At 48.7% G+C, this 228735-nt stretch overlaps 55 protein-coding genes across 55 annotated transcripts; 24 read left to right on the forward strand and 31 right to left on the reverse strand.

Annotated features, from left to right (window-relative positions):
- Nucleotides 1–1139: 1139 nt before the first annotated feature.
- On the forward strand, nucleotides 1140–3248 carry GGS25DRAFT_299695 (uncharacterized protein). The gene is made up of 2 exons (XM_049257642.1): nucleotides 1140–2044; nucleotides 2175–3248. Exons 1-2 carry the CDS (start codon nucleotides 1504–1506, stop codon nucleotides 3224–3226), a joined length of 1593 nt encoding a protein of 530 aa, XP_049117148.1. The 5' UTR covers nucleotides 1140–1503; the 3' UTR covers nucleotides 3227–3248.
- Nucleotides 3249–6681: 3433 nt separating this feature from the next.
- On the forward strand, nucleotides 6682–9840 carry GGS25DRAFT_522185 (N-terminal binuclear Zn cluster-containing protein; the record flags this gene model as incomplete). The annotated part of the gene is made up of 6 exons (XM_049264179.1): nucleotides 6682–6885; nucleotides 6959–7086; nucleotides 7175–7239; nucleotides 7318–7638; nucleotides 7705–8941; nucleotides 9021–9840. The coding sequence occupies 6 exons, from the start codon at nucleotides 6682–6684 to the stop codon at nucleotides 9838–9840; spliced, it is 2775 nt and encodes a 924-aa protein (XP_049117149.1).
- A 1145-nt stretch (nucleotides 9841–10985) lies between these two features.
- GGS25DRAFT_492534 (S-adenosyl-L-methionine-dependent methyltransferase) lies at nucleotides 10986–12620 on the forward strand. Its single transcript, XM_049261195.1, has 4 exons — nucleotides 10986–11146; nucleotides 11206–11405; nucleotides 11476–12168; nucleotides 12243–12620. Exons 2-4 carry the CDS (start codon nucleotides 11239–11241, stop codon nucleotides 12400–12402), a joined length of 1020 nt encoding a protein of 339 aa, XP_049117150.1. The 5' UTR covers nucleotides 10986–11146; nucleotides 11206–11238; the 3' UTR covers nucleotides 12403–12620.
- A 4068-nt stretch (nucleotides 12621–16688) lies between these two features.
- GGS25DRAFT_492538 (NADP-dependent malic enzyme) lies at nucleotides 16689–19973 on the forward strand. Its single transcript, XM_049261196.1, has 4 exons — nucleotides 16689–17432; nucleotides 17613–18043; nucleotides 18256–18581; nucleotides 18667–19973. Exons 1-4 carry the CDS (start codon nucleotides 16754–16756, stop codon nucleotides 19547–19549), a joined length of 2319 nt encoding a protein of 772 aa, XP_049117151.1. The 5' UTR covers nucleotides 16689–16753; the 3' UTR covers nucleotides 19550–19973.
- A 2224-nt stretch (nucleotides 19974–22197) lies between these two features.
- On the forward strand, nucleotides 22198–24497 carry GGS25DRAFT_531922 (glycoside hydrolase family 28 protein). The gene is made up of 3 exons (XM_049265544.1): nucleotides 22198–23221; nucleotides 23338–23492; nucleotides 23572–24497. Exons 1-3 carry the CDS (start codon nucleotides 22693–22695, stop codon nucleotides 24127–24129), a joined length of 1242 nt encoding a protein of 413 aa, XP_049117152.1. The 5' UTR covers nucleotides 22198–22692; the 3' UTR covers nucleotides 24130–24497.
- On the reverse strand, nucleotides 24148–28593 carry GGS25DRAFT_492543 (uncharacterized protein). Its single transcript, XM_049261197.1, has 2 exons — nucleotides 27810–28593; nucleotides 24148–27676 (listed from the first exon to the last, which is right to left on the reverse strand). Exons 1-2 carry the CDS (start codon nucleotides 27887–27889, stop codon nucleotides 24820–24822), a joined length of 2937 nt encoding a protein of 978 aa, XP_049117153.1. The 5' UTR covers nucleotides 27890–28593; the 3' UTR covers nucleotides 24148–24819.
- A 6466-nt stretch (nucleotides 28594–35059) lies between these two features.
- Nucleotides 35060–38544, reverse strand: GGS25DRAFT_299936 (uncharacterized protein). The gene has a single exon (XM_049257643.1). The coding sequence runs from the start codon at nucleotides 38264–38266 to the stop codon at nucleotides 35210–35212; it is 3057 nt and encodes a 1018-aa protein (XP_049117154.1). The 5' UTR covers nucleotides 38267–38544; the 3' UTR covers nucleotides 35060–35209.
- A 2428-nt stretch (nucleotides 38545–40972) lies between these two features.
- On the reverse strand, nucleotides 40973–44243 carry GGS25DRAFT_522192 (transcription factor CTF1; the record flags this gene model as incomplete). Its single annotated transcript, XM_049264180.1, has 4 exons — nucleotides 40973–42571; nucleotides 42633–43159; nucleotides 43350–43582; nucleotides 43918–44243. The coding sequence occupies 4 exons, from the start codon at nucleotides 44241–44243 to the stop codon at nucleotides 40973–40975; spliced, it is 2685 nt and encodes an 894-aa protein (XP_049117155.1).
- Nucleotides 44244–50201: 5958 nt separating this feature from the next.
- Nucleotides 50202–52420, reverse strand: GGS25DRAFT_299961 (uncharacterized protein). The gene is made up of 3 exons (XM_049257644.1): nucleotides 52247–52420; nucleotides 51662–52155; nucleotides 50202–51565 (listed from the first exon to the last, which is right to left on the reverse strand). Exons 1-3 carry the CDS (start codon nucleotides 52280–52282, stop codon nucleotides 50518–50520), a joined length of 1578 nt encoding a protein of 525 aa, XP_049117156.1. The 5' UTR covers nucleotides 52283–52420; the 3' UTR covers nucleotides 50202–50517.
- Nucleotides 52421–52784: 364 nt separating this feature from the next.
- GGS25DRAFT_492567 (U3 small nucleolar RNA-associated protein) lies at nucleotides 52785–55822 on the forward strand. The gene is made up of 3 exons (XM_049261198.1): nucleotides 52785–53049; nucleotides 53122–53149; nucleotides 53205–55822. The coding sequence occupies exons 1-3, from the start codon at nucleotides 52873–52875 to the stop codon at nucleotides 55727–55729; spliced, it is 2730 nt and encodes a 909-aa protein (XP_049117157.1). The 5' UTR covers nucleotides 52785–52872; the 3' UTR covers nucleotides 55730–55822.
- GGS25DRAFT_492569 (mitochondrial carrier) lies at nucleotides 55802–57793 on the reverse strand. The gene is made up of 2 exons (XM_049261199.1): nucleotides 57419–57793; nucleotides 55802–56691 (listed from the first exon to the last, which is right to left on the reverse strand). The coding sequence occupies exons 1-2, from the start codon at nucleotides 57641–57643 to the stop codon at nucleotides 56038–56040; spliced, it is 879 nt and encodes a 292-aa protein (XP_049117158.1). The 5' UTR covers nucleotides 57644–57793; the 3' UTR covers nucleotides 55802–56037.
- A 991-nt stretch (nucleotides 57794–58784) lies between these two features.
- On the reverse strand, nucleotides 58785–62642 carry GGS25DRAFT_492579 (N1221-domain-containing protein). The gene is made up of 6 exons (XM_049261200.1): nucleotides 61639–62642; nucleotides 61438–61580; nucleotides 61288–61376; nucleotides 60394–61239; nucleotides 60032–60341; nucleotides 58785–59980 (listed from the first exon to the last, which is right to left on the reverse strand). Exons 1-6 carry the CDS (start codon nucleotides 62355–62357, stop codon nucleotides 59055–59057), a joined length of 3033 nt encoding a protein of 1010 aa, XP_049117159.1. The 5' UTR covers nucleotides 62358–62642; the 3' UTR covers nucleotides 58785–59054.
- Nucleotides 62643–62775: 133 nt separating this feature from the next.
- On the reverse strand, nucleotides 62776–64040 carry GGS25DRAFT_492581 (uncharacterized protein). Its single transcript, XM_049261201.1, has 2 exons — nucleotides 63821–64040; nucleotides 62776–63762 (listed from the first exon to the last, which is right to left on the reverse strand). The coding sequence occupies exons 1-2, from the start codon at nucleotides 63844–63846 to the stop codon at nucleotides 62961–62963; spliced, it is 828 nt and encodes a 275-aa protein (XP_049117160.1). The 5' UTR covers nucleotides 63847–64040; the 3' UTR covers nucleotides 62776–62960.
- Nucleotides 64041–66038: 1998 nt separating this feature from the next.
- GGS25DRAFT_300531 (p53-like transcription factor) lies at nucleotides 66039–68836 on the reverse strand. The gene is made up of 3 exons (XM_049257646.1): nucleotides 67660–68836; nucleotides 67203–67565; nucleotides 66039–67057 (listed from the first exon to the last, which is right to left on the reverse strand). Exons 1-3 carry the CDS (start codon nucleotides 68541–68543, stop codon nucleotides 66235–66237), a joined length of 2070 nt encoding a protein of 689 aa, XP_049117161.1. The 5' UTR covers nucleotides 68544–68836; the 3' UTR covers nucleotides 66039–66234.
- A 16544-nt stretch (nucleotides 68837–85380) lies between these two features.
- Nucleotides 85381–88147, reverse strand: GGS25DRAFT_300689 (RWD-domain-containing protein). The gene is made up of 3 exons (XM_049257647.1): nucleotides 87064–88147; nucleotides 86264–86994; nucleotides 85381–86151 (listed from the first exon to the last, which is right to left on the reverse strand). Exons 1-3 carry the CDS (start codon nucleotides 87632–87634, stop codon nucleotides 85504–85506), a joined length of 1950 nt encoding a protein of 649 aa, XP_049117162.1. The 5' UTR covers nucleotides 87635–88147; the 3' UTR covers nucleotides 85381–85503.
- A 179-nt stretch (nucleotides 88148–88326) lies between these two features.
- Nucleotides 88327–89518, forward strand: GGS25DRAFT_492608 (PAP2-domain-containing protein). Its single transcript, XM_049261202.1, has 2 exons — nucleotides 88327–88649; nucleotides 88747–89518. Exons 1-2 carry the CDS (start codon nucleotides 88596–88598, stop codon nucleotides 89404–89406), a joined length of 714 nt encoding a protein of 237 aa, XP_049117163.1. The 5' UTR covers nucleotides 88327–88595; the 3' UTR covers nucleotides 89407–89518.
- Nucleotides 89519–89661: 143 nt separating this feature from the next.
- Nucleotides 89662–91718, reverse strand: GGS25DRAFT_492610 (HAD-like domain-containing protein). Its single transcript, XM_049261203.1, has one exon. It carries the CDS (start codon nucleotides 91638–91640, stop codon nucleotides 90345–90347), a length of 1296 nt encoding a protein of 431 aa, XP_049117164.1. The 5' UTR covers nucleotides 91641–91718; the 3' UTR covers nucleotides 89662–90344.
- Nucleotides 91719–91877: 159 nt separating this feature from the next.
- On the forward strand, nucleotides 91878–93274 carry GGS25DRAFT_300757 (DUF947-domain-containing protein). The gene is made up of 2 exons (XM_049257648.1): nucleotides 91878–92191; nucleotides 92285–93274. Exons 1-2 carry the CDS (start codon nucleotides 92009–92011, stop codon nucleotides 93065–93067), a joined length of 966 nt encoding a protein of 321 aa, XP_049117165.1. The 5' UTR covers nucleotides 91878–92008; the 3' UTR covers nucleotides 93068–93274.
- Nucleotides 93275–93346: 72 nt separating this feature from the next.
- Nucleotides 93347–95951, reverse strand: GGS25DRAFT_492612 (ABC1-domain-containing protein). Its single transcript, XM_049261204.1, has one exon. The coding sequence runs from the start codon at nucleotides 95792–95794 to the stop codon at nucleotides 93482–93484; it is 2313 nt and encodes a 770-aa protein (XP_049117166.1). The 5' UTR covers nucleotides 95795–95951; the 3' UTR covers nucleotides 93347–93481.
- Nucleotides 95952–97267: 1316 nt separating this feature from the next.
- Nucleotides 97268–99792, reverse strand: GGS25DRAFT_300785 (uncharacterized protein). The gene is made up of 4 exons (XM_049257649.1): nucleotides 99268–99792; nucleotides 99059–99219; nucleotides 98621–98997; nucleotides 97268–98565 (listed from the first exon to the last, which is right to left on the reverse strand). Exons 1-4 carry the CDS (start codon nucleotides 99552–99554, stop codon nucleotides 97435–97437), a joined length of 1956 nt encoding a protein of 651 aa, XP_049117167.1. The 5' UTR covers nucleotides 99555–99792; the 3' UTR covers nucleotides 97268–97434.
- Nucleotides 99793–104974: 5182 nt separating this feature from the next.
- Nucleotides 104975–106118, forward strand: GGS25DRAFT_522205 (uncharacterized protein; the record flags this gene model as incomplete). The annotated part of the gene is made up of 3 exons (XM_049264181.1): nucleotides 104975–105380; nucleotides 105472–105803; nucleotides 105951–106118. The coding sequence occupies 3 exons, from the start codon at nucleotides 104975–104977 to the stop codon at nucleotides 106116–106118; spliced, it is 906 nt and encodes a 301-aa protein (XP_049117168.1).
- A 29-nt stretch (nucleotides 106119–106147) lies between these two features.
- Nucleotides 106148–108530, forward strand: GGS25DRAFT_522206 (Pkinase-domain-containing protein; the record flags this gene model as incomplete). Its single annotated transcript, XM_049264182.1, has 3 exons — nucleotides 106148–106356; nucleotides 106409–108181; nucleotides 108239–108530. 3 exons carry the CDS (start codon nucleotides 106148–106150, stop codon nucleotides 108528–108530), a joined length of 2274 nt encoding a protein of 757 aa, XP_049117169.1.
- A 973-nt stretch (nucleotides 108531–109503) lies between these two features.
- On the reverse strand, nucleotides 109504–110524 carry GGS25DRAFT_522207 (NAD(P)-binding protein; the record flags this gene model as incomplete). The annotated part of the gene is made up of 2 exons (XM_049264183.1): nucleotides 109504–110098; nucleotides 110241–110524. The coding sequence occupies 2 exons, from the start codon at nucleotides 110522–110524 to the stop codon at nucleotides 109504–109506; spliced, it is 879 nt and encodes a 292-aa protein (XP_049117170.1).
- A 731-nt stretch (nucleotides 110525–111255) lies between these two features.
- GGS25DRAFT_300920 (HET-domain-containing protein) lies at nucleotides 111256–113772 on the reverse strand. Its single transcript, XM_049257650.1, has one exon. It carries the CDS (start codon nucleotides 113446–113448, stop codon nucleotides 111286–111288), a length of 2163 nt encoding a protein of 720 aa, XP_049117171.1. The 5' UTR covers nucleotides 113449–113772; the 3' UTR covers nucleotides 111256–111285.
- A 37-nt stretch (nucleotides 113773–113809) lies between these two features.
- On the forward strand, nucleotides 113810–115449 carry GGS25DRAFT_531936 (ankyrin repeat-containing domain protein). The gene is made up of 2 exons (XM_049265545.1): nucleotides 113810–114527; nucleotides 114608–115449. The coding sequence occupies exons 1-2, from the start codon at nucleotides 114097–114099 to the stop codon at nucleotides 115128–115130; spliced, it is 954 nt and encodes a 317-aa protein (XP_049117172.1). The 5' UTR covers nucleotides 113810–114096; the 3' UTR covers nucleotides 115131–115449.
- Nucleotides 115450–117231: 1782 nt separating this feature from the next.
- Nucleotides 117232–119441, reverse strand: GGS25DRAFT_522211 (heterokaryon incompatibility protein-domain-containing protein; the record flags this gene model as incomplete). The annotated part of the gene is made up of 2 exons (XM_049264184.1): nucleotides 117232–119042; nucleotides 119132–119441. The coding sequence occupies 2 exons, from the start codon at nucleotides 119439–119441 to the stop codon at nucleotides 117232–117234; spliced, it is 2121 nt and encodes a 706-aa protein (XP_049117173.1).
- A 173-nt stretch (nucleotides 119442–119614) lies between these two features.
- Nucleotides 119615–121151, reverse strand: GGS25DRAFT_301019 (alpha/beta-hydrolase). Its single transcript, XM_049257651.1, has one exon. The coding sequence runs from the start codon at nucleotides 120730–120732 to the stop codon at nucleotides 119830–119832; it is 903 nt and encodes a 300-aa protein (XP_049117174.1). The 5' UTR covers nucleotides 120733–121151; the 3' UTR covers nucleotides 119615–119829.
- Nucleotides 121152–121570: 419 nt separating this feature from the next.
- On the reverse strand, nucleotides 121571–124789 carry GGS25DRAFT_514525 (Metalloenzyme, LuxS/M16 peptidase-like protein; the record flags this gene model as incomplete). The annotated part of the gene is made up of 2 exons (XM_049262998.1): nucleotides 121571–121744; nucleotides 121811–124789. The coding sequence occupies 2 exons, from the start codon at nucleotides 124787–124789 to the stop codon at nucleotides 121571–121573; spliced, it is 3153 nt and encodes a 1050-aa protein (XP_049117175.1).
- A 1530-nt stretch (nucleotides 124790–126319) lies between these two features.
- GGS25DRAFT_492701 (uncharacterized protein) lies at nucleotides 126320–129931 on the forward strand. Its single transcript, XM_049261205.1, has 7 exons — nucleotides 126320–126792; nucleotides 126861–127179; nucleotides 127229–127408; nucleotides 127460–127617; nucleotides 127668–128521; nucleotides 128576–128695; nucleotides 128749–129931. The coding sequence occupies exons 1-7, from the start codon at nucleotides 126637–126639 to the stop codon at nucleotides 129479–129481; spliced, it is 2520 nt and encodes an 839-aa protein (XP_049117176.1). The 5' UTR covers nucleotides 126320–126636; the 3' UTR covers nucleotides 129482–129931.
- Nucleotides 129932–130759: 828 nt separating this feature from the next.
- On the reverse strand, nucleotides 130760–131655 carry GGS25DRAFT_492705 (transmembrane proteins 14C-domain-containing protein). Its single transcript, XM_049261206.1, has 3 exons — nucleotides 131473–131655; nucleotides 131236–131328; nucleotides 130760–131043 (listed from the first exon to the last, which is right to left on the reverse strand). Exons 1-3 carry the CDS (start codon nucleotides 131507–131509, stop codon nucleotides 130847–130849), a joined length of 327 nt encoding a protein of 108 aa, XP_049117177.1. The 5' UTR covers nucleotides 131510–131655; the 3' UTR covers nucleotides 130760–130846.
- Nucleotides 131656–131667: 12 nt separating this feature from the next.
- Nucleotides 131668–132427, forward strand: GGS25DRAFT_301087 (uncharacterized protein). The gene has a single exon (XM_049257652.1). The coding sequence runs from the start codon at nucleotides 131849–131851 to the stop codon at nucleotides 132269–132271; it is 423 nt and encodes a 140-aa protein (XP_049117178.1). The 5' UTR covers nucleotides 131668–131848; the 3' UTR covers nucleotides 132272–132427.
- A 156-nt stretch (nucleotides 132428–132583) lies between these two features.
- On the reverse strand, nucleotides 132584–133639 carry GGS25DRAFT_522216 (uncharacterized protein; the record flags this gene model as incomplete). Its single annotated transcript, XM_049264185.1, has 1 exon — nucleotides 132584–133639. The coding sequence occupies one exon, from the start codon at nucleotides 133637–133639 to the stop codon at nucleotides 132584–132586; it is 1056 nt and encodes a 351-aa protein (XP_049117179.1).
- A 6789-nt stretch (nucleotides 133640–140428) lies between these two features.
- On the reverse strand, nucleotides 140429–144832 carry GGS25DRAFT_301233 (uncharacterized protein). Its single transcript, XM_049257653.1, has 3 exons — nucleotides 144546–144832; nucleotides 144208–144348; nucleotides 140429–144104 (listed from the first exon to the last, which is right to left on the reverse strand). Exons 1-3 carry the CDS (start codon nucleotides 144666–144668, stop codon nucleotides 141051–141053), a joined length of 3318 nt encoding a protein of 1105 aa, XP_049117180.1. The 5' UTR covers nucleotides 144669–144832; the 3' UTR covers nucleotides 140429–141050.
- Nucleotides 144833–144997: 165 nt separating this feature from the next.
- On the reverse strand, nucleotides 144998–147214 carry GGS25DRAFT_492720 (alpha/beta-hydrolase). Its single transcript, XM_049261207.1, has 2 exons — nucleotides 146696–147214; nucleotides 144998–146648 (listed from the first exon to the last, which is right to left on the reverse strand). The coding sequence occupies exon 2, from the start codon at nucleotides 146487–146489 to the stop codon at nucleotides 145287–145289; it is 1203 nt and encodes a 400-aa protein (XP_049117181.1). The 5' UTR covers nucleotides 146490–146648; nucleotides 146696–147214; the 3' UTR covers nucleotides 144998–145286.
- Nucleotides 147215–147220: 6 nt separating this feature from the next.
- GGS25DRAFT_531942 (uncharacterized protein) lies at nucleotides 147221–148173 on the reverse strand (the record flags this gene model as incomplete). Its single annotated transcript, XM_049265546.1, has 3 exons — nucleotides 147221–147655; nucleotides 147722–147994; nucleotides 148117–148173. The coding sequence occupies 3 exons, from the start codon at nucleotides 148171–148173 to the stop codon at nucleotides 147488–147490; spliced, it is 498 nt and encodes a 165-aa protein (XP_049117182.1). The 3' UTR covers nucleotides 147221–147487.
- Nucleotides 148174–148730: 557 nt separating this feature from the next.
- Nucleotides 148731–149455, forward strand: GGS25DRAFT_531944 (uncharacterized protein; the record flags this gene model as incomplete). Its single annotated transcript, XM_049265547.1, has 1 exon — nucleotides 148731–149455. The coding sequence occupies exon 1, from the start codon at nucleotides 149000–149002 to the stop codon at nucleotides 149453–149455; it is 456 nt and encodes a 151-aa protein (XP_049117183.1). The 5' UTR covers nucleotides 148731–148999.
- Nucleotides 149456–149794: 339 nt separating this feature from the next.
- Nucleotides 149795–151602, reverse strand: GGS25DRAFT_301358 (pyridoxal-dependent decarboxylase). The gene is made up of 2 exons (XM_049257654.1): nucleotides 150997–151602; nucleotides 149795–150935 (listed from the first exon to the last, which is right to left on the reverse strand). The coding sequence occupies exons 1-2, from the start codon at nucleotides 151283–151285 to the stop codon at nucleotides 149869–149871; spliced, it is 1356 nt and encodes a 451-aa protein (XP_049117184.1). The 5' UTR covers nucleotides 151286–151602; the 3' UTR covers nucleotides 149795–149868.
- Nucleotides 151603–157013: 5411 nt separating this feature from the next.
- On the reverse strand, nucleotides 157014–159291 carry GGS25DRAFT_301431 (uncharacterized protein). Its single transcript, XM_049257655.1, has 4 exons — nucleotides 158446–159291; nucleotides 158327–158393; nucleotides 158124–158278; nucleotides 157014–158064 (listed from the first exon to the last, which is right to left on the reverse strand). Exons 1-4 carry the CDS (start codon nucleotides 158696–158698, stop codon nucleotides 157301–157303), a joined length of 1239 nt encoding a protein of 412 aa, XP_049117185.1. The 5' UTR covers nucleotides 158699–159291; the 3' UTR covers nucleotides 157014–157300.
- Nucleotides 159292–161030: 1739 nt separating this feature from the next.
- Nucleotides 161031–162937, forward strand: GGS25DRAFT_492741 (uncharacterized protein). Its single transcript, XM_049261208.1, has 4 exons — nucleotides 161031–161129; nucleotides 161195–161380; nucleotides 161469–162559; nucleotides 162617–162937. Exons 2-4 carry the CDS (start codon nucleotides 161363–161365, stop codon nucleotides 162684–162686), a joined length of 1179 nt encoding a protein of 392 aa, XP_049117186.1. The 5' UTR covers nucleotides 161031–161129; nucleotides 161195–161362; the 3' UTR covers nucleotides 162687–162937.
- Nucleotides 162933–165132, reverse strand: GGS25DRAFT_301491 (FAD/NAD(P)-binding domain-containing protein). The gene is made up of 2 exons (XM_049257656.1): nucleotides 164493–165132; nucleotides 162933–164333 (listed from the first exon to the last, which is right to left on the reverse strand). Exons 1-2 carry the CDS (start codon nucleotides 164798–164800, stop codon nucleotides 163178–163180), a joined length of 1464 nt encoding a protein of 487 aa, XP_049117187.1. The 5' UTR covers nucleotides 164801–165132; the 3' UTR covers nucleotides 162933–163177.
- A 936-nt stretch (nucleotides 165133–166068) lies between these two features.
- On the reverse strand, nucleotides 166069–168286 carry GGS25DRAFT_531946 (tryptophan synthase beta subunit-like PLP-dependent enzyme; the record flags this gene model as incomplete). Its single annotated transcript, XM_049265548.1, has 7 exons — nucleotides 166069–166889; nucleotides 166970–167330; nucleotides 167403–167463; nucleotides 167514–167604; nucleotides 167658–167781; nucleotides 167842–168034; nucleotides 168094–168286. The coding sequence occupies 7 exons, from the start codon at nucleotides 168284–168286 to the stop codon at nucleotides 166329–166331; spliced, it is 1584 nt and encodes a 527-aa protein (XP_049117188.1). The 3' UTR covers nucleotides 166069–166328.
- Nucleotides 168287–169264: 978 nt separating this feature from the next.
- On the forward strand, nucleotides 169265–172198 carry GGS25DRAFT_492749 (MFS general substrate transporter). The gene is made up of 9 exons (XM_049261209.1): nucleotides 169265–169788; nucleotides 169844–169977; nucleotides 170043–170292; nucleotides 170363–170538; nucleotides 170591–170790; nucleotides 170848–171205; nucleotides 171267–171332; nucleotides 171390–171443; nucleotides 171516–172198. Exons 1-9 carry the CDS (start codon nucleotides 169621–169623, stop codon nucleotides 171829–171831), a joined length of 1722 nt encoding a protein of 573 aa, XP_049117189.1. The 5' UTR covers nucleotides 169265–169620; the 3' UTR covers nucleotides 171832–172198.
- On the forward strand, nucleotides 172186–174906 carry GGS25DRAFT_492752 (amidase signature enzyme). The gene is made up of 5 exons (XM_049261210.1): nucleotides 172186–172727; nucleotides 172806–172995; nucleotides 173078–173910; nucleotides 173976–174132; nucleotides 174193–174906. The coding sequence occupies exons 1-5, from the start codon at nucleotides 172473–172475 to the stop codon at nucleotides 174360–174362; spliced, it is 1605 nt and encodes a 534-aa protein (XP_049117190.1). The 5' UTR covers nucleotides 172186–172472; the 3' UTR covers nucleotides 174363–174906.
- A 533-nt stretch (nucleotides 174907–175439) lies between these two features.
- On the forward strand, nucleotides 175440–177538 carry GGS25DRAFT_522228 (uncharacterized protein; the record flags this gene model as incomplete). Its single annotated transcript, XM_049264186.1, has 2 exons — nucleotides 175440–176142; nucleotides 176298–177538. The coding sequence occupies 2 exons, from the start codon at nucleotides 175440–175442 to the stop codon at nucleotides 177536–177538; spliced, it is 1944 nt and encodes a 647-aa protein (XP_049117191.1).
- Nucleotides 177539–177890: 352 nt separating this feature from the next.
- Nucleotides 177891–179073, forward strand: GGS25DRAFT_492762 (S-adenosyl-L-methionine-dependent methyltransferase). The gene has a single exon (XM_049261211.1). It carries the CDS (start codon nucleotides 178049–178051, stop codon nucleotides 178658–178660), a length of 612 nt encoding a protein of 203 aa, XP_049117192.1. The 5' UTR covers nucleotides 177891–178048; the 3' UTR covers nucleotides 178661–179073.
- A 137-nt stretch (nucleotides 179074–179210) lies between these two features.
- On the forward strand, nucleotides 179211–184072 carry GGS25DRAFT_492763 (uncharacterized protein). Its single transcript, XM_049261212.1, has 3 exons — nucleotides 179211–182385; nucleotides 182517–183494; nucleotides 183620–184072. The coding sequence occupies exons 1-3, from the start codon at nucleotides 179556–179558 to the stop codon at nucleotides 183739–183741; spliced, it is 3930 nt and encodes a 1309-aa protein (XP_049117193.1). The 5' UTR covers nucleotides 179211–179555; the 3' UTR covers nucleotides 183742–184072.
- Nucleotides 184073–186599: 2527 nt separating this feature from the next.
- Nucleotides 186600–189139, forward strand: GGS25DRAFT_301847 (uncharacterized protein). Its single transcript, XM_049257658.1, has 2 exons — nucleotides 186600–186736; nucleotides 187006–189139. The coding sequence occupies exon 2, from the start codon at nucleotides 187060–187062 to the stop codon at nucleotides 188791–188793; it is 1734 nt and encodes a 577-aa protein (XP_049117194.1). The 5' UTR covers nucleotides 186600–186736; nucleotides 187006–187059; the 3' UTR covers nucleotides 188794–189139.
- Nucleotides 189140–189484: 345 nt separating this feature from the next.
- GGS25DRAFT_522231 (uncharacterized protein) lies at nucleotides 189485–192317 on the reverse strand (the record flags this gene model as incomplete). The annotated part of the gene is made up of 2 exons (XM_049264187.1): nucleotides 189485–190914; nucleotides 191075–192317. The coding sequence occupies 2 exons, from the start codon at nucleotides 192315–192317 to the stop codon at nucleotides 189485–189487; spliced, it is 2673 nt and encodes an 890-aa protein (XP_049117195.1).
- Nucleotides 192318–192753: 436 nt separating this feature from the next.
- On the reverse strand, nucleotides 192754–195337 carry GGS25DRAFT_492779 (ammonium transporter). The gene is made up of 4 exons (XM_049261213.1): nucleotides 194883–195337; nucleotides 194503–194822; nucleotides 193714–194391; nucleotides 192754–193629 (listed from the first exon to the last, which is right to left on the reverse strand). Exons 1-4 carry the CDS (start codon nucleotides 194979–194981, stop codon nucleotides 193272–193274), a joined length of 1455 nt encoding a protein of 484 aa, XP_049117196.1. The 5' UTR covers nucleotides 194982–195337; the 3' UTR covers nucleotides 192754–193271.
- A 6833-nt stretch (nucleotides 195338–202170) lies between these two features.
- GGS25DRAFT_531958 (uncharacterized protein) lies at nucleotides 202171–203372 on the reverse strand. The gene is made up of 3 exons (XM_049265549.1): nucleotides 203018–203372; nucleotides 202812–202920; nucleotides 202171–202701 (listed from the first exon to the last, which is right to left on the reverse strand). Exons 1-3 carry the CDS (start codon nucleotides 203147–203149, stop codon nucleotides 202235–202237), a joined length of 708 nt encoding a protein of 235 aa, XP_049117197.1. The 5' UTR covers nucleotides 203150–203372; the 3' UTR covers nucleotides 202171–202234.
- A 553-nt stretch (nucleotides 203373–203925) lies between these two features.
- Nucleotides 203926–207698, reverse strand: GGS25DRAFT_492790 (DNase I-like protein). Its single transcript, XM_049261214.1, has one exon. The coding sequence runs from the start codon at nucleotides 207306–207308 to the stop codon at nucleotides 204090–204092; it is 3219 nt and encodes a 1072-aa protein (XP_049117198.1). The 5' UTR covers nucleotides 207309–207698; the 3' UTR covers nucleotides 203926–204089.
- Nucleotides 207699–208193: 495 nt separating this feature from the next.
- GGS25DRAFT_492791 (PH domain-like protein) lies at nucleotides 208194–209655 on the forward strand. The gene has a single exon (XM_049261215.1). It carries the CDS (start codon nucleotides 208437–208439, stop codon nucleotides 209328–209330), a length of 894 nt encoding a protein of 297 aa, XP_049117199.1. The 5' UTR covers nucleotides 208194–208436; the 3' UTR covers nucleotides 209331–209655.
- Nucleotides 209656–211413: 1758 nt separating this feature from the next.
- GGS25DRAFT_492794 (uncharacterized protein) lies at nucleotides 211414–213434 on the reverse strand. Its single transcript, XM_049261216.1, has one exon. It carries the CDS (start codon nucleotides 213165–213167, stop codon nucleotides 211500–211502), a length of 1668 nt encoding a protein of 555 aa, XP_049117200.1. The 5' UTR covers nucleotides 213168–213434; the 3' UTR covers nucleotides 211414–211499.
- Nucleotides 213435–217646: 4212 nt separating this feature from the next.
- On the forward strand, nucleotides 217647–219700 carry GGS25DRAFT_522237 (flavin-binding monooxygenase; the record flags this gene model as incomplete). The annotated part of the gene is made up of 6 exons (XM_049264188.1): nucleotides 217647–217839; nucleotides 217898–218093; nucleotides 218144–218305; nucleotides 218366–218511; nucleotides 218576–218617; nucleotides 218685–219700. The coding sequence occupies 6 exons, from the start codon at nucleotides 217647–217649 to the stop codon at nucleotides 219698–219700; spliced, it is 1755 nt and encodes a 584-aa protein (XP_049117201.1).
- Nucleotides 219701–222624: 2924 nt separating this feature from the next.
- Nucleotides 222625–228117, forward strand: GGS25DRAFT_531980 (ABC-2 type transporter-domain-containing protein; the record flags this gene model as incomplete). The annotated part of the gene is made up of 3 exons (XM_049265550.1): nucleotides 222625–227444; nucleotides 227511–227868; nucleotides 227939–228117. Exons 1-3 carry the CDS (start codon nucleotides 223251–223253, stop codon nucleotides 228115–228117), a joined length of 4731 nt encoding a protein of 1576 aa, XP_049117202.1. The 5' UTR covers nucleotides 222625–223250.
- Between the last annotated feature and the right edge of the window lie 618 nt (nucleotides 228118–228735).

A 228735-nucleotide genomic window follows, 5' to 3' on the forward strand; every position in this document is an offset into this window, starting at 1 on the left:
GTGGCTCTCTTGCAGATCTGTACATACATATTTAAGACCTGGCTAAAGGAATACGAGTTTTCCAAATGCTATCGGCCTCCAAAGTTGCATTTTGATTGTATGTACCCGTTCAGTAACCTTTCCTGCATGATTGTAGTATCCTACTGCAGTCCCAAACATTCAATGTTGAACTTCGTATTCTGCAATCGATGGATGTTTGTTTTTGGAGTCTGGATAGTTCAATGTTACTAACTTAGTGACCTTCCAAGGTACGATGTACGGATGGACATCTGGATGACAGACATCATGTGGCATCCAATGCCATCCATATGTAGAATCAATAATCAATGATACATTATGTAGGTATTAGGTAGGTGGTACAGTGGATTGCTATTTTGGACAATTCCAACATTTGAACATTTGAACATTTGAACATTGTAAACATTAGTTAACTAGTTAATAATTAATAACTAGAAGATTGCACAGAGGACAAGAAAACCGCAAGAAAAAAAAAAGGTTCAGGAGCAAGGATGCAACACCAATAAATCCCCGTTTCGTTAGACCAATGACGAGAGGTCTTATCCTTGTCCCTGGTTGGAGTACTTACATATGATTGGTTATCATGTCTATGGTACCCCCCTGCTAATGGGACAACGTTCATCTCAAGCGAAATGAGCAGCATCAACTAATCCTAAGCTTGTCATCTATTTTACGCCATTTACAGCGAGACAACTGCCAAATTCAGGGCCAAATCGAGCATCTGATGAAGCTAATGGTCTAGGTTTAATGGTTTAAGGTACTTGGGTGGTTGACACTGGTTGACACTGGTTGTCACTGGTTGTGCTATCACTGTTATGTTACTTATGTAGTACTACCTAGTACCTAACCTGGTGACTGTGGTCCACTGGTGTAACTAGGTAGGTACCTAGTAGTTATTATGGTATTAGAAGCATCTCATTTTAATTTTTCGTCGACAAACATATTATCGAAACGCATCTGTTCTCTAGCTCTCATTAATTTCTAATTCCTCTCTTTTTTTTACCTTTTCCCTTCTTTTCAACCTCCTCCTCCCTCCCCTCCACCCCTTAAATCCGTCAAGTCGGCCGTTCGTCGCTTTGATGTCGATGATTCGGTTCCAGTCTATTGCGCCAACAATGAGGACTCGGTAACGACAAAGCAGGGCTTAAGAGTTGATAGTAGTAGAAGAAGAAGAGGAAGCAGGAAAAAGAAGAAGAAGAAGAGCAAAAAAATAAATAAAAATCCACCCAGGGGACGACAAATAATACGATAATGATGGGATAACTATTCTGGACGATCAGTAATCTAACTTAACGCATTCACTCATTCAATTGTTTCTTCCAATCTGCGAGCCAGTCAAACGAAGTTCCCAGCAGCGAACCGCGCCCCCGATTCCCTCCATCGACGAATCTGACTCGCCCCTAAAAAAAAACTAGTATTCTAGTACACGCTTACACGCACGCACATCGAAAAAGCTCGTATTTCTCCATTTCACCGCCACGCGCGATGACAACCCCAGTCTCGGGGTCTTCACTCCCTCAGGCCCGAGACGTACATCAACACAATCATTTTCACAATATCAGAGACAGCCACAGCCGTCATCACCACACCCACCACCACGCTCGTTCTCCAAATAGGGGCCACAAACGTAACGACTCGGAACCTACCACTATCGTTGAAACCGTATCTGTTCTACAACTTATCGATGGCCAAGGTGGAACCATAACCTTGCAGACCCTTACACCAACTCCCACGCCGACCCTTACGCCGACTCTTTCGGACTCAATACCAACGTCTTCGACGTACGTCGACCCTGATCCCGTACCCGAATCAACTTCTGCTTCTTCCTCGGGAACCAGCGACGATGAAGGCAATGGCCTATCATCGACACCAGCCCCAACGATAGACCCGACCGTAACACCGTCGGTGTCTTCTATGCCTTCTTCTCCCCCCTCGTTATCTTTAACGCCTTTGCCGTCCGCTCCTTTATCTGACACTTCTGTTTTTCCTACCCTGACTGGCGTGACCAACACCACCACCACACAAGGTTAGCATTCTCTTACATGTTCATATATATATATATGCCTGCCTATATAATGTCTACCTACGTAGGCATCTTAGATATATAGGCAGCCTATCGCATTCGATCCCTGTCCTCTCTAACTTACAGTACATAGTTCCTGGCTCCTCTATTCTTGTGTCGTCGATTGCGTCCTCCATCTCGTCCTCCATTTTCTCCAATAGCACTACTTCAACCGACTTAGTGTCTGCGGAAAGTGTCAGTACCTCTTCACCATTTGTATTAGTTACTACTTCCTCTTTATCTGATTCGCCCAACTCCTCTGGTTCTACTTCTACTTCTTTTGCTTCTGCGACGACTACGACAAGTTTCGACTCTGCGTTCTCGTCAACAACTTCTGGATCATTTGGTATCCCAACTTCTACCGGAACCGGTAGCGATAGCTCGGACGTGGGAGGCGATGCACAACCGTCCGAAACCTCGACTAGCGGCGATAGCTCCGACTCCTCGGATGACGGTGTCGGCGCGGCTACGGTTGCAGGAAGTGTTCTAGGAGGCGTGGCTGCGCTCGCATGTATACTAATTCTTGTCCTCTATCTTCTCCGATGGAAGAAGCGTCAGAATACCTTAAAACTCGTGCGCGGGTCTACCAGTGAACGGGGTCCCGGTGGCGTGTTAGTGGGTAATTCTGGCCCCGGCGGGGGAGACGGCACCATGTCCGAGCGACGGCATTCGATTCCTTTTGCGATTCCTGCGGCACTAGCCAGCCTGACTGGGCATAAGCGGGCCTCCGCTGCCGCACGTAGCGCTGCTTCTTCCGATGGAGGTGAGAAGGGGTTTTCGAAGGTTTCTGGTCGGAAATTGCCTCCGGTTATACAATTTGGAGGAGATGGTTACTCGGATCCCCGCGACACGATCATGAGCGAACAGTCCATCGAATACCGAGACTCGCAGGCATTCCCCAACATCGACCGACCGGGCCCGACTAGGCTAGCCCTTGGTGCGCCGATGCGGCCGGACAGTGGGATCCCGGTTTACAACCCGGGGCCGGCTCGGACGCCAATCAAGGAGCAAGGATCTTTCACTCCGCCCATGGAACATTCTCCTCTGGAGCCTCCTCGTATAGATGCACTGGGACGATCTCGCCCCTCTTACGACGGGTCAAGCCGCTCTCATACTTCGATCTCCAGGTTTACTGAGGAGTTATGACCCATGGATTGATACCCTATGATTGATTTATGCGTGTATACAATTCACCTGGTTTTTGTTTTTATTTGATGATACCTGTTTGTTATTTGTGAGTCGGACGTCGACGTGCGTTCGTCACAGCATCGGGTTGGCGTTTGATATTTCGAATAAAATCTCGATATGGGGGGAAATATGGGAAAAGGAAAGAAAAGGCTTAGTTCCATCAAGCTTCTTCGTAACCTATGTCAGACATAAAACACCATTTCTTGTAAATAGGTAGTCCAAAAAAATCATCCGAGCTTGGAGCTGGCCAGGGACGATGAAAAATAAGAGAGCATAGGTGATGCAGAGTCGAGATCGTCGCAACGATCTCCTCCGGCCTTGCTCCTAATCAAGCATAATTACCATCACACAAATTTGCGCTTCTGCCTCCGGCTTCTCGGATCCTGTCTTGAATACGTTTCCAGGACATGGACTTACGTGACTTGTGTTATTAGCATCATGCCGGTAAGTTGGCTTGGTTGTATAGTGTATATCGATATCAAGGTCTGTACGCCACCATAGCGAAAGGGGGCAATGCTTCCCCCTCCCCCTTTTTTATGGGAAGGGGGGAGGGGATGGGGGGTTCTTGGTCATTTATTATTATTACTAGGAATACCTATCTAGGTATACATGATGGCGTGCGGCCCCTCATCGCGCAACCTACTTATTACTTGATACCTAATACCTACATGTACTAGACGCCGGGAACTTGGACCTGTCACTCGTGCATGTTGAACAGTTGAGACGGACGTGAAACGCTTCTGGATCCCAGTTAGTTCTCAACACCACCCCCCCACACACCCACCACCCATCACCCACCCGCACGCACACACACACACACCCGCACATACATACACACACTTAGTTATATGTAGGTGCCTAGGGTACACACCATCCCACACCACCGCTTTGGCCCGTTCTCGTGCGTGGGACTGGGAAACCCCCCCGCCCCCCGGTATATGCCACATGCTTCTCCTCAACGCAACGGCTCGTCGGGTAGATACTGTACATATGTGTAGGTTAGTGTATTCGCGCTAAAGAAGAGACGGAACTTGCCTGCCTTTGGTTTGCACGGTTCTTTCTTGGGCATGTTGTAACCTCTTCGGACGAACCTGGACGGGGTTGGTGGGGATTGAATTACGTGAAGGCCTAGACTGACTACCTATGTAGGTATACACATATGAAACGGAATCTTGGATATGTACCTAGTGTAGGTATTAGATGTTCATCGTAGTAAGGTAATGGGCAAAGCGGGCATCGAAGAGGGGAGCAAGGGGGGGGGATGGAATACGTAAGCTTGTTTGTAGGTAGGTAACTAGGTATGTAGGAGTAGGCGGTGGTGGGAGTCGTAGAGAAGGATTCAAGGCTTATCTAACAGGTGCAGGTTACCTACGCCCGACCAGGACCTTTGTGCTTGCGCTTATGAATGGAGGGATGGGTGTTGTGTTACGATGTGATGTGATGGTTTACTGCTCTTCTTTGTTAGAGGAGAGATGTTGGTTTATTAATTAGGTACTACTGGTTACCTAGCTAGTTTACCTGTAACCTAACCTAGGACTTTCACGAGATCTTATTACTGCAGGTTATTCGTTTACGCTCTTCCTTTGCACAGGTATTGTACGATTGCTGTAACTTGGGTTTATTGGCAGATTCGATGATGAAAGATGAAACCTGGATATTCCGTAGGGGACCAAGTTGCACTCTGGTAAATAACTTGGAAAAGAGGAAAAGAGCTCGAGGGCGAAGACGACGATGTAACAAGAAGAACGCATTGACCCAAGATATTACTCAAACAGGCAGGAGGGGTTGGACTAGGGATCCGGAGACTTTTCCTCTTAGTTATTTCCCCGACTTTGTTTTATTTTATTTTATTTTCCGTTGTCTGGATCAAGTCTCTGGTGTTGTACCTATGGTGCTTAGATATTTATATGATACCTTATTTTGAATGGGCGGTAAGTTCTCGGCTTGCTTGGCGATATCTATGTTGTCTTAAGCTTCTACTTTAGGTTGAAATAAGATTAACAGCGTGGGATAATTCATCTGGAAGTTGGTCGACTCGATCGCCAATCACGACACTACTATGTACCTAAATCTACTACTACTAGTAGTTATTATTATTACATCAGTAGGCATGTACGGTATACCTAGCCTTAGTAGGTAATCACAAAAGCGTAGCGCCCTATCGAAATTGAAGTACTTAACCTACCTAGGTAGAATCTTAGGGGGTTTGCTAGGCCTTGTCGGCACTTGGGCAATCAGACAAACGACATCCCCTCAAAATGCTACCCTGCGGAATGCTTCCTATTTAATACCAGGGGAGGCAACACCTTATTACCTTATTACATAGCACTGCAGCACTTATCATAGGACCTCTAGCCAAACACCGCCATGAATTCTGATTCGTTGGCGGCTCAAGGGCCACTGAATCATGCTGGTAATAGACAGGGCCCTCGTCCTAGAAAGATGTATCGATGCTAGTCAGCTAGTGTGCATACTGTACTTGAGATATTGTAATTGACAATTGTTAGATACCAAGATACCAAGATGCTAAGCGATAATAATCTTCTAACCTACATAGTGTAGGGGTCTCAGGCGGAATCCTCTCAAAATCCTGTATGTATGTACCCTTCTTGTTACCTCTCCGTTTCTTTCTCACCGATACATATCAAACCGAGTTGGGATGTTGATTTTTAAAATAAGTTGACTTTTGATAATCCAGTGGATGAGAGACCCTCAATATATCTAAGCCACGCAATATAATAAAACCAGTCAAAGACTCAAAGGTACCTTCATTTATATTGATATCTTAAAATATCGCTGCATCCTGTTTGTTGGCAACCGCTTGGCGCTTAAACGTCACCAACATTAGGAAGATTATTATTATTGTTTATAAAGAAAATAAAAAGAATCAACAGCACAGAAAAAATAACAGACTGTTACCGAGTACGAATGCGCGTATAGTGTGTACATACCTATGTAAAGGTCTTGTGCCCTTTTTAAACCCGCCTATGTACTCAGCCCCCCTGGACAATAAGTTACCGGACGAATAACACCAAATTCGCGTGGAGGTCGATTGGTCATCTTGGCACAACTTCCATAAAGAGCGAGACAAGGGATTCAGCTCCACGGTCTTTCGTAGGGGACGTTTTAAGTCCGCAAACCCCAGGTGCTACCACAAAGTACTGACCCCCAAGTGACCCAACCACTGTCAACCAGTAGTCACTAGCTAACTGCTAACCTGCCTTGAACCCAAGGGTTCGTTCAAACTATTTTCTGCATCACATCGAACAAATCCCTCCTCTACGATAGAGAAACCATTGTGTACCACGATATATGCGATATATCCGAACATATGCCCAGAGAAACCTGTATTCCCTAGAAATCAAACAAAATCGAGTGCCGATAAATAGAGACGACATAAAATAAAATTCGTAATGGATCATATCCGAGTTGATCCGGGGGGATTCCAAATCTCAGGGATGCCTCCCCAATTAATGCACCAGCCGCCCCAGATCTTTGGGGGCTATAGTCACGAAGGTCTACCGGTATTGCCACCGGAACTTGCGGCCCAGATGGGATTCGACCCGTCGGCCTTACTCGACGATGCGAACGAGGCAAAGAGGAGGAGAATAGCGAGGGTGAGTTCCCCGAGCTCGATCCGGATTGGGATCTGCCTTACGTAGAGGAGAGGGGCTAACGTGAATGACGAAGGCATGTGATATGTGCCGGAAAAAGAAGATCAAGTGCGATGGAAAGCTTCCCGCTTGCACGCATTGCATCAATTATAAAACGGATTGTGTCTTCACACAGGTTGAAAAGAAGAGAAATCCTCCGAAAGGGTATGGAATTATGGAACATGGAAGAATCCATAAGAATCAACAAGTGCGAGAGCCAAAGTTCCATGTCATGGCTAATGTAAACTGGCAGTGCGAAGTATATCGAGGGCCTGGAGAACCGTTTGGGTCGCATGGAAAGCTTGTTGCGACTCTCTGGTATGTTTCTGGGTCTCCCCATTCTCATCGCAGCTTGCTGTAGTAGAGGTCTGTCTGGCTGACAAAGATGACGATAAGGACTTCTCGGCGACGATGACGAATCGACCGATCTTGCAACTTTGGAAAAACGCCTAACACAAAAACACCAGCTGTCGAGACAGCCCTCGCAAGCAGCTACCTCGAATCCCACATCGCCCTCGCAAGCGACATCCGGACACGATGGCGCCGTATCAACACCGCAAAGTTCTCTTACCTCACCAGAGCCGAGTAGAGATAGGGAGTTTAAAAAGGACAACTCTCCACAGCCAGAGAAGGTGAAAGAGGAGCAGGAAGTGGAAGCCCTATCGGAGATGATGTGTTCACTGGTAACGAATCAATCTGGGGAGACCAGATATATAGGTAGGCAATTACTGCAAACTCATAGTGTCTCTAAACTCATCATTATGCTAATTTGACTTGCATCAGGGTCTTCCTCGGGGTTCTCCATATTCTCACCGAAGGGAATCCAGTGGGTAAACGAGAAGACGGGAGACACATCATTTCAACAGATGATTTCTGAAGTATCCATCGACGACCACAAGTGGAATCACTGGAAGCCCGAGATCTTCGGGGACCTCTTTCACCGACCGATTTACCGGCAACTGCCGCCTAAACCAGAAGCGTTATCTCTATTGAAAGACTATTTTGATAACTTCAACTGCATGTTCCCGCTGTTCCACCAACCAACTTTCATGCACCTCGTTGAGCGGCAGTACTCCAACGATCCTTACCAAGGTTCCGGATGGTGGGCAAGCTTAAACGTCGCACTGGCCATCGCACACCGTCTTCGTGTGATGAGCAACTTGGTACCGCAGGAAGAGGACGAAAAGTCATGGGCGTATATGAAGAACGCCATGGGGGTTTTCTCCGAGCTGACGATGCGCAACACCGACCTGCTAAGCGTCCAGGCGCTGCTTGGCATGGCCTCTTTCATGCAAGGAACACCGAATCCGCAACCATCGTTTCTACTCGTCGCAGCCGCCATCAGATTGTCACACAGCATCGGGTTGCATAAGCGCGGGGGTGGCTTTAACCTGAACCCAGTCGAGATCGAGCAGCGAAAACGCGTGTTCTGGATTGCTTACATGCTGGATAAGGATCTGTGTCTCCGATCCGGGCGACCCCCGGCGCAAGACGACGACGATATGAACGTCGAGCTTCCGGATGCCGACCCCGCGGACAACATCGGCAACATTCCTCTCGCGGACGGGAAGGGCAAGATGAATCTATTCCGCGCCATGTGCGAGTTAACCGTGATAGAAAGCAAGATCTATAAGCGGCTCTATTCTACGAAAGCGACCAAGTTGTCCGAGGGCGAGCTACTGCAGACCATCGGCGAACTCGACAAGGAGCTCGAGTCGTGGAAGGACAACATCCCGATCGATTTCCGTCCAGAGCACGAAATAAGGGCATCTCACACCCCGCTCATCCTCCACATCGTCATGCTGCACTTCTCCTATTACAACGCTCTCACCACCATTCATCGGATGTCTGTCCACCACGGTTACTGGACAAGTCGACTGTCGAATTACGCGATCCAAGGTCTGAACGCGAGGCCCTTGAATCCTCGAGTATTCGCATCCGCTGCGCTATGCGCCTCGGCTGCAAGGGCAAGCATCCAGCTACTGAAATATATACCTCAGGGGGATTTCTCATGTGTATGGTGAGTTAACATTATGCAACTGCATATCAATGATGCAAATCACTCTATTTTGTCTGTGGAAGGCTAACCATTTCTCTAGGCTTATCCTCTACTTCCCCGTATCAGCTCTCGTCACCCTCTTCGGCAACATCCTGCAGAACCCCCTCGACCCACGCGCCAAGTCCGACACCAAGCTAATGAACCTCGTCGTCACCTTCCTGTCCACGCTGGGACAGGAGGCGGAGACGGGGGGCGTGCACCGCATGCTGGGCGTGTGCTCCGAGTTCGAGCGCATCGCCAAGATCGTGATCGACAAGTCGGAGCGGGACACGTCGAAGCGGAAGCGCAAGAGCCACGAGCACTACAACAATAAGTCCTCCGTCAACAACAGCAACAGCAACAGCCACGCCTCCCCCTCACAGTACTCGTCCACGCACACCCCGCGCCCGACCTCCTCCTCCGCCGCGACCCCGACGCCCGGCTACGCGAACTCGACCATGTCGTCGCAGCTCTCGCCCAAGTTCAACGGGGAGCAGAACCGCGCGAACAACGCCGCGAACGGCGGGTACAGTCCCATGGACACGACCAACCACAACAACAACAACAACAACAACAATGATTCCTCCCGCGGAGACGGAAGAGGCGGAGAAAGCAACGACAACGGCTGGCCCCCCGCCACGTCCCAGCAGGAGTGGAACCCGGACGTGATCATGGACTTTGGGAACTTCTCGGACCTCACCGGGTTCGGGCAGTCGCCGCCGCCGATGCCGCCCGCGAACGCCGTCGCGAACCCGGGGTACCAGCCGCTGCTGCCGCAGGAGCTGTGGCAGATGAGCGGGGGGCTCGACTGGGACTGGGCGGACATCACGGGGGGTGCGTATCCGAGTTTTGAGAATGGGGGGAATATGGATAGGGGGTAGGGTAGGGTAGGGGGTTGTGTGCTTTTTTGAAGAAGATGATGGGAAATAGGAAATAGGGGGAGGATGAGAGAGAGAGGGCGGGCGGGGTATAGTGGTGTGTTGTATACTAGGTGCACACTCCTACCCAGGTACCTACGAGTAACCTACCTACCTACCTACCTTACCTACCTGCCTTACTATCTGTCCAGGTGCGTAGGTAAATCGTGTAGGAAGCAGGTTACTTATCATACGTTTGATCGACTGTAGAGCGGACACAGCACCATGGACGCTGGCGGCATTTGGAGGAGGGATGGGAGGATGGGAAATTCATGGCGTAAGGGTTTTTTTGGATCTCAAATCAAGAAAGGCGTGTGTTGTATGGGCTGTACTTTCGAAGAAAAAAAAAGTCTGAAACTGAACTGTCTACTTACTCTGTCTATAGGAGGGACACTGTGTGTGTAATCTTGGTTTATTATTCTCCCCTTGATGTGGTTGTTGAGCTTGCTTTTGTGCACGAGTGATGGCTGATATGACGTTTCTATATTTACTTATAGTAACTGGGCCGGACAGGACCGGGTTGGGCTGGGCTTCGGTGTCTAGATATATACGTGTCCAGTGGTATGCAGTATATACTGCCTACCTAGGTACCTAGGTTAGGCATGTAGGATTATTTTCTGTTCCTATCTTCTACCTATGTTTTATATTATTCCATTATCTTCGAGATGGGGGGCTATTTCAGAATACAGGTATATACCTAGTAGTTAGGTACATAACTTGGTAATCCAGAATGAACAGTGAACACATCCATGCAGTTTCCATGTAGTTCATACATACTTTACCGATTTGTGTTTGCAGGTTTGATTCTTCAAGGCAGATATATAAGTATACCTATATATTTAAGTGGTTAGTGATTGTTTGCTTCATTATCATTCATCTCGTACTCGTACTCGTGTGCCTACCTACCTACCTTAGAATATGTGGTTCACAATATGTGTGGCTCACGATGGCTGATCTAAGTATGTATGTTGCAGAGTGACGTAACTAGGAAGGGTTAGGTTAGCCACTGAACAAATGCATGAATGATTTTAGTCGATATGTACAGTAGCAGTAGGTCTCATCTAGGCATAGTCAAGTAGGTAGGTCGGTAGTTGTTTCATGGTTTGTAGCAGAAGCGAAGCGGCTCGTGAGGTTCCACGGATTATCATGCACATGTATCCCTTTTGAATATCTATCTCCACAAGATCCACGACCACTGATCAACACCAATCATTCTTTACTCTTACAAAGTTGATACAGATAGTAGATATTAGGTAAATACCTAACCTTAGTAAGTAAACAATTTTAGCTTTTAGCTGCACTCATTCACACCGATGCTAATAAACTCAGATCAAGTCAATAAATACAAGAGAAGCGTTCAGAATGGCTCAAGTAGACGGCCCCGCGGAGCTGCCAAGCAAACAGACAGCGTCGCACCCCGGCGATCAGCACGAGATCCCCACGACCGAGGCCCACGAGTCCTTCGACTCGCTGAAAGCTAGGATCAAGAAGCACTACGAGATTGCATCGGACTACTACTATTCCTTATGGTAATTCTCCCTCCCTCCCTCCCTCCCCTCATCATCATCATCATCATCTAGATACTCACCCAATTCTTAGGGGCCAGCACATCCACCACGGCCTCTTCAAGTCCGCCAGCGAGACCAAGGAGCAGGCGCAGGTCAATCTGATCAACTACCTGCTCGAGATCTCCGGCGGCCTGTCGGCCGGCTCCCAGGTCCTCGACGTCGGGTGCGGCGTCGGCGGCACCAGCCGCTTCCTAGCCCGCGAGCAAGGGTGCCAGGTCACGGGGATCACGATCAGCGGGCGCCAAGTTGAGATCGCGCGGCAGGTGACCGCGGCCGAAACCGCCGGTGCCGCCCCCGTTTCAGCGGGCGACTTCTTCAAGTACGCCGAGCCGAAGGGTGGCGCGGTGCGCTTCCTCGAGCTCGACGCGGAGAAGATGCTGGAGCACTTCCACCCTTCCTCCTCCTCAGCGCCGACGACCGGCGATTTCGACTGCGTCTGGATCTCCGAGGCGCTGTCGCACCTGCCGAACAAGGAGCTCTTCTTCTCCTCGACGTTTGCGCTGCTCCGGGGCGGCGGGGCGGGGTCGCGCCTGGTGGTCGCGGATTGGTTCAAGGCGCCCGGCCTGTCGCCCGAGCAGGAGGAGGCGGATACCAAGCCGATCGAGGACGGCATGCTGCTGCCGCGGCTGTACACGGTGGACGAGTATGTTGCGTTGGCGGAGGGGGCGGGGTATAAGGTGAGGCAGGCGCCGGTTGATATCAGTAAGGAGGTGGCGAAGACTTGGTGAGTAGTTGTCTTTTTTCCTTTTCCTTTTCCTTTTCCTTTTCTCTTTTAAGAGAGGCTAACTCGTTGGAAAGGGATATATCGTGGTCCCTCGTGTCTTCGCCCGCGCTGTGGGCATTCGCCATATCGCAGGGCAGAGACGGTCTCGCGTTCCTGCAGGCGTTCCGGGCGATGAGAAGAGGATACGCAAACGGGACTTTTAGGTACGCGGTCATGTGCTTCGAGAAGCCTTGAGATGTTGCTTGAGTCTATACTGGGTAGTTAGGTACCCACTCGCCTGGAGTGGGACCTGGATATGGATGTGGCTCTCATGACAGTGGAAGGTATTGATGATAGATTTAGCTCTTGACGACTTGTAATGGATACCCCATTCTGTAGCTACATAGATGTTAGCCATGTTGCGTTACGATATACAGTATACCTATATAATCTACTGCATGGTACGGATGTTACTCGACTCGCTTGCTTGGATTCCTCGTACGTCGCGAAACCTCCTTTCCCACTGTTGATATAAATCGTAAAAGTCCATATGAAGCAAAGCTGCTGCGCCTATGATGCTACCGATCTTACTCCTTTTGGAATGTATATTCAAGTACGAGGGTTTTGCCCGTGCAGAATACTAGAGTTTGGAGCCAATATCGCGAAAAGTACAAGTGGTGACTACGAGGTAGACTTGTACCCAGGCTTGCACGCGAGTACGACATTCTTGGCTAAATATTTAGTATCTACCTACCTACCTAGTACACATGTAGCACTCAGGGTCGCAAGACATATTACCGAATTAAGGAGAGCCTGTCTTACTGTAATCGCACCTAGTGATCCGAGAGTCATGTATATGCCTACCTAACGTCCTAGTATTCGATATATAGACACCGCCATACTCCTACCGACCCTCGCTTCACAGATGGAACATTGCCGTCAAGATCACAGAGATTCCGATATTCGAAAAGGGTCTCGAGAGGTTGCACACTATATCTAGAACCAAATGTAGCAACGCCATGTTGTAAAGAGTGTACGAAAACGGGACCTGACTCCAGGCTGTCCCAATTCGATGCCATTTCGAACTCCGTAACATATTTAGCCGTATCACAAATACCTATTTTGCCCAACAAAGCAGGTAAAGGCTATTACGTGTAACGGACTCAGTCAGTGTTGATCTACAGTCGGCAATGGCCATAGCAATAGGTATGGCTGCCAGGCCCTTGACAGCCAAACCGATAACTCGGGGTTAACAAGTGAAGGAAGGCCCGTGCTATGACAGCCAAGTTCATGACAGCCAAGCTAGCACAGACGGTTATTCGTCAGCATTGAAAGGTCAAAAAGCCAAGAAGTTCGAGACAAAGTCAATGGCAAATCAACTATGTAGGTAGCATCTACACTACAGCAGGTGACATACCCACACTGGGGTAGAGCCGCTTTGCCGTTGGCATAGCCAATTCTGACGATCTTCTAGAAAAAATTTTGTGACAACCGTGACGGCGCGGCCACTAGCCAGACACTACCATAGTATCTGGATATTTGTTAGTCATGATAGTAGGGATTTCGTATAGAAGGGGAGATAATTCCTTGACAAGCGCTTGGCGAGCGGTGCTGTGGATTCGGTAAGTTCTCCCAGAACGGTGATGTGCATGGCGAATTGGATCGTGACCTTGAAAAAAACCAGCCTAGAACGCTTGTCTCTCCGCAGTCTGGAGAAGGCCAATTGACCGGAGAGGGGGTCCCGGGGTGGATACGACGTAGGTATGTTATCTAGACTGGCTGCATGAAAGAGGAAAACTCAAGAGTCCCTCGGTGAAGGTCAAATCTATGTTTGAGCTCGGTGGAGACCTTCTAGGCTCTGGCATTTTGTGATGGCCTGCCATGCTTCTGCCATGCCCCCTTGCCATGCTCTCCACGCTCGGGTTGGGTGGATACTATCATAGACAAGGAGGACCCCTCGGCGGCTCATCAGACGAACGGACAGACCCCAAGCAAATTCACGATGGTGTCAGGTCATCAATTCAACGAATGCCTTAGTATTTTACCTGGTAGCCGTTAAGGACTAGGTATGGACGTAGACCGGGCTTCATAATCATGGGGTGCATTAGACCTTACTCATATTCGTGCATTCAAAGAATCGAAGAACCAAAATCGTTGAGAATCTCGGGGATTACTTTATTGCATGCAAGAACAGTCTGGGGATGCTGCGAGAAAATGTACGGCAAATGTATGTACATAGCAGTAGTTACCTTGTACCTCAAGCCTCGTGGCATTTCAGATCGGAAGAATCCGGGTCTGGTACAGGGATTTATAGAAGTCTCATGGAAATAATGGAACGCCAGAAAAATTCGGACTCATCAGCCCTGTCAGCCCCATAGACCGGGCGACAAGACTAAGTTAGCCAAATATCGTGACCAATTTCGGGCTGGTACTGAATTGGGCTCCTAAACTTCCACCGTTGTTTTATTTATTAATCCTTTTTGACGAATAGATGCCCAAGGGAGGGGGATACAATGTGTAGGTAATAGTGTAGGTGAATACTACTCCTACTGGAGTCCTACTCGGGTACCACTCAGTAAGCAATCCATCATCCATCATCCATCTGGCACAGTCAAGTATCGTTTTGTAAGCGTTCCACGTCGGAGGGATAACAAAGAGCTTCTGTTTCTGACCAATCCTTCCTATTTTTATTTTCTTAAAAAACTTCTTTCGTATAATTCAACCTCCGGTCCACGACGGGGTGTGGATATAATTCTGTGGATGGCCTGATGTGAGTAAGAACGTACATACATACATACTACTTACATACCTGTAATTATGTACATACCTAGGTACGTATAAAAAGAGCCCAACTTTCTAGGTTGTAGGTGAGTAGAAAAGGAATAGCTCCTCCGACTTGGTCCGTCATGATCGTCGAATTGCATGTACATATCTACTACCGTACATACAATACCTACATGTGTAATATGTACATTATCAAATCAAATCGGAAACATTAGATGATCCCAAGTCGCAAATCGAGCTTATGCAGGCACACACAACATAGCGTCCCATTGGTGCAGCCCGGACAAGTTACAACTATCGGGGACTGCGGGATCGACGGACATGCAACGACAAGGATTGGGTGAACCCGATCAACCCCAACCCTTTGGAAGTCCGTGTTGCAAAGGTAATACTATGTAGTTAATGTAATATCATAGGTGCTTGTTTAACAGTAATAAAATAACAAAAAGCAGGAGGATTTTTCGTGAACGTTGCTGGCGCTAAGATGAAGATGTTTCGTGACGAGACAGAGCATCATAATCATGCAATCCGTCACATCAGAAATCACGAGACACTTACTTACCTACCTAGTACTTAATAGATACCTAATGGGATTAGGATTCAAAGTACGAAGTACAATATACATACACAGACTTCCCAAGTTCCAAGTTCCTATCCAGTCAAATGATGGTGACCAACTCCGTATGCGCTTTCTATTGTCGCGGTGTAGGTGGGCATGTGAAGGGAAAGCGGATGATACTATTATGTACAATAGATACAAAGTCCACTGGTTGTCCGCTTGTTTCCCCGGACCAATGAAAGACTAAGATGCTTTCCCTTTTTGGTGTGTACTATGACCTTTTCCAACTTTTCCTCTAGTCTTTCTCTAGTAGACCTAGTACCCGTTTGTATCCTTCGAGTCATACTAACAGGTATGTAGGACGAATGTACAACTTACAATTGAATGTTCTGATGTTATTCTTACACCCGTGATCGGTCCCAACAAAATTTTTCATATCTAGTACGGAGAGTTAGCGAGTGTTAAGGGAAAAGGAAAAAAAAAAAAAAAAAAAAAAGAAGTGACGAGAAAAAACCCGGAAATTTGCTGAGCTTGATTTTGGATTTGGGAGTCCTCACTTTTACAATCCTTCATCATCCTCTGTTTCTTTCTTCCTGATCAATCAGACAGTCTATACATACATATTCTATCCATCATTGATAGTAGATAAATCCACAACTTTACCTGAGCCTTAACCAGCTGATAGTTGTAGAGCTCAGTTGATTGGTTCCGTCTACGATTTACACTTGGACTTGGAGAGAAGACAATCCCAAAGCTTGGTACGGCCGTGCTCAGCTCGTACCGTTCCTTTTTTTTCTTCTTACAATTCGTTTTCTCGCTATTCGTTCCGTAACTTGCCGATCAACCGTTTCCCCCCCGTCCCCTCCCCCCCCTAACATTAACAACCCCCCTTGATTCATTACCGAATTACCACTGCGATCTGGACCTTTTAGTGTTTGATACCCTATGAAACCCCAACGAAACTACGGCGTGCCCTTGTCACAGCTTACGCGACTCCGTGTTAGCAACCCAAGGGCAAGGAATGGCAGTCTTAGTACCAGTGTATACCAAGCTAGGGGGTGCGGACCGCCTCGCATTAGCACTACTTTACCATTATTAAGAAGCTCGTCTTCGCCTGCTCATCGTGCCCACGGCTACGCTCATGATATCGTTGACGATGATATAATAATCACACAGAATTTGATTCAGCACAACAACAGCAGCAACAGCAGCAACAGCAGCAATAATAATGATAATAATAAACAAGATTGCAAATATCATTGTATGAAGACCACTCGGGATAGTAATCAGCAGACACACCACCATCATAATCATCAGCATCCCGAACCTAGTTCCTTGCATCCCGGACTTTTCTCTTGGAGCACTACTGGTAGTATCCGAAATTGGGAATCATCGTCTTCTTCGCCTTATCCTCCTCCGTCCACGTCCAAGTCCACGTCCACACTGTCATCTGTTAGTTCTATCGGACAGTCTTCTTTGGGTTCTCCTCTTTCCCTTCAACCCATACATCCCCTTCTTCCCCTTTCGTCTTACCCCACCACCAGTGGCCCAACATCCAACCGTTGTTTTTTAATAATTCCACGCCGCCCGTTACCGAGACGTCCAATGGCGTTTACCACCTACAGCACCGTCAACTCAGATATATCAACACCTCGCTCAGCTTCCCCTTCCATCTCCGTCGCCTCCGCGCGTTCTTCTCACACTTCCATCTCCAGCAAACGCCTGTCCATATCTCTACAAAGGAGGCAGTCCGCGCTCAACCCAATGTCCTCAGTCGACATCACTGCAATTGAAGAACAAATGAAGATGGCCGCCCTAGATGGACTAAGAGGCTACGCACAGAACCACTATGGCGAGGTGCAACAGTATCGACCTACAGAGTACATCCCCCAGTCCGCTGCCGGTGGCTACCAAGTGCTCAGGGAACCTCTGTGGAACAAAGGTAACTAACAATATATCCATCCATCTACCCATCTACGTTACCTAGCATCTACTAGGTAGCCGTCCACTATTCCAACCAAACTTTATTACAATATATCCCCAAAAAATAATTAGGTCAAGCTCAAGAAAAAAAAAAAAAAGAAGACCCGCCTACTTTACTAACGCTCGAGCCCGTTCCTAGGTCTCTCCTTCAGCCCCGAAGATCGCGTGTCCAAGAACTTGACGGGCCTGATACCGCACGCGATGGAGAGCGTGGAGACGCAGGTGGCGCGGTGCATGAAGATGATCAACTCGCGCCAGACGCCCATCGACAAGTACCTGTACCTGTCGTCGCTGAAGAGCCAGAACCTGGACCTGTTCTACCGCGTGCTTATCGACAACGTGCGGGACCTGATGCCGCTCGTCTACACGCCCACCATCGGCGACGTCTGCCTGCAGTACTCGACCCTCTACACCCACCCCGAGGCCCTGTACATCTCCATCAAGCAGCGCCGCTCCATCAGGACCATCCTGCGCAACTGGCCCTACCCCAACCCTGAGATCTGCGTCGTCACGGACGGTTCCCGCATTCTGGGCCTCGGTGATCTCGGCGTCAACGGTGTGGGGATCTCCGTAAGTTTTTTATTCCCCCCCCCATCACTTTGTGCTTTTCGCTACCTTCGGACAACCTTCGGGTTTCTTTGAGGCTTGGCTTGTCTTGGCTTGAAGCTGCTAGCTAGTGCCAATGCCAGTGCCATCCATGTACCTATGTAGATCTTATTATCCATTCATTCAGGGTATTTTCTTTTTTTTTCATGTTATTTCCCACTAACACGCCTCCCCAGATCGGCAAGCTCGCGCTCTACACCGGCGCAGCGGGCATCCACCCAGCCAAGACCCTGCCCATCGTGCTGGACTGCGGCACCAACAACGAGACCAACCTGAAGGACCCCATGTACCTGGGCCTGCGGGCGCGGCGCCCCTCGCCGGCCGTGGCCCAGGAGTTCATGGACGAGTTCATGGAGGCCGCCGCCGAGGTCTTCCCCGAGATGCTCATCCAGTTCGAGGACTTCGAGACCGAGAAGGCGTTCGCGTACTTGACGCGCTACCGCAACAAGTATAAGTGCTTCAACGACGATATCCAGGGCACTGGGGCTGTTGTGTTGGGAGGGTAAGTGAAACCCCACCCCCTTCTTTTTTTCTCTTTCTGTTTTTTTTTTTTTGGTAAAAATGAAGTGCTAACCTTTTTTTCTTAGTTACATCGGCGCCGTAAACCTGTCCGGCGTCCCGCTCGAAGAGCAGCGCCTCGTCTTCATGGGCGCCGGCTCCGCCGGCGTCGGCGTCGCCAAGCAAATGGTAGAGTACTACACGCGGCGGGGTCTCTCGGAGCAAGCGGCCCGGGAGAAGTTCTGGCTCGTGGACACCAAGGGGCTCGTGACGCTCGACCGCGGCGACAAGCTCGCAGACCACAAGAAGTACTTCGCGCGCGCCGACAACAGCGGGCACCAGTTCCGCACGCTCGAGGAGGTGATCGAGTACGTGCGCCCCTCGGCGCTCGTCGGCCTGACCGCCACCTTCGGCGTGTTCACCGAGTCCGTCGTGCGCGCGCTCAAGGCGTCCGTCGACTCCGGCGGCTCGGGCCGCCGCCCCATCCTCTTCCCGCTGTCCAACCCGCTCACCAAGGCCGAGTGTACGTTCGAGCAGGCCGTGCAGTGGACCGACGGCACCGTCATCTTCGCGTCCGGGTCCCCCTTCGCGCCCTTCGCCGTCAAGGCCGGCGGCGGCGATCACGCCGTGACCTACTGGCCCAACCAGGGCAACAACGTGTACGTGTTCCCCGGGCTCGGGCTCGGCGCTATCCTCGCCAAGGCGTCCAAGATCACCGACGAGATGGTGTATATCTCCGCCTCGTCGCTGAGCGAGTGCCTCAACGCCGAGGAGATCCACAAGGGCTTGATATACCCGCGCATCGAGCGCGTGCGCGACGCGAGTGTGGTTGTTGCTCGCGAGGTCATGAAGGCCGCGCGGAGGGAGGGCGTCAGCACGTTGCCCGAGGAGCAGTGGGTTGAGTGGGAGGAGTGGGGCGATGTTGCGCTTACGAAGTTCATCAAGGACAAGATTTACGATCCCCTTAAGTAAAAGGGTGTTTGGGAGGGTATGTGTGGCTGGGCTTGCTATGTGATACGTGTTGAGACATGCATAAGATCATGGTTGGCGTTATTGGGACTGGGACCTTTTTTTTTTATTCCCTTTTATTTTTTTTATTTTTTTACAACTCTTCCTTCCCCTTACCCAGATGGTTTTTTTTTAACAAAATGTTGGCATAATGATCGGCCTTCACCCACCACATCATCCCATCATCCCTCGAAGGCAGGCAGGCAGATATGAAGATATCCCCGGGAACCCCCTTTCCCTTTTTTGGATTTTTTTCAAGTATCATTAGAAGGATATCAAAGTCCGTTGGAAAGAACAAAGCTTTCTGTTGCAGTACGTCTGCAACCAAGAAGAAGAAAGAGGAAAGGAAGAAAGCTTGCTTTATTCCCAAACTACGGATGGCGGAGTGCCAATATATGGCCATAAGGGCCATATGGCTAAGGATGCCTAAGGCACCTGCAACACTTTCAGGTGCACTGGATATAATAGATCTGCACTCTTACCATAGACGTCTAATAGACTACAAGAACAAAGTGTTTTGTTCTTGACTTGAAACCATTGGTTCTTCTGTCCATCTTATCGAGAGTGTGAAGTCGCTACCTGCTTACTAGGTATATATTTTTCTTCTGGGATGCCTGACGAAGGAACCAAAAGGTCGAACCCGCAACTTGAAGGGACTATTACTTTGTAGGTTTAGCACGTCTTGCTATTTGATTTCCGGGTTGTTGGATGAAGTTGGGTAAGCTCAAGGTACCCTACGCTCAGTCACTTGATGAACAGGACCACCAGGTGTATAGTACTAGGAGCTACCTAATAGCATCTCATTTTACTCACTTCACTCATGTCATAGCGACGCTGGGCGATTTACCTGATATCTGGGCAGGTACTTAGCCGAAGTAGGCAATCATAAGAAAGGGGCTGGGTGTTATTGTACTCGCCAGCCGTGACTTGGCTACGACGAGGGTATATTGAAAGTACCTATCATTGGACAACCTTGTTGTCCGTCCTGATAGTAGGCTGATACCCCGTTATCTTCAGTCTGTGTTACCGGTCCTGCAAACTTGGTGTATGTATCCCTAAGTTGCAGCAGTGCGTCCTTGTTGTATAGTCGGTGTTGAGAATGATCTTCTTACTTAGGTAGGCAGGTAATCAGGAACGTTGGCTCACCCTTGCTACCCGATACCGTTAGCAAGTTGTGTCAATAGATATAGGCCTTGGAACCTACCAAACTAGCTATGGTACTTACCATATCGACTTGGTTGTCTACCTCGTAGGTACTTTGACGATGATAGTTCCGTCCCTGAGTAGGTTGGTCCGCTTACTTTCCTCCTTGAGGACTATTCTCTTGAGCGCCGTTGGTAGCCGACTGCTGGGCCGTAGAGGCATCAATATTCTCCGTGTAAGACTTGGTGAACAACAGTGACGGGTCTATTGTCTGATCGTCATACATCTTGTTGCAATCTCTCCACGGATCCATGGTGCAGCAGCGGGGCGGAGGCGGGAAATTTCGCATCATCAACGGGTTGATATATCGGACCGGTTCTTGCGCGTCTCGGGGTGCTTCTGAAGATGTTCCTGCGGTTTCTCTTGTAGTAGCTTCTCCTGTAGTAGCGCTGTAGTTTACTGGATCGTTGGCATTGCTGTTAGGCTGCTGAAGAGTCGCTTCTATGATAATGTTAGCTAGAGTAGAGAGAATACGAAGACGAGTATCTAAAAGCAGTACTAAGAAGATCTAAATCTGTCATGTTGAGTCTGTCCTTGGATGAGCGTTTCCGGGGATTGGAATATCCTCGCTGGGAATCCACGTTGACTGCCATGATAGAATGATGCAGTGCTTGCTACCGTGGCTCGTGGATGACTCTGAGTATAATTCGGAGCCTGGCAGAATAATCCATATGTTGCGGAGAGTAGGTACGTAGGTTGTCTTGAAACCTGAAAATAAAGCCTTCAAGGTTTCTGTTCTTCAATAAGTATTATTGACTATCAAGGCACACATCCTTAAGATGTATGTATCAAGCTTTAGTGGGTGGTGAATCATAGCTGATTTGACGCCTTAGGTAGGTAGTCGGAACTACATTGTCCAACAGATTCTACAGTGCAACCTGCTATTAGGAAATAGAACCAGCCTATTGACTGTAGGTAGAGAGTAATTGCCTAGGTAATAGCAACTTCATAGACATCTGCCCATTTATACTTACTTAAGTGCCCAGGTACAGCACTGTTTTGATAGCTACGGCACAATCTGCTTGTGCGTACAGTGCACTATTACGGAGTTAAGAATAACAAGTTCTCAAGATTGTGAGTCAAATCCCTTGTATGTTGCTAGCTTACACGTCAGAAGGTGTGAGTATGGACGACCCCAAACAAAGCTATATTCCAGCCTTGTGTGCTATGGTGTTACAATTGAACACAATCTCACTTACCTATGACATGGACTGGCTGTAGGATCTACCCAATGAAGAGTCCCTAATGACTTTCCCGAATAGGATGCCTAGGTTGCATTCCATCCAATAACGAGCATCGCTCTTTTACAAAAAAGCTTGTCAGTGTTAAGCATGAGATTTGGGCTTATACTTGGTAACTGACCCCCTTCCCCCTTTTCCCCATTCTTATTCTTCTCCACCAAACTTGATATCTGCCGCAATATAAAGATGTTGTACCATTCCTGCGAATCTAGACCTCAGGGATATAATATCCGCTTAATTTGACGTCTCCCTTTTCTTTCACCCCCGAACTTATATTAGCCGAGCCCCAGCGACAGGCTCACATCCATGTCTACGATGGAACCCATCTTCCCGATATAGCATCGAGATAATATATAGCTACCTCATTTGTGTGATAATATCCCACCCTCGCTATTTGACCGCATGTATTTAGCTGGACCGAGGTAGCCTGGACCTCGTGGGAGGTGACGCGGTAATATGGATCAGCTAGTTTTTGCAACCCTATAAGCTGCCTACTAATGTGAGGGGCGACGTGATGTGAAATATTCTTATATCTCTTAACCCCCCATATTATCATCCCAGGAAATCGATCCTCTATAGCAAAGAGCAGCGATTGTATGATCTATCCATTCTCAAACGTGTGAACCCCAGAAGCAGTACAATAATACGAAGCGAGAGAGAAAAATGAGGAAGACATTTCTTCTCCCTCTGCTAGCGCTATGCAGCAGCGCCTTAGCAGCCCTCAACGTCACAGGCTCAACATGTACGGTGACACCATTGACCGAGGGCACGAACGGGAAAGAGCCGGACGACACGCCGCAGATCAAGGAAGCGTTCGCAACGTGCGGAAAGAACGGCAAGATAATCCTGACCGAGGGCCTATTCCACATGGGACAGGTGATGGACATCAAGGACTTGGACCATCTCGACATGGAGATCCACGGCACGCTGCGATGGTCCTCGGATATCCAGTATTGGCTGCGCAATAGCATCGGGGTCGAGTACGCGCAGCGCTCGACGGCCTGGCGCATGGGCGGCCAGGATATCAGCATCCGCGGGTTTGGTAAGGCGCTGTTCGATGGCCAGGGCCAGCTTTGGTACGATCAGAACCGTGGGGGGAGTAACCAGATGGGACGGCCGATCAGCTTTACCCTGTGGCACGCGAAGAACGTCTATATCGATGGGATCACTTGGCGGCAGAGTCAATTCTGGCGTAAGTAAACATTCCCAACATCATGAACTTGCAATTATTGGCCAAAGCAGTTTATATGCAAGGAGATGAGGGAGTATCTGGCATATCTTAGGTAACTAAGAGACAACTACTTCTAGACACATTCGTCGCGTATAGCGAGAACATCACGATGACGAACCTAGACATGAATTCGACGAGCAACAGCCAATGGAACACAGTCAACACAGACGGCATCGACACCTGGAACTCGAAGGATGTGTTCCTAACCAACTGGACCGTAACCTGCGGCGATGTAAGTGTTTCCGCAAAAGAGTTCCTCCCATCATGGCCATCCCTTACCTACACGTATCCAACCTAACCTATCTACACAGGACTGCATATCCGCCAAAGGCAACAGCACCAACATCATCGCGCGCAACGTGCACTGCTACGAGTCGGGGTGCGCCGTCGTCGGATCTCTCGGTAACAACCCCGGCGGCGCGCCCGACATCGTCGAGAACGTGATCTTCGACAACTTCACGTGCACGCACTCGTCGAACTCGGCGTGGGTGAAGACGTACAGCGGGTCGGGGCGGGTGCGGAACATCACCTTCTCGAACATCGTGTCCGAGAACGTCAACCAGCCCATCTACGTCACCTCCTGCATCTACTCCAACAACGGCTGCGACACCAGCCGCCTCCCCATCAACGACGTGCGCTGGATCAACATCACGGGCACCAGTCGCTACAATATCGCGTCGGCCATCCACTGCCCCGCGTCGAACCCGTGCTCCGGCTTTTCGTTCGAGAATGTTGATATAAAGCCCCTTGATGGCACTAGCACGCCGAAGTACCTCTGCAGCAACATCCAGGGCCAGGACCAGACGGGGATCCCTTGCACGGGGACGTGCCCGGCGGGGTGGCCGCAGCAGCTTGAGGGTAATCGCTAAGTGGGAGCGAGGAGGTAGTACGATGACATGAGACCCCGAGTGGCATAGGAAGGGGAAAGGGGGTTGGAAAGTACCTACCTACCTACCTAGGTACATATGGCCTTAAGGCAGAAAATAAAGTACAAACCATCAAGCACAAAATGAACAGTCACAAATCAGGGGTAAACAAGAAATGACTTCTTACTTTCAATATTGTCTTGGTCAATTGAATTCGATCATACCGAGCCTTAAACTGAGTACATCCATACCCTAGTAGGCTACCTATGCAGATATCTTACCAACCTACCACCTAGGTCAAGTTCGAACCTGGAAGGCTTAATATCCATTCCATAACTCATTTCTCGTCACGATGCTTTTTTGCCTCCCCCCCTGATTTCATTCCATCGTTCCGTCGTTGGCTTTCGTTCGTTCATCCATGAGCATGATGCGTAGTTTCATACCCTCCTCTAAACCGACCTTCCTATCCTCACCACCGTAACCCCGGAACCCCGGAACCCCCCTTTTCCATATGTAAGCCTTGTCTACCTAGGCATCTAGGTAGATATACCTGTACCTATACATAATAGGCAGACTAACCGTCGATTCTCGATCTTCGATGCCGTTCTAGTTCTCGTTGTTGTTCGTTCTAGTTTCTCACTTGCCGTTCTCGTATTACCCTATACTCTCTCACCTTATCCACCCCCCCCCCCTTTACTCCCACTTCTGCCACTCCCTCACCGCCCGCTCAACCTCATCCTCGATCCACGCCGGCGGGTACCTCGCCTGATCGAGCCCCGCAATCCTGTCGTGGTACTCCAGCTCCCTCGCCCTGCGTTCCCGGATCGCGCTGCCGAGGAGCCGCATGTCGCTGTCGCGCACCGCGGCGTCGAAGATGCCGCGCATGCGCTGGGAGTAGAGCTGGCACGCGGCCAGGGGGAGCCGCGTGTAGTGCTGGTGGAAGTTGGCGGCGATGGAGCTGGGGTCCGCCTGGATCGCCGGCCAGACCACCGCCTCGAAGCACGCCTCGCACACCGTGAAGTCCGGGATCGACCGCATCGTATACCATCGCCCGTCCGGCACCGCGCGGTCGTGCGCGCACTTCGGGATCACCTCTGCTGGTGCTGTTGCTGTTGCTGGTGGTGGTGGTGGTGGGGCCTTCGCCAGCGCCGTTGTGCTGGTGGTAGGGGTAGCCGTGTTCGAGTTGCTCGTGCTGCTCGTCGCAAGCGCCATCTCCCGCAACTTATCCGCCAACGCCAGCACGTCGGGGGTGCCGCGCGTGACGAGCGCCTTGTCGGCGGCGGCCTCGAGCAGGTCGAAGTAGAAGAGGAAGCGGCGCTCGTTCTGCTGGTGCATGGCGCAGACGCCGCGCATCGGCTCGGCGGGGGAGTCCATCGGGCTGAACAGGCCAGTCAGGTTCGGGAGCAGGACCTCGACGGTCTTGGCGCACGTGTAGCAGACGTGGAAGTACTGGTCGGCCGGTTGTTGCTGCGACCGCCCGTCCTTGACCGAGTACCAGATGCGGCTGGCCTCGCGCGCGCCCGTGCACGGCTGGCTCTGCGCCGCGATCGTTGCGATGTTGCGGAACAGGCTCAGGTCCGACTTGCGGTACTTGACCGTCAGGAAGCACGCGATGTGGTAGAACTCCGAGCTGCCGAAGTCGCAGGCGATGGCGCGGTCGGTGCCGCGGAACGGCGCCGGCACGAAGTGGTGCGCGAACTCGGTGCGCGAGAAGGTCGTGTCGTAGCACGACGGGCAGATGTGGAAGTTGTCGCAGTGCGGGAGCGTCAGCCAGTCAACGTAGCCTATCGCTGCTTTGCGGCGTGGGCAGCGCAGCCGGTCGGAGTATTTGCCGGCCTGGACTTCGTCGAAGTAGCGTCGTATGACTTGGGTTGGGTTGGTAACCTCTCTCAGTGAACTCGATTCTTGCGATTGTCGAGCAGCGTGTCTCTGAGGACTGGATGACAATAACAACGACAATGATGATGCCGATGAACGTGGAGATGCCTGGATGGCACTGGATCTTGGCGGAGGTGGAGGGGGAATAACCACTCGGTGAAGATCGTCGGTAGAACCGGATTTCAGTATCCCGGTAGTGGTCGCAGCAACCGCAGCTGGGACTAGGCCCGGAGCAGATGAGTTGAACTGTGAATGAACTGTGGTAGGGGGGCGAGTCAATGGTTGCTGATTACGCCGGTTGCTTCGCGAAAATCTGATATCTTTAGGCAACGGGGGACTGCGTGGACTAGACGGGCGAGGTGGTACTTCCCTCTCGTAAACCAAAGATGTTCTGGGAGAAGGGAGTGGTGAAGGCTCGACAGATCGTCGGCTGTCACTTGGCTTCAATTCGATAGGTGCCTTGAGGCGAGGTTTGCGTTTGATAGATATGACCGAGTCTCGTCGACGGCGACGGTCATCTTGATGTGGTACCTCCTCGTCACTAGAGTAGAAGTATTCACCACGGGGCGGAGATCCCCGTTTCTCCATAGAATTCGAATTCAGCGATATCTGGGATGCAGAATTAGATGTAATATTCTGCTCATATCGCGCATAACCATTTCGATCTCGCTCTCGCTCTCTGTTCGTCTTGGAAGGTGAGAGCTCGGCAAACGGACGTGGCTTATCATCACCCAATCTTGAGAGTGGTTTGGTCTGTTGTTGAGATAAATCTGCAGTCGACCGCCGTTTGTGATGATTAGGACTTGCGGACTTGGCTAGCTTAAAGGCCTTATCTTTATATCTTTTATCATCCGGAGGACTCTTCTCATACTGCACATAGGGATGAGCTGATCGATTGCGATCCTGGGTATTGTAAGGATCAGCTCCACCATGATAGTATGCTCGGTCTCTTCCTCTGCTAGAGTGTTCTATTACATCGGGAGATAATGTACCCCCAGCCTGAAATCGGGAGCTCTGACGAGGTGAAAAGTAGTCATCGTCAACCTTATCGGATCTCGCCGTAGATTTTGGTCTTCTCGCATCAGGTGAGCGCGGTTGTGAGGACATATCTGTGACTATGGCTGGTAGATGATCAAGTTTGTCACGATGCGCCTCAAGATTAGAGCGTGAGTTCCGTTTCACTTTAGACTTCTCTTCATGGCGCTCCTCACGCTGCTCCTCACGACGCGAACGTCCATCATACTTGCGGCCTGTGTTTGCCTCATAAGAAATAGGCCCATTCTCATATTCGGGGTCGGGTTTGGGTTCAGAATCAGATTCAGGCGTGGGAGCCCTGGATTTCGGTGGGAGGGGTAGCTTCTTTACGGGTTCGGGGCGATCATTCACGGAATCGGCTGGGCTAGAGACTAGAACGAAGCGCCGCTCCGGATTGTATTCGTGTATAGGCAGAAGAATGGGTAACTGCTCAGGATCTCCTCGATGTATCGGTTCTTCTTTAGGCGTTGTCGGTGCAGTATGTCCGTGCTCTTTCGCTAGGGCCTCCTCTTCATCCTCGACGTAAGGGGCCGGAGGAAAGACACGATTGCGATTGCGAGGCGGTGTTCTCAGAGGAGCTGAATATACAAATGATCGATGCGGCGGGGCTTCCGGGGGGCCCGGGCTCGGAGGGAGGCTGCTATTTTTCGACCAATTCTTAGCAAACTATTCTGACTTTCGCCCCGCTGACGCACTGTTGACGAATCTCTAATAAAGGGGGGGGCTGGGGGGTTTGGGAGGGGCATTGAGGCTCTAGATTAGTGACTTACGATCTTGGATCTGGACTTCTAGCCCTAGAACTTGACCAATAGCCTCTCTGGAGAAGCGCATCGAGGTCGTCGTCAACCATAATGGCAGATAATTCAACCAACTTGATTGGGGGAGCACTTCTGAAGCATAGTAACTAGAGGTATTGATGATTCAGAGAGGTGTGGAAGTGTAGACGTGTAGGGCTGTAGAACTGTGATTTAAATGCCCAGCTCGTTATCTATCTAGTATTCAGCCTAGTTGTATGAATACTAGCAGTAGCAAGGTCCGAGTCGGGATTTAATCTTGTTGGTTGTATATTAAAAAAAGGAACTACAAAACGAACAAAGAACCTTGGAACAAGATGTGATAGATATTAGATGTCTAGGTAAGGTGCCTAGGTAGGTAAACAAACCAAAAAATAAACTCGAAAGTGGTTAAGACTGTTCTAAAACACCGAAGCACGACTTCTAACGGTGGCCTTGTCGAAAAAGATAACACGAAAACTAAGAAAGTACCTGTCGAAGCAATTCTCAGCCCCTTCGAAAGCCAGGTCGTCTAGGAGGAATGTTGGTTCGGAGCCAACTAAATACGTCAAGTGACCGCACCAAGCTACAAGGCAGTGCGTCCTAGAAAAAGGATGACCCCCCGAAAACGCCTCAGGGTAAGCGGCTTCGGACGTTACCGCTGTTAAGCAATGGCTCTGTCATGAATGCTGTGGTACTAACCAAGCTGGGTCGTTAGTTGATATCCATGGATGTAGGCAGGTCTTTTAGAACCATGTATGCTAGGCACCTATATACATATGTATAACTCCTGGGTTTATTATTATCTGCTTACTTAGTGTATACCTATCTAGGTAGGTAGGTAGTAGGTAGGTAGGTAGGTATCTCACAAAAATAAATAAAATAAAATAAAGTAAAATGTAGCAAATCAAAAACAAAACAAAACAAAACAAAAATGATGGAGGCTAAAGGTTCTATTGGTTTGCCATTGGATATTTCGGTCCTCTACCTCGGCAGCTTTAGCCAATTTTCAAGGCTATTCTGTAGGTACGTAGGTACTGCACCTCGTATGCAATCTTGCGAATGCCATGATGATCACTGAACCACGCTGAACCTTGAACTAGGAGGATTAAATATACAGGGGTCAGACGAACTTGTCGTCAAAAGGTTGCATCGATATCTGGACGAAACCAGATGAACCAGTATCGTTGTCCCGTCCTTGCCCCTCGCTAGTCCCAACCAAGGCACGACCAACGCAGCCAAGCAACCCCGGCCTGGGCTTGGGAGCTTGGGTGAAGGAAGATTTGAAGTTGGGAGCATTACGCTGCAAGTAAGGGCTTCGTGTGGGTTCTTGGTGTGGGTTCTCATGCTCTCATGGGCCCCATAGGTTTCTTACCCCCCCCCCCCCCCCCTTCTTCCATCCCCCCCTTAGCCCTTGCGTCGCACTGCAGTTCTGCATAACATTGATTTTGCGCATACACTATGTTCCTTTAAATAAGACCCTTCTCGCCCGACTATATTTACACCATACAAACATACACCGACCATTGGCATCAATCTTACCATCAATCTGGGGCGTCAATCAGAAGTGTACCTGACCTAACTAGGTATACTACAAGAACTTATAGGCCATTTCCAAGTTGTGAGCTCCCGCCAAAAGAACAACAGGGAAGCTGACGAAACATGCTAGCGACCAAAGTGCAATTCATACTACATATGTAGGCATACCGTATACGTATGTATGTATGTATTGTACAGTATTATAGGTAACACCGATGTAAGCCCTATTGCTGTATTTGCATGTGTATAGCTGACATGATCAACTATATCAAACTGTCTTGTGTCGCATTCCTTCCAGCAATACTAGGCCAGTATCACACGTCAAGATGAAGCATGGCAGTGACTTGCGAATCTATAAAGCTGTGTCTTTGATACTATGACATGTGAATGATGAATGATAACTCACATAGTACTGTACGTGTAAGTGTGTGACGCCTCATACGTGAGAGGGACAATAAGTCTCTGCATCCAGCATAAATTCCGCATAATAAATATCATAGAACAAGCAGTATGTGACTTTTTGTTGGCAACTTCAAGCCAATCAAATGAACATCATTACCGAGTAGAGCGAGTTGCAGACTTGTCATGAAATCAGGTTTAGAATACCTACATATCTGCTTACCTCCTAAGGTTCTCCTAAGAGGTTGGAAAAAATATCAAAACACTGCCTCGCTTCCTTAGCTTTTCTGCTTCTGCTAGGTACCCAGCAACCACGTAACAAATGGACCCTGAAGGTTACGTCTATCTGCAGCTCCCAAAAGAAAGAAGAGAAGAAAAAAAGTTCCGACGTCTCATCGTGCAACAATTTCTCGCAGTACAGGCGTAAGGCGGCACAGCAGTTGATCCTGATGCTAATGTTCTTCTCATTATTCTTTCTTCTGTTCTGTGCTGCTACCTAACCGTTCCACCGCATCCCGCGTTTATAATGGAGTCAAGTTCAAAAGAGAGCCTCGGGTGTAAGCTTTTTATTTTATTATATTATATTTTATCTTATTAAGTAAACCAAAAACACAGAAACCCATGAGATCGTCAAAGGTGGGTGGGTGACATGAGCATATCGCGAAAATATGCTTATTCGCCGTGACGCACATCCCGACGCCATGCACCTTTAATATCGATGATATCGAGATCCGCTGCGCCGGGACCTCTCAGAAGCCTCAAATACTGCGGTGGTTCACGCAATGGAGATCATGATTGCCACACGTCTTCGTTTTTTACCCTAGCCTTGGTAACGACAAAGCTGTTTTGGTCGAGAACCAGTCGTAAGATCGAATAGCCCCCATCCCCTCCCCCCTACCTAACTACCTACCTACGGAACAGTACTACCTTTCACACGTTGATAGGTAGGGTGCGAAAGAAAGGGCTTTTAGATCTTGTCATACAAGCTCCGATTAAGTCGACCGCGTGAGCCGGGCCGGCTGGGCCAGAGAACCAATCCAAGCCGGCCAACGAAGAGGATCTCCAGACCCTGACGGCGAATTGTCGTCGCCCCCCCCCCTGAGGATCAATTCAACGCCCTCAACGTGATGCAAAAAGAAAAAAAAATGAATGAACTCATTCTCGATACGCATTTTTCGTATCTGCCTGTCTGGCATCCATCTACTCACGGAGGCAATCCAATCAGCTTCTTACCTGTTCAATTCTAGAATCTCGAGATCGTCAATGCGGCTACATCGATAACCCAAAAAGAAGAACCCCTACCACCGGGGGGCAGCACAACTCTTGGTTATTCTATTCCTCGTCTCACCTGGCAGAAGGCGATGCGAAGGCAGCATAGGTAGCATGATGGGGGAAAAAAAAACTCGCTGAGATAATGCTGTGAGCCCATTGAAACTCGTATCGCGAAGACCCATGTACCCAGCCCAGCCGTAAGGCGATACCTAGAGAAACCCTTCAACCATCGAATGCATTTTTCTCTTGGTTCGCCTTAGGCAGTAAGCGGATATTACCTATACTATACGGGAAGTGAGAGCTCACATTGCAAGCGCAATAACCTAACGCAGCTTATTCTACATATTCTGCAAACCACCAAGGCCCAGAAACGCAAACTAGCCAGCACTTTGCAGCTTTTGCAGAGTCGTCTGATCGAAAGTACGAGTAAGAGACCCCCGCCCCCCCTCCCAACCTGTCGCTGTACTGTACGACGAGGACCGAACCGTTCACGTTGCAGAGAAGCAGGCACGCGGGCGATGTAGAAACACCTGCGCAGAGCCTTGCGGTGGCAAACATGGATGTGCCCCTTTATTCACTCCAGGTTCACAGGGCGCGCCGTTGGCTGCGATGAGCGTTTTCAAGACCGAAAGGGCGAGACCGTTCTTTCGCCAATAACTCGCTAACAAGCCTTGGGATACAGATACATACATGCCCTAAGTACGTATGTTAGATCGGGCGGGAAAGTCCCTATTGGATACGGTTTGTATTCCGCGATATTGCTTGGGCGGAGAGAGGGGAGGGGAGGGATAGCTCCCTAAGCTGCTGCTGTGTTTCTTCGTCTTTTTCTACATGCCTAGATGCTTTCTTGCAAGAAGACATATGTAAGTATATAGGTACCTACCTAGGTATGTTGGAGTAGGTAGGTAGGCAGGTAGGTTGGTAAGGTATAATGTCGTGTTCACCGGAAAAGAATCTAGCTATACAACGGCCCGTACCGTTGCAGGCAACGGGTGTCTAGACAGTGCTGCCGAGTTTCTCTACAGCTTTCTGAGAAACAGACCAAGCTACCTACCTACCTACCTACCTACCTACCTACCTAGGTACATACATATCTGCCTGCCTAGTAGTAATACCAGATAAGAATCTAACCTTAGAGCGAAGCTTGACGACAGCGGCGCACATTCGGCCCAACCCATCCGTACCCTATAGTTTCAAGTTCCTCCTCCTCCATCACCACCACAGCACAGCACAGCACATCACATCACAGCACCACACTACAGTCGGAGCTTACATAGTATCGAGAGAACGAAACCGGCCGTAAGAAAAAAAAGAAAGCTTAACACTTCCCAGTCTAGCTAGCTCTCACCGCAACGGAACCAGCCAGTGATTTGTATTTTGCCCAGGGCCGCTCCAACCTATCTATACATTGGTGGATATGAAAAAAAAAAGCGTGGTTACTCAAGAGACTGTGATCCCGCCATCCACGGGATCCAGCGTCCCCCGTCTCGAGCGATCCATACATGTAGCAAACCACATAGATCTACGTCCCAGGTTATGTGAAAGAAGCCCCTTACCTATGTAAGAATGAAGAGCACACATAGGTATGTACAGAGAGAGAGAAGAGTCACTTTCCCCCCAACAAGACAGCTTCTCCACCTGTCTGCCTACATACACACATACACACATGTAAGGCAATTGCCATTGTTGTTGAAATATGCGTACGCCCGATCCCGATAAAACGTAATAGGGCAGTAAAGGGGGCTGGCTGCAAGCTGCACGTGGCCGGTCGGGCCAAGAAAAGACGTGGCAACGATCATTCGCCGCTAGAGAAGCCAGTGGATCGGTCATTCAGTTGCAGTGACTACAGGATGATAAGACGACTGTTATCGAACCCTACCTACCGAAAATATTACCAACACAGGTAGGTAGCTAGCTACCTTGGGAGGGGGAAGGGGGGGAGGGGGTGAGAGAAAGAGTACCTATAACAGACATCGACAGAGCAACCCAGGCGCGGAGCCCCGGTCAGAGTAGTTATCCAAAGCCACACTTTCGACCATTGAGGCCGGGCGGGCGAAGGGGGGGGTGACAAGTAAGTCATCGTAGGACGGCATCCCAACCCGGGCGCGCAAGTGGCAAACGGCACGGTCCGCTACAGGTGGTATGCTGCAACACGTACCTACCTCTGACACACACACACACACAAGAAACTTCAAATGTTGCCTTGCCTGCCCTACATGTGTAGCAGCGACGCATGTATGTACGTCCCACACGAGGCTATTATCAAGGGCGCTGTCATCCACTTTTTCAGTAGGTATGTTGGATGTTGGGAGGGCCGAGAGAGAGAGAGAGAGAGGGAGTCCGAGAACAGCACTGACTGGTCTGGGGAAAAGGCAAGAAGATCAATGTCACCTTGAAGTGTCGCCTTCCAATATGTATGTTGGTTGATCGTTTCAATGTGGTTATGTACCTCGCTTGATGTACATATGACTACCTACGTACATAGAGAAAGAATCAACCTCGAAACTCTTCATTCACCGAATCTGCCCTCAAGTTATGATAGGCTATTGTATCTATAGATGCGTATCAATACCTAATCTGCCATAGACTTTATTTCACATACCTACATACTTCAGTACCCAGGTAGCAACCACTCCGACCCGAGACACCGTACCATACCTACCTACATAACTATAGCCAACAATAATTCTAGTTGTGTAGGAAATGAATATGTTCACCGAAAAAATAAACCCATACTTCCCAATGATGGAAATCAGAAACAATTACAAGATTGAGAATAATTTCTATCATTGTATCATTGCGTTGCATGAACTCGCCGGGTGAAGTTTAGAATGATTCTCGCGAGAAGGGGATGCCCGCTATGGTATGGGTGCTCTTCAATATTGCTTTGATTTCCAAATATCTACTTACATGACCCTAGATTCCAAAAAGAGAGACCCTATATACATCCAAGTACCTACCATAGTATCACCATAGTATCCCTCGACTTTAGATGGTCAAGGGAGCAGAGTGAAACAATTCATCTCAAATAACCCCCCTTATCTCTCTCTGTCTCTCTCTCTCACGTACACACACAGACACAAATACAAGTACACATCATACACATCCACACAAATCACGACCAACAATCCTCATTATCACCTCACACCAAAGCATTCACATTCACTTCACATTCACCTTCCAATACCATAGGTAGTTTAGATAACTTCTGTTTCTGTTTCTCATTCATTCAAAGCTAGTAATCCACCATCACCACCCTTCACCCTTCGCCTCCATCTTCACCACACCACATCCACATTCAGCACCACATTCAGCACCAGCATCAGCATCAGCATGACCGACACCAACACCAAATCCAGGGAGGTTTCAACCTACGCCTTCGTTCCTTCTTCCTTCATCCCTGCTCCATCTTCCCCCTATCTTCCAAAGGTTTTCCATCCCTCTTCCCACCGATGGTTTCAACCAAAACAAACAAAGTGGCGCCACATCAGCCAGCCCAAGACGAAGATGCAAGTGACAAAAAACAACAGTAAAAAAAACAAATAACAAGATAAAACTAATAAAAGTGGTTTTGGGGGTATTGGTAGTAAGACTAGACTAGACTAGACTAGCAATATTCCATGATGCATAGGTAAAGTAGGTAGGCTAAACATGCTCCTCAATGCTTTTACAGCAAATAGTGACATCGAATAAAAAAAGAGTATAGAGATATAGAGGGGGATATGGTGCGTCGTTGGTGGGTTGGGTGTAAACGAAAGAGAGTTGTAAGTCGTTGCGCCATCCGCACAGGAGGAGGGATGAAATGTAGGTGTCTCAACTCCTGGCATGGAATAAGAGTAGGTAGGTAGGTAAAAAAGGTAAAGGTAATAAAAAAGACACCATCCATCTTTAACACCGGCCCCGGGAATGTTTACAAAACCGAAAACCTCCAGTGTTTTTTTGATAGTCCGCGGTCCCTTCATCATTTGTTGCAAAATGACTTCATTCCCTTTCTGACCTTCCAACCCTCCCCCTCCATTTCCTTCTCCGGCAGACAATTCAATCAACCTAAATACTCCTTCTCTCCTGCCTGCCTGCATGCCTGCCTTGCCTTGCCGTGCCATGGCTTTTTTTGCCTTGCCTGCCTAGACGCGAAATCCCCCTTTTGAACAAAAATCAAAAGTTCGTTACGGACCGTACAGATACCCCTAGTTCTTCCTGAACAGCCGTTTCGTACCTCCAACTCTACCCATTTCGCCAAATTTCGTGTCAAGTCGTTGCTCTGGTGGAGCAGGTCGATCGCCGCTAGCTATACGAACTTTCTCCTTAACACTCTCAACCCAGGCTCGGCTCTCGTCACTCATGTCCACCTTCTTGCCCTTGGGCCCGGCTAGCCCCAGCGAGCTGTCCTCCTCGTCCCAATCCAGACGCGACGACGCACGTGACCGGCCCGGTGCCTCTGGAGACGGTGTGTCCGACTCTGGTCTGGCATTAGAAAATGGTGTTCTTGGTGGAAATCTCGTTGCCCCTTCTTCGCCCTGACTCCTTCTAGTTTTCCGGACGGTAAGAGGTGAAACTGGTGCTTCAAGAGCAGAACTAGGTCGGCTGGATGGAGCTGATCCTAAATTAGGTAAAGCAGATGTTGGTAAATCTTTAATATCCACCTTCCCTTCACCCTTAGATCGTGAACTGTGATGCGATGCATACTCTCGGAGATATTCTCCCAGGTCAGCCCATCCACCACCAATTCGGACCATAACTCTCTCTCCTTGCTCTCCGACACAACGAACGAGTAGTCTAAGAGGAGCTTCGCCCGTAGATCGAGTCAGATTGTAGACCCGGATCCCTGCGCTACCCTTCGACTTGGAACGAGGATCCCTCGCTGGTGCCAACATGAATGATGGAGTTCCACTGCGAGAAAAGGATGGGGTTCCACCCCGCGAAGACAGACTAGACTGACTGCGACGCGTAGTGTCCGATGGTTTGGCCTTCCCCCGCGTAGGAAGCTGAAAGTCCGGCGGGTTCAAGTTAATCCCAGGCGTCCTCTTAAGCCGAATTCTCGCAGGGATAGATTCCAGAAGCTCGCTAATTTGTTGTTGTAGGTGCTCGTCTTCGCTTAAGTTGCTCGCCGTGCTCATGCGGCCCGGACTACCGAGCTGGCTCTCGTATTCGTATGTGTCGTCATCGAAGAGAGCCGAAGATTCGATAGGGCTTCGCGGTGGTGTGCTACCTGCTTCAGGTAGCATATTGATCTCGGGAGCATCCTTAAAAGTGACTGATGTCGAGCGGGTCTTGTATCGTAGGGGTGGAGAGCTGGGTGGGCTGAGTGCGTCGCTGGAGAACGGCTCGTCGGGATCGGGCAAACGCGGTAGGTCTGGCTCCATGGAGCCATCTCGGAAAGGTGCGTTATCGGAGTTATCGAGAAAATCGCCAGGAGAACCGTGGATAACGGTAGATGCGATGGATTCCCTGCTGCCTCTGTGTTGTACGAATCGGGCGGGGGGCAAATCGAGGCCATCCCCTTCTTCATCCACAGACTCCAAAGCAGAGGGTTCCAGAACTGAGAATTCATCATCCTCATCATCATCTATGACCGAATCTCTCCGAATTGTATTGGGTTTCTTCGGTTCCTGGGGAGTTTTACGAATGACGTTTTGATTAACTTCGTGCAGTACCGCGTTAGTTCGGCCAGCCTCGGCTGCTCGTTTGTTCATGGTACCCAGATAAGGCTGGCTACGGGATTTTTTGGGTAGACGCAAATGTGGGGACTCAGGCCTGAATCCAACAGCCTTTCCTGCGGCCGTCGAAGGTCTTTTGTCGTATGAACCGTCATAGTTGAAGCTTAGGTCCTTAAGCGAGCTCCTCGAGCCCATCTGGCGTAAACGTTGTGTATGGGTGATCGGGTTAGATACCTGGGAGGTTGGTTTTGGTCTCGCTCTCGGTTCGTTGGGAAAGACTTGCACCGGGGCCCGTGGAGAGGGTGTGCTAAGTGCTTTCTTCAAAAGCTCAGGTCTGGTTATGGCTGGACCTCTAGCGGGGTGGAAATCCGGGGAATCGTTGGTCGGCACGGGAGGTGACGCAAACTGGTCAATGTTAGATGACTCCGGTAGATCCTTCGATGGGCTCGGGCCCTGGATCTGAATCTTCGGTCGGGGCGTTTCCGGTTGCACACTGGATGCGCGCCTAGCAGAAGCTTCGAGTAAGCCAGTCCTCTCGCCCGGCCGAACTTTTCGTTCGGCATTGGCTTCCCACGCGGCGTAGTCTCGCTCAATTTCTTCCATGCGGTCTAGCCACTCATCTGGTAGAGTATCTACAGACCCTTCTAGAGAGTCGAGCATAGCATCAAGCGCTCGCCCCGGTTGAGCTACCTTTTGTTGTATGACCTGCTTCATGACCTCAAAATCCTTCCTGGAAAGATTGCACGACTTGTTCGCGAGCTTTTTCGGCTCGAAGGGGTTAGGCCTATCCGCGTCGATTGCCCTCCAACCAGAACGCAAGGCTACTTCGGCATCCGTTATCATCGTAAGTAAGGATGGAACTTTCTTTAGGACAAGCAGTCGCACACTCCATGTATGTAGTAACCTCGATAATTTAGACAGATTAGGCAAGGCTTGCACGGTAATAGCGGTAACGACTGCCGTCAAGTCTTCCATCCTGGAAAACATGGATGCAGAAGTTGTGGAGCAGCCCGCATCGGAAAAGGGGGTGCCAGGTCGCGACAATGGCAAGATATGATTGTGCAAGACCTGGCTCTTGATCTCTTCCAGATCGAGGCCATCCAAATCCTGTTGTATCTGGCCGACTCGCATCTCGTAGCGCTCGACATCGGCGGTGGAGAGACTGCCGAAATGGTTTGTATCAGGGGACGAGTCAGATTCTGTAAGTTTGCCCTTGCGATCGTGGCTTGGTGTCTCAGGCTCAGAGACCTTCCTTCTCTTAGCAGGAGGCATCTCGAAACCAGCCGAGCTGCTGTGGTCAGGCCAATACCAAGCGGTGACCTCATCGAGCCAGTCGCGTATCTTTTTGGAAGCAATCGCGGTTCTCATAGCAAAGGCCTGCTCGGAGGCCGAGACTTGGTCCATACATGTTTTTAAAGCTCCAATGGGCGATTGAAGGGAGTCGACGGCGGTAGTGGGGGAAAGTTGGGAGAGGAGGTCATCGCCTATGCGGTGCTGATGACGTGTTGGTGATTGCGAAGATGAGCGAAGCGATCGTCGGAAGATGCTTCGCGAGCCGCTAGGCGTAGAAACGCGCTTTTCGGCCATGGTTGTTTGCTGTTGGTTAGTATTCGGGATCGTGTGTGAGATGCGGTTGTCCGAATGATCATCTCATATCCGCCTTGGTTCAAATATGACCTGTCGACACGGAATCGGTAAAAGGTAAGATAAAAACGGGTGTTGATAATTTTCTTTTAGATTCGGTCCTCCATGACGGGAAGCGATGATGGTCAAGAGTTTAGGAGTTTATCGTGAGCAAACTTTCATGTCCCTTCTTACTCCCCCAAAATTGATTTTTTGTTTTTTTTTTTTTCTTCACACGTTAACAACGTCTGTCGCCTTCCTACGAATTCCTGTCGCGCGGCACAAAGAAGGGGCGATTATCTAGGCCGGTCGTCGCGAATCTAGAAAAGTCGGTGGTAGTTGAAAGAAAGGGTCTCAGATTCTTCGGTTACCTGCAGGAAGATCCAAGGCAAATAGTATAAGGCGTAATAAGGCGGGTTAGGTGCTGTAAGGTGTTGATCACCGCCTTGTGGTTGGTGACGTGTGGTTACGAAGTGGGTATTGCGACGTGTATTGCGCTGAGTGTTCGGGCTGCTACGGCTATGATTCTTTTATTCTTAAAGGAGCGGCGTCATTTACGGAGGTAATGCATGTATGTGATGTATATTCCCTACCAGTAAAAATGAAGAAAACAATTGAGAAAAAAAATGTTAAAAAAGTGCAGCTCAATGTGATAATTACATAAAGCCTTGCGCCAATGAATAAAAAAAAAGAGAAAGAAAAAAGAGAGAAACGAATGAAAGGGAATTTCCCTAGTATAGTATGAGAAGTATGTAATGTAAATGTAATGTAATGAAAAAAGAAGTTGAAAACGAAGGAGTGATTTGTTCCAGTGTTTCTCACGTTCCACGGATACTCTAGGTACATTTGATAGTACTAGTTACAGGTACATACGACAAGCATACTACAGACATCTGCCAATCTGGATCAATTACAACGCGATATGGCCCCCGGGGATGATGATGGATACCCAGATATGTACCAATGGGGGGGGAATCTAGTTCCCTATGGCTTACGGGTAGCAAAGGCCTCCACAGCTAAGAGTAGCAGCAAACCTTGGTAAGCAATAAAACGAGCTTCCGTGAACCGCCCCGGGCAACCACATAGTGCCAAACCACTCTCATAGTACTACGTATTAGCGCCACTACTTCACAATGAAACTCATTAAACCAAAACCAACTCGATTTATAATTGGCTCATTATACCCTGCACGCGCTTTCTGAACTTCAAGTGTTCTGCCAGTTCTGCCATTCCTGCCATGTGTTTGTTGTATAAAATAGTTTTAAGGTTAGTTACGTCGTATTACACATTTATGCATGTAAAACACACATAAGCACCTATGTATGTATGTACCTGGTAGGTATGAACTACCTTGTACCTAGTTGCCTGCAACCTTATTGCCGCTGTTCAACGATGATGATTGATGATCTATTAACTACTAGACTGGATTAAAGCATCTAGGGCATCTAGGATTCTAGGGTATATTTACTGTAACCCAGTAGTTCCCTTGTCATCCATCTAACAACAAACAAACCACTTTACATATGATGTAGGATGTAGGATGCACCACACACGATATACAATTTAAGAGTCACACAGCAAGACACATGGCAAGCCCGGTTGTCTTTGCAGTCTTTAGTGGTGCCATGTATTAAACACCACACGCACCACGTATTGATTTTTGTGGCTTAGCTACATGTAACTATGTAGAGAGTGGTGCTTGTGCTTTGCATGGACTCATGGAGAAAACAGAGACAGAGAGAGAGAGAGAGAGAGAGAGAGAAACAAAAGAACGAGACAGACATCAGACAGAGGAAAAACAGAGGAGAATGATGTGCAGCCCGCACCAACCCAAATTTTAAGATGAGAGAAGAGACTCAAGAGAGAGAGCCTCTCTTCCGCGACAAGGTCTTATTTAGCACGCGCCACCCATCCCCAGTTGCACGGATATCCATCAGGTCCCCATCCACCTGTCAAGGCCGACTAATCAAAATTAATGAGCGTCCCGTTGGTAAGCTTGTATCCAAGTACCCCTACATATTTACGAGGTCCCGTCTCCATTTTGATGTCTGCATCAAATATTCAGGTGGCGGGTCGGGATGCTATAGAAAATTAATATCCTCGAGTCCGAGACATGTGTCTTCTACCTACCATACACATATACGACATAGTACAGATATACGATGCATAACACAACCATCATTATACCGACTAGTTAGGTATTTCGTAAGTATATATGTAGTAGTAGTTTATTTATGTTATGTACCTGAGCAGCTAGGTATGTAGGTACTCAGTCTTGAAACTATAAAATCTATTGTAAATGTATATCCTCTTGCCTCCCTATTCGATACTCAACATAGGGTATAGAGAACAGAAATGGTAATAAAAGATGATAATAAAAGAAGAATAAACAAAAACCCATTCATACCCACAAATAGCCTATTCAGTAAATATGTACATAGGTAAAGCCAAACCCTTTTTTGGAGCCTATGCACCTAACGCCTGATCCGCGAGATAACCCCGTGCACGCCCATATCTACAGTATGAAGATCAGGAAACACAAAGATCCCGCCCAACTCCCTTGAAACCGGATGTTATTTGTGTACGCTTCTTCTACTCAACTAGCGTAACCAAAGCTTCGGAAACCAGCCTCGTTTCGTTTCGTTTCGTTTCGTTCATCAGTCATAAACTTCAGGAGATGACGCCCTGACCGGAGGTCTCGAGCAACCCTACATTAAAATTGGCCGACCCGTCGACATCGCTCATTGAAACCACGCCGGTACCTGCTCCACCATTTGTCCCGGCCCCTTTGCTCTCGCTGGGAAACTGCAGCCACTGGTCGAAGTCGATGTTTGTACCCGTAAGCGCATTCCAGTCAAATTCGTCATGGCTATCCAGTGTATCGAAGTCCATCTCTAGATCTAACGGAGCCGCATGTCCATCTGATGATCCGCTTGCACTCGGCGTGAGCACGTCCTTCTCAGTGTGCGGGGGTGAGTGAGCAGTGGACGCCATTAGATCAACCGGCGGCACAAATTGTTGCGTCGTCTGCTTTGGAAACAGGGCCGCTTCTTGCGTCGTGGCATATGGCGCGTTCTCTGGCGGCGGCGTTGCGATGTGATTAACCGGCGTGGTGGTAGCGAATTGCGAGAGTCCTATTTTGATGTTGTTCACGCCGCTGTTATACCCCTGACTCTGCACGATCTGTAGATCGATAGCCGCTTTTCGTAACGCTGCATCTAAGAATGCGACCGCGTAGTCGGCGGCCGCGTAGATATCACGCAACTTTTCCATAACCTTCATACATTGCTTGAAGCCGCGTATGGCAATCTCGCGGGGCTGTGGTAGTGGGTTCTTCATTTCCAAGAGATGGATGATCATGGCGGGGAGGACCACAGTAACGCCAGTTGTGGGTAGATATTTTTCGAGGCGCAGGCCATGCAACTCAACAACCATGCGAGTGATTTGCGCTGCCGCGTCCCGAACCCTTGCTCTCGACATCTCTTGAGCTTGAACCGACGTTTGCGGTGCATGGGTCGGCGAAGATGGGAGAAATTGGGGTCGATGGAGAGCGGATATCGTGGTGTAATACACCATGTGAAGTAGATTGCGCTGCACGGCAACCGTCGCACGGCCATTCTTGATGTCCAATGTTGATAATGGCCTATACTGACAGCAGGCAGGCAGAGACCGTATCCACGACATAAGCTCCAAGTCACACGAGTTGACACTTTCCACATTATCCAGCTGCTTGTTGGGGAATAACATCATCGTACTGTTCGTGGTGTTCTCAGCTCTCGATTTGTCCCTGATCAGAACCGAATACTGAGCTTTCAGCATACGGCTAATGCAAAGGCAGAGCTTTGCTTTGGCGATGCACATCAGGGCGAGCTCTTGCTGCATTAGGACATCGCGCATTAGGGTACACTCCGGGCCGATAATTTGAATTTCGTCTGCGAGTGGTTCGATCTCGAAGTCGTGTTCGTCCAACATCGGGACATCGAAGTCCTCATCCTTTATCCGGGTGGGCCGCCGCATGCCCAGGGCGATTAAGCGATCCCGCATGAAACAAGACCACCAAATCCTCTTCCACAACTTCTGTTTCCGCGACGACATGTTGGTGTTGGCTGGGTTTCGATGTAATCCGATCGTGTGGGCCAACGATATCGCAACTCCCATCCAATGCCATGTATCCTTCTGGTCATCCGGCGTCTCATACCAATACGTCATTAACAGCAGCCCCTGCACAAGGATGAGGCGGTCGCTTTCGTAATCGAAATCGTATAAGAGCTACATTTATTAATATTCACTCGCACACAGTTTCACGAACAGTAGATTTTGATAATCTTACCCTGGCCTTGTAGAAAAAGTCTCTCCGAGCAGCTTTTCTGCTGACGTAGCCTGCCTCTTTCAGGTGCCTCACATCAATGAAGGCAGTCGCGGCAAACATGACGGACTGGTAGAGAAACAGGCTCGTCTGCCCGTACAACCCATCTCGGGAATTGATCATGCCCAAGAAATCATGCAGTTCTATGAGAGGCATGTAAGGGTGCACATACTCGACGTAGGCGACGAGTAGGGCATTCTGGAGGCTAAGACTAGGCAGCGAGAGGGCTCCTTTGGTATGAAGATAGGCGACATCTTCGGGTGCAATCTTAGCGGGAAGCGGCCGGATGAAGGCAGGCAATTGTGAGGAGGCATCCGGCTCCTCCAGGGAGTTGAGGAATTGTGCAGTCCTCAAAGCCCCTCCGACGGAAGCCGAACTCGAGTTTTGGCACGTGTTTGGATTAGGCCATATACTTGGATACCTCGACCCATTGTTACCAGCTTGAAGGGTAGAGAGCAGAACCGGGTCAGGGCGTAAGCCTGATCGTTGATCTAAAGCACATGTAAGCCCTCAAGGTCACCTGAAAGATACTAAGTATGTTCCACAAGGATAAAGGATCGACAATTCGCTAAAGAGTTGACATAATCCACAGTACATTATGTTTTTTGACATGTGAAAATCGTGGGGTTCATGGGTTAAGCAACTTAAGCAAGTTAATCAAGTTAATCGTCATCAACTTACATAGCATGTGAGGAACGTGACTATCCACGCCTCCATCCAAGACAGACCCTGAACCAGTTACATCATTGGCAACAGGCGAAGGTTGAGATACCTCGCTAGCGCGCCGCAATGATGGTGCAGCAGAAGCGATGGCAATAGGATTCGCGGGCTTCGCTCTCAACTGTGCCTCGGCAGCCTGTGGGGCGGCGCTGTTATGGGAGACGGTTGATGAATTCGAATGGAAGAGGTTCTTTCTAAATGGACAGGGATGTAAGCGTCGCCGCAATCAAAAAAAGGGGGGGAAACAAAAATAAAGATAAACGTGGGATAAGATTTGGAGGGCTATGTAAGAAAGAAAACGTGTTGGATGGTTTGGAGGGTTTGGAGATTTGGAGATAAATTGAAGGAAAATCTTGGAAGATGACGCAATTGGAATTGGGATCATGATATTTTGATTGTTATTTTTATTTTTATTTTCATTTTCATATGATTATCAAAAATATCAATTGCATCAAAATGTAAGGGGTGGAATGTCATGAGGTAGAAAATTCAAAATCCAAAATTCAAAATTCAAAAATTAGGTACTCACCTTCTTCGACGACTTTCTTGCACAATGCATTCAACTCCATCCCACCGGCAATTACCACAAGGTGCTCCCTCAACAACGTCGCACCTTACCTTTCGGCTTCTACAACTGATGCAGGCCCTCGCCGCCCTTCGCTTTGTCACCTTTGTCGAGCCATTGGGTTCCGAGGTCGAGGCCGATCGCTTCTTAGACTGCGAGTTTGAATCGAGAGCACTTCCTTTGTCCTCCGAACTCGAATTTGGAGAAGGATGATCAGCCATGGGGGTGTCCATCGGTTCATCCGCCTGTGCCTCGGGTGAACGGGCCACGAGGATCTCTTCTGTAGCCATCTTGTACAGCGAATTCGAGCAAGATTTTGAGCTTCTGAGTTTAGGTTAAAAGGCAAAAAAATGGTAGTAGGTAGTGAAGAAGTAGTGATTCTCCTGAACGACAAGAAGTATCCTGCGTAAGTAGTCTCAGATTGTAGTCTCGGATGAGTACCCGGTTATGTTGAGCCGCGAAGGAGATTTCTCGGGAATGTTTGTAAGTCACGAGTTTTGACGCTGGCTTGTAGCTATGACCTGGTGGGCTCTCTGCTTGCGGCGACGAGACTACGGAGGGGATATCTCTCTCCCGCCTCTGACTTCCGCACCGAGCAACAACTTGCAATCGTGATCTTGAGCTGTTATGGACAGCATGAGAAGTTTTGAGAAATTTTGACGGCAACAAAGGGACGAAAGGGTGGACAGGGACGGGACTGTGGAGGTGGATATGGTGGGGGGAGGATTGGGTATTATGTATAATCCCTTCTTGCTAACTAGGCGGTCATAAATGAATACCATAGTACCTCTCTGGGAAAAGATGCCGGTCCATAGATTCCCGATGGAGCTCAGAATCGTAATTCGGGGTCTAAGAACCTGCATAGAATCCTTGTGAAAACCTACCTAGCTTTGTAGTCCCCATAATAAGTGCTCGCGTGCGTCTCCTTCCATTGGCTTTAACAAGGACCGCTTTCGTGAGACTAACGTTTAGAAGACTTCTCACATGTCCACACTTTCAAAGTAACAGGTAAAGCGTAGCCTCGTCATCCTTGTGACCTCGACGAATAAGTACTCTTACGTAGTTTCGTAAGTAGTTAGGCCCTAACTTGACGGAGGAATAATACCCATCTCCCTCCCACATTCCCACATAGCCCAATGTGTCCGCACCCAGTAGCCAACTACGGCCATTGTTACCGCTTGAAACCTGGGGACAAGGCCTCTTTCCGATTCTTTCCCGTACAACCCCAGCCTTGGCCTCTTAGGCCTCCTAGGGCCTTGGATCGTAGAAAGCTCCACGTCCAAGTTTGCATAGGGATATGCCAGAGTAGTACAGGCTTGAATATGCGGAGCAGCCAATGATTGAAACTCACTATCATAGTACCAATTCGCTGGTTCACTTCAGTTATTATAATTGCATCACGTTGCCGAGTTTCCTAGTCTCAAGGAGGCTTAGCTAGCCACGATCTCGAGTCAGCTAAGTGGAGGGGGGATAGACGAGTACGGTAGGTTAGTATAGTTTCTCGTGTGTACACAATGATACATACTTTCCGCGTACGCTATTGTGATGTCCACCAAGGTCCAGAGTACATAGAAATGTTGGCCCCTTTACACCGGTGGATCAGAAAGCAATGACTAAATAATCAGGAAGCCTGGCTTTGCTATTGGCCTACATTTCAACATGTAGTAAAAGGGCTCCATTCAGCACTTGCGAGAAGTTGGAACATGAAAGAACGTGATCTCCGGACAGCCCGAAAGGATATTGATATCTCGTAAACATTAGGTACCTTAGGTAGACAATGACACAAAAGAATAGGAACCAAGGGCGATGGTAAGCGTTGCCCCTGGCATCAATGGTTTACCAGAAAAGAAAGTATGACATAGGAAACAGATACGGTCTCTCGGCCGTTCGCCCGGCCTATTGATATTGGTCCATAGATATCCGATATATAAAACGGGCTCATCATAGAAGAAACGCATGGATGTGCACATGCAAGTCGACAGGTTTGCAGGATGCAGCGATGTGCAGAATGTAGAGCACAGAATGCAGAATGTAAAATACATACATACATACTGTACATACTTCGTACATACCTACGTACATAGAATGCAAGACGCAAAAAGTGTGTGGGTGTATGGATGGATTGTCATGGTTCAAGTTGTCATTTTGAAGCTTGACGGTAATAACCGGGATAACAGATAACAACTTGGAACTTACCTAACCTAGACGTACAATATGCAGCCAATGTAAGGAGTCAGGGGGTTCGTCGGTGTTGGACTTGTCACCGTTACGGTGTACAAGTGATATTTTTAATGTACATCCAATGATCCATGGAATCATGGATACATTGGGTAGTTAAGTGCTATGCATAGTACAGACTCCAGAGAGTATGCTAGAATGGATTAGATGAATTAGTTCATATTCAGGGATGCCACATGCGTGCAAATACATACTGAGCCAAGTGGGCCTTGCGTCCTATGAGATCCTCGTCATTAGAAAAACGCCGATAGCATCCTGAGGGCTACCATCAGCAACTTAGCTGCTTGGCTGCTTAGAAGCATGGGGGGGAGGGATGTTTTAGGGCTTGTATAGTTGTACTATTGTACTCGGTATGTAATTGTAACGAAGTTCGGCTCCAATAGCGGGAGATTACCCAGATGAAATTGAATAGTCGACCGTGTTCGGAGACGAAGCATTGAACATGTGGTGACGAAGAATTCTTTTTTATAAATTGAAAACGCGTGTACGTACATACAGTAGATACTCCGTACTGTGCTATCCATATCGAAATCGTTTCTAGAACATCAATGTGTGTGTATTTGTGTATTTGTTTATGTACATGATGTATGTACGGGTCAAAAAAGGTGGTAGGAATGTGACGTATCAATGGATGAAATTTTTTTCAAGGTCACGATCTGCTTTCAGGGTTTATGGCGTGGTAGCACAGCAGGAATACCGTGTGGTGGCCGGAAGGTTCAGTACCTTAATCTAGGTAACTGGGTACCTAAAATGTAACGTGAACGAATTGATAGTTACCATTGATTCAATTTGATTGATTGAATTGAACATTTGAACCACAACTCGATTAAACTCGATTAAACTCGATGAATAAAACCAATCCACATTTTTGAACAATAAAAAGGCTCGGCAGAAAATTAAGCTGCGAAAACGGGTCAAATATTCCCCAGAGAAATAATAAAAGAAACCCAAACTAAAATGGTTCAAGGTTAGTGTCAAGTTACGTAACCCTGTGAGGCAACTTCTCCAGCTTCATACATGAATTCATGCAGATCAAAACGATTTATTAATCTTGTCAAAAGGGAAGGAAATACCCAACATTTAGGTAACACATACCAAGTGACTCTGCCAAATTGTGCCAAATTGTGCCAATATTGATACATTTCCAAAAGTACCTGTCCTCAAGTATAGAATAGCCTAGAAATATAGGACTAGGTACTCCAGACTTCAAATGATGTTGACTCCACTCCTCTTAACCTTACTCAGCCCCCCTCGCCGCTCCGCTTCCTGTCTATCATTCTATCGGACCAAAGGCGCCTTTGCTCCACCGTCCTGTCACCCTGTCACCGTCTTGGCTCCCAGACTCATCGGCGCTCTGGTTCGGGATAGCGATGCTGACGACATGATCTCGTGAGGTTTTACAACAAAGTAGCATTTCTCGAAAACCCATTGGATGTCTAAGCCAGCAGTTTTCTCTTGACTCCTTCGCATCGATCGCTTGCCTCCGGCTCATTCATACGTGGAAGGGAAAGAAGAGAAAAGAAGATTAAGAACGAAATCACGATTACGCAATGATCGAGATCCTTTTGTCCCAGCTATCTGATGCCAAGTTCGAAGGCTTGGGGCCTGGACCGTGGGACTTGAGCCACAGGAGCATCTCATTTGTACTTCTAGATCTACGCTGGGCAGTCAGCTAGTAGGCAGCAGACCGGACGGACGGTTTACTTATATGGTATGCTATGGGATGATGGTGATAATGATGCCTGTCTGTCTGCCCGCTGCCCGGGTGGAACGCTGGCGTTCGATCTTTCACAAGCTGTTGGTTTAGTTAATCGACTAGCACCATCGGTGATATCTGTTTGGGTATCGCTAAGCGACACCCAGCCGCATGTATGGATGTCGTTGAATGCGGGGAGAAGCGATTATCTACTGATCTACTGTACCTGTTTCCATAAGGCTACTACATATGTATGTTATGTAGGTATCAACTATCAAGGGGTATGTTTGAATATGTAAGTGCGCATTCCTTCCTTCCTTCTTCCCGCCCCGTCTATCAGTTCGTATCGGAATATTCAGGAATTATGTTTCCTTTTCTCCCTTTTTTTTCTTTTTCTTTTCTTGGCCCTATTTTGGTGTATCTTTCCAAGGGATAAGAAAAACTTGGGATCATGGGTTGACTTAAATTAGCTTCATTAAGGTTAGATCACTCCGCAGTGACAAGCAACGACTTCGAAACTAAACCCAAGAATGTCCTAGTCAGGCTCACCTCTTCATTTCCAACCCCGGAATAGTTGGGGCCCCGCAAGATTCGTAGCATATTTCCCCTCCTTCCCCGATATATCCAGATATGCAGATATATAGGTACCATCGAAAAACTTGTACAGTACGCTTGCGTGCTTGCATGGTTTTCGATCTCAAATTTGTTGGTTGGCGACCTGAAGAAGAAAACGTCCAAGAGTTGAGCCTAAAACCCTCCCACGCATATCTTCTTCACATCTCATTGGTCAATGACGGATATCTCGAATTGGTATCCCGCCTCACATCCCTCAGCTCGGGGTACACCGTCATGAGATCACGCCACATTAGTATAATCTAGATGCTCAAAGTTGAGATACTGTATGTACAAGTGCTGGCAAAAAAACAAATACCTACATATCAGAACAGCACTCGTATGCTTCCGAGCCCTCATATCCGCGCATAAAGTCAAACGAGTACTGTATAAAGTTAGGCGATCCGATTACCGGAGGGCCTTTTTTTGCTCGAAAGTGCGAGGGTCGTCTTATACGGGCGGCGGCAAAAATAAAAAGACGAAGCAGCATCTGACAAAATCTGCTGACCAATCAATCGTCAGGTATGGCTAAATCATCGTGAGCTTTTTCGCCCCATCAATTGCAGCTCTATGCTACGCTAGCTTGCGCCCTGGGGGGTATTGAAGACTTTGAAGTAGGCGTTTACTAGAAGGAAGGTAGATATGCGCTCATCGATTCGGGCTACTATACCGCCGGCAAGTGTCTGCGGCTCTCCCATACAAGCCCGGGGCTCGGGGTGTGTGTGACGGGGGAATACGGAATACCGAAGCATTTCCGGGAGATACAAGTCCAATATATTCGTTGCATCCATGTTTTAAAAACCGGGCCAGGAAGATCACCAACTGAAGCTCAGCCAGCGCCGGGTAGTTATCTAACTTATCTTCATCCTCGAGATCCGCAAAACTTATCTTTGGTATACCCTATCCATACAACTAGGTAACTATCCTAGCCGCCCGTGTCTACCGAAGAGAGAAAAATGCCGATAGGCCCAGAGCCGCCTCTCGTTAAACTACCTAGGTTAGGTAGATACTCAGTGCCAGGACAAAATTGCGAACACTTAGCCGGAAGGCAACTTCGGGTTCCAACTCAGACGGTGATCCATATGATCGACAACCGCCAATCTGCCAAACCACAAGCTAATGATAGCTTCTTCTTTACACGCGTCAGGCAGTTTTAATTATTATCTTTCTCTTCGAAAAAAAAAACCCCCCCTTCCCGCCCCAAAACACCACCGTTTGATAGATATCGGTGGGACCCCGGGCCCAACCTTGAAAGCTCGAAACCGCCCGCCTAATGGACAAATTAAAAGGGGGCATTTCCGGACCTGTATTCCTTCCTCGATCTCGATTTGGCATTCTTCATTCCTACCTATCTACCTACTAGGTACCTACCTTCCTACTACCTAGTTAACATCTCCAAACCTGCGCCTTGTAACAACTATATAGACTCGGGAGATAAGTAAAAAAAATAAGTGGTTTGTTTGCTTATCTTTTGGCGGGTAATATTGACGAAGGACACCTGCCCCATATCGGATTAATTGCTCCCTCCAGTGCCTACCTCTCTAAGATTTGCATTTGCATTCAAGAGCTTATCGTCCTTCCTAGAAGGCTAAAATGCTTCACGATAGGTACGTTTCATCCTACAGCGAAGTACAATGGTTATCAAAGGGTTTTATTTTCTGAGGAGGGCTCCAGGTGTGATGGTTCACTCTACGAAGTGCTACCGTAGCAGCCCGCTTGGGTAAAGGCTATCATTTGGAGTCGTTTGTTAAACTTCATGATTGCTGCATTTGTATCTGAATAACCCATATCCATAACTTCCTTCATGCCCCGGTTCCCACAGCGCTGGTATCATTAGGTAGGTAGTCTCGTCAGTGACATCTGACTAGCCATCCGCACAAAATACAGATATTACGAATGCAATGCAAGCTTCCCCGGGTTATTCTCGAGCCCACTATAATAGGTACCTGGACACCTAGTTGTTACCAGGCCAAGGGCCTTGACTCGTGTAGAAATCTTCTAGACCACCTGCGTGCATCCTACTGCACAATGCATCCGATTATGTCTTCTTCTTCCTTGCGAATCTCCCGAAACTCATCCTCGGTGACATGTAGCCACCGCGAGAGTACAGTAGTGAGAGCCCAAACCTCGCCGGAGATGAGGAGTCTGGCCATGTCTAATAAAATGATGTTGAGGACTCCCCGGGGAGTAAGACCTCCTAGAAAACTCCCGTCACACATGCCGTCATATGGAAGGCCTCTTCTGCGGGCAAGAGCCCTTGCCGCAATGGGAATTGCATGGGAGTCCAAGGGCATTAACAATATATTCGTCATGAAATCGGCGAGTATGTCCGCCGCAAACGTGCTTGGGAGACTGGTAAGAGGGTTCACGATATAAAGGGGTGCCTCTCTTGGTTGTTGCCGGGCATCCCCTGAAAAGCTTGGTCGCAGTTCGGCAGACCATACGCCAGTAGGCGGTTCAGTGGATTCGCTAGTATCGACATCAAAGCTTATTAGAGTCGGGTTGACCATCTCGGCATCTTCTTCGTCTGTCGCATAGTCTTCTCCGCCGCGGCTCGAAAACGTGCCTCGTCTTCTAATCGATCCCACTGGGATGGTTTCTCCGCTGGGCTGGTCCAAAGCCAATGAAGTTGGAGCATCTGCTTCAGGAGTCTGGTGCCTAATCTCCTGATCGGCTGCCCCTAAAGTCGGCGACTCTGGAATAGCCTGCCGTTGAGGTGAACTAGGAGGCACTGATGCCCGGTTGTTCGCAGGCGGACTAAAGGGCCGTGGCAAGTGCTCTCGTATGCGTGACCTCAAGAGGGTGCATACTGACTGCCAAAAGCGGCCACATACATAGAATGTAGCGTAAGGGGCTAGGTTCACCACAATCTTCCCGATCCAGGTAGAGATACCGGAGACATCCAGTGACTCAAGCGGGGGAGGTGCTGGAAATGGCGATGAGCTAGAAAATGGTATAAAGAAACTAGGACTGGGAAGCCACTGGGAAGCGGGAATCATGTCTAAACGCTGCATGGTGAGGAATAAGTGTAGATGGAAGCGGATGTATTCTATAGCACCGTCGATTCTGGAATATGTTAGCTAACCTGGATGTCCTAATATCCTGATTTCCTGATTTCTTGATAAAATGAAGTAGTGAAGTGTTGCCAAGAAGGTAACTTACAACGGATGCCCTCTTTTCATGAATAGCTTGAGTTGTCTAGAAACTAAACGTAGACTATACATGCTCATGTAGCATGGATAGCCAGCAAAACATAATTGCAGAAGAGAATGGCGTTCGCACTCGTTCTGCAACAGTCGCAAGAATGACACATCAGCACGTCTCTTATACACCAGGATGCGTCGTTGTATGTTGAGGACACCCCAGGTGCTTAATACACCAAGCGAGGCGCCAAGTTGGTGCAAAATGATTCCTGTGTCGCTCTCGTACTCGTGGTACTGCTTTGCTATTTCTAGGTCGGCGGCGCTGATACCACCGTTTTCAGGCTCGGCAACTCCAATAACTTCCATGACCTCATTATGGGCCCGAATAACATTCTTGATGATATCCTTAGTCTGGTGGTTTACAATACGTCCTGTTTCATCGTACTGCTTCTCGGGCTCATGAGGGTCTACCTCACCTTCCCCCTCCACGACGTCATCGTAGGGGGATCGTCCCTAACAACGTTTATAAGTATTCAAGTGATGGAGAATATAGACCATGGGCTAAATGAATATGAAAAACAATGCTTCGAAGTTGAAGGCTTACCAGAGCTAGGGACGTTAAAGGCCCGAGTCTTCCCATTATAAGAAGAGGTGCATTTGACACGTTATCATCGGTAGTGTACCTGGGTTCGGTAAAATATCAACCTAAATATGAAATGGTTGATAGCAGAGCTCTATGATCCCTAGGGAACGAGACAATTTATTCTTGAACATGGAAACATTTATAAGATGACAAGAGAAAATGCATAGTGTCCATGGCATTGAACATGGTTGAGTTTTGAAAGTTTGAGGCTCTTTCGTATGTAGGCTGGAGGTATGTACTAGGTAGGTGCCTACCGGTAATATGTACCTGTACCTAAGGTAGCACTAACTTTAGGGTAGTATGCGTCCTAGAGCTATGGACGGGATCCAGCAATGCGCTTGCTGGCTGGTGAAAATTCAATGTTGGAAGCTGAGAGTGGTACCTAGTACCTAGTAACTACGGTGTACCTATGTAGGTACTTCGTATAAGCATGTATAAAAGTGGGACCGGCTACTGTAGGTACAGATTACTTGCATCTACAATTTCTTTATCGTTATCGCTTCATAAAAATTTCGAAAACATTTCTGATATTTGAATGATTTTGATGTTACTTATATCTATATCTAAACCTATCAAAATCCCCGAAGATGGCCAATAAAGCGCCCTTCAAGACAACCTTCGAAGCGACTGAAGTGATACGGCCTATATTTACTGGTGGTGGTGCCGCACTAGAGAATGGCGCAAGAATACTCGCGACCACTCTTGGAGAAGACGCTGTCTTGACCGACATCAAGACTGGGAAACACATTACAACAGTTGAAGGAGTTCGTGCTTAGCCATTCTTACACCGAGACACACTATCAAACATCTTTACTGACATATCTGCTGGCTTATAGGATGGAGAATCAATATCCACCCTAACTTGTGAGCATCAAAGCTTCTCAAGATTCAAGCATGCATAAGCTGATTGTCTAAACAGTAACACCTTCTGGATCTCACCTCATCATATGTTCTCGCTCGCTGTCTATGCGAATATACTCCCTAAAGAAAACGGCCGATTCGATAGAACCACAATTAGTACGATCTTTAAAGCCTCACGGCAACCCCGTCGTCGTTCTCGCTGTCGATCGAACTAGTACACTTCTCGCGACTGGAGGGACTGATGGGTCCATCAAAGTTTGGGATATCAATGGCGGTTATGTGACGCATACATTCCGCGGGCCTAGCGTTTTAGTGTCCGCCCTCCATTTCTTCGAACTTGCTGCGAGCTCCGCCAATGTCCCGGAGAATGGTATTGCAAACGACAAAAAGACGAGGAGGAAGTCGAGGGGCGTAGTTGAAGATGTAGCAGAAGAAACGCCTTCCACAACAAGATTTCGACTTGCTTCAGGAAGTCAAGACGGAAAAGTTCGAATATGGGATCTACATAAGAGGAGTGTAGTGGCGAACCTTGACTCTCATGTCTCGGATGTCCAAGGCTTGGATTATTCTCCAGCGCAAAATACGCTGGTGACTGCCAGTAGGGACAAAACGATCAGATGGTGGGATACTAAATCCTGGAAAGTGCGCAAAGTGATCCCTTGTTTCGAACTCATCGAGGCAGTTGGCTTTATCGGGGACGGTCAGCTTACTTATACTGCTGGCTCGAACGGATGCCTACGCCTATGGGTCACAGATAGTGGCCGCGAGCTCACCAAAGAGCAAGCACCAAAACCCGAGACCGAAGCCTTCGTTGGAGCTCTCTATCAACCGGAACTGCCTTTCATAGTCTGCATCCAAGTGGATCATACACTGTCTCTCTTCGATGTTTCTTCCATGGCCCATAGCTCATCTCAAATCTCGCCTCCTGAGCCCTTTCGCCGCATCTCTGGAACCCACGACGATATTATAGATTTGCGATATCTACTCCCTGACCATTCTGCGATGGCTTTAGCAACCAATTCTGAAGATATCCGAATAGTTTCCGTGGCTCAGCCAAACTCTGACCCGAAACCCCTAGTGTCTTCTGAATATTTTGGCCAAGATATCGCCCTTCTCAAAGGCCATAGTGACATCATCATAGCTCTTGACGTTGACTGGTCTGGACATTGGGTTGCTACAGGCGCGAAAGATAACACAGCAAGGCTATGGCGAGTAGATCCGGCTAACAACTCTTACATATGCTGGGCTACCTTCCCAGGCCACGCCGAATCTGTCACGGCGGTAGCGTTACCCAGGACCGGACCAGTTGAAGGCTCCAGGGCTTTTGCGGATCCACTCAACAATCCACCCCCATTCCTAATAACGGGATCCTCTGATCAAACCATCAAGAAATGGGAAATACCCCGAGATCAACAACAAACCCCAAAATCAACTCTTAGAGCAGTCTATACTCGAAAGGCCCACGACAAGGATATCAACGCTATCGACATCAACCCTCAGTCACGTTTGTTCGCCTCGGCCTCCCAAGATAAAACGGTGAAAATTTGGGCTACAGAAGAAGGAGAAGTCCAAGGTATCCTTCGAGGTCATCGACGAGGTGTATGGTCTGTCAGTTTCGCCCCCCACAACACTCCGGTACTTCAGGGTGAGCAAGGCTCCGTAGCTGGAAAGGGTGTGGTCCTCACAGGAAGTGGTGACAAAACTGTCAAAATATGGAATCTTACAGATTACACATGTTTGAGGACGTTCGAAGGGCATTCAAACAGCGTCCTCAAGGTGGTATGGCTTAACATACCACCTAGCGAAGAGCGTGGTAAAAAGCCCATCCTCTGTGCCAGCGCTGGCGGAGACGGTCTTGTGAAGGTTTGGGATATTAATAATGGAGAAAATGAGTGCACGCTGGATAATCACGAGGACCGAGTTTGGGCACTTGCTGTCCACCCCGACACGAATATGATTGTCTCTGGTAGCGGGGACTCGACTGTTTCATTCTGGAAGGATACCTCGAGCGAGACGCAGATTGCCTCCAACGAAGCAGCCCTTAAGCGCATCGAGCAGGAACAAGAACTCGAGAATTATGAATATGTTGGGGCATACCGTGAAGCCATCGTAATGGCGCTTCAGCTGAACCATCCAAGGAAACTTCAAAGCCTCTTTGAGCGAGTGGTCAATACAAAAACGCCGGATGCCGGAAGCTTCTCAGGTCTCAAAGCCGTCGACGAGGCTTTGGGAGCCCTGTCTGACGAGCAACTATTCTTGCTCCTCCTGCGGTTAAGAGACTGGAATACCAACGCCAGGACGGCGACAATGGCCCAGCGCATTTTGTGGACCCTAGTCAAGAGTTATCCCGCGTCGCGTCTGTCCAACCTATCCGTCAAGGGCGCCCAGGGCCAGAAGAGCTTGAAGGAGGTCCTGAATGCGCTTAAAGTGTACACCGAGAGGCATTACAAACGCATGGAAGAACTCGTAGAGGAGAGCTACCTGGTGGAGTATACCCTGCAGGAGATGGATAGCCTTGCGCCGAGCTTGACGAATATGAGGTTGATGGAAAATAACGACGTGGACGTTGTGATGACGGTTTGAATTACCTAGGGTATATATATATATATTAACATTGCATTTCGGAAGACTTCGATCACAATCTAGAGAGTATATGGATATTGCATTATTGTGTTCATTCTAAGGTATCTACTAATATCATCCTGTCGTAATATGTGCAGTCCTCATTTTGCTCTAACATTTCCTTCTGGTAAACGTACCTAACACCAGCTCTTTCTCTCTCTCATATCTAGGTATATAACAAGTCTATGACTGATATACAACGCAGGCAAGGTAGGTACCTATACACAAGACAAAACATGTGACACATCCCTAGGTAGGTAGGTAGGTATTCAAGCAAAGACCGTCTTCAACACCTTAACCGCCTGCTCATTCGCCATGAACAGGATCCCCCCGGCCATCACCGTCCTCCCCAGCCGCATGACCGTGCCCCTCCAGAACCCCCTGACCCCGTCCTCGGCCAGGATGGCGCGCACGCACTCCCGCGTGCCGACGGCGCGCGCCTGCTGCGCCTTCGTCTTCACGGTGTCGAACGGCTGGGTGGCGAGCGTGGTCAGCGTGCCCGCCAGGGCGCCGTTGCCGAAGCTGGCGGCCGCGCCGTCGACGTCCGCCACGAGCCCCGAGGCGCGCTCCCAGTCCTTCAGCGCCGCGTACGAGCCCAGCCGGAACCCCGTCGTGCCGATCTGCTTCAGGGTCGTGGCGACGTACCCGCTGTACAGCGCGCGCCGCGGCCCCTGCTCGCGCGCCAGCAGGGCGAGGCAGTGCAGGGGCGAGCGGAAGCGGCGGCCCGTGCGCGCGTCGTCGATGAGGGCCGTCTTGAGGCGCTCGGAGGGGGTCACGACGGCGGTGGAGGCCACGATGCCGGTTAGCATGCCGGAGAAGATGGATTGGAGGGTGCCGAGGCGCTGGGTGTGGGGGTCCGGCGTGAAGAGGGAGCGGATGTAGTCGAAGACGACGAAGCGCACGGCGTCTTTGCCGATGGAGCCCTGGGGGGTGGGGTTAGTGCGGTTGGGAGTCTGGGTATGAAGGTTGTGTGTATACACGGTTTGGGGGTTAGGTAGGTAGGCAGGTACTCAAGGAGACAGAGAGTCATTGTGCTGCTAGAACTAAGACAACGGGTTTCACAATAGAAAAGGTACATGTACCCCCAACCCCAAGCACTATCGGTAGGTGCTGTATACACACCCAATGAAGAGCGAGGAATATATGAACTTGATAGGTTGCATTGCATTGCATTACATTGTGCATGTAAGGGTGGTAACCGTGGGGAGGACGGAAAGTAAATTGATAGCGCATGCGGTTTCAGGGATGAGCATGAATGGGGTGCTCCCTTAGAAATAGAAGCTCACTCGAGCAGGATCTGAAGCCAACTCTATGCATGACAGGAAACGGCAAGCAGATCGCCCTGCAAGCAAGAGAAGGGACTTCCCGTATTACCCCCCCCATGCGAGCTGCTGAATCAAGCAGGATGACGCGAGGCTGCTGGCTGTTGGCATTCGAGCATCAAAGGGGGTGTTGGTGTTGGGGGAATAGCGAGCTAGCCTGCCTGTCAGGAGAGAGGTTCAGCTTCCCATCCTACTCACTATTCCCAGAAAGAACGGGATACCAGCAGAGAAGAAGAAGAAGAAGAAGAAGAAAAAAATCAAGATCAAGATGAAAAAAAAGAAGTAGAAACAAGATATGATAACGAGATAAACAATAACAAGAACATACCACAATCATAGTCGAGCACCCCTTATACAGCGCGCGCACGCCTTCCTCCTTCGCGACTTTCGCCACGACGTAGAACGGATTCCTGACGCCCTCGTGCCCGTACAGCTGGACGCGGGTCTTCGCGAACTCGAAGGGGTACGTGCACGCGGCCTCGATGCCGCCCGCGATACCGCCGGCCACCAGCGAGATGGCCGGGGCCGTCTTGCCGTCTGCCTTTGCTACCATTTTTTTTAAAGGTTTCCTCCCTAAAATTCCCTTCCTCTCCTCTTCCTTCCTTTTCCTCTTCTTCACCCACTCGCTCAACTCCCCTTTGCTTGCTCACTGCTCACTCACTTACTTACCTATTAACTTTCCCTTTCTCGGCTTCCCCCCCCGTTCCTAATTGTACATTGATTGGCGTGAAAACCCCCTCACACACATACACATACACATACAAATACACATACACACACACATACATACAGACACACCCTCCCGCCTGTAATCTAATCAACCAGCAGGTGATTCGCGTACTAGATGTGCAATATATGTAGGAAGGAAAGCGAGTCGCGTACCAGGATCTCTCGCTCGTGAAACAGGAGCTAGCTAGCTAGCTAATATAAAAACAGAAAAAAAAAAAAAACGGTAGTTAACTATTAGTTGCAAGATAGGTAGGTATACAAGATATATGAACTGGACGTTACCTAGGTATAGGTAGTTACAGCAGAAGATTGGAACTTACTTACTTACTTACCGCCAAGGCCCCTAGAATCGGTGGAATCGAAACCCCCCACTGGTTCGGCCATTTGTCTATGAATGCATAGGTACCTACCTAATAAGTACATAGTAAGTAACGAGTAGTTATTGACGTGGGGGGCGGTCTAGTTATTTACTATGCAAGTATAGTGGATTCCGGGGGGAGTGGTGCTAAATCAACGTCCGCCATCGTGATCGACTTTGAGTCTTTTGGTGAATGATACCTAGGTTAGGTAGGTATTCATGCTTCCAAGGCGTCAGGCTGTGCTTCATATTGCAGTGGTTATTAAACTTACATAACTATATGTCACATACTTACATGCTAACCTACCTACCTAGGTATGCAGGTGGGTTGGCTATCCAAAAGAACTAATACCAATCTCCTAATAAGACTCCTATGCTCTGCCAAGCCCTCGTCCTATATCAACAATGCATTCACTTCACAAGTAACTACCTATAGATCTGAATTGATTGGGGTGCATAAGCTTATCCCGCTTACTATATTGTAGTATTGCGGCATTGAAAGTCGCATGCTTTCCTAGCATCACTTTGACATACTGATACATCCCAAGTCATGGGGCATTGCTAGGGTGCTATTGCTACTTAATTTACCTACCTACCTACCTACCTATGCACGACCCAAGCCAGGTGTCTGTCACTAAGATCTAAGGTCCTCTCTATACTAGGTAGGTACATAGATAGGCATGGTTTCGCGCCGGAAGTGTATGCTGGATTAATACTTTGGCTTTTAATCGGGTGCCATCGCTTGTTCATGATGCCTAAATACAAGTACCTAACGGAAGACTGCACTAATAGTTGCCAGCCTTGCTGCCAGTAGTTGACAATCAAAGATGTCCCCACCTCTTTCCGAGACATGTCGAGTTGCTCAATATACTCATGTTCAACCGTAGTTGGGAAGATTGTCCCATTCGGCATTGACATTCTCTACTTGACCGACATCAGCCCATACGTCAAGCTTCTCGAGCTCGCGCTTGAAGAAATCTTGTTCGTTACGCAATGCTTCCCTGATATCCGGTGCCATTTGGTCTGGATATCTTCTGACGTTGAACCAATGAGTCAGACTTCGCAGTGCTTGCTCCAGTGGCAGCGCTTCTTCAACTTCGGCGTCCACGTCGCTGCCTGCTAACCACTCATCCCGAAGTTCTGGCCGGCAGTGTAGGTAGATGGCAGTAATGACGCGCATGTTGCTCTGCCGCCACTTACGGCCACAGTAGGGAACTTGGTTTTTGAAAAGCTTGAGCGTATAAAGCCGTAGCTCGTTCTGTGGTACCCTGAGGGACTTGCGAATAAAGTTGGACGACTTATACTGTACCAGTAATAGATTACGATGCGCCTTATTCTTGCAAATCTTCTGCATAATTCGCAGATAGTTGATGAGAGCAAAAAAGTTACGGCGCGAGAAATCCGTAATGGGCTCCTTCGGCAGAGGGTTTATTGGATAGCCTAGTTCATCTACTTCAGGACGAGCGGGGGGTTGACCTTCAGATTGGTGGTTTGCAGCGTCGTTGTGCTCTTCGGCTACGGCTACTCGTTCTGGCGGTGATCGCCGTAGCCTAATAGGTGGCGGCGCGCATTCGTCCTCGCTTTCGTCTCCTGGGACATCCATCTCGGCTGGTTCAGGCTCAGTCTGCACCTTGTCCGTCGGGTGAGCGCGATCGTTGCAGAACTGGAAAAAGCTGTAGTCGAGGCGGTCAGTTTTGCTATCGACTACTTGCTGGATATCCTGGTGCGCAAAGAGTTTGAGGACAAGAGGGATATAATTGGAGTCCAATAGTAGCTGAGATAGATACTCAAACTTCAAGACGTCTAGAGAAAGAGTTAGCGAGCTTGAATAGAATCGTGGCTCGAGCTACATACGCGAGATTTTGAGCCACTTCATCAGCAGAAGCATAATGCCTGTAGCTGCTTTCGATTCGATTTCTCGGCATCTTGTAGCATCCAAGTCTTCCTGAGAAGGTTCGGTCCCTTCATGATTTGCCGAACTGTTAAGCGCGATCGAACTGTCTTGTGATCTATTGGTCGCAAGCCCACCATTAATACGAGGTTGGGTTCCAGGCATGGATTGTTGTTGGCTATTCATAGGCAAAACGACGGCCGCGGTGACGTTGAACAACACGCCCTTCATAAGGACGATAACTAGAGACTGTAGTTGCGGTAAAGCAGAGGACTACCAATAATTAGTCAATATCATTCAAGTGAAAACCCCCAGAGTCACTCACGTAGAAATTTTCAATGGCTTCTAGTCGTCGTCTAACATGGGAATCGACATTTGGGTCCGGGCCATAATCAATTTCAACTCCTCGAGCTTTCTTCTGTCTCTTTTCGATGGCTTCAAGGAGTTTATCATCATCGACATCGTCGCCTATAGATAAACTCTCTAGGTCTAGATCCTCAATGTCGTCATCCGAGGGGTCCCAGCCTCTCTCGAATCGTTGAAACCTTTCGCGCTCTTCCCATAATTGCCTCGTGGCGCGGGTCATCCGTACTCGTTTCGAAAATAGCTCGCCGGCTTCAAGAATGGATGCTGGCACGTCACTGCCTTCCCATCTTCGACCGACGAGGAAATCTTGCAGGCCTGCACCACCCTTGCCTCCTGCACTGTTACTGGTAGCGTCCAATGGGGGATACATGAATGGAAAATTTTGGTTTGTTTGGTAATTTTGCTTTTTGCCTCCTTTCCCACCGGCTGCAGGGGATGGTGGAGGAGAGGGCGCCGGAGTAGCGATATGAACGGGTTGATGCAAGATCGATGCCCCTCCACTCTGCGTACCTGGAGGAGCGGGGAGTATGCCGTTTGATCCGTTGTTCCGTGTGGGATGGTTAGGCAATGGGGGTAGAAGAGAGGTATTATCTGCTTCAAGTGGTATGGCCGGCTGAGGGGGAACATAGGCAGGATATTTCGAAGTAATCTCCTGCCGAAAGACGTGATAGTCTAAAGGAGTAGCCGTAATAGTGTCTTTGTCTTTGTCTTCCGTAGCCGTCTCTCTTAGGGCCTTTTTGGTTTCTTCAATCTCCTTAGTGCCGCCAAATTCAAGAAGAATCGATTTCCACAGGAGCAAAAGTGTCTATCAAGGTTAGCAGAGAACTGCGGAAACCTCTAGGAATTGTCCTACCTGAGAAGCAGGCACAATGTTGGCTTCTTGCCACCGCAACTTGGCGGAGGCAGTAAGCATAAAGGTCGTCAATTGGGGTTGTAAATTTACTACAGCCACGATTTCGGTTAGCCTACCGCCCAGTGAGGATTTCAGCGAACTAGCACTTACGGAGCTTTTCGTATACTTCCACCATGCCATCTCGATCATTCAACGTTTCTTGTATAGTCATATACATGATAGTCATTAAGTTCATAAGTTCGTCCTGTGCCTCCGCTAGGCTACTGCCTTGTGGCCGTAAAGGTTCATCTACCCTTTGCAATAATGAGCACGCAGTGTCTTATGAGCAAGCAAGAATTTGATGAAACATACCATAATATCTCATACGCACTACGTAGAGCCGTCCAGATGACTGGAATACCGTCCCATTCCGCGATGAGCTTGATACTAGACTTCATAGCGGCCAGTTGAGTAGGAGAGGCAACATTTCGAAGCTTTGTTCTGTCGCCAGGGGGAGCGCCAGCAGTATCAGACCACCGACCCAAAATAAGATATGTTAGCCGCCCTATCGCAGCAGCGCGAGTACCGGCGTCGCTAACTTTGACTCCATCTAGGGCTTGATGGATGAACATTGTTCTGATCTCATCATCAGCCTCATCCCAAGTAATTTCATCTTGCCTTGCGGCGATGTCATGCTCCCACTGCCAGTCGAAAGCTGTTTGGGCCGAGTTCAACCGATTCCACTGACAATCTTGGTACACAAACCACTCGTCGATCTCTTCGGCATGCGGTCCAGTGTCTGAATACTCGAAGTCGTACGCAGCAGCTTCTGTACGAGGGAATTCGGATACTATGCGCCTTAGCTGTGCTAGCGAGAGCGAATCGGGAGGTTGGTTGTTCGTCGGTGGAGGCTGCGCTTGAGGAGCAGGTTGTAGTTGGTTTCGCTGGAGTGGAGGTCGCATAGATTGTCGGGCTGACGTTGCAGTTGTGTTCACAGGCCCAACATCAGCAACTCCTGTGTCTGCCACGTCTACCGGGCCCTTAGATGCATCAGTGCCATCTTCGGCAGCTCTCGACCACAACGAATTCATCGTATGAGACGTTGGGGGAGGGGGGTCTTCAGAATGCAGTATTGCCTAAGGGTGCATAACGAGGGGCAGATCGTATACAGCTATACATGTCTCTCAGAGACGAAGTGTAGCTCCCAAAGAAAGAAAATAATTATGTGCTTGGAAAGGAAGGTTTAGAAATGATTGTTGTATTGATCCGGTATCGCAGGAATATTGGTGAAGCTACGTGGGTTTGCAAACGATGCAAGGTTCCAAAAGCTATGGATCTGGAGCTTGAATATTGCACAGTGAATGTTGAACTTGAAGTGGGTAGGTCGGTGAGTACTTGGGTACTTCGTTCCTGTAAGATAAGGTTGTGGCGCGAGCTTAATACACTAGCGTGCCCGCCCAATGTACTGTAAGCTGTAGCTGGAGCCTGGTATCTTTACTGCACCTGCAACTGCAACTGCAACTGCAACTGCCAATCGTGCACATGGAAATCGCAACCGTAGCCCGGTTGGTTGTGCAAGATCTAGGTACCTATGCACCAAATCATATTGCCTACTAAGTACATACATATATAGTATGGTTAGGTACATAAGTTGAATCTATCTACCGACTTGCATAGGTACCTAGGTAGTAATACTATAAACTACTATCCCTATCACTTTGCTTGGGTTCAGCGTCATCTGTTGTCCCTTGTTTCTTCTCTCGCTCCTTGGCTCTCCGTTTCAATTTCTTCTGCCTGTTTAGTCGCTGCTTCTTGTCTTTTATATGCTGCTCTCTTTCAACAAGTTGTTGCCTCATAGCTTCTAGCTGCTCCTTCTTTGCTTTCTCCCGTACCCTTAAGATAATTCTTCGCTTCTTACCCGGCCTTTTTCTCTTCTGCTTTCCAGTTTCTGTTGTCGTAGTACGACTATCAGACCTAGTCGGGGTCCCATTTCGCTTGCTCGTCTTGATACTAATAGTTTTCACCCTCCAGGGCTTTTCGAGTCCCCATCGTCTCTTTGTAGCATCTTCAAGAAGGTAGTTTGCACTCACAGCAGCCACTTGAAACTCTTTAGCCCTGGATGATAGCTCTTCGGCCAAAAAGTACGATGTAGGTCGGCTAGGGACAACAAAGGCGCCCTCGCCATCCTTTTCATTCTCTCGAAGCTTGAGCACGACTTTACGCAAAGGCTCTTCGTCTCGAAAAAGCCTGAATGTAAAGATTTCCTCTTCAGGCTTCTCGGTAGCTCCATCGTCTGCCAGAGTCTGGTTTGCATCATCTAGGACTACTTGAGATTGCGGGGCCTGCCGTGCTCCTAAATTTGCATCCGCAACGAGATCGAGGTCTAGCAAATCGGAAAATTGCAAATTCAGTTTCTCTTGTAAAGATGAGTCCCATTGGTAATCATGTGGTGCCTCTTCATCAGAGCTAGAGTTGTACAAGTCCTCCCGTCGCACTCTTTAATGTCTATTGTTAGTTGAAAAACGGTAGAAAAATGGACCATTTTCATCCATACCGTTTAGCATCTGGGACTTCGAACATAATATCGATGATATAAGGTGTCTTATGATTGACCTTTATGTACCAGGATACCTGGGTAGGGTTGATTGAAACGTTCAATGTTCAATGTATCAAGAAGGGATCTGGTTCACAGTAGTATGCCACATGGCATGTGGAAATTAAAGAGGTCCTTATTAATTGAGGCTTAAGATTGACAAGGCAGGCTTCATGTTTCTTCAAAGCTTGGACCAACATAAAACTAAGAGATCTGATCCACTCTGCTACCAACCACCAACCACCGTGGACCACTCAGGCTGCAACATTGAACCATCAGCCACCAGCCACCACCGATAACATCATGTTTTCACTAATAGCCTAGCGCTTGTTTCATGCACGTGGATGGTCAATTCTCGTCCCGACGACCTGGGACGCCGCTAATCTTAGCTGAATCTTGTCACTACCAGTCATTCTCATCCTATACACAAAAACCTCAACTCAAAAGTAGTAACGGCCGTAGGTAAGCGTTTTGTATCACCTCAGAATAAACTAGTAGTAGTGGATCATATCCCTAGTACTTACACTTCTTACTATTTTATACATAAGAAGAAGGTACCAACTTAAGTACGTAAGGCATGTCGAAAAAGAAAGAGTGACCAACAAATGCGGCCAAGCGGGTCGAAATATAAAGGGGCTTACTTAAACTTCGCATCCACTGCTTCGCTACAGACCAGGTAGGTAGGTGGTTTCTTCTTCTTCTTCTTCTTCTTCTTCTTATTCTGGACTGTCCGTTTCCTGTCTTGCTACTAGCAGCTACACACATACCCAGCACTAGTAGGCAGTTGGGCAGCAGCTTGGACACCACAACGATGAACATTTTTATTACTTCCAGTTTTATTGTCTTTTAGCTTGCTTATCTAGTATAACTATTTCCTTACTACTTGTATTTGTATTTATCACAGTAATCGTTACTTGACAACTGATGGAGCCTCACACCGACTTATTCTCTTTTTATTTCAGCTATTTTGCTATGAACCTCGAAGCGATCCGGCTAATTACTAGTACGACACCATAATCGGTGCTAGAAGATGAGGATCGCCAAAATAGGTAGAGAAAGGGCCTTAGTTTCGATAGACGGGTATCTTAGTTTGCTATGATCCCCAGCGGCTGAAAGCTGAAAACGGGCCCTAGAGCTTTGGCATCTTTATATCAGGACTGTAGGTTCTGCATCCTACAGACAAGTTAAATTACAAGTCGTGGCCTTCTAAATGGATCAGGCACGGTTAAACCCCGACATTGGGACTAGAATGACAATGCTTTTTAAGCATCCCAGCCATCATCCCCTTTGCCAACTCTGTTGCTTCACCTAAAATATCAGTTTAACTCGACTCCTGCAGTTTCAGTTGGCTTCCTGCAGGCCCCCAAACTTAAAAGACGTTGAGATGGCCGTCGTATGAGAACATCATCTCGAAGAATCGAAGAGTCTGGTCCAAGGAACTCTATCCAGATTACTTTTCTCTTCCCAAGATCCGGACAGAAAGAAACAGAGATTATTACCGGAATTGCGACGAATATCGGTATGGGGGGTTGTTCAGGCCTCCATGCTTAACTCACGATGTAGGCAAATTTTGAATAAAACCACTAATAACAACAGATTGCCACTCCAGAAATTCCGCCTACAACGTCACATGAATCCCAGTTGCAGGAAAAAAAACAACAACAATGTGACCACTCTGCCCACTTGCTCCGGGTTGTGTGACACGTAACGACGATGGTACTGTATGGTATGGTATGTATGATACGAACGAAGGGGGGGATATCGAAAAGCAAGACAAGATGGTCTCCAACTCAAAATGACAAAAAACAGGAGAAAGAGGAACCCAACTCCGGAGATCTCAATGCCGAGCCATCTCTCTGAGCGTCCAGGTGTGTCTTATACATCCAAACGATATGGCGGAGAGGGCCGCGCTCGCTATAAGCGAAAGACACGAATGAGTATCGACATGAGAAAACTACCCAGCTCACGACCGCATCAGCAGTAGTGTTTTCTTCCCAACATGGATACACGGAGACTAACCACCCATCATCTTTTACTCCTTCCCCTATGCACCGCCACTTTCACTAACCCTATACAATCCTTCATAGGGGCGTGGAATCCGAGAACATCCCACAGCCCTTTTTCTCCCCCATCAAGCCTCGAATAAGAAAAAGAGAAAGAGAAAGAGAAATCATTAAAATAATTATACAGGCGACATTATATTTCGAGTCGCGCTTTTTTTTTTACGGCAACGAGAGCTATCGTCCCCGCATTCTCTCCCATACGCACATATCCTTTCGATGCGCCAATGGTAGAGAATGCAAAACATGTTCATTTTTCGTCAAAATTTCTGTACGTCATCTTCACTTTTATTATATCTCTTACGACCAACGATTTTACGTTGGACTCCACGAGTAATGGTTCAGGGTTGAAGCATAGCTTCCGGGAGGTGGCGGGTGGTCACTTTTGCTGGGGAATGCGTAAGGCCTGCTGCTCTCACTGCCAGCGCCACCGCTGCCGTGGTATGAGTGCACGGTAGCGCTACTATGCTCGCCTGCCGTGCTCGTCCATGACGTCGAAGGCGGGTAATAGTCGCGAGGTGGTGGCTGGTGCGATGGTGGTTGTTGATGCGACTGAGAGTGGCCGCCAGCTGACGAAGAGGCGGCGCTGGTGGCACTTGTGGCAGCACCAGTATTACCGCTATCGGCGCTGTATGTCGATGCCGAGTTCAGCTCACTCGAATTGCTGTTTACGGGCACATAACCTGAAGGACCGTACCGGTACTCGGAACTGTCGTTGTTGTTATTCATGGAGCTGCTGCTAGGAACGGATTGGTGACTAGCATGGCGTGGGCTCTTTGCTGGCCGTGGGTTCGAGTCTACGTATCTCGGTACACTCAAGTTGCCATGATCCGAGCTACTACCCATCGACGTCGTCGTCACTGAAAGCTGCGGTGGGGCGGAGGTTCCCTGGACGTACGCGTACTGCGTTCGAATCGCTGGTGGTTGCTGCTCGGTCGCAGCTAGTGATAGCTGCATCGATGGCATGGAAGTCTGCATGGGCATCTCCTGCGGTTCTTGCGAATAATTCGAGGTTCCTGAAAGCGGCATCTTCTGGTACGAATCGGCTGGTATGCTCGCTGGTGGGTAGCTGGCTGTAGCTGAAGTTGGCATTCCGGAAAGGGGTAATTGGCTAGGAGGGTTCCAACTCGGGTATGAACTTGAAAATTTGTCAGCCCCTATATTCAACACGGATCAAATTACCAGGTTCCCCGTCTACCTGCCACGGTTCATTATGTACAGTTGTGGTGGTTAGGGATTCCAGGCCGTATCCTGAATTCGAAACTGGATGGGAAAAGACCTACTTGGATCGCATAGTCATTGGACTGCCAGGGAGCTTCGACGCGTTAAAGGTAAAAGCTGTCCTGGGCAGTTCCAAATTTAAGCCTCGCAGCTTTGGATCCTGAGCCTTTACACTCAAGGGACCCGCGACAATTCCGAGCCCCGTCTCAACTAAAGCCTGTCCTCGCGAGCCAGCGCTAGATCCTAGCAGGGGAATCTCCTTTCGGGCCTGGAAGTTTCGTGGACTGCGACCTCGAACCACAATGGGCGCTGTCGTGGATTCTGTCAGGACAACCTTCGATCCATTTGCCAGCGTTCCCACCACTTTTAGATGTAGCACAAAGTGCTGCTGAAGTTCTTTCCGTCTCCCGTTGTTCGCGGTCGCTCTGCAAAGTATAGGTCAGTACGGGGCTTTCTCGTCCAAAGCCTCAGTAAGCCACACGGAAAAGGGGGGGGGGCGAAAATAAGTAAGCAGCATACATTCTAAATTGCAAACGCCGCCACCCGATGGGATAAACGGCGTACTCTCCCTCTGCTTCTTGTCCATCGTCTGGGAATGGAATCAATGGTAACGAAGGCGGCTCCTGATCTGGGGTCTGTGGGAGTTCGGGAGAATTTGGCGGTGGCGTTTTCCAAGGGATAACAATGAGCCGTACAGGATGACCGTCGACCGACTCAATCGCGGAGATAGTAACCTCGGTGCTGTTCACGGGGACGGTCTCGCCCGTCTCGGGAAGAATCACGGAGAGCTGGCCTCGCGGTGTAATAAGCGAACCACTAATCTGGAATAGGTTCCTCCGGTAGCACGTCAGCTCTGGCTGTAGAATTGCGCCGTCGCTCGTGCTTGATGGCATTTCTGAAAGAAAGAACATTCCATGAAGTTGCGCCGTCAGTTCAAGCTGTTGCATTCGCCCATGCTGGTCAACTATGGTGTGCTTATCCTGGACCCTCCGGAAGGAGAGCAGCTTGTGGTCGTGGTTTACAGTGAGTTTCGATCCGTCGTCTCTTAGATCCTGCACAATCTCCTGGTACGGCGGGTGCTCGCCAGGCTGGTGCGGCCTCTTCAGGTTAGGAAAACTGTGATGCTGAGTTAGAGAAGGCTGAGGGTATCTGTCAAATCCATCGGACTCCTCCTGTGGGTATCGAGGATACGGGTAAGGGTGTTCGATGGTGGGGTGACTACTTCGTGGCCGCCCCGGATGCTGCGATGAAGTTGTCGATGAGTGCGAAAGGTTCGAGTCCATGGTATTGGAGAACCGAGTTGATAAGGGCACCGGACCGCCATAGTTCGGCCAGAGACTACTATGCACTGGCTCCGGCTTCAACTCTGCCATGGTCGCCGTCAAAGTGGTTGTGGCTGACATGAGAACCTGTGTCCCGTTCGGCTCCCAGTACCTCTCCTCGTGCGCCGCCGGCGATTAACCAACACGCTCCTATCGCTTCTTTCTATGATCTTTTTTATTTATTCCTCCTCTCCGACAAAACGATTATGCTCAAAACATCCAACTCAGCGGTAGTGCGATGGGTTGAGTGATGTTCAAGCTACTAGTTGGCTAAGTCCAAGTTCCCGTTGAAAGGCTAACACCTTGGTAGAGGCGGGAAAGTCTTTCCTTGTAAAGGTAGGTGAAGTCAGAATAAAGTGAACGTTGAAAGAAGGTAAGGTTGCAGGCCGAAGTATACTTGTATGGGATGGAACGAGATACGGTAGGATAGATGTTGCCTCTGAGGGGACTGTTTTGTGCAGCAGGTCGGCATTGTCCACTACCCTGGGGGGCACGTTTAACGGTTAACGGGTCCTAGCCAAGCGGAGGTCCAGGTCCAGGTTGAGGACAGTCAATGAGAGCGCCAGAAGTGACTTGGGGGTCGGTCTGGTACAGAGACTTTTAGTACAACTGACATGGGTTTTAGAATACAGTGCATGCAGCCCGACTGGGAAGGAGAACGGAGCTAATGGCGATCTGGCTGGGGGAAGATACAGGGCCCCCTTCAATTCTGACCGGGACTTGGTTGATAGGCCCCAGGGCAATATCGACAAGAGCTTATTTCTCCAGGCCAACGAAGTACTTTATCAAGGAACTTTTTATTTTAACTCTCTTGCAAGAACAAGATCAAGATCAAGATCAAGCAAGGAAGACGAAGACGACGTTGGATTCACTATTCCCACTCCTACATACCAAGGAAGATGAATAGGTACCTACTTCTATCGATCTACATCAAAAGCGACAAAACCAAGGTCATGATAGTTAACATATCTATGTAGGTACAGTACAGAAACATAACCAGAAGTTTACTAGACCGAGCTGAGGATATGGGAATGAATGTCGGTGCAATACTAACCTAGCTAACTAGATTGTACTGTACTTCACATTTGTACACTTGATAGACTACGCTGCCCCATAATAACCTTCATCTGTCTGCCGACTTGGACAAGGGCTAATTACAGAGGTACGTTGGCCTTTGTACTCCAACATTACACACCTCCGGCAAACAAGGGCCTGGCCACTGTGGATGAAAATGACGGCAAAGCCTTGCGTAGAGGCGTGAAGTGTGTAAGGTTAGTTACTTAGTGTATGTGTGTGTGGATGGATGGAGGGGGGACGGAGTAGGCAGGTAAAGAAGAAAATAGAGCATGGATCATATGGAGGCACGCAGAACCTATCGACAAGAGGCTAGCTCAAGAGCCATTCAAGAGCGATTTCAAAAAGAAAAGCCCCCCTTGTTAAAATAAAAAAAAAGCCCCTCCACGCAAGCTCCGTCCATCCAATGCCTGCCCTGGCCCCCAACAGGGAGGTGACTGATTAGTTACTGATTAGTTAGGAAATCCTCCGACAAGTCTTTACTAGGAGGTGCTAGAGCCTAGGAGGTAAGAGGAGGAGACCCGCTCTTTTCTAGAAAGACCGTTGGACATATCCGCCGACGAAGAGCAAGAAGGGAAAGGCGCGAAAGCATGGGGGGTTGGTGGGCAAGTCATTACGGTACAGTAAAATATTCGGTTCACGAGATTGCTTCTATGTGCCTAGTCGACCAGGGCCCCAAAGGGGGGGGGGGAGGGAGAAGGAGGGTGTGGCGGGGATCCAGTAAGCTCGCTTCGCAAAAAGCGCACATGAGTTTATTGGAGCCCTGGTTACCTTTTCTTGACGCATCTACAGTATCTTATGTCTATGTCTACTAACTATTATGTAGCACATACAAATGTAGGACTTGGTAGGTAAGTAGGTAGGTATGGATGGATGGATGGATGGAAGTATTCATACCTAATTGGGAAATACAGTAGCCTTCGTGTTCTTGTTTCTTGCGCCGGAAGGGGAGAAATAGAGAAAAAGAGAAAGGCTGCTAGTGTCGATGCCGCTGCCGCTGCCGCTAATAATGCTTGCTTGATTGCTAATGAAGCTCGTCGCCGCCTTGTTAATATCAGGCATTCTAATATAGGGGGAACTAAGATGCGATACGATAGCCTTCGGACGATGAGCCGAAACTGGATGATGGGGAGATGCAATAGAGGGCGAGACGAATGCCAATATCAAGGAATCTCGCTTGCGTGTGTCCGTTTTTTTTTCCATCTGGACGGCTTTACAGCGAGAAAGACCCGAGATGAAGGCAGGTCGAATTGTCATCAAAGGGAAGGAAGAGGATGTGTGGGCCGAGCGCGTGCAGTGCAGATAGTTACTGATAGTTACAGATACAGATACAAAGGCAGCTGGAGATGCATAGAATAATATCATTACATGATATTAGTTCAAAGTCGAACTTGTCAAAGAGCGATCCATATCACGGCAGTATTTGCAATCCATAGCTACATATGTAATAGATTATCTACATACCTAGTTAGTTAATTACTAGGTAGGTAGGTAGGTATGGCAGGTTATTATGTAGGCTGGGTAAGTAGATAGATAATCAATAGCCTTTTACATCCATAACTCCATAGTTACTATCCATCATACATATCCATACACACGCGCGTGTATCAGGTAAGGCGCAAAACACGCACACATAAGCAAGACGCAAGAGGAATATCAGGGCGGGCGGGTTCCTGAGAAAATGCGGAGGATAGCAATATACATACATACATACAGATCACGACGCATCCAGCACATTCCCGATTTGGATCAGCGTCGTCTACTGCCTACTACATACATACATACAGTACATGTACATGATCCACTGCTGGACAAACCCGGCACGCCACTTCGGAGGGCCATGTAAGCTTTTTTGGGAGGGTAGTGTAGTGTAGTGTGGTGTAGTTAGTGTACCACAGCATCTTCATCAATGTATGTGTGCGAGTGTGTGTGTGTGTGTGTGTGTGTGCAAATCATTCAATAATAGGACTTTTACAATCAAATCTAAGCATAACTACCTACCCTAACTTACATATATAGGGTACCATTTCGAGAAAGAACTGGGTCCATTATCTCTTTTTTCTTTTCCACTCAAAGCTCGCCCGCTTCTTCTTCTCATGCTGAACGTTTTAGTTAATAAGAGGTATTAAAGGAAATTCATGGATTGTATGTATGTGGCGCTTGATTGGCGGAACATTGTTGGTGAGCTCGGTAGGGAGGTAGTTAATAGTGATCAGAATATGTAGGAAGGTATGTAGAAGCGATAGGTATTGCTCAGCTACATACCTATGCCGATTAGGATACATACTCCAGAACCAGACTGGTTGATGTTCTGCGAGAAACATCATTGATGTGCAATATATACATATACATACCTCCATATGATATTATACTACATAGGTAGCTAGTTACTTGGTACCTACGAGTATGACTCTTCGTCTTCAATGCACGGCTGCGCGCCCGCCTGCCCGCCTTATGTGTCGAGTTCTTTTTAGCAAAGCAAAGCAAAGCAAAGGCAAGCAACAACCTCGCTTGCGTTTGCAGTTCAAGATTCGTCGTCTCATTCGACCCTCCTTTGCCGTGGACGGGTGCGTGCTTTGCCTTGCCTTGCCTTGCCTGCCTGCCTGTCTACCTGATGTCTTCTTTCTTTTTAAAAATAGAACTCATATTGATTACTTCTATATGTATTGTAACTGTGTTATATTATAGAAAACAACAGAAGAAAAAGGGAAAACTGTCACCCACACACACACACTCACATATGCGACCCTCCCCCCCCCCCTTCGATGTCTTGTCTCTCTCAAAAGTGAAAAGCGATGCAGGTGATATCAAAATTGTCAATGTGACGATGTTGGTGGTAGACGCCCTCCATCGTTAAACGCTTCTTTGTGATTTTGGTTCGAACGAAGGTCTTCGTTGGTGTATTATATTATATTAGTTATAGGTAGGTATATGTATGTATGTATGTATTATGTATGTATGTAAGTATTATTAATAACTAACATTGAAGTACTGTAAGTTGGATACCTACACACATGTCTATGAACACGCCTCTCTCTCTCTCCACACAGGGCCCTTGTCGTCGCTCCAGTTTCGGTTTATTTTCTAATCTGATGATAATGTTATGTATCATGTTCGTATCAACATGGTCAGTGGTTTGGTTTGGTTTGGTTTGGTTTTAAGCCAGAAACGAGTCAAACGACTAGGGGTTATTTTATTATATGCAATGTACAATAAGAAGGTACCTATAAAAAGGGAAAAATGAAGCCGGCAGATCGCGCTAAGACCCAAGATGATGATGTGTGGACTGATTTGTTACTACATAGAACTATGTACCTAGTAACTACCCTAGCCTAGGGTATGTACTATGTATTGTAGTACCGTATCTTGCGGATTCTTGCCTCCTCCTCCACACACGAAAGTGACTAATAACTATGTACATAGTAACTCTGGCTACTCTTACTATGTACCTACTAGGGCTGGCCCTTGCACAAATGGGCGGAGCGCCGAGAAGCTGACAAGGACCAGGTTGGTAACAATCCGTCAGGGGAAATGTTACCGGACATTTTCCCTTCTTTCTCTTTTTTCCCAAGCGCCATACTTTAAAGCCATACATGCCTATAAGGTACCTGTAAAGTACCCTACCTAGGGTAGGTAGATATTAGAGATACAGTAGTATTGGGAACCATACTATTATGTAGTGATGATTTCGCCGCAACATTTCCATGTATGTACTACCTATGTATGTATGACTACTAGTTACCACCACTACCACGATGACTACCAGACCACATGGTTTGGTTGCTTCCAAGCCCTTACCCCCCTTCCAAACTGGGTACATTTCACGGCAGTCAAGATTTCCCCTAGATCACAAACCACTTTACAGACTATAACATTACCAGCTGTTACTTAATACAAGATTTGTAGGTAGTTAAGTCTTGATGATACTTTCAGATGAACCATTTATTACTTGTTTTCCTATTTCCTATTTCCTATCGCCCTCTCTTTCTGGCTTTCTCTCTCTCTCGTAAACCTTGGTCGCGTCACGAGTTCAAGTCTGTATGTAAACATGCGTTCCTGAATCTGGTCAACACGAGTTTTCTCCACAACCGTTGAACATTACATAGGCAATGTAGGCATCAATGTAGGCATTAACTAAAGTACATGCGGGCATCTACATAATACATATGTACAATACATTGTAATATGTATGTTACTGTCTTAGTGTGTACAACAATACTAGAGTTGTGGATCCTGATGTCAGTATCGACGACGAAATAGGACACGGTATATCCCATTTCGGACTGGTAGGAAGCGGGACTTTGGTTCGAAGAAAGAAGTTCCCTCCCCTCTTGGACGAACGGAGACGAACGGAGCGGTCAAGGCTTCAGAGGAGCCTTACTAAAAGAGAAATGGGAGAGACGAAAGAAGAAGAAGATAGATAGATAGATAGATATTAGCCTGGTGGCGACACCAACATCGAATTTAAAAATAATACTAATACATATTCGGGTAGGTTAGATAATAAAGAGAGTGAGAGAAGGATCATCTTTTTTGGTTTCTTTAGACTCCGTACCTACAGTAGCGCATCTAATCGTTGTTTGACAGCGTCAGCGTGGCACTGACGTCGAAATAGCCCCCCCCCCCTCCCCTCCACATAATCCCCCCCTGGCGATTCTTTCTGCTAAGTAATAGCTTTTAGGGCGAGCCTAATATAAATGTACGAGATAGGGTTTATTACATAGTATTGGATTTGGGGGTCCCTTTTTCTGCGAGAGTAAGGCACCGCGGCGAGGGTTGCTTCGTGGTATGAACACCCGAGATTATCCATCCCCTCCCCTCCTTTCCTTTCAAGCTTAAACTCATCAATGTTAAAGAGAGAGAGAGAGAGAGAAGAAGAAAAAGGGGGGGCCCTGGCTTCATAGTGGTTATATGTGGTGGTTCATATACCTAAAGGTACTGAACCGAGGCAACGAACCCTTGTTCGAGTGGACAGAGCTCAACTGGGGACATATAATAATAATAATACAATACAATACATCCATGGGTTGTAGATATATGTATGTAATTATGGTATACGCTATATAAATTCAATAACAATTAAAATGGCGAATATAATATAGTTAATAGCAGCCTACTTTAAAGATGTAGATATCTTAAATTCAGATTAGTTATAACTACCCTGGGCAGTTCGAAGAACCCACGATCGCGTATAGGTAATAGACAGGGCAAGCTTCGCATCGCATACCCATCGAACAAGGTAATTAGCACAGGCATGCCTACTGGGGTTTAGGTAATTCAAGAGCTAACTATTGTATTGCGTGCCCAACTAATTCGGTGTCACTCGGTGTGTTACGCGCGTGATGGAAAAAAAGCTGTGCCTTGTGCCTCGTGTGTACCTGTCTGTGTGTGCTAACACCTCCTCTACTCTAATACTATGTATGTACCTACCTACAATACCTACGTAGTACTCCCCCCCATCCCTTCCCCCCTCGCCCCCCCCCCTAAGAAGATTGCCGTCGTCAGGCGGGATGGTAACCTCATAACCAAGATCAAGGGCTTTTGGTGGGGGTTCAACGCAAAACAGATGCTTGCTCTGCCGCGTTTCAACAGTCCAGTTGTACGGGGAGCATGTAACCCATGTGCCCCTCCTCCTCCTCCTCAACTTCTAAACCAAAGACCATAGATTGTCTTTGGCGGGCATAGGTAGGTAGGTATTGTACATTACATGCTGTACACTACCTACATACAGCCATACTTACATAGTTATACTAGATAGGTAGATAGGTACTTACTGACTTACTAGGCAAGGCAAGGCAAGGCAAGGCAAGGGTATAAGTATACTAGATAGGGTAGGGATTAGATCCCTCACGATAGGCACTATGTGGTCATTTCGGCGCCATAGCATCATCGATGTCAGATTCAACTTTTTTTCCAAGATCGACCTTACCTACCGGCACCAACAACAACAACAGCAACAACCCGTATCACGATGATCATAAAATAAGCGCGGGAAGAGATAGAGAGTTGCATGAAACTACCACCTGCAGGCTACATAGATCACCACCGTATAAGTTAGCTAGACGAAGAAAGGCTATGGAAAAAGGTTGGCTAACGAAGTTGTTGTTTTGCGATACGAGAATTTGGGGGGAAGGGGGGAAGGGGTCTGTCTGTCTCCTCCTATAAGCGTGTGTGCCTTGGTCATGAAACGCGTAGAAATACAAGTTCTAGGGGAGGATACCGTATCGTATTGTACATTATTACCCAACTATCGATGATGCGTGTGTGCGTATGTACGTACGAAAGCACTGGGTAGGTTCAGGCAGGTAGGTAGGTAACGGGTTATCGTGTCTGTCACGGCATTGTCTACCTAGACAAAAGGACCTACTGTAGGTTAGGTTAATGACAATCCATCTCGTGAGATAGATATTCCCTGCCCCAGACCAAGACCACGCGAAAGAAGATCGACTCTTGCTTTCTGGCACTTTTTTGCCGCGATCCCGGAAATTTGTCGATTGCCAATATTTCTGTCAATATGTACGTAACAGGGAACCCAAGGAAAAAAAAGAGGATTCAAGAAAAAAAAAAAAAAAAAAAAAAAGCTTGGAGCTAATAGGATATGGAGAATTTCAGAAATTCTACATATGTACGTAGTAAGACAGACTGGATAGATTTCCCATGGGCTGTCAAGGTCAAGCGCAAGCTAGCGCCTTTTGAGGCAGTACCGCCGGGCTAGCATACTCCGCTTCAGGAACGAAGATCGCCAGCTACAGCTTTAAACCTGGTCGCGTTGCAACACGATCTAGCAGCAGCAGCAGAAGCAGCAAAAGGGTTGCTTGCAAGGTATTGTACATTATGCTAACCTACCTAACCTAGCATGATGTGTAGATGTGTACGTATGTATGCGCACAGGTAGTGTAGGTAGTTAACTATAGCTAGGACACAGACTAGCCCGGCAGCCGCCCGGTCATTGCCTACTTACTATCATACCAGCATAGTTTAGTTACCTACAATACACGACACCACGACCTTTTTGATCCTCTCACGAAGGATTCCGTATGCTATACTAGTGGGAAGCTTGGCCCCCTAACCCCCTAACCTAGTCCCCTAGCCCCCCCCCCCTTGGCCTAAGCTCTCTCTGCTTCTTCAAGGTTACTAGTAGGGGTTGATGAAAAGGTGTTAGGTTTAGACCCTTTTTGTTCTTGTGTCGTCGAATCACATCCGTCCCCAAGGCCAACGCGCCATTTTATCCTGTACGACACCGAGCTGTGCCGCCACAGGGCGATTAGAGGATCTCCGTTCCCGTCAGTTGTGGTTGATGAAGGGGGGAAAGGGGGCTTGTGCGACATCGAGTCGACATGACGCAAGCATCACTGGTTTAGTTACCTAGGTAGTTAGTTAGAACGGGGACCTGACTCGAGCTTTCAGGTACGCGGAGATGGGGTGATAACTAGTTATTATGGCAGGGAGGTTAAAGTAATAGGCTAGGTTGGGTTATTAGGTAGGTAGGTAGGCTACAATAGGAGATCGCCTTGGAGTTAATTACCTAAGTAATCCACTACATTTCCATCTACATACCATCTCTCCCTTCATCTCTATAACTACCTATATCTCGATATATTATATGTATGTCTCTCTCGGTTGCCAAAGTTGGAGTGCAGGTTTTATTATTAAATATCTAGGCACCAAGAATCGCTCTACCGATTGTGGTCCTGCCTAGCCTACATGGTAATAAGGATGTGTAGCACTGAGTAGCTGACTGACTGACTGACTGACTGACCTGACAAGACCTCTTGGGTCCCCTCCTTTGCACGTCTGTCTGTATGTAATGAAACGGGGGGAGCAAGGCGGGGAGTTAGTTGGAGGGCGCAATATCATTCTCACGAGCTCTATCTCCCCTTATTGATTGATGGGGGACCCCTTTTTCTCCATCTCCCACGTATCTATCGGAGAGTTTGCGCATTTGCTACTTGCTGCTGCTGCTGCTACCACACTCCCCTTTCCCCGCCAGAGAGGGTTTAAAAAGAAATGCTTATTACAATATATAAGATTTTCGAAAAATCCCACCCCCGCTGCCCGCTGCCCGCTGCCCGCCCGCCCGCTCGCCCCATGAGGCTTGCACATGCAAGCACGCAGGGCAGGCAGGTACCCGCGCGAGCGAACTGGTCGCTGGGCTTTTTTTCTCGCTTCGCGGGGGAAAGATGTGTGGGAAAGGGGAAAAGGGGTGGGATTTTGGGTTGGGGAGGGGGACCGGGAGGGGAGGGGGGGGGGACGGCGGCCGTCTATAGTAAGCCATGCCAGCCGCCCGGCTGTCGCACGCTTGCATCCGTTTTAACGGGCTCCTTTAAGGGGCTGTTTCGTCGACTATGTACCAACAACAACAACAACATCATCGTTATACAGTTGGAGGATTGATGGATGATTGGATTTTAATATCATTTTCTCCTTTTGATTTTAGGTATTTTACTATTATTTTTTTTCTTTTCTTTGCTTTTTTGCGATCGAATTGCTGGCGATGTAGCTTACTCCTATCCCCCTCTCCCCCCTCCTCCTCCTCATGTCATACTATGGCCATGAGAAAAGGAAGAAACGAAGGAAACGTTGCGCGCAACAAGGAACAAACGAAGCGCAAAGATCAGGAAACAAACAAGAAACAAGAAAAAACGTTAGGGGGGTACGTATGTAGGTAACTAATGGATGGGGAATGGGGGAACGGATTGGTGATGGCTGCAAGCCACCATGTCCACGCCTCGTGACTGGCGGGATAATATCTGATACACCTGATACACTTTTGTCTGTGAAGAGAAGAAAAAAGTCGTGCCGAATGTCTCGGTCCTATCTGTCTTGCCTGTCTGCCTCGTGAGGAGAAGGGGAAAAACTGTGACTTGGGCAAATACGGAGTAATCAGTGTAGGTAGGTATGTAGAGATTGTAATTCACCTTATTTTTTTTTTTTTTTGGAACCTTTGAAGTTGATGAATGAGAAAGGGGAAAATGCTTAGCGCGCTTGGGATCAGGCCATACATCATTGTGATAGCCCATAGAAGAGAGAAGCGATGCGGGGCTCTCTGCATGCATGCATGTACATGATGTAGGTATGTAGGTATTCAGGTATGACTGTTTGTTCTAATATATGTCAGCTTGTAGGAGGAGGTACATCACTTGGTAATTATTGTACATACAAGTATGAGGCTATGTGTTGAGATACCTGCATCTAACCTTTCGATACACATCTAACCTGCCTGCCTACATACCTACATACATGCTGGATCTCTCACAAGCTTCGTATCCCCACCTCAGCTACCGAGGTATAGGATAGGAATACGTACTGTATATACGTATGTGTGTGTAAGGCTGCTGTGCTCGTGATGAACTCATTGCCTAGGGCTGAGACACGGATAATAGCATGCTCTCTTGTTACTCAAGCTAAAGCCAGTTTTAGCATTGTATTGAGTATTTGTACTACAAGTAACTAACTACCAACATTGAACGACACATACAATATGTAGGTACGTATGTAGAAAGAAAGAGTGTAACAAAATCTCGAATAAAAGACGGATGTGTATGTCTCGCATGACTCCCCCAGGACAGCCTTGTTCGAGCATCTCGGCGCAAGCGCCTAGTTAAGAAGGCATCAACGGCAAAGTCTCGGCCTGATTGGCTGATCTAACCCTCCATCACATATCTTGATATGGATACCTAGAAGAGGCAAAGCAGGTAAGAAGTTTAGTCAATGAAGGTTGCTCCCGCACTCGCATCCCGAACACGAACCCCCAAGTCTTGATACATAGCTACCTAATAATAATACAATACGTAAATACTTAATAATGATCATAATAATACATAAAGAAAGGCCACATATGCTTCGCTCACTCGTTCGGTTGTTACTAACCGACTAACAGATCTACCTGCCTGCCTGCCTACATACTAGCCTACTGCCTACCTATCGCCTACACCATCAGAAATAGGAAACATGAACTTTTAGCTTTTGATTATATGATTATATAAATATATGCCTCCCTAGGTATATACCTACTCTGCCGAGATATGTACTATATTTGAGACTTTCCCAACAGGGAAACCAACCAATTAGTTGGCCTCGTCTCCAAGTCGCCCGTTGTCTGCTTTAAGCTTTTCTTGCGCGCGCGCGCACCGCCAGCCTTGACGGGGGGGCCAGGTGATTATTAGGTGATTTCCTGAAATTGAAATTAGCAAGAGACGGGGTTCTATTAAAGTATGTACTTGACTACCTAGAGTCAAGTGAGGTGCTAACTATGTAGTAGGTTTATGGTTATGGTTGGATTGGAACCTGTCAAGCTGGATCTTCCCGTCGTCGTATATACTATTTAACTTTGACGCAGCCCTACAGAGAAAAGCGATGAAAAAAGCAAGCTACTATGTAAGTGCTAAACTACTATGTAACCTAAGTAGTACCTTGAGGTTAGTGAACTGCTACCTACTGTATTATTGTATCCATAGATGTAGGTACATACATCATGATACATGTCATGTTGAGTGAATCCTCCCGCAACCCCCCAGACTTTTCTATATTCCTATGTATTGTACATGTTGTTAAAGCTTAACAATCTATTGAATGTGCTTACTGAATTTGAGCCTTTCTTTAATATATCTCTCCCGTTATTGGTTTAAGATCCTAGAATATCTACATTCTCTACTTGTATGTTATAAGACTTGATATGTATTTCCTGTTGGTTAATTCTATTTCTGGTATTCTACAGTACATACATATGTAACTACATAGTATGTATTAGTGGTATCTTTGTATACATGTATTGTACTGTATCTCATATTCCCAGGTGGAGGCAGCGCAAAAGGAGATGTTATTTCCGCATCTACGCTAGTATCCACTTGAATAATTACCAAAAGGGGTAAATATCAATGTTCATGTTAATCCATTAGTTAATCCACATCTTTTTTAACTTAGCCGTACGCATACATCTCACCCCTTAACCCCTGCCCCTCTAACCCTACATACCCTTACCTAGGCTACTAACTAGCCTGCTAGGCCTGCTAGGCTTAGGAGTTTATAAAATAAAACTGACAACTCCCGATTTTAATCGCATTACCCCGCAAAAACACTACCCGCAGGATCCGAGCTTATACTTTTTCAGGTTAGATGTCTAGGGTAGTAAGGAACTAGGTCGTTATGATACCTAGTAAGTAATATGTACATGGTTAAAACATGAACATGCCATGCAGGCATTGCAGGGCTATTGCAGGGCTCTTGCAGGCAAAGAAATCGCATAGTCTTTTAAAGAGATTGCGAGATTATGAGATTGTGAGATTGCTTATCTACTTATCGAACAAGCTCCGTGCTTTCATGGGGCTATTACAGATTTAGTATACCGTGCACTATACTAGTGTACCTAGTAGTTACTTATACCTAGTACTTATACCTACCTACTAGGTATTGTATTGTACTTGTACCTAGTAATAGTATTTACAAGGTCCCCAACATTGAACTCTTCAACGTTGTCTTTTCCAACCTTAGATCTTAACTATTAATATATACAGACTCCAACGCTCCAACGTACATACATATAACTACCTTGAAATAAATATAAAAATATACCTCAGGTAGGTAATATGTAATATCGAGATGCAGATGAAAACCCACGCTGAAAAAAGAGAACCAACCAAACCAAAAAAGGGGGTGCCGAGATTTAACGAGGCTATAGAGAGACACCTGGTCATGCATCACCTACATACCTACATGCCTACATACCTACATACATACATACATACATACATGCATACATACATACCTAACCTTTTCCTTTAGCCTAGGTAGAGATTAAGAAGAAAACCACCCCCCGAGTTTAACCCGACCAATCCCTATCGTCCATCGAGGGAACCCTTGTTCTTATTCTTCTTCTCTTCTCGTCTCTTTTTAATGGCTATCTTACCTATAGATTGCGGCTGGCCCTGAAGAAGAAAACCCTTGAGATCTTTATTGCCGCCAGCCCTCCCACCCACGCCCAGCTCGAATCTCTTTCCCGTAACGGGCTTCGATGTAACCAGCCGTGTTGCAGAAATGGGCCAAACGGCCCCCAACCGATGCCTATTCTAGGACATGTACGGTCTTATACCGTGTCGCGGTTTGACGAATCCAGATGCATTTGATGAATATAACCTAAACCTAGTCATTATTATTTCCTTTTTCTTTTCGTCTTTAATATTATGTTCGCCCTCTCTGCTAACTAACTAACCTAGTGCATACATAGTAACTATGTACTGCCCTAATCTATTTGTAAAATGCTACGTTGTATACCTTACAACCTAGCTCCCCACGTATTGAACTAAGCGCTATCAGTCCAAAATTTCCGCACGCGTCCGCTACCTACATACATATCTCACAAGTGACAATGGACCAACATACTAATTCATGTACCATATGTACCTAATAGTAGACATGTATGCTAAACTAGCGTTGGACATGCGGGCCAAGCAATGGGAGGAGGGGGGGTTAGGGAAAAGGGAAGTGGATGGGAAGTGGATGGGGGGAAGAGGACCCTTTATTAATCTAGGTAATAAATTATTCCCCTAATAATAGAGCTAGCTTGCGCAATGGCGAGTCCCAAAAACCCGCATCAACGAAAAAGAAGACTCCTTTTTGAAAGCTACACTACATATCTACACCATACATGATATTATCCATAATGGAAGTGATCATGCAGGTTGAGCATGTGGCAGCCCAGGATGTTTTGCCCACTTCGTACATATCAAAGAGGCAATAACTACAGTCCGTACACAGACAGGATGGATACCTACATACCTACATACATGTCCACCTAGGTACATACCTCTTGCCTTATGTATGTATGTATGTATGTATGTATGTAGTATCAATATGGATCGGCCAAAGAAGAGATATGTACTAACTAGGGGCGAGCGGCGGACCTTTATAGCACGAACCCATCCTCCTCGATGTTACCTAATTACTACCTGCTATGTAAGTCGATATTGGGTAACTTACCTAACCTATCAACAATATTGAAGACCCGCGAACCCTTAAAAGCTTAGCCCACTTCATATATGACTAAGTGAATTGCTATAACCATGCACACCTACTAGGTATCGGGTAGCATGACTAATATAGTGTAGCTGTCAACTATAATGATACCGGGACATACATGCCTACATAGTATCATATCATACCAGGCATGTAAGACGTACATACATAGTACATATCTAGTGTAGTCACTATTCGTACGTCCTATCATGACATAAATATGTATACAAGACGACTTGACTACCTGCCTGAGTAATCCGCGCCACCTACGTACATGCCCAGACATCTAGCAGACCAGGCGCCAGCGATAAGCAAGCAGCAAGCAACGAACAGCGAGCACCAAGACAGCTTTGCCTGGTAACTAGTTACCTATTATCAATATTCGGCCCCATGGTTCCTTCGGTACCTAGTAACTATTCCTTACTTACTGTGACAATGCCGGATTACCATTTGCTGTTAGCAGACTACTAGCTACCTACCTAGCTGATCAAACGAACAGCCTTTTGGGGGCGGAGGGAAAGAAGGAAGTATGTAGGTAGAAGAAGAAGAAGAAGCAGAAGAAGACCTTGCATGCATGGTACATACATACTGCGAGAGATAATAATAATAACAATACTACTACTACACATGTAACTACCATGAGAAGTAACTATCAGTAGAAAAGAGAAAAAAAAAAAAAACCAGGGGGCAAGAGAACGAATCAGAATTCGTCCGCCCGCGGTAATAAATGGCCAATTAGCACCAATAGGAGTTATGATACGGTACCATGACCTACCAAATACCACCGAAAACCACCAATACCACACAATCAGTTGGAAATCTCTCTCTTTTTTTTTTTGTTTTTTTTTTTTTTGGTGCTCCTACATACATACCCCATCCCCCCCCCTGAAACGAAACCCCCCACAAACCGAGAGCCTACCTACCTACCTACCTACCTACGCATATGGCGAACATGGTTAGGTGGTATGTATGTATGTAACCAGAAAGAAGAAGAAGAGGAAGGGTGTTCCTGTTGATTGACTGACTGATTGATAGTGTAATGGTATGATAAGCCTGATGCCGCACGATACCTACCTACCTAGATACTCTGCCTACCCATCTTACCTAAACGTGCTTGCCTGCTTACATATGTATATACAGATCGCCACAGGTAGATGTGTAAGCAGCTGCGCGCGCGAGTCATGCCATGAGAGTAGTTATCGGGAAAAGGAGGGAGAAGGGGAAACCGCTAGTAGCCCCTACCTACCTACCTACATAGGTACGTATATGCAAAAGGCCATAGGAGAGATCTCTAACCTTAGATATGTATGCACATACCTATCTACAACAAGGGTCACAAGTTGTTTGGGGGCGGGCGGCTGTTAAGCACCCAAGTTACTTACTTGCCTTCGTTGCCCGCCAGCCTACATACACACTAGACATAGTATCAAGTATTATTATCGAAGCCAACACGTATACACATGCAGAGGTCTACCGGGTATCTAGGTAGGCAAGCAGCTAAGTAAGTAAGCAAGTAAGTATACATGTAGGTAAGTAGATGCCCAGGTGTCTGTCTACCTACAGATGAGTTTCAGGACGGGCAGCTGGAGAGCCGGAGTACTTTGCGCTCACTCACTTCTCCTGAACAACCTACCTACCTACCTACCTGCCTGCCTGCCTGCCTGCCTAAACCCCTAGGTTAAGGCATCACGGTAACAAACCCAAAAGATCCCCGGAAAGGAGTCAAGATCATGTGCTATGTTTCATCCATCGTCAAGTCTCCCTGACTACCTACCTACTAGCCAGATATGTACTGCAGTTCCATTACCTACATTCCCAAACCACCGAGGCACTTGACCAAACCCCCCCCCCCAAACCAAACCAACCAAACAATGCATAAATCTTCGATACGGTACGATCGCTATGTGGGTATCTATCTACCTAATGTATCAGATTTCGCCATCGTCAGAATCTCGTCGCAAAAACCACCTACCTACCTATGTACTTACCCCTAACCTAGCCCCATACACGCACACACAAACCAAGGTATTGTACCTTAGCAGCTTACCTACCTAGTAAAAGCGTATGTATGTGCGGGACACGATGTAGCGTACCTATCTGCGATGTCGCTGTTGCAACACGATACGTACTAGCTAGCTAGGTACGGTACGTTATTTTGAGTGCTTACAAGTGCTTACTTAGGTACGGTAACTAATGGTACCTAGTAGTGTTGGGCAAGTTCTTACTATCTCTACCTAGGTAAGGTATTTCCTTTTCTGTTCATTCAACGTACTTATTTCTTGTCACACATATGTAGGTTAGTATATTGATACAACATTGTTTATTATTAGCGATCTTCTTTCTCACCCGCGGTTTTATCGAAGAAGAAAATCTGCCTATCGCATGACAACCAGGTATTCATTGGTATGTATGGAAATCTACTTACATACATACTAGACTCACATATGTACAATACATACAAACCTACATATGTAGCCTGTCCCCGTGCGGGATGGCATGGCATGGCATGGGGAGGAAGATTCATAATACTATAGGTATGTATGTAGGTGGCCAAACCCTGCCTTTCAAGGGGGTTGGTTTAGACATCGAACTGCAAATATCACCTCGGCGTAACATTGTGATCCGGCGAGATCTGCCTATCTCAGAAGTCCGCTGTAACTTTAGCACGAAAGAAGGCGATTCGTTATTTGCGCACAACTCTGCCCCGTGACAGCTGCCGGAAGCCACTAGAGGTGCAACCCTCGCGCCCCATTCGCTACCAGAGATCGACCCCTTCTGGTCGGCTCCTTTCGGGAGTTCAATAAACTTGAGCTTTTCTAGCTGGCGAAAACGGTCGTTTCGGGGCGTACTTGTTACCATCTTAGGAATATCGTGCCTCGCATGGCCTCGCATGCCTACTGCCTAACCTAGAGTAGAGTTGCACCTATCAAAAAACTGCTTTTCGTGCTACTCGTCATCACTCATCGATTTCGACCAAATCTTCCTGATCCTCGAGTGCCAACCGCACAAATTGGCGAATCCATGCTGCGTGATGGGGATCTATTTGGCCATTTTGGCCATCTCCTCGGAGTACTTCGTCAATCCGTATCCCATTCGGGGGGTTGCGACCGTTGTTATTCAATTGTTGGTTCTGCCCCTGAGGTCGATTCCGGTTGTTTTGTCGATTCACCCCAGCGCCTCTGCCTCCTCTGCCTCCCCTGCCTCCTCTGCCGCCTCGGTTTCCTCGCTGGCCTACACCGGCTTCTCTACGATCACCTGGAATGCCGGGTTGCTGACGACGAATTACCCCTTGGATGGGTACTTCTTGAACAGGTAGCCGTAGCGCCTCGCCTTCGATTCGGAGTACGAGAGGGCCCTCACGAGCCACGGCAACTCTTCCATTAAGGTGCTCCCTTGGTGGTTGAGGCTGGACGGGAGCTGGCTGCTCTTCCAACTCCTGTTCGTCCACTTGAACTAGGAGTTGGCCAAGTCCATCATCCAGATTAGCTCTAGCATTACCCTCGAAGGCCAATCCAACATCGTCACCATCGCCACCCTCAAGCTCCCATAGCCTCATGTAACAGCCGCTGAAACCACCTGAAGGTTGAACGTTGAAGTGCTGATACTGTAGCATCCAAAGTTAGCAACCGTAGTCTTAGGGTAGCAGGGTGAGTACACTCTAAAGAGGTAAACTCGTTTTCAAAAAGAAAGAACATGTTCCACGTATAGGTACTTACCGGATTCGAGGGGTTAAGCCAAGCTGAGCATAGGTAACAGAAGTGTGTTGCGCACCTGAAACAGCGCATGTGGTTGCAGCCTTGCGTCTTCTGCACTGGGGCACCACAAGTCGGACACGGCGTCGTGTGCAACTTCACATACTCCAATGATGCCTTTTCCTCTTCCGTGATATCATACTGGGTCTTTTTCGGCATGCATGCCTTGAACTCGCCGTGCCATGATAGTTGACATTCTGTACAAAAAGCAAATCCACAGTCTTCGCAGATCGCAAGCAGGTCCTGTTTTGAGGACTTCTTCAACCGGGCCTGGGCATTTTTGACATTGTCTGTGTCCGAGTCTTCATCCGAAGCTTCTACGAAATCGAGTCCCTCAGGCTTCTTGTGCTTCTTCGATCGAGCGGCGCCTTGACACCACGAGCGAGGACAGTACACTGTGCTCTTATCCGATTCAAGCTCAGTCTTGTGCCTCAACATTACGAACCGCATAACTGTCTCTCGTTCCAACGGGATTTGCAGGAGTTCACTAGGGCTGATGAAGGTGGCTGCCTTCTTCTTCTTCATGGAGCCTTCGATGGCATCTTCTCGTTCCTTGGCACAATTTGGTTCGGTACACTGGACAGCACCTATGTCGCCTGTGGTGATGGCATTGTTGTAGAAATTCTGCAGACACTGAACGCAGAAAACATGCCCACAAGAAAGCATCTTATGACAAACACTTCCTTTCTTGGGATCTAATATCCATGGTCAGCTCTGTGTTGTACATAAGCGGATATAGGGGAAAGTAATTTTCTGGTACTTACCTAGGCAGATGCCACACTCGAAAGTCTCCTTTTCGAAAGCTCTTTGCTTGGCTCTGATATCGTAGTCCAATATGGTAATCTTGTGTTGTGGATCAACTTTCAACTGCCCCTGATCATCAACCAAACCAAAAATATTCTCAGTAGACTGCTGTAGGCTATCGATGTACGTGAAAATGACCTGGTCTTGCCCGATTTCTTCCCAGAGGACTTCCACGTCGCCTTCAAGCTTGCGCAATATTTGCTCGGATAGCCATGGAGGTGAGGTTGAGAGAGAGACTGTGGGTGGCTTCTTCTCGGGGTATCCTTCTGGGAGGGTGATGCAGGCTTGCAGAGCTGGCAAATTGGATAGCATGTGAGAATCTACTACCGGCGCTGCTGGGACCTGGGCTTGTTCCGGCTCAACCGGAGGTACGCCCTCGGTGGCGGCTGGAAACAGTACAGTGACTGGCTCATTCAAGCTTACAGGTAGTTCGATTGAGAAGGTGTATGGGTCATCCTCATTAACTTGCAACTCGGGATAAATGGCTGCTATGGTCGATAATTCAACCTCACGAATATCCTCCTCTTCCATCTTGAATCAGGGTTATCGGTTTGCATAAAGACGTGTGTCGTTTGGCTGAATGCTCATTAACATGTCCGTATCTTTGTGCTTAATAAATCATAAGTTACCGACTGCGTAATCTAGGCAGGCGGTTGGGTTAAGCTGGAGGTGGGTATCTTTTAAATTCAGATTGATGGTTCAAAGCTTGTATGAATATCGTGATGGGATATCGTAACGAAATGGGCGAAGAGCCAGTTAGAAAGAGCTTGGATGATATATAGTTAGTAGGAGGTAGAACCGATGAACTGGATATTTGTGTCGTTGGAATGAATGCGCGTCGCGTGGGTATATGGATCTGAAGATGACTAACTCCCAAGAAAAGAACAACAACAATAATTAAGCAATCAGCTTAAATGTGTAGAATTAGCCTTTAAGTGCTGTAAATTGGAAAGTTGAAGAAAGTAAAAGAGTGAAAAAGTATCAATAAGATTTATGATCTGTGTTTAGGATCGCAAGTGGCGTCAAATGATGAGTTAGTTAGTGCCATGAACAGCACTGTGCCAAGTGTGGTGTAGTGTAGTGGGGCAGCTAAGGCTGATAGAGGTAGATAGAGGTACTTATCACCTTATCGATAATCAATGATGAGGGGTGATTATGTATTGTACAATACCCTAGGCACCTTAGATACCTAGGTTAGTACTACTTAGTAGTATGCTGATGACCCTGATAAAAAAGGTTTAGCTGGTCCCCTTGTTTCAACTTACTTCCAATGACGAAATAGGAACTGGGTCCCCAGGTTGAAACCCTTCCCTCGATTATCCAGGCTATGAAAAAAATAAACACGACTCGTCAGTCCCACTTACTTACTTACTTACTTATTACGTCCTATTAATATTTTGCCCAAATCCATCTGAACAATGTGTCGTTAAAAAGTCTTTGACCCAACAAACCACCTAGTCCGGTTGCCTAAGCGCATGTTCCAGCTCTCACAATGGCCGACGACACAGTGCCTCTAGCGTCGCTGTCCCTAACTCACGTTCACTATGTATGCATATACCTTTGCCTCTTGCTTCACTAACCGAGTCGCAAGTTCAGTTAGCAGCTACTAACATCGCATTCAACCTTCCCCCCCCTCTCCCTAGGACCCAACAGATCCCCTATCCTACCTCTGCGCCTGGCTGGCCCTCGTCCCGCAGGGCCTGTGCGTCGTGTACGCGACCCTGATCCTGTTCACGCGCGAGATCGAGATCGCGCTGCTGTTCGCGGGCCAGCTCGCCTGCGAGGCCATCAACTTCGCGCTGAAGCGGCTGATCAAGGAGGAGCGCCCGCGCCGCATGAACGGCAAAGGCTACGGCATGCCCAGCAGCCACGCCCAGTTCGTCGCCTACTTCGCCGTCTCCCTCACCCTCTTCCTGCTGTTCCGCCACCAGCCCCCGAGCCCGCGCGTCCGCAGGCGCAACCACACCCCCATGGGCCTCCTCGAGAGAACCGGGTGGAGTGTCCTCGGCCTCGGCGTTGCCGCCGCCGTCGCGTGGAGCAGGGTGTATCTGAACTACCACACCGAAAAACAAGTGCTGGTCGGCGCTGCCGCAGGGACGGTAAGTGCCATAGGATGGTTTGTCATCACCGCTATAGTCAGGCAGACGGGGTGGCTAGCCTGGGCGATAGACCTGCCCATAGCGAAGTGGCTGCGAATACGGGACTTGATTGTGGAGGAGGATCTGTGCCAGGCTGGGTGGGAGAAATGGGATGATAAGATCACAGAACTAAAGGCAAAGGAAAAGAAGAGGAAAGGGAGGTGAGGTGAAGTTTTTGCCTACTTTCTCAGACAATACCCAATACCCCCTGGCCTAGCGACCTAAAAACACCCTCCATAGCTACGCTCGTAGTAAAGAAGAAGAGCCCCCCCAAAAATACTTGCTTCCCTTTGAAAATTGGTGTTATTGTCGTATTAAGTCTCACACCTTGACTGCAATATACCATGCTGATGATGGTATGTGCTTCTATCATTAACAAGCAGTGTTGAATTTACGATTCTCAGAGGATAAGACTTGAGCTACCGCAAATAATTTGGGTTATTACGTTTCAGCCAGGTAAATGGGTATTTATATACAGCAGTCCACGTATGGTATTGAAGAAAAGGGGGGAGAAGGGGGTATCAGAACGATCTATGCATTGTCTGTCTATCCTACTCATAACACCATCACATCTTTACCGCATTACACTTATCGGTCATTACCCTCAAATACCTTTTTTTACAAGTGTATTATTTTATCAAGCCCAAGCTACAGCCTTCCAAAAAAAATACACACCTTCCTACTCTGCTAGTTACCCTCATAGGCAGGTACCTAGATAAGCAGGTATCATAGCCCTCGATCTTTCTGACTCTCGCGACAGCAAAGATTGGCGTGGGAACCTGGAAGAGCAAGAGCTGCTGAAAGATCCATGTAGTATGCAGTATTGATGACCTGAATGATCATCACGAGTTAGAAACTTCATCCGATTTTTTTAATATTCTTTTTAACAAAAAAGGTCCATTGGTTCGGCTCCTTTCTTCAGTACACAGAACTCGATTGGGGTGCTTATGACTGTATTCTGACGCCAAGAAATGACGCACATAAGTTGTCGAGGCTGTCGAGGCTGCTTTATTTAGTTTAAAAATGGAGTTGTTTCTGCTGGCTTGCTTCGCGCGCCAGCTGCTTCACATCTCTTCTTTCATCTCCCACCTCTTTCCTACTAGTTAGATTTGTTGTGAAGAAGTTCCCTCTAGTTTGAAATCGGGGTTAACTCGGAAAGGGTTGTTTCGCATATAGGCGCTGACGTTGGTATAGCGAGCGCATGCGTTAATATAGTCGTGAACTTGAGGCAGCACGCAGCCGGGTTCTTGCGGATCTCCCACAAATTCGGGAAGACATATGAGGTTGTAAGGGTGGCTGCGCCCCTTCTCTATCGAGTCGTCCACCAGGACCGTATCCTCTTGGCTCCAGTTCTTGCCGAAAGTAGCTTCTGGGTGCTGTCCAGCGATTATAGGATCATCCCATAACAAATCCAGGCGCTTGTAGCACATCACCCTCGAAACAAAATCTTCTGCCGTCAACCCGAAGCGATCACGACCCCAGATACTAACAACGTTTTGTCGGTCACTACGTGTTAACAGCTGATTGCACATTTTCTGTACATTGGCGGGCTGAGCGGAGGACCAGATGACGACCTTGAACGTGTTGATACAGTAGCTGAGAAATTCGCGGCCATATGGGCGTTCGATAAAAGCAATCGGGTTTCGGAAGCTTGGACGATGGAGCACGGTGCCATTGAGATCAATTACGACGAGAATCTTGCGGGGCTGGGGGTTTTGGAGAGGTGGCATTTTAGATGACTTCAGGTATTCGAACGTCGGTTCAGGTACACCGCCTGACTCGAGGCAAGGTGGTCGTATCTTGTCCCTATGTCTGTCCCTGTGGTGATCGTCCTGTCGAATGGCGTAGCCAGACTTGTTCAGATTGGCCTCAGACAGGTGGGCACGGGTTACGATTGGGAGGCCGGTGTAGGGGTTCCTGGGAGGGCCAGTACCTGGATTGGAGAAGGCCTTGGGAGGTGAGTTGGTGTTGATTGACCCCATTTTGGTTGCGTGCAAAGGCATTAGGCGTCCGTAAGAGAGAACTGTGTCGGAGACAGGGTCGGACTTGTGGAGGTCAATTCGGACAAAATCGCCGTGAATAAGACCTGGCCCTTGAAGATATTGATACTCTTTCGCACTCATGAATGGCTTCGCACCTTTTTTCTCGAAAGGCGAATACTTTTCAAGGTTAGGTGTTTCTTGTAGGGGCTCATTTGATTTCTGTCTCTCAGGTTTCCTCTTTTTGTCTCTTGGGGGTGTGGACTTCCAGTCGACACCGCGAGAATGTGTTGTCGTCACGGAGAAATGGCGGGCTGCTTTAGGTAGAGGATTGGCACGAAGTACTTTTGCTATATGCCGCGCATTGCCGCAATATAGAAGTCGACTCATCAAAGGTGAGGCGGAGATATGTTTTCGCATGGGTGCCTTTGAATTTCTGGTTCTAGAAATATGCCGTATTTAATTTAATGGTGGAGAGAAGCCCGAATTTGCGAAAAGCGAAAATGCAAAGAGGTAAAAATGTAAAATGCGATCACATAATTCGTTAATTATTCTTATTATCCTTATCTTATCTTATCTTAGATTGACTATGCATGCAACTATGTATATACCTAGTACATGAATTAATTGAAACTTTTTTGAACTTTTCAGCGGGGACCTGCATATGCATATAGCACATACTAGTATGCAGCCTTGAAGTATGAAATATGGAGTACATGTGATAATATTATATTAATAATTCAATACATTGATCACCTTTACTTCTACAACATACGTACATATACAAGATGAATCGCATAAAAGCAGCCAAGCGGAAAGCACCGCCCTCTACCCTCCAGCGGCGTGTGCGAGCGAGGAAGGATGAGCCTGAAGATATACCCAGTGACCAATTTCCAGAGGAAAGCAACGACGAAGGCGAAGAAGACGACGACGACGAAGATGAAGATGAAAGCGAAGACGATGATGACGAGGTATGTAATATAATCATGTGTACTTATATATTCACATTTTCATACACATATACATCCCATGTAAAGCAGAACAAGTACTAACCGTCCCTCCAGTCCAACGCCTCCTCCTCTTCCTCATCCTCATCCTCAGACGAAGACACACCAGACCCCTCGAAAGTCGTATCCCAAATCTCCTTTGGCGCCCTAGCCAAAGCCCAGGCCTCTCTACCCAACCTACGAAGAGGAAAGGGAGGACGAAAAGGACAAGAAGAAGACGAGAGCGAAGACGAAAACGCCGACGACAAAAACCCAGCATCCGATAACTTCAAAGCCAAATCCGCCAAACTCCCGAAGCTATCCCGATCCAGCAAGCACGCCCCCGCCGAGCAGACCAGCAAACGCCAGGTGAGCCGGAGGCGGGAGGTCATCCTGACGCACAAGCCCGCGGCGCGGGACCCACGATTCTCCGCCGCCGTGTCCTCGCGGCCCGTCGACGAGGAGAAGATGCGCAAGGCCTACGGGTTCCTCGACACGTACCGGGAGTCCGAGATGGCGCGGCTAAAAGAAGCTATCAAGAAGACGCGGCGCAGCGACCCGGCCGCGCAGGAGGAACTAAAGCGCGCGCTGGCGTCCATGCAAGGGAAGAAGAAGTCGCAGGAGCAGCACGACCGCGAGCGCGAGCTCGTCGAGAGCCATCGACGCCAGGAGAAGGAGCTCGTCAAGCAGGGCAAGAAGCCGTTCTACCTCAAGAAGAGCGAGCAGAAGAAGCAGCTCCTGCTCGACCGCTTCGCCGACCTCAAGGGCAAGCAGGTCGACCGCGTCATCGAGCGCAGGAGGAAGAAGCTCACGGCGAGGGATAGGAAGGATATGCCGATTGCGAGACGGGGTGCGGAATGAGTTACGCTACATGAATAATTGCACGCGGGGCCGATCTTTGTGATGAAGAAAAGGAGTTGGTTGGCTTATATAGCATGGCACAGGAAGTGCTCGCTGGTGGCTTCTATCCATTAGAGTACGTAGGCATAAGAACATGATACCATTCAAGTTCTCTGCCTTTCTGTCTATATGTATATACCCTGGGTAGGTACCTAGGCATGCATGTATACCTAGTATACATGGACCTATTTACCTTCAAACTTCTCACAATGCACCGTTTATGTCCCCTGCCCTCCCACCCTTCCAATCACAGCACACAACAAACACATCGGAATCATTTTTATACATTAGGTCCCTGTATCTAGATAAGGTGAGATGGCTCAAAAAAGCGTGATCGTAGAAATCAATCGCCGTAGTAGTAGTAGTACATTCCAATTATAACGCCACCTCCGTCTTCTCCAACGCCCTCTCGAACAGCTCTCTACACGGCACCCTGCTCCCCAGCTTCGCGCAGAGCAAGAACGCGCCGCTGAGCTTGCGGTGCAGGCTGTAGGTCTCCTCGGGCGGGGGGCTGAGGCGCTCGCGGATCATGACGGGGATGAGGGACTTGACGCGCTCGGTGATGGTCTGGTCCTTGAAGTCGTAGACGCGGGGCGCGGAGGCGAGGAACGGCTCGGCGAGCGTGAGGATCGAGGCCACGTGCGCGTCGAGCATCGCCTTGCTCTCGTGGCCCGTGAGGTACCCGAGGTCGCGCGAGAGCCGCTCGATGGTGGCGCGGTCGGAGCGCGAGGCCGCCGCGAGCAGGCCGACGTACTGCGAAACGAAGCGCTGCGGGTATTCGCGCGAGGCGCCGAAGTCGAGCAGCTCGAGCTTGTGGGTGGCGGGGTTGAAGAGGAAGTTGGTCCAGTTGGGGTCCGTCTGCATGAAGTGGAACTCGGTGATCTCGCGCAGGCACAGCCGGAGGATCTGCGTGCCGATCCAGTCTTTCTGCTTTTGCGTGAAGGCGTGGCTCCCTCGCGTCACCCCTACCCCTTCCATGAACTCCATCGTTATTACGTGCTTCCCGGATGCCTCAGGGAAGGTCTCGGGGACCACGAATACGTCCGTCTCGTCGGCTAGGAGCTCTCGGTATCGTCTCCCGCACTCGGCTTCGCGCTCGTAGTCGCACTCCCAACCGAGTTCCGTGCGCGCGTTGTCGATCGTCTTGTTTAGGTATAGACCTTTCGGGAGCATCTTGGAGGCGGTTAGGAGCATGCCGAGGTTGTCTAGGTCTGAGTTGATCGAGTCGGCGACACCTGGGAACTGGATCTTCACGGCAACTTTCCTGCCGGTTGACTTTATCTTGGCGCGATGTACTTGTCCAATCGAGGCCGCAGCTATCGGCTTCTCCTCAAATTCCTCAAAAAGTTCCCGCCATGCAGGCCCCAAATTCGACGTAAGCACACGATCGCGCTGCCAGGCAGGCATGTAGTCCGCTCTGTCCTGGACTCGCTGTAGGACCTCCTGGATAGGGCCAGGGAGCATTTTGGTGTCCTGGAAACTCATCATCTGACCAAGTTTTAGTGCCGCTCCTCTCATCCGCGAGAGTTTGGCCACTAGCCTTTCCATATTTCCGGAGCTGAGTAGCACAGAACCCTTGCCGCCACCGCCCAACCCTCTACTAACCCCTTCACTAATAGCTCCGCCGAGCATACCAGCCGCTAGCCCTCCGTAATTCCATAATCGGCTCAAGCGGGAGGCTGGTACCTTAGACTCCCGGAGGACGTAGGCTGGTTTGGTTGGTTGGTTGTTCAACATCACTGGTGTTTCAATAGCTCCGTCAGGTGATGTTTCTGTTTCCGTTTTGGACAGGATTTTATCAACCATATGAGTATGCTCTTGCTCCGCACTGCTTTCCAGAGCTTCTGCTTTAGTAGGCGACTCATTATTATCTGTACCAGTATGTGTCACGCTCTCATTCGCGGTTGGGTGCCCCCGTGTTGCGGTAAGCTCAGCAATAGGAGGCGCCGTCTGGCTTTCCTCTTGGTGGGGCTTGGCCTTTCCGTGGCCAAAATCCTTGAACCAACCAGGAGATGGAGGGGGGGTTAGGGGTCGTTTTGCCCCTACGACATCTTCTTGCACCTCTAGCATCTGAGATCCTCGATTTGTGTGAAATATATTGATATCCACTTCTGGAGGAACGTCTTGCAGAGCCTTGGGGCTCGGGGATACCTTTAGCTTTTTTGAGACAGGTTGGAAGGTTGGAGCGTCATCGACGTGGTTGCTGTTCTTAGCCTCAACAGCACCTTTATTCAATTGCGTCAGAATGGCGCTCTGGTCTGGCCGTATGGCTGAGGGACGTTCCATAATCGCCTCAACGGTTGGCGAATTATGCCCAGGGAATTTCCTGTGGACATTTTGTTGCTCCAAGTGTAATCTGTTGATGTTTCCTTGGGGATGATTTGATGAGAAATTCTCATCACTCGACTCTACTTTCTCAGACCTCTCAGATGCTTGCACGGATGACTCGGCTTGAGAGGTTTCAGTACGAGGTTCTTCTTTACCTTCGGCTGGAATATCATCGGCAGGTTTTGATACAGGACGAGTTGAGTGAGTGACTTTTTGCTTCTCTGTTAGAGAGCGTACAATACTGGAAGATTGGCCATAGCGATCGAGCTGCCGAGCTCGAAGCTCTACGTGCCTCGAAGCGACATTCCGGGATGCTTTGACAACAGCGGCCAAATCAACGATGAAATCCGCGAACCTCATAGGGGCGACTTGGATGTAAGGTGAGAATTCTACCTCATTATCTCCTCATTATAACCCCAGCATTCAGTTTCCTGTCCCGGGTCATTCGTTTAGTTCTGAGTTGAATGTACTCAAGTATCGTGAAGCTACTTGCACTTTTTCAAGCTGCAAATGTTCGAAAAATTCAAGGTACCTAATAGTTACATGTACCTGGTACATGTACATACCTAGTACTAGATACCCTGTTCTGCCATGTGGTCAAAGGCCCGGGTATGATCTTGCGCCACACTGTGGCTGATATTCTATTACATCATGCCAGCAGCCAGGTTGATGATTAGTTAAACCGATTACCTAATCACTCGCCCCTTTGTTATGAGACACATCATGAAGGTACACAACTTTTAAAGATACGACCGACGTCCAACAACGTTGGACAATCCTATAAATAAATATGCCTAATAGCAGATTACTATTGATAGGGAGTAGTTAGCTCCAAAGCCCGTTAAAAGTTCCTGAACTAAACTTGCGGTACTGAACATGAGGTAGGTACGAAATCAAGTCATGAGATTTGCATCGTACATAATCGTACATACCTAGGAGATGAGCGTGAATACGAGACTGCCTACTCGGACTCTCGGAGTGGGCTCTTGCACTAACATGACATGATGGCACGTGAAACATTGTGGAGGATAAAATCATACTAGATATCTAGTAGGCAATAGTTAATGTGGACTCAAATTTTATGAGTACCTATACTTGGACCACATAGTCATTAACTAACATCAATGTTGAAAATATTCAATAAATTTCCCCTTCAGCTTATATTTACGCTATTCGAATTAAGCAAATACACTGCCCAGGTGACAATCAATCATGATCTTGCGTAAAAAACCCGCCCGGAGGGCCCACCGCTTACTACCGGAATTTGTTTCATGAACATTCCTGGGTGGCTGGTATGTGCATAGGACTATTGTGTTTGTTTGAGAGCCGATTCCCTTGTTTCGGCTTCGTTTCTCAACCAGAATTGAGGTAAAAGGGGGAAAATATGACAACACCCATGTATGAACGAGTACCAGGAGAAATGCTTCAGATTGCACTTCAAGGTAGAAGAAGTCAGAATATTTTGTGTTGTTCTAGCTAGATCATCTAAAATGGACATTATATCCTATAGCGCTATGGAATCCCTCGTGGTCCTCTACCCCAGCAGGAGCCCGCTGCAGTCCATAGTTTTTGTTTGTCATCTATTCCTAGAGACACGCCCTTGCCCTGTAACCTACAGTACATCAACTTGCTCACACAGGACAGTGGTGTTAGTCGTCTCGTCGTGAAACAACCAACCAATAACAAGATGGGAAATGCCCCCAGTCTCTCTGATGGACGCCTGTATACCTATGCATGATACTGTAGACCTCTTACCATCATCGATATGTAGGCCCAAAAAAAGATCCTTGGCCTAGTGTTTGTTTTGGTATCATCAACCGCACAACGCCTCGGGAGTCGAATTGAAAAAAAGGAAATCAGTTAAGAAGATAAGATCGAAGAAATTGAACGAAGGAAGGATTGTCTCTTCGAAAAGAAACTGTTATTGTTAGTACATAGCGGATGCTTCCAAATTCTTATGTAGCCCCAGAAGCAGAGGCTACAAAATTTGGCGTCAGATCTTAGATCCAATCGGATCTGTTCTCTGCAGCACTGCTAGAGTTACCGCGGCTCCTAGTAGGTAATTGTGTAGGGGCACCTTGGTTTGGCGTGGTATTTACCCTTCGAGGGACACTGAACCCAACGCCCCTCGGGCTTGGTGTTTTTGTTTTTGTGGGACTATTTGGATTGTATACCGCGGGACTTAAGGTGCAATCGCTAGCCTCGGCCTCGGATGTGGTGGGTGTTGGTGGAAGATTCTTATCTCTAGATTCTCTTCGATGAATAGGGTTTTGCGGCGGTGGAACGTTCGACGTAGCGAAGGTAGCGAGGGGACTTGGCCGATAACTATTGATCATTTCTTCGCCTCGGGGGTAGTCTAAAGAGTACAGTCTCTCGGCCTCTGCTGAAAGCTTAGGCATTGGCCCAATGTCAGCAAGGTTCGAAACCCGTAGGCCAATCTGAACGGTTGCTGAAGAAGACATCGAAGAATCTCGTTTATGGCGAGCATATATTGATGGGGGTGGCCTGAGAGCATCTTCGAAGTCGAAATTGAATGTAGGGTTAGGCGCAGCCAGGCTTGATTGTATATTCGGATTGTAGGCTGTGGATGGTAATAACGCTACTGAGGTAGTGTTGTCTGGGTTCTTGCCGGGGAAAAGGTTGTAGGAAGTCGACGGCCTTCGGCCGTGCATATTGGTTGAGGGGGTTGGAGGGACTTGAGCGAGCTCTGAGACTTGGGGTGGATTTGCAACCTCGTACGTCGCGTTGGACTTCAGGGGATTCCTGGAAAATGGACTTTCTCCGCGATCCTCAATGTCACCCTTCTCACTTATAAGGTTTACCTGGCTGTCCATTCTCGATAGGATCTGGGGACCCGACACTGGCTGAAGCATATGTCCATTGAAATCCATACTACTTGATCCTTTCATTTGGGTTTGATATCCTAGTTTTTGGCGGTCGTGCTCGGTGAGCTTGTCTTTGTGACCGATTGTGCCAATCGTATTGGATCGAAGAAATAGATGAAGACCACCCGTCATAAGACCCGTGACGTTGGCTACGACGCTCGAGATCATGGATAATGTCAGTCCAGTATTGCTGTTATCCACCGGATCTGAAAAGACCAAATCTATGAAGAATGGTACGATCAAGGCCTGTATAGTGTTAGTAACGTTTTGAGGGCTCGTAAATAAGATACGCATATCATACATTGGTTACTACCGCCAAGGCAAGGTAAAATACCATTCTCGAGGCGGCGACTCGTTCTGAGTCCTCAATGATCGAGTATCGAGTTAATTTAGTGAATATGATGGCGATGCAAGTGGCCAAAACAACGGTAATAATGAGCAATATTGCGAAACCACCTTTTGCCCATTTTGCTACAAACCAGAAGAGCGAAGCAAAGCAGAAAGTCGGCGGCTGAACGAAGACGCCGACTAAGCCAGTGATTACTAAGAGGACCTTGACTATTACGAGACAGATCGCAATGTTCCACTTGCCTCTCGGAGGAAATGGCCTTTTCTTAAGGGCTCGGAAGGCGACTTCTAGTCCAAAGACTAGCTGAATGTAGGGCACAATGAAGATTGCTAGTATGCATATCAGTACGCTGTTTCCATCCACAAACTTGAGTAATAAAGTCCTACGTACCTGGCCACATTATTTGTGATATTATGGCACACCCAGGGATGAATAGACCATTTAACCCATACGACTGGGAGACAGCGAATATAATACCCTGGATTGTGATGCCCAAGGATAGGATGAAAGGGTACGTTTGCGATCCTCGAACACAGCGGATAATATTTACTCTTAATACATATTAGATATGAGATACCCAATGGCTTCACGGAACTCACTTTTTATTGCCCTCCAGGTTTGATCGCTTTGCTGTCATGTAACAGTCGTAGAATATACCAGCCGCCGTTGCAAAGGCTGATATGGTATTGAATGCGGCGAGGATAATCGTTGAAGTTCGTATCGACTTCGCAGCAAGGAATTTGAACTGGTTAATGACACCGAATGCCGAGGTGCCGTTGAAAGCAGCTTGCGAGAGACCATTTTCATATCCTGCCCAGGTCGTATTCTTCTGCCAGTTACTGCCCATATTACTGAAGCCTTGAAAATTGTCCATGTTGCCTAACATCGTGACGCCCCAGTTGAATCAAAATCAGGCGAGGGCTTTGGGCCTAAGTGTCGCCTGTTGTCGTGGTCAAGTCATCTAACTAAGGAACGTGCCGGAACTGCGAGTTTGATAGTACAGTACAACGTGTATCACCCAAGAACGGGGGAAAAGAAAAGGCGACGAGATAGAAAATAAGTCGAAAAAAGATGTCACACAAAGAGCCTGCTCGCAAACGAAGAAACAATTCCTGAACCAGCAGATAGGCAGGTCAAGCCTGAACGAATGGAAGTGAAGAGATTATCGTGGCCACGATCAGTGTAGGCCGGTGAAGCAAAGAACGTGCACCAGGCCACAAAACTCCTCCAGAGGAGATGACAAAGTCAAAAAAGAACGCATGAAAGATGTCGATAATAAGAAACCAGCTCCTTCAAGGCTGATAGCCGTTCCTTACCAAGGGTAGTATGTAGTAGACGGGGACATCTGGAGCTACTAGAACTGCTAGGGTGGTCTGCGCGGGCCAAGCAGCTCCGGGTTGGAGCCAACGTCCCATTTTGCATGTGGCTCAAGGATATTATACTTGTTAGTGCTTTGCACAGTCCAGAATCAGAATTAGAAGAGGTCATGATTGGTTAGAATTCACCGAGGGCGGCGATAGATCAGACTGGTGAAGCCTCCAGTCCACAAGCGAGAACTTCACATATCTTTGGCATCAGATCCGATGGACTTACCAGGGGACTCGATTACGCGGGCAATACTCGATTTGAACTAGGTCGACCCCTTCTCTCAAAGGCTTGAGGTTGAAGTATACAATAATACCAGTGGCCATCACGGGCAACCAGGGTCCAAGTATGTACATTACACTACATAGCACTATCATGATGTAGTAGTCATGTACGGAGCATTGCAAAGAGCATTGAAAGGTTGAAGGAGATGAAGCAGATGAGGCAAAGATGGAACAAGTAGCGGTTTCGACGTCCCTTGTCACTTCGCTAAGATATCGCAATAAGGTTGGGGCTTATACAAATCTAAACCTCATTTGGAAATTACTTGACCTAATAGGGTCTAGCCTTCCAGGGATCAAACTTCCCCGAACATAACGCCAGACAAACCCCTGTAGTGTCTTACAATATCACAACTTCAAAATCCAAGGATTGCACACTACAACATACTACAACATACTACTATGTACAGCATACTACAGCATACTACAGCACAGACAACTTGAAGTTTTGCAGTTCCAACCTTTGCCTGCTACCTCTACCTCTGTACCTCGTCTATTGTTTCTCTTAATACTATACTTATGGATACCTATGGATCCTCACGTAATCATCTGAGGCGATGATTATCAAGTACATACGCGCGGCTCGATGTTTCTATGGTTCTTTATAGAATGACGAATTATTTTTATATGAAATACACATATATCAATGATGTCTGATATTATTGGCTAATAACTATTTGAGTAAAAACTTATAAACCCTACCTATGAAACTCCATTTCTAAAATAACCTCAGCATGCCACAAACTGTTCGGTGCTTCTATGCTTTTTTGCTCTCGGTATACTTGGATAGGGAGAGTCATCCAGCTCTAAAGACTGTTGAGGAGAAACTTAGTGGCTTGTCCTGACGGATTTCTTCCTCTTTCTAATTCTTGGCCGTCCTCAAGAAGCTGTAAATAGATAATCTATTCCCGGGCCCTTGTTTAGTGATGAATTGCAAATCTGTGCGGATCCAAGTTCTTCTGATTACTGAGGTAACCAATCAAGTCCTCCTTAGTAGTCGATCATATTGGTAGCATCAAGATTTAAACTTAAAGGTGATCGGTGCTTAAACCTCATGTTTCTAGAGGTTAGCTTGGAATCTGAAGCGTGGCTCGTAAGAGACGAGGAGATGGATGGGCTTGGACTATGGGGTTTGATGGGAACCCCTGGTGCCTATCACTGCAGGTATGATACAATCGTCCGCTTACGCGGGGGTTTCTCTCTTTCAGACGAACAGAGATGGGTTGAAAAGTCGGCGAAAATGTTCGAAACGAATTATTCGGGCTAGGAAACTTCAGCCCACAAGCAATTGATTAGTCGGCGTCTCGCCCATGTTCCTGCGTGAAGGGTTTGTTTGATTTAGATATTCCAGGCAATGGAGTATAATCATGACTGGGCAGCGACACAGCTGGAGTTGAAACGATGATTAAATCTAGACAATATCTTCGAAGTACGGTATATACCGTGTCTCCTGGCGCCGGTAATGATTATAGGGTAGTGGTTGCACGGCCTCGGGAGGAACAGGAGGAATAGGAAGATGGAAAGTGAAAGATGCCGATCCGAGATGTTGAGGAATGATGCTAAGGGTGAATCACTATAGTCAATTATGCATATGTTATTGATTCCGGCTGCTAGCTCGCACTATAACTTCATGACGGAACGAAGAGACCTTGAAGGGCCGTACGGAGTGAATGCATGATGTGCATGATGTGTGTAGGTATTGATGTAGGTAGATTAGGTACCTACATGTAGGTACAGGATATGATCAATGATGCATGTGGCACTTGACACTTGTACATCAAAATGTAACTTCGTAGGATGATTACATAATATGGTAAAGTTTTAACACAGTTTATCAACATGAAATCAATACGGTACCACTTTAATACCTATCCGTACTTCTCCAACTTTGATTGACGACAAACGCACCTTACCCATGACAACTTAACCTCCAGCCTTCAAGTTCAATCCTTATGATACCAATGCGCATCTCTCACTGACTGCTATGTCATCGATTTTGTCATTCTCAAGATGACTATATTTGGAGGTACCCTGTTTTAAAGTATTTTCCCTTGTTGGATGGCAGGGGCGTACTACTACTAGGTGCAAACTCGAACGTGCGACCGACACCACCAATCTCTCAACCACTCTAACCTAGGTACCTAAATAGTACTGTATCGATTATCGTCAGATTGATTGAGGCTGCTATTACAACTTACCTGGACCATCATTTAATTCCATCACACCTCATCATATATGTACCTCCCTGTACGGCGAATACACCAAATGATGATTAGACTGTTCCCAGAATTTCGATTGCCAGCCTTCGTTCACCTTTCGCCAATTTCAGAATATCAGCATGGCTCCTAATGATATCTCAAGAACCTACCGCTCCAAGCATCGACCCTACAGCTACCCAAACAGAAAGGGAAAATAAATCATTATACATCATTGAATATGGGGATGTCTTGGTTATGTCCAACGAGGGCCTCACAAATTTGGGCTTTTTATCAGCAACTATCAGCCCATGGACCAAGGGGCATCTACCGGTTTGCCTAGGCCCCACCATATTCACGCCTAATCAGCATATACAAGCTCTCTCCTTCACATTAGTACGATGTAATCAACGCCCCAATTATGTGGTGATGCTATGCCTTGCTGTCAGCATTTGGCCCCACCCGCGTTTCCTACGGTTGCTTTACATCTTGATGCGGCAAACTCGCTAGTCTTCATCTTCATCTGCGACTAGTGCTGAGGTAGCTATATCATGTGGCCTAGTCTGGCAAAGCCATTGACTTCCAGAAGTATCAGATAGTCCTTTTTTCCCTTTACCTGGATTTTTTGAGGCCTGTAACAGTGTTGGTTGATTCCAGACTTGTACACTCGATTAAGAGAGTGGGCCAAGTTCCTACCCTACGGATATTCTCGGGGATGGAATGGGGGGTGCGATAGAGAACTATCCCACAGTGCAACTTTTGGGCTCATCCACTTACAGACGACCGCCCCTTAAATACGCAGTCATGACTATCTAGTCGACTGCCTGCTAAGACAGCAGATACTTTCCTTTCACAAGGGAATCTAGGAGGCCTCCTTTTATCAATCATCTGACAGCTGAATGATATATCATCCAAGGAACCTACCGGCCACCAACTAATTCGCCCCTTTCAATATTGGAATGTTGGATAGGTACTAGATAGTCAGCGCTCTACGGGCATCATTCGGGATACTGCTGCAATGTTGGGCATTATGGTTTGGATAAACCAGATGAAGAGTTCTCTAAGTATAAACGTTGATGCATGGGGGGTGGTGAAAACAGTGGTAAGATGAGGAACTAGACGTTGGATTTGGATGGTGGCAGAATGCTTAAAGCGAGTGATTGTAGTAGATAGCGTGCCTGGCTTGTTTTATTACTTGCTTGACTGACTGGACCTGGCCATTTATGTCAGGCCAGCTGAAAGCTTGGAAGTGTCGAGACATTTCCGAGTGTTTGCTCGGTTCCAGCCGAGTGTACTCGACTTCGAGAGAAGAGTGAAACCTTACTCTTGTCGAGGGTGACCGCTTGACATTTGCGGTCACTTTTATCTTCATACCAACTCCCCCACCTTTTTGAATGATGCGAAAGTATTCGAAAAGTATTCGGACCTGGGCTATACTAAATTTGGACAATGGCTGATGGCTGGCTGATGGCCATTGACCTTGCCCTTGGCATACCTAGTCTGAGTGGGTGGGTGATGGTAATGGTGGTGATAGGAGTGATAGGGAGGTGTATCAGCCAGCAGCTAGAGCACGGAGTAGTGGAAAACTTAACAGTCCCAGTTCACTGCTCAGTGGCTGGTGCAGGTTGGGTTCAACTTAAAGTTGGTGGTATTGCGCCGCAAGGCTCGCAGAAAACACCCCCGACCCAGAGTTTTTTTTTGGGAGTGGGAAAAGGAAAAGAAAAAAAAAGGGACGTCGGAATTTTGCCAAAGCATTTTTCCCAGTACTAATCCTTTTTTTTTCCCCTGGACATACCTATTGTTCCATTGATTCAAGAGACACAACACAAAAACAACACAAATCTACCAAGAAGGAATTATACCGACACCTGGATTGTTGTCATTCTCATCGAATTTCAATATTTCCACGACTTGTTTACTTGCATCATCATCATCAATTTCAATGCAGATTGATTGATCATTGATGTCTGTCAGCAGGTCCATGTCTGGATAGCGCATACATAAGTGGCTGGGTAGGTACATATGGCATGTACCTGACTGACAGTTGCGGAACACTGCAATACTGAAATCATCAGTTTTTGCGGGGCAAACAAGGGTGAAAGTTTAACTCTTCAATGTTGCAGCACCTTATCGAAGCACTTTATCGATCATTAAGGATTGAACCCTCGATGAATAAGGCTGCTGAGGTGGCCTTACCCATGTCTCCTTACTCGGCAACATACTAGGTACGCAACTTACCTAATTTTATTGGGTTGATTTTTTTTCTTTGCTCGGCAGGATAGTACTAGGTACATACCTACCTAAGTACAGTGCATACCTCAGGTGTGTCAGCGGATTTCTGCCCGCTAACCAACAAGAACCTAGCACTAAAATCAGTGCAGTACGGCGTCGTACAGCGCAACGCTAGAATACAAGCACAGCGCAGTCTACTAAAAGTCACTTCCCAAAATTTGAGCGATGCCGACATGGATCCAGTAATGCGTCGACATCCTAGCAAGCCTAGTCTTTCATCACCATCCACTTTATCTCCAAACAACATTTCTCATTCTCAGCCTCACCACCATCGAAATGTTGCCATGAAACAAGATCAGACTAATAAAGACTTCGAAATCGACGACCGCGACCGCGAACGCGACCGCAGGGATCGAGACAGATTTGATTCGGACCGTCGAGTCTCGACCCTTGACTCGCACCCCCGGTCGTCTGCATTGCGGTCTCAATCACCTAATTCTCGACGTCCAGAAGACCACGGTGATAGAAATAAGAGTACGCACGACGAATCAATCTCACGTCAAGACGACAAACATGGCCGACCTGATGTAAGTCAGCGTGGACGATCGCAAGATCGAACTGAAAACCCCGAAGACACTAGTTCGCGTGATGTTAAAGGTCGCGCTTCTTGGGATGATCGCGGCGATAGCCTGAGCCAGGAGAAGCACCTTGATATACCTACATCTCCTAGACACGGTCCTAGGAGGAACGATTACGCGAATCACGGATCAAGGGGTCGATCTTTTTCGCCAGCATCAAGGAAGCGACGGAGGACTCGTAGCCCATTACCTTTTCCACCCCCTCGAGCGAAAAAATCCAGACGTGAACGTGAACGAGATCGCCGGCGTCGAGCAGAGCGGGCTGAAAGGACGGATAGAGGTCAAGCGAAAAATCCTGTTCCGCTGCCTTCTCGTGGCCGATCTCCTTCGCCACGCCACGCCGATCCTCACACTCGACACGCCGACCGCAAGGATTCAATTGAACCACATCATAATCGGCATCCAAGTCACTCTCCCTATCAAGGTAATCACGAACGGGACCCTTCGCTTCATTTAACTCATTCAGGCCGAGACTCGCAGGCCCACAACCGCAGTCGGTCGCCACTATCTAGCTCACGGCGTTCATCTTTTTCTCACACACATACCCCTCCTCGTCTAACAGGCCGCCTAGATCTTATATCGACCGGGGCCGGTTCACGCTCCCGCCGCTCTTCTCCCGTCGTTGATTCATCTAGGCCGGATTTTCCACCGCGGTCTCCTAGAGAACGTGGGTCTCGTCGTTCACGAAAAAAAGGTAAACATCGCGAAGACTCGAGATTTCCCCCAAGGGGACATTTAGCGTCCGGTGCAAACAGCATCGAAGTCAGCATGTCCCGGCGATTAGAAAATCGAGGCGGTTCCAGTACCCAATTGGCATCTACTCGCCCTGGAAGTTCTCAATATAACGATCGCCGGACTGCCCAATCACCTCATCGCCCTAATTCACGTTCATCATTTCATGGATCTCCCGCCCTACAATCGCCTCATGGTAGTGCTAGGGGGACTTGGAGTGGCCAACGCCAGAACTCACCTCATAGGTATAGTGAATTAAAGTCTTAGATTAGATCCATCTACTTACCAAAAGTCCAGTCAGTATCCGATCAACCATGGGCCACCCACTGGGCCCTCTGGCCACCATGCTGGGCCAAGCCAATCACCACCACACCCACCTACTGGGCCTATGTCCCAATCCTACCCTCAAGGGCGTAACTTTTCCAGAGGAGGCTTCAGGGGCAGCTCTCATCCTGCTAGAGGTGGTTACCGCAGCGTAGTAGGTCCACAAAGCGGACAGCGAGCATCCGTTGGTGGTCGACATACCTCTGGCCAATCGGGTGAAAATACCCCACGACATCATAGCCCACAACATCCTTCTTCGACTCATTCCGAACTTTCTGGAACAAAGGATGATGGCAAGGATAAAGAAAACGCATCCCGTGGGTCTAAAGACCTTCAGGCGGAAGACTTCTTGTTAGAAAAGAATGACAACGAACAGATGCCCCCCCCGGGACCTCCACCTTCGGCTCCTACTGGCCCTGCAAGCTCCAAGTTTAGCTTCGCTTTTAAGCCAACAAACAAAACACCGGTTGCAACGCCTAAGCCGGAAATTTCTCAAAAGTTCAACACGGCCCCCAAAAAGGATTTATCTTCGGTTGATGATCGAGACCGAGACCGAGACCGAGACCGGGATAGGGATCGTGATAGGGATCGTGACAGGGACCGTGAGAGAGAACGTGGCCGAGATCGAGAACGGGAACGGGAGCGAGAACGAGAACGGGATCGGGATAGAGACTTGCCCCGGGATACACCAAGAGAGCCTGCTTCTGCAAGGGCAAGGTTGGATTTTAATGCCAACAGAGGCCCGCCTGAGCCCCCAAGAACCCGAAAAGTGAAGAGAATACAGCGAAGGCTGAAACCGAAGCCCGAATTAGAACCTGACTTTGCATCGTCCGACTCGGTGTTTTTCCGGAAGCCAGGCAATGAATCCGTGGTGGGTTCAGGTACATATGGAAAGGTTTTTAAAGGGATCCATGTCTATACCAAGAAGCTTGTTGCTTTGAAAAAGATACGAATGGAGGGAGAAAGAGACGGGTTCCCAGTGACTGCCGTGCGGGAAATAAAGCTTCTCCAATCTCTGAAGCACACGAACATCGTCAACCTTCAAGAGGTGATGGTTGAGAAAAACGACTGCTACATGGTTTTCGAATACCTATCTCATGATCTTACTGGCTTACTGAATCATCCATCATACAAACTCGACCCTGCACAAAAAAAACACCTTGCACTACAATTGTTCGAAGGTCTAGACTATTTGCACAAACGAGGAGTGTTGCATCGCGACATCAAAGCGGCAAACATCTTGGTTAGCAATGATGGGGTTTTGAAACTAGCCGATTTTGGGCTGGCCCGATTTTATGCGAAGCGGCACCAGCTCGATTATACGAATCGCGTTATCACGATCTGGTATAGGTCTCCTGAACTCCTGCTGGGTGAGACTCAATACGGTGCTGCGGTTGATATTTGGAGCGCAGCATGCGTGATGGTGGAAATTTTCACCCGGCATGCTATCTTTCCTGGTGATGGTGGTGAGATCAACCAGCTAGAAAAGATCTACGCTGTGCTTGGTACTCCGAATAAGGTTGAGTGGCCTAGTCTCATTGACATGCCTTGGTTTGAATTGTTGAGACCAGGTTACCGTCGACCCAACGTCTTTGCCGAGAGGTATAAAGAGCGAGTACCGGTAGCTGCCTTCGATTTGCTTGCGGCCATGTTTCAGTACGATCCTGTGAAGCGGCCTTCTGCTGCGGAAGTGTTAGAACATCCTTACTTTACGACAGAAGAGCCGCCGCCTAGGCAAGCAACTGAGTATGTACTGCCCAGTCCTATACAAATACGTGGATACCTATTAACTTTTATTTGCAGACTTCGCGATCTCGAGGGAGACTGGCACGAATTTGAATCCAAAGCACTGCGTCGAGAAAAGGAGAAAAAGGAGAAACAGGAACGTGATGCGCGTCGTGCTGCTGCTGCTGCTAAAGAGGGCGGGAGTCGTGACAAGGATAAGAAACGGCCGCTCTCGACGCATGAATCCCAGCGGGACAGCAAACGACCACATGTCGATCGGCAAACGTCCACATCAGGCCAGCCTACAGATTCTACTCATGTTGTGCCATGTGAAGAGGCTAGGGAAAGTAAGACACCGATTGCAGCGTAGTGGGGATATGCCAAATCGTTGGGTTTCGCCTCACATACTAAGGGATAAACTCGAATGGACTAGCGTAGTTCGAAGAACCACATTGGGAATTGTATGTTGCTCTAACTGCTTGGGGAGAAGATTCATTTGTACAAAATCCTACACTCTTTGTACTGGCATCGATGTACTATACCCCTTCGGTGATTAATGGGCCTGGGAGGTTATAATCCGCGGCAACTCGCTCCTCAGGCCGGGGTTGACATCATTTGACCTAGCGAAATGTAGGCACCTTCCCATCGTTCAAAGGGCCTATGCTCTTCAAGCGTGTTAATAAAAGGTCGTACCACAGCGGCGTCATGTATATTAAGATCATCTTAAACGTCATAAGAGGGCTATTGTGACTGCTAAATTCTATTGTTGCCGCATGTTTCTTCGAGTAGTGTTAGGTATTGAGTGATGTTGGTAAATGGACCTGTGCCAGATATCGCCTGTGTTGCTAGGTATCTACATAGAAGATACAGACTTTGGATATCGGCCGACTGGGTATCTAACACATGTCCATACCAGCTATCTATGACCGGGCCCGGAAAGGGTAGCTCTTGCAATACGGTGGAAGCCCACTTAAATACTTAGTGGACCCCGTCGGGCCGGAGCTGAAGGCGCGGAGAGAAATCGTCAAGGCACATTCCCATTCGAGATTATTTTCTACCGCATACATACCGGGGGGTCCGGGGAATGAGACGGGCCTCTCTATTTTAGGAGACGGCCCCTATACAATGGCCACTACCACGGGAGTTTCCCTGTATCCGGGATGACAAAGCTGGATGAGAAAACATTTGGTCTCGAATCTGTAAAGTACCAAACCTAGGTACCTAGGTAGGTACCAAATCATCATTCTACTACGAGCGTGTAAAAGTTACATCTATTATACATATGAAAGCATCTCTTTCTTTCCTCTTGAGAGATCCATCTCTATTTGGAAACCCCCCATCATTTATTTCTTCAGCTGAACATCGTCATGATCCGTACTAACAATAACATCCTCCCACTCCCTCAGCAGCGCCTCCGTGTCCCGCATCTTCCCCCTAATCACCTCCAGACAGTCCCTCCCCAGCGCAAGCCTCACCGGTATCTCCCTCCCCCGCGCCACCCCCGTCCGCGTCAGCACATCCACGATCACCTTCGCCCCCTTCCCCACATCCCCCGGCTGGTTATCATCCACAACATCCAGCCGTTCCTTCACCGCCTGCGCCGGCGTGCCCCGGTACTCCTCCGTCAGCGGGTGCGCCGCCCGGATCCGGTTCCCGCCCCCGGCGTTGAGAAAGCCCGTGCGGAAGTACCCCGGCTCGATGACCACACCGGAAATGCCGAGCGGCCGCACTTCCTCGGCTAAGGCTTCCGTGAACCCCGATATCGCCCACTTCGTCGACGAGTAGTACGCGGAGGAGGGGGAGCCGCGCCAGCTGCCGAGGCTGCCGAAGTTGGCGATCACGCCGGCGCGCTGGGGCCGCATGTGGTGCAGCGCGTTGCGCGTGAGGTTCATGATGCCGAGGACGTTCGTGTTGTACTGGTCGAAGGCTTCTCTGGCTCTGTGGGGGGAGCGGGTTAGTTGGTTGGACTTGGTTATGTATTTTTCTTCTTCTTTTTCTTTTTTCCTTTTTGGAAGGGGAAAACGGAGAAAAGGGGTGGCGGCGGCGGAGGGTTAGACGACAAAAAGGGGGCGACACTTACGAGGCCTCCTCAATAACCGCCTCGAGCAGATACCCGGCCGCGTTGATGCAATGCGTGATCTTGCCGTAGGCATCGACGGCCTTCTGCAGCGCCGCCTGGATCGTCGCGTCGTCGGACGTCACGTCCAGGGCCAGCACCAGGGCCCCCGCTTCCTGCAGATCAGCCATTTTGGCTGGGTTGCGCGAGGTCGCGACGACGTGGTCGCCGTGCCGCAGGGCCTCGAGCCCGATTGCGCGGCCGAAGCCGTTGCTTGCGCCTGCGATGAACCATACGTTTCCGGTCATGGTGGTGGTGTTGTGGGTGGTAGAGAAATGTCTTGCTTTGGGTATGTGGGGATAACTTGGATACGGGGTAATGTGTATATGTCTAAGTCTACGCAATGGTGGTGATGATGGTCGGATATTTGACTTGTGCTGTTTTATTACAAGACGTGTGATGTTCTTGAATAAACTACTCGAGTAGGTTGGTGGTGCCATGGCTTTTATACCTGAATATGTCTACCTAGGCAATGTGTACATTTATATATTTGCCCCCGAGCAGATGTGCACCACAATATATCCGATACTCTAACCGCATCTTAAGACCGCCAATTTCCGTCTCAGTATCGTCGTTAAGAAAAGGAAAAGACAAGAGTCGGAATTGGACATGACATAAGTGACGAAAACATGCAGTCTATGTCTAAAAATGGGTTACACGGGGACGAAAAGGAAACAAACTAACCTAGGTGATTGATGTAAGCTGCCTAACGCCGTTGTGGAAGCGTAGGTAAGAAACGCCGATGAGGTGATCGTGGGGGGTTCGGGGTCTGCTACGTATCGGCGTTATGATCATCGCCGAAAAAGGGAGAGACATGAAGGCAGGTACTAATAATAACTGCAGTGCATACAAGTACTACCTAAGATATATTTCATCCTTTGTGACAAACCTCAATAACCCTCAGCCCATATTTGAAATACATCCTTACATTCCTACCAATACACCATGAACACATTTCCGAGCCCCAAGATACCTTGGCGACCTATAGCTTTGTTTCAACATGTAATATTCACACAATCGTCACCGTGGTCTCTTCGCCGACATCATACCAGTCTTTTGGCACATTGGATATGCTACCGACCCGCTCCATATATCCAGGGGACTTGGGCGACCTGCCCAGTATCAATCCTACGTGATCGTATTTGAGCCAAGGCCCCTTTGCGATGCAGAAAAAGGCCGCCGACGTCTCCATCGCGCTACCGGATACAGTTAACCGCGACCGACAAGCGATGGTCTCAGTCTGCCCTGGGACCGTCCCAGGCACCAGCGCGCCGTCGGTCCGGAAATGCTGCTTCTTACTGTAGGACCCGTCTGGCTTTTTGTAGTACACCCAGTGCTGGTTCTTGTGGTAGTTGGCGGAGAGCCGACAATACTTCAGACGGCCGCGGAGCGTCACCGTACCCCCCGAGACTTGTCCGTACGGATTGGCCCCGACCACGGTCGTCTGGGCGTCGACTACAGTGGCTAGTAGCTCTGCCGCTTTCAGCGAGTTCCAGGTCACGCCCCAGTTCATGGAGGCCCACGACCACGTCGGCGCATTCTCTTCGTGTTCCTTGGTCATCAGCGGCGTGTGTGCTCGGCCCGGCATCACTTGCCAAAGGAGGTCCAGGAGTAGGGTCTCGCTCCACAAGCCAGCGAGGTACTTGCTGGTCTGTATCTGCGGCATGATGGTCGCGGCACCGGCAATCGCGGGAAGCTTGTCGCCGGTAAATGTCAGCTGGCGTGAGGTGTACGACTTCACGATCATGTGCCATTGTTCCATGGGGGTGACCTCGCCCAACGTTCCAGGGGCCGTGATCGGGTAGGGAGGTAGCTGGTCCTCGCTCTTCCTGTACGTCTTGCATTCGTAGATGATGGCGCCCGGAGCGAAGTTGAGGATCCGGGGCGCGAGGAATGATTCTTGGAAGCACCAGCCGCGTCCATAGAGTGGCCCGACTTTCTTCAGCGTGGCCCATGAACCCGTGAATGGAGGTTCGAGGAGGCCTTGGTCAAGTGGCGCTGCCAGGAGAGATCGTTGGCGGGCCATGATCGGTATAGTAACGCCAGGGGATATAGGAAAGTCGAAACGCTTGGGAAGCCAGTCGTCCCCTCGAGGCCGTAAATATGGCGTACTGGGGTTCGGCGATGATGCACCGCTGATGACAATGAATGCCTGGCTGTAAACTGCGCCCATACGAGCCGCTTCCTTTTCCCAGTCTGTCTTGTCATCCTGGACAATGCAAAGGGAATCAATCCACACGTACGCCATACCAATCTCCTGTGATATAGTAACTGCATCTTGGAAGGTAGCCGGAAGTTCCGAGAACTCGATGTGCTCTTTAAGTTTATCCAACGTCGCCTTCTTCAGGGATAGGGGCTTGCCGCCGCCCCAACAGTGGCTGAGAGCTGCCCACGAAACGCCTTGCCCAGAGGGGATGCCGTCGCATAGCCGAAGCGCGTCCTTACCCTCTCCGAGAAAAATCAGCCTCGTTGGCACGAAATCGCTAGGATCCTTGGTACATCCGGGATGGTACCTACAGCACTCCTCAATACTCTCCTTTATAAATGTCGTGCACTCCTTAGAGCGGGAGTCCGTCGCTCGAGGGCCTACAGGTCCCATGGTGGGCGCACCCGGTATAGGAGCCAGGGGCATGGGATCCATGTAGAGCTCCAGATCTACACGCGGGTTCTGGAACCATTTGTCGTAGGTGAAGTTCCAGCAATTGACTATCAACGGCTGCCCCTCTTTGATCATAAGGCCGACCTGTATCGGCATGGCATTCTTGGTTTCCGTAATCCAACTCATCCACTTGTCGATGAAGTAGGCGTCGAAGATATCACACAGGAGCCGGCAGTACTTGCAGTCGTTCTTCGGCAGATTCGTCTGGGGGTTGATCTCGCGGCTCTCGAGAATCTTCTTCGTCGAGACTTTTTCTAGGACTAACGTTGGGATAACGCCGAGTTCTAGTTTCCGAGCAGCCCGCTCTGGATCACTGATCTGCTTCCAAGAGGAAACGGCATTGCCAAATGTCTCTTCATGGTTGTATGGCTGGAGGTTGTTGCAGACAGCACAGACGCCGTGTCTTCGCCCATTTATACGCCGTGATATGGAGTTGCCCATCCAAGCGGCAGTATCCACAGCTAAGGATACGCCTTTCGTGAGGTCTTTTATTGAGTTGGAGAGATTCTCCATCGTTGTGGATTTTGGATATACTGATTTAGAACTCCTTAATAATGACTACCTAACCTTACCTAGGTATCTAGGTAGGTAGCGATTGGTTTGATTCGTGGCTGCTTCAAGTCTCGTAACAGCATAATACACATAATTAATAAGTAATATTCAGGCGATAGCTGATGTATTAAATAACCCACAAGTCCCGCGCAAACCCGTTGCCAAGTTTCAGCCGCACCGAACTAATATATACTGCAGATGCTCGCCCGACGGCTAGGTATGCACCAAGAAAAGACTTGGCAGGTAGGTAGGCACTGCCCTGTGGCTAGTTTATAGTCCGGCGATAGGTTACCTCCATTGGCAGAATCTCATGACCGTGGCTGCATTTGCAATATCTGCGAAACTGCAATGCGCAGGCTGTTGAATTAGAGTGATGAACGATCCCGCCCTGGACCCGTTCCAAAACCCCCCCTTAAGATCTGGACTGCAGAGATTGTGTATCATAAGATTAATGACGTTGCCTCTATTACGTTGCCACTGTACCTGCACCTTTAGTATAACAGCGCCGGCTGACTGCATGAATGCTTGCTATGACTCCACCCCCCCTTTAATTAAGATACTTCCCTCAACTCTAAGAGAAGAGATGGCGAGAGAGTTCATATCAACAACATGGGAGACTCTCCAGATAGCATATCAACTTGCAGTGGATCCCCAAACAGTGTTTCACCATCAGTTCCCATCGTCGAATATTATCCAGACCATCCACTAATACAACAACTAAACAACACCTGCTCCAATGGAACACTCCAAGAGGTACAAGAACTCATTGCCCAATGGAAAAGCATGCCACAGCCCTCCTCATCCCATGGACCAATGCATAACCCTATGAGCAGGCTAGACCCAGTCTTGCACACTGCAATTAAAGCGAATCGTGTCGACATCGTCGCGTACCTACTTGACCAAGGCATTAGGGTTACCCGTAAAGCAGCCTGGGAGGCTGTAAAATGCAAATGCTCTTCTGCCCTATGGCAGGTTCTCTTCGATCACGGCCTTGACATCAATGAGCCACTAGACGACGCGTTATGTCCTCCCCCATTGGCGTACGTTCTCCCAGCCCCTTAACCCCAACCCTAACCCTACTCCGGACATCAACTTGATCTGTCTAACACTCCTCCTCAAGCTACGTCCTCCAAGACGAGGACCTGGCGCGGTGGTTCCTCTCCCACGGCGCCGACCCCAACGCAGAGTCCCACCACGGCCTGAGCCCTTTCCTGCGCGCCATAAGCACGTCCCCCCTCGCCCCGCTCACCACCGTGCGCATGCTCCTGGACGCGGGCGCGTCGCTCGCCGTCGCCGTGCCGTTCGCATGCTCCGCGCCCGAGAGCGAGGGCGCGCGTCGGCTGGAGATCCTGCGCTTCCTCCTCGACGCGGGCGCGGACCCGGATGCGCCGAAGTGGGCGCACAACCGGCACGGGCGCGGGAATGACTTCGACTGGGGCTGTGGTCTTAACATCGCGCTTGCGGGGCGCGCGGGGGAGCTGGCGGAGGAGTTGTTGGGGAGGGGCGCGCGCACGGATGTGAGGACGTGCAATTTGCTGTCGCGGGGGGAGACGGCGCTGGAGCTTGCGTATCGGTATGTGCCGAGGCTTGGGCCTGTGGTTGAGGAGGGTAGGAGGGTGAGATGGGGGGCGCGAGGAGAGTAGGGAGACGGTGTTGGAAATAGCGAGACTGTGTTGTACGCACGGTATTGTGCTTGGAGGTTACGACGCCGTTGGATGTTAAAGAGAGATTGGGTAGGTAGATACCTACTCACCTTGGAAGGCATATTGTGTGGTTTAAGGGGTACTGGGAGTTACCCCTATTTCTTCAGGTAACCCCTGAATGAGCCGCACAAAGTCACCAGTTGAGAATTGATAGATATTTATTAAATTACCTCAGCGTATCTGGGTATCTATAGTAGCACAACTCACTCCATCCATCAACGAGCCCCCCTCCCCCGTCTCTACTCCCGCACAATCCGCCCACACCCCTCCTGCACCCACAGCCCCTGTCCCGGGAACACATTCCCCGCCGTCTGATACGTGAACGCGAAATCACACGAGTATCCCTCCCCACCAGCACCAACATACAACAACCCGCACAACCCCCCATGCACCGTCATCATCCCCGTACACCCCCCATTATCCTCGCACAGCTGGCAGCACGCGCTCGGGTCGTTGTACTCCTCGTCATGCACGTACACGACCGCGATGCGATCCGCGTAGCGGCCCGACACGAGGCCCTGGCCGTCGACGCCGGAGACGATGTTGGTTGGCGCGCACTTTGCTGCTAGCGTCCTCGTCGTCGTTTCGCTGCACGCGGTGCTGGTGGTGGAAGCGTGAGTGGCGAGCTGGTACGCCGTGACGGTGCGGGTGGCTGTGTTCGCGTACACGGTGGCGTTGTACAGGATGGTGCTGGTGACGGTGGTGGTGGGCGCGTTGATGAAGATGGTGGGCGTGGTGGTCACGGTTGTGAGGCCCGAGGTCGTGGTTGGGTGGAGTATTGTGAACCAGGTTATGGCTGTCGTGCAGAGGACTGAGGACGGGTATGAAGTGGCGAGGGTGGTTACTTGTCCTGGGATGGGGGTGTATGTGCCCGTGTACTCTGTCACGGTGGAGGGTGGGATGGAGTTGGAGTTGGTGCACACGGTGACGGGCCAGGATGCCGTGGCCACGGTGGACAGCGCCGTTTGCACGGAGGTCAGCGTGGGGAGGGTGGTGGTTTGCAGGCCGAAGGTGACCACGGTGCTGGTAAGCACAGTTATGGTGACGGGGCTGGCCGTGACTGTAGAGGTCGCAGGCACCGTCGCTTCGGGTTTTGTGGATGTTGAGTAAACGGTGCTGCGAGTGTTGGAGGTGGAAAGGGACATCGGTACGGTCCCGCCGGTTCCCCAAGCTGTCGAACACCCGCTTTCGGTTCGGAAGGAGTAGCTTGTTCCCGTGGTGGTCTGGGCAACCGCGCCCGAGACGGCGATGCCGAGGACAATCAGTTGACGTAGCATACTGTTGGATTGTTATGATGAGATGGGTTGGCAACTAGAGTAACTTCATCACGTCTGGCAAAGGCGAATGCTAATCTGATTATAAACCTCCTATTTATATAGACTACCTACCTACCTATCTAAAGTCCCCCCTTAGATATATCATGGCCTAATCTGGTCTGACCTAGCTCAGCTCCACGACCCCCGCACCGGAGGGATTCAGGAATGGAGGACTTCTTTAGGGTGAGGGTATGCATGCAGTTGGGAGTAAGTAAGCGGTAATCAATCCATTGTAACCTGGAATGAATAATATAGCGGACCTGGCTTTTTTCAGGGGGCGAATTGTCCTATACGGTATAAAAGCTTCCGAAGCTGGAAGTTTCCAAATAGCAACGGCATCCTTTAGGAAACACTCAGGTACATCTTACCATTCATTATGTATCTGACTGCTGGATGGTAGTCCCCTTGTAAAAAGACTTCAGCTCCGGAAAAGTAGATTGTTTCGTTGTCCAGTGTTGGCAGACCCCTGAAAGTAACCGCGGAGGAAGAAGACTTTGGTAGCGATTTCTTAGACGGATCCCATGTATAGGTAGGTAGTTACCTAATAGACATCCCATTTCAATTTAATCTATACCTGTTTATACAAGCGAGTCCTCAGCTCTTAAGGCTAAGCGTTATTCCTGCGTAAGCAGCTGAAACATTAGGACAGGGTATAATCAAGAGAGAGCTATACAGGTTTCGGGACCGTGATTCCAGGGCTTAGAAGTTCTAACTAGCTAGGTATACTAAACTATCGTAAGCGTCGCAGCCGTGACCCCCCTCTCCCAGAACTTAGGATCGATCCCCCAGACCACGCCGACCCTCCGATAGCGCGTCGGCACGACCGTGGATATATACCCTCCGCCGTCGTCTTCCCGCTCATCATCCTGCAACGCAATGGCACTCGTCCGTATGCTGCCATCGGGGGACTTCTCGCTGTTCATGCAGCAAAGCAACCACACGAGCCGCATCGTCCCGACGGGCGCGCAGTCGGGGCACAGCGGGACGTCGTAGCGTATCTCACCGATCTTCTCGGCCGTCCCCGCCGCCCCTATCCCGAAGAGATCCAAGCGGTCCTGGGGCCCAGCTGTGAACGTGACGTTTAGGTGGTTCTGCGGCGCGGCGTAAGCCTCCTGTTTGGAGAACGCTATCCCGACCTTCCCTTCGATTCTCAGGGACCCAGCCGTAACCATACCGTACGGATCCGACGACGCCTGCAGCGAGACGTCGATGAGCCTAGGCAGGTAAGCGGGATCTGGGTTCGTGTTGAAGCTGTGCCAGTACCCGTTTACCCAGGACAGGTAGTGCACCGGACCCTTGACGGAGGCCCACGACCAGCTGGGCGCGAGATAGCCCGCCGGACGGCTGTGCTGCTTGATCCCGCGACTTACGTGCCAGTTGCTCGCCCACAGCAGACAATGCGCAAAGTACGACTTCCACAGCCCGGCGCAGTACTCATCCGACGTCCCCCCGGCTATGGATCTCGCGATGCCCGAGAACGCGGGCAAGATGTCCGTTTGCTTGGTCAGCGAGCGGCTGGTGTATCGATCGACGAGCTCGAACCACGACAGCCTCTGCCGAGTGACCTTGTCCAGCGGCTTCGAGTCGTTGATGGGCTGGCCGATAAGCGTCGGCCGGCTGGACGACCCGCCGTCGAACAAACGTCCTACATCGAACGAGGCCGCGTCGCCCCAGGGGAACTCGATGGTGGCTCTCAGCTCGCGGCACTCCCACCGTATCGTGTCCTTGGAGTAGTGCACCATGCGGGGCGAGAGCTCTCTTTCCTGCAGGGTCCATCCGCGCGTCATCAGCGGATCAGCCGGCAGCACCTGTCCGGCTGGGTAGGTGTCTCGACTCCAGATGCGGAATACTACCGCAGACGACGAGCTCTCATCAGCCGGTAAATCTGGGCTCCTACTACTACTACTACTGGCCTGACATGCAATATCCACCGGCCCGCACGACCTCGCGCCATCCAGCACATGGCAGCCGCCCCGCCCATCAGCCGATCCCGACGCCGCAATGGTCAGATACGCATTCGAGTAGACATCCGCCATCTGCGCGGCCTCCCTTTCCCAGTCCTCGCGGGAGTCCTGCACAATGCAGAGCGAGTCGATCCACACATAGCGGATCTCGAGGCGCCTCGCGATGGCGATAAAGTCCCGGAACGTCCGCGGCAGGCTTTCCTCGGGGATGGAGACATGGTAGCGCTCAAGCGTGCGCGAGGTCGTGCAGCCCGCCTCGGGCATCGCTAGCCCCCAGCAATGGCTTAGCGCGAGGTACAGGTTGCTGTTGCCGTTATCGGCCCCTATAGATGGGACCAGCGAGAGGATCGGCTCGGCGATCGTGCCTACATCGATCCGCCGCGTTGGGAGAAAAGCTGTTGTTGTTGTTGTTGTTGTTGTCTGGGGCGCGCGGCATTTGTGGTTCTCCAGACAGAGCTTCGACCAGCGGTGTATTAGCTGCGGCTCGTACGATCGATACGCCAATGAACCGTCTTCTTCTTCTTCTTCTACCGCACTGGGGCTAGTTTGTTGTGGTGGTGGCTCTTCAGTTCCTGTTCAACCCAAACAAAAGGAGAAAAAAAGAATTTAGTCATTAACAATCTCCCAGTATAAATTCGAAAGACCCGTGGTATTTACCTACTCCACTCATCCGGGACCGCGAACCCGCGAAAATGTCCCGCCTGCCTCCAGCCGACCATGACCACCTGCCAGCCAAACTTGGTGCTGCCCAAGCGCACCGGCTCCTCCGGGCTCCACGTCCTGGCCAGCGCGTACTTCCCCGAGTGCTCCGGCACGCTCCTCTCGATCGCGTGCAGGAAGACGCGACATCCTGGGCAGTCGGAATTTTCCAAAGCGCTCAGGGAGGGTTGGTGGTCGTAGTTGCTTTGGTCGTTGCGGTGCGTGCTGAAGAGCTTGGCGGGGATGTTGCTGCAGTATTGGCATAGGGCCATGGTGAGGGCTGCGGCGGCTTCGGTTACTACTAGGTATACGCGCGCTAGGTCATAGGTGAAGGGTGCGGTTTGAAGTCTCGAAGTAGGTAAAAAGAGAGAAAGAGAGAGAGATTTAGAAAATGAGCCTACAAGGGTTGGCTGAAGGGAAGAAGGTCAGCTTCATATATATTTGGGTCTAGTCATAGTCGCCCCCCTTATCTTGCGCGTGGCGTGGCGTTAATTAGCAGATGTCATTGAACAGCTGAACACTCAGCTGAAACCCACCCGCCAATGGGAGGCCCCTCGCAATAGTGTGTGCATCTCTTGAGTTGACATGTCATTTATCTTGTAGATCTAGTAGGCATCTTATAGGTATTAGGTACATGCAGTAGATATCTAGGTATGCATGTTAAATTGGAAGCCCCTTCTCACACGCAAACACCGCATCATCATTCTCCTCCAACGCATTCACGATCAGCCGCCACACACTCCTATCCCACATCAGCCCCGCATGTCCCACGGGATCGTCGGGACAAACATCTTGCACGAACACGTTCGCCGCCCCCTCTTCATCGATCCGGCTGACCTCCGGCGCCACCAGCGTGTCCGACCTGGACATGATGACCGTGACCTTGTTCCCAGGCTGCACGATCTTCCGCGCGCTCTTGAAGTCGCCGTACACGGCGCCGCCCGTCATCATGTCGTCGCAGGCCGGGCAGCCCAGCGCGTCCTGCACCACCTTGGCGATTTTCCGCGTCGCCGCCCCGCCCAGATACCACAAGTCCGTGAAGCCGTAGTACTTCGCGCCCTTGATCGCCGGCCCCAGGGCAACCACGTGCTCGACCATGTCCGAGATCCCGGCTTGCGTCATCGGCACGTAGATCGCCTGCACGCCTCCTTCCGAGTGGCCTACAATATCTATCTTCTTGGCGCCGGTCTTATCCCGCACTTCGCGGACGAATGCCGCAATGTCCTTTGCCGAATCTGCCATGGGCCGCAGGCCACCGATCCACTTTACGGCATCCCATGCGCCGTAGGTCTGGGAGAAGGTGCAGTAGCCGCGCCGGTTGAGCTCCCACTGCAGCTTGTTGAGATCGACGTCGCGGTTCGCCGAGAGCCCATGAAGTAAGACGACCGGGTTCCGTTGGCTCTTGCAGCCAAAGTCGTTGTCTGGCGCCCCGTATGTCTCGTTGAGGCGCAAAGTGTCCGGAATGTCGGTGGTGATATCATCGAGGAGAGGAATCACACTGGGAAGAGCGTTCGAGCCTAGCAGCCACAGGGCAGCCTGTGCCAAAAAGAAAGCGCCGCGCATTCTGACGACTTCTAATTTGATTTAGGTAGGTAGGAGATATGGCTGATGGAAATGGAACGGCTGATTAGCTCGATAGGTAAGCGTTGGCTTGCTTTGATATGTTATCCCCTTATATAAATCTGCCTAGGCCAATATCGAAGAAATTGGATCGATATGATGCAAATACCTCGTAATCCTCACCTTTACCGAAGCAAAAGGTAGGCAAATAACACATTGGCCCTCTCGGCAATACCGGGCCCTGTCCTACTCGACCGAACGTGAAATGGGGAGTTCATGGCCCCTTGCCTCTGTTCCTGGTGCCTCAATCCTTCTGTAGACTTCTTAGGTTCGGGGAACCACAACCGCTGCGCCGCCCATATGTTCCTGAATAGGGCAAATTATACGCATCCTGTGTCGGTAGATTAGTAGATTCGTCCGATGCGTAACAGGGCCAATCCGCATCATGAATCATTCGTATACCTCCGTGTACGTGGTACGTGATTGGTTACCTATGTTTCACTTCGTTGCCTTGATCCTTCAGCTAGCCCTTCCTTGGGCGACCAGCGTACGCCGATGTCTTGCAAAAGTCTTCTGCTTTTGCCTTAGTAAGTTCTAGGGTTCGCTGAAGCTGCCCTTTCCAGTACAGTTTCAGGGATCTAGGAAATGGTATGTTATATCATCTAATTTATCAGTACCCAAAGGATTCTTTCGTTAATTGATTTCATGTCTCATCATGTTATATGCATCTTCTATATACCTAGACACCTAACATTAGTCTAGGTCAGGAAATTCCCCAATGATGAAGGCACTACCTATCACCACGAGAATCTGCAGATGCATCACATAAAAGTGCCTTTGTCTAGTCTTCTTCCTCCGACTCAAATGAGCCTTCTGAACCCTCCGATTCGCTATCAGGGTCGTTTTCCTCATCATCCTCACCATCCGGAGCTTCTAGGCCATAGGCATTATGGAAGTCCGATAGCTGCTTGACCTGCGTTTTGTACCCCATCGTCTTGAATTCCTCCTCGATTTTCTTATTAATTATACTTGTTAGTCATGATGCAGCCCAAGTTTGCGCCTAGGAATTCGAGTTACTCACCTCTACCATAGCATGTGCACAGCAAACCACCACATTGCTCTTTCCTGGCTCGAACAAGGGCAATAGCCACTTCTTCATGGCTTGCTTGATGTCGTCTACTGTCACTGTCCTGACCTTTGCCAGCATTTTCATGTTGTAATCGGGATCAAGCCCCCTTACAACGCTATTGATATAGTTCTGCAAAGCTGCAGTGGCCATAGTAGACTGTTCGTCTGCTAGTGTCATCACTAGCTGGCTGATTGCACCCTCGATCATAGGCTTCTCAAAAGCAACGGTGCCATTGGCTAGTGCTGCGATAGCATCGCGTGCGGCGGCTATCGCCTTGGATGCTAGGGGAGACCTGTATACCTTGAAATGTAGGTATCCTCCGTCTAACTCCTTAGCAAAGTAAGCACCGTAGGCTAGGCCATTTCCTCGAACTGCGTTCCACAAAGTACCCTCTACGGTCTCTAGGTATTGCATGGCGACAAGCAACGCAGGTATGACTGGATCGGAGAAGGAGGCAAGTCCCTTGCCGGAACTAATAGAGTAGGAGCTGTCGATTGCTCTCATAGGAACGATGATTGCGCCAACAGACCCCGGATTACGGCCTTCGTCGTTGAGAAGAGTATGCGGTTTGACAATGGGGTTGATAGCCTCGACATTTGTGTTGAGCGATTTGGAGAGTATGTCCCACGTCTTTACGGGGTCCGGTAGCTTCGAATTCGAGATATCAGCTGTAACTAGGACTCGGAGGTTATCGAAGGTAAAGAGGTGCTTTCGAAGTTCCTCGAACCGTGATAACACCGCGTCTGGGTCTTTCTCAATAAGCTTCTTTAGCCTACGAAGGTATACTGCTTTGACCAGAGTACGTCTTGCAACTATTAAAGCTGAGGGATCATTATGGATAGCCACTTCTACCTCATTAGTCATGGCTCTTCCCTCACGTTTCGCCTCTGGAACGTCAGCGAGTTGCTTCGTTATGCCAGCCCTCAAACGAGTAACATCGAAGATGCTATCGAACATCATTGTGCGGATCCATTCAATAGCGGTTGCATACTTGTCGGGTTCGACTTGAAACCGGATAAGGAAGCTTTCCGAATCACCAAACCTATTGCCAGAGTCCAGTGTGTAGCTCACGGTATCCTTTTCAAGTTCCATGACCACCTTTTCAAAGGGAACGCGTTCGCCGTTACGTAAAATAGGGGTATTGAAGAAGTTGTCGCTGAAGACCGACAGCATGGGCTTATACTCAACTGGCACTTTCGACGTACCGACATGGACTGCGATGTGCACGAAATTGGTTTCTACATCTTCGAATTGCACAAACAACGGTAAACCAGGAGGAGCCCCATCAATGGCCTTTTGTGCAGAGTTATCGTGGACACCGAGTGTCCGAGCCATTCCAGATCGCGCAGTCTGCGATTTGATAAAGTGGATTGATTCAACTGAAGGAACCTGCCATTTCTCGAGTAGGGAATCCGGAATATCTACCTCGTTTTGCTTTTTGGCGTTATCAAGGTCCTGTGCCAACTTCTTTAGACCTTCCACGCCTAGTTCCTGTTTTCTCTTCTTTATTCTTTCCTCCTCGTCTTCTTTTAGCTTCGTGGCTAACTTGAGAGAAGGTTTCCCGAGTATGGAGATGTGGTGAGCATCAGCAAGCCATTTCTTGAGGAAAGTACGCCATTGTTCATCCGTCCACTTCTCTAGAATATCGTACTCACCGAGACTAGCAAGATCCTTAAGCGTTGAGCCATCTCGGACACCAAATAGATAATCTGAGATGATATTCGTAGAATAAAAGCCTTCGGACTCTTCTGCCTGTGCCTTCATTTGCCGGCGGTCCCTCTGGATACACTCATTGACGTACGTCATATCCAATGGCTTAGAAGCAACCTCCTTAAGCAGAGAAATCAGACGTTTTTCGACGAATGCTAGCTTTTCTGTAGCAACACCAGTGGGCTGGAACCAAATGACGCTATTAGGTCGAGTATCCAACGAGTAGGCTATAGAGCTGGCTAGTTCCTCCTTCTCTACCATGACATTTTCCAGTACTGAGACGGAAGATCCGCATAAGTAAGTCAAGAGGACGTTCAGAGCTGTGATTTCGACAACGTCAACGCAATTTGGCCCGAAGAACCCCATAAGCATGTCGCCAGTGGACTCGTCCTCTTCCGGAAAATCAACAGTCTCAATGGTCGTTTTTTGTAATGGAGGTGGCTGTGCTGATTCTATCCAGGGGCGTTTGAACGGTGCATCAAGAGGGGGGATATCATCCTTGACGCTTTCCTCGAACTCGTCCAGGAGAGTAAGAAGATGGTCATGGTCTACCTCGCCGATGATAATAACACACATATTTCGCGGTTGGTACATGGTCCTATGGAAATCGCGTATCTTCTCCGGAGTTAGAACTCGTAGAGCTTCCATCATGCCGCCTGTTTCATATCGAAACCCAACATTCTCTGGATATAGCAAGCGCCGGGCCTTGATTTCCATAAGCTCGAAGCTCGTGTACTGTACACCTTGCATTTCTGAATAGACGACACCGGCATCGTTTGCTTCGCCATTGACATGATGAACCTCAGTCAAGCACGCGGCATCTGTTATAGTAGGCACAATGAGGTGCTCAAGGTACACCGGGAGAATCTGGGCAAAGCCTTCCCAACCAGCAGTCTCAAGCGTGTAGGCTGTATGGTCGGTTGCGGTCCAAGCATTGGTGCTACCATAAGCCCTAGATGCCAGCTTATCTAACAGGCCCTTGTAGTGGTAGCTCTTTGAGCCCATAAAGACCAGATGCTCGAGAGTATGAGGGGCCCCGGAATCATCAAAAATTTCCGTAGCCAAGGTAAAATAACCATTTACCTTTGGGCCTTTGCGGTCGGCCACAATGACCTGCATGCCGCTTCTCTCAGATTCATACTGAGTAATAGTGGTGTGTGCATAGTCCGTTTGGAATTTCTGTATCCTACGAAAGCGCTTATTTGGGCCTCGGGAGCCCATTTCGGCCCGAAATAGCTTGGATAAGATGGCCTGGATACCGATACTAAGCATGTTAGTCAGGCCTCAACGATAACCAAAATATGAGAATGAGCTGAGAATCATGTCGACGATTTCATGGAGGGGTAGAAGGGTATATGTGCTTGAAAGAACTGAAGGTCTGTATATCATGACATTGCTAGGTGACCGGATATGGTCATTTTCGCACCAAAAATGACATCCATAGATATGGATCAGGAGCTTAAGATGCGGTCAGGGTACGTCGTAATCCGTTCTTGCCCGTCCAGTCAGGGGTGAGTCGATATAAAGGGTGAGATATAATAGGTAGAAGAATTTTCCGTCATTGCATTAGATCCTTCCCGCTCACACCATTTCCCCGTCCATGCATACCCAACTCACGATCAGTGTAAGGTGAAATTCCATACCCAATATTACTAGCACTCTCACGGTAGGAGAGAATGAATATGGCAGCAATGGCAATGACGACGGTTGAAATGAAAGTCTTCAGTGATGCCTGACTGATCACGGAGTTTTGTGGATGCCTCATTTATCCCCATAACCGTCCTCATATATTCGAGGGAGTAGAGATTATCACGATAGGTATGATATTTTATCAATGATAGATATCAGGTATTGAGGGGCACACAGGTGATACCAGAAGGATTTATGCATGTGTATGTGTATGTGTATGTGTACGTGGATGTGATAGTCTGTGCTCACCCCGTCGATCCGGGGAATGCAAGTCTCGGACGATAATAGATTGATGATTATGATGACGAGGATGGTGATAAGGGGTAGTTATGAGGGCTGGCATACATACCTATGCTTATATCGATGGAAAGGGGTGTGAGATGACACGGCAGGAAACCAATAGAAGCCTGACGAAAATCGGAGCAACTTAGATCTGACCCAAGTTGAAGCGAACAAAGGACGGCTACCAAAACTGGGAGACAGCTTGATAAGGCGGTGCGTTTGGCACGCAGTAGCTCGTGGCCTAAATGGTCGAATATATGATTAATAAATGTATAGATGTCGACTATAAACCTGGTCAAGTAGGTAGATACTTGAGAGCAGATAAAGCTTGGTATGGAAGATTTATCCCATGCAAAGATATGATGAGAGACACAAAGAAGGAGAGAAAGGGAGGTAGGGGGTGGATACTGGGGTATGTATGATTGATGTATGTTGAAAAATAAATAAAAAAAGAAGTGAGTGTGAGTGTAAGTACTATGTAGTGTGTAGTCCAGCCTGATATCTCCAATATTGAATTGTTCGGCTTTGAATCCCTTGAAATTCCTTTGTCGCTGCTAACCTAACCCCGCCGTGGGGTCGCACATAATTGCCTATAGACATCGCTAAGGAATTACGTAGTAGAAGCGCTCATATCAAGCGCTAAGCGCCATTTAATGCATATTAATGCATATAATGCATATAATGCATATTAAATACCCTAGGGAGTTATGTGGGTCTTTTACCTACGACATGGATCATAGATGGATTGCTTTAAATATGGTCCAAGCTTTTGCTGTCTTGCTTTACATTACTACTAGTAGTACATTACATATGCAATATTGAATGACTTGTCCATTACAACTGTGAAGTCATCGCGAAGCTATTAACTATTTTGCTCTAAATCTTTTGCGCATGCCCCTATGGCTATGCTTTCAAGCCATGTATCTTATATGAATTTCCACCCCCTCCATTAGACTTTCGCTCTTCGTAACCTACTTACCTACAACCGCCATCGCTCATTGTGATCTCTTCCCACACGCCTTCTAGCTTGTAACAGACGACTCCTACGTATAAGAACCGAGTATATCGAAAGAGTTGCCGAAATTCAACACAGCACCATGTCTAATAGTGAAGACCACCCCATCGGTCGTGCATTGGTAGACTTCTCGCTACATGGCATCTTCCCGGAAGAAGACATATCGTCTCGCCGAATTTCAGCACAAGACTTTGCGCCAGCCCTGAGATCCCTCGCAGAAGCTAAAACGAAGCTAGAGGTATGTCATATTTATATCATATAACAATAATCTGAGTCTCAATTCGAATGCTGACCCGTCTTTCATAGTCCGAGGTACACAATATCAACGTAGAAACAGCTTCGGACGTAAATCAATGGGTCGCAAACGCGAAATCTCTCGAAGTAGATATCAACCGATCACGAAGCTGGGCGAATGAAATAGTGCGACGCGCGCAAGCCCCCGACGTGTCAGATAGGGCGAGGCAAGAAGCAGAAGAGAAGGTTGAGTTCTTGGAACGAGAAGTGGTATACAACCAGCAGGTCCACCATGCCCTGACGAACATCAAAATTGTGAATGAGCTTCTAGACCAGGTTGAGCAGGCGCGAGACGACCATAGAGTATTAGAGTCCCTGAATCTACTCGAAAGTAAGACGTTTGCTCGTAGCTCACAGTACCCATCACTAACCAAGTCTAGAATCCTGGACGGCTCTAGACAATGTTCCCGTCAGCAGAAGTTGTCGCGTCATGAAATTGTTAGATATGAGAGCTTTTGAGCTGAAGTCTACAATACACGACGTACTCGAAAATATTTGGAATTACCTAGTGCACGTGGACAATGAAGCACAACAAGTCGCTATACTCGATGGTCGTGAAGGTATGTTAAGGATGTAGCAGCCTAGAATATGGCGATTCTAACATATCGTAGACGAGCAACTGAAACTCAATGACGCCGTCGTAGGCTTAAAGGCATACAAGGAGCTTGATCAAAGGATGGCGTTGTTTTGGCACGCTCTCGACGAAGCCATTGTTGGGCCTCGTACTAATATTGAGGCCCAGGAGTTACCTGCGGTTCACATAGATAATGTAAGGCTACCTTCAACTCGTGTTCGTAAAGATTATTAACAAGTTTTCAGTCGCATCTAGTTTTAAGGGGGAATTCGAACAAGACGATTACTTCCTTGTTCTCCGATCTCGACCAAGTCATGACTTATCTATCCGAGCGTTTACCTGGAGAGCTTGTATATTCATTATCAAGCGTGATGATGCCCGATCTTATCTCTCGGATCGTAGGCACTTGGTTAAACATTGCAGTTCCGGTTTCTTTGAAAGAAATGGACGAGTTCCAACACGTTACTGAAGCTGTCAAGACATTTTGTAACCGGTTACAAAACCTAAACTTTACCAATTTCCAAGAGTTGCAGGAATGGGTAGACGATGCGCCAAAGGTATGGTTGTCTAAGTGTAGGGAAACGGCATTGGACACTGTACGCGCAAAGTTGGCTCAAGGGCTCGGCGAGTCAAAGAGTGTTGAGCGTGTTGAAACTCGAACTATTTCAAAATCTGAAGGGAAGGAACTCGCTGCCAATGGTGTTGGCCCTTCGGGTGACGACAATGACTGGGGTGCGGCGTGGGAGGGTGAAGAAGCAGATACTAATAACGAGGCTACTGATACTAAGCTCGAAGGAAACGAAGACGACGGAACAGATGCATGGGGCTGGGGAGATGATGACCCTGTCGATGAACAGCCCGATGCTCCCGCGCAACCGTCTACAGAGCAGCCCATTGACGATGACCCTACAGAAGCCTGGGGATGGGGTGAAGAAGCCGCAGAAGCCGCTCCTGATGAACCAGCACCAACAGATATATCCTCATCAAACGCGCAAACTCGCGAATTAACCTTGAAGGAAACCTATAATATTTCCTCCATGCCAGAACCTGTCCTCGCACTTGTCTCAACAATCTTAGAAGACGCTGCTCTACTCATCGGGTAAGTCGCATCTACACCTTGTGTTTAAATTTACAGATATCTAACGTGAGAAAGGACCGACGGCAATCCGATGGCGGCGGCGGCTGCAGGCCTCTTCTCGTTGCCAACGCTTGTCCTCGCAATGTTTCGTGCCGTATCGCCATACTATTATACCCTAAATGCGGGTGGCAATATGTAAGTAAGCCGAGCATATCTTACCTTCCGAGTGTTACTCATCTTCATTTCAGGTTTCTTTACAACGATGCTACATATCTCTCCGAGCGGCTTTCCGATGTGGCCAAGAATTGGAAAGCCCGCGGAGATCTGACCCCTCGCGCCATCGCGATGCTTCGGCTCGACAATGATATTAAAGCTCTTCAATCGTTTGCAGCTCGGGCTTACGCGTCTGAAATGTCCACCCAGCGGACAATACTCCGGGACTTACTTGGAGGCCCCCAGAACCTTCTACAGCAGGACGGCCTCGGCACTTCCGATTTAGAAGCGCAGATCGACAATGCTTCTGGGTACGTGCGTGGCCTTGCAGCGACGTGGTCTACGATCTTATCCAAATCTGCGTGGAGCCAAGCAGTGGGTTCGCTCGTGGATACCATCGCGGCTAAACTGATAGCCGACGTGATGGACCTAGCCGGGATTGGGCAGGACGAGGCGTACAACATCGCGAGTCTCATCGCGCGAATAACGGAGCTGGACGATCTATTCCTGCCCACCGACCCGCCGAAGGATGCGGTGCCGACCACGGCGGAGTACGCTGGGAGCTGGCTCCGCCTCAAGTACCTTAGCGAGGTGCTGCAGAGCAACCTCCAGGACGTGCGCTACCTGTGGATGGAGAGCGAGCTAAGCCTGTACTTTACCGTGGAGGAGGTGGTCGAGCTGATCGGCCTGAGTTTCGTGGACAATGCGCGGACGAGAGAAGTCGTTCGCGAGATCGAGGCGAATCCACATCCGCCGGGGGTTCTATAGTAGATGGGCCTAGATAGATGTACCGAACCTATCATGCTCTACATAGTCCTATATGCTTATGTAGGTGTACATCCACATCCATCCCACTGTCATTCTTAACCTTGTAGCTGTAGGTAGGTAGAGAGGATTTACCTGGTTAGACACCCCGCCAACTTTTTCATCCGCAGTAAAATCCTATCGAGCTTTTTTTCTTTTTTTTCTTCTACCTACCTACATCCAACCAACCAACCAACAATGTAAAACCAAAACATCCATCCCATTAAATAAGTCCGCTCTTTTTCTCCGAAACTCGGCTGCGTCAAGCGGGCTGGCGGGCGGGCGGTGTTTTGAGAAAGAAACAGTTGATTGATTGATGGTTTGATTCACATGCTACATACCAACCAACCAACCAACCTACGTACAATACATAACCTGCCTACCTACCTACCTACCTAACCTAGGTGCACATGCACGCTTTGACGGGAATAACTACATGACTGCGGTGACCTCTGTATTGTACATGCCAACTATAGGTACTGTATCAGCCATCATTCCATCCCCATAGCAAACTTATCCATTACATACATGCCTAGGTAATGATCACTGTCTTTGCGTACGCGTTCTAGACTGCCTAGGTTAGGTAGGTTGGGTTAATATTTGCCCAGCCCAACAAAAAAAAAAAACTAAAAACTCATCGCTTAGTACCTAGGTAGGTAGGCTATTGCGAGACACGTCGGCTATGTAGGTAGGTATTCCCTCCTTCCCCTTAATCACTTTTCCCAACGGGAATTAGGTATTACCGTAGTTAATCACAAACCTATGTACATAACTTAGCACATAGGTGCATACCTAGGTAGATAGGTACATAAAATGAAGTACCTAGGTATATACCGGTCTTCCGGCGGCGTGACCGAACGCGAGGCTGTCTGTCTGGCGGACCTTGGGCTTGGATGGGGATAGGAGTTGGTGCTGGTACGTGTATAGACCTACCTACCTACCTACCTCAGTACTTACCGGTTCGTTGGTTGGCTAATTTTAGGCAGGTAGGTAGGTAGGTAGGTAGGTAGGTAGGTTAGAAAGCTTCCATTAACCGCGCTCTGACGTTCTTCCTTTTTATGTGAATACCTACCTACCTAGGTAGGTAGATTCATGTGAATAGAGTAGGGATATCAACCTTTTTTTTTTTTTTTTTGGCCCGAACTAACATTAGTATCATACAACCCCATCTCCATCTCCATCTTTCCCTCCTTCCCTTCCCTTCCCTTCCCTTCCCTTCCCTCCCCTTTCTCACCCTTCCCACCCTTTCCACCCTTCCCCTTCACCAAACAAGCCAGACAGTTAGTTCCAAGCAGACAAGGTAAAAAAACCAAACCAAACCAAACCAAATCAAACACCAAACCGAAACTCCCGCACCTTGTGCTGATAATACGCCGCGGCCACGATGCCCGTGACCGCGAGCCCGATGGGCACGGGGGCGCGGCCGCGGGTGGCGATGACGCGGGGCACGGCGGAGCTCAGCAGGAACAGGCTGTTGGCCAGCGCGAGCTCGGTGCCGTAGTCTTTGTTTTCTTTGATCAGGTGGCCTTTGTAGTACCTGCACATTAGCTTTTTTTTTTTTTTTTTTTTTTTTTTTTGGTTTAGGTGGTTCGAACTGTGCCTCTAGGTACGGTACATGAGAGGTTGAGAGAGTGAGAGAGAAAGGAAGAAAAGGGGGGCGGAGGGAGAGAGAGAGAAAGGGGGGGGGGGGGGGGGGGGGGAGGGGAAGAAAGCCTTACCAGCAAACGCATACGAAACCCCCAACCCCAGCCCAGCGGCGAGCGAAGGCGTGGACTTGGTCCGGATATATCCAGCCGTGCCGCCGACGGTTACTAGATAATACGATGTATTTTCAGTCAGCTCAATGCAATCTCATGCTTTCTTCAATCTACATATAGTACCTAACCTAGGTAAGGTACCTAGATGTAAAAATGTGTAGTATAGGTATTTAGATAGGTAAGGTATATATAACTCACGCAGGCCCGCGAGGGTGAAGCAAGGATGTTCCGCCATTTTCTTATTCTTCCTCTTTTCTTCCTTTGACTCTTCTTTTTTTTTTTTTTTTTTTACTCTCTTCTTCTTTTCTTCCCTTTTCGTTTTTTCTTTTCGTCCTCGCTCGTATATGGTGTTGCTGATATATATCTGATATATATCAATGTTGCGCTAGCGAACAAAGTACATAAGCCCGGCGCGCGGTTTAACTTTCCGAATCCCCCGCTTACTAACCTGCCAACTTAAACACCTGTACATGTATGATGTACTACATAGGTAATCCCTTAACATCTCTTGAGATATCCGTGATGACCACCTGTTTCGAGGTACATGATCATTCGTTATTAAAAAACAAAACAAATGTCTACATATTTTACAATGCTAGAGTTTAGGGGAGTTAAACGCCAAAGGCTCCATCTACACTTCGTATATGCACTTCATTCACTCGCAGCACTTCATCATGTAAAATCAAGTAATAATCTTAATCTCACAAGCGGACTTGGATATTTATATTTGGTATCTTCAACTTGTATTCGACCCTTCTTTCTCTTTACTTGTAGGTCCACTAGTAATAATTCCCACGACGGTATCACCATTGTCTTCTTCTCTCTCCTCTTCTCGCTTCTCTTATCTCCCTCCCCTCTGCTCTTCTCCGTCCCCACGAGCAACAAAAGCCATCCATTAAAGACTAGCTCCAAGGGGGCCAGTTCAGAATCACCAACTTTTCGATATTGGCCGTCTCGGTCAACGAGCCCGGTCCGAAGGAGAAGAAACACACGATAGTAAATTAACGAAGCAGTAGCGAGGGTATTATTGCTTCGAACACAACAAGCCAAGAGGAAAAACCGCAATCGACAAAACCATTAACGACCGTGTGGAGGATTCGGTCCCTGTTCCGGAATCTTTCAGTGTATCATAGGATGACCCGTCCATCTCCCTTAAAAAAAATCAATGTAACGCCGATGCAATGCAAGATATCCTTAGAAAGAGCCCCTCGCAATGCAGCGTGCTCTTCCAGTACTGCCATCGAAATGCTAATAAAAATGAGGAATTGGGTGCGACCCGCACAATTCTGGAAATTTATAAAATCCCCCCTTAGTCGGGGTTGGCGATATATAGACGCCCACCGGTGAGAGTCATGGTTCGTTCATCAACGCTGCCTCTCCGTCGGAGTTCCTCTGGGTTCTTGACGCTCTTCTCTCTAGTCAGAGCGGCATTAAGCATGCTTTTGCTCGCTAGCTTAGCGGCATGGGCGTTCCCGAGTTCAGGAAGGACGTCAGCCTTCTCTGCGCTGCTTCCACTACGAGTGCTTGAAGCGCGATTCAATTTGTCGTCGCCAGGGAGGAATTCGGGATCTTCGATGACCATGCTGCCCGCGCGCTCTGGCGTGTCGCCTGGGCTCCATTTCTTGCTGCCCTGAGAAGCGCCCGAGGTACGATAGGCGAGACCACGTCTGCTGCTAGCAGTACTACTGCGACCGCTGCTCCCCGTCCTACGGTGATTCAAGCGGCGCATTGACAAGTCATCCTCGTCGCCGTCTTCGCCTTCGACCTCGGTAGCGCTCAGTCGCATGGGAACCCCGCTTACGCCCATGTAGGTAGTGTCGGGTGTGTATCCCACCACGCCTGGCTTGCCGTGATGGCGAATCTTGGCAGCCACCTTTCCGGAGGTGCTGCCAATTCCTGTCGAGCTACGGCTTTGCAACGCACCACCGATAACTTCTTGGTTGGCCCTTTGTTTCGCCGCACGCTGCTGGGCTAGGAGTCGGGGGTCTTCGGTTTGTGATCGGTCGCACCATACGGTAGCCTTTTGTTTTCGAAGCAAGGCAACATAGCTGGTCGGAGGCGCACCTCCTGATCTAGAGGAAGTACTACGTCGAATTTCGGCAGAAGGCGAATTCCGGTAGGCGGCAGGAGGGGCATGGCTGGAGGTGGTGCTGAAGGTATTGACGGAAGGAGATCGTCGAGTGTGGCCCGGGGAGGGCTGTGGTTGTTGAAGATGTTGCATCTGTTGCATTTGCTGCATTTGTTGCATTTGGGGGAGAACTGGTGGAAATATGGTGGAAGAGGAGGTTCTTGATCTGGAGTGGGAATAGACTTGAGAAGAGGGATCTAAAGATCTCATCCTCATATTATGGTCCTGGCCTAGCATGATCGACAAGATTCTCTTATTTTCCCCGCCCCTTTTTTTCTCGGTTTGGCACGTCAGTGACGGGTAGAGAGCACAGATGATGCTAATTGCTTATTCCTGGCTAACCGGCGGGCTTTTCGTTTAGGCCGGATCTGCGTTAGGTTTGGCGCAGGGAGGAAAGATAGGCGTTTGGAGGAGATATGTAGATAGGTAGTCGGGAGGAACTTGACTCGTGAGACACGTACACAGTGTGTGCAACTGACAACTGAAACTCCGCGATAGATTATGAGCTCTTCGATGGAGGGAGGTAATGGTGGTAAATGGGAATCGAACAATAAAGCGTAACGGCCCTTACGTACCAAGGCGTAAAGAGGCGTAAAGAGGCGTATAGAAGGGTATGAGGAATGTATGTATGTGATAATGTATTCGGTAGTATGTATGATGTGTATTATGAGGGGAAGGGAAGGGATTGACTTGATTTTCTTATTTCCTTTACAAAGAAATACCGTGCGATAGTGGAGGAAAGCAGAGGAAATCAGTGGGTTTTAGTTTCGAAATCAACAACAGACTTGATGTAATTTTGGTAGACCAAGCCCAGTTAGTCAGGGCTGTTCAAGGGTAAGTCAGGTACCTGTGCCAGGGCAAGTCAACGTTGCATAGGCTGTGCCTCCTGCTGATGTGGATGATGTCTTGTCGCCGAGAGCAGTGTTCCCTCTTTTTTTTTTCTTTTTTTTTGCCCTCTTTTTTTTTTCTTTGGTTGGGAGGGAGCTCAAAAGTGTGATGATGATGACTGGATAACACAAGTGCGGAATGTGATACCTATGTATGTATGGTAAGTTATGGGTCTATCTTCTTTTTTTCTTCTCTTCCTCTTCTCTCTCTCTCTTTTCTTTTTAATCTTCTCTCTTTTTTGTTTTTGGTGCTTGCTCTTGTTCTGTTTAATAGCACCTACTATCACAACTCTGGCCTAGGTTAGGTGCATACCTAGTAAGTAGTACATAAGTATGTAGTGCTGTTTTTTTTTTCGAATAGGCTAGGCTAGGCTAGGCTTGTCTTTTGGTGGGGGTGATTGTGGTGTGTGTGTGTGTGTCAAGTGTGCACATGTGCGTCGTACTGTAATGTCGTATCTCTGGAGACTTGCGCTACAACTTACAGTACTTCAATAATAGTACTAGTATTGCACAATGAGTAGTACAATTTTCAATAGTAGCTGTAAGGACACTGATGAAGAGTGCTTTAATATAGATAGGTAGATATCTGATGAATGAATAAATGTTTCGTTAGAATTATTATTGTTTTGGATCAATGTTGGTTATGGAACGAGGAAGATTGAACGATATATGTACATATGTAGGTTAGGTACTCACTATAGTAACATCAATATCAATTGAGAATTTGAGATGTCCACCAAGGTTGCGCCAGCTGATAGACGGTTGGGTTCAATGGGTTCAATGTTAAGCGCAACGCAACAAAGTTCAAGGCCAACGAGTATCTGACACTACCTGTAACTACTACTAGCGCACTAACTAACCATGCGTATAGGTACTAGGTAGTAATTCAGGCGCTAAAATAGATAAAGGCTTTTTATTCTTTGTTCTGTTCAAGTTGTTCGGTTGTTCGGTTGTTCGGCTTGCTCTGTTGTAATTGATGTTGTAATGCTGTAATGCTGTAATGCTGTAATGCTGTAATGTTCTCTTAAACCAAGAATAACTAGAAGTTACTTAGTTTAGTTAGATAATAATAAAAAAGAAACAGACTTGAGGCTTTTCAAGGTCGAGTCGGCTTCTCTCCTTCCGCTTCGTTTTTTTCTTTAAACCACACTACTAGTAGTACTAATAACTTTTTAGTGGGAATTTAATTGCTGAAATGTCGTTCGTTGCAGCTATCGTTACGCCTACAACAACCGAACTGTTCGGGGGTGGCGTAATCCACAGTACGTTTCTTTCGATGCCAAAAAGGCCTGGAGATAAAAAAAAAAAAAGGAACTTTGACGATCCCAGCTGAAATCTCTCAATCAGGCGTAGCACCAAATAGCTTGTTCTTGACAGCTTAACCAATCAAACCGGGATCGGCTACAAGGCGGCCTTCCTTAGTCGCTAATCGTTTTGCAGCTTGGTTGACGTGATCTCGATATATTATATTGAACGTTTGGAGAAGGGATTGTCCAATGGCGGCGTCAATACTATCTGCAGAGCGTTGATCTCCCCTTTGAATTGCCCAAAGCTGTACAGATGCTCGCCTACCAAAGTACGGAACGATGCGCAAAACGATGTGCAACGAGCTGCACGCAAAGCCAGAGCCAAGTCTTTCCAAAGGGCCAAAGCTGACAAGGTCAGAGAGATAAGGCCAAGGTGAGGAGTTGATCAGCCTGTCACCTTTTTTAAGGCTGGATATATTAATATTGATATTGATATTGATATGGAGATGTATATGGAGATGGAGATGGAGATATGGGTATGTATAATATGAAAAGAGGGGGGCAAGATGAAAACAGAAGCAAAAAGAAAAAGTGCACAAATGTAACGATGGCTTCCTGCCTTTCTTATATACCGCCAGTTACTGTACATCTAACACCCAGAGCTCATCGTCACCATCATCAACACCAACATGAACAAATATCTAGGCAGGCATAATATCCAATGCCTACCTATACTCAAGGGCCTAGATACTATGTCCTCAAGGACCTGTGCATTGCACTATACCACACACACACGATACGATATTACATTACTTGGAAATAAAGAGGCTAAGCCGGCAAGGGTCCGAGTTTCTAGCTATGGCTCTATGCTCTTCTCGTTCGGGTAACGATAGGAAACAATCGTTCGTCTCTCGGTCTTATTTGCTCGAATTATTTAATGTTCTCTCACATCAGGCCATTGCCCACTAGCCTTATTTAGGACGGCGGGGAAGGGGATCGAAGATTGTTCTATTGTATTTTCACAATCCCATCTTGCCATTGTATGCGAATGGATAGTATACTGGTCCTGGACTCCTGGGTAAGCACATGTATCCTGCGCTCCTGGGCACGTATGGATGACATTGGATGTATGTAGGTGGGTGATACTATAGCAACTATTAGCAAGTACGCATAGTCGGTATGTGACTAGTCGATTTTGCATGTTATCGTCGTACATGCAAATAATCGCGCCATTGGTCACAATGTAATGTGCTAGTTAGCATCTCTCGTCGCGGAGCTCATTGTCGAGTATGTTCCCTGTTTAGGGTACCAATGAAGAGGGAGAGAAAGAGACAGAGCTAATCCCTACCAACCGAGAAACCGAGGATCCCCACAGAGTCGCAGACGCCGTGTACAACTCTAAAATAGCAAAAGTGCCGTTACAGTTATCGTTCAGCTGTCCCCAAGTCCCATCTCCCACCTCGTCAACCTGATACTAGATCTGTATGTGATTACATACTACATATGTAGTAGCAAACATCAAATTCAAGTTTGCCCAACGCTTGTCCGCGTTTCGGCAGGTACATAGGTTCAGGTAGATGAAGCTAGGTAAGCTGGGTAGGCAAGTAATATGATATAATAACTAGTGAACCGTAACACGAACACGACAAACAGTGACGAAATTGCCCTTCCCGTCCCCCCCCTCCCTAGCCTTCTCCAGCTCGGCTCGGCGAATTTCCCTATGGATCTAAAGAGCAACTAGTAGACCAAGAAGTGGCGGTAGCTAGCTGGCACCGGTTAACTATTACTAGCCATCTCACTGAAACGTTGTGACGTTTAGCTAGAATAGAGGCTTAGGGAGGCTACCTTCAGGTAGTTATATTGCACTAGGTTAGGCCAGTAATGGTGTCTATCTGCCACAGTAGATGTTCTGATTGCGCATAGGCAAGGCCGAGACTAGTCCACATGTCCATATATGGCATACATATCATAGAATGCATCGTAGAATATAGCTAGGCATCTATGAACGGAGTACTACTGTAGATAGCCAAGAGCTAGTCGGGAAAAGATAACTAATATCTACTTAGACGGAGGGGGATGAAATGCGAAGGTTTTTCAACTCAATTCAAACAAGCCATCATCAACAGTCCGTGGGCAGCAACAAATTACCTGACTTATCTGACTACCGAGACAGCTAGTTTCGGTATGTAAAGTAAAGTAGGTGCCTATGTAGGCTGTTTGTGTATTATGCGCTGTTCACGTCGCATCTATATAATTCATTTAATTCAGCTCCTCGGCCTTGCTGCGCTAAAACAAGGAGCAAGCACATCAATGGCCTAGACGCTTCAGGTACACCATCGAGAGAGTTCTCTCGACGAGTCATGTTTGGATCATGGGGAGTTTTAGTCTTTAGCTGCAAATCCGGCGCCGGTTCCGTGTGGTTTTTTTTGGTATAGTACCTATTAGAGAAGGGGGGAAAGAGGTGGGAGGTACATAGGAGGAGGCTTGAACGAATTAACGATCCCGACTCCCAATCGGTGTATTACAAGTCTATTGACTTACTTGCATGATAGCTATTACTGATTTCACTGCATAGATTCCCAGGCTAGGCTATCCCGGGTGCCGCTTGAAGTTCATCAATAAGTATTGTAGGTAGGTAATAGGTATGGAATGTTATATCAAGTCCGAGTCCGACTACCCTCGTTCTTTTTTTCTTATCCGAACATTAATACCAATTAATCAAGCACCTGTACAGGCTGTACCTAACCTACGTAGGTACAATAAGGCAAGGTACATAAGGCATATGTATGGGGGCACGGGTATTCCAACGGCAATATGGTATGGCGCCGAGAATTCCGGCCTCATGGAATGAAGCACGTGTCGTCCAAGACAAATAACAGTGCAGCATAAGTCCATTGGTAACCTACCTGGTACCTGTGCACGCACGCATGGATGTCAGATTCTCTGGTTCTCGGCGACACGCGAGAGAAGCAATCAATCAATTGTAGCAGCAAATTGCCTACTATAACTATGAAATGATCGTCAAATCGTTCGATCCGCGATTTGGCTCCCAACGATCCCCCAGATGCGTGCCGTCTGCCCGATGGATGGGATGGTATCCAACCTTACCTACTTACTATCCATACATACCTTCTGCATTTTACATTTGCTGTATTGCATGTATGTATATGGGTTTCCCGGAGCATTTGCTACGGCCCTGCAACTCGGTTCTCACGGCGCACCCAGCAAACCAGCAAATGAATTATTACCGTAGCATTGGAACTTTTGGGGGGGGAGGTGTTTCCATTCTGTGTTTCTGGCCATGAACGCTTGAGCCCAAAAAAGAAAAGAAAAGAGCTGCAATGCGACGATAATCACTAAAAGCCTCGCATACATGTCAATATCCAGCGTAGCTGTAAGCTGTAGGTACTCTGCCGCGCCGTTCCTATGCATGGATGCATGCACGCCAAAGCCATATACCTATGCCTACCTTGCCTCCCTTGTATGCATGATACATACTTTTAGACAATGGAGCTTTTCAGAGCTCCAGGGCCTTTTTAGTTGAGATATGCAGCAAGCTCTATGAGTAGAATAGTTCCCCATATAATACTATAGCTCAACCCGCCTTGCTTCCTTCCTTACCCCGTCCCGTCAACGGCTTTCACGATGCCCGCCCGTCACTCCCCCGTCACCCTGCGCACTATGTAACTCCGCTCTTCTGGACGAAGCAAACTTGCTTTCTTCCTTTCCACATAGTTACATAGCATCGTCAATCGTCACCATGATTCTCCAAATATTTTCTCCAACAAAAAAAAAACCTGGAGGTTCGTGATCTTCGTAAATGTTGTAAATATGCCATCATCTACTTCTTACGTCCGTCCCATTCATACGTCATCATCAAAAAATAAAAAAAATAAGAGCGCTTTAAAGAGTCTTAATCCGCGCCTCATATATCCCTCTCCGGACGGGGATATAGCTACATATGCTACCTAGTATTACCTAGTTAAAACCTACTATGTAGTGGTTCTCGATCCTAAGCGGTAGTTACCGACAGGAGCAACTGCGGCTCTCTCTCTCTCTCTCTCTCTCCCACCCAAAATCGATCCAGGCAATAGTAATTATTATTTCCTTTATCGAAACTCCTCATCTCAACCTGGGTACCTACATAGGTAAGCTGCCCCAATTTTGTCCGCCGCTAGAATGCGTGAGAAACAAAAAAAAAATAGAGTAATCCTGGTGGGTAATCATTCTCAACTTCCAAGGTTCTCTAGAGATAGTTTTCTCGGGTCCCTTTTGCCGAACTCCATCTTCTCGGGAAGGAAGCCCGCCGGCGCCAGGAACGCTTAGGATCTAAGAAAAAAACCTCGCTCCAATCTTATTTTCTTCTCCCCTAACTATAATAGTGTTAAAGATTCTAGCCTCACCGAGATGTTCCCTCACCTGAAAAAAAAAAGGAAGTACCTATGTAACAGAAGCATGCAACATGAACATAAAAAAAAATCCCCGACCGACAACTATACACAGCTAGTAGTACTACATCGTAAACCATGCCTCCCCTCCCCCCCTAATCCAAAACTCCTAATACAAAAACAGAAGCCCAACAAGCCTGGCAGGTATCAGTATCAGTATCATCATCAAGTCCAAGTCCAATTCCAAGTCCGTCGTCGAAAAGCCCCCAAATCAATCCTCCGATCGAGCCTCATTTTCCCGATCTCGCCAAACAGTCTTGGCTGTTCCGTTTCCCTATTTCGTACAAACCTCCATCTGACATCTCCTTCCAATTGGGTTCAAGATTATTACACCTACACTAGGAATAGGAATGGTTGTAGTTATCTACCCTGCCCCTAGGTTAGTTCGATCCAACGGTCCCATCCGTAAACCAAAACCAAAAAAGCCTTAATAATAATTAATAGCTGAAAATCAAGGCACGGTATTATAAGCATGGAACCCCTATACCTACCATACCTAACCCATCTTTGCGGGATGACGACATTGACTTGCTATTTATTCACCACCGCCGACCGACATACATACGTACAAACTGTATGAACTGTACAAGCTGTATAAAGTAATCATTACTTAGTGATTACCGATACATATGAAGTCCCTGAGACCGCCCATGGATTCTACTCAACCAGGCAGGCACTTGAACGTCAAAAAACAAGTATCGTGGCATGTCGATGCTACGTATGATTTCAAGAAGAAGCTAATCCCGGATTTTGCATCAAGCTGGCTTGCTTACTTGTTAGTGAAGATATTCAGAACACGTCAATGACACTTGTTGATACCGGAGCCAACCCTATCTGTCATATTCTCCATGATTTTCATCATTCACGGCCTGGAGAGCCGTTCTGCTCATCCGCAATCCTCAATCGATGAGTACCTGAGTATGGGTATAGTATAGTACCCTGTAGCATTTGCCTGCATCATAGGAATGCACCGCCTAAATGCCTACAGGCCCTCGACCAAAACGCCATCAAGATGTTATTGTACAGTCCAATTCCCCAATCCTATGACATCAATCCTAAGTAACGGTTACCCATCCAATTCCCCTTCCTCAACCAACCTGCCTAAGATTAAACTTTGGATTACCAGTTCATCGTTGAGCGTCCTAATTCTCTTCGGTGGTCGGTTAGAATCCTCTGACCCTGTGCTTTGCCGTTTTCGTTTCTTCGGAGCCGCATCCCCTGCAGCCGCGCCAAACAAGGCGTTCTGAGCATTATGCAAATGATCGTCGACGTATACCCAATCAAAAGGTCGGTCTTGGGACTCCCTCTCTCGAAGTCTCACTCTGGCTTCATCTAGACTTTGGACTCGTTCCAATGAGCCACCGAGAATTTGTGCCAAAAATACGTACGGTAGCCTTCTTCCTTCATTTTTAGTTTTCTTCATAACGAGAAGAATTTGTGTTTCGTCCAAGAGCTTTGGTCTATCATTGATCACGTCTACCAGCTTGGCCACTGAGGCATCATATGGCTGCAGGTTCCGTGAGCGGATAGCTTCCCCTAAAACCATACTTGGCCCAGCGCATAGGAGATACGAGGTCCAGTCTACTATTTCCTGCTTGGCTACGCAATTTGTGACCCATCTGGGCGCCAGGCATGGAATACCGAGTGCAAGCGCCTGCATGTACTTCACTTTTCGCGAGTGTCCGTCCGCTATTAAGGCCGTGAACCCAGTATCTGCGTTGAGCAGCGTAAGCGAGCTAGACAGAGTAGGAACTGAAGCGGTGCTGCTGGTAGCTTGGAAAGAATCAAATTTAAAAAGTTCGTCGAATCCATCAGATAGGATCCTGCCACCATTTTGGCGAATCTTTTGCTCGATAATTACTCGTTCGGGGTGCTTCTCATTGCTTTTCCGGCCCTGTGCATTTTGGAATGATATTGCAAAAACCATCCCCTCGAAGATGCCTTGTTTTGCCGTTGACACACGACGTGAACTTTGATTGGCTAAAGATTTCCTTGATGGCTTCCGGGTGGGAGCTCTTCGCTCTGGCATGCTTGATACGGATATTGGCGACCCAGCCAACTCATCAGTTGATAGTGAATCATGATATGTTGACCGTCTAGTACTATCACGACGTGGAGATTGCCTCTTCATCTTAGGGAATGGAGGCAGTGGTTTGGGAAGAGTTGATGATAATCTTCTATCATAGTCTGGCTTTGCTGCCGGCGGTGATGAACTAATATGTCTTTCGTTATCCTCTGACACATGCTCAGGTTCTGTGTTGGGTGTAATGCTTGAAGGCATACTAGGTGTTGCCGACAGACTTGTCAAGGTCGATGACCTTGTACCGGGATCTGATAGAAGAGGTGGGTTGTGTTCAATTGAGGTTGGTGTAACTATATCCTGGGGTCGTGTTGATCGACGGGTGCCGCTCGGGGACGGGGATGCTTGGACGACAGAGGGTGAGGAATCTAGAGGTCGACCCCGGCCAGATTTTTCTTTTCGGTCTGTACGAATCAAGGAGAGCGGTTCTGGAAGGCTTGAGGACTTAGGTTCATCTGGTTCATTTGGCTGCTGCTCGGGATCTGTGCCGTTGGATAAGACTGGAAATGAGACGGTTTCTATTTCGGACCTTATGCTGGACTCTTGTCTCATTATATCATCTAATAATCTCGGTGGCTCTATTAGAGTACCTGACGGACTAGTCTCTGGAATGGTCTCCCTATATTCCGCGTCAGATAGAAGTGCTCTAGGCAGCGGGAGACTACTGTTGCGAGGTCCTTCAAGGTCGGTGCTTGCCCCATTAGATTTGTTCGTCGCATTCGAACTACTTTTCGTGTACTGTTGCGGCGGCGGTGGTGGTGCTAAGCCTTCCTGGGAATCCGCAATGGTTTCTTGCGACGCGCCATCATCACTCGCAGACTTGCCGTAATATCGAGTCGTTTTCTGCTTTTCTATCCGTCTATTCTGAGCAGATTGAGGGCGACTGGTTGACGGTACCTCTACATCCCCATCCCTATTTGAATCTGACCGAAAGAGACTGACAGATGGAAAGGATTTGCTGGCCTTCTCCTGTCTTAGCCTAGCCAACATACGACGGCGCGCAACTGCGTCCATCTCGAAGTCAGAATCTTGTTCATCATCGCTGTGCTCTATAGATTTAGCAGTCACTATTTCCAAGCTTTGCTTTCGCAAAGGTTTGTACTCGCCAATGGGTTCTAGGACAGCCCTTCGCTTGGGTACATTGGGTCGCGCGATTGGGGTCTCGGCGATACTTTTTTGATGAAGACCTTCCTCCTCGCGGCTGTTAGTAGGGAGAGAAGGCGTTTTGTCATCCAAAGGCTTAGACGAGGTTCTGACATGTACCGGACTTGAAGTAAAAACGTTGGTTGGGGATGTCCTCAGTCCCCTATTTTTTAAGGGGGATGACATCGCAGGATTTGGGGAAGTGGCGATGTGATTAAAAACATCGGGCGATGGGCGAGATGATGTAGGACTAAATTTCTTTACAGCTGATGTCCATTGAGTTTGCCCAAAAAGCTGCGAGGCTGCCATCAACTGCACCTCATTTCCTCCATGTTGCAATAGCCTTTGGACTACCGCAGGGGTCTCAGGACATGCCTCGTACGGGCCATCTGTCTCAGGTACCTGCGATATTGATTGCGACCTTCTCGTTGGGTCGCTGGCAATGGCGGGGTTGAGATCAGCCTCTCGTGAAATGGACTCCGGCAAGTCAAATTGAGTGCGCCTAAATTTTATAAATCCCGTCTCATCCTCTTGAAGAGTCCGATATTCTTGATCACTACTCCCCTGCGACGACGGTTGTAGATGTGGCTGTGAGCTGGCTTTAGAATACTGCTCATAACTGCGGTCGTCGTTCGACTGCGTGGTGGATCCCGACGACATCTCTCCGGTCTTCGGTGTATCGGTTGATACACATGCGGGAATGGCTTCGGTGTCAATCAACTGACTCGTTCTTTCGTTCGTGCAGGTGGTCGCATTATTGTTGGCAATAGGTTGACCAAGAATTATGGCAGACTCCTCGGGTTTGCAGCCCAAGGGTAAGCTCGAGCGGGTCGGCTGGTCCGAAGACTCGTTCGTAGGATCAAGTTCTTGGAGCGCGTTTGACGCGTTCGCCGGTTGCTAAAGTATTGCTTTTGTATCAGTGCCACCCTTGTCAATTACGAAGGCCGCGATGGCTGCGGCCTGCCGATGATGGCCAATGCCTATCGACGTCATTGCTTACCTCTCGGATTTCTGATGGTATTTTAAACCATTTCCTTGCTGAATGTGAAATTTGTACTTTTGTAGGGTTTTTGTTTGATATCTTGGCATTCTCTCCCTTTGATTGATAAAGAGGCTCGACTTGTGCAGGTAGACTGCTTAGCTACATAGATTTCATAGATATTAGTCGAAAACCACCAATAACATGTTACAATAACTCGAAAGGTCGAAATCACGAAACCACAAGACCCCAGTGCTGATCATCTTGCCACCCAAAAAAAAAAAAAAAAAAAAGCAAAAAAAAAGCAAAAGGCAGGCCACAGGCCAATCAGGCCAACCAGGCAGTATGAGATTGCTTACCGCACCCATACCATGATTGCGCATGAACGTTTCTAACATGGCTTGACTGTCTTGACTCTCGGTTTCGCCATTGAAGGCTTTCCTTTGGGCTTCATTAATCGGATTCGCGGCATAAGGGGCCATGGTGAAGAAAGGTGAAGTGGCATCATTCGAGTTTAACTTTGTCAAATACAAGGAATAAGTGGAATAAAAGGTGAAAAATGCAGTCGCGTTACAACTTAAATCAATTAACACGTCCACGGGTATTAACTGCCCCGAACAAACGACACAAAGACACTTGAATGAACTGGTTCATTAGGCCCACGCGAATTGAGCGCGATATCAGATGACGCGATTTAAAGTTTAGCCTTAATCCTACGCTAATACGAATACAGTATAGTGTGCTCCCACCCCGAGATCTAACCTTGGAAATCTTTAGTTACTGGTACGAAGTAGTTAATCAGTCTTCAACAGCCCCGGCCATCGGCCATGTGCCATAATTCCATTCATCATTCATCCTTAAGTGTGAACACACTTACTTGTATTTATACTATTTGAAGCCAAGGAGCCTCCTTACTGGAGCACAAAAGAAATTTATATGATATAGATCTGATTTCCTGCGACATACCTAACCTTAGGTAAGTGCCCAGGTAGGTGCTAAGTTCAGTTGCAGTATGCCTCTATTCCAACATGCCCCTCTTCTCCTAGGTAAAGTCCGATATATCATGAGACCTGAGTACCTATATGTAAGCTAGTAGGTGTCTACGCATTGACAACCTTCTCTTCAAACCACTCGTACATAACCTGGCTGCTATACCTCGATGTCCCCACATGGCAATGCTCCCCCGCCCCATCCTCACCAGTGAACGTCACAACCGTAGCCCTCTCCCCCAGCACCTCAGCCATGACCTGCGGCTGGCCCTTGAAAAACATGTCGTCCGCCGCGTCGCCCACGAACACCGGGCACCGGATCTTCTCCGCCACGCCCACTAGGCTAAAACGGGCCATCCTCTCCAGCAGCTCCGCCCGCGTCCGCACCTTAAACGCCCAGAGCCCCTGACCGAGCAGCCAGCGCAGACCCGCTGGTACTTTTGGGTTCACAAGCAAAGCTTGCGTATCCTTCTCGTCCCTGCCGTCGCCGAACCGGCTGCTGAGGCTCTGGTCCGACGTGAAGATGGGCGTGCGCGTGAAGTCGTACAGCCCGTCGATCTGGAACACCGCCGCGACGCGGTGATCGAAGGCGGCCGCGCGCGCCGCCAGCAGCCCGCCCATGCTGTACCCCAGGAGCCCGATCTTGCGCGCATCCACGAACGGCAGCGTGGCGAGATGGTCCAGCACAGGCGACACCACAGCCTCCCAGTTGTGGATGAACCCGAGCCCCTGGTCGCGCCGCACGCTCGGCTGCCCCGGCCCCTCGTACACCACGACGTTGTACCCGCGCTCCGCCGCTGCCGCGCCGTGCATGTGCCACAGCTCCTCCATCGATCCGTCGTACCCGTTTCCTAGGACAATCGTAGGCCGCCGCTTCCCCTCCTCCGCCTCGGTGGTGGCCGGGAAAACGATGACTGGAACATCGAAGCCGTCCGCTTTAACCAGCGCCCTGTACCCCGGAACACTTAGGAGCGCAATCGCCTTATCAAAGCACTCCGTCTGCCGTTTCCACAGCGCCGCGATGCGCGGGTCGTCCCAGTCGCTACCGTGCAAGTAGAAATCCGCCGCGCGACTGTACGTGGCCGCGCGGAAGAGCGCATCACGGATCGATACCGGGTTTTGCAAGGTAGGGATCTGCGACAACACCCGTTCCGCGCGCCGGTTCCACGCCAAGTACCACGACTCGAAGTCTCCCGGCACGATCTCGCCCGCGGCGACGAGACACTCAGCGATGTCGGACCCGCCGTACGAGGCGTGCGCGAGCAGCTTTAGGAGCTCGAAGTGGAAGGTTTCGTCGGAGCTTAGCCTGAGCATTGTTTTGTACAAAGATTATTTTCCTAGTGGCTCTCAGTTGCTCATCCGTGATCAACGGGGGGTTCTGATGGAAATTGAAATTTCAAGACATTCATGCAATTACTCCTCTTCCCAAGGCGACTGATCTCTGCTGCTTTTATATACGACTTTCCTACCTACGTACGTACCACGCATTTTATACCCGTAGTTGCTAATATCACCTGCAGGCGTCCGATACTATGCGGAAGCCGTGTCCGGCACAGCCACACGATGCCGGCCGGCATTGACTCACGCGGAGATCTTACGGCGATCCCCACGCTTACATACATCGCTGATTATGTGATTCGCTCCCTAGGTACCTACCTACCTACACATAAGTAATTGCCGTGTAATCCTTCCAAGGTAACTAACTACAGATACATACCGAATAGGAAAATCGGTGGTACCTATAAAAAACACTGCTACCAAGGTTAGATAACTTAGGGGTTATTATATGTTAGGTTGGGAATAATCCTCCTAAATATCTGCCTAACCTAGGTAAGTGATATCAGAGCATTATTTTTAGTGGTAGGCATGGATAATGTCACGATGTATACCTTCAGAGATACGCATTACCAAAGTGCGTACCAAGGTACCTAGTCGAAACACGGGGTAGGCATCTTAGGTACCTAATCGTGTGGTCTACACGACATCGCCAGAGAATTTTTTAACTTACTAAGAGTGATGGGGAGGGGGGGGGGGGGGGGGGACATTCACTATTTAGAGTCACGACAAAGGTGTATCAAGGTGCGTTAACTTTTGGATTCACGAGGCATCTCGGCGGAAATCGAGTCGACGCCCACTACCTGACTAACTAACTAACTAGCGTCCCATATGTCAAGGCCAGGTAGGAAATCATCAAGAGGCGTCCTCCTCCAACCTACTATCCCCCGTTCTCGAATCCCGTGCTCAACTCAAATCGCGTGCAACTTTTCTTCTTCAACAGATGGGTAAAGTGCTTAACCAAGTAGCGGGCCCGACTAGGCAGAAGAGTCGGGGGGCAGGGTGCTGGCCTCGCAGTTGGGGCCGACGTCAGTGAGGATGACGTTCCAGTTGTCGGGGCAGAAGGCCTGGCCCTTCTCGACCCAGTCGACGCCGTCGGCGTGGCGGGTCTTGCACTGGCGGTAGACCTGCTGGGCAAAGTATCCCTATTTTTTTTGGTTAGCAAAGTTGTCTCATCTCATCTAGTGTAGGTAGTTAGGTAAAATACTTACAGCATCAGTGTACAGGATATCGATCGAATGTGTGGCATCATTGCAGATAAAAACACCGGGGCCACCACCGGCGTTGCAGGCGGCCTGCTTGCAGTTGCCAGGGCCGGCATCAAGGTGGAACTTGCGGCTGCCACCGCTGAGGAGCAGACCGATAGGGTAGGCGTACTGGTACGCCGGGAAGTTGTTGTCCGGGGTGGTAGGAGGGGCACCGCAGAGGACCTTGATGTCATCACGGATGACGGTTCCGTTGATGGAACTGTCAATGGAAGTGTCCTGTTGTGGTTGATTGGTTAGTTGACTTGTCTTGAGAATAGGTTGTCACGAGGAAGGAATAAAGGCAGGTAGGAAGGTAGGTAGATCAGGTTGGGTTAAATGAAGGAAGTAGGTGTGCTTACCTTAATGACGGCACCTAGGATAGGCGCGGCCAAGGCCAAGATCGAGAGAATCTGCATCTTAGCGGTGATGTAGTAGGCAGTTAAAAAAGAGTGTGTTGCGTAGTAAGGTTTTTGTTAGGTGAAGTTAGGTGTTAACGACTTAAGAAGTCAAGAAGGTTGCGTGAAAGAGTGATCGGTGTGTTTGAAGGATGGAAAGAATGAAAAAAAAAAATAATGGGAAGCAGAGGGAAGTATTTATAGTCGCGCCCACGCCGGCAACAGTACAGGTAGCGATCGATGGTTTGCCTGACAGGCGTGAACGTTCTTTCCCCTAAGGCACTGTTTTTGGTGTGTACCTGAGGAACCAAGGCAGGAACGCCGGGGCTTCCTATCAGCATCTTTGTGCGCGCCTTCCCTGTGAGTGCGCAGATTTTTGTTTTTTTTTTAAAAAAAAACCCCTTTCCTTGGTCCGGCTGCTCAGTGGCAGGTGCCCAGGGGGGTTGGAAGGGCAGGAAGGGGAGTGACAAACATTGCGTGACTTCCATTTCACAGCCGAGTACTCACGCCGTAACTGCCTCCTTTATCTTGCTCGTCTAGGTAGGTACGCAACCTTATGAAATTTGACGCCGGAACAAGTAAAACCCTCAACTACGTGAACCGTGCCAATTCAACCTGAGGCAGTTACCGTGGGTACATACAACCCTCCTTAACGATGGCTACTGTAAAATCTCAATCTACGATAAGTGACTGAGGCACCTGATTACACATCTAGAATATCAAAGGGGGGCGATAATTCCCCACAACCCATAGGAGATCCTCCAGCTACCTATATACAAAAATATTTTGTGACCCGCCAGTGAAGCATCCAAGAGATGCATCTAGGTTAGAATACCTATCCCGTCTAATGCCACCGAACCCAAATCACCATCACAAATTCTCTCGAGAAAGAGCCCCCTTCCATCGCCCTCCTAGTATGTCTTTCCTATCCCCATCCCCATCCCCAGACCCCCACTCAACCACCACCACCTTCCTCCTCTCCGCCCGCTTCCGCCCTCGACCCCCTCGTCTACGCGCAGCAGTACGCCCCCCCCAGACCCTCCCCCGCATGGCATGGCACCAACTCCGCGACCGACTATCAACATCCCTAATCGTCGTCTGCGAGGCGGGCGCGGACTGGCTGACGGACGACGGGGTGCGGTGTGGCCGGGGGGAGTGGATCGCGACGTACGAGGAGTTTTGCAGGGTGCTGGAGGAGCAGGGGTTAGAGTGTGTGGTGCTGCCGTGTGACTTGGATACCACGAGTACACGAGTTGCGTTTGTGCTGAAGCATTGGATGAGGAGGCGGAAAGACGGCTTATGAGTAAGTACCTTAGGTAGGCGAATAGAGATAAGGGGGCATGGAGCAGTCTACCCAGCCTTTGATTCACTTCTCCTTGTTTTGATCTACAAAGTAACTACGTTTATGGTAAGATACCTATGTGAGGAGTTGGTTTAGTGAAGACACGGCACATCTATTTAAATAATTCTGGCACATGAACGAAATAAAAGCATATAAAGAGGTGGAGCATTGTCCAATGCCTCGCTGTGAATATAATTCTTTTTCTCTATATGTACCAGTCGACTGACTGAGAAACCAATTCTATAAACAGGTTATTACGAAAGAAACATGCAACCCCCTTAGTGTAGCGACAACCAAGATGAGAATGCATACGGAATGCTCTGTGTCTATCTACTCTGACTTGTAAATATATTCATAGCCGATCCAAGAAACATTTAAAGGTCCATAAGAGCTTTGGCGCCAGGTTCGCTGCAGACATAGAGGACATCGTGACTGTCGCTAAACCCGTTGAATTTGGTGGCAGAGCACTTAGTATAAGCGCCCATGTCCTCAAAGTACAGCCAGTCGCCGACATTAAGTTCGTGGTTGAAGCGAATGCTCTCAGTGATACGATCAATGCCGTCACAAGTGGGTCCCCAGATTGAGTACTCCATGCCAGCGGTGGCAGCTTCGGGCATGCCATCAGCGAGAGGTGTATTGTAAAAGGTCCTGTTGCCAGATCGCAGCACCTTGGCAATGGGGTGTTGATGATCGAACATGATGCTGCTGAAGTTGCCGTATAGCCCATCATTGATGTACGTCATGTAGCTAGTCTCACCCGTCGCTGGGTTCTCAATAGTGCGACGGGCAATGATGTTGCAAGCTATAGTGAACGCCGAAGATACGTAGTAGCGACCAGGCTCAGCAATGATGTTGATGTGTGGCGGGAAATACTCGTCGAGAGCTTCACGAAGGACATCAGCCATGTCCTCGAATGTGTCGCCGCTGAATCCGCCGCCCACATCGAGCGTCTCCAAGTTGAAGCCATGCGAATAAGCTTGCTTGAAGACGGTCTCGGCGTCCTGGACAGCCTTGAGGAACGCGAGGGGGTCAGAAGCTCCGGACCCCACATGGAAGCTCACACCAACGACATTAAGCCCGAGATCCTTGGCGAGAGCCAAGAGATCGTTGGTGGAGTCAAGGGAAGCGCCAAATTTCAAGCTCAGACGGCACAAGCTGGATGAGTCATCGGTCAAAATGCGTAGGAAAAGCTCAGCGTCAGGGAAAAGCTTGGCAATTTTGCGCAGCTCGTCGGCATTGTCAAACGTCATCTGCTTAACACCCTCGGTGGCGACATAGCGTACGTAAGAGTTGGTCTTGCACGGTTGGGCATAGATGATGCGAGATGGATCAACACCCAGGTTCAAGACTTGCTCGATCTCGGACTTCGAGGCACAGTCGAAGCCAGTGCCTAGTCCGGCAAGAAGCTGGAGAACCTTAGGATCTGGGTTGCACTTGACGGCTACACATTGAAGTTAGCTTCGAATCTGGGTTGGACAAGTGATATTTCACTGAAAACTTACCATAAAAGGGCTTGACGCGAGGGAGGTTCTTCTTCCACCTCATGTGTTGGCGGTAAACCTCGCCAAGATCGCCCACGAAAAAAGTGTCCTCATCCCCTGGTTCACACAACTCATGGTCAATGTTTTCAACGCGTTGGCGAAGAGCATCGCCAATCAATTGTTTGGCAACGACAGCGCCATGATGATGATGTTGCTGCGGCTCGTAGAAATGATTCTTCTTGATAAAAATTGGATTATTATCAAAGAGAGTCTGTGAGTAGCGTTCAACGGCGGCTGTTGCCATAACCATATCCCTCGCGGCTGGTGGTGGAGGTTGCTTGGGAAGTTTGATGAGGAGTTTCGTATAAACTCAGGTAGCGGTATAAGATCTCAAAAGAGATTCTAATACGGACGCGATGGGGTGTATATACTTTCTATACCTTCTATACAGAAAGAATAGATAGTAAAATGTAGATTGTCAGAAACCAGGAACGTGTCCCTTTGAGTAGGTGTTAAGGGGGTCGAAAACGGTAGCTTCCTGATCCCGAAGCGATCTGACGAGGTCTCCTCGACTCTCCCTCGATTAGAGGAAGAACCTTAGAACTCGTCCTATGCGGCAGCTGGTAGGTTGGGGGGAGAGAATGGCTTGGTTGAGAGATTTTATCGAGCAAGATGGGCGTTGGCTTTCCTTTATATGACTTCAGCAGAAGTGGGCGGAGGGGGTCTCGAGTTGATGATGTGGAAAGTCTTTCGCAGACTGAAATCTTGATCAGAAACGAAGCTCACGGCCACAGAAGCCGTGGTAGCTAGGTCGCCTTTGAGAAGACCAAAGGCAAGTCGAGTATGAAGTAGTGATTCGACTAGCGGTCGGTCGAGCTGGTCGAAGGCGTGCGTGTTGATATTAAATATGTATGCAGGCTTAAAAGCAGCACTGAGGCTATGTGAGTCGAAATGACACGATTAAAGCGATTTTACCGAGGGATTCCGAGATGGGTAAGTAATCTAGTGGTGTTGCTTTTGTTTGTGTACGGTAGGTAGTTTTTGATCTATATTTTCTAAATTGATATAAAAAGGAAAAAAGAGGATAGGAAAAAAAAGAATCTGGGGGGGTCTAGTGTTGTTTTGTGTGTGTGTGAATTTGAATTGGCACTTACTAGGTTAGCTCTCTTTAGTGGCGGGGCAAACTTTTATGGAGACATGTGATTGAAGTCCATTTCAGTATTATGTAGTCAATTTTGTAGTCAATCTCTGCGCATGACGTACCGCAGAATTCACATTCCGATATAGTTTTTGCTATAACATTATGTAGTACATGTATAGTACATACACATGTAGTACAAACATTGGCCCTATTCTCACATTTGAGTTACATTAATAATGTGCCGAATTGCAAATCATTATTATAACATCGAATGCAGTCGGGAAGAAACAAAGATTCATAAGAACACGAACGTCACGTACATAGGTATGTACCTACATTTACATGGTAGTATACATGGTGGTATACATATATTGTCACGTATATACCATGTCATATGAATCAAAATGCATACAACTTCAATTTTGTACTAGTAAAGCTTACGTACATTAAACATCAGGTACGTGCTGACGGTGTTATGAGCTGGCAAAGTTTAAAGTTGAAGGAAAAGGAAAGGAAGAGGACCGAGGAGTCTGAGAGGACAGAGGAAGAGAAATCGAATTATCGAATTATCGTTAGCGGAGTAAGACTCTGCAAGACCGGAATGTAAATCAGGTTGCAACCTCTCAGATGGCGATCCTACCTGACCGATATACACAAGAGGCAACATGCTAACTGGTTAAGGTCAATGGAAGAGAAAAGAAAAAAAATGATCATGCATTAATCCTAGAGATATTACCCCACTATTCAGGTCCGCCGTACTTCTTATTTGATAAAGTTCTGACTTTTGCCAACTTTATACATGCTTACTTACAGCGCTAACAATAAATAAGAAACGACACGACACCAAAAAAGAGAAGGAACAGATGTATCTTTGACCGCAACTCGATACTTGATACACATCACATGTGCAATCAAGATGTTTCTTTCCACCGACTACACACACATACACTTTACCTGCCCAGGTACGTACAATCGCCTCATGCTGATATGTATATTGATGAGAGGGGAAACGACCTCGGAGGTCACATCCAGACTCAATTAGGTATTCCTGATGGCTGGCATGAATGGTCCTTGATAGCTTGATCGTCTTATGCTTTCTATGCATAACATAGAGTACCTACCTATCTAGTACTGATGATAAACACCAATTACCGATGTATTGCGCGGTTCTAGCAAATACGGACACGAAGTTTCTTAACGACCTGCGACCCAGCTTGATGACGGGGAAAGATGATCTGAGCTTCCGTCGTCATAGTAGATCGAGATTAGCCTGTTTATCAAACTGCAACTGGAAAATCAACATATTCGATACAACAGTTGTATGTCGACAGCGCCAGAGCGCCTGGGCGATCCAGTCTCTCACTCACCGCTATCAACTAACTCATCCTCTTCGTTTGAGCGTCGATTCTGATATGCAAGGCTTGCTGCAACACACCCTTGCTACGTAGCACGTCCTGCATTGGAGATCTGCGGTTGCAACATTTGCACTTTTACCCCTGACAGGATTGGCCGGCAGGTTTTTCCCACCACCCGCATTACCCAACCATCGTGCTCAACGGTGCAAGGAATTGCTTCTAGAAGGCAAGCCGAAAGAGCTTTGTAGCCGCACTCTGCTATCACGCGCCTCTTTTGACGTAGCAGTCGTGAAATATGATTGATTGCAACACCACCCGACCAAGACCGGTAGAAAAGCTTGATTGCGAATCGCCGTCAATCAGAGGGGAAAGGCGTTCACTCATGCTGCAGTGCGACTACAAGTGGTACGTAGCAGTAATGGTGGTTGGCTTGTAAGGCAAGAGAGGTCGCGTTGGGGAAAGGTTGCGCTCCGGTGGTATTAATAAGACCTGCCATACATGGTAGGTTTTTTTATAGTAGCATATACTACTAGTTGCACTTAGATGTACTACACATGTGAGGTTTTTGAGGGGTTTGAACGACATGAAGTTACACATGTGGAGGAGAAAGGAGGGAGGAGTCGAGGACAAGCCTTGATAGGGCTTGACAAGACCTGATAGGTAGGGCAGAAGACTAACAGAATGGAGTTTATGATAGATCATTATTGGAGCGCTCGGGCCATCCAGATCTTAGGTACTCTATGTACCCAGGGTAGTTAACTACTAGGTACAGTAACCTAGAATTAAGTTCATGATACAAATGTACCTAGTTTCCCAATGCCCATTCCCCTCACCAATCATAGATCAGAACAATTGGCTGGGACCCAGTTAAGCGAATCATCTTTGTGCAACTCAACCTCCTAACCTGCCCTGCCTCTCAACTTGCCTCCTCCATGTAAAGTTAACTATCTATCAAATTCATTCTATCACCTCCGTTCTACCATATGTAGACTACCGACTACCTAATACTTACCCTAGCTTAAGGAGGGTTACTACCACAATAACCACGACACAGCTTGGGCTATCAGGTTTCGACAGTGAAATTGTTTTTTCTAGCTCTTTCAAAGATGCACCCGAAAAGAGCTGTTGAGCTAAACCTTTACCAACATGTGTCGAGAGAGATGTGATTTCTGAGCCCCCCAGTCCATCTAGTCCATCCAGTCCAGCCTATCCGTCGACATCTTCATCGTATGATGCGTCATTACGTTGATTATAGTTTCGAATATAGCGTTACCAGGGCTTCTTACCTTGTCTACATGAAGCTAGGCGAAAGCTTGTAGTTTTCAAGATAGAATGGAACTATTCCTTCAGCCGCCTGGTGGGCTGAAAGATGTCCATGTCTATAAGATCTAAATATTATTGCAGAGCAACACTGTACTCTACTGCGCCAAGGCTTGGACTTTGGGGAAAATCACTCCCAGTGGCATGCATCTAATGTTGACATTGACCTCTTGAAAGCATTGGACGTCAATACCTACTAACTATACCCAACTATCACTAATTTACCTAACCTAGGTAATATTGGAACAGATCCAAGTTGAAACATAGCAGCCTTATGGTTAACGATAAAGATTTGGTTGGTGCCCAAAAACGCCACTATCACTGTACAATAAACGCAGGAGACTACCAATTAACTTGCCTCAAAGCATCCAGGAGTTACGACACATACTTGACCGAGGAGATCATGATACTACACTCGCTACCAATGAAACCGCGTAAAATAAAATAATACCAATATTCATAGAGAAATCAAATCAACGGCAGTCACCGGGTGCCTCGAAGAGTAATTCTATATCCGTATTATTTCAAGGCGTGATTTCAATTATACGATGTAACATCTAATAGGCCCCATCACCTTCAGATCGTCTGCCCCTCGGGATATGATAAAGCACTCAAAGCATCCGACAGAACTAGTACCTAGGTAGGTCATGATACGTCACCAGATCCTATTACGACCAGCCTCACGGAAACTCGAGGGCCCGAGTGATGAAAAGAGGACCAGATCTATGTCCTGACCAAGGCAACATGATATACAAGACGATCAAATTTATCATGATGTAAGTATTGGATACCTATTCAGAATGTGTCCGACCTCGCAGATCGACGGAGGATTGAGGCTAAGGGGGTTGCGAGCCTACCTACCTACCTAGCAACCAGACAAGCCAGACAAGCCAGATTAAGACCAAACTCCCCGCTTCCGCGTTATCAGACTACACTAATTGTCAGCTGCAGGCCACGTCGTCCCAGGCCAATGGCAGATAAATTACTAAGAAACTGAACTTCCCTTTATGGCAGTATCCCTAACAAGGCCTACATGTAGTATCGTCTCAGCTCTTCGAACGAATCTAGCATGTTCCGAGTACAGTACTTGCTCGCATGGTCGGCAGTTAACAAGCATATCGTTACGCCATTCATATTGTGCTAATCATGCAGTCCATCATGATACTGTTACACGACATGGCGCATCACCCAAATGTTGCCCTCGCTGACCCCTCCCCCTATCCTCCATATCATTCTCTCGCCGCTTTACTTTGGCTGGATCGGAGGCTAGGTACTCGGGGGAGACTTAGCTCTTGGTTACGACAGCTTATGGAAGATATGAGTTTATTAACCCATATATAATACCTATTTATAGAAAAGCACAAATATGTAGCTATTAGCGTTATTTTCTATTCATACGCGAGCATAGATAGGATATATGTATACGCTTAGCCGTCACAAAGCTGAGCTCAACCCATTCCATCCCATTCTCATCATCTGACATACGCACCTAAGAATCTTCCAAATCATCCATGGTATGAATTAGGTATCTACTATTGGCCTTCTGCTTTCTACACGTGCCGATACCTGTCAAACCATAAACTTTCTTTTCACCATATACCTGACAGTATACCTACCTACCTACCTACCTACCTACCTAAGTCCAAGCCTGTGGCATTGACGAAAACAATTCATCGCACAGGTAACTTACCTGCGTACCTACCTACCTACCTATGTACAGTACATGTAGGTAAACCGTGCACCTATCGCCCCTACTCCTCCTCCTCCTCAAGCTCCTCTAGTGAGTGTTAAGCGGCCTCGAGCAACTAGGTACTGTAACCTTAGGTATCCAAGGTAGATACTAGGTAACTGTTGTTGGATTCTCCCCAAGGTAGCGTGCTTGTAACTACCGTGATCGTTGAGATCTTCACTCTGCCCGCTGGGGTTGGAAATCATGGGTAGGTAGGTACTGTCTCTGGCGGGGGTTAGGCAGCATGGGCTGGCTGGCTGGTTGGCTGGCTGGCTGCCAGGAAAGTCTCACGGACGAAATGCTGGGTGCTTAATTATGTCTGTAGGTGTGTAGGTAGGTAGGTAGGTAGGTAAGTAAGTAGGTAGTTTGATCCCAGCAGCAAGGCTAGGTGATGGAGAATACCTAAGTAGGCACATCCTATGAGGTGACAGAAACGTCTATCACGTCTAGGTAAATGGGGTTGACAATGGACACCTAACTAACCTAACTAGTTAGGCATTTATGAATTAAGTTAGGCAAATAAATGGGTTACTTAGGTCCTTAGTAAGTAGATGTGTAGTTAGGTAGGTATTAAAAAATCACATTTGACCGGCCGACCCCCCCTTTCCGCCCCTGTCCTTTAGGTATCTGATTACACACCCTGGCCCTGACTCCATGCTGGTTTTACATATACCATGCCCTTCGCCAGAGCAAAACAAAAAGCAAAAAGCAACGCTCAAGCCAACTCAACTCCAATCCAGACAATGCTCCGAGTGCTCCGTCATACACCTCCACTATTACCTATATCACATTCGTCTCAGAATGATTCCCATGTCTCCCATAGCCCGGGTGGTTAAGCACCGGCGGACTGTTTATATGCAATTGCGGTATCTGCGAGTTCGTTGAGTATCCGCCTGCGCTATTCACGCCCTCCTGCAGCTCGTATTCGTCTTGTCCTGCCATGCTTGCTGCTCTCTCCTTCCCCTTGCTATCCGCCGCCCAGTTGTGATGGTAGTCGTGGTCCGGGCTGATCGCGACGCCGATATTCTGTACCGCTTTCTCCGGTGGCCAGGCTGTGTTCCTTGGGCCTTCAACTGCGCTGACGGGGCTGTTATACTGCGAGGAGTATGGTGAGAAGTATTGTGGGTACGGGGGGTATGTTCCCTCCGTGGTGCCACTTATTGGCGAGTTATCCCAGCCACGCAGAGGCCGCTGGCTGAGGGGGGTCTCGCGCATGTCGCCGGCGCCGCCAGCGCCACCACTGTTGGCGGCGGGCCACTCCTTGGTCATTTGTTCGCGGTGGCGAAGGTACGCTCTTCTCCGGCGCTTTCCGATGATTACGATTCCACATCCGGTGAAGGCGAGAAGAACGACGAGGCCGCCGACGACGATACCGGCAATGGCTCCGGAGTCCAACGGGCCGGTAACCCCTGGTGGCGTGAATGTTGCCGTTGGTGTGGGATCGGTGACATTCACAGCGTCATTAGAGAAGATTCTACCCTGTAAGGGGATAGTAGCCGGAGGCTCAAGCTTCAGTCTGCATGCGCCGTCCAAAACCGATATAACTACAAATCACACTAGAATTAGCTTGTGCATGAGCCAAGTACTCTGCAGTAGATCTTACAGTTGCTGAGATAATTGTTACTGCCCGATGAAGTTAAGCAAGAGTGGCACTTGTCGAGGTTGTAATCAGTCCATTGGTCGCAGTAGCCGTATGTCGAGCTACTGGTTGAGAGGTTGTTATATTGTATGGCGTCCTTAATATTCGCGCAAGCAAAGCTACTAGAGTAAGTATTACGTTTTGGCGAGGAGACAGTGAGCACCTACGTCGTGATGCACGGATTAGAAGCATCAAATAAGCATATGTTCGTAGCAAATCGCATATTATCTCCAGCTAGAATTAGCAAGTTTGAACCATTTACGTAGAGAAGTAAATAGTAACTCACAGAGCATGGATTGTAGATCAGAGGTGCTCTGGCCCATGTATGTACTTGTCGATTCGCAACCAACGCAAGCCTGATAAACCTGGCCTTGGGACGTAGCACTATAGGCAGAGTCGTCGCATACGATCATATCCTTGGTCGTAGAAGAAAGCACATTGCCGCATTTCGACCTACATGACGAGTCATCGCCGACAAGCAACGCCGTAGCTGAACGCCAGATGGCAACAACGGGAATCAGGGACCGAAGCATCATCATCAGTTATCGTAAATCGTCTTCTTGAGTGTCCTTCCTGGTTTCGTCTGCGAGGTACAAATTGTAGGAAGACAAGATTTCCGAGTTTAGGGATTCCCCGGATTCTTAGATGTATGAAATGGCGTGCTAATAACAAAGCCCCTTGATATATATCAGAGGATAAAGATCTCTAAGGATTGGGGGGCTATAGCGATTCCTGGATAAGTCTGCCGAGCCGCAGATATTGAGTCTTTATACAACGTATAAGGTATACAACTTATAAGGTTGGCTGATAAAACACAAGAGAGATGCCTCTGCTCAACCGTGAAGTAAGGGCGCAATGAGGGCGCTACGGCGGAGTGGCTTCATGTCTTTTCCTCTCAATTGGAAATTTTCACTGGCAAAGACTGAAGATGAGAATGTTGGACCATAAGCGCGAAGGGCTCAGTGATATGTGGTCTCTACCGCCTCATGAGATCCATGAAATCCACGCATATCACCTCACTAAACCCTCTTCGGTTGGAAAATGAGTCGGCACACGAACCTAGGAGGTATGTGATATGTGTGTTATGGTAGGCATCTGTCATGCAAATCATCTATGGTCGGGGTTCGGTGGAGAAGGAGAGAGAGGAAGAGAGGAGAGGGGGCCAACCATCGTGATTCGATTGCAGTGTTGGGGTCGGACAATCGGGGCTTTACTACGATAAGCTAGACGATTGACGGGGATTAGGAATACTAGCAAGGGTAGCAAAGGCGGGAGATGCAGGTGAAAGGCAAGGTGACCAATCACTCTACATGGCACAGTTGTTGGCTTTGGTCCGGACTGCAAGGCCCTCCTTGCTTGTGTCACCTAAGTAGTGGAGACTTGAACTCATATTGAACTCATAGCTACGGATACGGCCGCTCATTGGAGATGGCTTTAAGTGAGCTAGGTGAGTTAGGTGAGCTAAGAGAAGCTCTATTCCCGATTGGACTTACTGTAATACCACCTGGAAGGTCATTTTAATTAGCGATCGGGCCCGGAAAATAAGACTGGCCGCAAAGCGTTCAGTCGGATATGTATGTACTGTAGCATTGCGACAATTATAAACACCAACCGTTATTTTTTAGGGTTACATACAACTCGGTGATTTATTACCACCACGAGTCCTGTCGCGACCAGCTTTAGTTATCATTGGTGACCCCTCGTGATCGATTCGAACTGCGTTGATACTACCTACCTACCTACTTTACTATGTTATTTCTACAGCCTGCCTGCCCTCTTTTCTCCCATGTTTCGTCCCACGTATCACGTAAGGACCTCAACCGCCAGTAGAAATAGCCCTAGCCAGCGATCCAGATTGTCGGGACTGAACGAAGAAGAACTCAAGGCTGCTATTTGACCCTATTCGCTAAATAATCGTGACGGCCAGTAACACATCGTTTCAGCTACGCCGCATAGGAGCCAACATTCGAGTATGTGCTGTTGACAAACATCTGAGAACATCTGATTGAGAAGATTGGGGTCCATTCCCATTTGCCCAGCTACTCGCTAGTAGGTAAGCACCCATCTGCATGCATGTGCTGTAAGCAACGGTAGGATTTGACGAGGCTCAGGAACGTTAATATCACGATTTCGGCTTATAAAGTCGCTACCTGCGGTACGGCCATCATTGGGTAGCTTGAGCCTTGAGTTACATGTAGTCATAACTTGCCGTGTCCTAGTGAAAACCAACATATGTAGTTAGTAACAGCTGTATCATAAGCCACAGCGATTATATAGAGGGGCAAGCAAACCAAGGTAGACGCCGGTCCGACGCTTGCCACTATTTCTCGGACTAATAACCGAAGATCTCGGCATCCACTCTCTAGACATACATACGTACATATCTCCCTTGCGTCAAATCTGATGTCGTACCAACATGCATGAAGATCCTCTTACGCTATTGGGCAATGTAGACATTATCTCCTGGTCCCGAGCGTGCGGGAACCCAAGCATTTGCCACTAATGAACGCCTCTATTTTTTCTTGCCGGCGCGTAAAAAAAGTGAAACAAATGTAGGCAAATCGAACCAACGTGGTAGGCGGGGAAATTTCAATAATATAAGTAATATAATAACTGATTACCAAATACTAAGTAGACGCATTATGTGTACATAGCTAATATAAACAGTATGTAATTTAGTAATTAAAGTAAAGTGCTATGTGTGTAGGTTATCTACTTCCTATTGTGTAGTAAAAGGGGCGAAAGAGCCTTAGCCCCCTAGAAGCCACTAGAATACACTAGAATAGGGAATAGTTAAGGGCCTTTAAGGCAATTCGTGTATTAAAGCCCCCTGTGACCACTTATGCTTTCAATGTTCATTTGAAAGTATTATGTAATTCGTGATAACTACTGCACATCATGGCAGTGATTGCACAATAGTTACGTCATAATACCGTCAATATGCATAACCTAGAAGTTGCCTAGAATATTGTGGGTATTTGTAGCTTACCTGGGGTATGTAAATATTGTACATAACTAATGTTAAGCTATCCTAGCTAGACCGCGTTTCTTCAACTATTCTTCTCTTCTATTTATTAACTCACGCGTTCCAAGTAAACAGAACAAGTAAACAGAGCTTGGTGAATAGATGATTCTTTTCTCTTTTCCAATCCCCAAAGGAATTATTAGAAGATAGAACATAGGTACCTACCCAGGTAATCGTTATGGAATCAAAAAGACAAGTATGTCAGCCATTGACCGAACAAGTCGAACAACTGGGGCATCATCATGCACGTAAGGTAGTATTCATACTCACATATATGGTAATAGGCACGAAAACCTCTCGACGACGCAACCAATCGTGTCAATCAAACCCCCGCTCGCACTGAGGCTAAAAAGCCAGTTCGTTGGGATAAGGCTTCACTTGAACAGTACCTCGACGTCGTAGGATTGAAGGGCTCTGCTAGAAAAAGAGTCTTCAATTATTACACAGGGAACATGCCACCTGCACCTCGAACTTCCACTACCGGTCCGACTTTGGAGTCGGCAGGTACCCAGCCGGCCAATACTACTAAAGCATCTACTACAAGCAATGCAAAGGCTGCAAAGGCTGCGACCGGTGCATCCTCGAGCAGGAAGCGCAAGGCAGAGACCTCATTGTCGTTAGAGGATGAGATTGCCGCATACAAGAGGAACTTGGACGATATCGTGGATCCTGATTCGTTCGATGATGAGATCATGCCTAACTGCACCACTGTGCGTGGCCGGATTAACAAGCTATTCGACGGCGGAATCATGACAAAGGCCGAGTTCTGTCGTGCTACTGGCTGCAACAGCAACAGTCTCAGCAATTTCCTCAAGGCGAAAGGGCCGATGGGTGGATGCAATAGTTCTGTGTACGCAAATGGCTGGAGATGGCTCCGACAGCGAGAGGCCGCAGGCTTGAAGATGCCCGACGTGAAGAAGCGGCAATTGCAGGAAGCTAAAGCCGCCGGCGCTGGTGCTAGCGGTTCCAAATCAAGCATAACCACAGCCGCGTCACTCCCAGATATCAGCGGCATTCACTTGAATGGCGAAGAAGCTGACTCGGTTTCGGTGTATGACACGTGCGACGAGATCCGCAAGAAGATCAACGCGCATCTCAAGACGCCTGGCTTGACCCAAGCCCAGTTTTGCCGCGATCTCTACGCGCAGCTGAACGCACCTACGATCAAGAGCATTCAGTCGAAGCAGCTCGCTGACTTCCGCGCCGGCAAGGGATCCAGGACCGGTGCCAAGAGCACGGTCTTCTACACGGCCTATGTGTATTTCGAGAAGCTGCGTATCGCACAGGGCAAACCCAAGAGTAAGCACCGCGAGACTATGGAGGAGATCTGGATGAGCAGAGGCGGATTCGACCGCGATATGGACCATCGAACTTAGTAAGCCTCGCCCCTTTCCGAGTACTACTTGTGTTTTTAAGCTTACATTAATCCTAGCTGCATTACATCCTCTGACAAGGGGATGTACTGGGACCAGTATGGTCTCTCAATTACGTATCCACTCTGAGGGGGAAGTAGGTACGTGGCTAATTTAGGTGTGAATATGTTGATGTGTACTATGCAAGGGGTAATGTCGTGGAAGAGTAGGACGTATATTTATGTTATATCATGTACCTATGCTTTAGATTAGGTATGGTTGGGTATATTTCTCATAAATCGCAAGATTTCGGTAGATTTGCTAGATAGGGTTACTCAAGTACATAAGCGGAAATAGTAATAATAGAACTTGATCATGGATGCGAAGTAGCACATTTACCTAGAAATCAGATCTCGTGTCTCAAGTAGTGATTTATTCCTTCCTTTTTTGATTCATTGATTCCTAGATGGTGATACATACGACAGCAAAGAGATGTCTAGCTTCGTGAAACGGGTCACAAACAGATATATACCGTACACAAGCTACCTAATTACCTGCGTAGGAAACCATCCGGGTCCTTCCCAGCCAAGACCATACCTACCCATATAAATCCCTTAACATCTCCCTCCCCAGCTCATCCTTCACAGTATCCTCCCATAGTACTGCAGCCCCGCCGCCGCAATGGCCGCCACGGCAAACGCCCCAGTAAAGAGGGACAGGCTCTGGCTGCTCCTCTGCGGCACAACCACCCCCTTCCCCTCTACGAGAGCATGGTGCACATACGGCAGCCTCGGCTTCCCCGGCGGGCCTTTCTCCTCCAGCCACTCCAGCACGGGCAGGCTGGATATGAACGGCGCGAGCACGTAGCGCACACCGAGCTTGTTGAGCCCCGTCCACGGGATCACGTACTTGGTCATGAGCTTGTCCTTGGCCGTCAGCCACCCCAGCTGGCGCGGCCGCACGCGCGACAGGTAGTCGGTGTTCGGCTTGTACAGCGCCATCTGCGCCTGGTAGTCGGCGAACACGGCGCCGAGGGCCTCGGTGTCGGGGCAAGGGTCGGCGAGGAGTAAGCGACGCAGCTTGTTGGCGAGAACGACCATGTCCATGACGCCGCTGTTGTAGCCGAGCCCGGCGTGCGGGTCGAGCTTCCGCACCGCGTCGCCCACCAGCACGATCCGCGCGTGCCACCACCGCTCCACCCACCCCTCCTGCAGCGGCACCAGCCCCATCTCCCCCTCCCTCAGCGCGAACGCATCCGCCACCGTCCACCCCGGCGCCACGTACAGGTGCGAGTACTTCTTCAGCAGCGCCTCCTTGTCCGCGTCGGTGTACCGCAGGTTCCCCGGCGTCGGCTGGTCGAGCGCCTCGTACACGCCGAGCCAGGCGCGGTCCGTGCCCGCCATCAGCTGCGTCGACACGCCGTCGGACGCGCACTCGTAGTTGACGCCCGCCGTGACCCCCGGCGGCATCGGGATGTTGCCGAAGAGGAAGCGGTACGTGCTGACGTACGGGGCCTCGGGCTCCTCCGAGGCGGAGGGGGCCGCCGACGACCCCGAGGCGAGCGCCTCCATGATCTGCCGCGTCTTGCTGTACACGCCGTCGGCGCCGATCACCATGGACCCCTCCTCGACGGTGCCGTCGGCGCACTCGACGCGCACGCCGTCCGGGGAGCTGGTCGTGGAGATGCTGGTCACCAGCTTCCCGACCTTCACCCGCGCTTTGGCGCTCGGGGGGAGCGTCTTGTACAGCACGTCGATTAGGAACGGGCGGTGCGTTACCAGCGAGTCACGGCCGTGGCTAGATGCGTTGGCGCGTTAGTCATGCGGTTTCTCCGTGTGATATGCAATGCAATGTCTCTTTCTACCTTCCTAGGTAGATGGATGTCTAGCCTACCCGCATCACAGACAAGACATTGACAAGACATGCAGGAAACGTTTTGAGACAAATCCGACTTACAAAGTCCTAAAGTGCTTCCCCGACTCCAAGTTGGAGAACAGCGTCTGGTCGTCGGCCGACATGACGTAGTTGGACACGACGGGACAAGCGATGGCGGTGACGTCGTCGAGGATGCCGAGCTGGTCGAAGATGCGCAGGGTGGAGGGGATGAGGCCGAGCAGCGAGCCGATCTGCGTCAGCAGCCGGTCGTGCTTCTCCAGGATCACGAAGTCGATGTCCGCCTTGCTCAGGATGTGCGCCGCCGTCAGCGACACGAGGCCGCCGCCCACGAGGATCACCCGGAAGGGCTTGTCTGACGTCTTCGCCATGGCTTTTTTGCGCAGTTGGGTGGTTTTCGCCGTAACTGGGTGTAATTAATTTCTTTTTTATATAAGGGGGGTGGATGAGGTAGATAGATGTTCGGGACGTTCGGATGCTCTTTCTCCCGTCGTCTATCCTCTCTTTAGGACTTTGTGCTTCTTTTTAAGCTTGAACGAGAGCCAGTTTTTATAAAAAATGCCAACGCCGTTCAGCCCGTTCCTCGCAGACCTTTGGGAATCCAATAGTTTCCGGCCTTGGTGAGGCGCAGAAACATGTTTTGGGTGGAGATACAGTATATCATTTGCCTTGGAGGTTACACTGCCACTGCCTGCCTGCTCCTAGATAACCCAGCTAGCTTGCCTAGACTAAGTAGGCAGGGATGATAAAAGTTGAGAGACAAAATATCGAAAGAAAAAGGCCCCTTAGTGGCTCCATAGAAGCTATACTAGACACAAGGTGGGATTAGTAGGATATTCTTGTCTTACCTACTTCTTGGGTAACTACTTCGTACATAGTGTAGAGAGTCCCCTTCACCATTTACGATAACCCATGCGATTACCACGCGGTAGCTCTCCGTTCTAGCCCACTTTGCCAAGTTTATTCTCGAACCGAATGGGCTTAATTCCGAAAAGGAAGGTTTTTTTAGTCAAAGCGGGATGATGATCCCATTGCCTAGGTAGGCAAAATACACGTGTATGGACAATATTCCAAGTTTACATATGCGCAATTCGTATATTGATTACAATTCATGGAGTAGCTAAGTGTGTTGCCTCAGGGAGCCACGTGACTGACCGCCATCTTATTACATCGGTAAACTTCAACGTTAAAGGTATAACTATGCGGCACAGTACAGGTATCTCAAGCCACGTTGATAATAATACGCAGCGTAGGCTATTGTTGGTAGGTATGTAGGTACGTAGGTATCCTACACAATGTAGCACGGCCATACGCCGTATATCTAGAAATTTGCCACCCCTGATAACATTAAAATATATGATAAAACAAGAGATTGGGAATTAAATATCCATGATGAATTTTGGGTATGTAACCTTAATAAGTACAATACATGAACATACGGGGTGCCTAGTGCTGCTACCTACCTACTATTTGGTGTGTAGATTAAGCTTAGTTACTTCGTAATAAGGACCCGGCATCCTTTTATAGCTACCTAACACTAGGCAATAAATTTCCATCCATATAAATTGTAAAATAATGTTGCCTTGCCTCAGCTCTAGGTGCACCATCAATGATGTATATAAGATGTGCATATACATACGCATACCTTGGTATAATATGTAGTTATCAGCCTGGTATCTTCTTGAACCCACAAATACCTCCATACATACCTACATAAGCAATCACAGTATCCCTTAACTTGATCGAACTGTGTAGACTCTCGTGCTCTTATGTACTGGAATATAGCTTGCAGGTAAACAATTTAACGCAAATCCCGTCCATCCCATCCCTTGATCTTTAATCCGTTTAAAATGTCGGTATGTACCCTCAACGCCACAGCGTCAAACCCTAGCCATCATGTCACGAAGGCGTCGTAAGTTCAACCTCACGCATTACCGCCATGCCTGCCTTGTTGCTGTCCGTCACAAATTCTCCGTTCGCTACGCCTGCATCAAGCTCTCCGAGCGCTCGGAAGCCACCACGTATGCTAACTGCCTCGTACCCCTTGGCACGAAGCACGCTGGTCGCCACACGAGAACTATCACCGTCGTAACATAGCAGTAGGATTTGCTTTCTCTGCACTAGCGGAAGCAACTCGTCGCGCGGCGTCGTAAAATGATTATCCAACTTTCGCCACAGCGACTCCAAAACTGATGGGTCAAAGAACGGACTCGGTCTTGATTGGTCGGCGAATGGTAAGTTGATCGAATCAGGGAGGCTGAATTTCTCGAAATCGATGGCTTGTCGGAGGTCGATGATAGCGACACCGCTCTTGAGCTTTACCGCACCGCCAAACCCCTTCTCGTGCGCTGTGGGTCCCTCCCGAGATGGTACTCTTACGTCTAGAAACAATGGAAGGGCGATGGTAGCATCCTTCTCCCAAGCCTCATCGTAACGGTAAAGGTCGACCTTGGTTAATGCCTAAGTCCCGGATTAGCATGCATTATCGGATAATTCCTATCCTGTTCTAGTTTCTTCGGTTTCAGCTTGTCATTACACACCTCATTCTTAATGGACGGGAAATAACCATTTCCCAGCTTGTCAAAGTATTCGTTGATGTACTGATAAGGCAGGTCGCAGCAAAGGAAAACGCAGTGTATCTCATCACCCGCACCTGCAAGATCCCGAAGCGTCCCGACAGTCTTGTGCTTCTCGATGAATTGGAAAAGGCCTCGGAGATTGAAACCGGAAGATGGCCCGCATACAATTCCTTCGCGACATAAGTCTAGCGATAATGAGAATGAGTCGTGCGAGCCAACTTCCTCAATATGATCTATTGCTGATTTCCAAGGGAACTCAACAGGAGCAAGCAGAGCAAATGATCGAGGACCTGGGACTCTATCGCCAGGTGCTGTGCAGACTCTACTGGTTGTAAGCATGCGCATTACCAAGTCATATCAAATACAGAACAGTCTGAATCTTGGGCATACATACCCTAAACGAAAGACCGAGGGCTTGGCCTCCTTGAAATACGTGCCTAATCCTGTGATAGTTCCTGGAGATCGTGTTAACAACGGGACGCTTTTTATTATTTGGAGCACCTACCAGACGTTCCCATGCCAGCACAGATCAAGTTGATCTCTGGCAATTGTTTGAGGATTTGAGGGCCTGTCCATCTGACATGGGATTTCCAGTTCTAATATACGGTCAGCATCAGCTGATCATAACGAAGGACAGATGGTGGCATACGTCGTCGTTTCCATATTGATCTGGATTAATGATGGACTCATTGGTTTCTGCCATTCGTTGCGCAGCTTTAATCCCGCCACGCTCATCTGTGGGCTCTGGTTGGGATGGCCCACCAAAGAGAGTGCTATTACAATGTTAGTCTCGGACGATGGTGGAAGTTACATATGAATATGTGAACCCTCACATGTCGAGGCCAAAAAACTGCATCAACCGCAGCTTAGCGACACTTGTTTTGTTGCTGAGGAACGCACGAACATCTGTGACGCCATGGTATACTCGAGACACAAGAGACATCGATATGACGGTTGAGCCCGAGCTATACTCGATGACTGTCTCTGTCTTGCCTGGCACCACATTCTTCTCGAGGAGGTTTAAGGCTAGGGTTACCTTGTCAACACCACTATGTGTATGAGGACGACTTAGTGACAAGACTTACCCGGCATGGCCTTCACATTGTTGGCTGGATGCATAGTCATCATCTTGGCATATATCCTCACGCCATCGCCTCTGTATGGGTTGAGCTTATCTGGTAGCTCCACTAGTGGTAAAGGGGGAGACGAGTCCGGATCAAAGTAGTCTCGGACCGAGTTAGGACCCCTATAGACATTGAGGGGATTGTTACTCGTCATGGCTGGCCGAGTATCTTGTTGGTGTGAGCGGTTGTTCTTTGAAAGGGTTGACCGGAGAACCTTGGAGAAACTAACGGTTACGAAGGATAGCAGGTACAATTATATTCTGAAGAGATTCGGGCCGGAGGAAGTTTTCCCTATATGAGGGCAGCGACTCCAATATTATTGTGATATATGACCTAACCACAAACCAATCTTCAGTCACATCACAATCCGTCTCCAGACCAATTACCTAGCAAGGCCCCGTTTCACACGTTCGTCTCTTGAGCAAATAACGTGTACATTAGGACGGTCTAGACTGCTTTTCTCATCGGTAACCGACAAGTCTCGTATGTGGAATGTCTTGGCCTGTGGAAGATCGACATGTTGCGAACCTCGCCGGCAAAGGAATATGAACAGGAAAGGGTTGTAGACTTGTAGCCTATACCCTAGGTAGGTAGAAGAAGTGTAAAAATATGGTGGTGTTCTCCAGTACATCCATATAAACTTCCACAGCCCTGCAAAGCTTACCCAAACCCAGACCCATACCCATTACGCATTACCCATACCCGTACCCGCATTCTTAGTCCAAGGTCACAAATGTTGCGATATGACGCCGATCCCTGTACGAGGCACTTTGAGGCTGTTTCCAACCAATGGGATTGTGGCTCTTGGACCCTAGCCATGTTTAGTGTGTGCATGATATGGTGGTAAAGTTTACTTTGGGGTAGCATTCAGGGGTAGAGCCGTGTATATGACTACTTGCTTGGGCTAAATGACATTTTCATCCATGAGCTTTTACACATGGCAATTGCTACCCGTTGGAATCATTGATCCTTGACATCAAAAATAAAATAAGAAATAAAACCTCCCGAGGCATCTCCCCATCGAATCATGGATGATTCAAGTTATTAATATCATACCAGCTTCACACCAGCTCGCAGGTAGCAGGTAGTCTGTTCACACCGCTGGTTTCACTTCAAGTAAGTACAAAGTCAGTCTTATATCTAAGTTCAACTCTTTCAATATTCTCATCTTTCACAGAGGATAAGTTACAGGTAGGTAGACTTGTATCTGGCTAGTGTTTCCGATCATTAACATCATTTTCGTTTTCTGTCAAAAAATTGTGTCATTTTTTATGAGAACCTCTTTGTCTTACTAGCGGGTCTCTTAAGTTGCAGATCTCTATGTCCACCATCAAGGTCTACACTATCATCCAAGTATTACTCTACTAATGTGGAGATAGGGACGGCAAGGTTAGCCTCATCTAGCTGATTATATGCTAACCTTAGTGCTTCCTCCTCTCTCGGCCAACTCGATCTCAATTGATTTGACTTGCCTCGTCGATTGCAGTCATGGAGAAGGATACAGGCGGGGGTCACTCACGGCCTGAGAGTGTCATCAATGTCACCGTCGATGGAGAACAGCCGAGGGTCACCGGGCCTAGCAGTTCAGGAAGCGAGAATGAAGTGCACGTCTTCAACGAGCAGACCAATTATGTCCCTAGGAAGACTATCATCATGGTAAGATACCCAATGTGGGATATCCCCCGGTGTACCTCTCACTAACTTGTCTTAGATTTTCCTTGCTTGTTCTAGTATAGACTTGATAGCTCTTATGGACCAAACTACACTGGCAGCAAGTTTATACATCATTGCAGATTCATTGAAATCGAGCGGACAAGCCTCCTGGATCGCTAGCGGGTATTTCATGTAAGTTACTCTCGGGGATTAGGCTTTAGTCTCTAGATGAAGAAGTAGCTAAATATTTTTTCCAGTACTTCGACCGTCGGTCAACTTCTATACGGACGGCTCTCAGATATTTGGTCCCGCAAAGTAATCCTGCTCGTTGGGTTAGCAATCTTCTTTTTCGGCTCCTTGGCCTCATCCCTCTCCCAAACCGTCACGCAGTTGATAGTCTTCCGCTGCTTTACTGGTATCGGTGGTGGTGGCTTGATGACCATTGCCCAAACTATTGTTAGCGATGTTGTGCCCCTACGAGAGAGAGGGAAATACCAAGGGATACTTGTATGTGACCCAAGCTAACCCCTTTTCATTTCGAAAGCATCCATCTCTAACCATCTATATGCGTTTTTAGGGCGCGGTGGTTGCTATTGCTAACGGTATTGGTCCTGTAATCGGCGGTGCCCTTTCTTCGATATCGGAGGATTCTTGGCGGTGGATCTTTCGCCTGAATTTGCCGCTTACCTTGTTGGCCACCTGCTGCGTAATATTCATTATGCCGTTGAAGAAGGTGGAGGGGGACTGGAAATTGTGAGGGTTTTTTGCTTCTTCTTGAATTACTATGTGCTAATGAAAACGTCAGAAAGCTGAAAGCAGTTGATTTTGTTGGCATTGCCCTTACATTGGCTGGGGTGTCTGTTCTCATGTTAGGTTTGACGTGGGGTGGATCTGAGTATCCGTGGAAGTCGACTGCAGTCATCACAACTTTGGTCCTCGGATTTCTTCTATGCGTGGCCTTCGTACTATGGCAGTGGCGGGGGCCACGATATCCTTTGGTACCCTGTGAGTGTTTTTTTGTTGCTAATCGTCACGTATATATTGAGCTAACCATCAACCTAGTACATATTTTCAAATCTAAGATCGTCAATGGCGCATGCCTGACGATGGCCATCAACGGCTGGAACTTTGTCGTTCAGGTCTACTATGTTCCCACTTTCTATCAGCTTGCCTATGGCTACTCGGCCACTAAGGCTGGTGCCATGTTGCTACCAATTACGGTTATACAGACATTTAGTAGCACACTATCTGGTTTAATAGTCCACTGGGTGGGTAGATACCGCGAGTGCATCTTGTTTGGCTGGGTCTGCTGGGCCATTGGTCTTGGTTTGATGTCAACTCTAGACGAAAATTCAGGGCTCGGGAAACAGATAGGATATGCTATCATAATTGGTGTAGGGGTTGGAAATACGTTACAACCGTAAGTCTTCGAGGTTGCATTTACTACTGCAGATGCGAAGATGCTGACCATCGGGATATAGGGCTTTGATAGCTTGCCAGGCCGGAGTAGAGAGGCGAGACATGGCCATTGTGACGTCTTTTCGAAAGTAAGGGCATATGTTCCACAATATGCCGGATGCTTCTTCGCTAACAGTAACATCTAGTTTCGTGCGTAACTTGGGCGGAACATTCGGTTTGGCGATTTGCGGTACGCTTATGTGAGTAACAACTTAAATTATTTCCACCGTGGGGAAACCCCTTTTCAAGTTCCAAGCTTATGTGCCATTCAGAAATAATATTCTAGCCAACTCTCTTTCGTCTTTAGGAACCAGTGCACAGGAATCAAAGGATCTACTTAGTAACCCGCAATCCTACCTTTCATCACTGCCCATCGAAGAGTCCCAACGCATTCGCTTAGTGCTAATACCTGCGTATCGGGAGGGCTTTAGAATTATATTTCTCATTGGCGCATCTTTGGCTGCCGTTGCATTTGTCATCTCATGGTTTATGATGCCGCAAATAGAACTCAGTCGCCCGGACGATGAAAAGCTCAAAGAAGAGGGTCGAAGGCAGTATGATGCAAAGAAGTCTACGCCAGCCCCTTAATCCAATCTTCACTTACCTAATTATACCATCGCTGCTATACTTCCTACTACTAATTCAATCTAACTGATCTCAACAATACCATTTAGAATTTGGGGTGCGTACCTAGGTAGGTACCTAATAGATACATACCCCTTACTATTTCCTAACCTAGGTACCTACTACTAGTAGTACATAGCAGCTAGAGTAGAAGCGTTGGATAGGTACCATACTCAAATGTTAATGATACATACCATAAGATTCTGACTACAAGTTGATTTAACACATTGTCTTTGGTAATCATATTATGTCACAGTTGCAGCGCAGTTCATGGCATCATATGATTCCGACTATGTCCGGTAATTTTTTCGACTTCCCAGATGCGGGAGGGGGCCAATATACAAAACCCCCCAACCCCTCCCCCTTTTCTTTTGGATTCCGTCCCCCGCGACCGGTGGCGGTTGGAGATAAGAAGGTTCTCATGGTCAATGGCCTACCACGAAATATATAAGATGCCTGTATACATATTCCTCAGCCCCTCCATTCATATACCAACTCAATCTATTTTATCTATTTTCAAACTCGCAGAACATCCCGGTCTACGCTCACCCCGCCCCCTAAAATAGGTATCATAGCCCAATAACAACATAAAGTTAAACATCAAAATGTCGGTCATTCAACTTAAGGAACACGAGAAGAAAGTTACCGGAGAGGAACTTAAGCCTGTCCTCGAAGAAGCCGGACTCAAGCTTTCAGATTCACTTCTTGGCGACTACAGTACTTTGATATCTTCTTTAGATGCCGCCATCGCATCGCTATCAGATGAAAAAGATGCATCACCCTACACAGATCTCGAGAAATATCCGCGAAGTAACATCCACATCCCCGCGGACAACGAGATGGGCGCCTGGGCAACCAAGGTAGGGAGTAAAGCCTGAGCTCTGCATACCGGGACAAAAGAATCTGATAGTAGGGACGATTTTATCTCTGTTTTTTAGGTGACAGCCAAATGCACAAGCCCCACGAGCGACCTGCTGAAAGGCCGTACCGTAGCGCTTAAGGACAATATGGCATTCGCGGGGGTCCGGTGCACGAACGGGACGTCGATGGTGGACTGGGTGCCGAAGATCGATGCGACTATCGCTACGAGGGCTATGGATGCTGGGGCGATCATTGTTGGGAAAGCTGGTGAGCTGCCACCCCACTTTCTCTCCCCTATTCCTCCTGTACCTCCTATTCCGTGCTAGTATGGGCCCATCTAAGAATATAGCATGCGAAAACTCGTGCCTCGAGGGATTATCCGCCACGGCAGTGACGGGGCAAGTCCACAACCCGTATGCGAAGGGATACAGCGCCGGTGGGTCGAGCAGCGGCTCCGGACGCCTTGTGGCGACCGGGTCTGTCGATCTCGCCTTCGGCTGCGACCAGGGGGGCAGCATCCGCATCCCCGCTTCGTCCTGCGGCATCGTGGGTCTCAAGCCGACATGGGGGTTGGTGCCGTACACGGGCATTCTGAGTCTGGACGCTACGATTGACCACGCAGGGCCCATGGCGAAGACGGCGCGGGACTGTGCGCTGTTCCTGGAGGCCATTGCCGGACCTGACGGCTGGGATGATCGCCAGCCGCCATTCGGCCTCGAGGGGGGCAGGCTGAAATACGTGGCCCCTGTCGATGCCGTCCTGGCCAAGGAAGAGGCGAAGCGGCTCGATGGCGTCAAGATCGGAGTGCTGCGCGAGGGCTTCGAGGTCCCCGGACAAGACGCGAACGTCGTTTCATCGGTCCAGTCCGCCATTGAGAAGTTCAAGTCCCTCGGAGCCACGGTTTCGTCGGTCTCGGTACCGCTGCACCTGGTGGCCCCCTTGGCCTGGACGTGTGCTCTGCCGTTGCCGGGGGGTCGCCAATCCCTCCTCGGCGACATCTATGGGAGGAAGCAGCTCTACCTGACGGACCGCGCGGGCTTGATCGGCGCCAAGCTAACTCAGGAGCAGTTCGAGGCCCTGGGACCGGGCGCAGCGAACTTGTACGTGCAGTACCTGTGGGCCCAGGAGAAATACAACGCCGAGGTGCACGGGAAGGCTATGAATCTGCTGAAGGGGATCAGCGTAAGGAATTCGGGACATCTACCTACTATCTTCCGGGGTGTAAGTAAGCTAACAGATAAGTATAGGATGCGTACGACAAAGCGCTAGAAGAAGTCGACGTCTTGGTCATGCCGACGCTGCCGTATCCGCCGCCCCAGCTACCCGACCCTGGTTCCGACGAGGGTCCGCTGAGCTTTCTGGGTAGGACTGTTAGGCTGATATCCAATACTTGCCCTTTCAACAGTAAGTCAAAATTACCCTCACCGCTAAACATTCTCAATAGTATTGATAAGCTTTTCTCAGGCTCTGGGCATCCCGCCCTCTCGCTGCCCGTGGGTTTCGTGCCCGCGCGCGAAGACCCGGGTGTCAAGCTCCCGACCGCTATGCAGATCGTAGGGCGCAAGTATGCGGATGTCGACTGCCTCAAGGTTGCGGCGGCGTGGGAGAAATCGTCGGACTGGACATCACTATAAGTTTGAGGGATGGTAATAAAAAAAATAAGACAAGGCTGGCATCCTATCCGAACTACTTAAGGTTGCTTTTCATGATAATATTAATGCTTAGGGAACGTATGCTACTTGCTGACATTGAAGGTATGGGAGTTTCTTCTTAGGGTTTTTTTTGCTAGACTTTACCGCTACGCCAAAGGGTGAATGATTGACAAGTCTTTTGTTGTATATATCAATTGGCGTGGCTTCTCTGCTTTCCTCCTTGTCATCGTAGCGACGACTTCTTTGTGAGTTTTCACAACTATTGGCTTTTTACGGTTTATGCATTAAAGCTGTTACCTATACCATGAGAATCACTCTTCCTTCTCTTGGGCCGGGACTCACTTTTGGACTCACTTTTAGCATTCTACTCACGAGCTTCGCGAAATAAATCATCGAGGTCTTTGTGACATGTTAGTTCCTGGACTTCTCTCCCATGCGTTATCGGCAGAACCGAGACCCCTTTTGGTCGATATTATGATTTTCCTCGCTGTATTAGCACAAAACATCGTAGTTAGAACTCATAGAATTCATAATGTAGAGAAGATGTTCTCTTCCTAACAATAACCCAGAAGCGTGAAAGCCATTGTGTCTTTGCCAAGACTGGTCAAGCATCAACTAATACCTAGAAAAAAAAAGTGACCTTTTCATTGAGCTTAATCAATGTCATTCTCAGATCCCAAAACGCATGTTATTGTATTTGGTCGACGCTCTCTATTGTTCTTTGTAGTTAATATATAGTAGCACTTATGCCTTAGTTTCGCACCACGTTATCTTTCTTGGGATGCTTCTGCAACTGCTCGAGTGATAACTTTAAGTTGTCTTATATTCAACAACCTTGAACCCTTGGACTTCCCGTAGGGCAAGAGGTTAGCCCACAAGTACTTTTACCATTACACTTCTCGTACTATCATCACCCTTACGAGCGGAGGAAAACCACAATAACGAAACTCTCAGCATACCCCCCATAAACTACGGCGGGCGACTCTTATTAGGTATTGATTAACCAACGATTCGTTACATATCCCGATACATATTTCAGTCTCATTCATCACCGTCAAGATGGATTACCCCCTTGTGGATCATCCTTTAAGTCGGTATAACACGAAGCCGCGGACCTTGGCCGGCTTTAGGATACCCAGTGATGGAACTTATGAAACCGCATATTCGCTTATGCTTCTCTTGAATTTGGAGAAAAGAGCTAGCTTTAGAGCAAAGTTGGAACTCTCCAGTCTGCTTTCCCCGCAACTTCTTAATATTGTCAACGAGACGTCCATCGACGAAGCATTCGAACCCGGAGTAGCGGGCGCCCCCCCGACCCACAGACGATTCATTTTCGGCAACAACGCAGCAGCAGAGCATCTTCTCGAGTTTAACCAGACCATCGACAAACTCAGAGATGCAGAGGACGTGCTGGGCATAGCGGGACAGAAGTTCCGGGACGCTTTCGGCCCCGATTACGTAGCCAACGAAGACATCAGGACGTTGGTAGACTGGGCCATCTCCTTCGGCTCCCATGGCATCTTCCACCGCCTGCGGGCCATGATTGTTTATATTGAACAGGACCCGTCGAGCAGCTTCAAAACCGGGGATAATGCCCCTGATTATACTTGGAGGAAGCATATAAAGGACAAAGCGAACCGGTGGGGTCACGTCCCGCTCCTAGTGGAGGACTTGCAAGTCGTTAATATACGACGTCTAGGCCCACACGAGATCAACTTTCAAGATTTAGTTTTCACGCATGAGATGTTCAGGATCATACACTGTATGACAGTTGAAGAGGCCACATGTATTGGTATGATACATCAGTAACCCCCCCCCTTTTATTTTTTTTCTCTCTCCCCCTTGCTTTCTTCTGCAAAGAATAGTATCGAGATGATTTCTATGTAATTATTCTAATTTTTACTATTATCAACCTAGTTCGACTTGCGCTCTTAGTTGGTACTGACAATAAGCCAACACCGGAGGCATTGATATTCAGCCACTACATTAGCATTATCGATGGCTTCAAGAGTTGGAGATGTGAGTTTCTATCTTATCTCATCACCGAGGAAAAAGCTAGACACAGCAACGCAAGGCAATGGTATACCGAAAGGGGTTGTTTGAACATCGACGAACTCTACGAGGAACTTATCTGCGTCGTTGTCGAGATGGCTCGCGCGGTCATGCAGTCGCGGCCAATTCTGGAAGCGACGCGTGAGGTGGCTACTGAACTAGAAAATCGTCTTCAAAGAGCCCTACGGCACACGCCCGACACATTATTCCGAGTAGATCGTTGCAGGGTATTCCCATTTACATTCTTACAGGGTCAGGCCGGCATTCTTCATTCGTGGCCCGACCCGAAGAATGCGACCCCGCCTCTAGTCGAGCACCATGTGCTTCCCCTTATGCCATCATTCTTACCGGAGCGACCCGTCAATTTCAGCAGAGTGGATGGGCACTACACCTTCACGGAGGTCGCTAGAAGTCCTGCGAATCATCCTCTGACTCATTTCAATATGAAACAGGAACGCCCTCTCCCCCCAAAGATTCCTGCCAACTTCTACGCTTCCCAATATAACAACTCGCGCCAAGGAGGAGGAGGTCGCTCGTTCCAGGGACGTCACTCCGCGCACTCCGCGCACTCTGCCAACTCCCGACCAGGCTCCCACAGCTCCCAACAAAATTCCAACCGACCAGGCTCCCACAGCTCCCAACCAGGCTCCGCCACCGCCCCCCGACCAGGAGGAGGAGGAGGAGGAGGTGGTGGTGGTGGCATGGCTATGGACAGTTTTATAAAAAACGTAAAACAGGCAAAGGCACAGGTGGTGGAATTTTCGGACGCGGACGGCGACTACGACCACGACTCCGACTTCGACCCCGACTTGTCGGCTTCTGACGAGGGGGGATCCTATCGGGAATCCGAGAGCCGCCGATCGAGCCTCGCGCAAACGACGGACGAGGAGGAGGCGAGAACGCGCAGCAGCGGCAGCGGCAGTGACAGCAGCCTAAGCCTAGAGACGGACGCGCGACCCGGCGGCATCGATACTAGCGCGTCGTTCTGGGGGGCCAGTCTGCCGCCCGCGAGCTCAATAGCTACCGGGGGCCAGCTCAAGAGAAAGGCGGCCGTCGACGCATACGGATCGCCGCCTAAGAGGACGAGACACGTGGCTGTGTCGTAAAGGAAAGCGAGGGCGCGGTGAGTATATAAACCTACTTGTGTATGAACACATGGAGAGGTAAGTAGGGCTGGCTTGGGTACCTTTGTAGTCGCTGAATTCGTAAAAAAAGGGGGCCTTTTATTTCCTTCTTCACCTACATATGATAATCGATGTTTTTCTGTTTTTCCTGCGGATAGTTTCACTGCGTAGTATGATCCATGATTGCTTTTGTTCAGATAGTAAATCAGACTAAGATCAGTAGGAAGTGATCAGCCTACAGATATGTAGCTAGTTAGGTACTAATGAGAGGCTTCTATCTGTTGTCACTAAATTTAGAAAGTGGAAACTCCCGTGATTACTAATGCCTAGGTCTTGGGCACTCAAAAAGGAGAACCGTTTTTGACCTGAAAGATCAACATCAGCTACTACCTACTTGCCTATGGTACATGAATATTCGTATACCTACCTAGGTATCTAGTAATTTGATGTGTCTGTTGATATTTCAAATTCTCATTCAGCTTCCGAGTCGCGATGCCTGCCAATTTTGAGAAACAGAGCTATTGGCACGATCGGTTTCAATCCGAGACGTCATTTGAGTGGTTGGCGTCGTCGGAGTCGTTCATGTGCCTCGTAGAGCCTTACCTTTACGCGTTGTCGCATGAGGAGCATCCACCCCGGATTCTCCAGCTGGGCTCAGGAACAAGTGATTTGCAGAATAGCTTTCGTTCGAGGGGTTATCTGGACGTGACGAACATCGACTACGAGCCTCTTGCTCTTGAGCGCGGACGTCTCCTGGAGAAGAATGCTTTCGGCGACATCAAGATGAAGTACGTCGTTGCAGACGTTACGCAGCTTAGTGATGGCTTGCCTGCAAACCAGAGATTTGAATTGATCGTGGACAAAAGTACCGTTGATGCGGTATCTTGTGGCGGAGAGGCAGCTCTCCTGCGGATGGCTTCTAGTGTCAAGAAATCCCTGGCAGATGGAGGAGTCTGGATCTCTCTCAGCTATTCATCAATCCGCTTTGAACTGGAGGGACTGCCGTTTGATGTCGAGATCATAGCCAAGATGCCGACGCCTAAGCTCAAGATAAATGACCCAGATATCTACCATTGGTGTTACCTCCTTCGGCCAAAACCGTAAAGCTGGAAGATGAGTAACTCAGATCATATGAAGGCTCTTTCAACGATGACTAGAGCTTGGCTTACTTCATACCTTATTAAGGCTGTGACTGGATATTTTGGCATTTTGCCTGCTGGCTGTGTTTGTTTGTGTTAGCATTAGGGTTGGGTTCTAAGCCAAGGAACTTCTAATTACTACTAGTTGTACAATACAATACCTAGTAGTGACTGCTATACACCAGTGGCCTGGGCCTGGGCACTGATTGACTCTACTATTCAAGTAGTACATACCCTAAGGTTAGGTACCTAGTATGTAGTACATTTCAAGGTTATGTGTCAGCTCCATCATGATGTGTATTACTAGGTACGTTACATTATGTACATAGTACCTATCTAAGTAGACCGTAAAACATTCAATGTTGATGGCAGTTTTAGTCTCGGTGGACGCCAAGACCGGAGCTTTTTCAGGCACCTCGTTTTAGCTGCATCACGCTAAACCCCACTGCGCTATATCAAAACGGCATTAACCTTGAAAAGCTCCTACGGACTGGAGGTACAAGTACGTACTATGCGATGACCTCACCGCACCGCAGAATCCAACGTTCGAAGCTGCCGTACGTCCAATGTTTCGTCTTGGTGATGCAAGCAAAACCCAGCAAAACCCAACCAAATCGTGCTTTCCTCGTCCGTTGTGAATCATTTGTGCCACCTCGTCTCTTACTCCTGCTCTTTTAATGCACACAGATTATTATTATAAAAGTTCCAAGTTTGGAACTCTCCTACTTATCACAACTTACTTCATACAACTTACTTCATGTTGCCTAGGTAGACTACCTTGATACCTCTACCTACTACACACAATCCATATCCGATCTAATAAACTCCAGTTGCGTTTGCGCATAGAAGAAAGTATAAACATGACGGATCAAGGTGATTTTGAAAAAGATGCGACGGGAAAGGAATATGGGAACCCTCACAATGCTAAGCACCCAATTCCTACAGTACAGGGATACCGACAGCACAGAAAGAAATTGGATGGCCAGATAGAAGAGGAAGAACAAGCACAACAAGGACCAGAAGATGATTCAAAACCCAAGCGCGCATTTCAGTCTGCCAAGGCCGTCATCCAAGGAGAAGATACCCCAAAGTCTCAACATGACCCTTATCCTTCTACAAATCACAACTATGTTAATCCGCAACAAACTTCTCGCCATGATGCAAATAGAAGGGGAGAAGAAGAACGAGAACAAACTCCGGATGAGCGCCAGGACGATGACAACCACCGAAGCAAGAAGGGAGAATCAGACAAGTCTGCAACGGAAGTTGCTACAAGTGCTGTAGATCCAAAAGAAAAACGCAAAGCGATGAAAAAGACAAAGAGGCATGGCGGGGGACGCGAGGTCACAGACCCAGTCACCCATCTGCCGATTATTATCCATGATCAGACTGGGAAGGATCTCAACTCAACACCTCGCAATGAACCAGAACCCGGAGTACATCACCTCACCGCTACTGGTCCGCAAGGTGCTTCCAAGTCCGACCAAGAGTTGCGGTTAGAGCAGGATAATGTGCAGAAAACCTACAATGGCATGCAAAGGCTATTTCCGCCACCAAATTTCGAGGAAACAAGACAAGAGCTAGCTGCCGTATACCAACAAGCAGTATACGCTGGCTTGGCTATCATTGGTTCTCTAGCTGCATCTCTAGTACTTCTCCCGTCAATTTTCATCGGCTATGGTTGGTTGGTATTGTTAAGCACGGTGCTATTTGTTGTATTGGGCGCGGCCACCGTGGTTGGGATGGGAAAGTGGGTAAATAAAAGAGTTAGTGATGTGTTTGAAGATGAGACTTGGGATGCTGCGCGGCGTGAGGAGCAGGCTATCTTGAGTAATGACGAAGAGTTGCCCGAATCAGTTCAATGGCTCAATAGTCTCTTTGCAGCAATTTGGCCACTGGTTAATCCCGACCTCTTTGCTTCCCTCGTCGACCAGATTGAAGACATTATGCAAGCCTCTTTACCTAAGGTTATAAAGATGGTAAGCGTAGATGACATGGGTCAGGGGAGTGAGTCTATCCGAATTCTCGGGATTCGGTGGCTCCCAACTGGAGCGGCGAGCCAGTCCGTTGGCTCTGACGGAGAACCTCAAGGCGGTGATAAGGGCACCGGAAGCGACCGAACTGACCCGCAGAGTCCCCAAAGTGATGCAGATAATCGAGAAGATGGGGTTGAAGGAGCCCCGAAGCACGATAATGAAAAACCCACGGATCCGAAGCAAGAAGAGCAAGAACAAGCGGCCATACGCGAGGGTATGGAGGCCGAAGAGGGTGATTTCGTAAACTTAGAACTTGCACTTGCTTATCGAAGCCGCTCATCGGGCAAGTCGATAAAGTCCAAGGCGAAGAACGCACATCTGTATTTGAAGTTTTATCTTCCTGGAGAGGTGGCAATTCCCGTCTGGGTTGAACTCAGAGGTCTCGTCATGACTGTGAGACTCCGTCTACAGCTGACTCCGGACCCACCATTCATCTCGTTATGCACCATGACTTTCCTTGGGCAACCTAAGGCCAGTATATCGTGTGTTCCCCTTTCAAAACACAGCTTCAGTCTTACCGATATTCCATTGATATCCTCTTTCGTCAACTCGGCAATCGACGCTGCTCTGGCGGAGTATGTAGCTCCCAAGAGCCTAACCCTCAGTCTCAAGGATATGCTTGTGGGCGAGGACTTCAAGAAAGATACAACCAGTCTCGGTGTAGTCTGGATTTTCATTAAAGATGCACAAGATTTCAAGCAGGGCGACGGTGGAGTGGGCCCTATACAAGGTTCGAGCGATTCATACGTCACCGTATCCTGGGGCAAATTTGGAAAGCCAGTTGCTTCGACTCGCATTATTACGGGCGATAGTAACCCAAGGTGGCATGAATGGGCCAGTATACTGGTGACCCCAGAAGAAGTGAACGCAGAAGAAAAGTTACGACTCCAGCTCTGGGACTCGGATAAGTGGTCGGCGGATGATGATCTAGGCCGCGTGGAAATAGATCTGAAATACTTGATAAAAAATTCGAATAAAATGCTCGACCGTCAGGACCGGTTCACCGGCCAGGACCCTGATGAGGCAATGCCAGGGTCGTTGACTTGGTCCGTTGGGTACTTTTCGAAGAAGAGGATCACTTCCAAGGAGTTTGAGCAGCAGACTATTGACGAAGAGATAAAGACGAAAGAACAGCTCAAGCAGCACGTCTCAGAGCTATCAGAGCACAAGCTTAGGGAGTCCGGAAAACCTTCAGACGATGAAGAGGTTAAGCAACAGAAAGCCCAAGACTACAGAGAACTCGAAGAAGCTATGATTGTCTCAGCGCCGCCGTCTACTGACTTCGTTTCGGGTATTGTCAGTGTGCAGATACATAATATCACCGGGTTGGAAGTACAAAAGCTTCGTAAGACAGACAAGGGAGAGGGAGAAGAAGACGAAGATGAAGCGGAGCAGCGCGATGACATGCCTGACAGTTACTGCACTATCCTACTTAATCATAAGAAGATCTACAGAACACGGACGAAGCCAAAGAACTCGAAACCATTCTTCAACGCCGGGACCGAACGTTTCGTTCGAGATTGGAGAGATACCGAGATCATTATTAGCGTGCGGGACTCACGGGAGCGAGAAGATGATCCGCTTCTCGGGATCGTTTACCTACCACTGAGGAAAGTGTTTGCGAAGAGGAGCCAGGTTATGGAGAATTATCCTTGTAAGTCAATCCTACTTTCTACCCAGTAGCCGCAGTAGACACCGTCTTGCATGATAATTTCTAAAATTGGATCATACTCCCACGTCACATGTATTAAATATACAAGTTTGCTAAACCTATTGTTATCATAGTGGTGGGAGGCATTGGCTACGGTCGAGTGCGTCTAAGCATGGTTTGGAGAAGTGTTGAGGTTAAACTTCCTCCAAATCTCACCGGATGGGATTATGGAACCCTGGAGATCCGAGGCTCTATGAAGGCGAAAGCCGATTTACCTAAGTCTCTAACAGAACACCGTGCCAAGATACGAACCAACCTAGGACGCGCCAAGATGGTTCCAGAAAACGGTTCTTGGGTACCTAAGAATAAGACACGCGATGAGGCTATGTTCTTGGCCATCCGTAAACGATACGCCTCAAACATGGTGATTGAATTTCGTGAATCCGTGCTTGGGCCAGATAGAACCGCAGCTTTCGCGGTCCTGTGGCTTCACGAGCTTGTGGACGAGGTAAATGAGACGAAGACCTTGAAGGTATGGAAAGGATCGAAGGATGGCCTGAAGAAAGCGGAATCATGCTGTGACTACAATGGCATGGCAGATGGCGAGCAGCCTTTGGGCGAAGTTGAACTAGAGCTCAGATTTTGGCGTGGTCTTTCTGGATATCACAAGGTCTATGCCGCTCAAGCTAAGAACAATGAGTTGCGGAATGTGATGGAATGCTTGGATACGATCACTGACGAGAAACTTGACGATAACGAGGACGAGTATGATGAAAGCGAGGACGATACGTCAAGCGACAATGACACAGAAGATGAAACCCGTAAAAAGCTCCGCGTCCATACGAACGACTCCTCCTCTTCATCTGCTAGCTCCGACGACGAGGAGCATGGTGATGGTCACGGAACCTCGAACAAGTCCCACTTATCACTGTCGGGTCTCAAGAAAGCCAAGAACATATTTCGCAGCCCCGTCGATGGGCTAAGCGAAGTAGCTACGTCTGTGCTGGCGCCGGGACATAACGATCCTGACGATGGGTCTAGAGGTGTACGAGGACAGTTACGTGATTACAAGGACCACCACAAACAGCTCCATCGCAAGCACCGGGGCATAAGTAAGTAATATCGGGAGCAATCTCGTCCTTTCTAGCGTACAGCCCGTGCCGGGAGTCTTTATACTTCCGAAATATATGTAAAGTTATATGCTCAAAGAGGTAATTGCTAACTCCTGTTGTTATAGTGCAGTGGCGGCCCGCGAGAGAGGCTAACCACATAGGCGGTAAGCTGAGCAGGATCAAGGGTAACATTAGTGGTATCTTCCAACATGGGGAAAAGGATACTGGCGTCGAGACTGAGGTATGACGGATCCGATGGAACCACATGGACATGGGGATAGGCATGGGGATGAGCATGGGGATGGGATGGGTTGGGTTGGGATCCATGATGTTATGGGTCCATGGGCCGCTCTTAAAATACTGAGGTTGCATGCTGATCATGTATGCGCCGTGAATTTGGCCTGTTTGGGTAATTATTTATGTAATTTATGTAAAAGTACCTACCTAGGGATGGATCCATCACGGACTCCGTCACGGACGTGGGCTGACTAGGACCGACTAGAAGATTGCTGCCATGGACTTTATCGCAACCCCCTAAATACAACATTCAAAATGAATACTAATCATATAATAATTGTGCACAGTAAGAAATTACAACGTCGTTTTCCAAGTCTTGATTCAGTACCAAGTAGTGGAGATATCTTGTATGAATCAGCTGTAGGTAGCTCATTGATTTGTCAACCTTATGCGGCACAAAGAGATGCCTCCTTAAGCCCTAATTACCGGCAATTTGAAACGTTCCATCGAGTGTAATGTTAAAGAGAACCCCCCAACACCACCACGCACGTGGCTATAGCGTTTTCCAGAAGCTCCCTTTCCTATAAAAGATCTGTTAACTATTGTCATATGAATTTTACTATGATAATTCTACCGGGTACATAAAGTGAACAAGTTGTAACTACACAGTAGTTGCTCCCGAGTCTCGAGGTACACAAAGCCCCTTTTACCCCTTTTACCCCATTTATGTATGGTGGGCAAACCAGCAATAAACACATCATGTGTAGGACTAGCAGACCAGCAGACTAGTAGCATTGCATTGTATGAAATTCCATTGGCATGCAGCTCTGCTCATGTAACCAATGCAGTTGATGTGTCGACAGCAGATATATGGTAAATAAATACTTGATTACACAATGCACATACAAAGGTCCATTACCGCCAACCTGGGAAGGGTGAGCATTATAAATCTCACGTCAGACTAACCACCACGTAGCCCCCAAGGCTACTCTAGCGAAATCTACAGCGAAATCCTCTTATTTAGGGCTGAACGGACTAGGCTTTATCGCCTCTTGCCGGTCGCGCGAGGGAGAAGCGACTGGTTCCCGCTAGGTTAGCCAGGTAGGCATAAAAAAGCACGTAGCATCGACGCAGCATCAGTGCAGCATCGACGCCGGTAATAACTTTAATATTGTTGATGGATACCCTCCTCATCGCCAAGCACATAGCCTATCACAAGGATTAATAGCCGAATATCGGCTGCACTAATTTCTCATCAACACGTTTGTTTGATGGGTCTGTGGCTTGTAAAGGGGCCTTACCTACTACAGTATGTATGTAAGAGAGGGGAGGGGGGGCTTTTATGAAGCAACTACCACCACTTGTCGGGATATCTTGAAAGCCAGTGCTCTATGGTCGCCGATGAAGATCTCAAAGTTGCTTTAAGAGTAGGCTGGTCCCTCATACCTGCGAGCTTGAGGCACAGTGTGTCAGTGACTCCGTCTAAGCCCTCTCGAACTAGTAACGAGCACAGCCTAGCAACCCGTTGAATCCTACATATTTCCTACCAATGCACCAGAAACTTCCTTTTTCAGCCCTTTTCTATGACATGCAAAAGGAATATACTCACATACACGTGGACCTGTATGCCTTACAGATCGATTAGGTACCTAGTAGGTAGGTCTTGTTCCAAGCCCTACAACACTAGGGATGCAAAAGGAAAGGTTGATTAGCGGCTGGTGAGATCGATCAGGGAATGCTTGTGTGCTTTCTCGTTCAAGAATAACTCGACAAGATATTGGATACCACTTTGCCCCACGATATTATTGCTAACCCACATGGCTATCCACACCCAAGACGCTAGGTACCTTACTCACACAAATACAGTACATAGTACATACACTACAGACGGAGTGTGTACTCATTCTTTGGTCGATGGATCTTATCTCACCGCTTGCGGGGCCGAGGTCTAAGGACTTAGGACCTACATGATCACGATAGGTGAACCGTTAATACCTTACATACAATGTAGTAGTTATAGAGGGGGAGGATACCTACATCCGTTACGTGTAGTAGTAGTAGCTTGATGACGATTACTTGAATACATACTTGACAGTTACATGCTCAACACAGAAATTACACACAACATACCTACCTACATAGTAGGTATATATACATACCTAACTACCTATCTAACCTGCTAGGTACACAAATAACCCCTGTTTATAGATTGGTATTGCCACCACTTCTGCTCGGGTGGACCCATCCTACTGTGAATAACCCTGGTGCTCTGTTTCTGTGCTACATAGTATTATCTCATGATAAATGAGGTTTCGATTTCCGTATTTCCAAGGACTTGGGCTTGGTTTTCCGGGTATCAGAGGTTTGCCATTTAAGGCGACCCCTTGATCCCGCAGCCCGTCTCCCGGCTTACGACGACCCTATCCAATCCTCCCCCCCTGCTTACAAATATATACCTTTCTATTCCAGATCAAAATAATCACCCGTTCATCTCTCTACTGATCAATCAGGTCATTGCTCCGTTTAAGCTAGATCAACCAAATTTCCTCAGGCTAGCAAAAAGAAAGATCCGAGTAAAACTACCTACCCAGGTTACCTAACAATTGGGCGATAGCGGGTCAGCGAAGGACTACAGCCGAGTATTACAAGAGACAAGCTACTCATTACCAACAAAAAAGAAGAAATAGATAATTACTACTATTATTACTACTATTACTACTCAATATGACAAAACCGCGACCAAATAAGCGCAGCCAACAGCTGCTCGATTCAACGAACAAGAGCTGCGTTAATATCCGACGAAGTGAGGTATTACGACCAACCCGGAAGAGAGCAAGCAAGCCCAAAGTCCGAACAGGTAATTAAAACAAGAAAGAAAGAAAGAAAGAAAAAAGAAAACCTACCTATTCAGCCCTGTCCCGTTCGTTTCAGCTGAAGAATGAATACGTTAGCTAATACCTTCTCCGCCGAGTTTCATAGGGTGCATTAGCTGTAAAAGAAGACATGTTAGTATATACCATACCATATCATGCCACATGCCATATACCATATATATGCTACCTACTATACTGAGGTCTTTGAACCTCGCTTCATCGATACTGTCGTTACATAGGCACCATAGGCACCATGTAGACAGACAAGCATGAAGCCTATTAGCCTTGTGGGCTGGATACCTAATAATACAACTACTTTTTCTTTCACACTATCACTGTCACTGTCACTGTCACTTCATCAAGATCATGACTTGGGACAACTAACTTAAACTCGTATATAGGTAAAATGCGACGAAGGCAAGCCAGCTTGCGCAGAATGCGAGCGCCTAGGACTGATGTGTGAGGGCTACGCACCACCCAGAGCCAAAGCCCAATCACATCGGCCTGAACGGCTGCTGCTCCCCAAACCGAAACTAGCCTCCATATTGGAGTCATCTAGCAAGACACTTGCCACGTCAACGCCACCTCAGTCTATACATCTTCGCCCTCTAGCCACACCGATGCCCAGGTTCGGGTTTGAGATGAACGAGGAGGACAAGTGGTATTTCACGCTGTTCAGATTCCAGATCGCTCACGAGCTCTCGCCGTATTACCCGTCCAAGTTCTGGACCCAGACTTCGCTCCGAGATAGTCTGACCAACCAATGCGTGCATCACTCGATTCTCAGCATAGGCGCGTACGGCCGTGCCCTCATGGACTTCCGCAACGAGCCCACGGGCAAGGTGTTCCGAACGTGGCGGCCCCCGGCGGTACCCAACCGGCACCACCAAGCGGCGCTCGTCCACCACGCCAAGGCGCTTTCTCACCTACGGTCTAACATCAGGTCCTACGGCATCGACGGGCGTCTGACGATGGCCGCCACGCTCCTGTTCATCGTGTTCGAGAACATGCAGGGCAACTACCACAGCTCGGGGAACCTGATCCGCAGCGGCATCAAGGTTTTGACGAACATGCGGAACCGGGGCAGCGACAGCAGCAGCGGCTCGCGGTCGATCCTACGACGACAATGGCACCGGTACCAGACAGCGCAGCAGGACGAGGTCGACGAGATGACGAGCATCTTCCTGCGGCACAGCGTGCAGTGCGCGTACATACCCTTCGCGCACGGCAAGTTCGCGTACCACATCCTGCTCACCGAGGACGAGGACGAGGACGAGGGCGAGGAGGACGACGCGGCCGTCCCGCTCGACAGCCCGTTCACCTTCTCGCCGCCGCAGACCGTCGAGCAGGCCAAGCACATCTGGGACCACCTCGAGGTGCGCATGGCCAACTTCCTCAGCAAGGCCCAGTGGTACAAGGCCAGCCCGCGCTACGCCTTCGACGAGGCCGACGCCTACGGCGAGCAGGCCATGTACCTGTCCATCCTGAGCGAGCTGGGCGTGTGGCTCGCCTCGCTGGCGTATCACGCCGCCGACACGCGCAACCACCGCGACACGAGGGGCCTCGAGCTGCTGCGCCTTTGGCACAGCGTGGCGGTTGTGGCGGTGTCCTGCTGCCTCGACCCGACGGAGATGGCGTACGACAAGTTCCTCCCCGACTTCGACGACATCCTGCACCGCTACCGGCTGTTCGAGGAGTTGCCGCCCCCGGCAGACGCGCCCGCGAGGATGGGCTTCACGAACGAGGTCGCCAAGATCCCGATCCTCGCGTTCGTCGCCGCCAAGTGCCGCGTCGCCCGCGTGCGCAGGGAGGTGGTCGAGCTGATGGGCGATTTCGACAGGCGCGAGGGCGTCTGGGACGGGTTCAACGCGCTGAGCGCTGTGGTTGATATCATGCGGCTTGAGGGCCAGCTGGACCACCACACCCACCCCCACCACTCCCAGCACCAGAATCAAAACCAGCAGTCGTCGTCTTCGTCCTCGTCGGTGTCCGTGGCATCCTCGTCTTTGTCGCCGAGCCATGCGGCGGAGGAGGAGGACGCGGCTGTGGCGGTCCCGGCGGAGGCGAGGTATACCTGGGCCAACACGTTCTGGGACTTTGAGAAGAGGCACATGAATGTCGAGTACATCAAGGTGCTCCCCAACGCCCTGGGCGAGTTCGAGAGGGTCAGGTGCGTGCTGGGCTCCTGAGGTGAAGGGGAGAGCCTGTGTGTGCATGCGTACCCACCTAACAACCTATATCTGCCTACTACCTACTAGTTGAGAGGCTCGGATTTGGAGCCAACGTCATAATCTATCTTTTTGAAAATTATTGTTTATTGTTTTCATATCTATCTCGCCACTGTGTTTCTAGCTTAGGTGTTTTGGGGGGTTATGTCTTACCTAGGTTAGGTACTGGGCAAGTACCTACCTACCTATGGGTTTTGGATATTAGACACACGCCGATCTTTTACGAGAAGTTCATATCCCGAGTTTGCACAGATCTACTTTGGGTACTGGGGTACGATGGGCAGGAGAGGAAAGAAGAGGAGGAAAAAGGGATCACTACTAGGTACCTAGCCCCCCGAGTAAAAGTAATCAATATCATTACTCTCATACAACATCAAGCTACATACAGAACTACCTAGGTACCTATCTACTCGACCGACTTTTGTCCACGGAGCATGATAACGACACCAAGAAAAACAGACCAAAAAGTTGGGTTATCCTATCCTTCTAACGATAAGAGCTCAAGATGGGGAAATAAAAAATAGCTTTTGAAAACGCTGGAAAACAAATAAAACATAGCCGCATATGTACACAAGCAACCAACTTTCCGTGATGAGAAAGGCACAAGGGCCGGGCAAAAAAAAAGAAAGGGGGGGGGGAAGCAAAAACCCCCTCACCCCAAATGCCAATAATCCCTCATCCGCTTCATCCGTCTCCTCTGCCACTCCTCCTCCTCGTCATCGTCATCCCCATCCGCCTTCCGCTTCCTCGGCCCTTCCTCCACGATCCGCCCCAGCGCCGACGGCCCCCGCCTGCGCACCATGTCCTCCAGCAGGTCCGCCTGCGACCGCCAGTGCGGGTCCAGGTGCGCGCCGGAGACGGGCATGGGCGTCGGCTGCCGAGGCTCGAGGTCGTGGAATAGGTGTTTCGGTGGCTGGGGGGTCGCGGAGGTGATGGTTATCTCTGGGGGCGACTGTTGCTGGTGCTCCTCGTGATTGTGGTGGTGATGCTGCTGCTCCTCGTGCTGATGCTGATGCTGGTGGTGGGGAAGTGGCGCATAATGGTGGTTGCCCTTCTCGCACTGCTGCCGGCGGTAGCTCTCGTAGTCCTCGTCCGCGTGCCAGCTCTGAAACTCCTCGCCCGCCCACCAGTCGCTGTCGCCATCGTCCTCGCCATCGTAGGAGAGGAACGCCTGGGCGGCGGCGGCAGACTTGTTCGCGGGGTTCTCGTCGTCATCATTGTCGACGACGGGGCTGCCAGCACCATCACCATCACCGCCACCGCCACCATCGTTCCCGCTACCGTTGCCGTCTTCGTCCTCGGTGTCGGTGGCGCCCTCGACCTCGAGCACCGAATATAGGTTGGTGAACTGGTCGAACTTGCGGTGGTTGTTCGGTATGTGCGTGGCCTGGCGGCCGTCGGAGAACCCGCCGTGCGGCGGCGAGCGCTCGATGTAGGGGCTGCGGCCGTTGAGGGTGTGCGCGTACGTGAGGCTGTCGTGGCGGACGGGCGTGACGACCGTGCCGTCGCGGACTCGGCCCGCCGCCATGTCGGCCTCGAGCAGGGTGTACATGTAGGACGCGCGGTTGGTGCTGGCGTCGAAGGAGCGCGCGCCGCAGTCGACGCAGAAGAAGGGCATCTTGCAGGACGGGCACGTGTGCGGGTGCGCGCACATGACGCAGCGGTACTGCCAGCCGCACCCGTTGCACCGCACGATCTGCTTGTGGAAGGGGCAGTACCAGCCCGAGCCCTGGCGGCGCCGCAGCGTCTGCCGCGCCGCGTTGTCCGGGTTCGTCGACATGTGCACCACCGACCGGCACCACCGCCCCGTCCCCGTCCACTGGTGCTGCCGGTTCGCGTCCATCCAGGCGACGAACGCCCGCCGCATCGTCTCCGCCGTCCGGTACTCCTCCAGCCGCTCCCCGGTGAGCTCGCGGACCGGGCGCACCACGGCGATCAGCGCGTTGAGCCAGGGCATGTACCGGTTCCTGTGGATCTCGTCCGTCTCTTCCCTTCGCGTCGGGTTCAGTCGGTCGTGCTGGTACCGGTAGCTTAGCCAGCTGTCGATTACCTCGATGTCGCCGGCGTAGAAGGGGTCGGCCTCTGTATAAATAGAGAAAAGGGGGAATTCATTAGCATATATAGTTCAATCAATCAATTAAATTGGAATTATGCGTTTTGCTTGTTAAATCTTTTTTCTTTTTCTTTTTCTTTTTTTTATGGAAAAAGGGGGTAAGGGGTAAGGGGTTCATCATAAACCTACTCAATATCTGTGCCTTGTCAAACGGCATCATATAAGTGCCTTCAAACATTAATATCACAGTTCGTGGCCTGAGCCGGGGATTGGTGCCCCATCCAAAGAAGTTGTCGTCACCGACCAGGCTCTCCGCCCAGTTGGCGAAATACTCTGCCGCGCGCAGATCCAGGGTGAAGCATGGCGAATGAAGGATGACGTTGAACCGCTGGATGAACAGCCGGATCTGCTCATCGTCTTCGGGGATCGACTCATCGGTCGCCCGACGCTGCTCCCTCATGTGCCGGATTCGCGAGCTGTACTGGGTGGTCAGGCCGTGGAAGAACTCCCTGCTGAGGCCCCTGTCTTGAATGGTTTTGGGGTCCCAGCCCTGCGCCTCGCACATGACGTTCCAGATCTTGATCGCCTCGTCGGCCAACCCATGCATCTTCATCCTGCGCTCCATCTCTTGCAATTCTTGGATGAGATCGTCGTAGTCCTGGAGAAACAACCTGCCCTCAGGGTTCGTCTGGATCTTTACATTGGCAGGCTCGCCTAACGGGAGCCCTTCTGAAGCAAACTCTTCCATCTTCCCGATCTCATCCATGACATGTGCTGTCAGCTGTTCCCGGTTTCTATTCCCTATGTCTCTGATCACTATCACGGCGTCGAGCTGCTCTCTATCGTCGCCGTTAGACCCTAGCGTTCTGTCGCATGGGTTGCGGGTGTAAAAGCGACTTCTAAGCGACAGGGAAGGATGATACCACACCCCTTTTGCCTGGATTCTGTTCCTTAATTGTAAGGCTGCTTCTTCTGTGAGATCCGCGGTGCTTACTATGGGTACCCTAGGCCGTGGGAACGGTTGTCTAATTCCTCGAAAAACGCGTCGGCCATCTGTTGTTCGTTGGTTTGGTGGCTGAGCCATGGGTCGATCCAGTGGATCTGGCGCTGGTTGAGGCGGTTCAGCTGGTTGCTTTGCCGCCCCAACTGACGGCTCAGTCCTCAATTGTGGGGGAATGTATCGGCCTACGGAAGGTGGTGCGTTTGATGCGTTTGCTGGAGCTTCTCCCGTGGATGAGCTGCCTGCTGCCGGTGCCTGCCCTGTTCCACTAGGTGCTGGGTTTGCTTGGTTTGCTGGAGTTTTTCCCGTGGATGCGCTACCTGCTTCCGGTGCTTGCCCTGCTTCAGTAGACAGGCTCATATTGGACATCATCGCAGCCCATCCCGTCTGTTTCGCATTTCCCGCATTCGGATTGTTTTGGTTGTCACTCATGATGGAAGCTACAATTTCTTATGACGATGTATAGACAATACAAATGATTGATTACCTAGTAATCATCACAAAGTTTCCAAAAAACTTTTAAGACTTTTATAAGTAGCCTCTACTTGGAGATCGATCGTCTAAACGAACCTTTAGGAGAGATTGTGTCCAACATTTTAATATGCCATGGCGGTTCTTATCTACCTTGGACGGAGTCATTGAGGCTGCAAATCGCCATTCTTTGCCTTCTTGTTCACTAACTGAAAGGGATTAGTCCAGTTGCTGCATCTCGGTTCAATGAGATCGTGCGTAAATTGGCCGGTCTACGAATCAATTTCTTCTTCAACAATACCTATTCTCTTTTTCCTAGGTCTCAAGTTTGCGACCTAGGTAAGGATATGACTCTTTGTATATGTTGGGTTAATCATAATCGAGAGATACCTAGATAGTCACTGAGTGCTATTACGAGTCCATCTACCTAACTGCCATCGAACTTGACATACCTAAACGATGAATCCATAGCTACTTGGACCCAAGATTTGATCACTAGAATAAAAGGTCTTGTTTATAGCATACTTCATCTTCTATCAACTAGGCACTAGATACTCGGTACCCAGTCTACGTCTGGTCGTAAACTTAGAAACGATGATTTCTTTATGCTGTTCATACAAAAAAAGGGGTATAATGACTCCACTTCAACAATCAAATCTAAGAACAATTGTATTGACACAGAAACCTTTGCAACAACGACTATTATGTAATGTGTCATCTTATACGATGTCTTGATTTCGACGCCATCTCCTAAAGACAAGACAGGCGTGGTATTTTTTCTGGTTTTCCTCTTCAAATGACGGCTCGACTAGGCGAACTTGAATGGTATGGTATGTTATGTTGTTGACTCGACTCGACTCGACTCCATTTTCTTTTTATAGACAACGCCACCACATGCATGCATGCTTCCAATATCTATACCATCTTCTCGGGACCCTCACTGCTCTTGGACGAGCCTGCACGGCCAGTACCCGGGGTTGCCAACTCGGAGGTGCCAGTGAGGACATCGGTGGTGTGGCGCTGTAGCTCGACATAGTCGTAGGCAAATTCGCCCAGTTGGTCGTCGTCGACGCCGATCTCCTCGTTCTCGGCTGAAACACGTAGGCTCAGGCCCGGGACCAGGTTTAGCAGGAACAGGATGACACATGTCATCACGAACGAGTATGAGAAACCTGCGACGCAGTCGGCGATCTGGTATCCTAGTTGGATATAGTTCTGGTTGATCCAGCCACCGGGGATGACGGTGAAGCCATCAAGCGCTGCGATGTAATCACTATAAAACGGTTAGCACTTTTCACGAAATCCAACCAGACTCGCTTTGAGTCATGGGCAGCCAAAGATACAAGGCAAGACTTACGCTGCGAAAATGCCGGTCAACAAGTTACCGATAATACCACCAATACCGTGGACAGCGAAGATATCCAAAGCCTCATCAACACCCATCACAAACTTGAGCTTAGTGGCAAAGTTGCAACCGATGCTACCAACGATACCGAAGATGACGGCAGCCCAGGGGGTGACGTAACCAGCGGCGGGCGTGATGGCCACGAGACCCGCAATAGCGCCGGAGCAGAAACCAACCACGGACCACTTCTTCTCCAGACGGTAGTCGAGCAAGACCCAGGTGATGCCGCCGACGGAAGCAGCGAGGTGCGTGACGATGCAAGCCATGACGGCGCGCATGTTGGAGGCGAGCGCAGAGCCGCCGTTGAAGCCGAACCAGCCGACCCACAGGAAGACGGTGCCGAGGACGATGTGGGTGACGTTGTGAGGGCGGTAAGGCAGGCCGGCGGACTTGGCGTAGCCGGATCGCTTGCCGATCATGACGGAGAAGGCGAGCGCGGCGGCACCGGACGAGATGTGCACAGGAGTGCCACCGGCGAAGTCGAGGCCTCCCATCTTGAACGACCAGCCGTTGGCGTTCCAGGTCCAGTACGCGATCGGGTCGTACACTATGGTGGCCCAGACGAACATAAAGACGATGCAAGGTAGCAGACGGGCGCGGTCAACCGCGGCGCCGATCGCAAGAGCTGGTCTGAATTCAGGTGCGATTATGGTTAGAATAAAGCGTAGGGGTAAGAGACAGGATAGGATAGGTAGATAGGAAAGGGAGAGCGCAACAACGCACAACCCGGGCAAGACTCACGTAATAGCGGCGAACATTCCCTGGTACAAGCAGAAGAGCAGATCGGGGACCTTGGTGCTGCCGACGGAGGGCTGGGCGAGGGTCTTCATGAGGCCGAAGTTGGACAGATCGCCGATGAAGGCGCTGCCAGTGTGGGAGAAGGTCAAGCTGTAGCCCCAGAAAAACCACTGGAAGTCGACGACGGCGATGGAGAGCATGGCTAGCATGATCAGCGACAGCGCCGACTTGCGCCGGGCGAGGCCCGAGTAGAAGAAGCCGACGCCGGGAATCATGAGCAGGACGAGCGCGGAGCACGTCATGATCCAGGCGAAGTCACCACCCTAAAATGACGGAATTTAGCATTGTCCTGTCTCCTCCCTTTTTTCATTTTGGCTCCATACCTCGTAGAACTGATTTAGATCCGTGACATCGGTGGAGTAACCGGCGTCCGCCTCGCCGGTGGTGCCATTGTAAGGCGTGACGTACAAGCTGGAGGACATTGCTGGACGTCGATCACGACTCGGGCGACGGGAGTGTTGTCTTGTCTTGTCTTGTCTTCAATGTTGTCTCGTGGTGTGCCCTCTTATTAAAAGACAAAACCTCAAATGTTGATCCAAATTCCAAAACCTACTGTAAGGTATAGGTGGTTGACCTTTCGTCAAACACTACAATATGTAGGTTACCTAGGGCAATGCTTCTCGGGTGTGAGACACTCGTCCCACAAAAGCTTTGGGTTTGTCGCGATTTGCTTTTTGGGTGGAAGGAAATAAGAGACACGACAAAGGGAGAAGGGAAGGAAGTAGGAAGTTCGTGCATATAACAGATGCCAGGGGCGGATGACGGTGCCTAAATACAGGCGGCGGTGGTGCAGCTCGGGAAGTTTCCTCGATTGGATCAGATCAATTCATGTACATGTATGTATGCACCTAGTATGTACCTTTTTCTTGTGGTAGCACTGGTAGGTACTGATTATGTACCTGGACATTGATTGTCTGCCTGAGTCACTTATCCGTGTGCTCTACATTAAGGTTGTCAGAGAGAAAAGGCGTTCATGGCTTGTACATGTACATCGTAAGGTCCTGAAAGAACAGCATTCAAGCCGGCCCGGTTACCAAGTTTCTTTGTTCTACATATGTATGTACACATGAAATGTACCTTTAGATACCTAATACATACATAGTAGTTACTAGGTACTGTGTATTCAAGGTTCAATGCTCGAGGTCTCGCTAAGTAGCTATCTTTGGACCGAGTAGTACCTACCTAAGTAAGTACTACCTAAAGTATTAGTGAGGTATAAGAGAGATTGGAACCCCCTTACTGGCTGACTGGATGCTTCAACAATTAAAAGAGATAAATAAAAAAAAAGGCCCTTGACGTTGACTTACATGCTGGGTAGCTTGGTGGAGCTCCTGATAAGGACCCGAGAAGACGGTGGGCTAAGTGGATTCTTACGGGTGCGGCGAATCGATTCGTCTGCATGCCTTACCCTACTTCCCCATTCCATCTCCCTGGCTACACTAGAGGTATTGTACCCTTGACTGCCTAGGTAGGTATTTAGACGCTCTTGGCATTGTGGTGAGATTACATGTAGGGCGCTGGGTAATAGTTAGTTAGGTCTAATACATAACTACATAGAGATAGATACGGTGGCCCGACACACGTTGTGGCTGCGCGAGCGGAGGATCACCACTCAAAAGAGACGACAAGCGAGACGAACTTTCAAGGTCGAAGGAAGGGCATGATTCCTTCCACGAAGCATATCCATATTGGCATATGTAGTTAGTGGCCAGATGACTTTCTTCAATGTTCAGCTTTACAGTCGAGTCTCAGCTAAGATCCATTAGGACAAGTGACGAAAATTTCCCCTTAACCGTACAGCTGTATGGTGCATGTGCATATGTGCCTAGATATGTTTGCTACAGCCGTACATACATACTTGCCTCCATCGTAAGGTGTTTAATATAAAAAGTTGAGAACGTTCCTTGGAAGAAGCGCATGTAGGTAGATATTTGGAAGTTCCCAGCTGGACGGTCCTGGAAGTGTTGCAATTTTAGGTAGGTACCTAGGTAGGCATTAAGACCGACGGCAACATCACATGCCTTGGGCATTTCAATGTTGAGAGAGATGTGTGACATTGTGTGTAAGTGTGAGTGTGTTCCACCTTCCACCTGGCAGTGTCTCATCGTCTCCTAAAGTCGGACCACGCGGGAACTTTTTCCATTCGTGGATTTTGCCAAAGCTGAAATACTCATGTCTTACAATCATCATAGAACACTGCCCGGGGAACACGGTAACGGTAGTGCTGCAGAGAACTTGCACGACCATAGAAAATTTAACGCTGCGGCCGAAGCAAGCATATAGGCATGTACACGTGGTAGGCAGTGTGAATCTTGGTCAATTCTTGAGCATATCTCAACGACGAGGAGGGGGTTTGGCCAATGATGATCAAGAACGAGCTACAGCTTTACCCACGATTCGCCATGCTTAGCCCCTTGGATGCATCGACGGATGAAACCCCTAACCGAAGTTCGTATCGAAGTTGAAGCAAACAAAGCCTAGATGTGTAGTGCTGATTACAGCGTCGAGTCGGGACAAAGAACAACTTATATATTTTGATTGAGGGGGTAGTTCATCCGTAAGGTAAACATTGATCTATTTCATTCACCGCGTTTTGTTGAGGCTCTGTGATGCTTTGAGCTTTTTTGGCCTCCAAGTCTGGACGTAAAAGAAGACCCGACCCGACTGAAGATCGAGACGGATGTGTCTATTTTAGGTATGTACCAACAGTATATTTGATAGTTACCTACATAGTACCTAGCAGCTTCCATGTTTATTACAGACATGTAAGATATACATAAGTTTCATGATTTCGGCCTCTTTGGACTGATTATTGAATTTCCCTTTGTCTTTTAAAATGATGATTAATATCGTAGGTACTGTACCCTTAGGTAGCTTAGGTGTGTATGTAGGGTAGGCTAGTGTAGGGCAGGCAGGTATCAGGTATCTTGGAGGAACTTGAATGAACCTTGGAAGCTTTTGCATCGAGCCAAGCTTTGCCAAGAGGTGGAGCTTGCTACGCCCAGAGATAAGAAAACACCACTGGCCAATGAAATCAAGCTCTTTTCCTTCAAACGGACATATCCAGAGCTAACAGACTAACAGTAGAGCCGGGGGCCATGGATGTACCTAGGATGTAGGTACATGGTAGTGCTACGTCTCAGTGCTGATCAGGGGTCCTAGACTCCTAGTACTCTCTCTTCAACCTCTCTCTCTAACCTCTCTCTCTCTAACAATACTGCAACATACATAATCACCTCCGTTTCCAAGTTCGGCGCAATCATTGATGCAGGCTCGTTGTGCACTTCTCCGAGGTCCAGATATTTATCCCCCACGCCGCTCATGAAGATCTTGCCGGTGTCTTAGACAAAGGTCATCTGAGCCACTACACAAGTAACTTATATAGTAGTTGACCCTTAGTAGTTGACCCTTCAAACCCGACTTAGGAAAGCAGGCTGCTTGCATACCAAATTCCTAACAACCAGATAACAAGGTCACTACGGTACTACTAAAGGAATACCCAGGTAGGTAATAAGCGACCGGAGCGGGAACGGAGCAAACTCGAGAGATCCTACCGTGTAACATAAGAGCATTGTGCAACTATCCGCCCACCAGTTATCTTTTTGTTCTATGTAGGTTGGTCATCACTTGTAGTCTTGACTGTCTTGTACGCCGAGTAGTACTAGGTAGCTAGCATTTTCAGCTGCTTTCAAGGATCATCTCGCGTATCTCTGTACAGACGCCACCCCTTTGGGTTGGTTCGACGCTACTCATGTACGTTGGCCTCGTGGGGTCCTAGTCTAGTCGCAGGTGAACACGCAATAACGCAACGACTTTTAAAACTGCCTATATAAGTCCCTAAGTTGTGTACATAGGTAGGTATACAGATAAAACATCGCACCATCGCTTTAGTTGTGTCATAACGCTTACGCTCAGCTGCTACTCGTACGAGGCGAACGGCGCGCTTATCGTTAGATCACTCACACACGCGTATTGATGCAACTTGGGATATAGCATGCCGGCCTACTCTTATCAATCAGCTCATGTTTATGTACAAGTAGATTGTGCTGAAGTCGTTGAGGCTGATTTGTAATCTCGTCGAATATCGAAAGAACACATCCGCTCAGCGTATACAGACTCCTGAAGCTTATCAAAGGAGGTTAAGTATGTAAGTAAGTAGGTCTGGTACGTAGGTACTTATACATGGGAGACCAACATTGAAGATCTTCTCTCTCAATTCCAATTCATGCCTACCTATCACTCGGCATCTCATGGCAGATTCGGCCAAGACAGTCACACATCTGACTAGCTCATTTCACTTACATTGGCAAGTCAGTTATGATAGCAACAGCACGAAAGCGGAAACTGCCCAGGTGCACTATTTGCGTATTCGACGCGGATCTACATCGATAGAAACTGATCATGTCCTCTTGTCCCTATACTATATTCTTGGACCTTTGATAGTAGCAGTTGTTGACATCACCTACGAGCCTAGGTCGGGCACCTAGTGTAGGTAGGCAAACCACCTAAGGTTAGGTAATGAGCTGATCTTTTTCTCAGTCTGCCTTCACCTGAAATCCACCATATCCCCTACCTACTCACCCGCGCCGATACCACAAAGGACATTCGGAGCAACGCCAACACCCACGCCCAAAGTTTCCCAAACAAGCTCCCAGCATATCTCAATTTAATGATCGTCAGTCATTCAGCGCCGCAATCCAAACAGCTTGCGTAATATGAAGCGCCAAGCGCTTCATCAAGTTGCTCTCTACAGGAAGCGCGATATCGCCCTAGTGTGCGTGGCAGAGTGTGATAATCGCCTTGTGAAAAGCTTTTGATAGATACGGAGCGTATCGCTCTATTCTCAGCCTTGCCCAATCCATCATCCCAAGCATCTTCTTCGAGAAGAGTATTGGGGTAAACAGGTACCCAGGGGACAGCTCAATCCGTACATCGCCACCGCCGAGCCAACCCTCAAGTTCCCAGCTATGTACCTACGTATGGTACGCAGCTCGTGCAGATATCTATATAGTGCGCCAATATATATATACTATATATCGGCGGTACCGAAATCACACAGCGTACGGTACAGGAAACGGTCGTGCTCCCCATAATGTAGCGTACCGTGGTATGCCTACTTGAGAGTTCATAACATAGCACGTGCTGCCGTCACAGTCTTGGCGAACTCTCGGCCGGTTGCATTGGTATCGTACATCTATAGGTAGGTATGATATAGGTGATATTGTATGAGCCGGCGGAGCGGGCAGTATGCCTGGGGGGAGTTGATGTCGACTTGTGTTGAACATGTCTGCGGATCTTGGAGGGAAGTAAGAGGAGAGACTTTGGCGGTTTATATCCCAGGGGACCAGTGGTCTTGCAATCTATGTCGTATTTGAATGATACCGTGTACATGGCGAGAATCTAGAGCCGATGATGATATATGAAGTAACTCCGCGTTTGAAATTATGTTTGAGTTAGGAACTTGCCTACCTCGTTACCTAGGTAGGTAGACAGACTCTTAGGTATAGAGATCTTATTAACATAGCTACCTAGACGAGTCCCTGGGTAAAGTACATGCTCGAAGGCTAAAGCTCGAGGATTGTGAGGATTGTCAGTAGAGAAATAATAGCCTTTACATACCTAGAATATTTCTCATCACCTTGAATTTCGTACAAGTCTAACCCTGAAAGCCTTCCATCTCTTAATCTATCCATATAACACGTTAGTAGTAACAAACTGGTATGGGTCTCCAAGGGGCTGACGGATATATCTCGAGGCAGCTTCAACATGACATTGGAACAACACATGGTAACGGGCGAAGTTAATTGAATATAACAGTCCTTGACAGGATCAGTTCCTAGACTTTGGGCAAAATAGGGGAAGATTAAGTACCTAGGTAGATAGCAAAACTGAATCACCCCCCTATTTCTCCTTGGCTTCTGTCTAGGTATTGTTATAGTACTCATATGCTATAGCTTGTAAGAATTCTGACTCGAAACCGCGTAGGAAGCATAGAGCCCGTGGATAACTGCCCAGGTGGTCACCTCCCTAGTACTCACATACCCAGTAACCAACCAGTTGGTCTAGCCTATGTGTGTCGTTCTCCCTTTCCAGTACTTTGCTAGTCCAGGCTTCTATATGTCGAATATTTGTCTCACAAGTCATTATGAGAGCAGGTACTATGTAAGTAGTACCTACCTAGGTAGCACACCTCCCAGTGGGGCCGTGCTAAGTACCAGGCTCAGGGTGAAGTGAAGCCTTATATCCAAGGCAGCCACCGCATCACCCGGCCATACTATTATTCCTGTCCTTTCCCAGCTCGTGACCCACCTCACTACCTCCCGAAGTTAAACTTATAAGTGCCCGGAAAACAATGTCTTTCACTTCCTGGGTGAGAACCCGGGTACCTGGGTTTTCAACCTAGGTTGGCTCAGTGGTAAGGTGCGAAAACCACCAGGGCTCCCCAAAGAGTGCGGGTTCAGAACGAAAACCACTGTGGGACGCCCGAGGGTGCGGGTTCAATCCTACCACAAATCTTTTGGCTTTTTTTTTTTTTCTTTTTTTTTCTTTTTACCCTTCTGTACCTTTACGCTCTCCCATTTCTTTCTTTTCTTGTCTTGTTTTTATTGTCATTTTATTCTTTTTTAAATTTAATCGACATTACATACTTCGTCACTACAAATACCCAATACCAACCAATTATGTAGAAGCTCACCTAAACCTCAAAAGAATGAACTGTGACGTCGTTCTTATCCATGGACAAGCATACCATTCACTAGGTACCTCCAACCAAACGATGCCACCTTTCAGTACTTGGATCACAGATCCGAGGGGTATGAGATGGGAAATTCAGCGATGACTCGAATGAGCCATTGACGCGTTGGCGTGGATTTTTTGAGTACCTACCTACCTAGTAGACAACCCATCCTAACGTTTGACTAGGCGCCTAGGTACCTAACTGTGAACACATGCGAAGCCCTTCAAACCCTCCACGAGGAGTACCACCAAGGCCGTAGCCACACACTGCCATGTTCACTCTCTATTTGTTCTCTCGTCATCACCTAGACACCACGGGCCCCAAAGCTAAGCAATGAAATCGACTTCAATACAAGACTCTCAACCGACAAACCGATACCTTGGACATCAAGGCCTTCTACACATGAAGGGCAATCAATGAATCGCTTCTAGCCGATGTTAAGGATACGATATTGAATACTCCGCCGAGAATGAGGACATGGTTGGATGGTGGGAGCATGGGAATACTGGGAGCACGTGGCTTTCTCGTGTACCTATAAGACGGCGCCTACTAGAGAAACGAAAGGGGGTGGGTGGATGGTTGAGATTCTCAGCCCAGAAGAGGTAGAAATCTTCAAACTTGTCAGCCTCTACATCGTACCGTGAACAGAATCATGGGGGTACACATGGGCATGACTACTGGGGGAGAAGGTAGCCGGCATCTTTATATCTTAGCCAGATGTTCACACCGATATTGCCTTCTACACCCCCGAGATTCAGCAAAGCTCACATCGCCCACTCCAGACCAGCGTCGTCGCCGTAAAGTCTTCTGATTATGTCTTCTCAACGCACCCATATAAAGACTATCCTATTTTTACAATATATCCACCACACACATATATATCTCAATACCTCAGATAAATACGCAAGCAAGTAGGTTACCCATGTGGCCACCAGCCCCCTAGCACTCGAACCAACAATCCGAATTCCGAACCCTCAGCCCCGTCTCGGGGTTCGTCCACCCGCCCACCGCACAATACGGCTCCTTCCCTTCCCCCTTCCTCGTATCGCTGCTCCAGCTCTTCCCATTAAACGCCATCTCGAACCTCCGCCTCGTGAAATCCTCCTCCTCCTCCGCCGCGCACCCACCATCAGCATCACCTCCCCCCGCGCACCCCCCCTTTTTCGGGAACGCGAAGTGCAGCCTGCCCGAGCGGATCGTGAGCGACGCGTCGTCGCCCCAGCGCAGCACGTCGTTCGTCGCGGTGAACAGGCTCTCGCCGCGCTCGTCGAACAGCTCGAGCATCAGCTTCATCTTGCCGTTGCCGTCGCCGCTCCCCTGGATCATGTGCATGCGGCACGTGCCCTTCGGCGGCGAGGGTGTCGGGGTTGTTTTCGGGCTTGGCTTGTCGGGTCGCGGGGGGAGCACTGTGTAGGGAGGTAAGCAAGGGCCTTGCGGTAGGTAGATAAGGGGGGGGGGTGTCTTTTTCTTCTCATGTTTAGGGGGGGGGAGGGGGCTGGGATTAGGGTAGACGTACTGTTGGTGGGCGTCGCGCGTTTGACGACCGGTGGACCGACCGCGATCGATTCGTCGGCATCGCTTATATCCGTTTCAATCGTTTCTTCCCAGACACCGGTAGTTGCAGGCTATGTAGAAGCATTAGCAATTTTACCCCTTTTGTCTCACGGAGGTATCGTGATATCAGGGGTGAATCTTTGAAATCAGATAAATATCAAAACTAACCGTGGCTTGCTCTCCTCTATATATGGTAGATCCCCTAGCCTCAAGGTCCCCAGCCTGGAGCGGCTTCGAAAGAATGCTTCCGCTACTGAGAGATACGGCTGAGAGCAGCCCGAGCACATTGAGAAGCATCATGGTTGGTAATGCCAGTATAGATCTGGATGAAAATTGTCCAGATTGGAAGATGAAGGCTATGCTGATTCTATGGGATTCTTGAAGTTATTTATTTGGATTTTTCCAACCGTGTCTTTTCCTCCCCCATTCCACTTCCAATCTACTAGATTGTCTTGCTCTACAATTATCACCATGCTACGCCGCGACTAGTCCTACAAATGCAGTGAACTTTTCGGTAAAGAGGATCGTACCTAAAAATATCTGGAAATAGTACCAGGTAGGAAGGGATAGTGTGGGGCTTGGGCTGAGGCAAAGCGATGTCGACGGCCAATGAATTTTAACCTACATGATGAGGTCTAATACGATGATGGCTTCTTAAATACTAGGTACCTGTTTACCTAGGTAGGTAGGTCATTATCTTGGCCAATAAAAATCCTATTTTGACTTTAAGTAGGTAGGTATGCCATCTTCGATCTTCATGATACTACCTACCTACCTACCTAGAGTAGGTAATCTTACAAAATATATAGGACTGCCGTTGCCGTGTGGTTGACAAGGTGAATGCTATGCCGAGCAGACTAATACCTATCTCATTAGGTAGTTATACCTAGGTAGTACCGACTATTTCGTAATAGATCCAGCGGCGTATCACTTGTACTTTTGTTGAATCTTATATTCTATACTAGGTACCAATCAAATTGCAATCATAGCATCGCCTCGTTTGGGACATGGTCAAACGAAAGAAGCCAAAACGGGTTTGCACGAACGAGTTGTGAGAGTGTAGACCAGTTTTGTCCTTATAGTGGCACAGCTTCATAAACACACATATATAGCCTCTACACGCGTGGTTGACATACACAAGCAAATGATCTAAGTGACTATTGCGTCTATATATCGCTCTATCGGTGGCATTCCCATGCCTGAATGCCCTCCCCGCCCCTATTGCTACTATAGCGTATCATCATGTCTCGTCTCTTCGTAAAAACACCTCAACGACACCTCTCATCTTATTTTCTAGCGCCTTTTTCTCTTTCGCGTTCGCTGGTACTGCCGCGCGGCAAATAGCCACCCCGAATATCTCAGCAGCTCTTCTCTCCCATGCGATCCTTCGGAGAATTATGCTCTGGTCGATTGCTGGCGATGAAACCGACCCAGTGTTGGTCCGACGAAAGCTCATGCGCTTTCCTAGTGCTATACTGGAGCTAGATTTACGTTTGTTTAACGCCTCTGTCTCATTTTTGCTGAGCGGAACTAGTTCGTTTCCAACCTTTGATATCATAGCCATGAGAAAAACAAAAGATATGTTATAGTAAGGTGACGTGGAGAGGATGTCGAGGATGGTACTCTTGGCTTGTTCGGCCTCCGTAGAATTCTTCGCATCTCCTATACTGGGAAGCGCTTGCTCGATCTGAGCCCATAATGACGATGTGATGATGCCGTCTGGCATGCTACGGAGAAATAGGAGCAAGACCTCGCTCATGATCTCAAGTCGTTTTAGCGACGGCACTCCGGCTTCAATTGCATCCATCAAATCCCCATCCGCTTCCAAAGTCTCGATCATAGCTACCTTGAGTTTGGTATGGTCTTCGGAATTGGTTGTAGTCCACGAACTTTGTTCAAAAGGCCAGCCGGGTTTATCGCGTGGTACCTTTGCCTCTTCTAACATGTTTTCATCCGCTATAGTTCGCTCCGCCAAGGATTCCACGGCTTCGGTTAGTTTGAAGAGTTCACTTGGCGATGATTTATGTACTTCCAAGGCAAGTGGTATAGATCCCCCGTTTTGTCGTTTCTCTACGAGTGCTCGGATACCACCATTGCGCGGAACGCGAATGAGTTCTTCAAGCGAGCGCCCAAAGCATGTCGGAATCCACGTAGCCCTGATTGGGATGAAATGATCTCTCCCATCCATGACACGTAATATTAACACGTCTTCCAGTTGCGCCATGCCGTTATTTAATGCCTGTATGTGAGCCAAATCATGGACGTTGGCTTCTATGATAGCATCCGCCGTTTCCCCTGGTTCCAAGGTTATTTCGTCGCCCAATGGGTCCTGTGACTGCTCATCGTCACGAGCTGACGAACGAGAAAATTTGAAAAATAGCCACGGAGGGTACTTCGTAGCATCCTCTACGACATTTGGCTTATCCACAAAGGAAAACTTGGCTGGGACGCGTCCCGTGTTGGCAATAGTTAAAAATCGAACATTGTTTCGAAGAAATCCGATATCTCCGAAATCAATACCTTCGCTTCCATCCGTTACTTTCTTTTCGTCGATCGAGTCTTTCCCATCAACAAGGACAGTGATTCCTGGCCGCCCCTCATTCTCAGCTCGGTCGAGTTCCCAAGCTACTTCGGCATGAACTTTGGCTTTCAATTCGGGAACGACAGCATCGTAATCCAACGTGAACACAGAAACTAAAGGTTTGTGATCCGACGACATAATCCGTTGATGGCTCGTATATATATCCAGATGAATCCTATCGACAAACCCTTCTTTTGTGATTACTTGCTCCGAATCGTCTTCGGCTTCGTCCTCGTCGTAATCGTAATACGAAGAATCGTTGTGCCCAAGGTTGTCAGCGCTTGCATCCGTTGCGGGATCATAGTCAAATAAGACGTTTTCGTCTTCCGCAGCCTTATCGATGCCTCTCTGCTTCATTTCTTCATCTTTTTTCCGTGCCTCAACCTCATCTCTACATTTCTTTTCGTACTGAGTGACGTCTGTACGCGTGCGATATAGAATGCGATCGCACCAACTTGGAGCCCGCTGCTTGTCGGAGGAGTCGAAAAGGCCCACAGTACCGACATCATACTTGTATGTCGGCAAAAATGATATGGTTCCTTCGCGCCAACCCTCATGAAATGCTTTGCGCTCTTTCATCATGCGCTTCAGCTGGTCGTGCGGTAGTAGAGAATCTAGAGTCGCTTGAAGTGATGCTGGGTCGTCGTGAGGGTCGGGTATAAAATCGTCGGGATCTGGAAGTTCAGTATCCTCATCGTCTGAGTGTTTGTCAAAGGAAGTTTCGCGTGAAATCATGCCGGGTGTATTTGTGCCATCTGAACCATCGTCCTCGTTGTTGCGTAATACTATAACACCGTCATCGCTGAACATTTCCCCGGTATGTTTCTTGCTGACGTCGTACTCGCCCCGGGCATGTAACATCAATAAGTGCCGGATATCTTCTCCAGGTAGACCATCAATGCGGAAATTCAGGTCACCGAGCCAAAAGGCGAAATCTTCATCCCCTATCTTTTCGCTTTCGTCTTCAAGTACACCACCATAATTTATTGGAGGAAATTTAGTTTGGGTTATAATTCTATTGTAGTCCCAGCATCGTCGATCAAGACTAGCCTGATCGTGGCCGGAAGCGAGATGAGAGTTAGTGAAGACGAGGCGAGTGGTCTCACCTAAAAGAAGTCGAGAAGTGATTGCCCCCTTATTTCCCCAGTAGCCTGTGAGACCAATCACGCCAGTACCAACACTAACGGTAGACTGGTTGGAAATAGTCGCAGCTACCTCTGGGGATGCATATATCAGTAGTAAAAGACCAACAAGTTGTTCGCTTGCAACGAGAGTATATCCTTTTGGTAAAGCGGCCTCGAGCGCATCCTGCCATTTCGCAATGGCATCGGGATCGGAATAGAATGTTTGGGTGACAATGTTCAGATTGACGATTTCCTGAAGTCCAAGGACATAAAGTCCTATGTTGTCACCGCCTGGCATTCGCACATGTGACTCAGGTTTCCCACCCTGTGTAGACATGTCTAAAGGTTCCAGCCCTTCCTGTTCCCCCAAACCTGTCCCCGGTTTCGCACCTGTCTTGGATGACACATTTTTGTTTTCATTTGCTCCCGTAATTTCGTCGTTATTTGATAAGCTCATCCGGGCCAATTTTGCATCTAGTTGTGGCTCGAGCCCTTTCCCGTCTATGAACCAGCTCGCTAAATCTTTGTCGGTGCCCGGACAACCAGCAACATTCCAGGACCCAACTTTGATTCGTATGCGATGTGACCTGACATATTCTGATTTTCTAGCAAGTACGGCGCGGGATAGTGAATGAATATTCGATGTTTTTGGTTCGACAGGTTCCGCATCGGACATGATTGAGGGTTCGCGGTTGGAAGACGCCATAGTTGCTTGGGTATTAGGTATAAAAGATCGGATTGTGGAGTGGATCATGTGGCCAAAGGTGAGAAAATGGAAAAAACGAAACTAGAAATGGGTATTTATTTCGGAATATGAATGAGTGGATTATCTATGTCGACTCGTGATCGCGTATAGTGGGTTTGGAGTCTTTCATGGTGACTTGTGACGTTATAGTTATAGAGGGGCGGCGATTAACTTGAAATGCCTGACACAGTCGAGAGATATATTTTGATGTAATGTTCTGGACAGTTGCTATATAAACACAATTATACAAAGTGGTCATTAAGGACTCTTATTTAAGCAGTGTGCTGATGAAGTCAAAAAGGATTTTGTGGTATCAATTAATGTATCAATTAATGTATCCATAGATGTAAATCTTTAAACTTGGAACATTGAAACATTGGATTGATGTAGAAAATGAAATGCAACCTTGATCAGCCAGCTCAGCTTCAAGCGATTAGATAAGCTACTACTAACTAGGCATAACCTTGGAAAGTTCAAGGCTAGCGTGCTATTTGCTCTACAATTGGCATACAAACATGGAATTGCTTGCTTCATGCACTTGACGCTCAAAGACGACTATTCAACAACAATAAGCATTATAATATTCTGATTTATTTGCTGCGACTCAACCTAATGAATAATGAATGTACGTGCAGCCTCAGAAAGGATAGATGCATCATATATACATCATGTGCAAAGTACTAGCTACCTACTAGGTAGGTAGGGTATGTATAAACGGGAGTATACATCCCCTAGGTAATTAACCGAATCTAACAAGGGTAACTAGAGGTTATAAGGTGGGGGTGGGGTACCTAGTATTTAGTTAGAGGTACCGATGTACTAAGTACCTATGTACCTAGTAGCTTGACAGCAGTTGCGTTTGAATCAACATTGAACATTGAATGTTTAAAATGTTTTTAATTTGTCGGCGCAAAGTACCGACCTTATGTAGCTTCCCTTATTCAAAACATCATCATCATTTGAAACCCAACCTTCTATTCCTTTTTTAACTTACCCTCCCTCCCTTCCCACCTTGTAGCTTATTGTCAACGTATCAAAGAACAATAGAGGGATTTATTGATTAATTGTTACGACAATAAGAAACAAAGAAAAAGGGAGGAAAAAAAAGAAAAGAAAAGACCAACTAACCGGACTACAATGTCTCAGACAACACCCCGCAAACAACAGCACCGAAACCAGCAGCAGCAGCCTTATTCGCGCTCTCCTCATTCCCATGCGCAACACGCCTACTCCAACTCGCAATCCCATTCCGATCAGTACCATCAATTGCGTCAAACCCACTCCCGCAACCGATCGCAGCAGCTCCGGGCCCAGGCCGCCGAGCAGCTCCAACTCGCCAACAACTCAGCCGCGTCCGACTACGAGTCCGACACCGTGCGGTACATGGCCTCGCACCCGCCTCCCCCGCCCGCCTCCCTGGCCACGCGCACCAACACCGACCTTAACCTCAAGGTCCTGCGCCGCTACCGCCCCGGCATAACCAGCATCCTCTCCATCGCCGCCAACGCCGTTGTCTACGTCTTCACCCCGCCCGCCAAGTGGGACAAGTCCAACCTCGAGGGCACCCTGTTCATCTGCGCACAAGGCGGCGACGATGACTACCAAGAAAGCGAAAAGGGCAGCGGGGCAGCTAACGGATGCCTGTTCGTCCTCAACCGCAAGGGTCTGCAGAACCTGATCCTCGATCTAAGCAAAGTCTGCGACTTTGAGCTCTCTAACGGCCTGCTCATCTTCAAGCTCGACGCGGACGGCGCCGTCGCCCTGCCCATGGAGAACAGCGAGTCCGTCAACCCCAACGTCCTGGGAATGTGGATCTATGCCGAGGACGAGCAGGACAGACGCACTAGCACCGCGCTTATCCATGAGATGTGGTCCAAGGCCCGCGCCGCGCGGCAGGAGAGGGAAGGCGCTTCGGCTGACCCATCTTCGACGAGTACATCGCCAAGTGATGGCGCGGAGCTCACTTTGACGCAAAGGACGGGTCGCAAGGTTAGCTTGAACGAGCTATTTGGCCGAAAGAACGGCTCCTGAGAGGATAGGGATGGTGATACGGTACATAATGTCAGTGGCAGGGATTGGCGAGAAAGGAGGGCTTATGAGCTGAGCTAGTTCCTCGAAAAGAAAAGAAAAGAGACACGAAAAAGAGTGATACGGATGGTAGGTTACGTCTGGGTTGGCGTTTTTTTACAAATAAAAAAGATACCCGAGATCGGCATTGTTATTAAAAGAATCAAAAAGGGTGTTTATCTTTGCCATAGGCTTTTGGCCCTCCTTCATTTCTACCTACCCCCTTTTTTTCGTATTTGGGTCTTGCTTGTGCTCGGTCCATACATATGCCAGACTACCTTTCTTCTTGTCTTGTCTTGTTTTGTCCTCCCGTATTAAATATCCGCTCTTGTAGGTGTGCCTACGTAGTGTAAATCTGCGCGGCTGCAAGAGCTTAGAACCTAGAACGTAGAGTCTACCTCGTAGGAGCTCTTAGTATAAGTTTCTTTATACCTGCCTATATACACACACGAACACTCGACAACCTCAACAACGGTCTTTTTTCATACACGTCGATGCTATTATTAATACTAATTGTTACACACACCTATATGCAGCTATCTATCTATCCATCTATCTGGCTTGAAGATCTCTAGGTTACATCTATCTGCCTTTCATCACTACTACACTTCCATCCGAAGATGGCATATAAAGAATAAGATAACTCAACACACCCAACCCCTTTAAGCAAGAGGTTAGGTCTCCTCCTCCTCCTCCTCCTCCTCCCTTTTCAAATAAGCCCTCTCACCCGCCACCCAACATCGAGAATTATGTTATTGTATAGACCACACACCTACCTATATGTAAACAGGCATCTTCTTTCTCCTTATATCTATCTATCTATCTATTGAAACGAATTAGCCAGCGACAGCGGTGTAAAGCAAAGATTCCCAATCCCAAATTCCCAACTCCCAGTTCTCAATCCTCGGTTCCCGATTCCCACCCAAATCCAAATCCAAATCCAAATCCAAATCCAAATCCAAATCCAAATACATTCCCATTTGCCGTCCGACATCGCGTGTATGTAATGTAATGTAAATATGCTCGCCGAAGCAGCACTGGCGAGACAAGGTACCCAGCACAAACAGGGCCTCGAGAAAAGAAGTTTGATAGTACAAATGGAACGTCTCCCTTTCTCTCTCACTCACACACAAGCAACACGCTCTCCTTAACCTGGCCAGAGTATCCTGATCAGATTACTGTCATACAAGGCTCTATCAAACCAGAACTGACTCTAGAGAATAAAACCTGTTACTGGCGGAGTGCCTCTAAACGTCCCGACACACGATGAGGCTCTATCGTTCGCTCTCTAAAAGGCACCAAACACCGGAAAAGAAAGGGACGGCATCTTCAGTCATCCCCGTAATACAGTTGGGTAATATCTCAGAAGCCATTGCTTTTCAGCAAGGCATTTCTTAACCACGAAGCGAACTAGATCTCGGGCCCTGTACAAGGATACGTCAAATCCGTGTGCGCTACAGAATGCGTATCCCTAGATGTAAGTAAAAGCAGCAAAATCTCGCCCGTGTCATAAAACTTCTTCACCTTCCTTCTCTTCCCTAAATTTGAGACCACCCTCAACCTTGATTCCACCACTGACCCATTCGTGCTGCTCTACCCTCTCCATAGACCAACGGCTTCTAGCTCGCTTCAAAAGACCCTCCGTTATTTCCATCGCCCCTTTCAAGCCCTCACTCTCGAACTTCGCTTCATCAGCATCATGATCGCCATCATCGCCTTGATACTTTATCCATCTCCATTCGACGCGTGCGATTCTGTGGCTCGTTCTACTCCGCATTCTCTGCGCGTCACTGGCGCCGGGGGGAGGGTCAAAGGGAAGTCGCGATTCGAGGAGTGCGTACAGGAGGACCCCAAGGGACCATGCATCGATAGCGCGTCCATCGTACGGCTGTCCTAATATGACTTCGGGTGCAGCGTAATCATCCGAACCACAACGAGTCTCCAACTTCTCGTCGTCAGCTACGCGTCGTGAGAGGCCTAGGTCGGTGAGCGTGATCACAGAATATGGGTACGTAGCCCAGTCCTGATCGGGATTGGTAAGCTCAGATGGTGGGATATTAACCAGCACATCTATCGTCGCGTTAGCGCATGATCATTCAGCGTTCGGTGTTTGACACCCTCCAATTGGTAAATCTAAGGGGTAGAAAACATACTCTCGAGCTTGATATCCCGATGAACGATTCGGCGTTCATGGAGATATTTGACTGCACCAACTAACTCGGCAAAAATCCTCCTCAAAAGTAGCGGCGTTAAGGCCTCTCGGTGGGTTGTAGCAACATCGAAGAGATCACCGCCTGGGCAATAGCTTAAAACCAATAGTGCTCTCGTGGGTTCTATATTCCAAGCTTTCAGGTGGACCAGGGATGGATGACTTATTGACCGCATGATATCCAATTCTCGCTTGAGGCTCATCTCGATACGTTCTTCCGATGCCCCACCACGGGGCCCATGTTCGCATACTTTGACAGCCACCAAAGTCTTGCGATCGGGCTGGGCACCTGCGCTTGGCGATAATAACCCATTTGATCCGTTAGTTTTCGGCCCATTAGATTCATCGTCGGCCTCAATTTGACTCGTCGCCAACATCACGCGGCTGAATGTTCCCTGGCCCAGCTCTTTGACAGCACGCCATCGGCGAAGCCTTTGATCATATCGGCCACGAGCCTCGAAATATTCGTAACGTGATCTCTTGGAGGCAAGACTATCACTACTCTGGGAGGACTCGCTAGGTGGGGGCGTCGGTGGTTTTGCGACGGGTGTTATTCCTCGGGCTTCTGACAGGTGTGGTTCCCGGCGTAGGTGAGGATCAGAGGCACTATCCACTTCCTTCTTATTAACCTTTCCAGCTACCGTATTCTGTCTCTTAGGTATCCCTTTAGGATCTGGAATGTATTCGCTAATACTCCTATTGCGAGTATGTTCGACCTTGCCACTACTAACTTCAGCTGCGTGACCAATATTGAGACCCGCATACACTCTTCTTTTGGATTGGTGCGCTAGCGCCGACGCCACGGATTCACCAGATGCAGCAATGATAACTGAATCTGGCATGGCCGGAGGTATTATTTCACGCGCCTGCGATGGGCGGCGGGAACCGAGTCGCTTCCAAGGGCCTGGAGATTCGCCACCTAATAATGGTGATGGTAGCGGCGTCACATCGCCCATAGCAGATATGACGGGACTTGGGTAGTTCGAGCTGGTCGCGGACCCGATGCTTCTAGAGTAATGCTGCTTGAAGCTAGGGGTCCTCGAGACAGGTCTGAGGCTTGGAGATGATGTTTTGCGCGACAAGTTCACGCTCGAGCGATAGGTCGGAAAACTACTAGTGTTGCTATTGAGGCTGTCGGATCGCGACGGTAGAGCAGGCGGGACATCCGTCGCGATTTGTAGAGGATTGCTACCCCTGCTCAGTGGAGAGGGGGAATCGGAAGGCTCGTCAGAAGAGGAAAGGGGATCGGAGGGCGGGTGTTGAGGTAAGGGCGGAGACGGTGCGGTGGTATGTGATTGAAATTGAATCTGACCTTCGGAGTTCGGTAGCGTCAAGTTCGTTGGTTCTTCGCATAAGTATTTAGGGTTTGAGTTGTTGGAATCGCCGTCATAAAGTTGTGCTAAACGGTTCGCGTGTACATGGTGTCGATTCAGTGCGTCGGCTGCGGTTAAAAAGGGATGCGATTCTGAGCTATGTAATTCATCAATGGGATGTATATTGGTCTGAGACTGCGACACAGGTCGGCGGTTGTGGTCAACAAGAATTCCTTCCGGCAGGAACTGGGACGGGGGCTGGGCCTGTCCGCTGGTCATGTTTGATTGCTGAATTGACAGGAAGACGGGCTGTCAGTGGGATGGCTTAATAGGTAGAGACGGTGTGAAACGATAAGACGGGATCTTGTGTTTAATGACTCGGCTTGGGAGTGAAATGTAGCAGGAACCAACTAGCAAGGATTAGGGAAGCGTTTGTGTCGAGGGAAGGGGAGGGGATCCTTTTTTTTCTTTCCCTTTTTTTTACAGGGAGGTACAGTATACCAGATCTAAAAGAAGGGCAAAGTAAGAATGGAAGTGAGCACTGTACCTACAGTAGTAAAACAAGCGCAGCGTAGCGGGTACTTTTTTTGTTACTTTGTCACTCGGCCGTCGGACGGTACAGAGGACGGTACAAACAACGGGTGCAGACTCCACTATTAAGAGGAAATCTTTACCCAGTAAGTGGGATCCTAGTCCTCGATTCGGCACGGTGCCCCGGTATCCTGTGCTTTGCAGTTCGATATACACCTTGTTGTTAGAGACGGGGCTCCGGTGAGAGAGGGCTTAGCTGTAAACGTAATTGTCGCGGCTTATCAACTGAGGGTGGCGTAGTGTATGGTATACGCGGCAAATAACTAGCCGTAAGGGTGTATATGACAAGCAGCCCTTGTATTTAGTACTTTGATGAGACTAGCTTTTTTATCCTTTCCGATGTTAGAGGCCGCAAGAAAATGAGTACCTAATGAATGTGCCCGGGAGGGGATGGAAGTGAGTAGCGGAGGGTGTTGCCGGAGTAAGACGCAAAGGCGTTAGGCAGACAGGACAGGACAAGAAGAGAACTCCAGATTGAACTCGGCGGCGGCGGTACAACTCTAGGTACACTCCGAGAAGCCGTGAATTCACTGAATTGTAACGTTGACCTCAGACTGCATTAGTCTCAGTCGTGGGCGAGGTACAGTGTAGTACGGCAAGGATTGGCTGTGACAGGGATCTTAATGCACGTCGCCTCGTGGTCGAATTAGAAGTCTTTTTCGAGATGGTGCTGCGATTCGCTTTTTATGTACGATACCACACTTTAAGGATCATTTACTTAGATCAGGTAGGTACCCAATATGTGTTGCTGTTGTGATATCAGTCTTTGAGTGTTGTAATTGTGAATGTAGTTGTAGGGTTGGCGATTTGACTGCTTCCTTTGCTCGTTCGTTCACCTATGATAAGAGCCCTGGAGGTTTAGGGAATGAGGAGGGGAAGTGCTCAGTTTTTGGCTAGTATCAAGGCGTGGGGGGATTTGGTAGGTATCTTGATATGTACATAGGTTGCTGAAAAAAAAATACCTATGCCTGGGTAGGTATATACGATAGTAGTATATTAACGATGATAAGAATGTAGCTGTAACACAGCAGGACAAATGAATGAAGAAAGGGACCACAGATCTGAATTGGATAGGAAAGGAAGGGATATCAACCGTTTACAAAGAGTGATAAATGAAGGTCTTGTGGCATAGGTACATAGTTGTATGAAATGAAGCATAAAGGACGGACAGGTTCTGTGTGTTCACCATAGATTCAATGTAGATTAAAATAAACAACCTTTTTCGGGGTTCATGTCCCTTTTTTTTCATGCCAGAGAAAAAGAGTATACTGTGAGTTCATACACATGTGCATTTTTGAATGTTTGTTCATCGCGACCTTAAGTACAGTATGTGCTACATGTACTTACGTGTTAGGTGCAATACATACTGTAGGTCTCCAGGGCTGTAAGCCAGAGAACAACTTCCCCCAAGTCGTACATACATACTAAGGTTAGGTAGTATGGCCTGACAACTTGGAAGTTCTTGCCATAACTGTTTGTACCTCACTAAATTCACTTAAAGTGACCCCTGGTGGAAACTTGAAAGTGACAAGCGTGACACCTTGGAGTCTTGGAACCTGGAGTAACAGAAATGACGGGCAGGCACCACGGGCTATTAAGTTACAAGGTTAGCACTACACTAACTTTTAGTGTAGAGTGCACTAGGTTAGCATGCCACTTTGCGTGGCCGCGCTGGCCATAAGAGGACGGACTTGAGATGGGCAAGTACAAGTTGTAAATGCAAGTGGGGAAGAATCATTGCAGTGATTCTATCTGCAAGCTTGACGTCGCTCACATGTACCCAAGTATCTAAGTACTACATGGGTTAGTTCCCCTCTAAAAGCCGGCATTAATTGCGCGATGCCGTTATCTTTTTAAATCTTCAATGTTCCTCTGGCTTGGTATCATATTATGTATCATTTCTCACCTTTTCAATCTCCAGACTCATCCTTTCAGTCAAATTTTGATAAGACAATTCGGTTCCCGAACACTACCTAGTACCTAGATAAGTACCTACCTACATACCTGGTATTTAATGATAATGCACGTCATCCGAATCTTGCTATCTCAGCTCCTAAGCGGAGTGCCCCTCTCAAGCCATCCATTACCATTATTACGCCGTACCTAGGTATTACTTCTAGATACTATGGTACAGTTCGTTAGATCGACCATAATTCTTTTTACGTATTTCTTTTTCCACGACACGGCCTGAGATTCGTCAATGACCAACCCCTGGTTTCTATTCTCAAGGAGCAGTGCTGATGTCCTCTTGCTAGATATACTACATAGAATATTTGTCTGTGTATTTGTCTGTGTACATATGTACAGGAGGTCTGCCCACGTGTATGTATTTGAAGTAGCTGGTTCGAAAGTATCGCCATGATCCCATGCGATGGTGATCCTCTACATGTACGGCCTCCTACTGCATACAGACGTATGTATCTTTGAGATCTTTACACATTTTGCCTCACTCGTCTCATAGATTCGGCCTCTTTCACCATTAAACTGAAGCCACAGAGCACGATTCAACTTTCTGGAAGTCGATTGGTCAATTTTGTTCCCCTGGGGGTTCCAACCGTTTGGTGGGCTCCAGTGACGGAGCATCCCGGTTTGGGACCAGGGAAAACTAACATTTGGTCAGATAGTTATTTTCTAATTGTATCCAATTGGCTCTCAAAATTTAGTCTACTTACTAGGTAGATCTTATACGATCTGGTCAGGTCTGGCTTTTCTTAGTAAGGGCCTCGCATCTAAATTAGCAGCAGTTCGAATATTTCGCACGGGATACGATGGACGATACTCTAGCCCGATAAGTATATCAGGTATATCTATCGCCGACCGGCCTACCTAGCCTTCCCAGCAAGAAACCTGTCCAACTTGTAGAGAATTCTCTATCATACTCGCGCTAGTGTTGGCGGCGGCGTTGAAAGGAGACTTTTAGAATGAAAAGGTATCGTATCCCCCTTTCTAACGTTTTTATCGTTGAGCTACCTCTAGGCATTACTAAAATACCTAGAGAAACTAGCACCAGGAATGGCGTGTTCAGATCAGTGCCTAATATACTAACCTAGATGGCTTACCCAGTAGGTAGGTAATTAACTCCTCTGAAGTCACTTTCGAACGTTGAAATTACAATCATACGGAAGGGGTAACGAGACAAGAGAAAGGTTATGATAGGTAATGTACCCTTATTGCGTTGAATCACCAGTCATTCAATTGAATGGGAACTAATTTACGATTCTCAGGTAGTTACTGGCTAGCTATAAATCCTTGACATGATTGGTTAATACCTACCAACTTAACAAATCTATCATCTACCTACCTACCAAGCAGCATCGGGCGGGCGCTTTCTTTCTCGCTGTGGACTTAGGTTTTCAAATTCGTCCTCCCCTTGATGGTGTCTTTTCCTACGGAATATATTATAATCAGGACACGGTGGGTTGTCATGAAGAAGGGTTACTTATTCTGTACGTAGGGCTGGTTACGAAATGTGAACTGACGTTCCCCCCTACTTGAGATATGCCTTACTCTAGAGCATTCCTACTTAACAGGTTTTACGAACGTTACCCGTTCGCCGACTCCTATATCAATGTTTTTCAAAGATTGCTTTATGATACCTAGAAGTGGGTTTCTATCACTTATTTCCAGTTAGAGCCACCATGCTGGATTACCTACTCGGTAATGTGCAATGGTGGCGGATTATATTTCCACCTCGGCAGTCAAGATTAGGTACATGGCTGAGCCTCATCTATAGGGGGTTCATGCACGGCGAAACAAATGGTAGGCTCATATGAACCTATAAGGAAGACCCTATAAAGAAGATGACCTATTTCCCAGGATTATCACAGAAGTCCTTCCTGTTCCGAGTAGATTAACCGAACAGTCGTTTTGTTGCTAGATACGTACTAGTACGCTTATACCCCACGTTAGTTACATTGAGCGAGGTTGTAAATCGCCTCCTCTTCCCCAAAGTAGCGCAAATGCCGGGTATTCAGTCTAGATCTGGGGCCGGGGAATGCGGGGAAGCGGAGAAGAAGGTGTCGATAATAGTACCACGATGTACGGCGTGGTAAGCAGTATCTAGGTGATAAGATACTATGTAAAAGAAGATACAGACTCGGACTCCTTGGATTTCCTTTCTCTTACATACGAACGTTTAAACAAATTATTAGTATGGGTTCAGTCGAGATGCCAACGCCACCCCAGCTCAAGGAAGCTCCGATAGATGGCCATCGGCCGATGAAAGTTCGAGTTATAGGGGCTGGCTATTCGGGAATCTACCTAGGAATTCGCATACCACAACGTCTACGCAATGTAGACCTGCAAATATACGAGAAGAACGAGGCCGTTGGGGGGACATGGTGGGTTAACAGGTATCCCGGTAAATCAAGCCCCGTTCGTGTTAACTTCACTGGGCTGGTTAAACTTACGTCTACCAGGTTGCGCATGTGACATTCCAGCACACTCATACCAATATTCATTCAACCCCAATCCTGACTGGTCCGCCTTCTACGCACCCCAAAAAGAGATTTGTGCGTATCTTCAAGGCTCAGCCGAGAAATACGGGGTCATGAGATATGTGAAACTGTCGCACAATGTAGAGTCTTGTCGGTGGGACGACAGCAGGAAGAAGTGGTATGTAATGGCGGGGAGATGGCAGAGTGCCAAATACTAACAGAACGTAGGATTTTAAATGTTAAACGAACGGATACTGGGGAGATATTTGAGGACGACGCAGACGTATTGATCGCAGCCCGAGGCAATCTGAGCGACCCTGCCTGGCCAAATATACCAGGCTTGCAGTCTTTTCAGGGGGAAACTATGCATTCGGCAAGATGGAATGAAGAGTAAGTATAGCTTTATTCAGCTACGGAAGACACTATTCTCGTATACTAATTTGTGAAAAGCTACGATTTTAAGAACAAGCGAATTGGTGTTATCGGCAACGGATCTAGTGCTATACAAATTGTACCAAAGTTACAAAAGATCGAGGGAGCACAGCTATCATGTTTTGTCAGAAGCAAGACTTGGATCACCAATCCTTTCGGAGATAGTAAGCCCCCTCCCCCCTCATTTACCCCTATTTCCCTCAAGGGTTGTTATATTTACAACTACAGGTGTGATGAACAAACTTGGATTAGACCCCAAAAAACTAGACTGTAAGTTATTGCCAAACCCCCGTAAACTGGTGGAACTGAACACGCAACTAACAATAACCAAAAACAGTCTCCCCCGAGCAACGCCAAGAGTTTGCCAACAACCCAGAAAAGCTGTACAACTTCCGCAAAATCATCGAGCTAGACGGTAACACCATACACGATGTTTCACTTCGGGGCTCGGCGATGCAACAAGGGGCCATCGGGCTCTTCGGCACCGCGATGAGAGAGAGACTAGCGAAAAAGCCCGAGATCGCCGAGTTCCTCATCCCGTCCTTCGGCATCGGCTGCCGACGCGCCACGCCGGGCCCGGGCTACCTCGAGGCGCTTGCCGAGAGCAACGTCGACTTCATCACTGACCCCATCGACACCGTAACCGCCACGGGGGTAGCACTGAAGTCAGGCCGCGAGGTCCCACTCGACGCCCTTGTCTGCGCTACGGGATTCAACACCGGCTCGGCGCCCCCCTTCCCCGTCTACGGCAAAGGCGAGCTCTCGCTGCAGTCGCGCTTCACGCCGTACCCGACAGCGTACCTCTCACTTGCCGTGGACGGCTTTCCCAACTTCTTCATGATGCTGGGCCCCAACTCGGCGATCGGGTCCGGGTCGCTGACGGTGATCCTCGAGAACGAAGGGGACTACATCGTCAAGGCGATCCGCAAGCTGCAGAAGGAGGACTACGCGACCATCAGCGTCAAGCCCGAGCGCGTCCGCGACTGGGCAGACTACTGCCACGAGTACTTCAAGAAGACCGTCTACACCGACCAGTGCCACAGCTGGTACAAGAGCGACGGCGGCTTCGGTGATCGGATCACGGGGCTGTGGCCCGGCAGCGCGCTGCATGCGCTCGAGGCGTTGCGCGCGCCGAGGTGGGAGGACTTCGACTATGAGGGCCTCGAGGGCGAGGGCGGGAATCGGATGAAGTGGCTCGGCGACGGATGGAGCGTGACGCACATGCCGAGCGAAGATGGCAAGGGGTGGGGTGGTGATCCGGCGTGGTACATGGAGCCGTGCTTCATGGACATCCCGCTTCCGGGCCGCCCGGAGGATGCGGAGGAGTTCAAGTTGCGGCCGTTTTCTCATTAGTACCTAGTTAGCTAGCCTGCGTATTATTAACCTTGCCCTGCGGTATATATTTCACCCCCTAACCTAGGTACATATTAAATTTCAAGTGCTCTTACACAGACCTTGAGTTTTTTTTTTAATACGGCAAGCCCATGCTTTTAATGAGCCATTCTGCGCTGGTGAACCGCAGTGTCAATGTTTACGAGTCCACCCCCAACTCACAAAGCTCAATAACAGCTACAAACACCGATCCCGACGTGGCTTGATGACGCACAACGTTGACAGGGGGGGGCCGGATCACTACATCACTACACGTCCGTCCATTCAAGTCCTCCGATTTGCGCCTCGCGTTTCTCAGCCGCCTTTTTTTTTCCCTCAACTGCCTAAATAGGCGAGTCGCGTCAACGTGATTGGTGAGCTGTGCCAGAACATACATAATATAGATATAATATGTAGCTGCGACAAGGATAAGCCATGTTTGCGGGGAAAGAGCAAGGATTGCGACGGGTTGTGGTTAGTTAGGTGGTTTCTTGTCGAGGTCGCTATGGTATTAGGAGGTATTGGCATCTGTGGTGTTTGCTTGTCGTGCTGGGTTCGGGCTAGTTTGGGTATTTCATGTTCATTCTATGTATTGTACAATACCTATCTAACCTAGGTGTATGTCTTTCTAAGTAAGGGATTGGCCACTGGTGTATACCTCGTGTGACATGTCTCCTTAGGGCGCAGTTACTACTTGTCACTACCTAGGTATATATGTACATAGGTAGATGAGATATTGAGGGAGATGAAATAATAATTATCAATAACCTTCTTAATTATTACGTCGCCCTTTTATTGTCTTGCATCGTTATCAAGTTGAAGACCCTTTGTATGTGTTGAACCCATACTAACTTTCAGTATGTCCTTTAAAGGGAACTTCCGCGATCCTCCCCTACGGCGTGGTAATAGGCTACGGGCATTGTGGAGTCAACGATCTACAGATAACTACAGTTGATCCGGTTCAATGACAGAGTCGCGTAGGAGATGCATCTCTAGTCTACATATGTATAAGCAAATCTATGGAGGTGTTGCCAGGACAGGCCCTACCTAATAGGCATACCACGGCTTCAGCTCCGCCTTGTGTAATGATATGCAGCAACACAAGCCTTTAGGAAAGCAGCTCAGACTTCCCGCGCCTGGCTAGTGGGCGGGACGTGATAAGTTCGCCACTTTCTCCTCGTCCCACTGCATATATATGTGCCAATGGATCAATGGATGCCTATGCCAATAGTGTAGATGCTAGGTAGGTTGTTTCGAATGCATGTGAATGCGTGGAGTACCTAAGTTCGCAGGGTCCTCGAGGAATCCTCTCACAAATGTGATAGCACTGAAGATCTTGTTTGAAGGACTAGTGTATAAACTTAGGCAGGCAGGCACGGAGGCGTGCTTACATGATATGCATGTTGCTAAGGCATCGCAATGATCATGAGTCCTCAATGAAATAACTAGGTTAGCTTGCTTGCTTCTTTGTCGTTCCCGCTAGTTTATGGAAAGAGATCCGTTACGATGGCTCTTAGTAATACAGCAACGATGATAGATATGGTGGATATGCGGAAATCCTCAGAACCCCTGTGCTGGTGTTATACCCAGGCATGGCTCCGTAGTGATGGACGAACATGGCAACGACATGGCAACAACATATAACAATTTCCGCTAGCGTTATAGGAATATATATCGAAAATCCTGCAAGTCCATGAGGTCTAATCGACATCCTATGGGGGGATGGTGTGGAGGTGTAAATAGGAAGTACTGCGTGCCTAGCAGGCAGTTGGGACAATGTTTTCACGAGATATATCGTTCTGACAAATACCAGATTGGGCACAAAGGGCCTTTTCATGTAATTTTGAAAGATTGACTCATAATACCTACCCAAGCTGATAAAATTGCATGCTCAAAGCCTTGCCCTGTACTATAGCCAGCACTTAGTAATGAGTCTCTTACTAATATACCTACCGGTAGGTATTAGGCCGTGATTTGGTTGCAAATAGCCCAAATGTCCCCTGTGATGCTCCATAGTACCTACTAGGTAAGTAAACTCAATAGATTGATATCCATTAACTAGTTTCGCAACTAACATCGTGATAAATCTTATAATAGATGTCTTTGTCTTGCTTGGAGTAAGCATGTGAATCGGAGACACTTCCTATAAGGGTATCTCCTCCAAATATTGGGTCCAACGTCAGTAAATCTCTTAGCACGGAGAGCCACATTAATAATTTTTGCTACGCCTCCGGGTTCTTGTCCTCCGAAGACATCTATGATGACCTGGAGGTTGGCCTAGAAGGTTCTTGGTATGTACATACATAGTAAAAGGATTCTGTGGTTATCAGCCTCTTTTCAAGAACTATTATTGGTTCATCATCTGTATAAAAAAGGCCCGGAACCGAAAGCCGAAAAGGATCGGCACGAGGGACCCCATTTATGATCCAAAGTTTTGTGAAGATATTTCCAAACGAAACAAAAAGATCTGATATATATATCTATCTACGGCCTTAGCACCGTAAACTCCATACTTAAAACCGACCAAGGGCCCCGCGTACCGGCCCCGCGTCTCTGGGAAGAGTTGAAAAGCTTTTCTCTTTTTTAACGGTACCGTACTAGGTAACCTGGGAAATTTCATGATGACTTCATCATGGTAGCCCTGGAGGCAAGGTGCCCTACCCTACCCTACCTAACTCCTACCTACCTAGTAGGTAAGTAGGTACAGTACCAACAAGAAAGGGAGGACCCTGTTGCCAGCCGCGATATCGCTGTCACTTTTTTTTGTTAGTGCTCCTTTTCTTTTTTCACACTTTTTATCTTATTGCCGTTTATTATTTGTTGAGCGGTCTGACCCTTGTTCACCGACATGTTGTGCCAATGTCCCATTGCTATCAATCGAATCAGGTCTATTGCAAGGTTAGTGAACAACTGACTAGCCTATCAGTGGCGGGCGCATCGTGAGCCGCTGCGTGATAACAATATGCAACCCAGCATGAGATGATAGTTCTGGGGCCTGATACAATCAGTTGTGGAACTTGAGGCTTCTTACAAATTACCTTTGTAGGTAATACCGCTCTCGTAGGGGCGGATGTCGTATTTGGGTTCCAACGACCTAAGGCGAAGGGACTGATTAACAATCAGGTGTGGGCGGCCGGGTTCACGATTCCCCATTAAACATCCCCTTAGTACTCACTTTTAACATTATACATATGAGAGGTGCTTTACCTTGGAAACTGACCTTGGGAGCCTGCCTATTGCTCAATAATATTCTGCTTATAAACGTTGCCCCTTGTAGACTTCTGTATCAAGGCCAACCCCCATCGGCTAATACCCCTTCCGTCGTAAACTTAGACTTTCATGTTCATGAGTGTGTTTAAACTCTTATCTTACATGGTCTCTTTCATCCCCATCTAAACGATCCCGTCGGGCCTCTTCGGCTTGACTTGTGCTACCCGTCTGCTGGCAAGGCAGCAACGGCGCATCTCTTTGTCTCACTTAGCTCGCAGCAAGCTTTCAAGGCCGGGCTATTCAAATAGTCCATCCGACCGCCATGTGGGCTACTCAGATTAATGGCGAAGGTCATCGCCGTAGAGAATATGGCATGGCTCCAAACCAATGGCATCGCGACGACCCGCCCCCCGATGCTGGCAGATCGAATGCGACTGACCCTACAGGAAACCATGGGGAAGGTGATGGATCATCCGAGTCTGATGCGGCTGGAAACGGGGAGGGGACTTGGGGCGAGCGGGACGTTGGAGGATTTGGTGAGCATGAAGCTATGGAAGAATTGGAGGTGTTAAGGCACAACCTCTCACAAATGCATAGAACGAGAACGCGCGACACACAGGCGAGCAAGCACTTTGACTTGACCCAAGTTCGCAGTCGTCTAAGCGAAGCACCCAACAACCTGTCAAGACCACACACCAAGCAGACTGAGCCCAAGGGCGACGAGCAGGTTACCGTGGCCGAAGAGGAATTCGAACTAGGCAAGTTTATGCGGGATGGCCACTTCGAGAAGCGGACTGAGTCTTCTGAAAAGCGAGTCGGTGTTGTTTACAAGCACCTCACCGTGAAAGGCGTTGGATCCTCGTCTTCCATCGTCCGAACGGTCCCAGATGCCATCATTGGAACCTTTGGGCCTGATTTGTATCACATCGTCTCACGCTACATACCTTTCCTCCGATTCGGTAGAAAGCCGCAGACACGCACGCTGATCAACGACTTTGTCGGCTGTGTGCGAGATGGCCAGATGATGCTGGTCCTGGGTCGCCCCGGATCCGGATGCAGCACCTTTCTCAAAGCCGTCAGCAACGACACCGAGTCCTTCGCTGGTGTCGAGGGAGAGGTTTCCTACGGTGGAATCCCAGCCAAGCAGCAGAAGCAGATCTATCGAGGTGAAGTCAACTATAATCCCGAAGACGACATCCATTTTGCCTCGCTCAATGTTTGGCAAACCCTCACTTTCGCGCTCATGAACAAGACGAAGAGGGCGGCCAAGGAGGAAATCCCAGTCATTGCCAATGCGCTGATGAAGATGTTTGGTATCAGCCATACCAAGTACACACTCATTGGCGACGAGAATATCCGGGGCGTGTCGGGTGGTGAGCGCAAGCGTGTGTCTATCGCGGAGACGCTGGCCTCCAAGTCCACTGTCATGGCTTGGGATAATTCCACCCGTGGATTAGACGCCTCAACGGCTCTCGATTACGCAAAGTCGCTCCGCATCATGACCGACATCACCAATCGCACAACCCTCGTCACACTCTACCAAGCTGGTGAGGGTATCTACGAGCTCATGGACAAGGTACTAGTCATCGACCAAGGGCGGCAAATATTCTCCGGGCCAGCCAAGGACGCGAAGCAATACTTCATCGACCTCGGGTTCGAATGTCCGGAGCGGCAAACGACGGCGGATTTCTTGACAGCCGTCACCGATCCCAGGGAGCGACGATTCAGGCCCGGCTTTGAAGACAGGGCGCCCAAGACCCCCGAGGAGCTGGAGGAGGCTTTCCGCAAGTCGCCGAACTACCAAAAGTTGCTCGAAGATGTGCAGGATTACGAAGAGCACCTCCGCAAGACCGAGTATGTCGATGCGAAGAGGTTCGACAACGCGGTGCAGGCAGCCAAGTCAAAGCACGTCGGCGAGAAGTCACCGTACACCATCTCCTTCACCCGCCAGGTGTTGGCCAGCACCAAGCGAGAGTTCTGGCTGCTATTTGGCGACAAGGCGGCTCTTTGGACCAAGCTGTTCATCATTATCTCCAACGGGTTCATCGTCGGCTCGCTTTACTACAAGCAGCCCTTCTCAACCGCCGGAGCCTTTACTCGTGGCGGTGCGCTGTTCTTCTCCATCATCTTCCTTGGCTGGCTTCAGCTGTCGGAGCTCAGCAAGGCGGTTGCGGGGCGGGATATCGCCGCTCGCCATCGGGACTATGCCTTCTACCGCCCCTCTGCTGTCTCGATCGCCCGCGTCATCCACGATATTCCTGTCGTCTTCGTGCAGGTCTGCATCTTTGGCTTGACCATGTACTTCATGACCAACCTCGATGTCGATGTTAGCAAATTCTGGATCTATATGTTGTTTGTTTATGCCACGACCATCATGATCACGGCCCTGTACCGCATGTTCGCGAGCTTGTCGCCCGAGATCAACACTGCCGTGCGCTTCTCCAGTACCGCCCTCAACTTACTTGTTATCTACACTGGCTACGTCCTTCCCAAGACCAAGCTCCTGAACGACTCTATCTGGTTCGGCTGGCTGTACTGGGTGAACCCGATATCGTACAGTTTTGAGGCGGTCTTGACGAACGAGCTCTCGAACAGAGTCATGGACTGCGCGCCTGCACAGCTCGTACCCCAAGGCCCGAATGTTCTCCCTGAATACCAGGGCTGCGCTCTCACCGGTTCCAAACCCAATTCTCATGAGGTCCCGGGAAGCGATTACCTGGAAGCCGCCTTGAGCTACAGCCGCTCGAACCTGTGGCGCAACTTTGGCGTCGTGATTGCTTTCCTGGTTTTGTACGTCGCCATCACGGTCGTCGCTACGGAGATGTTCGACTTCTCATCGGAGGGCGGCGGTGCGCTGGTCTTCAAGAACAACAAAAAGGCCAAGAAGGAAGTGCAGAAAGCCACTGCCCCGTCGGACATCGAGAATGGAGGCAATAGCAGCAGCAAGTCTTCGGCAACGAGAGTTGGCGAGTCTGGGAACACTACTTCTGAGGAGCAAAATGAGACGCTGGAGCAGCTGACCAAGAGCGACTCTATCTTCACATGGCGAGATGTGGAGTACAGCGTACCGTATCTCGGAGGCGAGCGCAAGTTACTAAACAAGGTCAACGGCTACGCGAAGCCCGGTATCATGGTTGCTCTGATGGGCGCTTCTGGTGCTGGCAAATCCACACTCCTGAATGTCCTAGCCCAGCGCCAGCGTGTTGGCGTTGTCACCGGTGAAATGTTCGTCGACGGGAAGCCCCTTGGCCTCGAGTTCCAGCGGAACACGGGCTTCTGTCTTCAAGGAGATATCCACGACGGCACTCAAACCATCCGCGAAGCTATTGAGTTCTCTGCGCTTTTGCGACAGGAAGCCTCCATCCCCCGAGACGAGAAGATCGCCTACGTAGACAAGATTATCGACCTGCTTGAGCTAAACGATCTGGAAGATGCCATCATAAGCTCTCTCGGCGTTGAGGTGCGCAAGCGCCTTACCATCGGCGTCGAGCTCGCCGCAAAGCCCTCTCTGCTCCTCTTCCTCGACGAGCCAACATCCGGTCTAGATTCCCAATCCGCCTACTCCATCGTCACCTTCCTCAAGAAGCTCTGCGCTGCCGGCCAAGCTATCGTGTGCACCATCCACCAGCCCAGCTCAGCTCTGATCCAGCAATTCGATATGGTGCTAGCTCTCAACCCCGGCGGAAACACATTCTACTTCGGCCCCATTGGCGAGAACGGCAAAGACGTTATCAAGTACTTCGCTGACCGCGGCGCCACTTGCCCTACCGGGAAGAACGTCGCCGAGTTCATCCTCGAGACGGCGGCACGCCCACATAAGCGTCCCGACGGCACCAAGGTAGACTGGAACGAAGAGTGGCGGACCAGCGAGCAGGCACAGCACGTCATCGAAGAAATCGACGGCCTCAAGCGCGTGCGCAGCACAGCCACCCAACCTAACAACAACAACAACAACAACAACAAGCAACTCTCCTCCTCCTCTTCGTCGCATGAGCAAAAGGAATACTCGGCGCCGGTGTTTCTGCAGATCTCGGAGCTGACGAAGCGGATCTTCCGGCAGTACTGGCGGGACCCGTCGTACGTGTACGGCAAGTTCTTCACGGCGGTGGTGATCGGCATCTTCAACGGGTTCACGTTCTGGCAGTGCGGGCACTCGATCCAGGACATGCAGAACCGCATGTTCACCATCTTCATGATCGTCACCATCCCCGCCACCGTCGTCAACGGCGTCGTCCCCCAGTTCGACGACAACATGGCCCTCTGGCAGGCCCGCGAGTACCCTTCACGTATATATGGCTGGCTCGCCTTCTGCACGGCGAACGTGGTCGCAGAGTTGCCCGCGGCCGTCATTTCGGGCGCCCTGTACTGGGCGCTGTGGATTTGGCCGGCGGGCATTGCGGCAACGAGCGAGGCGGCGGGATACACGTTCTTGATGACTGTGCTGGTCTTCCTGTTCATGAACAGCTGGGGGCAGTGGATATGCGCGTTCACCCCTAGCTCCACCGTCACCGCAAATGTAAGTGCTTTACTCTCTCCATTAAAACAAGAAATGCATGAGATACTAATACATGAATGCTTCTAGGTGCTCCCCTTCTTCTTCGTCATGTTCGGTCTGTTCAACGGCGTCGTCCAGTCCTACTCCATGCTGCCCGTCTTCTGGAGCTCCTGGATGTACTGGGTCAACCCGGCGACGTACTGGATCGGCGGGATGCTGGCCGCCACAATGGACGGCGTCCCAATCCAGTGCGACCCCTCGGAGACCGCGCAGTTCGACGTGCCCCCGAACCAGACCTGCCAATCGTACGCGGGCGAGTTCGCCCAGGCTGCCGGCGGCTACTTGCTTAACCCCGATGCCACCAGCGGCTGCCAGTACTGCCAGTACAGCGTCGCTAACCAGTATCTCGCCACTCTTAACATTGAAGCTAGCGAGAAATGGAGAGGTACGTTATTATCCCGCCCCTCCTCTTTTCTTCCCGTGGGTACATGTGTGCTAACCAGAGTTACTACCAGACCTTGGCATTTTCGCGGCCTTCTGCATCTCTAACTGGGCGCTCGTGTACTTCTTCATCTACACGGTGCGCGTCCGCGGCTGGTCATTCGGATTCAACTCCGTAGGCAGTGCTGCCGGCAAGCTTGTCAGCGCGGCGAAGAAGCCGTTCAAGAGGTCACCCAAGAAGGACCAGGACTAGATAATCAACGCCGCGATATTATTTTACGAAGGCTATTTAAATTTACGTCGGTTATGTCGACAACACAAACACACACACACTAAAGGAGGGATCTCAGGAGACACGCAATTACGGCAGATCTGAACATTTACGATTACTTAGGAGTACAAAGGCCATATGATTGAGCGGGATAATAATGAACTAATGATGGAATATAATGAGTAGGTATGGGTGTGCTGTTAGTTGCACATTAGGGGGTATGGTTACGTGGACAGATGGATGTCCCGCAAGTCCAGTGCGCGAAACTGAGACTTTAATGGCGGCTTGATATATGAGCATGGACATGAGCATGAGTATGAGATGGAGGAAATAAAAAGGCAAAAGTATTATCTTAGTTAGGTACATAGAATAAACAGTCATAAATTCGAATGAAGTGACTCAAGCGATCGCTGCTTTATCAGCCCTGTGAAGAGTAGGTCCCGAGGTGATAGATCAAGATGCAACCCTCAACCGCCTCGCCTCGTCAGTTTGAGATCTGATATCGTATGTTTCTATTATGATCAAATTCTAGTTACTTATCTCTAATTCGAATTGTCCGACGGTGTGCCATCACGTTTGCTATGCATTGCATATACCTTA

This window comes from Hypoxylon fragiforme, assembly GCF_022984875.1.
Source record: "Hypoxylon fragiforme strain CBS 206.31 chromosome Unknown GGS25scaffold_5, whole genome shotgun sequence".
Taxonomy (NCBI): Eukaryota; Fungi; Ascomycota; class Sordariomycetes; order Xylariales; family Hypoxylaceae; genus Hypoxylon; species Hypoxylon fragiforme.

Bases quoted from the DNA above. Each gene is read 5' to 3' on its own strand.
- GGS25DRAFT_299695 (XM_049257642.1), top strand. From the start codon at position 1,504: ATGACAACCCCAGTCTCGGGGTCTTCACTCCCTCAGGCCCGAGACGTA. The intron at 2,045-2,174 runs GTTAGCATTCTC...TACAGTACATAG, and splicing joins CAACACCACCACCACACAAG to TTCCTGGCTCCTCTATTCTT.
- GGS25DRAFT_492534 (XM_049261195.1), top strand. From the start codon at position 11,239: ATGGCTCAAGTAGACGGCCCCGCGGAGCTGCCAAGCAAACAGACAGCG. The intron at 11,406-11,475 runs GTAATTCTCCCT...CCCAATTCTTAG, and splicing joins GACTACTACTATTCCTTATG to GGGCCAGCACATCCACCACG. The intron at 12,169-12,242 runs GTGAGTAGTTGT...CTCGTTGGAAAG, and splicing joins AAGGAGGTGGCGAAGACTTG to GGATATATCGTGGTCCCTCG.
- GGS25DRAFT_492538 (XM_049261196.1), top strand. From the start codon at position 16,754: ATGAAGACCACTCGGGATAGTAATCAGCAGACACACCACCATCATAAT. The intron at 18,044-18,255 runs GTAAGTTTTTTA...ACGCCTCCCCAG, and splicing joins TCAACGGTGTGGGGATCTCC to ATCGGCAAGCTCGCGCTCTA. The intron at 18,582-18,666 runs GTAAGTGAAACC...TTTTTTTCTTAG, and splicing joins GGGGCTGTTGTGTTGGGAGG to TTACATCGGCGCCGTAAACC.
- GGS25DRAFT_531922 (XM_049265544.1), top strand. From the start codon at position 22,693: ATGAGGAAGACATTTCTTCTCCCTCTGCTAGCGCTATGCAGCAGCGCC. The intron at 23,222-23,337 runs GTAAGTAAACAT...AACTACTTCTAG, and splicing joins GCGGCAGAGTCAATTCTGGC to ACACATTCGTCGCGTATAGC. The intron at 23,493-23,571 runs GTAAGTGTTTCC...CTATCTACACAG, and splicing joins GGACCGTAACCTGCGGCGAT to GACTGCATATCCGCCAAAGG.
- GGS25DRAFT_492543 (XM_049261197.1), bottom strand. From the start codon at position 27,889: ATGGTTGACGACGACCTCGATGCGCTTCTCCAGAGAGGCTATTGGTCA. The intron at 27,677-27,809 runs GTAAGTCACTAA...GAAAAATAGCAG, and splicing joins AGAAGTCCAGATCCAAGATC to CCTCCCTCCGAGCCCGGGCC.
- GGS25DRAFT_299936 (XM_049257643.1), bottom strand. From the start codon at position 38,266: ATGGCCGAAAAGCGCGTTTCTACGCCTAGCGGCTCGCGAAGCATCTTC.
- GGS25DRAFT_299961 (XM_049257644.1), bottom strand. From the start codon at position 52,282: ATGGGAAGACTCGGGCCTTTAACGTCCCTAGCTCTG. The intron at 52,156-52,246 runs GTAAGCCTTCAA...AAACGTTGTTAG, and splicing joins CTTTAACGTCCCTAGCTCTG to GGACGATCCCCCTACGATGA. The intron at 51,566-51,661 runs GTAAGTTACCTT...AACATATTCCAG, and splicing joins ATGAAAAGAGGGCATCCGTT to AATCGACGGTGCTATAGAAT.
- GGS25DRAFT_492567 (XM_049261198.1), top strand. From the start codon at position 52,873: ATGGCCAATAAAGCGCCCTTCAAGACAACCTTCGAAGCGACTGAAGTG. The intron at 53,050-53,121 runs GTTCGTGCTTAG...GCTGGCTTATAG, and splicing joins ACATTACAACAGTTGAAGGA to GATGGAGAATCAATATCCAC. The intron at 53,150-53,204 runs GTGAGCATCAAA...TTGTCTAAACAG, and splicing joins ATCAATATCCACCCTAACTT to TAACACCTTCTGGATCTCAC.
- GGS25DRAFT_492569 (XM_049261199.1), bottom strand. From the start codon at position 57,643: ATGGTAGCAAAGGCAGACGGCAAGACGGCCCCGGCCATCTCGCTGGTG. The intron at 56,692-57,418 runs GTATGTTCTTGT...CCCACCCCCCAG, and splicing joins GGTGCTCGACTATGATTGTG to GGCTCCATCGGCAAAGACGC.
- GGS25DRAFT_492579 (XM_049261200.1), bottom strand. From the start codon at position 62,357: ATGAATTCGTTGTGGTCGAGAGCTGCCGAAGATGGCACTGATGCATCT. The intron at 61,581-61,638 runs GTATGTTTCATC...ATTATTGCAAAG, and splicing joins AGTGCGTATGAGATATTATG to GGTAGATGAACCTTTACGGC. The intron at 59,981-60,031 runs GTATGTAGCTCG...CTCTTTCTCTAG, and splicing joins GAAGTGGCTCAAAATCTCGC to ACGTCTTGAAGTTTGAGTAT.
- GGS25DRAFT_492581 (XM_049261201.1), bottom strand. From the start codon at position 63,846: ATGTTCGAAGTCCCAGATGCTAAACG. The intron at 63,763-63,820 runs GTATGGATGAAA...TAGACATTAAAG, and splicing joins GAAGTCCCAGATGCTAAACG to AGTGCGACGGGAGGACTTGT.
- GGS25DRAFT_300531 (XM_049257646.1), bottom strand. From the start codon at position 68,543: ATGTCAGCCACAACCACTTTGACGGCGACCATGGCAGAGTTGAAGCCG. The intron at 67,566-67,659 runs GTATGCTGCTTA...TATACTTTGCAG, and splicing joins CGGCGTTTGCAATTTAGAAT to AGCGACCGCGAACAACGGGA. The intron at 67,058-67,202 runs GTAGGTCTTTTC...CAAATTTTCAAG, and splicing joins CCAATGACTATGCGATCCAA to TTCATACCCGAGTTGGAACC.
- GGS25DRAFT_300689 (XM_049257647.1), bottom strand. From the start codon at position 87,634: ATGGAAGAGGAGGATATTCGTGAGGTTGAATTATCGACCATAGCAGCC. The intron at 86,995-87,063 runs GTAAGTACCAGA...CATGGATATTAG, and splicing joins CGAGTGTGGCATCTGCCTAG to ATCCCAAGAAAGGAAGTGTT. The intron at 86,152-86,263 runs GTAAGTACCTAT...TGGATGCTACAG, and splicing joins GGCTTAACCCCTCGAATCCG to TATCAGCACTTCAACGTTCA.
- GGS25DRAFT_492608 (XM_049261202.1), top strand. From the start codon at position 88,596: ATGGCCGACGACACAGTGCCTCTAGCGTCGCTGTCCCTAACTCACGTT. The intron at 88,650-88,746 runs GTATGCATATAC...CCCTCTCCCTAG, and splicing joins CCCTAACTCACGTTCACTAT to GACCCAACAGATCCCCTATC.
- GGS25DRAFT_492610 (XM_049261203.1), bottom strand. From the start codon at position 91,640: ATGCGAAAACATATCTCCGCCTCACCTTTGATGAGTCGACTTCTATAT.
- GGS25DRAFT_300757 (XM_049257648.1), top strand. From the start codon at position 92,009: ATGAATCGCATAAAAGCAGCCAAGCGGAAAGCACCGCCCTCTACCCTC. The intron at 92,192-92,284 runs GTATGTAATATA...CCGTCCCTCCAG, and splicing joins GCGAAGACGATGATGACGAG to TCCAACGCCTCCTCCTCTTC.
- GGS25DRAFT_492612 (XM_049261204.1), bottom strand. From the start codon at position 95,794: ATGAGGTTCGCGGATTTCATCGTTGATTTGGCCGCTGTTGTCAAAGCA.
- GGS25DRAFT_300785 (XM_049257649.1), bottom strand. From the start codon at position 99,554: ATGTTAGGCAACATGGACAATTTTCAAGGCTTCAGTAATATGGGCAGT. The intron at 99,220-99,267 runs GTGAGTTCCGTG...ATATGTATTAAG, and splicing joins AACCTGGAGGGCAATAAAAA to AGTAAATATTATCCGCTGTG. The intron at 98,998-99,058 runs GTACGTAGGACT...TATGCATACTAG, and splicing joins ATCACAAATAATGTGGCCAG to CAATCTTCATTGTGCCCTAC.
- GGS25DRAFT_300920 (XM_049257650.1), bottom strand. From the start codon at position 113,448: ATGGAGAATCTCTCCAACTCAATAAAAGACCTCACGAAAGGCGTATCC.
- GGS25DRAFT_531936 (XM_049265545.1), top strand. From the start codon at position 114,097: ATGGGAGACTCTCCAGATAGCATATCAACTTGCAGTGGATCCCCAAAC. The intron at 114,528-114,607 runs GTACGTTCTCCC...CTCCTCCTCAAG, and splicing joins TTATGTCCTCCCCCATTGGC to CTACGTCCTCCAAGACGAGG.
- GGS25DRAFT_301019 (XM_049257651.1), bottom strand. From the start codon at position 120,732: ATGCGCGGCGCTTTCTTTTTGGCACAGGCTGCCCTGTGGCTGCTAGGC.
- GGS25DRAFT_492701 (XM_049261205.1), top strand. From the start codon at position 126,637: ATGTCTAATAGTGAAGACCACCCCATCGGTCGTGCATTGGTAGACTTC. The intron at 127,180-127,228 runs GTAAGACGTTTG...AACCAAGTCTAG, and splicing joins GTCCCTGAATCTACTCGAAA to AATCCTGGACGGCTCTAGAC. The intron at 127,409-127,459 runs GTATGTTAAGGA...AACATATCGTAG, and splicing joins TATACTCGATGGTCGTGAAG to ACGAGCAACTGAAACTCAAT.
- GGS25DRAFT_492705 (XM_049261206.1), bottom strand. From the start codon at position 131,509: ATGGCGGAACATCCTTGCTTCACCCTCGCGGGCCTGC. The intron at 131,329-131,472 runs GTGAGTTATATA...CGTATTATCTAG, and splicing joins CTTCACCCTCGCGGGCCTGC to TAACCGTCGGCGGCACGGCT. The intron at 131,044-131,235 runs GTAAGGCTTTCT...GGTACTACAAAG, and splicing joins GGTTTCGTATGCGTTTGCTG to GCCACCTGATCAAAGAAAAC.
- GGS25DRAFT_301087 (XM_049257652.1), top strand. From the start codon at position 131,849: ATGTCTACATATTTTACAATGCTAGAGTTTAGGGGAGTTAAACGCCAA.
- GGS25DRAFT_301233 (XM_049257653.1), bottom strand. From the start codon at position 144,668: ATGGCCCCTTATGCCGCGAATCCGATTAATGAAGCCCAAAGGAAAGCC. The intron at 144,349-144,545 runs GTAAGCAATCTC...AAATCTATGTAG, and splicing joins GCAATCATGGTATGGGTGCG to CTAAGCAGTCTACCTGCACA. The intron at 144,105-144,207 runs GTAAGCAATGAC...GCAATACTTTAG, and splicing joins TACCATCAGAAATCCGAGAG to CAACCGGCGAACGCGTCAAA.
- GGS25DRAFT_492720 (XM_049261207.1), bottom strand. From the start codon at position 146,489: ATGCTCAGGCTAAGCTCCGACGAAACCTTCCACTTCGAGCTCCTAAAG.
- GGS25DRAFT_301358 (XM_049257654.1), bottom strand. From the start codon at position 151,285: ATGGTTATGGCAACAGCCGCCGTTGAACGCTACTCACAGACTCTCTTT. The intron at 150,936-150,996 runs GTAAGTTTTCAG...TTCAATGTGTAG, and splicing joins TCGCGTCAAGCCCTTTTATG to CCGTCAAGTGCAACCCAGAT.
- GGS25DRAFT_301431 (XM_049257655.1), bottom strand. From the start codon at position 158,698: ATGATGATGCTTCGGTCCCTGATTCCCGTTGTTGCCATCTGGCGTTCA. The intron at 158,394-158,445 runs GTGAGTTACTAT...TGCTAATTCTAG, and splicing joins TGATCTACAATCCATGCTCT to CTGGAGATAATATGCGATTT. The intron at 158,279-158,326 runs GTAGGTGCTCAC...TTACTCTAGTAG, and splicing joins TCTAATCCGTGCATCACGAC to CTTTGCTTGCGCGAATATTA.
- GGS25DRAFT_492741 (XM_049261208.1), top strand. The intron at 162,560-162,616 runs GTAAGCCTCGCC...CATTAATCCTAG, and splicing joins GATATGGACCATCGAACTTA to CTGCATTACATCCTCTGACA.
- GGS25DRAFT_301491 (XM_049257656.1), bottom strand. From the start codon at position 164,800: ATGGCGAAGACGTCAGACAAGCCCTTCCGGGTGATCCTCGTGGGCGGC. The intron at 164,334-164,492 runs GTAAGTCGGATT...CAACGCATCTAG, and splicing joins GGGAAGCACTTTAGGACTTT to CCACGGCCGTGACTCGCTGG.
- GGS25DRAFT_492749 (XM_049261209.1), top strand. From the start codon at position 169,621: ATGGAGAAGGATACAGGCGGGGGTCACTCACGGCCTGAGAGTGTCATC. The intron at 169,789-169,843 runs GTAAGATACCCA...AACTTGTCTTAG, and splicing joins CTAGGAAGACTATCATCATG to ATTTTCCTTGCTTGTTCTAG. The intron at 171,333-171,389 runs GTAAGGGCATAT...AGTAACATCTAG, and splicing joins ATTGTGACGTCTTTTCGAAA to TTTCGTGCGTAACTTGGGCG.
- GGS25DRAFT_492752 (XM_049261210.1), top strand. From the start codon at position 172,473: ATGTCGGTCATTCAACTTAAGGAACACGAGAAGAAAGTTACCGGAGAG. The intron at 172,728-172,805 runs GTAGGGAGTAAA...TCTGTTTTTTAG, and splicing joins TGGGCGCCTGGGCAACCAAG to GTGACAGCCAAATGCACAAG. The intron at 174,133-174,192 runs GTAAGTCAAAAT...AGCTTTTCTCAG, and splicing joins CAATACTTGCCCTTTCAACA to GCTCTGGGCATCCCGCCCTC.
- GGS25DRAFT_492762 (XM_049261211.1), top strand. From the start codon at position 178,049: ATGCCTGCCAATTTTGAGAAACAGAGCTATTGGCACGATCGGTTTCAA.
- GGS25DRAFT_492763 (XM_049261212.1), top strand. From the start codon at position 179,556: ATGACGGATCAAGGTGATTTTGAAAAAGATGCGACGGGAAAGGAATAT. The intron at 182,386-182,516 runs GTAAGTCAATCC...TTGTTATCATAG, and splicing joins GGTTATGGAGAATTATCCTT to TGGTGGGAGGCATTGGCTAC. The intron at 183,495-183,619 runs GTAAGTAATATC...CTGTTGTTATAG, and splicing joins TCGCAAGCACCGGGGCATAA to TGCAGTGGCGGCCCGCGAGA.
- GGS25DRAFT_301847 (XM_049257658.1), top strand. From the start codon at position 187,060: ATGTGTGAGGGCTACGCACCACCCAGAGCCAAAGCCCAATCACATCGG.
- GGS25DRAFT_492779 (XM_049261213.1), bottom strand. From the start codon at position 194,981: ATGTCCTCCAGCTTGTACGTCACGCCTTACAATGGCACCACCGGCGAG. The intron at 194,823-194,882 runs GTATGGAGCCAA...CCGTCATTTTAG, and splicing joins ATCTAAATCAGTTCTACGAG to GGTGGTGACTTCGCCTGGAT. The intron at 194,392-194,502 runs GTGAGTCTTGCC...ACCTGAATTCAG, and splicing joins GGAATGTTCGCCGCTATTAC to ACCAGCTCTTGCGATCGGCG.
- GGS25DRAFT_531958 (XM_049265549.1), bottom strand. From the start codon at position 203,149: ATGATGCTTCTCAATGTGCTCGGGCTGCTCTCAGCCGTATCTCTCAGT. The intron at 202,921-203,017 runs GTTAGTTTTGAT...GCTTCTACATAG, and splicing joins ATAGAGGAGAGCAAGCCACG to CCTGCAACTACCGGTGTCTG. The intron at 202,702-202,811 runs GTACGTCTACCC...CTCCCTACACAG, and splicing joins ACGCGCGACGCCCACCAACA to TGCTCCCCCCGCGACCCGAC.
- GGS25DRAFT_492790 (XM_049261214.1), bottom strand. From the start codon at position 207,308: ATGATCCACTCCACAATCCGATCTTTTATACCTAATACCCAAGCAACT.
- GGS25DRAFT_492791 (XM_049261215.1), top strand. From the start codon at position 208,437: ATGTCTCAGACAACACCCCGCAAACAACAGCACCGAAACCAGCAGCAG.
- GGS25DRAFT_492794 (XM_049261216.1), bottom strand. From the start codon at position 213,167: ATGACCAGCGGACAGGCCCAGCCCCCGTCCCAGTTCCTGCCGGAAGGA.